Source organism: Aulostomus chinensis, chromosome 16, assembly GCF_037954235.1.
Source record: "Aulostomus chinensis isolate RoL2024-O1b breed Wild chromosome 16, RoL_Achi_v1.0, whole genome shotgun sequence".
NCBI lineage: Eukaryota > Metazoa > Chordata > Actinopteri > Syngnathiformes > Aulostomidae > Aulostomus > Aulostomus chinensis.
In genome coordinates, this window is record NC_141335.1 from 20009443 (window position 1) to 20283882 (window position 274440).

General features: G+C 41.0%; 13 protein-coding genes across 20 annotated transcripts in view; 5 read left to right on the forward strand and 8 right to left on the reverse strand.

Annotated features, from left to right (window-relative positions):
• Positions 1-1890, reverse strand: part of ttc7a (tetratricopeptide repeat domain 7A) — a 52714-nt gene extending 50824 nt beyond the window's left edge. The window contains exon 1 of the mRNA XM_086180687.1: positions 1797-1890. Within this exon, the coding sequence (XP_086036813.1) occupies positions 1797-1874 (78 nt within the window). The 5' untranslated portion in view covers positions 1875-1890. The remainder of the gene's footprint in view (positions 1-1796) is intronic.
• Positions 1891-2908: 1018 nt separating this feature from the next.
• On the forward strand, positions 2909-6495 carry mcfd2 (multiple coagulation factor deficiency 2, ER cargo receptor complex subunit). Its single transcript, XM_086180243.1, has 4 exons — positions 2909-3015; positions 3547-3721; positions 3799-3958; positions 5282-6495. Exons 2-4 carry the CDS (start codon positions 3552-3554, stop codon positions 5408-5410), a joined length of 459 nt encoding a protein of 152 aa, XP_086036369.1. The 5' UTR covers positions 2909-3015; positions 3547-3551; the 3' UTR covers positions 5411-6495.
• Positions 6460-10040, reverse strand: prop1 (PROP paired-like homeobox 1). Its single transcript, XM_086180242.1, has 3 exons — positions 9499-10040; positions 9175-9404; positions 6460-7111 (listed from the first exon to the last, which is right to left on the reverse strand). The coding sequence occupies exons 2-3, from the start codon at positions 9358-9360 to the stop codon at positions 6743-6745; spliced, it is 555 nt and encodes a 184-aa protein (XP_086036368.1). The 5' UTR covers positions 9361-9404; positions 9499-10040; the 3' UTR covers positions 6460-6742.
• A 27009-nt stretch (positions 10041-37049) lies between these two features.
• socs5b (suppressor of cytokine signaling 5b) lies at positions 37050-53745 on the reverse strand. The gene is made up of 2 exons (XM_086180407.1): positions 53333-53745; positions 37050-43459 (listed from the first exon to the last, which is right to left on the reverse strand). The coding sequence occupies exon 2, from the start codon at positions 43438-43440 to the stop codon at positions 41752-41754; it is 1689 nt and encodes a 562-aa protein (XP_086036533.1). The 5' UTR covers positions 43441-43459; positions 53333-53745; the 3' UTR covers positions 37050-41751.
• An 11017-nt stretch (positions 53746-64762) lies between these two features.
• Positions 64763-66598, reverse strand: LOC147247759 (uncharacterized). The gene is made up of 2 exons (XM_086180497.1): positions 66358-66598; positions 64763-65883 (listed from the first exon to the last, which is right to left on the reverse strand). Exons 1-2 carry the CDS (start codon positions 66575-66577, stop codon positions 65411-65413), a joined length of 693 nt encoding a protein of 230 aa, XP_086036623.1. The 5' UTR covers positions 66578-66598; the 3' UTR covers positions 64763-65410.
• A 2165-nt stretch (positions 66599-68763) lies between these two features.
• LOC147247760 (rho-related GTP-binding protein RhoQ) lies at positions 68764-86249 on the reverse strand. The gene is made up of 5 exons (XM_086181381.1): positions 85685-86249; positions 85302-85360; positions 75532-75696; positions 74078-74173; positions 68764-72249 (listed from the first exon to the last, which is right to left on the reverse strand). The coding sequence occupies exons 1-5, from the start codon at positions 85824-85826 to the stop codon at positions 72088-72090; spliced, it is 624 nt and encodes a 207-aa protein (XP_086037507.1). The 5' UTR covers positions 85827-86249; the 3' UTR covers positions 68764-72087.
• Positions 86250-97813: 11564 nt separating this feature from the next.
• Positions 97814-99962, reverse strand: mxtx1 (mix-type homeobox gene 1). Its single transcript, XM_086181368.1, has 3 exons — positions 99942-99962; positions 99106-99288; positions 97814-98554 (listed from the first exon to the last, which is right to left on the reverse strand). The coding sequence occupies exons 1-3, from the start codon at positions 99960-99962 to the stop codon at positions 97814-97816; spliced, it is 945 nt and encodes a 314-aa protein (XP_086037494.1).
• Positions 99963-103241: 3279 nt separating this feature from the next.
• Positions 103242-107856, forward strand: tmem254 (transmembrane protein 254). The gene is made up of 4 exons (XM_086180505.1): positions 103242-103393; positions 105677-105780; positions 106321-106380; positions 107239-107856. Exons 1-4 carry the CDS (start codon positions 103307-103309, stop codon positions 107357-107359), a joined length of 372 nt encoding a protein of 123 aa, XP_086036631.1. The 5' UTR covers positions 103242-103306; the 3' UTR covers positions 107360-107856.
• Positions 107857-109196: 1340 nt separating this feature from the next.
• Positions 109197-120814, reverse strand: LOC147247763 (uncharacterized). The gene is made up of 11 exons (XM_086180941.1): positions 120543-120814; positions 116552-116879; positions 116283-116399; positions 115584-115825; positions 112848-113013; positions 112053-112152; positions 111845-111920; positions 111526-111651; positions 111137-111304; positions 110928-110985; positions 109197-109787 (listed from the first exon to the last, which is right to left on the reverse strand). The coding sequence occupies exons 1-11, from the start codon at positions 120656-120658 to the stop codon at positions 109689-109691; spliced, it is 1596 nt and encodes a 531-aa protein (XP_086037067.1). The 5' UTR covers positions 120659-120814; the 3' UTR covers positions 109197-109688.
• A 4865-nt stretch (positions 120815-125679) lies between these two features.
• Positions 125680-133255, forward strand: LOC147247764 (placenta-specific protein 9-like). 2 transcript variants are annotated; one of them, XM_086180051.1, is made up of 4 exons: positions 125680-125817; positions 125915-126017; positions 132555-132646; positions 133042-133255. In XM_086180051.1, the coding sequence occupies exons 2-4, from the start codon at positions 125954-125956 to the stop codon at positions 133171-133173; spliced, it is 288 nt and encodes a 95-aa protein (XP_086036177.1). In that variant the 5' UTR covers positions 125680-125817; positions 125915-125953; the 3' UTR covers positions 133174-133255. The 2 variants fall into 2 exon arrangements, with proteins under 2 accessions (XP_086036177.1, XP_086036176.1); XM_086180050.1 differs by having other exon boundaries at positions 125695-126017.
• A 938-nt stretch (positions 133256-134193) lies between these two features.
• stk32c (serine/threonine kinase 32C) lies at positions 134194-222435 on the reverse strand. The gene is made up of 12 exons (XM_086180048.1): positions 222024-222435; positions 187501-187556; positions 163676-163827; positions 155238-155411; positions 148673-148710; positions 147251-147340; positions 146759-146862; positions 146539-146655; positions 143570-143695; positions 142854-142982; positions 139886-139953; positions 134194-138602 (listed from the first exon to the last, which is right to left on the reverse strand). Exons 1-12 carry the CDS (start codon positions 222103-222105, stop codon positions 138407-138409), a joined length of 1332 nt encoding a protein of 443 aa, XP_086036174.1. The 5' UTR covers positions 222106-222435; the 3' UTR covers positions 134194-138406.
• Positions 222436-223112: 677 nt separating this feature from the next.
• LOC147247766 (leucine-rich repeat-containing protein 27-like) lies at positions 223113-229684 on the forward strand. Of its 3 annotated transcripts, none has more exons than XM_086180542.1 (11): positions 223113-223223; positions 224298-224494; positions 224604-224734; positions 225105-225163; positions 225491-225643; positions 226843-227041; positions 227646-227786; positions 227900-228002; positions 228503-228594; positions 229213-229333; positions 229434-229684. In XM_086180542.1, exons 2-11 carry the CDS (start codon positions 224300-224302, stop codon positions 229542-229544), a joined length of 1305 nt encoding a protein of 434 aa, XP_086036668.1. In that variant the 5' UTR covers positions 223113-223223; positions 224298-224299; the 3' UTR covers positions 229545-229684. The 3 variants fall into 3 exon arrangements, with proteins under 3 accessions (XP_086036668.1, XP_086036665.1, XP_086036666.1); XM_086180539.1 differs by lacking the exon at positions 223113-223223 and adding an exon at positions 223442-223587; XM_086180540.1 differs by lacking the exon at positions 223113-223223 and adding an exon at positions 223555-223605.
• A 524-nt stretch (positions 229685-230208) lies between these two features.
• Positions 230209-243185, forward strand: pwwp2b (PWWP domain containing 2B). 5 transcript variants are annotated; one of them, XR_015109535.1, is made up of 5 exons: positions 230209-230703; positions 232946-234670; positions 239029-239589; positions 241640-241710; positions 242942-243185. XR_015109535.1 is itself a non-coding variant. In XM_086180945.1 (3 exons), the coding sequence occupies exons 1-3, from the start codon at positions 230564-230566 to the stop codon at positions 239033-239035; spliced, it is 1872 nt and encodes a 623-aa protein (XP_086037071.1). In that variant the 5' UTR covers positions 230209-230563; the 3' UTR covers positions 239036-241609. The 5 variants fall into 5 exon arrangements, 2 of the variants coding, with proteins under 2 accessions (XP_086037071.1, XP_086037072.1); XR_015109536.1 differs by having other exon boundaries at positions 232946-234674; positions 239029-239101; positions 242942-243183; XR_015109537.1 differs by lacking the exon at positions 239029-239589 and having other exon boundaries at positions 232946-234674; positions 242942-243182.
• The last annotated feature ends 31255 nt before the right edge of the window (positions 243186-274440 follow it).

Below are 274440 nucleotides of genomic sequence, written 5' to 3' on the forward strand. Positions count from 1 at the left end.
ATCTCAAAATTGACCAATGCATAAAAAAAAGACTTTTTTTTTAATCTCATTTTACATAAATTCAAATAACTAATATTTAAGCAGTGCACAGCTATAAAGACCAATGAAAAGTAACACTTTTGACCCTTTCATCTTTACCCCAGTGAGCAGCCATGATAGCCTTGAATGATGAATGAAACTGTGGCTGCTGAGGGATCAGCCAAGAAATTATATGCATAAATAATCTTTAACAAATAAACTCTGAAAACAGAAACCCACTCATTTTGCATATATTTTTGCTACGACTCTAGTAAATGTGGTTGGATTGGGCTGGTTTCTGGGTACAGACTCAATCATGGGATGTGAGTGTAAAATACTTGGATGTGTACTAGATGAGCAGAGCTATGGTGTACAACGCCTCACAGTGTATTTGTTCACTGCAGAATGTAAGGCATAGTGAGAGTACATTTGATATTTAAGTATCTAAAATGTTAAGGCCAGAAATTATTATTAAGAATTATCAATCCAGCCTCAGTGGGCTACAAAATAAACCATGAATGAGAATATGATGATGACGTAGCTGTTCAGATGACCAGACGCACCATGTACACAGAGCAGAAAAGGGGGCCCCCTAGAACGGCTGAGTTCATGAGTCAAGAACAACAGAAGCAGAGACCCATCTTAAATTCTACGACTGGCCAGGAAACTAAAGTGAGCCAAAGGGGAGCACCATGCTGCTAGCATGAAATTGGATTAGATGGAGCTTTGTCAGGCTGGAAGCCAGGGGCCCATAGAGTGCCTAGGAACGCCCCTGGACAGCTATATACTTCAATAGGAGCAGATTACTGGTAAATGAGTTATTGATATGCAGTACAGTATTGCATTTGTAGTACGTTTGAGGGTCAACGCATTAATGAACAGAGCTGAAGTCCATTTTACGAGTGAAAAACTCTTCGAACACAAAAGCCATCATCAACCACACAATAGCACATGTCAAAGTAACTACAGGTCAATTCTTACATTAGAATTAGAATGATAAAACTACAGTTTTCTGTCTTTTTGAAGCTGATCATGGTGTTTGTCCTTTTCAGTGTGGTAAATAACGTCTTTTCATTAAAACACGTCCTCATTTATGTTAAAAGACACTTATGGAACTGACGGCAGGATTTTCAAAGCAATGAGCTCAGTGAATGAGTAACTTCTGTTATGTAACTGCAGAGTTTTACTTGATACAGGCTATACTATGGATGAAGATCATTTTCATTTAGTTAACCTACGCTTCAACAAGCTTCACCAGTTTTGCCTGAAATGGGGAGTTGATCTGTAGCTGTTAAAAGGAAGGTGTCTCCCTCTGAACGGCCTAGCTGTTAATCTCCTCTGCTAACGCTTTAACTGGATCAGGTACAGAGGGGCTTAAGGAAAAGTACTGCAAAGACAACTGCATCTCCTGCAGTGCCTATGACAGCCAAGGGTTGTATATGAGGTTTGTTCTTTTAAGAGAGATGTCATTAATGACGTCAATTTTAAAAAGTCAATTCATTGCTGCTGGGCCCCAGCAGTGCTTGGGTCAGCGTTCTGGCAACTGCATTGTTTCAGGAGTTAAAGGTACAAAGTCACAGACTGAGCAGAAACAGCGTACCGATCAGCACGCTTAACTAGGTTAAAATGTTAGTTTGAAGAAAATCTCTACAGAAATCAACCAACAATTCTGGAAGGGGGCCACAGCACAGGACACATGCACAGGACACACGGGGCCACTGACTACTTGGGGTCTTTCTACATGCCTACATCAGCCACATTAGGACGCAAAATGAAACCTCGATTCTCCTGAGAAAAGATTTAGCAGCGTCATTTTCTTTCTGGAAACTTGGCATTTGCTTATCACAGAACGACATCTCTCCAGTGTAGATACCCTCCACCGCACACACACGCACACACACGCATACACACTCGGCGCTCTCTTGTACTCTGTAACGCCCCCCGGTGACGCAATCAAGAGTCACAGGAAACTTTTTTTTTTCTGTGTCAAGACGGTTCACATCGTCGCATACGTTGTCGGGGGAAAAAAAGTACAATACGCTGTCAATTAATATGAGTGTTTTGTAACGTAGAATACAGAGTGGACGACGACGATTTGAGTCTCATTTGTTTTTCGTACTTCCCCTGAGTCAAAAACCAACAAATTACTTTTATACATATATATATTTCTGTGTACTCTGCGCAGCTCTTGAAGTACAAAGCACACTTAGGTGAAAGTAGGAAAATCCAGACTGAATTCCAGCCCGGTGAAGTAAATAAAGATAAAAAAAATTAAGAATACTTTATTACTGGGGAGTAATTCGATATCATATTTAGTTTACTTAAGTATCAAAAGTAACAGTTTTTCTCTCGTTGTCTGTTGCAGTGCTTGTAAGCAGTAAATCCTCAAGCTACTTACCTCAAAGTCAAGATAAAATAGTGTGTATTGCAGTTCTGCTGGTCTGGAAATGTCAGCTTGAAGTTGGCTTCTTGTTTGAGTGTACATCCTGAGGTTTTGCTATGTTTTCTGTAAAAATATTTCCATTAAACGTAATTAACAGATTGGTTCTGATAAGTGCTGTGTGATATTGTAAGTGATGCTTAGAAACGTAGCGGAGTAAAAGCACAAGGTCCCCTAAAATATCATAGCTATTTTCCACCACAGCTCTGAAGTCACGTAAAACAGGGATATTCAGCTAGCCTGGCTAAATAGCGGACAGTCTATTGGATCAAATGAAAAAATAACGATAAAAAATACGCATCCAAAAACAACCTATAATATAATCTAAGTAAGGGGAGAGCAAATCCCACCAGGGAAGACTTAGAAGACTCCCAGATGCAGGGAGTGGACCAGGGTGAATCATCTCACTTCGCTTGTATCATCTTTGGTTATATGAACCAATGGCAATGAGCTGTCGTGTCCAAGTGCAGCTACGGCGAGCGCTTCGGTCTGGAAAACCTGTGACTGGCCGTTACTGCACGACAACTAATTAGCAACTTTCCTACCCGCGGAGACAGGTAAACACTCGCCTGTTTTCCAGGTTGTCATCGAAATAAAAGTGTGGGAAAAATATATTTCAGTTATTGTTGTACTAGTTTGTGTATTAGACGGACGCTGTCATTCATTGCTGTGTTGAAATGAAGCTGTGTGCTAGCAAATATGTCAACAAGCTGCTTTTAGCTGTCGTTTGTGAAGGTTTCCATTCAGCTCTTGTCTTTTTGTCACTAGACGTTACATGACATATGGTAAACAGCAAGCTTTAAGTTTATCTGTTAGTTTTCATGGCAATGAATTGTCGCTGTTCTCTCAAATCGCTTGTGTGAGTCAGGTCAAGTCAATTTTATTTGTAGAGCGCCAAATCACGACTCATTAAATGTATGTAATTGTGATTCATACTATTCATGGCATTTTTTTTTCCTTTGTAAGGAAAGTTGTGGTTTTACGTTTTTGACAGAAAATGTGTCTGAACCAGCTGTTGCACTCATCAGAGAACAACCACCAGGAAGAGCTGTCATGGATTATAATCTAAAACTCTGTCCACCCTCCAGATAAGATGGGAAGCAGCGTGTGTGGTGTGCACCTGGGGAGTCTCCTGGCCCTCCTGTCCTGCTCTCTACTGTGTATTCATGCTCATGGAGAGCCACATCAGCAGCCTGCCATAGGGAGTGCAGCCGCTGTATCAGGTCACGGTCGCCTTGACAGAAACATGGTGCAGGACAAAGAGTGAGTGATTCCTCGTTCGCTCTATTTGAGCATACTTGTGAACTTTGAGCAGCAATGTTGACTTGTTTATCTTGCAGCCACATTATGGAGCATTTGGAAGGTGTGATAGAGAAACCGGAGAAGGAAATGACCCCCCAGGAGCTCCAGCTGCACTACTTCAAGATGCACGATTATGATGGCAACAACCTGCTGGATGGACTGGAGCTGGCCACAGCAATCACACATGTACACAAAGAGGTAGGAATATGTGTGTGTGTGTGTGTGTGTGTGTGTGTGTGTGTGTGTGTGTGTGTGTGTGTAACCTTTGTTGTTGCGTGTCTAAATTTTGAAAAGGATGCCACACCTGTAAACATTTGCAGAAGGATTAAGCATGGAGTAAATGGTTCTGTCATCGCATTAGAACAGTACATGATTACTTCATGAACCTCTTGTTCAAGTCAGGATTGTTTCAGGTTACAGAATCAATATGCATTCCAAACTAGGCATCAGCACGTCATCAATACTGGCAGATTTATTCATAAATATACGGGCATCGGTCTGATCACAGATATTGATAATCGGCTAATCAAATTTTTTCTGCGTTTTTGCTCATTGTTTTGGTTTATGATGATGCAACAGTGAGCTTTTTCCAAATGACTTGAGAAATGTTACTTATACCTGAAATTTAAGTGATATCTGTGTTTTTCAGTATGGACAAATTAATGGCATCATATAAACTTTAATATAGCATCAGGAAATATCCGCTGTTGGCCAAATTAGTTGTAAAATAAGGTGTATCACATACTAGCAAAAGATCCAGTATCATGCATCCTTATTCCAAACTTTGAGTTTTTATTTTCTAAAATGATTTTGTTTTCAACATCTCCCTAATGGTTCACATTTATGCCTCCTGAGTGGCAACAGCTGCAGGAAAAGCGTTTTCAAGTTGTTTTCTTGTGAAAACAATATTCAATATGGAGGGGATTTTCCAATGTCGGAAGACCGAGTGTTGTTTGTGTTGCTCTCTCCTGGTTTTTCAGCAAAATGTAGATTTGTTGCAGCACTACTGTGACCAGGCGACATGTGCAGAATATATTCCTGTTGTTTGTTTGTACCCTCCGCTCTGCAGAAGAACAACTTCAACTTCTTAAGTGTGTCGCCACAAAGTTGCTCTGCCAGCTCGCAGCCTGGGATACATAATACAGTGCTTTCAGACGTTGGAGCAGTTGTTTGAAGAAAAAAAAAATCTGTGTTTATAGGATTCCGGTAACTAGCTCTGCATAAACAGTCCCTCAAGGTCACATATTTTAACCAAAAATGTCCATCTACGTATCAAGTCACAAGTGTCGGCTCTAACGTAGCACGTTTGATGTGACGAGAGAGAGGAAAGAACAAGTTTCCAGTCTTGAACTTCTGCAGCTAAAGATCCAGATATTTACTAGCTGGACAGATTTTTTTTTGATTGCTGTAGTCTTTTGGCGCAGGTTTCCCTTGGTATACAACATATCTGAAAATAAAGTTTCTACTGCTGATAGAAAATACATGCTAATTTAACCACAAATTTTATTTCTGTGTTTTTAGGAGAAAGGTGAGAGCCACCCAATGAAAGAGGAGGATCTCATAGCTCTCATTGATGTCGTTCTGAAAGATGATGACCTGAACAATGACGGTTACATAGACTACGCTGAGTTTGCCAAATCTCTGGAATAATATGGCGCTGATGCCGTTTCTTCGTGTCCACACCTCCACCGACAGGAACCTGCAGCGTGTACTTAACAACGCGGTGTCAAACTGACCGCCATCTTTTGCTTCAGTCAGGCTTGTCTGTAGAAGCACGTCGGCTCAAGCCGGCAGCAGAAAACCTGCCTGGAACTAAGAGTGTAAATGAGTCCATTTTAGTGATGTGTGTGATGACTGCACTGACATTTCTGCTGCTCCTGCAGGTTCCTTGTAATCATGCCTTTCTAAGGGGACAGCACCCAAATCTAACACACATTTCACCCCTCTGTAGCATCTAGCCACGCAGGAATACTTCAATCAGCCAAGCTCCGCTCCAGCCCAATACAATGGAGGTGGAACCCTGTATGGATAGATACCACCAGGGGTTTAATGGGTGAATGTTTTTTTGGTCATGTCACCCATCACATGGACTCACTGAGAAGTAAGCTGTTGCTGAGTGACACTAAAAACATAAAAGACCAAATGATTCTTTCTGCTATGATTTGATTTCACAAGACAAACAGGTTGTTCTCATGACTCAACATTGAAAAGTGGCCTTGACTCGCTCCGACGGACAAAAATTTAGTGCAACAAACAGTGCTTAAACCCATGCACCAAGTCTATGTCACACCCTGTTTCTTCACCAGGGTGGTCTTCACAAGGTGGTCAAACCTGCACCCACTGATTGACCTCACCTTCGCTGTAACTGAACAGCCTCTTGACATAAACAAAGTGAATGTAAAGCAGCACCACACTGCTGCTGCTGCTTCTGCCTCGTTGGCACTGGATAAGCTAGACTGGAAGCACACTGGTTGATTGCTGTTCGCTTCATCTGAACTTCAACCACACAACAACTGTTAGCTGCCTTCAAAGCGGAGATGGAGAAGACATGTCAGGTGACTGTGATTTCTTCTAATGTATAATTTCTTACGGATGAACTCTGTATTTTTGCCATTCAGTGTTGATTCTTCATTCAGTTGAGGTTGTTGAATGTAAATGTTTAAAACATTGAGTCGCATAACAGATCCAACTGTGTTGTCTCTGGAATGTGAAGTATTAAAATCTGTATACGCACACTTTGTCGCATTTCTTGATGGACGTCTTTTTTTTTTAAATCTTTAATGAATGGCAGTATTTATAGTGTAATACACTAACAGAAAAAACAAAGCATTTTCTTTGAGTGATTTGGGTCAGTGATTATGTGAATATTTTAAACTAAATATTGCCAAGGCTGAGTGAAAATTAACAGCTCAATTTGAAGTATAATATTCTTTAGACATGCATTTTATTTTGAAACCCCAAATCTTATGCCATGGTTACTGCTTAGCTCCAGTGAGAGGTGGGGTCCAGGGGCTGCATGGAGGCCAGTGAGAACATGGGTGTGCTCAGGTTGCCCCTCAGCTGGCTGTACCACTCTTCATGCTGGGGCTGGGAGGCCGCCTGTGGCGGGATGCTGGAGCAGGGGTACTGGCTAACCGTGCCCGAGTGGCGGGGATACACTCCAGTGGGCAGCATTGGAGAGAGGTGGGGGATGTGTGTAAGAGGCTGGGGGTAGTATTGCCGGGCCATGGATGGTGTGACATGCATGCTACCCAGCAGCGCCCTGTGACCCGGCATCACACCCACGGGGAGCACCTTCTGTGAGGCCAGCTCCCGCTTCCGCTGCTTGGCTCTTCTGTTCTGGAACCACACCTGCTGAGACAAAGACAGGTGAGACACCCAAACACAGCAACCACATTTAGGAGGAAGAGCTGTTAAAAACACCTTACACACAAATATGTCCATGTACTGTCATATGTATCCACTGGCTCTATCAATCTCTGTTACATTGAGATCACAATTTTAATTATTAATATACAATAATATATAATAAAAGGCAGCTTTCTTGATACAACAAGAAAATATAACCCTTATTATGATAAAACTACTTTACTTTTACCAACTTTAAGCAATAATTAACTTGTGGTCTTGAATCAATGACATTAACACAGATGTTCTCAGCTAATTTATTTATATGTTATCCCAGTCAATAGATTCTTTGTCATTTTTAGACTTGAACTGAATGTTTAAGTCCATCCATCCATTTTCTACCACTTATCCTGTTAAGGGTCATGGGGGGCTGGAGCCTATCCCAGCAGCCTTAGGGTGAGAGGCGGGGTTCACCCTGGACAGGTCGCCAGTCCATCAAAGGGCCAACACATATGGAGAGACAACCATTCACACTCACATTCATACCTACGGTCAATTTAGAGTATCAATCAGCCTCGTCCCCTCTTGATGTCTTTGGACTGTGGGAGGAAGCTGGAGTACCAGGAGAGAACCCACACAGGAACAGGGAGAACATGGAGACTCCACACAGAAAGACACTGTGCTGGAGCCGGGACTCGAACCAGGAACCTTCTTGCTGTGAGGCGACAGTGCTGACCACTGCACCTCCGTGCCGCCTAATGTTTAAGTCATTTTACACATTAACTATCATTTGATCAATTTAATAATCTTTCAACCATCTTAAGTTAAACAAGCCCTTATAATTTTGATTACATCAATTAAATAATAAAAAAAAAAGTTTAATCTGAATAAAACAGAATCACAAAATGCATCTTGGGTACAGTGCAGATGATACGAATGTGGACTCAACATCTGGAAAACACAGACACAACCTCACCTGAGTAACCTCTAAGCTGGACAGAGACTTTTCTAGTGACTTGATTGTTTAATCTTTACTTATTGAATATGATAATAATAACACTAATACTAATACTACTACTACTACTACTAATAATAATAATAGGGCTGCACGGTGGTGCAGTGGTCAGCACTGTGGCCTCACAGCAAGAAGGTTCCGCGTTCGAGTCCCGGCTCGGGTGCGGGATCTTTCTGTGTGGAGTGTGAGTGTGAATGGTTGTTCATCTCTGTATGTTGGCCCTGCAATGGACTGGCGACCTGTCCAGGGTGAACCCCGCCTCTCGCCCGTAGATGCTGGGATGGGCTCCAGCCCCCCACGACCCCTACTAGTAAGGAATAAGCGGAAGATGACGATGGATGGATGGATAATAATAATCCTCTCAACATTTATATTTTGGTGAAATTTTTCAGTAATTTTTGTTGTGAAAAGATATTCACCTCTCTCAGTATAACTTGATTTCCTTTACATTTTTATCTCCATCACCAGGCCGAATTTTTACTTGAGTTTAAAATTCACGCTAAACCTATGAGATCTGCATGTTGCTTTTAGCGCTGATTAGCAAATGCTAGCGTTCTTACACGGTGAATTAAGCAAAACATGGAAAACAGAACATCTGCTAAAGATGGTGAGTGTTGGCTTTAGCTCAAGTCAGAAGATTTATGTGGCTGGAAACATTATTTCACAAAAAAATAGGCCCTTCTCACTGACATCATTTGACATATTATTGCAGGGAAACCAGAAATGTAATTAATTACATTTATAACAAGCTTGTTTTTGTTGTTGTTTTTTTTAGACAGCACAGGCCCTGGTGTTGTGTATTACAAATGGAACAGGAAGCATAATTTTTTTTTTTTAATCAATTACCGGTACATCATTACACTTGCGTCCCTGAGAAAGGGGCCTGAACTATGAAACCATTAAATAAACTATTGAAAACTGATATTCTGATGATCATTTAAATAATTTACTATATTACATTATCACCATGTCTGCAGGAAGGGAAGCAGGCAGCAGCTGTGTGTCAGACTGGAGCCCAGCTATCCATAAACAGCATGAACAAGTGTTCTACCTGTATGCGAGCCTCGTTGAGCTTGGTGATGCGGGCCAGTTCCTCTCTGTAGTAGATGTCAGGGTACTGGTTCTGCCCAAAGGCCACCTCAAGTTGTTCCAGCTGCTTGTGGCTGAAGGTGGTGCGGTGGCGTCTCCTGGCTGGAGATTGATAGGCTTTACGCTGTCGGCCAAGACCAACAGCCATGGAGGTCTCACACAATGGCCCCTTCCTCACTGAATCTCCAACATCTGTTTTCAGGAGGAAGAAAGAGTTTGAGGCTTTGGGTGAATGCTGAAAAAAAAACTTGACTGTTTTGGGAGACAATCCTTCAGCTCTTGTTACCGGACTTCCTTGTGTTTCCCAGGTTGGCATCCCAGAGAAATGGTCCTAAGCTTGTAAAGGGGCATTTCACCAAAGATTGTTTCAATAAAAGAGGGATTACACCGACTTTATGGTTCCCACTGCCATCAGGCAACCTGAGAGCCAAAAAGCTTTAGCTGCCAAACACAAGCTCGTGAGAAACAGATACCAGAACCTGAGGGATTTGACTCAGATTATAACCACGTTTGCTAACAAAGTGACGAATCGCACAAATTGGTGGACTGAGCTGACCTTGTCCTGACACACTGTGAGGCTGGGGAGGAGACAGAGGAGGCTGATTTGATAAACCGTTTTGAAACTTAGAAATGGAACAACTGATCGGTCTGATAATGGCCTATTTTCAACACGATCAACAAATGTTAATGCTCACAGGACAAGTAATAAAAAAAAAAAAAAAACCTCCTGTACTGACATTGCTGATTTATTCATGCAAACTATAATTAGGCCCCTTTACTGTGAGGCCCAGTGCTTATTTTGAGTTAGACTATTTAAGTGTTACAGAACAGAATCATAAACACATTTACTGTTGCATAATAGGACACAAAACTGATGGAATCAATGCTGATGTTAAAACTCTATTCTGATTAATACATATTGCATTGGAAAGCCTCTGAAAATATGACATAAAACATGATTGTAGTGGAAAAATAGTGCAATTTTGACAAAAGATTTGTAGTTTTAAAAGTGAATGAGAACTGATTTATCAAATTTGTCAAGGCCTTGTTCTCACTTTTAATCCAGCTCCAAAATTCATTGTCAACTGTTAAAAAGAGCATAATAAACTTTGAATAAATGCTTATAAATATGTGTGAATGCTAATACAGCAGAAACATTTAATGATGACTTATTATATGATTTTGTTCTGAGTTTTATAATATAACTATAAATGTGTTTATGATACTTTTTTGACAGCTTTATCATATTAAAGTGCTTATTGAGGTCTTAATACCAGTTACATAATGCTTATTACAAGGACCTTTTTTTTTAACCTTTCTTATTTTGCTTTATATTACTTTTCTTAAATATTTATAACATTTGTTGATGTAAGATTATCTTCATGAGCCCAGAGGAATTTTCAACATGATATCCGCATTTAACATTTATGTAGTGGCCTCCCTGCTGATTTTTGGCCGTTGAAGAACCCATAATAGGCTACTTGGCATCTCATCAATGAATAAAAAATCAACAGATGAATTTAGTGGACTTAGGTCATCGAATTCTCCAGTACAAATAATCTTATACATTGAACAACAACATTCCTTCAGCAGAACAACTGTGCTGAAGGACCATAAAATTAATATTACTGGGACGAAACCTGTGAAACACACATTTGTTGATGTTGGGGTGAACCTAACATCTGTTTGTTGCTACATTTGATCATGATTTTTTTTTCAATATCTTAATTAATATCATAAAATCAACTCTTGGCGTGGGCTCACCTGCACTGGAGCTGACGGTAGCCATGTCGGAGTACACCTCGGTGCAGTCCTGGTGGCTCCTCACTGCATCCCCTGCTACCTTCACCCCAGCCATGACTGCAGCTCTGGCTGTTGTCTGGTCTCTCACACACACACACTGACCAGCATTTGTCCCACCAATCTGCCTTACCTTTACCTATGTTTGGTGGTGTGTGTGTGTGTGTGTGTGTGTGTGTGTGTGTGTGTGTGTGTGTGTGTGTGTGTGTGTGTGTGTGCGTGTGCGCGTGTGCGCGTGTGCGTGGTGCATGTGTGTGTGTAGGGCGAGGGAGGGGTGGGGTGGGGTGGTTGGTTCTCTGGCAAACTTTGATATATCTCCAGGTCAAATCTTTGGAAATTGACATTAAACTGACTCCCACCGTCATGATCCAGAATCATCACGATATTCAGTTGAAGGTTTTTTTTTTAGATGAAATAGCTCTGCTGAAAAAGGTGACTCAAATGTTGACTCAAGAGTTACAGGAAAGTGATGGCGTAATGTTCTGCCAATCTTGAAATAATTATAAGAAAAATTGGTTTGGTTTGTGTCCTACATTTCTCCTTACACATAAAACATCATGGTTTCTCCTCAATTCAGATCAGTGGCATTGTCCTGGACTATGCTTTGAGATTACGCCGGTTTGAGATAAAACTTTGATGCTTGAATGCTTCAAAGACGCTGTCTTTTGCAGTTAAACAGCGAAATTAAACTCATTTTTCTGAGGGTAGTGGGTCCCTTTCTCACTTTGGGAACCCCTGATGAAAAGACCAGGATTCAAAAATCTACTTTTCTCTCACATTTTCAAATGGGAGACGATCCACACAGTTTACGTTGTTGTTTTCAAATCCCCATGGACAAATGTCCTCATTCAAAGCCTGATGCACAAAATCAATCTTTCAAAATGAATCGCATTTGCGGGCTAGACTTATATAATCAGGAGTAACTAATAATTGTATTTATTTCGTACTTTAAGATGCAAAGTACAACAGATAACATCATGACTCACAACAATATAACAAACAATAGCAGCACAAACAAAATATAAAATGTTTGTTTAAACAATATAAATATTAAATGTGTTCACTATAGAGATAAAACCAGCCATACATTAGTTACTCAAAAATGCTTTCTTCTAAAAGAGAGTTTTATGAAAATATTGTCTATCGCAAATTCATGCTTTTATGTCGGCAGTGCTAACATGCTGTGTTGTGTACTCAGAGGTCACCTTCTAATTTGAACTTCGCTAATGAGGACTGACTCTTATTAACAGGAGCACATCATGAGCACACTGCTCTCTGTTTGAGCTTTTACCATCAGAAGTACAGTTAATGTCATTTATATTGTATAAAGTCAATACCATTTACAAGCTGTGGAGGTCCCATCCTGCTCATTGGCAGTAACGGGGGTTTCAGGTCAAGCCAGGATCAAACCAGTAGACTTGACTCGATGGCCACTCTACCTCCAGTATGTTTGTGAAAGTGTGTGTTTTCACTACTGGATCACATTTCTTCTTGGGATTTGATGAAGTTATTCTAAATTCAAATGAGTGTCTTGTCAGGCTCCTCAGCTCCACCAACGTCCTCTGAACTGTGTGTTAGTGTCACTAAGGTTGTGACTTTCATGAGCTGCGGCCTGACTGACTTGTGTATATTCTGTTATTTGTAACTTGTTTCATTCCTGCAGGGGATGAGTAAAAGTTTCTCAGTTGAATCTTGTGAAGTCTTCTACATATTACAGCTTGCTTTTATTTAGTCAGCTGACTGATTTTTTTTAAGAGCTGAATTGTATTGACGATTGTACTGTAGGATCTCGCTCTGGCTGAGCTGCAACTCTGGTGAGATGCATTGACTGATGAGGCCACCAGGTGGCACTGATACAACAGAGACAGACTGGGAGCTATGGGACAGGAACTTACACACACAAAAGAAAGAATACTCATCTGTTTGTATTTTATTACAGTGAAGTGAAGACAGTCCAAAAATGTTAACCTTTCTCAGGTCACCTCCTAAATTTGGTTCATGCACCCTGACGGATGGGTGAACTAAGGTGAACCTGTGTGTGACCTGCCTGGACCCCATCTGCTGCCAGCAGCTCCCCAGAGGATGATCTCAGACCGGGGCCAGAGGAAAGGAATGGCTCCCTTGTACTGACCAGGCCTGATACTAAGAAGAGAGCCACTGGTGTCCTACTCAGCAGTGAGTCATGGCAGGACAGCAGGCCAGCAGCCACAGGAGTTTTTATCACGGTTTTGAGCAGACAGCAATTCATCATGGACTATATTTGTTGAACAATGCTATTTGTTTTAATGTGTACTTGGAAAATGGTGCATGTGTTGAACACGAGTAGCAAGTAAATTTATTATAGCGTGTATATCTGATAGTAGTGAAATCATATGATTCCCTCTCCTTCCTGTCTAACATATCTGTCATAAACCATTTGACCCCAGCAATAAATGTGTCAGTACATCTGAAGTTCAAGACTGGTGCTGACCAGGCGAATGTGTAGAGGACAAAATGTTGAGAATTAACGATCTGGTGGAGAAGCAGGACTGTCTTTTATATGTGAGTTTGACACATGAGTCAAGAAAGTACCTTTGAGTTTGAAGCAACGTAGTGTAGATTCCTTGAGAAAGTCCCTTGCCTCTCTCTCCAGAACAGCAGCGTCTAATTTGATTTCTTATGACACGTCGGGAGCGAGGGCCAAGTCCTGAGTGTCTTAGAGGAGCTTCCCTGCATTGTGTGTGTGTGTGTTTGTGTGTTTGTGTGTGTGTGTGTGTGTGTGCGCGCGCACGCGTGTGTTTTCACGGCAGCCAAGTCCTCTACAGAGCCCATATCCGCTCAATGAGTCAATCTGAGCGGAAGGGTTGGTGGGGGTGGGGGTAGGGGGTCAGAGTTTGTTCTGGTTTGAGAAAAACTTTGAATGAGTTCAGTGAATAGAATGCATACATCTCTAAATCATCACCATATTTTGTAACTTCCTGTCTCTAACAGGATGTTACCATATGTCCCATTTGCAGAGTCAGGACACAGAGACTTTTCTATTCATTGTCAAAGAGTGATTCCCTTTTATGTCTTAAGGCAACACTCAGCAACCTTTCAGTGGTGGAATAAACCTGGCAAAGGAACCTACCTGCCTACACTTGAACTTCTGTACTTTTTGAAGTAATATGACATGGAACCCTAACCCATTTATGATGCTTGAATCAAAGTTCCTGAGTGGTTCATTGTAAATTGATTAATGTGTAGGTCGATGTGTACTGTAGCTAAAACAAGGACAAATAGACCTGAGCACTGGCACAGAGTCAAATTGCCACATATATCTCCAGGAATATTTCCTCCAGCTTTATATTGTTCTCTCACTGACAGTGACAGATATGACAGCGAGACTAAATTCATGCCAGCAGCTCAGTGGGTGAGGATCTATTTAGGCACGGCTTTCAGCTAAATGCTAACATTAGCAAGCTAAAATGCTTATAGACACAATTCCAACATACTGCTCCTTGTATATTTACCATGTTCCACTTCTTAGTGCCAACTGGGGGTGTGCGATACTGAAAAATATGGATGGATCTGAGACAAAGTAAATATAGGACCAGGGTCCTTGTACAGAGTAATTGGAAGGTTGCTGGTTCAATCCCAGTTTCCTAACTGTTAGTGTTCTTAAACATGACAATGAACCTCTCATTGCTCCTGATAATTACATCATCAGTGTTAGTGTTGATGGGTGAACAAAGTAACTTTTGGGCTAGTCCAAACTAGCAAATGTAGCATGCTACACAAAGTAGGATTATAAATTTTTAGGATTATTAACCACTTACAGCTTGTTGGAAATATTTTGATCTGATGTTGGCGCAGGATGAAAAGAGTAGGTATCACTGATATGATGGTATATCATCCTGAGGGAGGATACACAACAGCCTGTACCAAATTTCATGGAAAGTTAATTACCTTACCTAAGTAGGCACCTTATTTGTTAGTGATTTTACACAAGGTACATTTCATCACCGTCTCCAGTACAAGCTGCTTATCTATCAGATATTGGCCCTTCACTGGTTATCAGAAAAAATACACTGATGAATTAGCGGCAGTATGAAAACTACACAGATCAGCAAATCATAGGCAGAATATACGATTAACTTGTTATATTTTTATTAGTTTACATACACATGACTAAAATCAGGTGATGAAATTACCTCTTCTAAGACAACTTTCAGGTGCTACTCAGATGTATGTGTCAACAAAGTTATAGAATAGATTTAATACATTTGTACGAGTACTTTTACTGTTAATATTCCAAGTGTTTTTTGTTGACAGTGCATATGTCCTTTTACGGACTACATAAATAGTTACTTATTTATGGACATAAGGATTTTCTACTCTCTCTTTGTATCATTTTCAGTATCAGTCTGAAAAAATAAAAGGATTGGTTGGGTTCCATAAGTATACTTAGAGGGCCTTACTTTGGAACATCTGAGAACTGTTATGACAATGCAGATGAACCGAGGACTGTAAAGGAACTTATAGGCTGTCTCAAAGGCAACACAGTCATGTTATATTGTAGAGCACTGACAGCACACACAAAACTTCACCCTTGTTCTCCTCCCCTTTGGTTTATCTTTCCACCTTTTTATTATCTGACTGCAACAAGGACCTGGGAGCATCTATCATCAGTGATCGGTGTGTTGCTGTTGTGCATAGTGTGTAAGTAGTAAACACCACAGGCAATAAATACACGTCTGGAGGGCGCAGCAAACAGCACCCACAGTTTCGACAGTACATGCACAAACATCAGTTGCTGGCTCAACTCTCTGACCAGGTACTTGTGATCAAATAACGGAAGTCATACAACACTAGGTTCCCTGTTTCAATCATCATCACTATATGCCAAACCTTAACCCTAAGACTGATTTCACACCAAATTAGGTTGTGCAGCGTGTGGGACTATGAGCCTGTTCGTGATATGTATGTTGTGAACACGAACTCCCTCAAACCAAATATCCCAACTTGGTTTGAGATTTAACTTGCCAATTTACATCTTTGTACCCCTTCAGGGTAGGGTTGTTTAGCACGAGAAAGGTTGTCACAGTGGTGATCAATCTTTCCTCCAAGTTCTATGTTTCTTGGGAGATGGCAGAACGCTACAATGATATATATGGTAAACCATAATAAGGTGCTTATTCCCGTGGGTGTTTTCCAATCTGATCTCCGGTTTACGTGTTTGGCTGCCACAGCGTGACATCAGGTTGCGGTTCTCCAAAAGTTGACTCTGGTTCAAGTTTTCTGAGACAAGCAACTGCGGCACCAACCCCTGCACAGCCAAGAGGCACACTTTCTTTCAAAATGAATGAGAGAACTGGTGTCTTTGTTGCAATGCCTGATTTGGTGTGAAATCAGCCTAACCTTAGCCTCTCACGCTGATCCAAAATTAGCGGCACATGCTGTCCCCAAATGGTGGAATCTGGTTTGTGAGGCCAAAAGTTTCTCTCTCTCTCTCCATCGCTCACTTGCACACCGCGCACACACACACACACACGCACACACACACACACATATCCTTGTTAGGACATTCCACTGACTTCCATTCATATGGACAGCCTTGCCAAAGACCTAATCCTCATCCTAACCCTAACCTTAACCTGACCTAAAGACACACCTTAACTCTAAAGTTAACCAGAACTCAGAAATTAGGTTGTGATGGGTTAGGACCAGTCTTTTGCCTCTATGAGAACTATGGAGCCAGATAAGGTTAGTGTTTATTGCAAGAAGTCTCCAATAGGTAACAAAATACAGGTAAACACACACACACACACACGGACACACACGTGTGTACCAATGGAATCCCTTTGTGGTGTTCTAGAGTGACCTCTAGTGGTGGGGAAGGGCTTTAACTTCTCCTTATCCTTTAATCGAGTCCTCACCCCAAGCTTAAAGATTTACACCAAAGGGACTTGATTTGTATCCCCAACAGAGAGAGGCGAGTCCTCCCAAAGTGATTGTGTAAACAGATTTATGACCCCACAACATGAGTAATGCAAGCACACACACACACACACACACACATGCCTCAGATACACACTTAGTTTGGTTGCGGCCGAATCCAGTATAGACACATTGAGGAAATTCTTCCCTCCCAATTTCCCGGGACTGAACTGGGAGTGACCTGGTTGGCAGACACACAGCCCCGATGGAAGGAATGTAACTCAACGCTCCCCCCACCAGCCCCCTCCGACCCCTCCTCCCATCCATCCAGCAGTCTGCTGGCCCAGCTGTGTGAGGACAGAGAGGAAGAGAGAGCGAGAAGGATGTCTTTGATCTCCGACGAGTAGCTTATGAAACTGATCATTGTACTTGCAACGGCAACCACTGAAACAGCAACAAAAGCATTAGCAATAAAAATAAAATCTATCACAGCAGAAATAGCTGCAAAAACTGAAAAGAGAAGAAAAATGACAAGAATGGGAGAGATATATAAGCAACCACATATTCATCCATAACTCCTGATAAAACTCAAGCGGAGCAGACAACCACGTTAACGTTAGCATCAGGCTAAAAATAAAGTTCACATCTCATCACTCACACAGTCTTCCAGGAGTTAGTCAAAGGTATATATTGAGAGTTAGGATTGACTTTATGTAACTGTATAATAAATTAGATAATTTAGTTACAGAAGTTTTACCCACACACAATTCTTCCTGTCAAAGCATACGTTAGTTCTTGTCCCTAGATGCACTGGCATTATATCTTATCTTCAAAATAAACGTGCTAAACTCTATTTCACATGAAACATTTTAAACATCATTCATTTCTTTGAGAGAAAAATGTATTTTTTGCACTTTCTGAATTGTATTCATATTTAACTGTGCCTTTTAAAGATGATTCCTAAACTGGGTACGTGTTTCCCATCTGCATTCTGTGAGGAACTACTCCCTCTTGTCCTCTGATTGGCTTTGACTCTGATCTCTGTCACTAAACATGCCTAAAGGCATCAAGTTGTACCCAATGACAGACAGAGTGGGGCTGCAAGGGGGTCTTCTGTGGATGCACGGCCAGTAGGCGTATGACCGGTTCCTCCTGGGTTGGAAAAAAAAAAACAACAACCCAAAAACCCTTCAGTGACCAGTATTTTGCTGAACTTGTTCAAATATGGATAAATGGTAGAAATAACCACACTCCATGCCCACGGGAGTAAATGTGGGTAACTGCATCAGCTGAAGACCGAGCCTTGACTGTCAAAACCATCTGTACCGAGTCTCATGTCTTCCATTACTGTGTCTGACAGAACTGGCATTAATGTAAGTGGAGCTACCCTGACCACTGGTCGTTCTAGTGCCATGAGGTTGAGGGGAGACAAAGCAGGAGGTTGAATGTGTCTGGGGGTACAGGACTTGAAAAAGTTGGGAACCATAGGTCTGGGGTTTGGAAATATGTTAAACAGCTCACCAGGTGACTGTCAGCCCAACAACTGTTCACTGCAGATATATTCACATCTTTTTGATACTGGTCATTCTCAGTCCGGTTGTGTGACTGCTTACCCTGGGAAAGTTTACCTACCCTTGAACACTTCTTCATTGAGGCCACAGTCAGTCCACCAGTTGTCGACATTTCTGTAGCGTGAGGTTTGAGCAAGATGAGTTTGCTAACCCCAATTAACCCTCCAGTATTTCTGGCTTCCAGTGTGTTTTGGAGTTGTTATCCGTGTCTCCTAGCCTATTGTCTTCCAGGTAATGGATTACAGACTCACACCATGTGAGACCAGACAGGTTTGGAATCCAACTCAAGCTACCGCACATTGAAATCTGTGCCCAGTGGAAGCGGTGGAACTTGTACAAGCATTTCATACCAGCAACACGAGACAGCTTCATGATGTATGCTGTGCAAGTACCACTAGGCAGGCAAAAAAATGGCAAATTGGATGAAACTATTCAGCCACCAACAAGGCTTTTAAGCTTGGCAGCAGGTACAAGCCAAACTTTAGCCTTTTCTACCTTCCATGTGATATTCAAGTAACGCAAAGATTTGTTTTCTCATCAGCCTCCCCAGCTGCATGCTTGCTTTCAGCCATCTTTGAATTTTTTTACAGCTAAAACGGTCATTTCGTTCCATTTTCGTCAGACTGATTTACAGTTTATTATACTTGGACAATACGCGTGGTTATTGAAGTGCAATGTGGCTGTTAATCACGATACTTTCTAAAGCTGAATCATTCTGGTTATGGTTTTTTTCTGTTACCGCTGGGCCAGACTTTAGGGTCAAGAGAGAACCATTGCGCCCCTTATGACTCAGCAGATGGTGAGGTATGCAGCACTGCCCTAACCGTGCCCATGTGCCTGCTGCAGTACTCTGTGTTCTCTGAAGAACATCATATTACCCTGCGCCATGGGACTCTCATCTTTCCAAGCTACTGATATAAAAGCCAAGACTGACGATTTTCAACAGGACAGGTTGTCCTGGGCGCTGCAAGTTATAAAGGGCAGCTTTGATTCTGTAACCACAAATACTGTAAAAAGTGCTTTTATGACTGTAGCTTTAAATGTAATTCTACAAAATTAAAAAAAAAAATGCGCTGGTTCTGTCGCACCTCCATGAAAATGTCAGTTTCATCGCTGAGTGATTGAGATAATGGTGGCGTGTGGCAGCCTGCCCTATGAGAGGTTTTCGAGGTTCAGCTGTTTGGCAGGGAGGGTCTTGTGGATTTGCAGAGCTGTTGTCTGGATGCCTCCTGCTCCAGACTCCGTCGCTGGTGTCCTCTTTCATCCCCGGCAGCCTTTTATTGGCTCCATGGGTCTCCTGTGATCCTCAAAGGCACTCCCCTAACTCAAGAATGATACTCTGCTCCCAACCCTGCCACACCAACTCTGCCCTTATCGGCTCCCACAGAAAATTGCCTGGAGGAGTGAGAAGGTGGCACCATATAATTATCCCCTTTCTATATCTCTCTCTTCACGTCAGTTTCCTTGCGACACCTCTGGTGATACCACTCTGACTCAGCTTCACACTTAAAACAGGATCTTGGTTCTTACCAGGGGTGTCAGCTCCTTAAGCTGACACCCCTGGTAAGTAAAGACTTACCAGCACAAAACCTGCTTATATCAAATTATCTTTTGAGAGATGAATGCAATGACTTAGTGCCTAGGTGCTTGCACATATCCCCAGAGAAAAGTGTCTTAATATTCAAACCCCGAAGCATTTTTATGGATTAAACAAACAAGATATAACAAGTTAATAAGCGAGCGTCAGAGGTGTTGACAGGCAGATTTTGTTACCTTTGCCCAGTGCCAAGCTAGCAGTTTCCACCTGTTACAAGTCATGATGCTAAGCTAAGCTAACTAACTTCTTGCGGTAACATTCATTCAGAGTGCAGACAAGACAGCGGTGTCAATTTTCTCATCTAAATCAAGGCAAGAAAATCCATACATTTATTTCTTAAAATGTTGCAAATATAAATATCATTGAATTAATACAAAGGTGTGCTGCATGAAGTCTGTACGAGAGGCCTACAATACACCATGCAAAGAGCACCACTGTTTAGCACCTGTTGTTGGCACTAGGATTGTGATATACAATATGGACATAAGTGTGGGGGGTATTGTGCTCAAATGCTCTTGATCTTATTCATTTACATCAGAATTGGGCCTCAAAATATACATGTATTAAAATAATCTTTGCCTTCAAGTCACAATTCCCTAATCGACATGCTGCCAAAATCCTTTTTGCTTGAGTGATCTAGTTATGTGCATTTTTATCCAATGAAAGTTAAGCACTTTCTCTGGCGTGACAACTTGTTTTCAGGCAGCAGGTGTCAGCGTCTTAGTATCCATGGTGACAGTGGCAGACTTGCTGCTTGCTACCCATCTGTATAACACTGTTGTATGTTACATCATGGTTATTGGTGGTAACCATCCTCTGACCCCCAGCACACCATACGAACCTCACTGAGCAAATGCCTTTACATCACCATCCAATCATTCCTGTAAGCCCGCACATACATAAAGTACTTCTATTCATATAGATACTCATGAGTTAACACACATGTGGACTATATTTTGCCACTAATACTCATTTATGTTCTCCCATTTTAGGTTAGCACTTCCATGAACACTGCATGACCTCTAGACTGGTATAGGATTTCTTTTGCAGTTACATTGCATATTGTAGTCTGGTGTGTGGGTTATTCTTAGCACTGCTATAAGTGAAAGCACTAGGAGTAAAGCTGGAAGGGTTTTAAAGGCTGCGGATCATACTTCAGCAAATCAACAAATCGATAATCTGACTCACTGAGACAGCACTATTCTCTTGCTGTCTTACTTAGTTTCCGTTTGCTTTTGACAAAGACATAGAGGGTTTCCAGCTTTTGACAGAAGTAATTCCAGGGAAAAGGCTTATGTCTTTGTGTCACTAATACTAGAAGCTTCACTCTCATGCTACATCACTCACATAAAAATGAAAGAAAACATAACATGATATATGGTTGTGGAGGAGAAGCGTGCAGTGTGAAGGGAGTAGGCCATTCCCATGTTGATTCAAAACCATCCAAAATAAAAAAAAACACAATAAAACACCCATAGTGCCATTTTTTTTTATCCTGTATCAGAGCTGACAGCAAACCTCACCACAGATTTTTACTGCAAATTTTATCCTGCCAGAGGGGAACCATATCAAATTGAATCAGCTGGCCCACCTACAGCATTTTGGACTCTATAATTTGACCACCCATCATGCGGTTCACAAATTCAAAGCAGCTTTGTATGGAGTCGCTTTTGTGCATTTGTTGTGGAACCAAACAGAATAGGTTTGCTATCAGAAACAGATTTGATAACAAAACAACAATCTAAATTTCGAAGTAAAGACAACATTGTTGCTTAGTGCTGAGTAGTGCTGTATCCTTCACGAACGATTCATTCAGAAAGAACACCCTTTGGAAACCATGGTGAAATCTAGCCAAGCTATTGGTGGTGCACAGGGGTATACATTTGAATGTGTTGGGGCACAGGAGTTATAAAAGTTCATTAACATTGTATTTTGCTTAGTTTTTGTCACACAGCGAATTAAAATCCACATTGAACTAACAAAAATCCCTCTCTCTCTCTCTCTCTCTCTCTCTCTCTCTCTCTCTATATATATATATATATGACCTTTTGCATTAAAGCAGCAGCATTAATGAGCCCAGCTTTCCTTCGTCTGTGGAGGTTTCTTGTGGTGCCAGCAGCAGCCACACCCAAACAGCTGGAATGAGGACAGAAGCACACAGCTGGGAGGAGAAGAGGCAAGTGTCAACACAGTTTAACACTGCAACATCACCAACAGCAAGTGAGAGGGGTGGGATGTTTAGAAAACATCCAGTACACAGGTACAGAAGCACTATGAATGCCCTGTGCCACTGAGTGTGCGCTTTTAACATCAGATTTGAGGGCACATTACCAGTGATTCAGAATGGTTATGGCATAAAAAGTCCCAGTGTATGTACGAGTGTGTGTATGAACTGGAACAATGCAGCCATTTATGGGGTAAATACCACAGCCTTTAAACAAGGGACCTTAACATATTACCCATGTGACCCGCTTGAGCTCAGAACTCAGTGTCGTGAAACAACCCCGGCTCTGCTCTCTGGTGATACACCCCTACCGTCACAAACGCTATGACTTTTCCCAACACATTTCTAAAATATGAGTGTAATCAAGGTCTCACAGTTCAGGCATTATCCGATGAAACCTTGAGTCATAAAATTTCATCAGGTCTACTTGTCATACTAGCATAAACAGGGCTTAAGTATGTGTGAAGAGTGGGAGCAGCCCTGACCTCTGACCTACAGAGTACAAGCTGGACTGCCTTTGCCCCATTGAGGCTGTGATGTCACCCCTAGTACAGAACAGGCAGTGCTGGAAAAGAAGGCCTGAAAAAAGACCCGAGAAACACAGTCCAGAAGAATAATTATATGAGAGAGGGAGTGAATCAGGAAATAGCTTTTGGTTTGGGAAACTCAAGAGTTTGAGGGAGCGCTGCCATGTGCTAAATGAAAACAGGATTTTAAAAAAAGAGAGAAAGAGGAGTGCAAGAGAAGGAAAATAAAGCAAGGATTTTTCTTGAAGATGAGTGGCAGGGGTAGCCAGTGGTAAGAGAGGAGAATATCCCTCAACCTCCTCGCCCCTGTTGCTCTCTCTCTAACTTTTCTCTCGAAGACTCCCCCCTTTTGCGTCTCCTCCCTCTTTTCTTTGCGTTCTTTGTGTGTGCAGTTGGCTAGCAAGCTCTGGGCTCTTTCCTCTTTCCTCACACATTTTAATGGGTATCTTCCCAATCATGTTTTTATTGCAGGAAATTTCAGCACACCACATTGCGTGAGCTGAAGGAGTGTTCCATTCTTAGCTCGGCACTGCTGAGTGCCAGGGTGTGTTGAGCTTGCCAGTGTGTATGTATATATGTGTGTGTGTGTGTGTGTGTGTGTGTGTGTGTGTGTGTGTGTGTGTGTGTGAGAGGTTAGAAAAGGGGGAAGTGAACTTCAGTGGCGTTGGTGTCAGTTTGATGCCAGCATTACAGCCCTCGGTGGTGCCTTCTGGAAACAATGGTGAAGTCAGGGTAGGAGCTACTGAGAAAAGACCCCCAAGAATGCACTTCATCATTTCTGAGTCAGTGGCACAACTTCATAGACATTCTACACAGAAACACCCTCACCCCGCCCCTATCTACCACCATCAGCAACACCCAACCTTTAACTTCATTTGTGAAAGCTTCAACTCCTCACCTCCCCATCCCTTTATTTTTCCCTCCTGGCAGCCACCTGTTTTTTTTCTCTGAAATTAAGACTGTGGTTTTGGGCTTGCGGTTTAATTGAAATAATATTTGCTGTACTCCGCTGCCTCCCCGGCTCTATTCTCTCTTAACAACGGGCATTATTTTTAGCCTCTGTGCTGAGTTCTGTCATTTCCTGTTGTAGGGTTCAGTGTGCTTTGACCACAAGCAGACTCAAACACTCCGTGCTTCGCTTCCACCATCACACCATTCCCCACACACCCAAGCAGAGCACGTTCTTGGTGAACTATCCGTGTCTTGACACTGCAGAGATAAACCAAAAGACACTCTGGCTGTGATTCACCACTCAGTTTGATTTAGGACTGCTGAGCTTAGAAAGCTGGTTAAATAATTTCACATGTTTCGAATGGAAACAGAACAGTTAGGATCTGTTAACTCAAAGAATTTCACAGAGCTCAGTCTTCAAATCCTTCTACTCTCAAAACAAATCACACATAACCCCTGTACCTGCGTGCAGAACCTTCAGAATTGGCTTCATGGATGTAAAAGGGATTTATCTTAACACTGGTACCAAGACATATCTTGAGTACACCGTGCCCACATACCACCAGGACCTCACATGCAGTACAAAGACACCGTACAGGACAAAGTTTGGACAGTAGACTATACAGCTCACTCTACAAATATACATTTAACAGGTAGCTGAATGTCTGTGTGCATTCAAGCAGTGTGGCGAACAACATAGCCGCAGAAGGGTGGCGAACCCACGCACTGATTCACCACACAATACCATGAAATAGTGACTGCTGGAATATTCAATGCACTTGTCAGTCCCCAACAGTTTCAGTAACTTATGGATTGCCACAGAATTCTAGAAAACCTTTAGTCACGGGTTGGTTAAAGGTCATTGATCCAGTGAACAGCAAATTTAAGCACGTAAACACTCTACACTAAGGTGGAGAAGAGTGAATATTCCCTCCCTCTGAGTTGTCATGTCAGAGTTGTCATTAGTAGCTTTTAAAGTAGCAACATAGGTTTTAGCAAGTCGACATGCTTAAGCTATATATGCCTGTACTTATAGGATACATGTGTAAATAGCAATCAATGTTAATCTAATACACAAGACTGGAATATCAATCATGTTCAAGCATAACGATCCTGCCAGTGGACACAATATGACACGTGAGCTGAGAAGTCTGAGGAGAAATGAAAAAATTAGTTGGGAGTGATGAAAATCAGGGGGTAACGTAATGTTGGTAAGAAAAAAAAAGTGTGGTGAGTAAGCAGCGTAATTATACAGTGCAAAACGCAAAACAAGAGATGGAGTTATATTAGCTTAGCTACCAGCAAAAGAAGCACTTGACTTTGGGTTAGATTCTTTCAGAATAAAACTCTCGAAGCTTTGACAAAACCGAAAAAAAAATAAAAACCACTGTCGCTTTATTTTTAAGTAATGCTAAAGGGTCCAGGATTACGTCTAACCAGAGATGAATTTTTTAAAAAAAGAAGAAGAAAGAATTAACTGCTATTACTGTCGATATGAGAACATACCAAACATTTTGCTCAAAACAACACCATCCCTATAAAGACAAAAGTTAGCTGCTAAACTGGCTATAGACATCAGTAGACAATCTTATTTTTGTTCTTTTGGCCCTTTGTTATGAGTGGATCGTAACTGCTCAGATCTGGAAACCCAGTGAGACTGCTACACTGAAGCAAGAAACACAATGGGTCAGATAATTGGACATTTTTAAACAAAAGAACAGAAATCTCAAGGTAACTTCAAACATTTATTTTGGGAAATAAAGCTGAAATTGAACAGGCTTGAAAATTGTGGGCGCAAAATAAATTAAGTGGAGTCACCCAAGATCTGACCACACAGTTGACATTTGAACTGTGAATGGATGCTGTTGCTTAATTGCATCCATTGTACATTTAAATTCCTGGCACCATCACTGTATTCCAATTGAGAACATTGTTATGATTATAGATGAAAGACTTGAGTAGTGTGTAACTTAAACAGATTGTTATATAAATCCACATTTTCTATGGTAAAACCTGAGGAGAGAAAGAAGAGATTAAACTTGGACAGAGCAAAAGCATTGAATCTAATTGTGACGATTGAAAAGTTATGACCCAAAGTCACAGGTTCAGACCTGCGGAGCCCCTTGAGCAAGTTACGCAACAAGTACAAGAAGAGTTGCTCAATGACCTGTGGTTGATTTGGGCAGCTCCCATGCAGGATGTGAAGCTGTGCCTGGCTTAGGAAAGAGCAGGGAGCTCCAAGAATCTTTGCTAGTCAAAGATTACAAGAAACAGAGCTAAGATTACTTTGTTCAAAATTCCCCTTAAGCAGAACTACTGCAAAGTTTATACAAAAGTATGTGGTCTACAGAGCATCCTAGGACTGTAGGTTTCTTGAAAACACACACATCCGTAGTGGGTCAGACGAAATCATTCAACACAACAGAAGCTCATACATATATCATGTTTATGTCCCTGGAACGGCGCTGCATGTGTAATGGTTACCATACAATGTCAACAACATGTAAACTGTGTAGGGTGATGTACGGTTGGATGTGCCAGAGAAAATATGTCTACAAATTAACCAAAACAGTCCTTCCGCAACCTGGGTGGGTTGTGGTCATATGGCTGGTGCCCGGTGATGTGACAACAGCTGTGTGAGTCACTGGGAATCAGAGAGGGTGACAACTGAGTAGCGGTCCGTCCGTCCGTCCCCCCCCCCCCCCCCCCCCCCCGCGCTTCCACAGAGGAGACCCTGGGGCCTGGATGAAAAGCCTCTGGGCTCCTTTGTGGTAACCTTTAGCTGATTCACTCTTCTGGGAAAGAAAACCACAAAACAGCCCCATTTCTCAATGTCTTCTCTTGATCCCCTCTAGCTCTCATTTTCTTTGCCTTTTTCACCAGTGCAGCAGAGACAGATTTACTGGTGCCATTTATTGTTCAGAGTGAATATCATTTTACATTCATAAGTGTGGTTACCATTATTAACAAATTATTTTAGCACTACCAGGAAGTACAATGCTTTCAGTGAAGCAGAGTCAGTTGGTTAAAAGCTGTTGTGCATCTTTTGTAATATAAAGAATTATATTTCATATTTGGCGCTCTACAAATTGACATATAAAAGAATCTCCCTAATATTTCACACAGATGGTGTTAGTGTACTGTATCTGCTGATACTCCTGTGGCACCAGGCATACTGCTCATGCTCTGGCGACAGAGGCAGCTACTTAGCGTTAGCCCTCTGCTAGCTCGAATGTTGATGAATAATTTAATCTTTTCTTGACCTCCCAAAATATTATCATGCTTAATGGATCAAATTCCAATGATAAAACAAATAATTCTGTGGGCTTATGTGACGCTCAGAAGCATCACAATTTTAAAGACGAAACAGTGATTGTGGAGTAAGCTATGGCAAGGAAGACGACTTACCTCTTTGCTAACTTGACAGGCAAATTATTGAATTGCACAACTGTTATTGTGTTGATCTCATCACCATTCAGATGCAGAAGATTCTGTTACGTATACTTTTTGCAGCCTCTTCACCACCAAACAGTGGTGCTGACAAAACCTGAAGCTAGTGAGAGAACATTTTTAGGAGCCGACAAGAGAAATGTTGCCCTTAGGAGTTGGTGAGGGAAGGATGAACTCGCACTCAGCAGCTGACCAGACACAACTCAAAATAAATGAAAATGGCAACTGCTAGACATTATCCCATCAATTTGTCACTTCCCAATTATAAATTGTAATGATATTGTTGTGTTTACGGATTAATAGAAGCTGCAGGATTAAATGACTTTGGTCTGTTTTGAGTTACTGAGCATACAGTTGAATAAAGAAGGTGCGGATTATACTGGATGTCCTCAGAGAGATGATAGATAATAGATAATAGAGCCTCCAGTGAACTACATTATCAGTGTTAGGTCTTTCAGTGCCCATTTTTCACCTCTCACTGTTTAGTGAAGTTTAACATATAACCCCACCTGCAACAGGGTCCGGCTTAAGTAGGCTTGTTATCCTTGTTTGAATTAAGGTGCTGTTTCGAGATTAGCTCATGATTAGCCCTGCAATCTACTCCAGCAATCCCTCCTTGTTCAAATATGGCCACCTCTAGTTACAGAAAACAAAAAATTCCAACAACCAAAAGTCAAAGTCAAGGATTTTAGAATGGGTGATATTACGCTGGTAATGTAAAATGTATTTTTCATTGAGCAACAACACTGTGAATGGGTTCCAGGAAAGACCAGAGACTATTTCTCCACCCAGACTAGATTTATTTGATTCTCAACTATCTGTTTTTACTCCACTTTGGGCAACTTTGAAAAAGTTGCAAATCATGCCATCTAGTTCTGATTGAGGATCAGCTGACACTTTGAGGCATGCTGAGGCCTTGAGTTAGGTTTCTAACTCTACATACTATATATGTTCTAATTGTGACTACACTTTAAAAGCAAGAATTGTTATGGGACAGATTTATACTTAAAACTCCAAGTGTGCTATACCATTATGTGTGGTCACTTAACTTAATGCCTTAATTTAACTGTAATGCGGTGTGGTACAACAAGGTCAAGTTAACCCCAAAGTAGGCAGGGCATTTTTTTTTAAAGAACCAAATACTCAGTGGACTGGAATGGTGGATTCATAATTCAATTAATTAGAGAGTGACCAGCATTCCCTATACCACTGACCCGGGTTATATCCCACCATAAGAAAATACGGCTCCACCATACATCCCATAGCTCTACCACAAGACCTACTTGAACCTTGCTCGCCTGTCCAGCAGCCTCCATAATGGTGCACCAGCCACCACAGAGGCTACAGCTCCGGCTCCAAGACCCATAGCTCCTCCACCACACGGCCTCTGCCTGCGCTGGGAATGAGGGATTAAATATAATGCTCGCATGTCAAGTCTGCAAAGCAAGTGAGGGAGCGAGGAGGAAGGAATTTGTCAGACCTCCATAAACACATGCATGGATTTAGATCGCGGTGCCAGCGCTCGGAGCAAGGAGAACTTTCCGGAGGCTCACTGAGCGATGGGGAGGCTGAGGGTGAGAGTAAGCAGGGCTGCTGAACGAACCAAGGGTTTACGCGGAGGCCAGCCAAGCAGCAATGATACACTGCACTGGAGGAGAAGGACACGGGGGAATGTGAGAGAAGAAAAGTTGCAGAAAGGAGAGCAGAGAGGCAATGACAAGAGGATTGATCGGACATATTAAACCCTTGTAATCGGAACTGGATATGTTCAGAATCAAAATATTTGCTGGGATGAGTGTTCATAGAATGAAGGAGGGTGGTGGTGGTGGTGGTGGTGGGGGTGGGGTGGGGTGATGCAGGAATTAACAGGATATGCCCATTGAAATTTTCCACTGCTTCTGCCAAAGGATGAAAAAAAGGTTCGGTCCAGATGTCATTCACTGACCTGGACAGAAGGATGGAGAGAGTGACGTAAAAAAGAGGTGTCGAAGAACATTAGAGTGATCTGGTGGTAGGGGTGGGTGGTGGGGATGCATAAATGGGGGCTTGGCTTTAATCAGGTTATGTGAAGGAGAAGCTAGTCTTTGTTTAGCCAGCAGATGTTGAACAGGACACTGGAGGAGCTCTGAGGGTTTGAAGGGGTGAAGCCACTACTTACTATGACATGTCCAGAAGCACTTGGGATGGAGCTACATTAGTCCAGCTACCTACTGTTATAGATAAATTAATCTGACCAGTAACAAAGCAGTTGATGGATCCTGTCTCTCTTTGTAAGACCCTGTCGGACTCCATTCTTCTGCTCCAGATGATTGTATGATTGGCCCTGTTGCTTTTGGCCCGGTCCGTGGAAGAGGAGCAGTCTCCAGACCTGGCCCTCCCGAGCTCTCTCAGCCACTGGGAGGTGAGCTCAGGACTGGCTGTAAAATAATGTTGGGCGGATATATATGAAATATGGTTGTAAGCCTTGTGTGAGTGCATGCCAATGTGTGCACCCATGTTAAGGTTAACTGGAGGTCAACGCTCACTTCACCGCCACAGATTTGGTGGCGCTCCAGTGCTGGAAAAGCAGGACCAAGGCTTCTTAGTAGCTGTCTCTCTGGGCTCTTCCTCCCTGCCATCTTCTCTTTGCCAATGCGCTGTAGTTCGCGTGCAGATAATGCACGGCGAGCCATGGTGGTGTGTATCTGTGTTGAGCTCAGGGCTTACAACTGTGTGTGGGGAGAGTTGTGGGCTCAAGAAGTAAAAGAAATGAAAAGCCAAATTTGTTCACAAGTTAAACAGGAGTCAGAAGAGCCCAAGAGAGTGTAGCAGGAGGCCGATTCTCTCCACACACTGCAGCTGGTCTCGGACGGTGGGGCTGTAAAGTAACATTTAAATAGGGTGTTAGAGAAAGGTTAATCGCAGTTTTGCCCCATGCATGGATTTGACTTGAAAATATATGTTCAAACTACAAGAAATACTTTAAAATTTTGGACAGGTAAATTTAGCTTTAAGACAGGAAACAGGGAAACAGCTACCCTGGTTCAGTCTGAGTCCACCTTCCGACCATTCTGATTTGTTTCCACATACAAATGTCTGGTAAAATATATAACAATAACATCACATATCATAAAATATAAGGTGTATATCCCTGCAAAGCTGTACAATTGGCTGCTGATTAGCCTGGGGCGAGAGCCTCATTTGTCTGTTTCTCGACACATAAATGTGTATAATAGCTACACGGGAATTTCACATATCACAATTTGCATTATTTGAGCAAAATCTTGGCTTGTTATATTGTTTTTGATAATCCATCGCCCATCTGACATCCACTATAAAAGTTTCAACAGACCAAAAATAATCAAAGGAAGGAACTTTGCAAACACACCAGAGATCACACAGATTTCCACTGGAAATTAATTGACTTCCAAGTATATAATACAGAATGAAACACTCCACACATCTGTACGTGAAAACGGGGCATAACGCTCTCCCATTCTCAACTGCATTTGCTTGTTTATCCTTACAAAACCAACATGAAATAGCCCTGCCTCACACAGAACCCACTATTACCATTATTGAGAAATACACATTCTTGCTTCCTATTTTGAATGAGAAGATGGAAACCATTCTCCTATCTGTCCCTTCAGTGTGAAGCTGGAGCCAGCAGATGCTTGGCGTCGCATAATGAGGGAAAGCAGCTCGCTTAGCTCAATGTGAGGCTAACAAACTTGGCCTTGCACCAGCACGGACACTGAGCCGAAGACTCGCACATGGACAGTGGACACACACACTTCTTTGCACACTACAATTGGGCCTGAGTAGGCATGTTCCACACATGCGACCTCATGACACCAAGAAGAAGAGCTCCATTGTTTGTTGTACTTGGCTGAACGACAAGAAAAAAAAAATTCTAAAAAGAAAATGCTGCAATGGAAAATATGCGGCCGCTTAATGAGAATAGAACAAAGAACGGGGAATACTCTACTCACACTGCATCTCTTTGCCCACTTTTCACATGCCTTGTTGATGCAGCAAGCAAGATTCGAGCTTTACCTCTCATTAACGTCATGAATCCACTAATTACAACAAATTGCTGTACACATTTAAACAATTAGCAAAAACTATTCATCATAATTTTTGCGCTTTATAGATGTCATTACTGTCAAAGCATGCGTGTTTATGCTAGGTGAAACTTCATCTGATTGTAGCTTCATATATTCAGGAAAAATAGGAAAATCATCGATCTCCTTAGAGCAGTGTTTCATCCAAAAAGTGTGTTTTGTCTTTAAAGTAGTCACGATGACGTACTGAATTACGTCATCGTGACTACAGAGTGTAGAAAGAGACAGTCATGTATATTTAGCTCGAAGCTAACAGTGACTGATGGCTACCAACTGCTAAACTTTCTAAATACAAACATTTACGGTACTCATTCTACATTCCACGGCTTCTTTTTCCACCCGGATGTTCAGTCATCCATTAGCACTTTGAACCGAACCAAAAAAAAACATTAGCATTTATTGTTCAGCACAAGATCATTTAACTGAATGCATGGCATGAGAGAAAATTCCTGCTAAATGCATAACTTTAAATTAATTTATGTTACATTTATTCACACAGATCAAAACTAGTGGAATGGTCATGAAGCTAAAGTCTTATTTTCATTAAGGTACGATCCCCTTGGGCAAAAAGTAAACGAGGGAGCAGCTTGACATGATATGTAAGAATCATATTTGATATATTAAACAAAGTAGATCTAATTCAGTGGAAATTTCAGTGTGCATAAGCTTGAGTGTTGGTCATATGAGCACAGATAAGATTACTCATTGCCCTCCGCCGCGTATTTCCCTGCTACTGTGCGGAGATGTGGAGCAGTTTCATCTCTAAGATTCTTGAAAATCGTACCTCTCATATTTTGAAAAAAGTACATTTTATATAGTATGCCTAACAGGCTATATAAACTAAATTGGATTTCTATGCCAACAGATGGTAAAGCTCTGCTAAAATGTGCATGACTTGGACTGAATGAATGAATGAATGAGGAAATGAAACGGCATTTTTGTGGCTCTGTAAGAGGGAGGAGACAGAGAGTAACTCAAGGCTCGTTGAAGAAAACCTGCTCCCAACCAGGTTAGCTCCACAGCGTCAGCTACCTCCCTTAATGAAACGACAAACTCAGAATTTCCTTCATTTCAGTTTTAACGCACTCAGGGTTTTCACTTAACCTCCCTTCTTAAAACAGGCCCTGGAGTGTTACATTCAGTTTGCTTTTAGCTGAACGTACAGTTTTTGAAGATTACTGAGCACGCGGCTGGAAAAAGAAGACGTGAATCACGCAGATGTTTTTGGGCAGGTTTACTGTTGTTACCTGTCTGTCGACTTCAGCTTCAAATTAAAGCTAAATATATGTGGCTGGCTCTTTCCGCATTCTGGATTCACAATGATATGATGCAGGAGGAAAAAAGTTGTTGACTCAAGACACCTTTTGGTGAGACACCTCTTTGGGTGAAGTATTGCTTTAACTAACCCTACATTGGAAAGTAAATACGTTTATACCAGCAGTATTGTTTAAACACTTTACCACACCAATTTAATGGTAATTGTCCATAATGATTACATTAAATATGAGAACACTAATGTGGAACCGGGCTTCCTAAGTGAGATGAATGTTTCCAGAAAGGACGAGCAATTAACACAGAGGGTTCTTGGCTAGGGTCAGCAGATATTAAAAAAGCTTATTATGACGGCAGTGTGATAGTTCTAACCGGTGAAATACCTTTAATGGTACTGCCAACAGTATTGCAGCTCAGTGTACCAACCAGAGAGCGAGGGAACGGCGTGTCCAGCACATCAGTATGATAAGGAGGCGTCCGTCCGTGCTGAGATGAAATCTGCCTTGGTTTGGCCTGCTGACGAGCTGACACCAGCTTCATCATCTGCACTCTCATCCTCCTCCCTCTGACCCACATCCAGCTTCAGATTCCACAAGTTATTGCTGGGGAGTTATTGCTCAGTTTCTATTATGGTTGTGCCAGAGGGTTTGAGTCTTTGAGTCCACAGTAAGTCTCCTAGCCTCACCCTCTTCCCTCCAGGGTGAGGGTCAATTATTCATAAGCCTTGGGTAGCTGACTTGAAACTGATAACCCACGTGCTATTTATACTTTATTTCAAACAAATACTTAACTGTGAAGATGCAGGCTGCTTGGTTGTCTGTCTGCATGACTGCTGCTAGGCATAGTGGGGGCAGGGTTAGACCGTGGGTATGGGGAGAGGGGGTTGCGGCATCGTCCTTCTAGTGGGGAGAAAGGCTTTTTCATTCGCTTCAGTTTAAAGAGTGGATGTTTTCAAATCATTTCAGCTCTTTAAACACTCAGCAGCCTTGTTGGACTCCAAGCACGACCTGCAATCACGGTGACAATCCACCAACTTCTTTGGCAAGAGTTCATGGATATCTGGATATAATCACATGTACAGTTAAAACTATTAAAAAAAACCATCAAATTAAAATCGTTTGTATTTGGTTATATTTGCTTTTAGAAAGTCACATTTTGTTCTCTGAAAACCACCACAAGGGACTGAAGTTTCAAACATCACAAGATCTTTGTTGAACAGTGTATTTTCTTGATAATTCATAACAGCTAAAGCTGCAATTTGCGAACATTTAAAGGCTTAGATGTGTCACTTTATATTCAGAATCCAATGTTTTCTTCTAAAAATGGAAAAAAACAAAGCGTAAGAGATTGGATTGGAATGTACACAGAGCATGTCGCTACCATTCCTTTTGTTCTGAGTTGCTTGAGTTGAAAAGTCGAACTTTTATGAGACAAATTGATATTTTGTACGATATGTAGTATTATGCGACGGTGAAGAATGTCAGTCATCCAGGTCACAGTATCTCTTCAGTGCTGTGTTGAGGGCAACTGGGTTGTTTCAGTTTTCTTCAAGATGTTTCAACTCTCATTCAAGAGGCTTCTTTGGTTTAAGTCACTGGTGGGGAGGTGCAGGCTTTAAGGCTGTGTGGGTGTGGCCCTCTACACGAGTGTGAGTTCTGAGCTAAAGAGTCGTTGAGGTCCACTGAGAGTTGTTGGCTCAACCAGTATTCAATACAACCAACGACTCTATAACCCAGAGCTCACATGCGGCGGCGACCCTTTTAGAGGGTCACACCCACACAGAGGCTTAAAATCCTGAAACTCCCCACCTGGGACTTAAAACCGAAGAAGCCTCTTGAATGAGAGGTGAAACATCTTCAAGAATACTGAAACAGTCCAGCGGCCTTCGGCACAGCACTGGAGAGAAACCAGCTGTGTTACATGCTTCAAGTTTAAACTTGAAATCTGCTTCTACTTTGATTTTACTTGAGGTCACTAATTGATCTATGATATTGATCTGATTTTGCATGCTCATCAACAGCCGCTGGGCAGTGTGGGTATGACGTAGCAAGATTATGACAACAGTTCTATTTAAGGTAAAAACAAGATGATGGCATTAAAAAAGTTGAATGTCATTTTCAAGAGCATATTTGTATTTTTCAGAATAGCTTATATCTTATCATGTCATGTATTAAATACATCTTTATCAACCCTTAGCTGTGTTTGCATTTACTTGGGTATCCATTTATAGAAAACATAGGAGTTTGCATTATTATGTCCTTGTGTATAATAAATGTTAGTATTTTAGTTTCTGATTACTGCATTGTTACTACACCTTTCTGGTACGTACCTGTGAAGTTTACAACACAAATTATGGCTATAAAAGCTTCAGGCACTTCAGTTTATACCGGGTTTAGCACTTCGTCAACCCTGCCTCATGGATATAGCTTGAGAAGGAACACCCCAAACTTTAATAGCAAATACTCCTATTGTTCATATTCCCCAGAGACAGGCAAATGGATGGATGCCCTTCTCTCCTCAGTGCTGCGTCAGGGAGCAGAAACCCACATGGACCTGCTGACTGCCACTTTGCATAGCACAATGAATGCTATTGAACAGGCAGGTTAGTGTACCCCCCAGCTCACTTACGTTTCAAAACCTGTAGCTCCTCCTCTGTGTATTCGGGATCAAATAAATCAGGATCTGGCTCTTGGTTTGTCCGGAAGTAATCCTCCTCATCCCCTCTTACAAAGTCAGCCATGATTAGTAGTAGGAGTCACTCCTCTGGGCGTCAGTGTTTTTTGTTGGCCTAACTTTTGAGGTGCTGGGTCGTATCCCTGCACCCTCTGATGGAAAATAGGTCCAGCTTTCTAAAATTACAATATTTTACAATTTGAAGTTATTCCATACTTAATGTTACACCCAATCTTGTTTCTATTAATGTGGGCAAAGACTTTGAGATTTGTTAAATTTTTAGCAGAGCAATAATTCACAGCCCATCCACTACCATTCATTACACTAAGCTAACTAGCACTCAGTTTCTGTGGGTCTCAGCTACATAATGCACACAGAGCAGAGAAGGGTATCTGTCTCCAGGTGTGGAGCAGAGGATACTTTCTCCAATCTAAATGACCAAGTACATTTATTTATTTATTTATTGTCAGGGAAACACATTATACCGCCATGGTTTATATCAGTTACATCACTTGACTGAAGTCATCGAAGTAGTTTGCAGCGGTCAGAAAGCGTGATGACGTATACTTTACACGCTGCTGTATCCCTGTTTCTTTCCAAGTACTGCAGCTAGTGTAATCTAGATTCTAAATAAAAACCCAAAACAAAACAGAGTTCATCCATGTTTTTCAGATCAGGATACCATGTTTACGCGCACAAACACCAAAAGCAGAATACTTTAAAGGCACGCTGCTATACAGGACACACGTCCATGTGAATTCACTGTCTCAAGACCTGAAATGCCCAGATGCTGCTGTGACATCTGATCATGTTGCACCCACTATTATAATAATAATAAAACAAACATACTCCACATTATATCATGGGCCAGTGTGGATTACACTCAACAGTTTTATTTGGAATATTAAGACAATGAAGCATAAGCCAAGCACCAAGAGTGACAGCTACAAGTGTCGCATCATACGGCTCTTAAAAATGAACAGGTTATACTGGAAAACAACAGGTTTTTTTTCTCTCTCTCTCTTGAATGGTGAAGCAGATACATAGAACAGATAGTGAAATGTGAACATGGTTATGCCATTTACACGCTCCAAATCCTACCTGGCAGTGGAAGAAAAGCAAAGAAAACATGAGGAAAAGCAGAAGAAAATGGAACAGTAATATTCGTCTGACGGCAGCGTGGTAAGCCTATGGCAGTGGCTGCGGCCCCGGATTTAAAGGGCTCTTGTGATTGGTCAGAACGAATAAGGCAGTCTGGGGACACAGCGGTACTGCAGAGTGACAACCATTAGTTCCCATCATTGTCAAGTCCTGTTGCCTCGGCACCTACATCCACACAGCAACCAATGTGCACATACAGCATTAAAGTGACAGAGGATTGCAACCATTGTTACACTACACTCCATTGCATATTAGGGAGAAGTCATAATGAAAAATAATGATTCTTTCATACATCTTTTTTTTCTGTTCGCATATAGCACTTAACCCAGCTTTCTAAAATATATGGGAAACATGAAAAAAAAAGTTTAAAATATCTTAAAAAAAAAAAAAAAGAAAAAAAGAAATCACCAGTCGTACCGAGGCGGGTGGGTGGGGGTTAGGAGTCCTACATCCAGGGGTGTTACTGTGTAATAGGACAGCTAGCAAATCATCCAGACCCAGTGGTTTCTTGCCACAAACGAGGCTCTCATAGTGCAGCTAAATAGTGTCATACGCATGACAATATAAGGTCAAAATAGTTCAATTCATGGCATTTTTTTTAATCTTTAAACAACAGAGAATATACACATAAACACCTGTCTTTGCTTTTCCCCTATTTGGAGGAGTTGCACAGAAAGGTGGTGCTGGCTAAAAATGTGGTCCAAGTTTACATGTCCCTGGTTTAGGGTGTGTGTGTGTGTGTGTGTGTGTGTGTGTCTGTGTGAGAATACCTGGGGTAGTGCAGGTGTCTGAAGATGTGTGCAAATGTATGTTACAGACAGTTAATGCACCACAGAAGAATATGTCTTTTCATCTGGCTCCATAACACATGACTCCATCATTCATCAAACATACAATGGGTCTTGTTTGTCTCTTACATCTATGGGTTATATGGCGTGTGCTACGGTTAATGTCAGACATTTCCCATGGGGAAAACTGGGTTGAGAGGGTCCTGTGGGACTCTCCTTGCAATGGGCCTGCCTGAGAATAAGGGAGTGGAACAGGGGCAGAGGCATTGTTCATAGGAGTCACCGTCATCATCACCCCTCACAGTCAACTCTGCACCCCCTTCCACTGGAACCCTCTATGTGGCTCTGTCCATACACAAATACACCTCCCACCCGACACATGCATCCAGTCTGCAGCATGGTGGGGAATCAAGCTCAAACTACACAGCTTACAACAACAATGCCTGAATTTTAAGTGAAATATCTGGAGACCACTTGCTTTTTATCCCCGCCTTACCACTCACATAAGTCTGCCCGTCTTGAGCTAATACACACAGTGCAGTCCAAGAGTATTGTGACAGGGAGACATTTTCAACTTTGTTTTGGATCTGTTGTTTTATAGCTCAGATATGCAGCTTTGACTGTGTTCAAAACATGCATGTTTACTTGTACATGCAAACCTGGTATTTCAAGTCAAAGCAGAAAAAACTCAATTGCTTCTTTGCTGAAGTGAAGGAAAAGGGTCCAAACACCAGTTTTAGGGGGAAACTGTGTGTAGGTACAGAAATAAACATACACTAAAATGTACATTTTTTTTTAAAGCTTGCCAAATATAAATCTTAAGGCCCTAAACTTAGAACTTGTTACTGCACCTTATCGTTACTTCAAGTTCCAACACAGAAATGCATCACTGTCCTAATACAAACTGACTGCACTGTGGAACACAAATACACAATTAAAGTGCTGTTTACTTAAGGGAACAAAAACCCCTTGTAGTCTGTGGGGCATGCTGTTGTCACAACTTAAAGCCAGGGAAGTCAGTGGGCCACATCCATCCATCTGTCCTCCTTGCTCTGCAACTTCAGCTTACAATCCCCCAACCAGACAGAGTTGGATAGAGCAGCAAGCCCTAGTTCCCTCTGCTTCTACACAGTGATGTTAGGGAGGTGGCCAGTTCTGATCTCACTCATTCACACAGCACCTCAGAATGGCCCTGTTAGCACCCAGTAGGTTAATATCCTAACATGGTAATATTAGCCTTTGATTAACGCCTCTAGGTGGAATGGGGCACCATGTGGAGCTATACGCTATTGCTACGTGGAATCGCAGACGGCAGCGGCAGAGACCGTGTGTCGTGTGTGTGGATTTTCCGACACATCTTTCAGAGTGGATGCTAAAAAAACAAAAAAACAAACTCCAGACAAGTAAAAGTGCACATGCACGTTGCTCGCCCCCCAAACAGTCTGTCCTGCTCCTCTCAACACACGGGCACTCAACATGCAGTTTTCAAGCTTTCTGAGAACAAAGTGCAGGTCAATGGATAATGTTTGGACTTCTACAAGAGGAAATGTTGGGTTCAATTCACACTGCAGTGGAGAAAGTAAATATTTGTAAGATTTGGCATTTTCACCGTCACACCTACAATCACAATAGATCTTGTGCCATCTGCATAAAAATGTGTCTTGTTGCCTGCCTGATAAATATGTGAAAACACAATCATGGTTTGGTGAGTGTACAGTGCCAAAGGGTTACAAGGGGAACATTTAAGCTGGAAGGGGTCAGGTTTCCCCCCTATTTAACAAGGAAGAGCAGCCCAAGTCTTGCATACTGTAGAATGGAGCAAACTCTTGACAGCTGAAATTTAGTTTAGCTTTACTTCAACACCACAGCGCACATTAGTAAGCTTTAGCCTACTAGTTAATACACATGGTTGATAGTTGGCTTTGGTCACAGACTCAGACTCATGGGCTAAAAACTAAAGCACTGAAAGCTGTTCATGATGTCCCCTAAATAACCTTGAACATGTGTGTGTGGGCAGGTAGATGAAGGAAGACATACACATTGTAAAATATGAACTAGTATAAGCTTAGAGATTAACCTTCCTGCTGAAATACTTCTACCTTTTCTGTAGAAGTTTCATGCACATTTTTTTCGAGTTAGTTATTTCTGTGCCTTGAGAGAACCACTTTCTTTGTCTCTACTCATCTCACTGTCCTGTTGTCATGTGAAAAATCTCAATTTAGTTTTGTAAAAAAAATTCATGAGCATTCCTACAGATTAAGAGTTTGTTGAAACACTGATGAACTCATTCTGCTAAAAGTTGGAGTACTCACTGGATTACTAAAAAAGCCCAAAGTACAGAGTTGACCGTTCTGCCCTTTTATCAAGGTTAGTTTATCCAATTGCAGACTAACTCCAAAAGAGTTCAGGGTGGGACAAACATGGATGGTATCAATAGATTTATGCTACAGTAGGGCTAGCAGTTGACCCACTAAAGACCTAGTATTTCAAAACTACCACACATGCCATAATGTGGCTAAGAGACTAATAAATGCATTTTTGAGCAAGGAGGGTCTTACAAATGAACTAGGAGTGCACTCTGTAGACCACATACTGGACCTCCACTGAGGCCAATGTTTTAAAAAAAAATCCAGGTTTTCACTATGTCAAAGGGATCTGGCCCAAGACTTAAAGGGCTCTCCCCTGGCTTATGTTACAACCCTCCACCAAGTTCTGGTAGTTTTTGTGTAATCCAGTAACAAAGATGGGGCTGAACATAACATGTTTGGCGGAGGTTAGTATCGATCATTTAGACAATCGTCATAGCTTAACTGACATAGCACCAGTGAACCTGTATCCATTACAAAAATTGTATGCGCACCATAAATAAGTGAGCTTTGAGCTCATGCTTCTCTTCATTATTATCATCTGATGGCATCAGAATGGACTTTGTTGAAGCTCTTGCTCCACGTTTGGATTAAAAAGCGATTGATTCTGGAACAACATAAATGGTTCAGTAAAAAGGCACATAGGTTAAACTTTTTTAACGATGAGAGGGAAGTATGTATCCCGGTCGAACCATGAGTATTACGTGTTTATGGAGGACAGGGGGATTCAACAATAGAGATGCTTCTCTTTCTATGACATCATGAAAATATGAAGCAGTGAATTTATGGCAAAAGAAGCCTTATTTAGGGTTTAAAAAGGATTTGTTGGTCAATTCTGGTCTTATTTAATTTCTATTTGTTATTTTATGAAATGCAAGTATTAAAATCCAGCAAGGCCTGCATACAGCAGCACCCCCATGTATCGCATAAGCCTAAGGTCCTCACGATTGCATGCCTCATTCCTTAATAAGCCGCACTAGACATACCAGTTGACCCACACACAGATATGTTTAAAGGGATGCTGGAAATCAGGAATTTCATTGATTGTCTTCTCCTACCTCTCATCACAATGCCTACAAAATGAAGAAGAAAAAAAAAAGACCATTTATGTCTGTAACCAAAGGACAAAGTTTGCTGCATCCACATTACAAGAGTCTGGTGAAGAAAGCAGATGTCACCAAAAGTGCTAAGTTAAAAGATGGTGTATAACTTAACACTATTAAGCTTTGCAAATATTTAATAAAGGGGCCATTTCATACATAATTGAACTGTATGACCATAGCATGACTGATGTGACAACTGTCACAAATATTTCCCTCAATCCATCTCTGCAGTTCCAAAAGCAATTGTGCACAGTGTGAAGTTGACAAGTTTAGCTTGCTCACCATGGTACCCAAGAGGCTAAGTTACCATCACGATTTAAGGAGAACTACTGTTTTTTTTATGACTAATCTATACTCCTTAGAATGCACTTCATTTCCCTGATGAACTGTCCTGAACTCTATGGACCCTCTCTTGTGTAGGGATGCCCATGTGTAAAAAAATGGCAAAGAATGTGCCTTATGTAGCTGTATACATGGGACAAGCTCTGACGGCAATATATTAAAAAAGCATCTTGAGATATTCTGCTCATCCACACATCCACACACCTTAAAACCCTTCTGGGAAGGTGCTTCACTGGGTACTTTGACAAATTAGGAAGAAAAACAACGGAGAGTGCACAAAGTGAACTGTACAATGTAGCTATGTGGACCTAAATACCTATTTGAGCAATTTGGGATGAACAGGGATGCATGCATGCAGGTCTACAGGCAGGGTGATGTTGTGGGATCAGGCAGACATTTAGCGCAAAGCAGGAGGGAAATGACACAAAGCACTGATATTTGTGCCATCACTCCCTGTCAAAAAGGAAAACCTGTTTAACACAATATCGTGTGCTTGCCAGACAGCATTATACTGAATATAATCATATGTATTTTCTGTGATGTAAGTAATAACTAAAACAAAGATTAGAATGAATCTTGTATAGCTTGTTACATTTAAATTTCATCCCCCACCAGAAAGACAGCCATGTCAGTATAGCCTCTAAATGGCTAACGAGGAATTTCTCAAGTTCTGTAATCCTGCAGTATGTCTACAGGCAATGGAGAAACCTGCCCTATTTGACCTTGAGTGGCGGTTCCCTCTCCAACCAGCGAACTCGTACTTTCTGTTTATAGTGATACTCCTTGAGGAAGTCCTGCAAGGCAGGGGGCAGCGGCAGAGAGCCTATACCATCGTAAGTTGTCCAGCGGCAGATGGCAGCTCGTGCCAGGTGCTGCAGGCCAAAGGGAAAGGTCCGATGAAGAGGCGCTGTAAGCAGCGGTTCAAAAAACATACAGGCGCTGGGGTCCTTGTAGTGCTCCAGCAGTCCTGTGACGGTGGAAGAGTGGAAAACACAAGGGTCGTGTGCGTCAAAGCTGAAATTGTGGTTCCACTGCTCAATGCGAGCGTGCAGTGAGCGATTGTAACGGCGGAAGCTAACGGAGAAGAGGTAGTCCTCCTGGGCTGAGTCACGCAGCAAGAAGGTGCCCTCTGGCCGTCCATCCAGCAGGGATTCAGCCTCATAGCGGTCCATTACACCCCAGTAGCAGGGCAAAGCTGTGATCTGCAATAGGTCTGGCACCAGGCAATGGATGTAGTCTATCTGGGTGTGAACTTTCCAGGGCCCGGGTTGCTGTCGGCTCAATTGACCTTCACCAGAAGCATGCCTTTGTTTGGGCCTCCTTGCCTGTAGACATAGGGTGGTGGAATCCTCCTCTGAGTCACAGTCCTGAGCTGACGCTGCAGCCCCAAATGCCTGCGCACAAGCCCCTGAAGATCCAGAAACCACAGAGCTGCCAGCCGCAGAGGCCCTACCTTCCCCAGAGGCCTCCCCCATGCCAGGAGCCATCTTTGGTCCCAGTTTGTAGACAGACGAACCTGGTACTGAGGCTTCAAGGGTGTGTATCTGTGCATTAGGTGGTGGGTCCACACCTTCCTCAATGCTAAGTCTGCGGCGTTCGCGTAGACGTTCCTCCTCATCCTCGGGAGAGGGGTGGGCTGGGTCAAAACCATCCAGCAGGGCAGTGGAGGAATGCGGGCTGACTGGTGCTGTGTGTTGCTTGATCAAGTGCCACTTGTGGGCAAGATCTGAGCCTGGTGGGAAGGGACAGGTCTCCAGCATAAGCTCAGTAAGGTGAATCTTGCGTTTGGAGATGACAGGGTTCTTAGAGGAGCGTGAGCGTCTGCGAGCAGGCAGGGGTAAGCAGAGCCCGACTGTATCACTTAGCCGCTGGCGCAAAGACCGAGCATTCAAACTGCGTCCTCCAGATACAGAATCATTTATCTCCTGGATAGAACAGACCCCATAACGCCTGTCCCTACGGCTCCCACTCCCCCGTAGTCGCCCAGACCGCCTATCTGCTTCCAGTGAACTCTGGGTTTTGGTGGAACATGAGTGTTTTTTCTTGCCCCCCCATGGAGCATGACGGGAATATGAGTCTCTCCGGGCAAGGGGAACACCTCCTGATCCCCCTCGCACGTCCTCAGTGTCCTTGTCAATGGTGATCTCAACTATTTGAGGGGTGTCTGACACACAGTTGTGACTGCGACGGCCTGCTGTTACCATTGGCACTGGGAGAAGGCTTCTTGATGGGCTGGAAACTCCTGATGCCTGAGCCTCACCTGAGCTGCTCCCTTGGCCCAGATCCACCACACAGTGGATGGCATCTGCCTCAGTCCTGCTTTCACTGGGTCCTGAATTGTTGTGAAAGAGAGTTTGGCATTTGCTCTTCAGGTTGCTCCACATGTTGCTCACTTTCTTCATTGATAAGAGCCCCTAGGACCTGAAATTAAAATACAAAACTTTTTAAGTAAGAGGTGGGGAAATGTCACAGACACTTAACAATGAGGCACAAGCTACATAAAGAAAGTCCTGCATTCAAATTCCTCAGACTACCTTGCATGTAGTAATTACACATGGTGTGAGTATAATGGGGCCAAAATGTCTGAGAGGTGGGTGAGCTTGAGTAGTTGGAACAGCAGAGTTAAGAGTTGCCAGGCAGACGTGCAGGGACACAAGGCCACAGCTATAAATGAACCCGGGATCTGCTCACAGCTGATCTGTTGGTATGTACTGTATTACAGAGCCAGTCTGGACCTGACCTAAAGCTTTCCCTTTAACAGCAGCAGCCAGGTCACATGCACACTCTTATCGCCAGTTGATTTATCACTTTACTAAAATTTAACAGGCATTTGAAAATAGTAACAGACAACTGCATTTGAAATAAAGCTGTGCAATTGAAATTTAATAGAAATCGCAATAAAATACAGCAACTTGCAACTCACAAGAAGGTACAATATTTGTTAAATGCTACTTTTAGGTTCCAGTATCATTTTTAATTAAATAATGTGGTGCAGCAGATACATACATCACATTCTGATGACAAAAAATCCAAAAAAATCTTCGGTGCAAAAAAATCAATTCAAAAATCACAGCATTATAATTTAAATGGGTTTTTCAATGGAAAAAACTGAATATTGATGCCAATTTTAATATTTCCCAAATCACCCCAAAATTGCAATACCAGTCAAAATACTCAAAATTAGGACTTCCATCAAAAATCTTCAGCTCTAGTTTGAAGGATGGAAGTAGACTGAGTCACACAAGTAAAGAAATAAGCTGGTCAAACACAACGTTTAGAATGATCCCATAATGTACAACTTCTGTTTCAAACATCGGATCAGGACATAGTGCATTTTATTTTGGTACACAATTTGCGATTGATGAAAAATCCACATTACTGCAGCATAGAAATGAAATAAAATTATTTGCCAATATGCAAAATATCCTAAATGCAATGGTGACAACATGATGTCAGCAAGTCACAAACAAGTAGTTTTTAAATTTATCTAATTTGATATAAACAAAAAAAAAAAACCTAAGACTTTGCATTATTCAAATAAGCTATTCACAGAGCTACAAACACGAAACAAATGATGTTAGTTCCTCTGGCTACCCATCTCTCACATCTCTTTTGTGATAAGCTAACTCGACCTATTTCTGGGCTAAAAGAAGACCTGCATACAGAGGGAAGTTTGCCCATCATACTGATGAAGACATTTAAGATTTGCATGGTCAGCTGTGGTAGGTTCTGTCACAGGATGCCAGATTGGTCATTGGCACATGACAGATCAGACTGATTTGCTGTGGGCAGTTCCAAGGCTATCACAAACTCATGACATTTCTGCCAGTCATCCCAGTTATTGACTTGCTTTGCACTCACAAAGACTGTCCCTCACTTGACAGCCATTGCATGTTTGTGACACACGACTTAACAGTCCATCCAAAATTAAGAATTTCCTTCACCTCCCATTCATTCAACTAAGTTACATCATTAAATGTGACATGCCTAAATCCTTGTGGTTAATCTACCATTGTTTGCTACAGTTCTTCCATTCTAAAGGGCAGTGTCTGTCTAATCACAACAGCAATTGATTTTACCTCCCATTCTTTTTTCTACTGACTTCAGACAGACCTTCAGTAATGAACCAGAGATCTCACAATATGTTTTATACCACATGTATTTTCTATTTATCTAAACACAGCTGACAAAGCAGCCATGTTTTTCGGCATTGCACTCACTATTCAATGTTTCCCTCTCCTTCACATCCGTATAGTGCAGGTAAATGTACAATAACGACTAAGCTTGCTTTGGATTTATGGATACCCCAATCAAGTTTGTTTTGGCCAAATCATGAGTTTTGGAAATTGAGTATATGTTAGAATTAGGGATGCAGTCACCTGACATTGATACCAGTCCGATGCTAGCTCAAATACCTTGACTGGATACGTGTAACATATCTGGGACAAAGGGGTGAATCTATGAAATTAAATTCTATGGTATTGGTCTAAGGCGGCACAGTGGTGCAGTGGTTAGCGCTGTCGCCTCACAGCAAGAAGGTTCCGGGTTCGAGCGCGGAATCTTTCCGTGTGGAGTTTGCATGTTGCCTGCGTACCTCTCCAGGTACTCTGGCTTCTTCTCACCATCCAAAGACATGCAACTGGGGACTAGGCTAATTGGATACTCTGACTTAATTAATAATTGACCGTAGGTATGACTGAGTGTGAATGGTTGTCTGTCTATATGTGTTGGCCCTGCGATTGACTGGAGACCTGTCCGGGGTGAACCCTGCCTCTCACCCGTAGCCGCTGGGATAGGCTCCAGCCCCCCCACGACCCTTAACAGGAGTAAGTGGAAGAAAATGGATGGATGGATGGTATTGGTCTATGTTACGTGGATCACGCATGCATCCTGCAGTGGGCTGGTAGTCTGAAGGAGAGTTAATAGCATGGAGAAAGCACGCACCCAGCTGAAGCATGTCTTTCATACAGCTTATATTTTGTTTGTTTCTTTTATATTTTAGATTCTGTTTGCTCTTTTGCTTTGTTGCATTACACATAAAAGATCCCTGACTCGTGAACTGAGTGAGACAAAAAATAATTTAATTAGATCAGTACTCTGTATGGGCTGATCACTATGACTTAATATTAGGATTGAAAAAAATGGTGCATCCAGTAATGAGAAAGTGATCTGGTATTTCCAAATAGTTAAATATCATGATCAAATACAGATAACACACACCAAAACAATGGCTGCATCACATCAAAATTGACAAATTATTTTCTTAATTTGCCACAGGTGGTCCTAATTAAACAAAAAGTTGATGAGAGCAGATTATTCATACAAAAAAGATAACACTGAGATTAAAAAAAAAAGCATGAGATTTAAGGGCCATTATCCACCAGAGTTGGACACGTGTTGGTTGAGTAAAAGTTTCACAAGAAATTTTTGGAGCATTGAAACACCGGCTGCAGAGAAACTGATTTGTCATTATATTACTCACTGAATTAATATTACCTTATAATAGCCAGTCATTTTAACCAGCGAACCTAAAGGTGCGTCCACGCCCCCCCCCCCAAAAAAAGACTGCAACCTGTATGTTCTTTATCTTTGCAAATAATAATGTAAATAAGCATCCACATGTGATGCCAAGCTTAGTGTCTGAACATAGATCCACTATTCAGTGGACCCAACTAATAGTTTTTATTCACACATTTAATTTCATGAGTAAAATATATCACTTTAACACTTTCTAAGGGTAAGCAGCACAGGTTTCACAAGACTACAGTAGCAAACTAAGATCGTAAAATATAGTACAGAATGATTATTTTACCTCCTCTTTTCTGTCAATGCTGAATTTAAGACTATACCTGAAGCTGCACTAAAACTGAATGGGTTTAAGGGCTTCAGCGTCTTTGTTCAAGTCTTCATGACAGGTTTGAGACAGCAAAACCACTGATATTGCTGGATTAGACATGGTTTCAATGACATTTTGATGACATTTTTTTCTGAAGTGAAATACCAAAATACAATTTTGCTCCAGTAACATAATATCTTAACACAAGATTGCTATTCATGAATCATCATATCCTTATGAAATATGTGGCTTAATGTAATTGATATTACGGGTGTGTGATAGATAACAGCAGATTAGAATGTGCCCACTACCCCTCATTCCAAAGCTATCTTTGGGATTGTGCTTCAGTGCACATTTTATGTTGCAGTTCTATGCTAATATATGACACATGCCAAATGTTCATTACCACAATTTACTCATTTTCCCTTTTGTTGATAGACTCCTCGCTGACATGGGATTGAAGCAACAAGGATAAAAAAAATACTTATTTCAAGATGTTTATTGTAGAATTGTGGCTAGTGAGAGGTTGAGTGACCCTGTGTGTAAAATCAGGCATAATTTTACAGCAATACGACACAGCATCTGCTGTTAATCTTTTAGCAACATTTATTAGCGTCATAGTTGTACTATAACAATTTTCTGCATTGTGAATCTGACTCTAATGCAAATTATTTCCCCAAACATTTTTGGAACCCGACCCACTCTCAGCATCTCCATCTGAAATGGGGCTGATGTAGGACAATGACATCACCACCATGCACAAACCTGTTTGTGTACAGTTTAAGACATTTGCCAGTGAAAAAACACTTAAATTCCTCAAGACTCAAACCAAGCTCCCATGTTTGATGACTAAGACAGTGACAACTTCTGCTCTGGCTCACTCACATAAGTTGGGTTGACTATGACGTTCTGTGGTGAAAATCCTTAATGATTATATTTTACGACTAATCAAAATTGTACCACAATATGTTGGTTTGTAATAATGTCCCCAAGAAAAATGAAAACAAATGCTACTTTGGTATTAGTGGTCTGTTACTAGTCTCTCCTTTGAAAAAGGTGCATTTCTTCTTCTCATAAATACACCTCTGTACCTCTATACATATCTGCGTCTTAGACCTGATAAATATAAAACCATTGAGCTGACTAACATCAAACTTGGCATGCGTACAACTGGCCACCCCAAGGAATTGCAGTGCCTAGTTTGAGAGTCTCAGGTCTGAGATGAGAGACAAGAACCTGGATAACCGTGATGCTGTCTGTATAAATATTAGGGCTGCAACTAACGACTATTTGAGTTGTCGACTAGTCACCGACTATTGAAACGATTAGTCGACTCATCGGATAATTATTTTTTTCTTAAATTTAGCATGAAGTTGATTTAATTATTTGGCAAATGATAATAAACAAGAAAGATGGGTACAATGAAAAATACATTTTTTATTGACATTCATTAATTTAAAATGCGTCTAGCACAACACTCAAGCTCTCTTTTATAGCGAAAATACACTTATAATGTACAATGTATGTAATAAAAACCGTATTGGCTTGAATGTTACTTGAATCTCACCGAGGCGAGTCAGACTCCGTTTTGTTCAACTGCCCGACGGGCTTCTTTAAATGTTCGTGCATCACTGCCATGATACGCACGGTCTGCTTTGCAACCTCTGCAAGTAGTCTTTTTATCCGCCGTATCCAGGCTAAAATACCACCAAACTTTAGAAGTTTTGGTACGCGTACCTGATGTTGACGCCGCGTTCCTGTATGTTACCGCTTAGAGACAGAGATGCTATTGTGCATGATAACTCTCGGCAGAGAATATCATCAAGTGAGATGCCTCACTCTGTTGGAAAAAACGCGTGGCGACAATAGTCGACAATGGCATTCATTGTCGACTATTTCTATTATCGATTTTTGTCGACAACGTCGACTAATCGTTGCAGCCCTAATAAATATAAATCTAGTGACCAACATAGACAAGAGCTTAATGATGACAGACTGACTGAGCTCAAAGTCACATAATCATAAATATAAAAATTAGGGCTGGGCAATTAATCGAATTCTAATCGTCATCGCGATATCAAAATGTGCGATTAACACATCGCAAAACTCATGTGTCCACGATGAGAAGTTCATTTTCACATACTGCGAAATAAACCAATCACATGCGACGTTGTTAAGTTAGCTGCGTGTTCGGCCCATGACATTAATTGGTGGTGTGGTGTCAGCTACATACGGCGTGTGGTGATAGCCGACACTAGCAATCTAGTGGAGCCGAGGGCAGGTGTGTTACGTGGATGATGGCTGAAGACGAAGATGAAGAGAAAACTAGAGAGTGCAAGGAAAATGAGGTGGACCTAGTGGTGAAAAAAAAAAAAAGCTCGTCACTCATTTGGAGCTATTTTGGGTTCAAACGAGACGACGTCGCCCAGGTACTGTGTAAAACATGTGAGGCGGTCGTGGCAACTACGAGGGGAAACACGACCAATTTTCATCAACACCTGAAACACCACCACAAAGAACTGCACAAACAATTCAAAGACAGCCAAGGCGCAAAACAGCCGACAACACCAAGTCCACACGACATCAAAGGATTGAGCAACCATCCATTTCTGTGAGTTTAGCGAACGCGACTCACCAGCCACTCATTTGCCTTCCGAGAGTCCCTTTAGCGCATCAGGGAATGTGGTTACATGTCAGCGCTCCTGCTTGAAACCTAGCAAAGTGAACATGTTGGTGTTCCTGTGCAAGAACTTGAAACAAGAGACGTGTTAAAGGAGTTTTGGGATGAATAAATCTCCTTTCTCTTGATTTAGTGGTTCTACATTACTCTTTAAGTTTTCTCCATCATAGAACTGTAATTGCCACCTGTTTAGCAAGATGATGGCATTGGCAGGTCTTGATCTTTATAATGGGAGAAATGTTTAATTTGCCAGTTGCCATGTTTAAATTATTTTATTGATGTTTTCTCCCAGATATCTTTTAGTTAGTCTTGGAAATTGTTTGAATTTTGTTGTTTGTATGTTTTGTTGTTGTTTTGTTTTGTATGTTAAAAATAAAAGCATATGTTGGATACAATTAACTGTTCAGTTTCTTCATTCAATGGTCATAGGCTATTAAATGTTTGTGGTCTATGTAAGCTGTAAATATTAGTACAGAAAGATATGCTTTAATGTACTGTAACTAATATGTACCCTTTGATATTTCATGAGAAAAAAAACCAAATATATATATATATATATATATATACATTTATATATATACATTTATCGCAGGTCATATCGTCATCGCAATATTGAACTGTGTAATCGCACATCACATGTTTTCCTGATGTCGCCCAGCCCTAATAAAAATATTTCGGGCCCCAAGTGGCTGACAAGCAACCACAGTTTTCTTCAAAAGAGCCACATGCCCATATGAGCACAAAATATTTGTCAAATTTTTTATACAGCAAAACATGCTTGCATTTGTCTCACAAAATTTTATGTTGGAGCACAATTTTACCGGCCACAACCAGTGATTGCACTGCCAGTATGAAAACAGTGATTTACAAAATAATTCAGCATGCTCATAATCAACTGTCTTTCCTCAGACATGAAGTGGTGTTGTGGGGCCAAAGTCATATCACATACATCTTTGACAGGCTTGATTTTCCAACTAGGCTGCTGTTTCTTGTCTTTCAGCTTGGTAACCATGTCAAAAACACACTCCATAAAAGTTCTAGTTAAAAATACAAAAAGCTAAAAGGGCTGCAGGAACTCCAAAAGTTAATTAACTAAAACACATGCATAACACTAAGCCCAGAATCACAACTTCAAAACCAACCCCTTTCCACACAGATAAGTATTGAAGGCCCCCAAATAGGATTATCTTTAATTTTAGCCATTTGCATGTTGACATGTTTAGATGGTTTCACAATCACATCCATAACAAATGGAGGAGACAAAATGCTATGTTATACAAATTATACAAACATGAATTAATGTATTCAGGTGCAGTGTTTCTCATAATGCACAACACACTTAGGAAAGGTTTGATCCACACTGACCAGTATGCAATCAAGGTTGGGGTCCTGTCACAATTTTCAATTGTTCCCACCCGATTAAAGCAAAAGGATGGGACTAATGTACCAAATTTCCCACCAGACGTTGCATGTGAGTCAGCAACTACTCCCAAATGGATCATTTTGAGAATTAGAAAGTAAAAATAAATACAAATGTGAAATAGACCAGAAACTGCAAACTGTTAATGTGTTACAGTGTAGATCAGCTTGTTTTCTTTGTGTCTCATTTGCATGTTACCGCAACAGAAACTTTCAGTCCATTAAATCAAAACAAAAGTGGTGACACAAACAGGCCAGGTAAGCTTCAGTCCAACATACAATTTTTGTACTGATTCTTATTCAGAGATAACCATAAGTTGCCATACCTTGGGGGTACTCAAGTATGCAGTCTGTACATTTTGAGACCCATATCGCAAAACAGTACCTGCTCAGATGGCATCAATGCCCCAGGAATATGGAAATAGAATCTCAGTAGTTTGGCCAACTTCAAGAACCAGCAATAATATTATATATATACATACATACATACACACACATATACACATATATATATATATATACATATATATATATATATATATATATATATATATATATATATATATACACATATACATATATACATATATATACATATATATATATATATACACATATACACATATATATATATACATATATATATACATATATATATATACACACACATACATACATATATATACATATATATACATACATATATACATACATATACATATACACATACATATATATATACATATACATACACATATATACACACATATATATATATATATACATACACATATATACACATATATATATACATACACATATATATATATACACACATACATATATATACATACATATATATATATACATATATACATACATACATACATACATACATATATATACATATATATTATATATACATATATATATACATATGTTACGTGTTTGTTTTTTTAAACATGGATATCCCTTGTTCCACTCTATGTATCAAGCAAGGTGCATAATGCAAAAGCATCTTGGACAGCGAATCCCAACACACATGAACCCTGCTCAGCTAACTGAAGATTTTTTTTTAATTCAAACTATGACCTTTCTTTATTATTTGCTATGACTGTCACCGCTGACAATGATCCTACCAACAGTACAGTCCAGTTTATGAACATTTAAACCTGCCCTGAAACAGAACTAGGCTAATTCTGCTCTCCAGCAGGCCAACACACCCATTCTCCTGGGATCATACTAATCTAAGAGAGGGCTGGAAAGAAGACATGATTAAGGGCGAGCGCCTTCTCTGCTCAGACTAGATCAGAGTTTATGAGATATTTGCAGCATCTTGCATTATCAAAGATATGTAGAATGGCAGAGAGCTACAGTATAAGGTGTCTCTAAATGACTAATATAGGCCACTTATGCATTCTGTTATTACAATCACAACAATTGACTCAACTTCAATAGCTCAAGAGCTCTGATTTCAGAACAGAATATTGATTTTACCTGCACAACATTGACTTTGACTTTTTATCTAAAAGCCAACATGTCAAATAAATGCAAAATAAGCATAACCAACCAGTTCACTACCCACAACCCAAGATGTGTTTTTAGACTTGATATAAAAGATTATTTCAGCAACTAGGATTTTGTCCTAAAATACCTAATCGGTAAGAGTCAGACAGAAGAATACAAACAAATCCAACTTTCATCCAACTACATTAATAGGAAAAAATAGTTTAGATCAAATTCTAAGACATTTAACATTAATTTGGTAACAAACAAACAAACTCTGAAGAGTACGTGCTAATTTTACCAACCATGTATATATTGTCATTAAATGTAATAACACTAGTGCATAACCAGCTATCGAGATATGACGTTCTTATTGCTGGTCTGTAATGGTTGGAAGGCCTTTAGGTTTCTGGAGGCCCCTCTTTTCACTGCTCACAGCCAAGTTAGCTGGTTTGCTAGCAACGTTAAACATACTCATAATATATTGCTCAACGTACCGTTAGCTAGGCTCGTAATTGTCAAGCTGTCTTGATAAGTCTGCCCTATAATAGTCTGACATACATTACTATATTTACAGCCAGTTGGAGAAAGGATGCAGTGCTGTCTAGTTAAGTTGCCGTTCAGCTAAAGACCTGTCAAAAAATGCTAACTGTTAGCATTCCCTAGAAAGGGACTTTCTAGCGTTTTAGCTAGCTTCAGCTAGCCAGACAGCTAGTTGGGTTAGCTTGCTAGCTTGTGAAAATCGACACAAAAAATATACAAATAAACCAAACAGAGTTATCTGGCTTAAGCAGCGTAGATTTATGTGACATGACTGACAGGTAGTGGTTTGTTTCTCGAATTCATATCTTACCCGAGTGCCTTTTGAAAGCCCTATTCAACAGCTCTCTTTGTCTGCAAAAAATGGCTATTCAGAGAAGTCAGGCATATATCCCCCTTGCGGACCACGGTGTCTGATGAAGGTACTGAACGTCCACAGATACGTGATGGTGTCATCCCGAATGTTTAAAAAATATTAGTAAAATAGTACTTTAAATATTTAAAAGGCTAAATCAAATGGGCGCCGCGAACTCCCGTTCTTCATCATGGTAGGGGTCTTCTTCGCCATGTTCGCTGCTGCTTCTAGCGGCCAATATGACGGCGGTCTCGGTAGACTGAGAGCTAGGGAGAGGAGGACTGCGTTCAGCGTGAGGGAACGCGACTGACAGCGGCTCGGTCCAATGGAGGAAAGGGAAAGGATGGCCACTTCCGACGGAGCACGCGGATAGGGAATGCCCCGGAGGGGTCTCCGCATGATGGGCGTCCCGTGTCACCAATGAACGAATAGAGGAGGACGGGGCACTTCGTTGGCAACGACTTGGAAACGTGGAGAGGTGCAGTGATGCTGGTGGTGTCCAAACTCATTGACGTCATCCAGGTAAGGAGATGAGGTGAGGTTCTATCTTATTGAGGGAGTGCTGTGCCAGAGGGTTATAGTGTTGTTGCTGAAATTCCTCTGGTATATGACAGTAAAATAAACTATTTGTCTGTCTCACAGGCTTGATCAGGAACATGTTCAGAATCAAGTTTATTTAAATGAAAAAAAAACCCTCTTCATTCAAATTATTAATTGATATAAGGGATGTGATTTATTGCCATATCCTGGTCCTGTCTTGAATAGGATTCATGTGTCAAAGTCTTGTCTGACAACCTAGTTGTCAGTTTTATGCCTCCATATTGTACACTCCCATTTATCAATACTATCTGTGTACATGTAAGGTAACTTAATGTACCATTTCATCCTAACATCCAAGCCCTACCTTGAACAGCTCCACTTTTTCCTTCCATCTTTGCAGTAACCTGTGAAGTTAAGATGAACACCACGAGAAAATGATAACTAGACACATGAGTTACCAGTTTAAGCATTAACCTAACTATAGTTAATTCAAAGTTACTGTAAAGAATTAGCATTTTTTGATACTGTTCTCCTTTTCAGTCTTGTCCACCATTTCCTAATGGTGCTAGTGGGGTCTCCCTTTGTGCAAGTGATATCCATGTTCATAGAATGGTTGTCTGGCAGTTTGGTTATACAAGAATGATAATTTCTTCTAACACTGTGAATCAAATACAATATCAGTCAAAGTAATCACAATTGGATCTTTTTTCTCAGAATCATGCTGCTTTAAAATTATCAATCTATCACAAAGTGATGAATTAATACATTTATATTTGTATTTATATATGTATTCACACACACACACACACACACACACACACACACACACACACACACACACACACACACACACATATATATGATGGAATGGCAAAAAAAATGTACAGAGTGAAAAGAAGCGAAAAATTGACAAAAAAACACTGTCTCAGTCGTAGAATTAAATGGAATTACACAGACCAGACCAGTGAATATGTGTCACAATTTTACCAAAGAAAATCTTGTAACAATTGAACAATTGAATGCTCAGGGGAGCATTCGTTGTCACTTGATATAAGAAATAATGGGAAGTGGAAGTGATTGATGGCAAGGCAAGGCAATTTTATTTGTAGAGCTGGTTTTCACAAACAGTTTGTCTCAAAGGGCTTCACATGGCATCATAACAACATCCTCTGCCCTTAAACCCTCACATCGACTGAGGAAAAACTCCATAGAAAACCCTTTTAACAGGGAAAAATCTGAGAAACCTCAGGGTGAGCAACAGAGGAGGGATCCCTCACCCAGGACGGACAGACGTGCAGTAGATGTTGTTACAGACAAGAAAACAGTTTACAATACAAAAACAAAACAAAAAAAAATGAAATTGATGAAATGTAGTAGTTAGCGCAAGCTGAGGCTGAGTTCAAGGGGATTTAGTCTGAGCAAATTTGCTTTTATCTCTGAGATGGTGATCACTTTTGTGCTTATGAAAGGAAATGAAAAAGCGTTATATTAGAAGAGCCTACTCTGCCAGCAGTGATTCACACCGTTTTACTCAACATGGACCTTTCCAGGCCATCTGCAAGCAATCCGCAATAAGGATTTGTTGTTCCATAGTGATTCAGCAAGATCTGTCTTATGACAATAGTATACACTCAAACTAGCTCAACTAAGAGACACCCATCCACATGCGACTTAAAAAAAAAAAAGTATATATATATATATATATATATATATATATATATATATATATATGTATATATGTCTGGAGTACTTGCACATGGAATTGTCAGATGATTGTGTTTATTGTAATGTAATGTAAACCAAGTGCCAGTCACAGGTAAAGTGTACTTTGATTTACGAAATAAATAAAATGAATAATTTGGTTTGACTTGGTTCTTGGCAGACACAGTCTGTGTGAATTCATGGATGGATGCAGACATCTGTTAGGATGTTTACTTATTCACATTTTATTTCTTTTTGAAGTGTTTTAAGACTCAATTCAAGTAAACTTAAGCATTGTTATCGAAAAAGCAGGTTTTCCCATTCATTTAAATGGGGGTAGTGGGGTGGAAAGGTCAGGGAAAAAGTTAAAGAGCTTCACCAAGACACCCCCCCCCCCCCCCCCCCTAGGTATTACATAAAGAATGAACTTATGTACTGACTGGAAAAAAATCTAGTGGACTGGCAGGCTGCCTTTGCAGTGACCTCATGACCTTGAGGGATGCAACATTAGGGGCAAAGGTGGAAGTAGAAGCTGATATTATCAGTTTCAAAAACAAGCAATTAGGAAATAAGAGAAAGAGGAAACCTGAGCACCTATCCAGCATTGGGAAGGAGGCAGGAGGAGTGCTTTTTTAAAATAAGCACGAGGATGATTAGAAGAGATATGAGCAGTACACTAACAACTAGGGAAAAGTTGTCAACACCTCTGCAACACATGAGACATATCCCTGTGCAGAGCAGCTAAGGTATGGTGAAGACTGATAAGATGCAGCAGAGCGTCTCAGAGATGAGATGTAACGAAGTGGAAGTAATAAAGGCCCAGCTGCTTGTGATGCTCTTACAGGGAGTGATGAAAGATAAAGCAGAAATCCTGCAACAGTTCAAAAAGCAACTACATTTCAAAATATCATCACAGGTAGCATTGGCATAAGTCTGAAGTAAAAAAGTTTATTGTCAAAAAAACAACAAATCAAGGAAACTTGGGAAGAACATCTCAAAGACTGATCTGTGAAGCCTCAATATGAAAGGACCTGTGCTGAAAATGAACGCGTGCAGTCAAAGTTCTGTCTGCAGCATTTGTCCATCTATAATGTCCTGATAAATACACACAAACAAAAACTACACGCCAGATGTATCAGGATGAATTATGCACCCGAACAGGAACTTCAGAAGGATTTTATAATTGACGAAGTTTGTATTGTGTTGTATTGTGGTTTAGCTCTCAGCATTGCCCTCTGCAGGCAAAATGGTTGCAATGCATCTCATGTTCTGTTCAGGGTGTTTGCCAGATATTTCTGAGCACTGGAATCCTAAAATGACAAATGTGAAATGTTTTTTTTCTTCCCAGAAACAAGTGTGTAAAAATGGTGAAACAGCAACTTGCTGGACTACAATTGGATGAGGATCTCACTGGATCCAACATCTGCTCTGGTGACAGGCCTTTAAGGCTGAAGGACATGGCTAGTTTATTTGTAAGTAACATTTTAATCTTTTACAAAAATGCCCTCTAACTTTGAAATCATAATCAAGCACAGGCAAGCAAGCCCACAAAAGCCAATATATTTTTACATTAGATTCTGGATCATTGCAGGAACTCATGTCTGATACTTACCCTCATCAAGGTAATTTCCTTAAATGAGAACGACTTCTGTGATTTTTGGAGACTGATGAAATCACTCAAAGTAGAAAGGTAATATTAGGTCTCGAATAAACTACACTACAGATGCAAGACACCATAACTAAGCTTTGTGCTTCCTTTCTCAACAAACTCTGCGGCATCATTTAGCCTGTGAAGAGTAAAATTCCCCCAAACTAATGTATACCTAGAAAATGTTTGCACAAGATTGGCAAACATTAGCCACACAGTCTAACAGTGTTTCATTATAATATTCAAAAAAACTTTTAGAGATGAAAATACTTCAAATATAATTCCTAAGTTTAAATGTTTACTAAGACAGAGTAGCATTCTTAGTTTGTTTTCAAATGTGGTGATTTGGTCAATAATCTGTTGCTTCAACCAACATTTTCAGAATATTTTCAGAGAATGGCCTCCTACTTTTGGGACATTTTTTCTGGGGAAAATATTAAAAGGTCTTCCTTTGAAGATAAAAAGACCATTTTACATAATATTATTCCAAGTACATTTTCAGAAGAACAGAATTCCCGTGGGTATTTCAGTTGTATCTATCACATGGCATGTATACATGCTCATGATGTCTATTGATGACTGTCGGTTGAGGCCCACCTCTCACTGTTTTAAAGTTCTGGTCTTTATTAGTAGAATTGCATGAAATGCAATGAAAAAAAATCTTATTTTCTGGGGGAGGACCCTCATGTGAACTTTGTATCACCACCACTTTCCAAATCAATTGAATTCAATCCCTGGTCTGTTTTCAATGTTGTGTATATTTGATGGCTCCAAGAGTCATTGAATCAGTGACAAGGGCAGTGTCGCCATCTTGTGGCAGCAGAATGGAAACGTTCGTATATGGTGCTTCAAGTCAGCTAATATTGCACTAAAATACCCTGATGATTTTGTGTCTGTACATATTTGTGTGTGTGTGTGTGTGTGTGTGTGTGTGTGTGTGTGTGTGTGTGTGTGTGTGTGTGTGTGTGTGTGTGTGTGTGTGAATTATAATTGAAGGAACAAGTTAAGGAGTAAATGAAATGTTGGGCATTCACAGTTGATTCCGCACCACTCCCTACTCCCCAGTGAAACATTAAGATATCCTATTCCAAGGAACGTAAAATGTATTAAAAAGCCATGGTCCAATATGGCTGCCACAGGAAGTTAGCAATGATGGGCATCTAGCTGTTTTGGCCCTAAGTGACCTTTGGCTTTGATTCCGGCTTCAGAATGGCTTGTATTTACGGATTTGATATGGAATAGTTGATACTGTATCTAATCTTTTTGCAGCCAATTCATATTGAAGTCAGAAAAGATTTCAGGAATGACATGGGTATGTTTAAATCACTAAATTAGTCATTAAAGGGGAGGAGCAAGGAAAGAGCCTTTGTGACCCACTGGATTTAGTACAGCCATTTGGAAGCCTCAAGTAGGTTCGGACAGCCATGTTAGCAGTTTGTCACACTGCCTTGTGCTTGCTAATTCAAAAATGGCCAGCTAGGTGGCTGAGCGTGCTTCACTGGACCTACCTTGATGCCGCCCATGTTCCTCCGGTCTGCCCATTTTTGAGTCTTACATATAGCATTTAAATTACGGTTTAACATTTAGATTTTGATCTAAATGCCGGATCTAGATATGATTTTAGGTCAAACATTTAGCGTTTACATTTAGTATTTAGAGTTAAGATTTAATTCCATTTCACACATGAACAAAATTATAATAATTTTAAGTCTTAAATGTATGGAAAATGAGCTAAATATGAAGAAAATGAATGACATATTTAAAAGGTATTAGTTTGAAAATTATTATAATGTGTTTACAATTGGCATTCTACATGCATCACTTCATGCCACTATTGTCCTTCAACACTTGTATCTATTGGTCCTGCTCTCCCACTGTCCCCCTAAAGCTGGTTTTCACTATTTCTGTCTTGACTGGTCAGTTCTGTTAGCTTAATATTTCCCTGGACCTAAAAAGTTGTTCGGACCAATGTTTGGCACCATGCCAAAAATATGGTGAGGAAACCATGATGTCAAGAGCTGCAGCTATGGACAAGTGTGACAGCTATGACTCCTGCTGCACCACGGCAGTCATTCACTCAAGCTGTAACATGACCTTCTGACCTCATCATGAAACATCAGCTTCAGCCCAAGCAAGGCAGCCTTGACTATTTTTCCAAAGTGCGACAAAGTGTAGCCAAGGCACTGCCCCTGCCCATCCTTGGACCTGGATAAAAGAGATGTGCAACCCAGTCAGTCAGCTGGACTGTTTTACTTTCACGAAAAGCAACTTGTTGGTGAAGATTCTCAGTCATCCAAGTCATGGTATCTCTTAAGTGGTGTGTCATAGTCAACTAGACTGTTTGAGTCTCCTTGAATACAACACAGCAGGTAAGAGATACCATGACTTGGAAGGCTGAGAATCTTTGCCAACATACCCAGAGTACTGTTACCTGGGGGACTGTACAGACCGCCAGCTCAAAGCTTTCCAGCCCAGCTCTGCACAGATGCCGTGTCCGCTGTTCGACCCTGTCCAGCAGTGGTGGGCACAAGGGGCATCAAACTGGGCAATGATAGTTGGAACCGAGGACTACAGGCTCCATTTTGCATCCAGGCCCAGGGGAAAAGCTTATGCTAATTTGAAAATCAAAGTAATTGTTCCTACAGTACTGTCAGAGGTGAGTAAAAGTGGCTTCTGTTTGTGGTATTTTCTGATCATTAAGGGACTAGGTCCGCGACTAAAAGTGAAAAGGAGCTGCTGTAGTGTGTACCCATATTGAGATATCCAACAGATGTTTCAGAAAATAGGAGTACATTTTTTTAAGCCTTAGTTTCGCCTACCATTTGATGCGGTCTTGCATGACTGATAGGGGTGTCACTTGACACATATTACAGGACAAACCAAAACGCTATTCTTTCAGTGTTTTAAGCTTTAGTTGCACAAAGTTTCTGATTGTGATCTTCAGTTTATCTCATTACAGAAAAATCTTTTAGACCCTATGTGGGTTACTATTGTATATTCCAATCGATTTGTGCCCATAAGTAACTCTATATTATGCTGTGCATTGCTATGTTTGGGAATGGTCTGATTCTCCATGTTTGAGCAGCTCATTTACAAGTGTTTCCAGGAGATGTGCTTGTCTTGAATTGGCTTTGAAACTTAAGCACACACGATGAGTATCCAAAAATATTCTCAAACGTGGATGAATGGTCCTTTTGGGAAATCTCTTGTGGTGTCTTATTTCTCAGAGGCCTTGCCCTTTCCCTATCTGCCCACAGAACCCTATGGGGTCTTTCTCTTTGTATAGGTATGCCAGCTGGTTCTACCCAGGGTTTAGAGGGTTTCCACGGTCTCGTTGTTCTAACATCACGTCCTGTAGACGCTGGTCTTTTCTTTTGTGGTGCCTGTGCTTCACAATGTGGAGGCAAGGTCGTTACTGGTGCCACTTCCTCTTTCAATTGAAGCTCCTTGATGAGTTCAGGCGGGCCCACTTCTCCTTGGTTAACAGACTGCGAATCTTGTGCTGCTGAAGTCTCTGGTTGTGCCATGTTATTTCCCAAAAATTTCTTCTCTGTAGAGGAGCATTTACAAAATTGCATGGTATATTAATTTTCCTTGTGTGTTAAGCATGTAACTATAAAAAAAAATCTAGTTTTTAACAAGCAATCTCTGCATGTCTATCTGACAGTTTTTAATTGATGCATTTTTTATGGAAAGAGAATGGGAGGAATATTCTAACATTCAGTCAGTCTTTCCAACTATCAAACTATCAATGCAAGAAATGTCAGTCTGTATATCTGACTGTGACTTGATTATCTCAATAACTGTTCATTTGATCGATGTTAAATTTTGTGTGTGCATTACTGGTGAAAATTGGTGTAAAGTTTGAATCCTGTGATCCGAGAAGGTCCGATATGACAATGAGAATTAGATTGTCATTATCAGACATGGATCAGGGATATCAGACTATCCTTTATTCTGAACAAAACTTACCCCACAATTCTTGGTAGTTGTAGCAGACAGCTTTAAAATCTTGTTCATCTTGAGTTCCCATGAAGTCTTTCAACTCTGTGATATACTCAAATATAAAGGAGAAGGGGTTTGGAGGTTGTGAAAATATTGCCGCTTTGCAAATGCACTCTAAAAAGGGCCTCATTACAGCTAGAGTGGAATGATGGAAATCCATGTTTACCATCTCATTATTGGAAACCATTGTTATGTTTTTCACTGAGTCCCGAGTAATAATTAATGGGCTCGGCTTGACTAGACCAGCTTTTATAATGCTAGCGAAGATGACTTTAAATGGTAGTTGTATGAGGTCATGGGCTGTATGAGCCAAAAATCTCTCATCTCAGTCATCTCAGTCAATATGTCAAAATCATGACTATCATTAAAGTTTGTAATCTTGCAGTCAGTCTGACTCGGAACTATGGTACCTGAGAGTAAAGTCAGAATTCTGACTTGAATTTGAAAATTGAAAAAGCTATTAAACTACTCCTCCTGGAACCCTCACCTTATCGTGGAGGAGTTTGAGTGCCCTACTGACCCGAGGAGCTATGCTGTCAGGGGCATTTTGCCCCTCGTAGGGGGCAAGGCAGACTGGTCCTAGGCGAAGGGCCAGACAAAGAACGGTTCAAAAAGACCCTTCATGGGAGCAATACTTAGGAGTTTGTATACCCAGCCTGGAGGCGCACGCCCTGGAGACAGGCCCAGGGGTTGGGGCACATTGGCGAATGCCTGGTGGTCGGGCCTTAGCCCATGGGGTCTGGCCAGGCCCAGCCCAAAATGACTACATGGACTTGTCCCCCTATGGACCCGCCACCCGCAGGAGGAACCCGCAGGGGCCTTGTCTGTCTGATACCCAGACCTGGCTGGGTGAAAATATTGTTCTTTGCCTGGCCCTTTGCCTAGGACCAGTCTGCCTTGCCCCCTACGAGGGGCAAAATGCCCCTGACAGCATAGCTCCTTGGGTCAGTAGGGCACTCAAACTCCTCCACGATAAGGTGAGGGTTCCAGGAGGAGTAGTTTAATAGCTTTTTCAATTTTCAAATTCAAGTCAGAATTCTGACTTTACTCTCAGGTACCATAGTTAGTCCAAGTCAAACTGACTGAAATGGAATGCCATCTCTCTGGCGGGGAAGGAGCCAGAGCTGGTGGAAGAGGTTGAGTGTTATTGGCTAGATATAGTGGGCCTCACCTCGGCACATAGCTCCGAGTCCAGAACCCAAGTCCTTTAGAGGGGTCTCTACTTCGCTAGAGTTGCTCCAGGTGAGAGCCAGAGGGTGGACTTCTTGATAGCTACCAGACTCTCTGCCAGTATGTTGGGGTTTACCCTGGTGGACGAAAAGGTTGCTTCCCTGTGCCTTCAGGTTGGGGGATGGGTCTGACTATTGTCTGCGCTTATGTGCCAAAGAACAGTCCAGAATACCCACCCTTTTTGGAGTCCCTGGGAAGGGTGTTGGATGGTGCCCCAACTGGTGACTCCATTGTTCTACTGGGGGACTTCAATGCTCACGTGGGCAATGACAGTGTGATCTGGAGGGGTGTGATTGGGGTGTTCGAACATGTGTAGAAATTTTTCTGTAAAGTAGAACCTCACATGGGACTACTGTTCTACAACAGCTGATGGATTTCTGATTACTAACACCTGCAGCAACAATATCTGCATTACATCCAAGATCTTGATGTTGATAGTCAAGTCAGAGCGTGGTATTCTGATTGGAATGTCCCTGGCAATCCCATAAAATTGAGTAATAGGGTATAGACCAGGGGTCGGCAACCCACGGCTCTGGAGCCGCATGCGACTCTTTCATCCTTATGTTGCAGCTCTGCGTGGCTTGGGAAAATAAATTATATGTGTCCGATTGAAGTGTATTTTATTTGCCTCAAAAACGTGTATCATGTCTTCTTATTGCGTCAAAGTTTTTAACTTCTTTCTTCAGACCTTGTGCAATTTCGGTGATCAGCATTCGCCTTCTTCAGAGATGTTTGACAGCACTCGACGTGTCAGCAGGCAGCCAGCATGCGCGGAAAGCCCAGCGACACCAAAACTGCGCAAGATCTGAACAAAGTATTTTCTTTGTGTTTGTTCATTTGTTTAATTGTAGTTGTAAACTGTAAGATTATTGTGATCTCGAAATATTAAAATAAAATTATATATACCATAATTTCTGGACTATAAGCCGCTACTTTTGAACGCTGCGGCTTATACAACGGTGCAGCTGGCGGCTGGTTATATTTTAAACAGATGTTACTGCACCTTTAGGCCTACTGCTGTGTTACAGGCACTTTTAAAAAACACTTAATTAGTAGAGCTGCAACGATTAGTCGACGTTGTCGACAAAAATCGATAATAGCAATAGTCGACAATAAATTCCATTGTCGACGATTGTCGCCAGACGCGTTTTTCCAGCAGAGTGAGGCGTCCCACTTGATTATAATCTCTGCTGAGAGTCGCGCATGCGCAGTATCGTCTCTGTCTCTGAGCGTTAACATACAGAAATGGCGGCGTCAACATCAGGTACGCGCACCAAAACTTCTAAGGTTTGGGAGCATTTTAGCCTGGATACGGCGAATAAAAAGACTACTTGGAAAGGTTGCAAAGCAGACCTTGCATATCATGGCAGTACCTCGGTGATGCACGAAGATTTGAAGAGAAAGCAGGTCGGGCAGTTGAACGAAACGGAGTCTGACTCGCCTCGCTGAGATTCAAGTAACATTCAAGCCAGTATGGTTATTATGACACACATTGTACATTTTATAAGCGTATTTTCGCTATAAAAATGTCTACTTGATTTTGATTTAGTATTTATTTGCCTGTCCTTAAAAAAATGGACAGAGGTTTATTTATTTATGGATTTATGTCTCTCCTGACCGAGCACTGGGCCTAATTGGTTTTAGACAGGACATTTTTATTAAATTTTTGTATGAATCCACAGTATGTTCAATAAAAGATGTATTTTTCATTGTACCCATCTTTCTTGTTTATTATCATTTGCCACATAATTAAATCAACGAGTAGTCGACTAATCGTTTCAATAGTCGGTGACTAGTAGTCGTTAGTTGCAGCCCTAGTAATTAGGCACAGCCTCGTCGAGCGCTGTAAGCTTTGTTTATGGTACTGCACTGAGAGCGCACCGTTTATTTCTACACAGTAAACACATTTCGAATGCTGTGAAAGTTTGTGTCTGAAACGCGATGTGTCGTGTGATACAGTACAGTTTACACAGCAGGGTTCATGTTCCCTACCATTATTAGAAGTTATGCATAAATGCAACTTGTTGTTTGTAGGAAATGTTAACAAATCGGAAGCTTCCCCAAACAGCCATCTCTTTCCTGACAATCCCCTCTGTGCACGAACCCTTATGGTAATTAAACATTAAAACACCTGCGGCTTACAGTCCAGTGCAGCTTGTATATGTACACATTTGTTTTTTACCTAAATTTCGCTGGTGCGGCTTATAGTCCAGAAATGACTTTGCGGCGGCTCCCAGTGTTGTCTTTTCCGTTGAAACCGGGTCGAAATGGCTCTTTGAGTGTTAAAGGTTGCCGACCCCTGGTATAGACAAACAAGAACCTCACTTAAAGTAACTTACTGAAGCGCAGGTGCACAGGACTTGAGTGGTGAGCACCCTACTGAATCCCTGTGTGATATGAATATTCATCACCTGTTATGATTTTTGAATTAGAATATAAATGTTCTGTGTCATTTAGGTAATTTAGTCAGAAATATCCAGCAATTTGTAGCCAGTGTTCTTATATAAATACATTTGTTGCAAATGAGATCTTGACAAAGACATGACAGCCTGATTATATTCATTTAACCATTCAAAGGTTCTCATCTTCCCCCATTTTCTAATTTTCATATGTCAGAAATGGAGTCAGCATCCTCAAACCCCCACACACAACCACTCCAATATTGTACAAATTGGTCAAGCAGTTGCTCAGATAATGCACAAATGTGCTATTTTATGCTAATTTGCCCATTATATGCAAGTTAGCATCCAGCAGGTTCTTAATGCTGGAGACCCATATTTTTTTTCAATTTCTAACAAAACCTTTGGGACTATGCCATGGATTGCTAAACTCTGGAGCATGTGGTCAGAACAGCTCTGATTCATCATGCTTACACAGCTAATATAAAAGTTTTTCCAGGTGATGCATGTGAATCAGCTGTTGTAATTCATCACAAACGCTGAGTATCCAAAAATGTTCTGGAACGTTGACAAATGGTTCTCCTTGGATATCTCGAACGCTAGGTTCTTTCTCAGAGGCTTCAGTTTTTCCCTGTCTGACCACAGAACCCTTGGGGGTCCTTCCTTTGGCAGGGGTATACCAGGGGGATCTATCCAGGGCTGATTTGGCTTCCATGGTTTTGGCTTGATGTCTGGTTGTTTCCTCTTCTTCGGTCTATGCACACCAGCTGCTGTAGGTCCTGCTTTCTTATTTTGCGGTGCTTTAGCTTTGGACTGTGGAGGCAGGGTGCAAGTCATTACTGGTGCCGCTTCCTCACTCAGTTGCAGCTCTTTTGAGGGTTCAGGGGGCACCACTTCTCCTTGGTCAACAGACACCTCAACCTGAAGTGAATCTTGTGATGCTGAAGCCCCTGGTAGTGCCACTTCACTTCCTGCAAACTTCTTCTCTATAGAGGACCATTGACAAAGAGCATGCTATTAGTATTTTCCTTATATAATGCATGGAACCACTAAAATCTAACAAGTAAATAATGCATACTCTGCATGTCTATCAGTTGCTAATTAAAGCATTTATTATGGAAAGTCAGGAAGTCAGGGAAGAATATTTGAATATTCATCTCATACCATTTCTAACTATCAAACTATAAATGTAACTGTGACTGTGACTGGATTATGTCAATAACTGTGCATTTGATTGGTGTCAAAGTTGGCGTGTGAATCACTTGTGCCCACAAGAAGAGCAGTGTCAAGTTTAAATTTTGTTGTCTGATTTGAAAGTGCAAACATTATTATCATTATTATTATATTATTATTTTTATTATTATTACATCCATCCATCCATTTTCTACTGCTTATCCTGCTTCAGTTTTTGACACAGTTACATTTAATGGTTATATTCTTTATTCTATTATAACATTTACCCCAAAAGTCTTGGAAGACACGGCAAACAGCTTGTTGATCAAATGCCTCTTTAGATTCCATTAAGTCGTTCAGCTCTGTCACGTACTGAAGTATTAAGGAAAAGGGGCTTTGAGGTTGTAACATCACAGCTGCATTGCAAATACGGTCCGTTATGGACCTCAGTACAGCGAGAGTCTCTTTTTGGGAAGCCATCTTTATGTCTTTCTCTGAGTCCTGCATGATAATAACTGAGCTGTACTTGAGCGTCCACCTTTTATAGGGCAGGTGAAGATGACCTAACACAGCAGTTGTCTGGGGTCCCGGGTTGTATGATCCAAAATCTTTCTGTCATCTCAGTAAACATGACAATATCCCAACTGTCAGTCTCAGCCAACTTGTCAGCTTCACACCTTTAGATCAGTGGACTCACCACTGTTCAAGGAGGAAGGTTGTGCAAATTTGCATTTTTTTATTTGGACAAGTTTGCCTTTACACTGTCACTTTGTGACAGGTGTACCGACACTTTGAACAAAGGTCAGAGGGTGCGGGGACTCCACAAGCTAATCTTTAATAACGATGTAGTGCTGTTTGAATTCGTGTCCTCCATTTGGCTTCAAATCACAGGGGAATATTTCATTCAGCATGCGTTAACTTTTCTGATGTATTTACATGTAGATTATGCGATGAATTTACTCACCTTTCACTCCCAAAAAACCTACGTCTGTATCCACACGTTCCAATTTCCACTGTCCATAACCTGTGGTGTCATAAAAAACTGTCTAACTAAAATATAGTGTTTAATTGCCTTTTTAAAATTTTCGTTTGAGTTAAGAGTACAAGTTAGAAAACAAACCCCCCTCCTCTACTTTCTGGTCTTATAGCGTTGTCACCTGTGTGTGTGAGAGCTAGTTAAATTAGTGGTGTTTAGTTTGCTTCCTATCTTTTCACACTTTAAATGAACTGAACCATAACCCACTTGGAACCATGGTTTGCTCATTTGGCCTGCTTTTGCAGCATGTACGAGTGCAATTGCCGCATTCTAACCTGTCAAACAAATCCACACAAAGGGGGAAAATGAACTTTAGCAGCGTGATTCAACCGAACTAGATGGCAGGGCAAGGCGTGTGTGAAAGCCCTGTCAGTCATTCAGACATTTTGACAGTACCTGTGAAATAAAGAAAGAATTCGGACAGTGAAGAGAATTAAAGCACAGAGTAGAGCTACTAAACTAATCCCTAGTTTGAATACAATGTCATAGTGCCCAAATATTCATGAGACATAAAGAAAAGACAGTTGAAGTCTACAAACTTGTATAAAAAAATTGAAATTTCACAGCTGAACCTGTTTTTTTTTTTAGCTTTTGGAACACTAAACATGAGTTACGAGGGAACTTCTTCAAATTGTTTCCATTTACACAAGATATGGTCCCATCCACTTGTCAGTCGATCCATCCATCCATTTTCTACCACTTATCCTGTTAAGGGTCGTGGGGGGGGGGGGGGGGGGTTGCTGGAGCCTATCCCAGCTGCCTTCTGGCACAAGGCGGGGTTCACCCTGGACAGGTCGCCAGTCCATCACAGGGCCAACACATATAGACAGACAACCATTCACACTCACAGTCACACCTAGCAATTTAGAGTATTCAATTAACCTCCCCTCTTGATGTCTGTGGACTGTGGAAGAAGCCGGAGTACCCGGAGACAGCACAGGGAGAACATGCAAACTCCACAAAGAAAGACCCTGTGCTTGTGCTGGGGTTGGAACCTTCTTGCTGTGAGGCGACAGTGCAAACCACTGCACCACTGAGCCGCCCTACTTGTCAATCAAATGATCTCAATTTTGTTTAAACTGTATGCAAATCAAGCAAGCTAAATTCTTTCCTTCTTTCCCTTCAATGGCTCTAAAGCTCGTAAAATCCTGTGCATAACCACATCAAATGCTGCTTTATCATTACATTTTAAGGTGTGACATCTAACATTGTATTTGTGACTTAAACTACCTTGTCTGCCAGAAACTCACAGAAGAAAGAGACATAACCTGAGTAGTGAATATTAGACGCCAGCGAAGCTATGATGTGCCTTTGGCCAAAAACCTTACCCATCTCATCAGAGACAGAAAAATTAACCATATTTTTTCCTCCAGAAGCACTGCGACAATAATCTTTTCTGGGACATGTATTGCTTTTTTAGCACCTTCCATTTACTCCAGAGGACCTCACAAGGTCTGTCGTAACCCTTGCTGGTCATTTCCTTAACAAGTTCTTGATAAATAATGGCATTCAGTTATTTTTAGTGTATAAAATGGCTGTTAAATTTGCTCGTAAATTAAAGAGAGAAGTATCTTGCTTTCTTGTGAGTCCACATACACCTACCTTTGTTGACACCCATTGTATCTGCAAAGAGAGCAGAATTATGTGCCGGAAATGATTTAATACATAATCACAATTCAAAATTTATTTAACAAATAATGTTTCCAAGCCAAGATTTGAAGAAAATCAGATCCTGACAGAAATGTTTCATTAAATTATGAGCGTATGACTTTGATGTTTGGTGATGTCACACAACCCATGGCCCTGCCCCTAAAACTACAGGCACTTAACATTGACATGAAATGCTGTGTCACAAACCTCAAAATTTAGGGGAGCAAACATTCCATACAAAGCTTACGCACTGTAAATGTCATCAAGGATGGATAATTCAATTGACCTGCTTCAACCCAGTGTCACGTCAACAATTTTGAATCCCTAGGAACATGTCAGCCCTTTTTTTTTTTCCAGGAACAAACTGAAAAGATTAATCTCCAATGTGTTTTCTAATGCTCATCAGAAGTGAATCCCTCCAAAACAGCTTATTAACACAGTAAACACATTTATTGAGAAGAGAGGAGCATCAAATGGAAGGATGCATTGTGGCTGCGGCACTTTAGGTCCTGGATCCTGAGGGTGGACCTTCACACAACATAAGCAAGCGAAACTGTCAGAGAGAGAAGGCTGTTCACCCTGCAGTCCTCTCTGCTGCTCCACAACACAGCACAGTTTACATCGCAGGCTGGGGCAGAGAGGAGGAGCACCATGTACATTAAAGCTTCAATCAATCATCATATCTGACTCTGAACTGAACATTAAGTTCTTTAGCAAGAGTTGGCACTTCTGATTAGAAAATGAAAACAAACAAACAAAAAATATTGCAAGAATAAGCCAATAACAAATGGTGGTGAATGTTTTGGATGTTTAGCTTGACAGGGAAACTTAATTTACAAGAACAGGGGGCTTGTAGCACTGTCTACATCCTAGTAAACCACACATATGATCCCAATTTCTATTTCAACTTTGGTAGAATGTGACTTTATTACAAGTATCGACACATTCTTATGGGATGGCATAACGTTAAGTTTTACTCTATGGATGGTGATCAGTTTAATGTTCTCATGTATTGTAGGAATCCATTCACAGCTCATGTGTCAACACCAGTAATTCAAATGTCGACTCGAATTCTTTTGCAACTGATTTGTCTTTCCCGTGATCTTAGACACCAGTTTTAACTTTTACTTTTAAAGTGGCAATTTGCTAAATCAGCTGCACAACACTTATATTTATTAACTTTAACTCAGTCACTGTAGCATCGGTATTTGTAACATAATGAACAGTTTATGAAGTAAAGTGATGTATTAAATTTGTGTTGTTTCTCATAAACATTGCTAGATGATGGTTGTGTGTTAAGCATGTGTTATATCCTCAATTTCATTCAAATCATTAGCAAATTGAAGAATGGCCCATTTTCATTTTCAAACAGCAGGAAGATGCAGTAACGGCTGATCGTGTGGCAAAATGCCATTTTAAATGAAATATTTTGGTGTTGCCTACACATCATCTCCACAAAAATTCCACCATCATCACTGCAATGCAACTTTCAATGAAAATGAGAATAATGATGTAAAAAAATTAAAATTCTTTCTGATGTTGCAAATCATACTTCAATCGCAATTTCAGTCCATATAATCACATTTAGATATTTTCAAAATTGTGCAGCCCTAGTGTAACATTAGGTGATTAAAATATCATCGCCAGGATATATCTAACGCCACTGTCTTTCACATCACGGTGTTCACGTCCACGTTGCATCTCTAAAACTTCGTAAATTCAGTGATGAAGTTTGGCGTCACTCTAATATTGGAACTGAACATTAACCTGATTTTAATTTTCAGTTAAGACTGAACATCCGTCTTGCATATTTCAGCCGTTAAAGAAACCTCTAGCATTATCATCCCTATGGAACCCTTTATAGCCTAGCTAATGTTAGCCGTGTCTGTTCGCTTCAGTACAGCTCAGTCAAACAGCTGCTTGGTCTAAATATTGAATTAATCAACTTAAGTATTTGAGTGCATCCTATTCAGTTATGTGTAAACCTTGTACAGTTTGTTACAACTAGGCAAATTTGGATCAGTAACCTTTCTTTATTTTCTGAAAAGCTGACATTTGGGAAATGGAAGGTTCTTGATAATGGATTGTGATGGTGAATAACAGGGGACTGTGCTCATACGTGTGCTTGCTGGAACTTTGTGCATCTTCTGTGCTTCACTCAGCTTTTATTGGAAGAGGGACGGTACTCAAAAGCAGGGGAATGTGCTTTGTTGCGCGGGGAAACAATGTTGTGTGGTCTGTGCTTAGTGTGTTGTGCATACATTGAGTCACATTAACCACCTGATTTTGATGACAGTGTGTACATCGGTTTTCTTTGGATTAATCATTCTGAAAAGGAGAACCCTCTTATTCCCTCTTCTAAAACCTTATTATAGGATAACACATTGCGGGATTTAAAAAAACAAAACAATAAAGGAAGTAATATTTGCACAACATAGATGATCTCTATTCAAGAGATTAATAATCATAATCTCTACATAATATATATTTTTAAAAATGGATAATAATAATGATAATAATAACAATAATCCTCTTCAGTTTCTGATGAAGCCTCTATTTTCGACATGCCACACTATAAAATGATGGGATTTTGTAAAGCAAAAACAAGACCATACAAACCTTAAAAATATACAGTTCTAGGTCCAAAATATGTTGTTTGAACAATACTCCGCTTGTTAATTATGTGTTTTCATCTATACAAACCATGTTTGTTTAAATTGCAGGCTGTCAAATATAATTAGAGACAGACAAGGTGGGTCAACAAAATCTTTAAATCCATACTGGGCCCTTAAGACCAGAAATGTCCCCTAGGGGCCGTCACAGTGTCATTTAAGCCAGCCAATGACCAGTAACCACCTTCTTTCTTTTTTATCAGTTGCTTTCTCATGATAGAATCAATTTGGGGAATCTTCTTATGTTGATAAATTCACAAATGAATAATAAAGCTTTCAAAACTACAGCACACAAAGTTCTCACAAGGTAGCATTTCTCCTAAAGCTGAAATGTCCTCTTTGTGTTTTCCATATGACAGCTTGCAAGAACACAGGTAAAATGATTAAAAATTGTTAGAAAAGAAGGTACTTTTGAGGCAAAAAAAAAAAAAAAAAGTAAGTCCATCAGAAGAGGAGACTGACTTGGGTTTTGTGCTCCTTTGGTAGTAAACTGCATCCTGGACAGCAGGGGGAGAGTTGTGGCCTTTCAAGACTGAAGCTTCAAAGTAGCTTGTCTTTAGTCCTTTTCAGTCCTCTCTTTTGCCTCTGCACTTGTCTTTTGTATTCTGTCCAGGTCCCGTTTATGGTTTGGTGCTGAATGATATCTGGCTTTATATATATCATGTGATCAGGCAGCAGTTGATGCAACGGGGTCCCAGTCTTCTCTTCAGGGCTCCCTTCTTTCTCTTGGGAGCCAAGATAGCAATGATGGCCTCATCAAAAACTGTCTTCAGGCCCTTCTGGGTCAGTGCTGAACATTCCACATAGCAACATGCACCGATCTGGGTCGATGAAAAGACAAAACAGATTATTTGTTAAAATCCAGTTATTTTTTGTTTATTATTATTATTATTGCAAAAAAACAAACAGTATCGGACAACAGAGGACCAATGTGACTTTGACACCAACTACAAGAAAAGAATGTGAAGGGGAAAAAAAGAAAGATGCTGTGTTTCCATAAAATACAGAGAATCAGAGCATCGCTGTCAACCCAGGCGGAGGAGGGCGAGTGATTTGGTTCAAGTTTATGCACCAGCTGGTTGTTGCTATTGTAGAGCCACGTGTATAGCTGGACCTACTTTCCTGAGCATCTCAGTTGTAACTTCAGCCAACAAAACAAACATTTGTTGATGACTGGACGAGCGACTGCTGCGACTAATCATGGATCCTTTCAGACGATACTGAGAACCGGTAATTATCTGCTTCTTGTGGTTGATGACCGATTATCCATTTCACACTTTTTCTTGACTTTGATGCTTACAGGGCATTTGTCTCAAAATGACAAGCCCAACACGATGAAATAAAAAAGTACATCACTCAATATAAAAATTACATTTCTGTCTTGTTTTTATTTTTAGTATTTGAAACTGCCAAGTGTGTTAAACACCACTATCTTGTCATTAATTGCTCTCGTCTTCAGGCTGTCTCTTGCAAACTTTCCAAAGTTTTCAAATGCCTGTTTAACAGGCACTACTCTACTTTCCTTTTGTTGTTGTGTGTTGCTAGCTTACTGCTTCGTATTCCTGATACGTTGGGATGATGGGTTTTTAGGTGACTTATGAGATTCTATGTGTTAAAACCCACAGATGTTTCCTCTCTTCACATTTCTATAAATTGCATATGCGCTGTTTTCCTCTAAAACTTTGACAAATGTCCACACTGGCAAAGACATATTTTCTTTTCTCTCCCTTCACTGTTTGGTTCTACAGGTCCAGCAGTTTTACGCCCCAAATGTATTAACAGCGAGCTGCACCATCGAGAGCCACTGTGAATCACAATGATTTTGACCTTTTAAGACTTAATAAAGTAATCAGCTAAAATTCCATTATCCGTGGTAGAAAAATGACATAATTAGAGGCAGTTAATACTAATTTATCAGCCCATTATATTGTGTGCATCCATACTAATCACAGCAGACTCTGTAAGAGAGGATGAAGAGGATTACTTCTGGACAAACCAAGACCCTGACCCTGACATATTTGATCTGGAATACACTGAGGAGGAAGAGCAGGCTTTAGAGGGGGAGAGAGCCAGATGGGATGGGAGGCTGACATCTAAACTTTGCTTCGGGAATATATTTGATAAAATAACAACATCTAGTAATTTTCAACAGTCTTTTCACAGCAAATGCTAAGCACGACCCTAATTTGGTTAATGCTGGCAAGACTGTTTTAGATGAATGTGTATTTAATGACTTTTGAGACGGCCTTCTCTTCCGCCCCGCTGCTAGCGTTAATTGCAGCTAAGCTAACAATCAGCCGTCTGGTGGGGGTCTAGATCTCCCTAGAGATGGGATCTTTCTGCTTTTCTGGCTCTAGAATTGATGTACAAGAAGCATATTTCCCCCCAAAAGGCAGCATTTCCTTTCAGGGAGACTGAACAGCAATGTCTGAAGATTTGATGCGTGTTCTCAGTTTCAGTCTGACAGGAGTGAATAACGGTAGTCTAATTCCGAGCATTTCATTGAAGAAATTGCATTCCTACAGACACATTCCTAGGTCACATCAGCACATATAACTGGATCCGACAGCTCCCCAACAGTGAAAGGAAAAGCTTCTACTTTGTTGAACCAGCTTGGTCTGACTTCTTCAGCCCAGCAAACATACAGACCTCCTTCGCCAGTTTCTGTCCCTGCTCAGTGGCAATTGGCTTCTCCTTCATGTCATTCAGTTTGGCAATGGTCTTAGGGTCATCGCGAAGGTCAATCTGAAAGGGACAACAGACATCATATCTTGATTGCATACATTTTATTTATGCCTGAAATTCATTCTGGACTTCAGAAAGCAAAAGAAAAGCTGTGCATTTCCAAACACGACTGCAAGTTGCGTTGTCTCATTTTTAAAACAAATACATGTTGGCTCACACTTCCTGCTCTTGTGCAAATCCATTTCACAGCCAACCACAAGGTTCCTCACTCTTCTCTTATTCATTGCAACGTTCAAAAAGACACAACACATTCACACCCACTCTGTACAACTGTGACAAATGCCTCCACCTGCACACACTTGGCAAGAGTAATCATCATTAACCCTTTTCATGATTGGTGTGTCTGGAGGCCAGGCTCGCTGTTATCAGCACACGAAAGAAGAGCAGGGAGTTATGATGTTAAAAGAGTTGGTAAACATCCGTTGACACACGATAAATCAGACACGCACTCCATCCTCATCACCCCTGGGTCTTGTTTGCTCTGGCACTTGGTTGCCAGGGAACACGGACCAAAGAAAAATCACCCACAAGTCAGGGCTTGGTTTTCAGGAGGACATATGGCATGAACATTAACGATTATTGAGATTCTAAACTTCATTGATACTTTTCCTCCTCCCCTTCAGTCTTTCCTTGAATATCAAACTGTTAAGCTCTTTTCAAATTAGTACCATTTAAAGTTTTTAAAACATAAAATATTTGTTAAGCCTTTTGAGTAAATATGGCAGAGATATTACACTTCACCTTTATGGAAAGATTTTGGATTTCGGGTCCACAAAGGAGATTAGCAAAAAAGAGACCAGGCAACACAGAAGTGTGCCAGTGTTCTGCTGCTTATGGCACTGATTCATTCTCTGCTCCCTCTTCTTATTTAGGGTTTACTAGCAATTGGCAAACCACTTTATAGATGCATTACTACCACCAAGTGGATTGGAGATGCTACACCCTCAATCATGTCTTTCTGTCACGTTTAATTCCACTGTTACAATTTGTGGTCAAATTGACTTAACAATACAAAAACCACCAAGAATGTGCGTGGACATGTATATAACCCCCCCCCCCCACACACACACACACAAACACAATCTCCCCAAAAGACGAAGCGAATCATTCATTCCTCTGTGAACCTGGATACATCAGCTGCACGCTTATTCCTGATTTTAACAAATGCTTAAAGTCATAAAAAAAACAATACCTCATAAGTTGCTTATTCTTTATCCAGATTACACAAAATAGTTTACATCCTCTCACCTCAGTGGGATGGATGCCAACAGGCACTCTGTCACATGCAGTGGATCTGTCATATTTTGCTCAATATTCTGAGATGTACGGCACAGACATGTATCGTATCAAGGACTCACTTGGGTGCCAATGAGTAGGTAGGGGACACTGGGTGCATACTCCTGCAACTCAGGCACCCATTCTTCACGTACATTCTGGAAACTGGCAGGGTTAACCACCGAGAAGCAGATGAGGAAGACATCGGTCATCGGGTAAGACAACGGCCTCAGGCGGTCGTAATCCTCCTGGAAAAGGACAGCGGGACAGTTAACATTTGGGGGTCAGGGTTAGCGAGAGGAACCAATCAGCGTACATGATTTATTTATCCATCATGCATAATTCAAATGACTTTTTGTCATCACTGGAGCCCCGGAGTTAAGACAGAGAAGGCTGTACTTATTCTACGCTTATCAAGTCTCTTCCATATCAAAAACTGAGCTTGTCCTGATTTACATGGATGGCATGCAAGGTTATGACAGGAATGATACTCCTTAAACACTGTGAATTTGAGTTATGAGGAGGAAAGAATTTAAAAGCCTTCGCATGGGACTTGCTTCGTCTCTGGCCCTCCCTCACTGACAGAAACAATTAAGGGTTGTTCTTTATTTGCTGTCCTTCAGTGAGAGCTAAACACAAGGCTTTGCCACGAGACGTTGAATGCCAGACGCACTGCCATCTCGGAGATTTGTGTGGCGTAAATTCACACACGCAAGACCATCCTTTGTGCACCACATCAAGCGCGCCTTTGTCTTCACCCAAGATAAACCCTTTTGACAGAGTGTCTGACTCGCACACATATGAATATTCATGACCCATCGTGCTTTTTTTTTCTGTGGCTGGCTTGCAGACATGGAATCAATGGATCTCCAGACACTAGATATGACTCAACCAGACCAAGTCAGGTCCCTCACTCTCTTGTCAGGGAAATGTATTGTCGACATCCCTGAAATCAAAGCAAATTGGATACAAGGTCCCAGTGTGCCAGAAATCGTTGCAACAGTACAAGCGAGCTCTGGCATTACTTTCTTCTCATTCGGATGCAATCGGCCCTTCTCCCTCGCAGTCCAATTCCATCAAACTGTAACAACCCAAGAGACTGGTTCCTCTCACAAACATAGATTAAAGGGAAATGGTTATGCAGATGAGGCAAATGCCAGAAGATTCTCTAAACAGCAGCATATCAGCCAGGCAAAGGTGTTGTGTCTCCACTGCCTGAGTCATGAATTTAAAATATACCAATGTTACATTAGATTGAAGTAGATGATGTTGATACAGCACACAAATCTTAATGCCTGTACTCCTATTGTAGATAAATGCCTGGAGCGCCTCCACTTAAAACAAATGAGCTATTCCTCTTCTTATTTTATGAACTTATACTGAAATGAGTTCAGGTTTTCACAGGTTCCACAGCCCCGCCACAAAGAGCACTGTGAGTGGCTTCAAGAGGGTTGGGACTGTTGGACGGTTTATGACAGTTTGACAAGATGTGAACTTCATAACTTGATCAGACTTTCATGAATGTAAGACACCCATCTGCTGTTTAAAGGAAGACGAGAGACAATAAGAATTCTGTTTTCCGAGGGGAAAGACTATTGATACTGTTTAAAGGGTTACTTCAACCATAGAGTATTTCACCTGTAAAGTACTCAAAATAGGTGTCTTGAGCTCACAGAGAGGTATGTCCCTCCTGCATCATTTCATTGTGACTCCATAAAGCAAAAAGCGCCAGCAACGTGTATTTATGACTGATGTGCCACTGTGCTACACTGCAAACACACACACACACGCACACACACACCCACAAACGCATTCTCCGCCACACCTCTCCCACCTCAAGGTGACCCACATGCGTGAGCTTCACCCAAAGGCAGGCTCCACTGTACTCCACTGTAGTAATTGCACTACGAACTGAAGTGTGATATGTCCCAGGGACCAAAAGACAGGATTATCTCAAACTACTCATTTGAGCTTGCCCAAAATTTAAAATGGAATTTATAGATTTTACAATAAAAGCAATGTGCCCTGGGAAATGGGCAGTTGAGCTAAATCACACAGGAAAGGTCACTTATTTTAAAAATGAGGCCTTTAGGGAAGCGTTCAGTTAGCGGGCTCCATTTTGTATCCTGGTCTTGTGGGAGATACGGATTTAAAAGTGATCACAATATCTGGTTTTGGTGATGGTATTAATATTACTGTTGGTATGACAATAGCACCTTCAAATATTATCCTCTTGGCATGAAGTTACACAACCATTCAGTTGTTATAGCAGTGAAAATCATCATCAAAACACTAAACAATACCAATTAAGTTAGTTTAAAAAAACTAATAAGAGAAAATGCAAACACCAGTACTGACAGGAATAACAAAATAGCTGCAAGATAACAAAAGGAAACATTGTAATGTAAATGTTTTAAGTGAAATTAATGTTTAAAATCTCAAATGTATTTCTAGTGGTAGGATGTTGATGGGGAAGAACTGGGACAATACAGATTGGACAATATCATGAAACCTCGATTGACAAAATTTGTTAACAACATCATTGATTTGAAATATTAAGTATTCAGAAAAAGCCCTTGGCTTCTAACTAAATATATGTATCTGGATCTTTTTGCATTCTGAAGTCACAAAGCGGTGATGCGGGTTGGGGTGGACATCTTCATGAGCTTGATGCCTGTTAGTGACTTCTTGACAGGGAAATACACTCTCTGCATGGAGTATCACTGTAAGATCTACCATAAGAGAACAAGTAGAGTGTGTGTTATGTGCCTTTGTGCGTTCATGACCTTAGCTTGCACAAGTGAATGCTCCGATTCCCTAGAGAGCCACAGACATAATAAAGGAACACAGAGAAAGCCACCCAGCAGTTGACTGTAAACAGGCCCAGCACTTCTCTGATAGTCTTCTCTGCCTTTCACACTGTTTCCTCAGCACACCCCTGACACTTAACCAAACAGAGTATGCCTGCTGGCCTTGGCCAGTGTATACAGTGAAGCAGAGACATGGTGTAAACTCCTACGTAGCTCCAATAAAATCTCTTATCGGCCCAGATATGTTTACACTCACGCTGCTGTGAAGGTGCTCTCTTTGGGTAGAACGTCCCACCAGAAGTATGTCACGATTTTATTAGAAAGGTCAACAGCAACATCCCTGCAACATTGCATAACAGAATTTCCAAGGTTGTCAAGGATGTACAGTAAATATTATGATGGGTGGAAAGAGAAAAAAGGAATAGCACCGACTTTGTGCGTGGATGATAAAATGTTCATAAAGAACACTCCCATCACTGCTGAGTTCATGTGGCTTCTGTGTGACACTGTGCTGTTGACTCAGTGACATATGAGCACAACGATATCAGTGGCTCATCCTTCCTCCAATGCCGTCTTGTCCCCATCTTCTACCGGTGTAATGTTTTTGGTTTCTTTATCTCTGTCCACAGGATGAGCCTAATGCTGGAAGGGCGCAACGTGGACCAAAGAGGAACACGTTCAAATTTGAAGCAGATCTTTTTAGGGTAGCAAAAGAAAAAAAAAAGAAAAATGGATTTCTTTGGTTTCTTTTTTTTTTTTTAACTCTTGGTTTAACTAAGGTCTTTAGTCTCAGCAAAGTGTCGCAAGATTATTAACATTATATATTTCTCTTGGCGGAGGTGCGTCCATGCCGACTGCTCTCTAGTTTGGTGTAGAACCATTTACCAAAATGTTCTCTCTAAGTGGTATCCAGATTATCCAAAATCATTTAAAAAAAAAATGCAAAAATTCTGCACTGAAACACTGATTTGATTAAAAATTGAAATTTTTTTGACAAACTAGCTGTGATGTATTACAGTCGTGCGCCTCCACGTTGTGTGCCTGCTAATGACCCCTGACCACCAACATTTTTCAGGTCATCATTGTGTCTATGTGGATGTTTGTACTATATTAAAAAAAAATCTCCTCCGTGAAGGGTTGCTGGGGGGCTTGGAGCCTGTTCTCTTCAATGCGTTCCTGTTATATTGTCTTCATGTGAGCTGACAGTGACCTTTGACCTCTTAACATCTTTCACACAGCTTGTTAAAGGCCAGGAGACTTCTAAATGTTTGTGTTTTCCATGGATCCAAAGCCAGATTGTAGTCATTGTACCGTAAAGCTCAACTTTCCAACAAATGTTTCAAACCACATCAATATGCCACTACTCTGGACTGGCTGGCATGTTGTTTCATTACCACAAACACTCGCACACTGTAGCTGCATTCAAGTCATCCTCATGTACACAATCCTGCTTGCATAACGACTCACAAGGGAACCAAATGTGCATTCATCCAAAAATAGTCTGCAGCAAATGACCTATTTACTTCTGTTTGAGTAATGTTTGGTAAAAACTACAGTACCCATCTGTTCTGGTTCATACCTGAAACCTTTGTTTTAAAGCTGCCAGTAACAGCTACCGTAACTGGCTGACAATACTATAATTGGCTGCTTTGTGGGAAATGTAGGATGAAGGCCAGAGATGCCCAATGTGGACCCAGGGGGCAAAATTACACACCTCATAATAACTTAATGATCTATTTAATCATTATAGAAATTACTGTTTATGCTGTATTCTTTTATTGTGAGGTACAAATGCTCATAAAATATGATCCCTGACAATTTATTTATGTTTTCTTAATGTGATCAGGCAGAAGAATGGCTCTTTGCACAGAATGTCCCTTTGGAGTAAGAAATAACTAAATAAGAAAAAAAACAGAGGCAGAGACAATGGTACACAGATTAAAAGGCATTTTAGCATCCCCATATACTTTTGCTTTTTGCCCAGTGCTCACCATCAGTTTAAGCTCTGATTCTCCAAGGAAAAAAGTGTAGGCACCCTCCAACGTTTTGGAGCTTCAACCACACCGCAGACCAAAAGTCCACTTGTATCTTCACCACTGCACAACACATCTGTCTGTGTAAATATACAGCGCAAAGCACAAACCAGAGACGAACAACCAGCTACCAACAGAATGGCTTGTCTTCCTGTGAGAGGTTTTTCTGAATATGCTGACAGATTGTTACATCTGAACTGGATGTGTGCTGGTGTAAAAGTAAGGGATGTGCTTTGTCAGATTGTTTTTAGAAGCTATACTAATATCCCTCCAACTCTCGTTTGCACCATGTATGGTTTATTTAAGCTACCTACTCATTCCTCTCCTCCACACACACACACACACACACACACACACACACACACACACACACACACACACACACACACACACACACACACACACACACACACACACACACACACAGAATACCCTGGTGTCTCCTGTCATTTGTTTCCCCAAACTCTCCCATCATCTCTGCACACACACTGCTGCAGTATGGGACCCACTAACAGGATTGATAAACTCTGACCTTTTGAATTATCGCGTTTTGAGTAAAAGAGTTCCACATATATGTCTATAGCTATTAATCTAAGCAACTCATCAGTAAATATTTCCAACATATCAACTAGCATAAACCTGCATCGATCATATTCCTAGTACACGCACATCCAAAAGTTCCTCAAAACAGACATTCCATAACGCTATGAAGCCAACTAGTTGTCATTATGTCTTAACCGACGCTTTATTTAATTTTCAACATCAACTTCAACTAACAATATAATAAAATCACAATACTTTTAATACAATAACAATCCCATCACTATATAGCAATTCTTAATCAATATGGTTCGTCTCTAAAGATTTCTTTGTAACAGAAGAAGAGAAGAAAAATACCCCCACCCCTACACCCCAATGATCTGAGGCACGTCCACACTGAGTGGCAGCGGCTGAGTGGCGACAGACACCCAGCTGTGTAAAAGCACTACCCCACCCCCGCCACCCTCCTGGGATGTCTGAGGGTCACTGTGCCACATTAGGACAGTAAAGAAAAGAAGAAAAAAAACACTTCACTGTACAAAAATCCAAAGATAATTGGGATAATGGGTGAAGTGAAGTGAAGTGGTAAAAGTGATTACAGGATGTGCAGCTGAGTGTGAGGATGTGATGGGGTGAGCAAATGAGGAACAGTCTCACAACAAAGAGTCGTTTAATAGGGCAGGACACGGACCATGCAGGTTTGCAACTCCCAAGTTCCTCCCTCAAGCGTTTCCATGGGTACCACAGCACTTAGCATCCACTTCCTGTTTCCTCCTCCTAGCAGTGATGCTAGATTTTCTTGAGTGCAGCAGCAGCAAGAGAATGAATGAATAAGTAAAGACTTTACCCTCTGTTCCCTCGTCACATTCAGCAAAACAGACTTCGCAGACCTTCCATATGGAATAATTCAATAGGCAGCGCCTGGGGGAGCGACGTGGCAGAGTGCAGACAATGGCGGGCAGCGAAGCGGCATCAAGAACAGACAAAGCACAGTGGCTCTCAGTGCCGTGGTGAGCTGTGATTATGTGGCCTTGACATGTAACACCGACGTGACAGCTTAGAGTCTCTTCCCAAGACGGCGCACCAGCAGCGAGTATCTGTAAAGCTACTGATACCCTTGTGAAACAGCAAAGCATTATGGGTGCCGCAGACACGCCAAGAATATAAATATTACAGGGAGCTTGAAGCCAATCAAACGTGTAGCGAAGGCCAGAGGTGGAGATGATGAAGAGAGCGCTGCGAATGACAGAGAATAAGAAAATGAAAGGGAAAGGAAAATGGAGCTGAAAGGGATGGAATTTATCTTCTGTCTAAGCAGTTTCACCCTCCCACTTTTCTCCATCTTCCTAACCACATTTGCCCCCCCCCATCTGTCTCTTTCTCTTCTTCTTTCTGTCGTCTTCTTACTCCCCCCCTCCTATACTTGGGGCACCAGGTCTTTGATCAGATGCTGAAGCTATAAACATTACCAGCTGGCCTCGTGCTCCACGTAAAGAGGTCACCCGAGTCAGGGTTGGGTGGGGGGTTGGGGGGCGTATTTTGAAGTGCAGTAACTCTACTCTCAGCAGCCGACATCTGGGAGAACTTCTCCATTTCAGAGACACTCTGAATCAGCTAAAAGAAAACCCTCCTTTGACACACTCACAATCATACACGCTAGAATAGACAATAAGGTTATGTTCCTCTTTCTACTACCGAGTAGTAACACTTCTGCCATCTGTCTTCCCCGGGAAAAAAAATACAACAGAAGCTACAGGTAGCTTTTTTTGGGTGGGAAGGAGAGAGGGAGGGCAGCTGCGATTTGCTATTCATGGACTCCTGCATTTAGCATTCATGAATGAACAGAACAGAGGAAATGCGGATTATTCTCCTGCTGACCTTTCCCAGCTTCTTTTTTGTCTTTCCACCAGACAGATTCAATTTCAGATGGTGACTCATTCTGACTTCACACAGTTAAATCCAGCACTCCGTAAAGTGTTAACTGTCCAACATTTGACGTGTACAGTTTTAGGTTCCTTGAGCGACAGAGGGTTAAATGTCATCAGACAGAGAATGCGTACACAACGGCTGACGAGACTTGCAGAACAGATGACGTGAATCCAAAGTTACAGGCAAATTCTAGAGATCATATATAATGTATCACTTGTAAGAGGATAATTTAGCTAGCGGTAGTCTGTCTGGTCTCATAGTCCCACTTTGTTCCTCGAGAGGTGACAGGTTGACAGTGTGGCATGAAGGATCCGTGACTCCACTCAGATCTCTCCTGAGCGCTCCCAACACAGTTGAGACAACCCTGACTGTATCAGAGGTCTGCAACAAGACGAGAGTTTATGAACTTTGGTTTATGTCTACAGAACCGAATCGCATTCTCACCAGTGAGCTTTAGCTAGTGATGGGAATCGAAAACTGGTTCTTGTTGAGAACCGGTTTGCCAATTTTGCAAACAATTCCCTTATCAATTCCAGTGGACGCGAATGACGTCACCACGCACGTTCACCAGTGCAGCCAGCAGGAAACATGGTGCCCAAGAGACGCAAACGCTCAAAAGTTTGGTTTCATTTCAAGAGAAAGGATGACAACAGGGCAACTTGCAATACTCGCAAAGTGGATATTTCATCAGAGGGAGGAAATACTACCAATAGACAGAAACATTTGCACACACAACATGCGATAACTTTGAATGAATGTTGCGTTTTTGATCTGCTCTCATCCTTAGCTGTAACCACCGTGTTATCGACATGCGCATTGTTTAAAAGAAATCACACGCCTTCCAGAGCAGTCTGTAGTCTACACACAGAAAGACTTCGAGGGGTTGTCTAGTAACTGGAGGTTGCTAGTTTGATTCTCACCTCCCCTCATACCCTTGACACTGAACTGAGTACCGCGAAGGTTGAAAGCAGGGGATAATCAATATGGATACTTGATACCGATAACAATTTTAGAGCAGAAAAAACCCCCACTGAGATATGTGCAACTAATATGGGGAATTTTGGAGCTGAAATGGATGGACTGAAAATAAATCCCTCCTATGTTCATTGTGCACCCATTTTGTACCGATACGAATATGTAACAGTACTCCGACGGCTAATTACATGTACAAATAACTTACTTTAGTAAAAAAAAAAAAGTGATAGGCCGATAACGCCCCACATGTTTCCGACAGATTTATTGGTTGGTCCATGGCAGCATGGCGCTGTATATAAAGACCGTTTACCTCCCATTCAGGGCTGTGGTGGAGAAAAAAAGATGGTTAATAAAAATTGAACAAAGGAATAAAAAAAAAGATGCATTCATTTTATTGGATGACGCAATGAAACTGGGTGGGCTGCACACCTCATAAATGGCATATTTCTGATACACTTTTACAATATGGAGGTGAGGAAAATTGGTGAAACACGAGTCATGATCTGTTCCTGTCGTCAAGAGCAGCTGACTGAACGAATCAGCTCATTTCGCATGCAGTGATGTCATTGTTTCCATCAGGAACTAAAGCTTGTGACTGGGTGTTGGAATTGAAATCAGCTGGGAACATGTGAGACTCAACCTCAGCCCATGCTAAAGAAATCAGCATTTCTTTGTTTTGTAACTTTCAGGTGATGTGCTGCCCCCTATTGACTTGGAGTGTGAAATACCAAGCATGGAAAAACTTCCCTTCATAGCACTACTAATGGGCAGAACCTCCACAGGATACCTTTTATTTTCTTGCTTGTTAAATAAAAATATTTATGAACTGCTTACTTCTTCAGATGTTTTAGAACGTGGAAGAAAACAGTACATACAACATATTCAGATCACTTTGTTCAAATCCTAAAGATGTGACCAGATGAAAACCATCAAATATTTGCATTTAAATGCCTTAAAGCAGTAGAATTTGGGGATTTATTTCTACGAAAATCATGTAATTATTTAGTTTATTAACAACCTTTTTTTTAGATATCAATTAATTTCCTGGAAGTTCCGGAGGCAGGGGATGCAGGGGATTTCTGATACCTCACTGTTGCCTTCAGTAAGTTTGTCTGTAGTATTTTTGTGTTTGTGCTCATATGCTTTTGTGTGTGTGTGTGTGTGTGTGTGTGTGTATACACTGTCCCCTGTGCTGAGTGGAAACATTATTGGCTATGTGTAAGCCAGAGTTTTAACTCTTACCCACTGAATGGCACATTGTAAAGAAAAGCCCCAGCATTAGGCAGCCCTATTAACAAATCTGTGACATCACTACTGGACATAGGGGGTCTGTTCTCAACATAATAGAACTATTGAACCCCCCTTACCACCAGTACTGTCCATGGCACACCAGACTCTGGCAGTAAAGCCATGTGCGAAAACCCTCACCTGTTGCAGCTTAGTAGTTGCCTGTGGGCGTGTTCGACAGATAGTTAGTGGTCCCCATACCAAGATAGAACTAGAGAGTGAGAGTGTGTGTGTCCTTGACACGCTTGGCGCAATGCCAGAGTAGAAAATAAACTGTACCTGACCAGCTGTGTCATAGAGTCCCAGCAAGTACTGCTTTCCTCCGACGTTGACGCTCACTGCAAGGAAATGACAAAGAACAGTTGAGAGGAGGAAGGCCAGAGGGTGTAGGTGGGGAGGGGTTGGAAGGGGGGGGGGGGGCCTCAGGGTCGCCAACCTCTCCCTGCAATGAAGAAGGCAAACAAGTGGTTTTGATTATAGCAACAGATGTGAGCCAATGCAGTTAGAGGAAGAGTGGTCGAGGAGAACAGGGACTTCAGCTCAGGCATTATTCTGTGCATGATCTCTTCTAGAATTAGATTTTATTGTGGAACACAAACACAGCACAGCAGCAGTTATTATTAGACGCTCAAGACGGAACATGAGAGGACTTGAGCTCCTACCTGCGTAATGATCAAAGACTGTGGGGACATACTCCTCGGGAAAGGCGTCATTGGCATAGCTCATCAGAAGACACGTTTTGCCCACCGCACCGTCTCCCACCACGACGCATTTTAACATGATAGTACCGGTTCCGTTAGCCATGTTCCGGACCTTACCATCATCACCATCAGTCCCCCGACCCCCTGTACCCCCGACCTCTTGCTGCTGCTGCCGCTGCTGCTGCTGCTGGGCGGTGGTGGTGGTGGTGATACCCGCACGGTGGCGGGCATCACCAGCGTCGGTGCCGGGATTGGTGCTGCATCTTTCTCGCCTCCTCCCCACCACTGGTTACCATACTCCCAAATTTGGACGCGAAAAAGAGTTTCCCGTACAGATTCCAGGGGGCAACAAAGCTGTGGAGGTTCTTAACACGGTTCCCCTCAGCTAAGAAGCAACCCTATTTCCTCCGACAGCCTCTGCCGTCGCTGTTCGTACTGCCAAGCGGCCAGTCGCGCCCGCTCTCCGGTGAGCCCCCACGCCTGTCCTCTCACTCCCTGGCGCACTCTGCTGCTGCCTATACCGCTGGTGGTGGTGGTGGTGATGCTGAACAAGGTGGGTGCGATTGCTGGAGAGGCGGAGCTACCATTTGAAACCTAGGGGCTCTGGAGAAAGTTCACTCTGCCTGCTGGGAGTGTGTGTGAACCTTTGAAATCCCATCAGTATTAGGATGATGGATATTTGAGCCTTCTATGAAAGCAGCTTGGATCAAAAAGAGTGTAAGATCGTAAAATTACCATTAAGCTTCATTACCACACACACATTGAGGATATTTATAGGCCTCTACCACAAAACCAATAGACTAGAGGTGCCAAACACTTTTACCCTAGTGGGCCAAAACTCAAAGTAAATGGGTTTTTTGTCCTGCTAAAATGAATGTTGCTTTTGTGTGTGTGTCTGCTCCCTGAGTCCCAAAAATGGTCGCCAACACATGACTAAACAAGACAACAAAAGTCATCAAAAATGTTCATTGTAATCAGGCTCCACGCAGACGTCGAGGTCACACGTCAACAGTTCCTCCATAGCACCTTAACATTGTACTGCTAACAGTTGAATTCATTTTTCCCCAACAGTCTCTCTCTCTACACTCTAGTTTGGCAAGTGAGGGCTGGTAGATTGTAGTTTCATGGATCTCACTATTTTGAGACAGAAATAATTATTAAGATTCTCAATAATCATAATAATTTATGTCCTGCATTCTAGTAAGAAGTTTCAACTGGCATTTCAAATACCTCAGATATTGATTTACGAGATTTGGGAATTTATTATAGAGAACTGATTTAAATGAGGGGGACGGCATGGCTCAGAGGTAGCGTGGCCGTCTAGCAACCAAAGGATCGCTGGTTTGATCCTCACTTCCCTTAGTGCCCATGCCGAAGTATCCCTGAGCAAGATACTGAGTCCCTAATTGCTCGTGATGGCCCTGTGACAGACTCTCACATGATGTCAGCTGGGATAGGTTCCAGGCGCCCCCGCGACCCTTAACAGATAAACGGTATAGAAAATGGATGGATGGATGGATGATTTAGATGGCTATATCTGTTCTCACTAATCCCAACATCACAGTTAGACAGTATATATATATTTTGATATACTGTCTACTCCTAATTCATACACATTTACTAAAAAACAAAATATATGAGAATCTGGTTCTTTCTTTGAATCTGTAAAGACAAAGAAAAACTGCTCGGTGCATGACATCAGCACAGGATAGTTGTTGGCGTCTCGAAGAGGAAATACAGTCATATTTTTGAGTCTGAATCACATGTGAACGCATGTTAATGTCATCTCACAGTTTCTGACCCTGAGGGTAGGGTTAATCATTCTTGCATGTCAGACATTTCACTGAAACGCTAAACATGATGATCAGCTGACTCACGGGAAACAGGAAACTGGTCTTCTTCAAATGACAATCTTTAAAAGCTATAAAAAAAAGCAGCGAAATGAGTCAGGTATCAGTTAAAATCCTAAACTATTGATGTAATGAAATTTCAATAAAGACAACATGTGTGATTTGCGTTAACATTTTTAAATGATTTATTGACTGATGCTTGTTTTTGCATCTCTTTTTCAGCTGTTCCAGTTAGAAACCGGTCTCTCTCCGCTTGCTGCTCTGGACTGATAACTTGCTCGATGGTCCCTAGACAGCTATGAGCTCTCCAATCAGCTGCTGAGGGAGGAGCTGAGGATTCTCCTGCTATCACCACATTTGACAGCTGCTGCAGCAGCTCACATGACCAAACAACAATTACCTCATACATGTAGTACTCTCCTGAAGGTGTTGCATTGGAGATAGTGCTGGCTGGGCTGGGCAGGCAGGCATCAAGGAAGTGAACGGACTCAGCATCCTGGGATGTGACGGGATGATGGATAGAGCCCTGACAGCAATAACAGGGACATTACTCCCGTGTTCCCAATAACCTACTAGCAGTGCTCATAACTGAAATAACAATTTATGAGCATCTATGTCATTGTGGAAACAGAACTTAACTGGTTGCTCTGAGACATAAAGAGCTAAGAGAAATGTTAAACTGGTACTACTGGCGACGTTTACCACACAAACATACAGACATTTATCTTAAATCACATGGAAAAATTATACATTTCTCATCATTTCATAGGGACATCTGATATTTGTCATCTGATATGATCATCTTACCGTAAAAAGTACATTTAGAACCATTTCACACTAAAATTATTTGATATGTGCAGGTATTTAAAAGGCAGGTACACACTGACTCCTTCCACTCCCTGACAGCAATGAATGGCAGAACCCTGGCCCACATCTGCCCATAGTTGGCCTAGAAAAATGGAGAAGGGGAGTGTGGCAGCTAAAATCCTCTACAGGTCCACAGGCCCACATCTGACGCAGGTCAAGTCCTACTCATTATATGTGGGCCACACAGCACTTGCGATAACCCACGTCAAGCCTGGCTAATCACGAGCGGGCCACATTTGGCCTAAACTGGGCCATTAGAGCCAAAATTGTCCCAGATCCAGTCAAGAATGTGCCTTTTATGTGAGCTGCCATAAAACCTTTTTTTCCTATTTGTTTTCTCTTCACGTTCCGTGTCCAAATGCACTGTACCAGCTGCCTCTGCAGACTTGTAAAATGGATCCATCAGGCCCCTTTGATTGGTACCTGAAATTTCATTCTGTACACTCTCACACTTACAGCCAGAACACAGTAGCTACCAACTAGTTAGCATGCACTGTTAGCAATAACCATGCTGTGCTGTGGGGCCCATAAAGTAGGGGTAGCCCCGTTGTGTCTGGTTTATCAACACCTTGATGGACAGATGACACGTGCATTTATAGTGTTTGTATGCAGCAAACGCACATCCTAATGTCCCACTAGAATGCAGCTGGCTTTAACATCAGAAACATGTTTGATTTGGCATTAGTTTAAAAAGAAAATTTGCTTTCTGTTAAACTCCAACAACTAAACACAATCAAATATAAATGCCCAAATATGTTAAATTCTCACTATAGATGTTAATATCATGCCATGTAGAGACTGTTGGGTTTTGGTTTAAGATTAAATCTCATTGCTAGCCGTCAACAATGCACTAAGTCAAATGGAAGTCGGCATTAAACGTAGTGACATGGTGCTACATCGTGTCACAACCTATATTTACAGACATATCCAATGACACTGATGGCCAGCTGGAGCCTCCTGGAAAAAGGAGGAAACTGAATGTTCACCCAAGTCATCTGACCTTGCAAGGACAAACGCATCGATGATAATGAGTGTTAACGCATTATTTGTCACAAATTAAAGGAAGAAAAATGAACAAATTAGTGTAAAAGGGAGGAATGTAAGTGGTTTATACATAACGGAGGACAAACAAAGCTTTGGACTTTACAGTCACGCTACTCAACCCACTTGAATTGAAAACCTTGAGGAGAGTTTGGGGCATCTCGTTACCACAGAGCGCTACAACCATCACCATCAAAATGAGGGGAAGTTTTTAGGAAGAAAAAATGTTCATTCATCCAGTGGAGCTCCAGAGATTTGTAGAATCTATGTCAAGACATACTGAAGCTGCTGTGGAGGCCCTTGGTGGCCCAACACCTTAATAAGACTACCTGTAACTAATCATTCTTAAGGGATAATACCGGTATATAAGCAGTAAAGCAGGAAATTTACATTCTTCAGAGTCACATAATCTCATAGGTCTGTGAAATTATTCAATCTTTCTATCCCTACCTTGAACTTTAAATCTTTCCCTCTGAATGTTTTCTGTCACAGTTAGAGTTGCGACAAGCTATTTTCTTTTCCTTGTAAAGATGAAGATGTTATTCCTTGTTGTGAGTTGTCTCGTGTGTGATTTCTATTCCATGTCTCCGTGTTCAGTATTCTCTGCCACCTGCTGTTCTCTCTGTTGCCTGCTTGCCACCTGCCTGCCTCCCCCTGTTCACCAGCACACTGTTTTACTTTCACTTTCCAGCCAGTAGCCCAACGTTAAATGATCAAGAATGTAGCCTTACAATAAACTGCTTTAAATCCTGCTGAGGAAGTGTCTGCATTTAGGTCCAGAAAGTTTTTGTCTTATGCTACCATGACAACAATACAATTACATTATCGTAAGTTAAAAACCACATTCTTTTCAGTGACACTTGTTTAAGGCCACATATTGGGTGCAGTTTTATTAGATTGCTGGAGGGTAGTTTGAGGCTGGCAGGTACCAGAAGATTTTTCTGCGCGGGAGTTCATTAGTGAGCTGCTGACCTTATTTCCCGTGAGGATGACATTTAATATCAACTGTCTATTTCTGTATAGAGCCAAGTTTAAAGGTGAGGGCTTCTGTAAAACAGATCCCAGCATATTCGTCAGTAAACAAGAGGTGTGAACATGTGATACATCTGTTGGATAATCTCTGTGGAGACAAAGTTATTTAAATGAAATGAACCGCATTTATGACTTGTAATGAATATTTGACAGAAAGTAAACATATTCAGTATAGTATAATATTACATCAGTCTATTTACAGAGGATTGAGTCTGGCCAGCATGCGGTTTGCTATTCTGTTTTTGGAAAGGCAAACAAATGTAAGAGTACTTGACCTCCCGCCCCCCACGAGCTCCCCACCCTTTGCTGCCCCACCCCATCTCCTATCCTGTTTCAAGTACTATCTTCTACAGGAACACGTCACACACACACACACACACACACACACACACACACACACACACACACACCTCCTTCCCCACCACTGGTCAACATCCATCATAGTCTGGACGTGCAAACTGAGAGAGAAACTGTAAGAGAGTGATGCAGTGCAATCACAAAGTACTCAGATGAGCTCCTAAATTAGAGTGTGTGGCCAGAGTGGACTCCCTGGGAAGGTCTGGCTAAATGACAGGTCATATTTATAGTGAGGGCTGGCTTCTTCCCCTGAAACTGCCAGCAGCTGAGGACCATCACTCATATGCCTGTCGTCCACTAGTTTGTTCGACACGTGTGTGTGTGTGTGTGCGCGCGTATGTTTGTGTGCACACGTGTCTGTGCGCGTGTGAACGCGTGTATGTAAGGCTCTCAGGCTGGTAGACAGCAGACAGACTTTATGTAGACATTGCCTGCAGGAGAATGTGGGTCATGTCGAACTTGTTATTTACGCTATAACGTCACAAGAAACCTCCGACCATGCACATGCTCTGCTCAGCTGATCATGTCTGGACAGCATGCACAACCCAACAATGGGTGCAGGAGCTGGACCTTTGTGTTATCAAAAAGCCATGAAACACGTGATAAAACCCATGATGTTTCATGTTGCATGATTGTTGGGTTTTCTGTAACTGGCAGAGGGTTTTTTCAGGAAATGTTTTAGTTATGCAATTGCTGATGACTGTAAAAAAGGCCAAGATGAGAAGACACATGCAAAATCATTTACAGCAACAAAGAGATATGAGCATATCAAGTCTTTAAAGCATACATAACAGGAGGAGGTCCCATCTATACCAACATCTAATAGGCTAATGGCCAAGAATGTCTTCAGGGTTCACACTCCAAGCTGACTGCAAGCTCTCAAATGATCAAATTAAACGAGGCTTTGTTGTCTGGTGAAAGCAAGAGAAAATCAAACTGAAAACGAAGAGACATTAAAAGTGGCAATCATGATAACGAATGCCACGGAAGAAAAATATGACAATAAGCTATGCTGAGCTTGACTGGAGTCTCAAAACTCACTGGATACTGGACCACAGTTGGCTACGAATAATCGTGAAATACAAATCATCCTCACACTTGAACCTGATAAACTCAGATTTAGTTTTACACTGAAAATATGGGTTTACTTTTTCAATGTACCAAACTCAGCACACACTCAAACATTCAAGTGCGGTAACAAGACGTATAGCTGTGGCAGTTGCAGCCTTGTGGTTATACAACATCCCTAAACATTTTAAACTTCTTATTCTTTCATTCACTTCTGACCTTAATCCTGATTCATACTGCCCCTGTTTAAAAAGATGATTCATTAAGTTACTGGATTCACAGGTACTGTATGTATACTTGATTCTGTATGCTCTGAAACAAAAAAGAAAAAACTTTGGATCAACCTAAAATTTGAGAAAAGAAAAGAAATTAATCACGTAAAATCATTGTCACTGGATCAATTATTAATTCAGTCTAGCAAGAAAGTGTCCGGCTTGTATTTTCTAATTTAAAAAATAAACATAAATTGCCAAAAAAAAACCACCATTGGACCAAACCAAAATGGTTAGGTGTTGCATGCATAAAAAAATACTCATCTAATATTCAAGAATTCGATGTGAAATACAAATTGAATTAACTGGCAGTACTCCTAAAACCCTGGAGAGGATCTGTGAAGGGAGTTTTCCTCTCTCCTGATGCAGTTTTTTTTCTTGTGAGATTACAGTAAAGCTCTTAATACATTTGCCAGAGGCTGACATCCTCTGCTGAACTTCCCCAGCTGCTGAATATAAAGCCCCAAACCACACATGCGTGCACGCGCACGCACACACACACACACGCACGCACGCACGCACACACACACACACACACACACACACACACACACTCACACACACACACATTAAATGTCTCTGAAAGAGGAAGTGGTCCTTTCTGCTCTCTCTTTCCAAACCTTCTGTTGAACCTCCAACGGTGCTGGGTGTTACTCCCACTCCTCAGCCCTCCGGCCCAGCTGCAGACCCACCAGGCGTCTCTAGTATTTGTCTCCGAAAAGTCTTCTAATCTGACCTTAACCGTTTGATTATCAGTTTTATCAACCAGAAGCTGTGAGAGCGCCATGTTTGTGACAACAGGACAGACTCATGAATGTCTGCTTTGTGATGTTGACATTTCTGGAGAACTGACATTGGCCACCAATAGAAGAGCCACAAACTAAAGCAGATGAGTAAAACAGTAGTGTAAGTGAAAAAATTCATCATAGGAGAACTTAAATGAGATCAAATCCATAAAATATCAATTTTAAATCACACATCTCAGATCATCGTTGTGAACTTGAACACGCCTCCACCTGCAGATTCTGCCTGAGAGCTGAACACACAGGTCTACCTAGAACCTTTTCTCTGCAGCCAGAACCTTCACCTGGACCACCTGCAGGTTCCAGCAGACAACTGACAGCCTAAATCCCCATCTTACCTCCACAGTCACTACCCCCACCTCCAGATTCTACACCAAACTTTTACATTCAGCTTCAGCAAACCTGCTCTGCAACAGCTCCTTTAATCAGCCCCATCTAGTATCACTTGCTCTGTATATTTGAGCGCTTTTATCAGGTCTATGTGGACCCACATCTAATCCTGTGGCCTGTACTGTGGGCGAGCATTTAACTCAACTCAACTCAACTCAAACTTTATTTTTAGAGCGCATCTAAAACAACCGGGGTAGACCAAAGTGCTGTACAGAATAAAAACGGCACAAAAAAATAAAATGACTCATACAAAGCAGCAATTACAATAAATATAGTAATACTAAAATACATTAACACAATGCTATAAAATAGAGTAAAATAAAACAGAATAAAATTAATTAATTACAATTTTGCCATAAGTCCACTTAAACTTGATTAAAAGCCAGGGAGAAGAGGTGTGTCTTCAGGGAGGATTTAAAACCTCAATCAATCCCGCAGAGCGGATGTGCCAGGGTAGGCTGTTCCAGAGCCTAGGGGCCACTGCCACAAAGGCTCTGTCACCTTTGGTTTTTAGCCTCATTCTTGGGGAGACCAGTAGTAGCTGGTTAGAGGATCTCAATGTTCTGGCAGGGGTGTGGATATGGAGGAGCTCAGTCAAGTACTGGGGTGCTAGGCCACTGACAGCTTTAAAAGCAAACAATAAAAATTTTAAATCAATTCTAAAAGCAACCGGGAGTCAGTGGAACGAAGCTAGAACAGGGGATATGTGGTCACGCTTGCGTTTGCCAGTGAGGAGACAGGCAGCTGCATTCTGTACCAGTTGCAGGCGGTGCAAGAGTGAGTGGTCCAGGCCAAAATACAGTGAGTTGCAGTGATCCAGTCATGTGTCAATAAAAGCATGGATTACAGTCTCAAAATCTTTATGTGGCAGGTATCCTTTTACTTTCGATAAGATCCTCAAATGGAAAAAGCTGTTTTTTTCCATTCCATTTCCATTTAAAGCAGGTAATGTGCTGAACAACAGTTACTTTAACCGTGATATATAACAGCAAAAAGAGATCAGACCAGAGGAAAGAAGTTGTGGAAAAGAGTGAGTAAAAACACATGGGAGGAAATGTGATTTTAAGAGACAGACAGTTGTTGCTGTCTGCATTGACGTGTCACAGTTACAGTTGTTGCTTGCCAGATCATGGCGTACAACTGGACATACTTACTCCGATTTAACATTCTGCTAAAAATCAAACTTAAGAGAATGACATTTGGTAGCCAAGTAATCCATAGCTACGACGGAGCCCTGCTTCAGCTGATGCATTCATGATCATTCCTTCTCCTTCTATGTCTGTTGTCACAAGAAGACTTCAAAGCTGCTGTTTAAACAAATTCAGTGATAAATGTAGCTGTAACACTCTGGACCAGCTTTTTTAAGGAGACTGCGCTGCTTAACTAGTTTACAAAAATGAAGTATGAAAAGGAAACAAGGACTCAACATGGAGGTGCTGTTTGCCTGTTCTGGGTCATCGTAGATGTAACACGGTCCTTCGGAGGAAGACTATTTACACTCTATTTTCACCTAATAAAATCTGAATGTTATATTCCATTTGTACAGACTTTTTCTTTTAATGAAGAATAACTTTGGGTTTCATTAAAATTTTGTCCTTCTATTCGTATGCTCTATTTGATGGGGGCTCAAGGCAAAGACATTAGAGTCCCAAGTGTCCTCATTGAAAGTGTTCTGTCCTCAAATGTCATTAATTTTACTATTGCTCTTACCTGCAGGTGTCTAGCGCCGGCATGGGGTCTATAATGGCTCCCAGTTTGTCATCACTCTTATAGTGTGTGTGCCTTTTTGAAGAGGAGGAGTTACTATCTTTCCATACACCCAGACTAAATTTTCTTTAGATTTTAAAAAAAAAACAACTGAGTTTAATGACACTTAGAAACAGAGATTTTACAGTCATTCCTGCTGATAGAGGATAGATGAGAAATCTCTTGATCACCCGATTCAGAGCAGGAATTGTAATCCATCTTGCAGGAAGATGAGCAATACTTGTGTTAATGTCACACAAAGTCTGAATCACACCAGATCAAATACACCTGACACCAGAGTCACTTGGCTCCATTATAAAGAAAACATTTGTACTCTGGAGTTTTATGTGAGAACCGAACCACACCCCCAACCCACTAAACGTAAGCTGAAGGAGTGAGTTAGTTCTCTTAATAGATCGATAAATAGGCGCAGTATGATGATGTGTGCGTTCATTGCTTAGGATCGCCGCTATTTTGCTTCAGTGTATCTTTACAATTATTTCTTGTGTCATGGTTCATGTTTTCTGTACATGGATCAATTTAAAAATTCATCCTGTCATCAGGCTATAATGATCTGCTAATGAGATGACTCTTACTGTTGTTTTATCAACATTTCACTTCATTAATTATCTAAATGTTGACACATTTTCACGTTCCAAAGGGTTTTGGAAAAACACTGAGTACTAATGTGTTGATCATTAGTCTAATATCCAAACACAGCTATGGAACATGTCAGCTATTGGCAGATCTAGTCTAAACACCTGCTATCAGTGTACAAATCTCTAATCTATCAAAGCTTCGCTGGTTTACAGCCAGGGTTCTTTACTCTCAGCTGTCCTCTTGTTTACTGAACATCATGTGTTGGTGAACACCTGCCCGTCATACAGCAGACAGTCTGCCTCATTTCCTTTGCTGAACTATCTTTAGAGACAACAGCAGGCTTTAGGAGGCACATTTCCTCCAGTGTCTCGGCTTATTGTATGTTGTTTTTTTTTGTTTTTTTTCTGGGGACAGGAACCTACGCCAGACACTAACAAAAGCATAACACCCTTCCTCTCTCTCATCTTGAGGATGAAGACAGGAGGGCTGCTACAGTATAAACAACATAAGCACATTTCACTGTTGCTGGGAACAGTGTGAAGCCTCATGCCTAACATCCTGTGTACTTTGGCATTTTTCCATTGTGTGTTCATTAATGAATTACGTGTTGTAGATCCTCAGATCAGAAGAAAACATGACTGATATGTGCACGGCTGTTGACAGATGCTAAAACTTTCATCTTGACCTCAGGTTCAATCAGGGAACACAATAAGACCGTCTGTACAAACTGCCTTCCCAAAGACTGTGGATTATCCCAAGCAACCAGGCCCTATTTTTTGGAAAGGAAGTCCGCTGTTGAGATTTACAAATGTATTTTTGGTCTTAGGTTCATTTCTTCAGGGAAGGAAGACATCTCCACAGCCAGTATCAGCAATTCACACCGAAACAATCTCGGATAAATCTCACAACAGGCAAGAGAAAATATATGTTTGTTTTGTTCGTTTGTTTGTTTTTTATCATTGAGGTGAACTCTTTCATGACCTTGATAGCTGTTTAGCTGAGGCATTATGTTTTAATGTTGTCCCTCTATCTGACTCATTCTTGTTTATGTAATACTTCAGGAAGACCTTGAGGGAATTTCACCTCTTGCAGGTATTGGAATACAATGCAGAATTTCCAGTTTTTGTCTCAATTTTTAGCAAACACAAAATAATTTCAACTTTCTACAGTTATCTAATGCACATATAATTGTATTTTCATACTTCAAGTGCTGCCGTTTTATGTCAGTTAAGCAGTCAAGCTGAATTGCTATCCTAGCTTAACTGAAAACACTATTTAATAGAAGTGTTAGCGATCTCTTCTGCTAGCCAGTTGAAGCTAGCTGTCTTTACAGAGCTACACCAGCTACATGATATTTTGTTCATTTCAGGGCTCTATTATCATCAAATCCAACATCTGAACATTATCAAATGTTCCCATTTTCAGATATGGAAATATCTGAATATTCTTTCATTAAAACCATGTTGCCTAATTTGACTGGACATAATTTTTATTTTTGGTGAGACAATGCTCTCACACACACTGACTGGCGCTTATATGAAAAAAAGTTATTCATATCCTTATTTTTAATTGAGGACTTTTCAATAAGGAAAAGGAATTCTTCAAATTATGTATTCCCCTTAAAGACAGAGAAGGAGGTTCAGGTCAGAAGGAAATAGTCTCCCCACAGTTTCCTCTCCACCTCAACTCATAAGCGCCCTCTACTGGTTGTGGTGGATGCCCTACTTATGCTTGACAAAAATATCAGCAGAGATAAATGTGTTATTCATTTTCCTCTGTGGATAAAAAAATCTGATTTAAAAGACATGTGCAAATATAGTTAATGCTGATTTATTTGTATAAAAGTGCAGAAAATCATATATACAGGTTATAAATAGCAAATGAATAAATACATTGAATTAACAAATAACTGTGGTTAGTATGGAATGGATCATAATGGATCTCACATTTTCAGAGTCTTCAGAGTGTCCGTTATATGTACACATCTAACAAGCAATATATAAATGCAGAATATCAAAATAATACATGTGATTTCTAATTGTCTTTTGTAGCACAGAGTCATCTTCAGTGAGATGGTTTCTCCTCAGCTGCATTGGTTTCCAGTCCCTCTCCTCCTAGCCAGTCCTCATCCAGCTCCCCCAGAATCTCCTGCAGGGACAGTTCAGGCAAGGGGACTTGCTGGACCATTGAGGCCAGCCCAGTATCCCTGTAGCCTTCCAGAGCAACCCCTCTCCATGAATCCTCCAGCTGTGAGTACTGACCTTCTAGTGGAGGGCTGTTTTCCAGACTGGCGTCCCAGTATCCAGAATCTGGAGTATCTGGGGTGGAGGAGTGGGAGGTGGAGCAGGGCATGTAGCTCTGCTGTGCTGCCGATCCGGGGTACATGAAGGCTGCTGCCTGGTTGCTGTAGTTTCTTACCTCCAGGGGAGAGTGGAACCACAGTGGCGTGACAGGGGATGTTTGGTTGCCTGGTTGGGACCAGTAGCCCCTCAAGGGTGGGCTGGAGGTGCTGCCTAATGGTCTGCCCTGCTGGAGCCCATACATGGAGTCATAGTGTCCATGCTCCTCATTGGTGGAGTAGGCTGGAGGACACTGTCCAAAGAAGCAGGTTTCCTCCATTTCCTCCTTCACCTGGGCTGGGTAGGCTGGTGGGGGACCCTGAGGCAGCAGAGAAACTGAACCAGCCTGAGGGCGTCTTGCCACAATGTGGTTTGGACCATCCTGGACTGGACTATCAGCCTGCCACAATGCTTTCTTGGCACCTTTGCACTTCAGCGTGCGTGCTCTTCTGTTCTGGAACCACACCTTGGCAGGAAAGAGAGAAAAGATGAGCTTACATATAAACGTGGACAGTTAAACTACACATTCTGCTCTACTGAACATTTTGTAAGCAAACAGACTCCAGTGGAGCGCGGGGGAGCAGATCTAGCAGCTGTCAGCTGTCAGAGTCTGTTGTACAGTTTGTCACCTCAAACAAAATCCTGATAAAAACAGCTTGTGTCATCTTCAAAGATAAAGGAATAAAGTGATAGCATGATAGTAGTATCAGCAATTCTATGTAAGATGCATTTGAAAACAGAGCCCTTTTCATGATAAGAACCCACATTACAAAACACAAACAACATCTGTGTTTGCTTTTATGAGCAAAAGCATGCATGTCTGTGTGTATCTAATCTTGAAAGAGCATTTAGATCCAATCCCCTAAATAAAGTTCACTTCTAAATGTATGTTGACTGACTCCAAACAATTTATTTTATTACCATACCAGTTCCCAAAAGAGGTTTCTTGCTGTACATTACGTGGATGCTGTTCCTGGTGAGTATGATAAAGGAGCTGGGGGGGAGTTGACTGAATACCTGGATACGTGACTCTGGAAGGCCTGTGGTCTGGGACAGACTCTCTCTGAGGCTGATGCCAGGGTATGGATCAGTCTCAAAGGTGGCGCGCAGGAGCTCCACGTGTTCTTTGGAGAAGCTGGTCCTCTTCCTGCGGCTGGCGCTGCGAGAGGAGCCACTGGAGGCCACAGGTCTGGAATCATCTGAGGGAGGAGAGAACGGCAGATTCTAGATGAGACGGGATCCACAACACAGTTTCTCCATCTGCTCAGTATTTTTTCTTTAATTCCACATACAGCTGTGGCAACAAAATAGAACTCACTACTTTAATGATGCACCGTGTTATACAGTGATACAGTCTTGGCATTTTTTTGTGCGCATGGCTCTGATGCTGCATTTTCAGCTCTTTTGGGGTCATCAATAACTCCCTTTGCATGTTCAAACAGCCTGAATTTAAAGGGGTTTTATGAGCTCAGAGACAACAACACTTAAAATGTGGACAAGACCTCAGAGGATTATAAGAATGGCGTAATTTTCTACACTGATGATATGCTGCTTTACGCACAAAAACGCAATTATTAGAAGTTTTTTTTTCTACCGTTCATCACCACGAAAATCTGAGCTGCTTCTTAAGTTCGCAAATTATTTGAGAAACTATCATTTAAGAAGAATTAAACCTTTTTATGTTGTTAGTGATGTGCCTGATGTTACCTGTCTGAGTCATCACTGTGTAGTAAAACTAATAACTGGTAGAAGCAGGTCAACATACCCAACTGCTTGGTTATTAGCTGCAAATCGTGAGCTAAGAAAATCAAAATCTCTTTACCCGTGTTCAAGACAGCGGAACAGATCTTTCCGTTGCTGGAGTCCTTCCACATTGCAGCACTTAAGCAAATGGATGTTTGCTGGCTTTCTGGTGCGGTAGTGTGTTCCCTCACAAGGAGTTTCTGAGTGTGTCCCTTAGTTGAATCAGGATACCTTTTATATTGATCACCTGGGACCTCAGAAGGCCATGATAGAGGCCTGTCAGGGTGGGGGTTTATTCTTCAAGGATGGGTGGTCAACAGAGTGTCTGGAGGGTCTTTTCCACCCCCTGTTATCACCTAATCCCTATCAAAGTGGTGGCAAGGTCAATGGCAAATGTGGCACACTGCAGAATGATGTGGGTAGAGACAAAAGAAAGTCTTCTCAGGATTATTAGCCTCATCGATACCACTTAACTAAGATGACAAGTAATCACCTGACGCTGTAGGACTTAATATACATAACAAATAAAGCACGGAAATTTAGGGTTTTTAAACTTTCAGTGTCATGTGATTCGTGTTTTTGCTACTCTTATAATTTTACTATTTTGAAATGTAAAACTTTTTTTAAATGAACAAGCTCACTTTAGCAGCATAATCTGCTTTTCTCCGTATTGCAAATTTAATGTGGCAAGCTCTGTTACTTTTTGTATTTTTTTATCAGTGAGTACATGCAACACGAGGTAAACCTGATAGCCATTGAATACAAAGTACAACTACAACTGGTAATACATATAGTTTGTCCAATCACAATAAAGTGAAGAGACTTAAAGTTCATTGTAAATGTGAACAGATCTTGAAATGAAGCACATCTCCTGCACCAATAATTGTGTCTTTTTGTGTCTGCAAGACAATCTCTTACTTGGAATTTAGATGATGTTATGGTCAACAGTGTTATAGGAAGTACACTTCATCTGTGTGGGCTTTAATAATTAATATTTATTTATTGGCATTATTTTCAGACATTTATCGTGTGAAATGGTGACTCAAATGTGACAATGTCTGTACAAAATTCCTGTAGAAGTATGAAATATCAAAAATGTATAGAAAGCTATAAACAAACTCATTAATCGAGATATCAGTGTGTAAAGGTGATTTTTGTGGAGAGGGTGGACTCCTCAGTCCACTCTGTCACCTCTCTGTTAGTCAGAAGATGCACTTCTGTCCTCTTGAAGACCAAAATTATAATTTTGAAGTAACAAATGTTCTGTGGAATATTAAGCAGCTCATGCTGAGGGAACATTCTTCAAAATGTACCTTTAAGAAATTGTGAGTAATCTTAGCACAAAATACACCTCACTGAAATATAGCGATAATACAAAGTTCTATCTTGATATTTCAGGTCAGTCGCTCCTTCCTGATTAATGTTGAGCACACAAACCCTAGAGGATTTGCAAACTGTTGCATTAATCAACCATCGATAGCCTTAAAGCAATATTTAACTCACGGTGCTGAGCTGAAGCCTATCAGCGGCTCCCGCTTTCTTTTCATATGCAGAGCAGTTCACTGCCATCACAAGAGGAGCTACAAAGGGGGCTCTTTATTTAATGATTAATTGGATGGCTACCTGGTCCCACACAGCACCTTCATTACACTGAATGAGTGGCAAGCTTGTCAAGTGGTTTAACATGTCCAGGCTTTGACTAAGCTGTATGCAGATGGGGTGACCTTTAACCTCAGTGTGTCAAATCGCTTCCCCCACGCATTGCAGCTAGAACATTTCCATGTGATTACTTCAGTCAAATAGAATTTGAACTACTAAATACATGAATTTTTCGATTACAGAATACCAATGAGATATAATGTCAAATGCAGCATGCAGCAAATGGAAATGGAAGTGCTAACATGGTCACACAGTGTCAAAGGGCAAAGTGCATTGCAGTATATTTGAAAACAATGCAGCTTGAAGTTTGCCAGCGTTATCTGCAGCAACAAAACAAACGAAGACCATCTTTTTATCTTTATCTGGACAAGCAGCAGAATCAAAGTCTCCATGTGTGGAGACGGCTCCTGAAAGTCCCACCAACTCTCCCTACACTTTATCCAAATCCTATCAGACACCAAGCACACTATTTTTTTCCAACTCTTGAAACTTTTGATCCCACTAATGTGAATTGATTGTTCCTTTTGAATGTTGGCTCTTCATATTGCAGCAGGTATTTCAGTATCTAAAATTAGAATAATACAAACATACAGTGGCAAAGAGTCTTATCCATGAACTGTTTCTGGAGTGCTCAAGAAGTTTTTTATTTAATGATCAAACGATCAAATATAATGTAACACTGGTTTAACCCAGTCCTTTTAACACGTGCAGAGTCTCTCCTTTGTTCAATATGGTCTGGACAATACAGAGAAAAACAAAATGCATCTGATCATATTATCTCTGCTCCTAATGGCAAGGAATAATCATCTAAATGAGAACCAGGGTTTTGCCGCATGAACAATTTATACACGTCAGTTTGGAAGTCATCCTATAGTTTAGTAAAAACCTCACATGGATAGAGCTGAATTTTCATGTTTGATGTTTAATCATGGAACAATGCAACAATAGATTATGTAAAATACAAGAGGAGATGGAGATTTATTTTACGATTTTAATCTTGCTTGGGTCTCTGCAGCAAAAGTGTAAGCGTAAGAAAATAAATGATCGTCCATGTACGATTAGAGTAAAAGTCACAGAGTGCATCCTCATGATGAGCATGCAGCCTATCTCTTAATTGTTTTTTGCTAATTGAGCTGCGTATCCCTTAAAAAAAAATCTAATTATCCCTTGATATACTTCATAGCTGGAAAAGCTAAGTTTGACCTGAAGGCAGAGAATGGATGAAGTGAATTCATCATATGAGCTATTGATGATTTAACTACATAATCATAAAGAATAGTATTTGTTGTTCTGAAAATTGTTTTTGTCTTTCATAAATAAATAAATATGTATATACACAATATATGTATGTATATATATATATACATATATGTATATATATGTATGTTTCCCACTTTGTTTGCAAAGTAAACAGAAATTTTACATGTAAAAATCATGTTACAGAAAAAAAAAACACAAACAACTTTCAGCAATCAGTTTGATTTTCACGTCTTTGTCATTTCCTTATCGTACCCATCACCCTGTAGTTCTCTAAAAGCGCCAGACGAGGGTAGCATTGTAGTTAAATACGCCTTAATACCGTCTTCTTTGAGGCCATAAAACTTCTATATTGCAATAAAACACCACAGTAATTCCTTGTGTTATGAATCAATTTTTGATTTGAACATGACAGAGTTTTACTACAGTTTTCAAGTCGCGTATCACTCTCTGTGGGGAAAGTACTACCACCCACTCTGCCGCTCCGTCTGTATATATGTCGCTGCTGTTATTACACGGACATATTTGACAGCTGGACCAGCGAAGAGCAGTTGCAGCAATGGCTAAAAGTGATGGAGGCGATTACTTTAAAAGAACGAGCAACTTTTGGATCGCCGCCGTCACGTTCGGTGTGAGCCTTTATTCCGTAAGTTCTTTAAATGAGATGTAAATTACGCATGAAAGAATAATGAAAGGTGTTTGTTATTCCTTCCTGCACTACAAGTGCCACGGTGGTGTGTTGCGTTTAAAACCATTCAGCTCGTGTCGTACTCTTTGGAAAAGTGTCTTTTGCTGCATTGCCTTGAACTTCAGGGATATTTAGTGTGTATGTACTTCTCTCAGTCGCTAAGAAACGTTGAGTATTTTGTGAAAATGTTGGAAGGCTTAAAGGCCACGGTCAATGTTGTGTTGGTCGTTAACCTTTATCTTATCTGGATTCATTCAACACTCAAAAGATATAGGCCAACAAATGAAGGCGCAAAGTCCGTTGGGCAAGTGAACGTCTCTGCCCACTTGTATCAGCTGCAGTTTTGTAGTGACCTTTCCCTACTATTAAACTAGCGTTGCGTAATACTCAATTCACGGTAAATTCCACTAAGGTTAATGCACAAATCTCGCATTAAAACATTCAAAACTTTCCTAAAATGAATTGTGGGATTCAAAAATATCTGATAAGGTTTGCCGAATATGGTTACCTTCCTGACAAGAAGCAAGATATCGTTTGCACGTATAAATATCAATTAGCAAGAAGCTCAACTCCATTTATAAGTCAGTTGACATCATGCTTTTACAACAGTAAATTACATGTGAAATTAACTGACGTTGGCGTACACGCAGTAAGGTCAGCTTTTCTCACCAGTGATGGCCACGTACATAGAAATTGTTATGTAACTGCTACGTGGACCTCTACGGGCTCTAGCTGTCAACTGGGCCAATATAGGCTCTTTCATAATGAGTAGAACAATATGTAAACCATTAGGTGATTGTTATACATTCACACTAGTCACGAACTGCAGTTGTGGGCAAAGGGGCCTTTGCAACAATAGCCCTTTGTGTCCTCATGTAGCAGCCATAGTCCACAAGGACACATACCTGACATGTCACACAGGTGGACAGAGAGGGACAATAATACAGTGCAGTTTTGTTTCAGTCGTATTTACTCTGAATTATATTTGTTTGGAGGCTGCAGTCATTTTAGTAGGCTAAGAGTGGCATGGAGAAAAGGTGAGGAGAATTGATCCAGATTAACTTTTTACAGCCTGTTTTTATCCATCCATTCGTCTGAAGGCTGTTCTTTGTTTCAGTAATCAAAGTGTTTGCATAAAAGTGAATCTGACATTCTTAAATCCACCACTAGCATGTAACATCCACCACTAGCATGTAACTTCTAGCAAGGCAGGTTGCACACATCCTGCATGCAGAAGAACTGGTCAGGTGAACTAGTCAGGTGAACTGTCTGAACCTGTTCCTAGCTATCTGTCCGAACGGAGTAAAAGGTGACGGTCGGATTCTGTCAGTTACATCGATAAGATGTGAATACATGAAGTGTGAAATGTCTCCTCACTCTGTTTCACATGGTCTAAAAGCTAACCAGCCGCCTCCAACCCACAGAAAACCCCAACCATGCGGATTGGATTCTCCACAAGAACAGAATCACATATTTTGCACTGCAAAACAACAGCAGCCTTAGCCTAGAAGCCTTTCATGGTGCAACTGCAGTGAAAGGAACAACTTGATATAATATTCTGTCAGAACTGTGTTACTGTGCTGACAACACTGAGCAGAACACTGACGACTAAAACATCCACTTATTAATTTGTCAGCTGAATCTCTGTGTCAGATCTTTACGTGATTATCAACACAAAGAGCCCTTTGATATACGTTTTAGTGCTGCATGATTAATTGACCTCTATTCTTAATGAGCATATATTTGTGTATAATATATTCATACATATTTAAATATTTGTCAAAGATGTATAAAGACAGTACATTGGACTGCTAAACGATAAATCATTTTTATTGTCCAAAAGCATGAAATGGCTGTTCATTTGCCAGCAATATATACAAACTTAAATTGGAAAAAAATACACAAAGAGTTGAGCAACTCTGGTTTACTAAATGTCGCAGCACTAACAAATGTCTTCAATAAAAAGATGTATTTTACAACGTCTGCAATCTTTGCGGAGTTATGTTCAAAGTACTACTTCAGTTTTTGGTATTGCTCGTGTTAATGTTTTGTCAGATAAAGTAACTTCACCAGAAGAGATCGTGATTATGATTAATCTTGGTATGTTTTATGTGGCAGCGCTGAGTTTAGCAACCCTAGCTTATGTCTCAAGAGTGTGGAAAAAAAAGGGTTGACACTATATTTTCTAAAATCTCTGGTTTGTGCTGGTTAATGTTGATCTCTTCTGTCTGTATATTGCAGTGTATGGTCTTTACACCAGAAATCATCCCGTGCCAGTACCTTGGTCTATTTGGCAGCTTCCTCAGGTACCTCGTGGATAACCATTCTGGCATTATGTACAAAGGGTAAGTACAGGTCATGTGACTACAACACTAGAAATACACAAGTATTGTTACCACTCCTCCAACCTGAGTATCTAGCGTGTTTTTTTAGATCTACGATGAAGTTCTCGCCTCCTCTGCTAAACGGGGTTGTCCATAATCGATACCCTCCTCTCAGAGGAGAAATGCACTGTTTGATCAACATCGACCATCATGTTTTTCTCCATTAACAAGTCGTTGGCACCGCTAACACCTGCAGAAACATGTGCTTCTTAGTTGTTTGAAAGTCACATGACTGGTGCGCACTAAGACAGCAATCACAGGATGTAGGTTTAGCTGCCGGTTAAGTCATGTGACATACAAGTCAGTCCTTGTAGGACTGATGGTCATTCAGGCCTGTGAAGTGCTTGATCATGTGACTTCAGGGTCACTCATAGTCGCTGATGCCTGTATCAGGATGACCCTGCAGACATGAATTTACAACTAAATAATGTGATTATTATTATTATTATTATTATTATTATTATTATTATTATTATTATTGATGTTTACGTGCTATTCCAGGTGGTGGTTGGCGCTGGGTATCCACGTCATTGAATCTTTGGTTTCACTGAACGTGTGCAGGTAAGAATGATATGAATTTTATTGTCCACTAGATGACGCTACGGTCATATTTCAGTCAGTCTAGCTTGGGACTGGGAGGGAACACAGGTGGCCAATGTGAATACATTAATTAATTAAGTATAAGTACAGTTCCTTTTGGTAGAAAAAGACGAAACCTACTGACTCAAGTTAAAAAAGAGGTAATGGCTCATAAATGTACTTAAAAGTAATGATCTTTTTTATAACTTTATTGATTTCCAGAAACACACAAATACTATAAAATAAAGTATTAGTATGCAGTACGTCTTTGAGACAGGAAAAAACGTTCTGAATCTGCTGTCTGCAGTGTTCGCCAAAACACTTTCATCCTTGCCATCACTCAGTTAACAATCATGTTGATTGCTCTGCCTCCTCCTCTGACACGCAACTCACATCACATTCTTCATCACTCTAGAAGCTATTCCCCCATGTTCAAGTGTGTATAACTCATCTCTGTCCTGCTCTTCTTCAAGCTACTTAATGTTTGACAGACGTCCGCTCCTTCTTTCTCCAGAAAGTCCCATTGCTCATGTGCATTACTGCCACCTACTGTGTGTTGGCGAGTGAACGTGTTATCATGATCTCATCTATCCTGCATCAAAACTAAGTTCACAAGCTGGGGTTTTTTTTAATGTAGGAGGAAGAAAGTAGAGATATTGGAATTAAATTTGGGGAGTAAAAGTAAAAATTTGTAAAAAAAAAAAAAATGACTTAAAAAATTACCTTCTATATCTGGGAGGGAATATGAACACTTACCTTTCAGAAGTGGATTTGCAAGGCCTCTATTCACTCAGATGTCGTTATTCATATATTTATGCATTTGTTGTGATGTTCCTGCAGCAACAAAGGCATCAACAGCACCAGCACTCGCCTCCTGTGGTTCTTCCAGACCTTCCTGTTTGGTTTCGCCTCTCTCGGCCTGCTCCTCAAGTACGACCCGGAGCGGCCCAAACAACACTGAGACCGGCGGGAGAAGCAGGCAGAACGCCGCACAAGCAGAACCGCGTGTTCTGGTCTTGTTCTTGCTTCACGACCGCCCACCCCCCACCTCTTTGATATGAGAACCTGCTGAGGGGCACAGTGAAGGAAGACGCTGAGCCTCTTCTTTTATAGTGTTGCTTTTACCTTAAAAATGTATTGAAGTGCTCAACTTTGATGGATACTCTTGAAGTATCCCTAATTTCCTGTGTTCAATCTGTAGATTTTCTAAACACTAAGCTGAATGAATGCAGTTGTCTTGTAATTTTTTTTAAAGGTTTCACTGATAATTACATGAACAGACATCAGTCAAACTATTCGAGGAATATTTAATAAAACGGTTTTGTACTCAGATGATGTTTACATTCAGTGGTATGTTCACACACACATCTGCCTTCCCTCTGCTCAGGTGATTTGAGTTCAACTTTTGACAGACTGGTCAAGTTCTTTAATGCAAACAGAAAATAAAGTGACTTACCAACATCATACAATGAGTTCTGCTTCATTGTATTTATTCCTGTAAAAACACTGTGAAATATTGAAATCTGATTTTTTTTTTCGATTGATTCACTCAGAGACTGTCGAGACAAGGCAGTCTTGCCAGCTGCTTGGCGTTAATGATCACTTTCTTTTTTTGTTGCACTTTATAAGCACTAAACTGTTCCAAATTACAATCGAAGAAATCAAACTCTCTGAATTTGAAACCTGAATGTTTCGGGCCTTTTTTAAATCGTTTTTTGCGGTTAAAACTGCTGAATGATCATCATCCGGATGCTGACAGCCTTCTTTGCAAGCGCATGTTTACCGGTGCACCACAGAACTGTTTCCTGTATCTATGTTGTCACAGTTCTGAGCAATCTTTTGCGGTCCACCAACTCTAAAACCCATCGATGCTGTTAAATGTTTTACTGTGGTCACCAGCCGTTCGTGACCTCTGTTTAGGAGGTCATCATTTCAGTGCTGCTTGTCTGCTGGATTACGTAAAAACTATGAAACTGATAATCACCAGACTTGTTGGAGGGGTGTAACATCTGCCGCTGCGTGAGCTTGAAGTCTCATAGATAGATGGATGGATGAATAAATCCCTCAGCTGGATATGCAGTATCCAGTACACTATAAATGAATGTAATTGTGGACCAGGGCGCAGGGTGAGGTGAAGCTCTGAAGTCTGTTCAGTATTGTGAAGATGATGGAGGACATTGTCCATCATTTTCTGCAGTTTTGAACAAACTCTGTCCCCAGCTACCTCCTCCAGGGTGACCTATTCCATCTGGTGGAAGTATGCATTCTCCCTCGAGTTGCAATTAGTAACTTTTTCCCCTCTGATGTTGGGTGCGACATAGATAACATAGAGTGTGTCTTTCCACTAAAATGAGCTGCTGAGTGTGTGGACTGGACCAAAAAAATAAAGTTATTCAAAGAAACAAAGTCGCTCTGTGGAGCTGAGTGGAAGACAGACTTTATGTGATAATTTCCCAGTGGTACCACAATCCAAGAAACCTTAATGTTTCAGGGTTTATAAATCACAATTTGGTTGTTGGACACAGCGTGAATGACGCTGTAGCACAGGGTCACAGTGTCCTCCTCTCATGAACGTAAGAGCATTAGCCAGTCTTAAACAGCCCAGTCCACACCAGAGCTGTCCACAGACATTAATCATCTAGGAAACGACTGACTTTCCCACCCTGTTTCACTTTTACTCTCAGGAAAATACAGCAGCTATGACAGTGAAGTCTAGACTCTCACTAGCAATGTAATCAAGTTTTTATACTCAAGCGGAGGAAAATATTCCAAAATCCAGGTTTAACATAACAAAAGGATCAGGAGAGGTCGTGAAGTTTGACCAGTTTTATTTGGAGAACATTTCTGCTTGGAATAATTCTACCACCTTGAAGAGTATAAATACAGAAATATATACAATATTTTAAAAACATTTGAAAAATAGACATCTCTTTTATCCTGGTCTATTTGGGAGAAAAGAGGCCTGCGTCTACAGTGCATGATTCATACCATGAGATTACTACATAAACTAGATTAAACCTCCCGGAGAGCTCTGATCAAGTCAATATAATTACAGCGTGCCGTGATGAAGCAACGATAGCAGCATATGATGTAGCAGTAATATGAATAATATTTCCTCTATAATCTCAAGGCTTTTCTGTACATGTGCTGAACAGCCGTCGTCTTAATGCGTTCACGTCTCAAAGTGGTGTGTTACAGGATGTGTTTGCAAGTCATTTCACAGCTTATGAAAATGTCTTTTCATCTTCTTTCCTATTATTAATATAGATTGTGTTATGGTGTTGCTGGGATCACCGGTCAAGCCAGCATAGAGAAGGATAGCGCTCAGTCAGCATCTTACGCAGTTGAGTACTTTGTGTCTTATCCCTGGTTTCCACCACACACTCCACCTGTCAACACACACAGTTACAATTAGCCATCTGATGTCACACACACACACACACACACACACACACACACACACACACACACACACACACAAATACAGCGTGAGGACAGTGAGAGTTCATTAGGCACCGTTCACCTTTTGACACTGCTGCTGAATAAACAGCCAGTGTGTCACTGGAGACCAGCTGAAGGCATAATGAGACAGTTTTGTATCTGTCCGATGAAATTTAATCATTTCATTATTTATTTTGGTTCAAAGTAGAATAATGAATATCAACTGCAAAGGGGAAAATATATTTGCCCTGTTTGTTTGGAGACAAATTTTAATCCATAAGCATGCTAAATGACACTTTTGTTTTTAATCCGGCTTTGTAACTAATAGGGATTTTATTCATGGTGAATACATTTTTTGTTAATCTTGATAATCAGTTTGATCCATCGGCAATCATTTAGTTTTATTAGTTAGTTTATCAGGAATACACCTATTATACATTAAGTATTATGGTTGTGCAATAAACTCTAGAAACATATCACAGCTTTTTAGGAAACTGTGTGAGTATTCCTACAACTAGTAAGGACATCATGTGGTAATATTGGTGATAAAATCCTATTGTAACTGGTGTAACGAGCAAAATATCCCAGACCATGTTTTTGAATCAACTACTTTTGAGTCAGTCTGACAGTTTGTTATTGCATCATACTGTATTGCAATATATCGTGATATTCCTGATATCATGATCAATCTGTGCTTTCTTAGTCTCTGATGAAGCCTCTGGTCTGCAGTCATAACTCACCAACAGCCGCAGCCCTCTTTTAGAAGGTAAGTTGTTAATCGGTTGATTTTCACAACCTGCAACACACTAATAGACTGCGCTCTGCAGCAGTGTAAAATGAATTAACGGAGCCTTTTGGAAACTGAAGCTACAATGTTGCTGAGGAACAATTCTTTCCAGATATACAAGCAGCAAATAACAGTATGAAAAGTCTATTTATTTTTGTTCTATTTCTATTTTGGTCCGTCTAAGTCCTGCCAACTCTCCTCTAACTCCAATCCAATGTTCCATGGCGATGAAGTAAAGTTGACCTGGCAGATAGGAGCGGGGGAGTAATACGAAGGAGGAGCGGAGCGATTAGTCACCCACCTTTGCATTGAAGAGGTCTGACTTGTCGCTGTGTCTCCGATGGCAGACATCCAGCAACCTGGAGAGGAAGAGCCAGAGAGAGAGAGAGAGAGAGAGAGAGAGAGAGAGAGAGAGAGAGAGAGAGAGAGAGAGAGAGAGAGCGCAAGATGAAATGAAACAAATGGAAGAGTAACAGCAGCGGATAAAAACATCTGTGGCTGTTGACCCACCTAACGTCCTCTCTGGACAGGACGTCCAGCAGCTTGGCCATGTCTCCTGGCCATTCTCCCAGCTGCACTGAGAACTTGCTGACCCGCTCATCCAGCACCAGGGCTCGGTCCATGCACTGCCTCACCAGCTCCAGCTCCATGTTGGCGCTGCTCACTACTACAGCCACTCTACAGCACACACACACACACACACACACACACACACACACACACACACACACACACACACACACACACACAGTGGTTTCACCTGCATGTCTCCTGTCACAAAATGACTTAAGATTTTAGAAAACTTTTAATCAATGACCTTTGACCCCTCTGGAGAGGGGAGAGCATTTCCCTATGATGTTCATAGATCCACACACATAATATTAACATGTCAGACCCACTTTTTGCCCCTGAGTTCCGGCAGTTGTCCAGCAAGGATGGCGGCCAGTCCCATGGCTCCCTCTGTGTCCACGGTTGAGCGCTCAAACTCTTGAAACCTCAGCATCGCCACCAAAGAGTCCTCCTCACTGTGAACAAGCACAATCGGCATTTGTCATTTGTTGATTACATCCTCTGAAGCAAAGAAACTGAAATTCAAAAGCCAAATTGTAAAGATCTCTCATAATAGTAACCCCTCATTAGAATTCTTACACAGGCTAATTTTTCCTCACACGGCTTTTTTAATTTTAGATTGAATCTTTGAGGCATCAGACTCAGTACCTGACGGAGATGACTTTATCTACGAGTTTCTTTGCCAGCTGGAAGGTGTTAACGCCAAGCGAGCGCTCCATGAGATCTGAGAACAGACAGGAGATCAATATATAATGTTCTCTTACTGCAGACATGAGAAAATAAGAACAAAAAAAATTCAAGAAAATAATGTTTATTCAAGCATTGACTTTCAGGCGAGACGTATCTGTGAGTTTACCTCCGTAGAGCTTCTTATTGGGATTGCTGTAAATATCTTTGACTGGACCATCTGTTTTCAGAGATTGTAGCAGCAGAGGGAAATCTTCCGGTTCAATTCCCTGTTAAAGAAAGTCAACACAGTTGGAATGAATATTATCTGCATCATAGCACTTTATTACAAGTCAGCCGTAAGACATGGAAATATTGCCATCCTTCACTTCTTTTCAAAACAAATTAACGTCTTTCCTGGTCCTTATCTTCTGTAGAAGATGAGAAGAAGTTTGTGTTCTTATAGTTAATATGCAAATAGATGTATATCTTTAACTATATATGATATATGAGGACAACAATCTTTGGAAAAGCTGTCCACTACTAGACAAAACCTAGCAGGAAACACTGCCCAGCAACATCATACCAATCTACGTTTGTCTTTATGATGGCGAGTAGAGGGCAAGCCTGGTGCTCCCGTGTAAACAAAGCTGCAGCTGTGAGGTTCAGCAGTGGGCAAATGATGGAATGAGGGAAAACATGGACAACATTTCAAATACATGTAACATGTTAAGGAAATCCAGACAGGATAGAAAAAAAAACCCCACTTGGATCAACACCAGGGAGATCAAGGAGGCAAGTAGCACACTTATCTCTGCAATAAGAATCAAAGGTTTATGGGAAATTTGACCGCATTTTGTATAATTCTAGAACTACCTCCGGTGAACAATTGAGGTTACTGATGATATAATTAATCACATTTTTAGTCTGTCTACTCTTCCAGCTCTATAAATGACTCAAATCTGGTTGCTGAGCACAGACTTACTATGACTAGAATCCGTGAGTTGAGGTGCTTGATGGCTGCAGCTGTACCGGTCAGCAGACCATATTGTCCAGCTGCAGGCACCACCACTGCATCCAGTTTGGGCACTTGCTCATAGATTTCCATGCCCACAGTTCCCAGTCCTGCCAGATACACTGCACTTTCATCTCTGCACACCAAGAAAGACACATAAATGGAGAACAGATGAACAGATAGCCCCTCAGAGTGTCATGTCATGACACCCACATCAGTCCCTGAAGTACACTGCCTTCCAGAACAGAACAGAACACAAAACAAGTCTTCAAATGATGCGCTTTTATGCTGCTTTCTGTGATTGAAGCAGCAATTGCCCTCAGGTTTCGTGATATTTGCTGCTATAATTACAACAATAACCACAGGGTTAGCAGACGGTTGAAGCTGAACACATGACACACAAGGATTGTCACAAGAAATGTACAGTGGTCTGCCACAGTAAAGTCTGATTGTCTGACCTTTCCATGTTATCCCAGTGTCACATGGGAGAAGGTTTACCCTGTTTTTTACGCTCCATGCTGACAGAAAACCAGGAATCAGGTGACAAGGCATATATATAAAGTTTCTTGGCAGTTTGGCAGTTTTTGGTTTGCAAAAGTGCAAAAGGATTGAATTACAGTACCTAGGAATTTGCGTGGCTTTGAACTACAAACATGAACCTATTTTATTTTAAGATTTAGAAAAAAGTCTGTTCTCACTTTTTTGTCACGCTTGATGACTTGATCAGGTGTAGGGACAGCAACATCGGCTAGTTTCAGGAATATGTCATTATCTGGGTTAAAACAGAACCTTGCCAATGCTAATCTCTTATTCTCTTATTATGAAGTCAAAATTTCCTTTTCCTCAAGAGCCTTAGGGCCAAAATCCCTTGCACTTTCTTGTTAAATTTGGCTGTCATCTTGATTTCCTCATTTGCTCTGGTGATAACCGATTGAAAGAGTGAGCACAATAGAAGGAGCTAGATTTTTATCACTTTTTTATGGGCAGAAAGGGCAGATGCCACATTTAGAATTTCTCAGACCATGAAAACACAGCGGCCAGATTGCATTTCAGTGCGTGTTACAAATACCTAGAAGACCACTTTAGTTCAAGGGTGTTTGTAAAATACACAGGGCCATTCAGCACGCTACTGAATGGTGCTTAGATTGGGAGTGTGAATCATGGTCTTAGCGCTTATACAAGAACAATAAACAGAGATTCCCTTGTTTAATATCAATATGACCTGGTCTTTGTGTGCATAAATTCTGAATGCCTCTTAAATGGCATGTTTCTCTGCAATCGCAACATCAGAGTCTTTTGGTATCAATTTTATCAATTCTCTACTCAGTGTTCCATCCAGTGCTGTCATGTGGCCAAACATTACAGGACAGAAACTTAAGATGCTCATTTTATTAGGAAGATTGAAAATAGTCAGTCCCTGCTTCATTTTAACAGTCAAACCACCAACATCAACACCAGATGGAATAATTTCTAACCAATTATGTAAGATCAATCTAAACAATTTCCATCCATCCATTGTCATCTTCCGCTTATTCCTTACTAGTAAGGGTCGCGGGGGGTCTGGAGCCTATCCCAGCATCTACGGGCGAGAGGCGGGGTTCACCCTGGACAGGTCGCCAGTCCATCGCAGGGCCAACATACAGAGACGAACAACCATTCACACTCACATTCATACCTACGGTCAATTTAGAGTATCAATCAGCCTCGTCCCCAATTGATGTCTTTGGACGGTGGGAGGAAGCCAGAGTACCCGGAGAGAACCCATGCAGGCACGGGGAGAACATGGAGACTCCACACAGAAAGATCCCGCGCCCGAGCCGGGACTCAAACCCAGAACCTTCTTGCTGTGAGGCCACAGTGCTGACCACTGCACCACCGTGCAGCCCCTAAACGATTTCTTTTATCTGAAATTCTTAGGAAAGCTTTCAAACCAACTTATGTTTTTATGAATCAAAATAATACCATCACTGTCGTCATGGCATTGCGAATACCAGTTCATCCGTTGCCAAAAAAGTTGTGGCATGACTCAAGGGTTCTGACTTTGGCCCACTATGCACTCAGCAAAGTATTTCACCACTGTTGCAGTGATTACACGCAGTTTACTGTACGTCCCTCCTCACACCAGTGACCCCAGTCAGCTTCAAACTGTTTTGCCTGTTTTAGTGATGTTGAAATTAAATGGGCTGTCCCAAATCTTTTAAAATTACATGGTGATCAGACAAAGCTCATCGTGATTGGCCCACAACTTCTGCCTGTGTGTTTCACAATACGCTGGTAATCTGAAAGAAAAAAATGTTTGTTTTGTTATGCTGGTGGTTATTTTTTATGCTAACCTTTGTTTTGAAATGTAAATATTGTTACAGTCATGCTTTCCAACAGTTTTGGGGTTGGAATTCATCAAATCACTCTTCCAACACTGGTTCTGCCAGCAGCAAAAAGTTATTGAGACACTTGGTCAGTGGATCAGTATTGAATAATGCATGGCGGAATAATAAGCACTCGCAGCCACGGTGAGATGTTAGCTTTGGATGGAGAGTATAGCATTTTCTGCAAGCACTCCAATATGTAAGCTGTGGAAAAACATCAACGCAGTGTGATAAACAACCGCCACAGAAAAACATCCTACAGAGCCCCATTAATGCACTCATCAGACATTTTTCTGAACTCAGCTCTGTCTAATGTCAAAGATAAATAGCAGTGACTGACTCTTCCAGGTAGAGGTATCCATTCTCTTTGGCCAGGTGGCGAGCGTGGTTCTGGGAGTCATGGCCGGTGCTGCCATAGGAGATGACCATGGCGCCGTAGTCTCTATAGATCCGGAGACGAGGAGAGGAGCAACAAGATGGCATGATGACAAACACCGGGATCTTCTGCTCCACTGCATGGTGGGCTACAGCCATGGAGAAGTTACAGTCTGTGGCCACGATTACACCCTTCCTCTGCTGCTCCTGGAAGGTCAAGAAGACAGAGCAACACTTAATTAACACAATAAGAATGAACTGAACTGACTTTTGTCTTTAGAAGAGCAAACCCGGACAATAAACAATTATCAACTAAATAGGGGATTTTTTTACAGTTAGGCCCCATAAAGGTTTCTCTTTCTTGTGCTAGTTTTGTAGAAGTAGTAATTCCCTCATGTTCTATTTGATGAGATTGTCCGACCCAACTGACAGAACATTTAAAGGAATTTACCTAACGGTCACCCTATATGATGACAATGAATCTGACTTAAATACCCATGGATTATAATACCAAGAGTGTGTCTGCACGAACACATGGATGAGTAGATCACACTGACCAAGCAGCTTCTCTCGTCACCTCACAGACGGGAAGGAATTATCCTCTCATCTGTGTGTGTGTGTGTGTGTGTGTGTGTGTGTGTGTGTGTGTGCGTGTGTGTGTGACCTGTGTGAGGGAGGTGAGCAGATACAGCACTCCTCTCTCCTTCACCGAGCCTGTGTAATGCAGGTGCTCCTTCTTCAGGTAAATCTCCATACCGTATTGTTTGGACAGTCGGGAGTACTGCAAAGCACCACAGAGATGCCTTTAAAGAGCGGCTTCAGTTTCTGGATGTCACATCTATTAATACAGCAAATGTTCAAACTATGCAGAGTGAAAACAAAGACTAAGAGAATAAGAGCAAGGAACACATGGCTCGTATTATGTTGGAGTACCGTGCAGGGCGTCTTCTGTATCCCTGACTGGATCCTGAAGGCTGCGGCGCTGATGTCCTCAAAGCGCAGGTACTGAATAGGCGGTCTAGGGACGACCCTGAATTCACTGACTCGTCTGGTCTTGGGTGGGTCCATGAGCATGATCTCAGGCCCCCCCACCACTCTGGTGTCATGGACCTTCACATCCCCATTGAGAAATTCCTCCTCACCAAAGTCCTTCAGCCTCTCTGGTTCAATGAGGGTGGGCCTGCGTCCCACAGTGCCATTACTGATGGGACATCCTTTATAAGGGCTGCATTGTTGTCCGCGGCCCAGATGCAACTCCTCTCTACAGGCAAGAGGGAGAAGTGGAACACAACGATGAGTCATTGGACGTTGGTGCTTGTTAATTTCCTCGGTCAAGAGGTAATCACATGGCTGACCAAGAATATGTTTACTTCTTGCATTATTAAGCGATCCAAAAACAATAATACAGACTTTCACTGAACTTGTTTGAGGGGCGTAACATCTCGGGGCAGAACATTTTTTTATCATAGTAAAAAATAATTTGCCTCAAGGGCTCTTCGTGTGCCCCATAGATTGACTAGGTTGTGTCTTCAAAAGACTAAAATTCAATGTCAATTTAAAGACCAAAACACCAAAAGTTAATTTGATGTAGAATATTGACCACAGCTGATTATGAGATTTAAAACTCAAGGTCCTCTGAGTATTACATCCATACAAATTTGAAATCTTAATGCTTTTTGATGTCAATATTTTGTCAGTTGAGCATTGGAGTTTGAGATCAGACTAATTTAGAAATAACTAGTTATTTGTGACACTGATTGGGCAGGGAAGTGCATTTAATTAATAATGTTTGGAAGATAATGTACACAATCTATGAAGTGGTGAGACATTCACATCTATTCATTTAAAGTTCATGGGTTATTTTGGTCTTCATCAAGGGTAAATAATTTAGATATGATAGTGATAAACGTATTTCGCCACACTGCTGAATTTTAAGAGGGAAATATCATAAAACACCATTAACATGAAACCCTAAATATCCACCCATCCATTTTCTACTGCTTATCCTGTTAAGGGTCGTGTGGGGTCTGGACAGGTCGCCAGTCAATCACAGGGCCAACACATAGAGACAGACAACCATTCACACTCACAGTCACACCTACGGTCAATTTAGAGTATCAATCAGCCTCGTCCCCTCTTGCATGTCTTTGGACTGTGGGAGGAAGCTGGAGTACCAGAGAGAACCCACGCAGGAACAGGGAGAACATGCAGACTCAACACAGAAAGATCCCGTGCTCGAGTTGGGGCTTGAACCCACAACCTTCTTGCTGTGAGGCGACAGAGTGAACCACTGCACCACCGTGCCGCCCACTACATATCAAAATACTGTATAATCAGATATGAAGTGTATGCGGCTTGTAGTTATAAATTAACATAAATTAAAAACACACACAAATGTCATTCTTCAATAAAACACAAAGTCTGACATAACTGACAAAACGTATATCAAAAACAACAAAATCACATACATAAAATCTATCTCACACAACTGCATATAATTCAAGTTCCTTCATTCATTTGATACTTTTAAAAAAGGAAATCAAAACACCACGAGATGTGACATGAAGCAGTGCGGTGAGAACCGGATGTCAATTTACATCTGAAGTTTTTCATTAGATATGAATGGATACAAAGTATAAGTCAGAATGATTCCATGTGACCTTTAGTAGATAATATCAATAAGAACGGAAATTATTTGGTGTAAGAAACCGTGCGGGTGTGTGTGTGTGTGTGTGTGTGTGTGTGTGTGTGTGTGTACACATGTGTGACATTAGAGGTGCAAACGCCACTCACACACCTACTGAAATCATATTGTCACCATTAATTCATCATATTTAAAATACACATGGAGTCTGTCGTTTGGAAAGAAACTTTCTAAGGAGAGAAAATGCAGTCTTTGAATTGATCAAAATGAAATGGTACTGACCTCCCGAACACCCCCAGCCACACACACACAAACACACACAAACACACACACATCCTGCTCAGCCTTAGATGAATTGACTCACCTTTCATGTCAACCAGCATCCACCCACTGTGACAGATTACATCTATAAGTCCACTTATGATTCATTGGTCATTTAGCTACTCTTTTTAGAAGCCACACAAACGATTAAAGATGCAATTTAGGGCCAAAGGGAGGACAGTTTGATTTATAGCAGCTTGTGAAATGAGTATAATCAAACAGTGCTGATCACCGAAACTGTACTTTTCTAATTCTGTAACATTTTAAATGACATTGTACAAAACCTAGATCTCATTAGTGGACACTTCTGTAACCACATTGATAATCAGGAGGCCCTTTACGCAGTATAAACATAATAACAGGATTATACCGGTTGGAGATTACCCCTGTCACTTAGCCACTGAAGAAGATCACAACTGGTTAGCAGTTATACACCTGATACTTTGGGAACTTTGTGCTGTGGCGTTTCAAAGTAGTTTCATCCATAGTGCAGGCAAAAAGCGGTCAGTGGAGAGTTAAATAAGTTTATAACACAAGATTAGAATGAAAATAAGAATCCAGCGATGGAAGTGCTAGTGAAATAAAATTTAATCTCTTCTTACATCAAGTGGCCACCAGGAGGCGCAACTCTCCCAAACAAACTGTCAGTCTTTCCTCTATTGCTGCAAGCTCTATTTATGTCACAATCATCTGCTATAAACAATACGTTGACCTTTAACCCCGTCCTTTGGGTCCATTACTACCCTCTGATCCTCTCCTCGGCGGCTTGTGGTCCATTACTCAAGCACAAAGTGTGCTCTTATCCAAGGCCGCACCTGTGATGACGGCCCTGTGGTTCAAACGCTGATTTCACAAATAATAACCAAAGTGAGAAAAATAGCAACATGTCAACTTCTATCAAGGCCTAAAAAAAGTTGATGAAGAGCTGAGATGTCAGTTAAAATAAGAAGTTTTAATTTAAATCGGGATAAAGCAAAAGATGAAGGAGACTTTTCAGCCCTTCAACATTTCATCATTCTAACATCTCAGCTGCTTGATGCCTTTTGCCAGAAGGAATAATGCACATGTGGCAAAAATGTCTCTCTTCATCAACACAGGCACATTTCTGCACACCTAGACATTTCAGACTTGACTCATACATTCTCCGCATTTGTACCACGGGTTTGTGGTATTGAGTAAAAGACCTCTTGAAGGTTGATTTCCTGCAACAATGTAACCAATCACTTATATGTGACTGAAATTACTCTTGGGGGGCGGCATGGCCCCAGAGGTAGAGTGGCCATCTAGCAACCGAAGGGTCGTTGGTTTAAACCTCACCTCCCCTAGTGACTGTATTGAAGTATCCTTGAGCAAGATAATGAGCCCCTAATTGCTCCTAATGACGACCCGTCCAGGTTGAACCCTGCCTCTCACATGATATCAGCTGAGATAGGCTCCAGCTAACCTTGATGATAAACAGTACAGAAAATGGTTGGATGAAATTACTCTTATGAGTCAAAGTCCATGAATCATGATCCATGTATAGGCTACAATAAATCAGGTGTTGTAATGCCTATTTGATCCCAGATATGACCGTATACACACACACTTGAAAATAGAAATAGGAGACAAGTGCTGTATTTACAGGTTTTAAAATGTTCCCTCAGCTACAGTTAAGAACACGATTGGTCTAAATGCACCTTTTGACAATGAGAAGTGAGCTGAAAGGAACATAATTGTATTTCAAATGGGTACAAACACCAGCAGGAAACATTTGCATGCTTCCCCTTACATTTACAAGGGGATGGTTTACCAGAGAAAGAGCCCACAAGGAGAACTCATATCAAAATTACAGAGGGTCTTGCCTTAGTTTTGAGATAGAGGTTCCTTTGGTCTTGAGGAGGAGCTAACTCAGTCAACTACTGGACTTATCTGGGTAGAGGAGGGGTCTAAGGGGTCTGGGTGGCTACATGCTCCCACCTCTGCCAGAAGGGATCATTCTCCTCGCTGTCTTTTAGTGCAGGCCTTGGTGAATACAATCGCTCAAGTCGCTCACTCAAGTAGCTGGAGTAGAATAACTGTGCAGCAAAGTTCATCCTGGATGAAGCGCTGTCCTCCTTAAGTCCAGTGAGTCTTGTGTTTGAATCCCTCTCCTCTGGCTGCTGTGGTGTGTCCAGTGCAGAAGAGGACACTGACTGCTGCTAGTTGAACGGTGTAACGTCCCCTGCCTCAGTTCCCTCCCTCTTTCCCTGCCCAGCGGCTATTTAAGTAGGGATTACTCAGGGACGTATGCATGGTGGCTCGGCAGCATCTCTCCAGTGGCCAGGCCGCTCCTGGGGCTCTATTCCTGGGCCCAGACCAGGATTACGTCCCCTTTCTGTGACGTAGCACTAATCAGACGGTCTAAGGAGATAGATGCAGACTTAGGGTTTATCTAGGGAGCAGTGATCTGGGGACTCAAACACACACACACACACACACACACACACACACACACACACACACACACACACAAACACACGAGACGACAGTGAATGGAGGATCAGAAATAAGGGGTGAGCTGAAAGAAGAGAGAACTCTTAACCTTCACTAGTTGGGTCCCCTCCAGATAACAAGTATACACTCCGACTAAAATCTGTACAAGAATGTGTATAATCTGAGATAATCCCTTTATCAGACACACCTCCCACAGCATTTGCAGGTAAACCTGAGAGAAGTGAAAGTTAGGCATGTGTAAGGGAGTTTAGTGCTTCAGCCATGTCAGTCACATGCACGGATGAAAATTAATGCTCAAATTGGAATTAGAGTGAAATTATTACCAGTGTATTGGTGTGATTCTGTCCAGATATATTTCGTGGTTGTTTGGATTAGACTGACATGAAATTAAAACAAAAAGAGCAGCAATATGCACGTTTGTTTTGTTCTCTCTCTCTCTCTATCTCACACACACACACACACACACACACACACACACACACACACACACACACACACACACACACACACACACACACACACACACACACTCACACTGGCATCACTGACACTTCATTTCCCAGCATCCATTCTATCATATTTGCAAGCACCCCCTAAATTGTCCACTCGAGTAAAAAGGGGTTTTAAATGATCTACTGCTATGTGGCCCACCAAATGTGAGCAGCACTTAAGGGCTACTCAACCCATTTTACACCTCCGTTAAAGTCTGTTTGAAGGGCTCGAGGAAGGCTGCTGCATATGTGAAAGAAATTGTTTTTGTGGCTCCAGAGGGAGCTGTGTGAAATCTGAACGACTGCCTTAAATGGCTGGTTGGAATCAAAGTTCAGAAGTTTGAAAATGACAAAAATGTGGTGGTGAGAAAGAAGTGAGGTTAACAAAACGCCGTAGCTGCTGAGTCCATTTGTCAAAATAAAAGCTTGGCGTATGCACATCTGGAAAGCACAGATACTGATAATGTCAATGTTATTCATTCAAAAATGTGTCAGATTTCTTTTTTTTAAACAAGAGCTAAAAGCACTATGCGATCCATCAATCATGAGTACACTGAGCGCCGGGTTAGTGTGACAAATGCAGACACGGTTGTTCGAGTCCCACGGTGCCATGTGTTCTGAACCGTACATTGCTCCACTGACACTTACCAACCGCAGTCTCAGTGCAGTTACTGTCATGAAATCTTATGTATTGATATGTGTACATGAACATAAATTTCCATTCTTGACAGTTGGCACAACTGTTTAAGTAATGCATTTCAATTGGAAGCATATTTCTAGCACGCACACATCCCTGGTTCAGCAACGTCAGGCGATAAGCGGGAAGAATGACTGCCGTTGCGTCGTGAGTTTATGCCCCTGATCCCATTACCTACAGTGTTTGAATATGTGTGAGAACGTGTTGAAAAAAACTATAAATGCTATCCATTTCCCATTTCATTGTCGTTCAGTGCTGAATCGATGGAGCAGCCTCCTCATTTAAGGACAAAATTCGTAACATGTCAGCTAACCAGATCAGGTCAACTAGTAAACCGTTCAGGTTGTCAGAGGAGCATTTGTTTTCCCTGGTTACTGTAGATTACACTGGAGGACTGTGCAATGAAATCAATACAGTAACATTTGGGGATTTTTTTCAAGATAGTGTAGCGGTACTCAAGCTCCTACCGTATGTTACTGCAGCTGCATTTAGTGTATTCGATAACAGTGTAGAATGGTGCAAACTCGAATGCCATAGTTTTGACTGAATGTCAATCGAGTAATTAAAATAATGTGATGTATATTAGACCACCCAAGTGGTACACCTTGTTGTGCATTTTTTTAGCAGTAGTAGATTACCACAGTAGATATTGTGATAAAATAGTATCATGAGCTCCTTTCCATTACTCAGCCCTATCAAACTGATGATTGTCTTCACAGAACATCAAGAATCCAGCCTGAATAAAAGTTAAGAAAGAAAGGCCTTCACAAAAATAAAAAAAGCTCTTGCTCCAACATCGATGGAAACAAAGAGGCGACTACATTCATAATAGTGAATGAAAAGAAAATCTGAATGTATCACTCAGTCAGGAGCCAGAACAGTTCTCTCAACGTGTAGAAAAGCATTTTAGGGTGCTGAGGCTTTTAAGAGATCCATGTAAAACACTGTTGGAGTTGGACGTGACAAGCGGTTTTAAGAGGTAGACCATCAACTACTGAGGCAAAGAATGTGTCCCGTGTAGCTGAATAATACCACATTTGATGAATAGCTTTAGATTTATCGTGGCAGTTTGAATACATACTGAACCCTCCTGCAATATCCTCCTCAGGAGCTGACAGTTTCTGAAAGTGCAGCATATATAACAGGATTAGGACACAGTCAAAGGAAAGCAAAGGTCAACTAATGGCTTGTTTTAAAAGCACAGGGTGGAGCTTTGTTCCCTTTGATGGAGTGAAAGACTTCACACACACACCTCACCTAAATTAGATTGAGCTCTTTAAAGAGTGACAGGAAGTCAGAGTATGCCAGGGGGCAGACGGGCACCCAGAGCTGAGCTCAGTTCTTGGCAACAACAAGGCTGAGGGTGTTCAAGTGAAGATCGCCTGGAGAAATGACTGATGTGAGGTCACAGTGTGTATTGTGTTTTGTTTCAGTCGATACATTTTCCTGACTTTGGTTTCCGTATCATATACAGCAGATTAGCGAGGGCACAAAGGAGGATGTGAACACACCCTCACACAACCTTTAATACGACACACACCTAATCCTCTTCATAATCTTACTCCTGAAGCCTCTTGGCCTCTCGATGATTGTTCAGGTATCATCACACTTGGCAGCCATTACACCGCACAAAACAAATAGACAAACAGACAGAAGGAGGACGTATGAACAGAAATAGACAGAGAGAAGGTGACCCCTACCTCCAGGTGCTGCTCACACCGCAGATCAGCGTGACGCCGACCGACCGACTGGGTGCCATGATCCTCCAGCTCTGTGCTTCTGGGAAGGGTCACAGTCTGGTTCTGCTACATTTTACAGACCTTTGAAAACAAGGCATTCAAATAGCACATCAGTGTAATCTTTTAGTACCACTATTTTTGGATGCGTGCGTATGTTTTAAATTGTGAGGTGAAAAGTGTGCTGTATATGTTTTGTTTTCATTAATGAACCAGTTGTTGTTTTTTTCAGATTTGGAAGTATCATTTGACTGAGACTCTTTTGGGGTTGACTATGCTGATGCATTTAAATAAAATTTGTACCACAAAGTAAAACAATCTTTATTCAGACTTTGGTCCAACTGTGTTGCATAATTAAATCCACTATAAACTGGTATTTTTCTTGTTTTTCCTCACCTCTTTTACTGGTCACATTGACTGATCTCCAGCTTCACTTTTCCTCCACTTTGGTTTTCTGCTTCTTAACCTGTAGATCTGCTTAAGAGGCTAGACAAGTAAGCAGAACATGAGGCTGAAGACGGTCTGGCTTAATGAAGATAACCATCTTTTACTACGTAACCATCTTGGCTGGTTGTGTGTGTGTGTGTGTGTGTGTGTGTGTGTGTGTGTGTGTGTGTGTGTGTGTGTGTCACAGAGAGCCAGAGCAAGAGAAGTCAAACAGAAGGGAATAACAGGAACCAATCAATGCAGTTATAAAGGGCATTCTTTACTGCTGAATTGATTTTCATTTCTCAGAATGCCACTGAATGGAAGAACAGGCAGATTTCCCCAGAAAGAACCTAGTAGCCTCCGGCATTAAAAAAATAATAATTTATCATTGCTTCTTATTTTTAAAAACAAAATATTATAATTATCTTAAAACACAGTTTAAATAACTAATACTTCACTGGAACATAGCAACTTCCCTCCTCTGTGCTGTATTAGACAGCTGAGACCCATGCACCCTGGGTTATAAGAGAAAACATTAATTGTTGTAGAGATGCCAAAATACTAGCCTTTCCTGATTGAAAGTCCTGTGTGCTAAGCTAACAGCATCTAAATTAATTTACTTCTATCAATTTCAGTCAAAGCACTTCCAAACTGAAACTCAAGATTCCTCAGTCTTGTAGTTTAGTTATTATTGAAGCTAAGCTAGCTAGCACTAGTTTACATCCATGAGCGAGCTAGTAGCTAGCTAGCTAGTAGCTAGCTAGCCCCCCTCAACTGTTCAGATGACACATTGACTGCTTTGGCCCATTGTTGGATAGCTTTTAAGGGAATTTGCTAGCTAGCTAGCTTGAAGCTAAGCTAACTAGCTATAAGAGAGAAAACAAAACGAGAAAGCCAGCTGCTCATCGATGTGGAAAGTATTGATATTGTGGAAAATTAGTATTGAAACTGTTTAAAATATTCAGGGCAGATATGTATAAATAAAATTAATATTTTTGACATCACTATATTGTAGTAATTTCTTATTGTTGACCTAAAGAGTGGATTTTAGGGTATATAATGTTATGAATATGCAGTCTCTTTATGTAAAAGTTAAAAGGGTGATAATGCTTCTTGTTCTTTACTTGATTGTTAAAACATGTTTAAAGACATTGTTTCATAGTATGCATTCATTCATTGACACACCAGTAACAACACCAAACCCTGCACCCAAAAGTGAAGTAAGTAAAACCAGAGTTCCCTCCAGCTGCTGGCAGATCTGAGTCCCCTCCCCAGTACATCCCTCCCACCTTCTCTCAGATACTGAGCTTTTTGTTCTGCATTTAATGTTTTCATTAGGAAACTGGGCGCAACTGAGTCGAGGAAAAGATTAGTGAGCAGGACAGCGGACGCAGGGAAAAGAGTTGGTGAGGAAGAGTTGTGGAGGAGACAAAATCTTTCAGTTTTCAGTCTGGTTAGAAGAGATTTGGGAGGTTTCTTTCTCTCTCACACACTTTGAAACAGACATTGAGGGCAGCTGCTTGTTGTGATTCTCTCCTCATCATGACCCGCCCCTCCACCTCCTCAGTGGGACTCTTCGTCCTCCTGATTGGCTACGCTGTGGCAGGTAAGGGTAGTAGCTGGGCTTGGTCCGGAGGATGTTAGGTAGAAGGGTCATGGGATCGGATAGATGGGCCAGAAGACCAGTGGCTTAGGCCCTTTAGGGTTTTGCTTCATGGATCTTTGTAGATCTATTAGAGGGATGTTTCTGTCAAATTCTGGGAAAGATTTATGTCTATGGTAAATTTCATGTATGTTTCACAGATGTTCGTGCATGTATGTGTGTAGGTAACGGCTGGATGAGCTGACATCATGTGTGTTAATACTCTATATATTTGTGTGTGTGTGTGTGTGTGTGTGTGTGTGTGTGTGTGTGTGTGTGTGTGTGTGTGTGTGTGTGTGTGTGTGTTTTGGCTTCACCAGCACATATGTTACTAATTTCACAGCAGCTCTGGTTACACTTAATCTAATATGCTGCAGTTTCAAACTAAAACTCTTGTCTTCATCCGTTATGTTCATCCACCGGGTCCCAAGCAGATTTCCCGGCTTTGTTTACCAGTTTGACTAAAGTCGTCTACGCAAATACGAGGGCCAATTCTGTGGAGCCACATTCATGAGTGACGGCCTCCAGAGTGTATTACAGTGACTTCATGGTGTAAGAATGGCTACGAGCTCATAAGCGAAAAACGAACACCCTCTTGCGTGATCGAGCCCTCCGTTGGTGTAATGGAGGCCAGAGAAGGAGAGAGGAGATAAGGATGCATTAGACCTCTGCTGGGATGGACTATGAGGAATCACCTCTCTGTTACCCTGAATGAAGTGAAACAAAACGAGGGGACTGACGAGTGGAGGCTCCTGTCCTTATTGTTGAAGGACCTGGCGCGACCATGATTTTAAATTCTTTAAGAATATTGACAGTACAAACTAGACAAACTCTCAGAAAAGCATCTTTTCTCTTTTAATTCCTCTGGTCTTCTCTACATGCCTCTGCAATTATTTCTCTCTCTGGAGGTTAAAAACAATTGCACTTGAGGTTGCTGTGCTGTTCAAGAACATTTTAATGTTTTGGAACCATAAATCCCTGCTTGTGACAAGCTGGTTTAAGTGAATGTGATGAATGATGAATGTGCCGTCAGTCCTTCGCGGTAAGGAAAAAGTTTTGGTTTATGTGGATGTACAAAAATGACATCAATGATATATTTTGTCAAGAGGCCTCAACGGGTCCCATCTTCTTTTTTCCTTGCAGGCTATCCACGAATAGAAATCCATAGAAGTACACTGAACTCTGTTCATTTTTCAGTTTGTCCATTGATTTGTCAGCACTGGAAGCAGTTGGCTGTCACTTCAAGAGCCAGTGTAGCTGAAACGTAAGTTGCAGGGGCTTGTATTAGCACTCTGGGGGCCCCTAAGAAAAAGGTGACTTTCCTGCATGTGCCATTACAGTTTCCTGTACATAGACTGTAACTCTAACAAACACCTGACTTTCCAGCATCAACTCCCAGTGCTGCTGGTGGTTACAGTGAATATCATATGCGCCCATTACAGGATGTAATCTATGTAATAAAGTGTAATGATAAAGGAGAGGCGGCAGGTCTTCTGTCTGCTGCTGCTTTTCTCTCCTCTCTGTTACTCAGACAGGTCACAGACAGATCAGAGCTAAGAGATCTAAGACAAGTGGTCACCTCTACTTATATACGCACATACAGTACGGACACACACACACACACACGTGTATTTGCACACACTGATAGGATCACTAATGCTTCAATAGCAATCAGTAAGATCATGATGGTAGTCAAAGGAACATGTCCCTAAAATGTTGTTTGCTACATTTTAGAACCTTCTAGGCTTCAGAAAACAAAACCCCCCCACCCATTTAGGATAAGTCCTGGTTTGAAGGGGTTGTAATTTTTATTAAAATTGAACTGTTTGCATCTCAAACGTCCCCCAGGCTGCTGATGTGTTTCTAGTGTTCAGGGGCTCTCTGTTATTGCTGCTGTGGACTGAAACTTGGGGTTCCAGGTAATTGTGTGGTTTGCTACCCCTAAAGAAACGCCTCCGGTCAAATCAAATCAAATGAAATGAGCTTTACTCGTCACATAAACATCACACATTGTGCAACGTGCAGTGAAATGTATTGTGTGTGCCTCCTTCGGATGCTTACACACCACAAAACAACAAAGGACAACAGTACAAAAAAAACCACCTAATACTGTAAGTAAATACACAATAAACTAAGAAATATATAAATATAAATATGATTATAAATTTAAAGTGAATTGTATGAGCAATATGCAGTTGTAAGAGGAAAAAAAGTCAGCGTTTGGTGAAGAATCGGACAGCCTGAGGAAAGAAGCTTGTTAGCTTTCAGGCAGTGGTGAAAACAATTTATTGCTGGGGTGAGTGGACCTGGTCCTGCAGCATTTGATATAAATGTCCTGGAGATTGGGCAGGGTCCCTCTGATGATGCCCTCGCCCTGGGCAACTACCCCCCGATGGCCTGTAAATCCAGGTCGGAGCTGCCACAAAGTGCAGGCACGTTTAAAAGGTTACATGGTCACATGACATGTATATGAGTACAAATGGAGGAATTGTTGAGTGGTATTATAAGAGAGTGGTAGTGAAGATGATGATCAAATCATTGTTTGCTTTACTGACATGTTTTTCTTGTGTGTGTTTGTGTGTGTGTGTGTGTGTGTGTGTATATTTCTCAACCTTCCTGGAACTGACTAAAGGAAAAGAAAACTTAACGGAGAACAAACAGCTTCTCTCTTCAGGAACACGGATTGTTGAGTGTGTCAGCCAGTCAGCTGTTCTGCATTGCCCACATTCATCGCATCTGTAGAATTTTATTTCAAAACAAAGTTGCATTTGGTAGATTCAGTGCGCAGGACATTTATCGCAAACATCAGCGCATTGCTCTCTACTGTGAGTTTCCCCCCATTAAACCGCATGTATACACACACACACACACACACACACAGACCGATCACACAAAAACACAGCTGTGGTTTTTTGCTTTTTGCTGATCGGAAAACCAGCAGCGCATTTTGTTACAGCTGCATTTTGTGAAAAGCAACAACGTAAACACACTCAAAACAACCTTGCATCCGATTCTTCCTGCAGATCCTTCATGTCCTCATTCATCTGTCTCTGTCAGACTAAAGAAGGGGGATCTTCAAAGGTTTTGTGTACCAGACCAAACCCGTGGAGGTCACACCGGGCCAGACAGGAGACTGGTTTACTGTATTGCCTTTGGCTTCCTGTCTCCACTCAGAGTAATGGAGCTTGTGAAGTTTCCAGGAGTCTGATTTGGAGGCATGATTCTTTGTGGTACAGAAAGGAAGAAATGTAAAATGCTTCTTTTAGACTAAATGACTTATTGTTTGCTGCATGAAAACAATCACCTTACAAAAAGAGGGAAGAAGAAGACTTTAATTGTTACACGTGAACTGGCGTCTTGAGCTCATCACTTCTTTCTGACTCAAGAATGCAGAATGAGCCAGACATGTATATTTAGCTTGAAGCTAATGGTGGCTAAAAACAGCAAAACTGTCCCGTCTTCTTTGACCAGCTGCATGTTCAGGCATCCACAAAAACGCGAACTAACGAGTGGATCGGCTCCAGGTCGACACTTGTTTGTGGTATTGCGCCAAGTACACGTTTGAAGTAGCAGTCACATTTGAGCGTCATTTGGGCCTCGTCCAGGCCACGTTTGGCACTTCTGGCTCTGAGCTGGGCCACATTTGGGCCAAACATGAGTTGTTATCTGGGTTTTTGCTGAAGTATCACTTGCTGTGCCTCGCTAAAAGGAGTTGAAATTTTGCTGTTATGTCACTGTGAACTGATCGACAGGAATCTTTCCTATTTATGGCGCTTTCCTGTGTCAGCCGAGAAAAAAAATTGAGGTAAAATCTGTGCATGAGTTCATAAAGTGGGTGGCATACAGACGGCTCACTAAACTGTACATATTTTACAATCAGTGGCAGCATTAATTGTAATCTGTGCCTCCATGCATGTCCACATTTAATACCACAAAGGACTGCAGAAGGAGTCAAATTTACTTCAAAATAAAAGTACAGTAATGCGTTATTGTATTTCCCGGTTTTCTTTATAATTGGCAGATTACAAATCAGTGGCCATGGATGGCAAAACTGGGAATTTAGACTACAGTATGGAGGGCCTGAATTGACCAATGTATTAGGAAAATTGATGTGTATGAATGATAAATTCAAGGTGTACAGTTTAGAGTTTTAGAGTACATATTTGTACATTCTCTTCTGACAACATGAGGCTCTGTATATAGAATATATAAAAGTATTAAGTGGTAGGGAAAGCTGAAAGAAGAAATCATGTGTTGTTGTTTTTTTATCATGTTGATCAGATGAGATATGAAAAAAGACGACTATTATTAATCTGAAAATGTAGTGGATTATCTAAATCTCTGGCATCAAGTGGACACTAAATCCTCAATAATGACCATATTTGCATATTGAGATGAGCTCCAGCAATCAAACATGATGAGAACACTGATGCTGTGGTAACTAACACAAGACTCCTCCAACTCTCCAGGCAGGTCAGGAGGACTACACTCCCTCTTCAGGTGTTCCATCCATCAGAGCTCAGACGGGGTGAAGCGCTTGCAGCTTTCGCTGGCCATCTATCAGGGATTGCTGCAGCTCTCTGCTTGAGATGTTGCGCCCTGTAGGGGTCAACACCTGTAACCAGACATCAAAATGTGCTAAATTATGTGTCTCAGTATCGAAATCAAGGGCAGCAAAGAAAGTGTGTCTGACATGTCAACTTCCTACTGAAGACAACCGCAATCAAATGTCATCCTGCTATTTTCACCTCCTGCTGTCACGAGTCAAAGGCGCCGATGACGGCCAACTGGAACACTGATGACACCAGCGCTTGTAGAAACTTGCTGGAAGCGGCCAGCCCTTCATCCAAGCTAGAAACTCAACTCAACAATCTTGATCTTGGCTGGAGATAAATGCCTTCCTGTTGTCCCGGGACGATAGAAAATTGTTAATGAGGAAAACATCAATGACATTCTCTAAAATGTGACCAATAGCTCAGACTTTGGTTTTTCACTTGTGCAAAATACTGATACGAGTCAATATCAGGAGCACCTAAACCATTTTAGTTACACAGGCTATTTGATCATAAACAAAAAAGAGGGAGAAGAACTAATTCTCATCTAGGATTGTTTAGTTTTCTGCTGTAAACAGCTCATTATTTCTACTCTCCTAGAGACCAGCTCAATGGCTACCAGATAGTAAAAAGAAGTACCTTTGCAAAAAGTGGAGAATTTCCTAACTACTTCATATTTTCCCAAGAGAACCCGTTTGTTCGCTATATGAGAGTGACACAGCTTAAATCAGTTGGGCGTTAGTCGTCCTCGGACACAGCAAATGTGCCCTCTTAATGGCTCCACCACTGTCAGTGAATGAATGTCAAGTTCATTCATAGATTAAATATAAACGCCATCAATGGGAGTTTGGCTTTCAGCCACTAAGAAGGTGCTGGAAGAGGGAATGAAGGCCTCCCCTCCAACAGCTCAGCTTCAAAGAGAAACAGATAATTGGAAACATACCAGAGAGGAGACTGAAATAAAGCACGTGGCCGCCTTCCTCCCGCTGAAATGAACACACGCCAGGGCTGTCGTGGTCTTCCTCGGCCTGCGGGGAACACAGACCTACTGCTTTTATCTGTAATTGAAAGACTTTTTGGTGGTGCGTTTCCAGGCCAAACTCCCTTTTGATACATATATCTATATCTTGTTGGTGTCATCTCTCTCTGAAGGGTGCAATGGAGATACACGTCGGTTAAGATAGAGCCAGATTAGCTGTTTCAAGCAATTTGCCGAGCTAATTTAACTAGCTACTGTCCGTAGCCTCCAAAATAAAACTGCTGTTGGTCTTTGTTCATCTCATTCTCTTAGAGAAGGCTACATGCCATCAAGACACTGACACAACATTTCATCAAGATTATTTCAACATTAGCAGAACATTTTGAGAACATTCCTGGAACTCCTTTGACTCACCACTTCAGGTGAAAACAGTTAAAGCCGTTTGATCTTTTGACTCCCCCTTTTAGATTTGAAAACAATCAAAATAAAACTGAAAGAAGTTGTAATTATAAATCCACCAGCGAGAGACTGTGAATGTAAACCTCATTTTTTAACTGGTGTTTCAAACTAGTATCTGTTTTTTTTTTGTTGTAGGTCAAATTTTTTTCTTCGCGTCACATTAATATCCTCTCAGGTTGCGGGCACATTTTGTCGATTTAAACTTTTAGAAGCATTTCTTGTAATTATGAACCTCACTGAAACTTATTTTCTTGTGTATGTTTGCCAGTGTTGTGGGAACGTACTAGTTGGGAATTCCATTGTTTTCAGGAGATTTGTATTTTTTTGCTTTTTCCTGAAAAGTTTTTTGATTATAGCTTTTTTCACTGTCATAAAATAATTTTCCTTCTCATCTTTGTTTCTACTGTTTAATACGTGAAAGTCTTTAATCACCTAACTGACATTTGCTTTATCAGTCTTGACACTTTACATACAGTACATCCACTCAGACACACACCTTTCTGTTTGCAGTACCTGAGTTTGAGCGGAGGCCTCGGGCGGTGCCTTCAAGTGCCTGTGAGGAACACACGAAACTACACAGCCGCCTGGATGTGGTGGAGAAGGTGCCTTTTTTTTTTTTTTTCAAACCAGCCTCACACTCGACCCACAGTGGTTTAAAAACATCAGAATTCAGAGTTTTGTTCCCGCTGGTGTTGTCAACTTGATTATTAAGCATCAGCTTTCTCTCCATCTGAAGCTGCCAAAAAATCCTCAGCATTTCCTTTCAAGGATAAGATGTCGACAAAGCCACATCCAGTCTCGCTTACTGCTACTAAATTCTTTCCTAAAATGCTGATAAGCTCTTCCAGCTTCAACATTTCATCTTACCCCACTAGCTGCTACTACTAGTTTTGGCCAACTGTATTATTCATGTGGGATAATTCTATTATTCATACGACAACTTATTAATGCATTATTAAAAAGTTAACCACACAAATATATTCTCTGTCTCCTGCAGAAAGTGGAAGACACTGTTGACAAGTTGGAGGATGAGCTGGCTGCTCTTCTGGATGCCATCGAAGCCCCAAAATGGCGCCCAATGTTGGAAAATACAGGGAAGCCGGTAGACATTCTTGAACAGCCGGAGTAGAGAGCGGTCCTGAAGCTTACGTCCAACCACAGAGAGGAGTAGAGAATCGATAAACTCTCATTAAATCCACTTGCTTACAGCACTTACATGCATATTTTGTTCATACAAAATGATGTTCTTATCTTCAACTAAAAGCAAAATCTCTATCCAAAAAGTCTATTTTGCCTTTGAAGTACTCAAATAGATTACGTGAGCTCACAAAGATGAATTGTTCCCAGCTTTCCAGAAAGCAGATAGAGCCAGCAATGTCTAATTAACTTGAAGCTAACAACAGCAAAACTGTGTAAAAACTGTCCTTTTACAAACCCACATGCTCATCATCAGGTATAATCCACATCTTCTCTAACCAGTCGTATGCTCAGGAATCTTAAAACACTTTCACTTCACTAAAAGCAAACACAAAAGAAGCCAGGAGCTCCTGTTTTGGAGGTACTGTTAAGTGTGGATGAGTTGATTCAATCGAATGTGCTAGTTGGTTACATGCTTAGCCTGCTTGTTAATGGTACCACTGAAGTGGAAGTGGAAGTCTTTTCGTCAGTTTTAAGCCTGAATCCAAGAGCTTGTGAATTACTGAGCATACCAGTGGATAAAGAAGACCTGGATTGTGATGGATGGTCCACTTTAAGGGTTGTAAACAGACAGTTTTTATCTGTTTCATTCAGTCACCATTATCTTCAAACTTAATGTACCTTGCTAGCTTTTTCTGCATTCTGGAGTCAAAAAGAAGTAAAGCAGGAAGCAAAAAAATGTCTTCATGCATTCAAGACACCTATTTATAAATACTTGAGAGGCAAAATACACTTTTTGGCTGAATTATTGCTTTAAATGTTGCATTATTTACTCATCTCGTCTCCTGGATTCCTCCCCCTGCAGACATCAGTCAGCTCTCATCCTGCCTTTCATTGCCCTCTACTGTCTACGCACAAACTAAATTTCACAGCTAAACATACACACACACACACACACACACACACACACACACACACACATACACACACACACAGAGACAACATTTCTGGAAGGAGTTTTATTTCTTTATCAAAGCAAATTAAGCAGCATGTTTTTAAACACACAAGCAGTTTTAGTTGGTCAGTACAAGGCTTTTCACTGATTCCTCATAAAAATCCTGCAAGGCAAGAACTTTATGTAAAATAGGCTTACACGGGGAAGACATTTCTTCTCCTTGACTTCTTTATTCATTTTTTTTCAACAGGGCACTGAGTTTCAGACTGTATCCACAGAGTCAAGACATCTATAGTATGGTTCACCTGGAGGGCGTTCATAGGAGACATGCTGCTGCTGCTGCTGCTGGTCAAACACTAGAACAGCACAAAGCCTTTTGAAACAGCATCCAAAACATTAACACAGAAAGGAACATGTTGGGAAGGTTCGCAAGCACTGTCCAATTAAGAATTATTATCACTGATATCAAGGAACAAATGCCAAAGTGCAGATTAGTATTGTAACCTAGAGGAAAGCTACACTTAAAATTAACCGTCACAATCTGTTATTATCCACTTACAAATGATGAACATAGAACTACACATCCACTTCAGGCTTATAGTTATTCAGCTGGTGTGTAGACTGATTTAATGAGTCTTAAAAATAACCGAGCTCCCCCCCAAATGGAAACACTTAATATTTTAATCATGTAGCAAATACTGAGTTTTGCATGAAGTGAAAACCTGTCCCAGTTCCAAATTCTTTTGCTGCACAGACAATAATGCAACACTTAACCCACTATAGAGCATCACACACATAGCTGCTGACCTCATTCCACTCATCCCACAAGGCTATGAGCCTGTACACTTCAACAAAGCATTAAGACAACCTACAGGATGCCATAAGGTACTGCATATCATCTAAAAATATCATGCCGTCCATATAACACTGGGATTATATAGTACAGTTTAACATTCACAAAACTCACTGTCCAGAAACAGTCACAGAGGCCAATTATACTCTGATTTGGACCGAAACCAATAATCAGGTGAGCGTTGAGGTATGATAGTACCAAAAGCTTGTGCATGCACAAATCAGCCATTAAGGCTCAAGCTCCAGGCCTTGGCGAAAACAGGCTTATACTGTAAAGGTACATGCAGAAAAAAAAACAAAAAAACACAGGGACTGAGACCTTTAAAATTGATTTTGGCAATTGGGAAAATGCCACTTTACATCTCTTTAAAGAACCTTCTTAATCTACCTTTATATATATATTATATATATATATATATATATATATATATATATATATATATATATATATATAAAATGTATATATGTTTAATTAAGTAGTCCAGCAGTTTGGGAAATTCACTTGTTAATTTTCAGAGAATAAAATGAGACTCTGCCCTAAGTACAAACATGGAGCTGTGAGGCGATTAGCCTAGCTTAGCAAAGGGATTTGAAAAACTCTCAGGGGGGTGCTACAACCATCAAGACAAGGGTCTCAGGGAATGATGTGTAGGCAGCCAAACCAGCGCTAGACCTAGCAAGCTAATTTAAAAGCAACCATCACCTGTGATGGGCAAGTGACTTGAAAACTGCAACAAATCACTAATTTCATATCACTTATTCAAAAAAACTAGTTGTTGTACTTAAACAACTTACTTTATGTTCATTACAAAGTTTAGCTTTGAAATACAGTACTATAAAAACTGAGACTGTATTGAACAAATGTTAAAGGTTCTTTCAGTTCTAAAGTAAGGCCTCTATTAACCATCAAAACCTGGTTTTATTGAATACACTGTTGGGGAGTTAGATGTTTTTGCCCCATAAAAGACACTTCAGCAGTCCACACCTTATACATTTCAATATGTACATAGCTGCTCTCCTAGGCTTTTTGGTCGGTGTTGCTAATTTTTTGTGGCAGCCATATTGGATTACAGATTTTAACACATACTTGAATATTTGTCACATGTGCTAATAGATTTTACATGCTATGACTGACAAGCAAAGAGGGGTTGAATAATGTTGTAGAGATCTGCATGCTACATTTGGTAAACAGCCCTGACAGCTAACAGCAACTGGCTATGTGTGTTTTTTGCTAAGGATAGCAAACCAGCTAAGAACACGCTAGGGCTACATGTAAATAAGACAACTTTGGAGTTACTTGGTAGAAGCTAACTCATTCTCCACATCAACTAACACATACTGACAAGCATGAGCAAGCTACCTAATTCCTAACTTATTGAACAACTGAATGTTGATGTGGAAAACCATGTGACTGAACTTCTAAATTGTATTGCCTGACAGATTTTTTATCTTACACAGTACATAATCATTGGCTGCAGTTTCCATTTCGAAATACAGAGATGCTCAAGTTCAGTAGGAAGTTATTTAAAAAGTTTTTTCCTTAAACCTTCAAATTCAAGAACCTTTGTGTAAGATTTGTAACAAAATTCCATTAATACTTTGTTTGTTAGCTGGGTCAGAAACATTTATTTTCTTCAAGAATGTAGTTATGACAACATGTTCTGGTTTTGTTTTACTACCTCAGTTTGTGATGTGACCCTTACTGTGCAGGTTGTATCCCTCCACAGATTCAGCTAGCTTGGCTCTTTAGACAACATAAAAAATCCAGACACGCCTCTAACAATTAAAATAACCAAATTGTAATTATCTTATTAAATTTGGACAGCGCTATCTGCTTTCTCAATGCTAAGCTATGCTAAGCTAACCGCCTCCTGGCTCCAGCGCCGCATTTGATGCATGGAGTAAAGAGAAGTGTCAATCTTCTCATCCGAGTCTTGTGCAGCAAATAAGCATATTTCCCAAATAGTCTATTATTTTAATTTCCCCCCTTACCTGAAATATGTTACATAATCCTGAAATGATTGTATAAATGATCACTTGCAGAAGGAACATCGAATTTATGTTACACAGGGAAAAGAAAAACATACACTCACACACTCAAAGTTCCTTAGAAATGGTTATGCAAATGGTAAAAAAGCTTTGGCATATTTTTGCCTACAAGTTGTGCCTGCACACTTGGAAAGAAGAGCAGAATGAAGCAGTGTGAAGGACTGACTTCATGCAGCTCTTCCTTTAGTTTAATATGTTGAGTTCGCAGTCCCACATAAAACTGTGGAGAGTTTCATTTCCTACACTGTATGCTATTTACACGGTCTTCACTTTATTAGGCCTTAAGGTTTTAAGGTGGACATTTGCTACATGATCCCAGGTGTTCAGACTGAGATTAATGGTGTCACCTTAAATGTACCACTATCACTATGGCAATAAAAGACTAGCTCATCTAAACAATTTGAAGTACTGACAGACCACAGCTACACATTTAAGAACCGCCCCAGACAAGCTCTACAGGGAGGTGATCTTTATACTAACCAAGCACTTAGAGAGGAAGAGAATGTCTTGTGAGTCAAACAGAGGTCTAATAGATTCTTAAAGGATTTATGGGTGTTTGGTATTTACTCCCCAGAGCTGTTTATGCTCCTGAAGTTCATAAATGGCGCTAGAGAAAAAAAAGAAAAAAGAACCATCTCAGATGCTGTCGTGATCTCTGCACTGGTGTCACATGAATTTTTGACCTAAAGTAGTTTGTTTCAAAAATCATAGTTAGTTGAAAAGGAAAACAAGCATTGGTCTAAAACACATCCATGGCAACAAAGTGATTAACAAATACTACGATTAGCATCAACAGGTTCCACTTTAAACAGGCTGGTCCACTGAAAGCAGCCATGAACAATGTGTTGCAACAGGAAGAACTGCGAATTAGGACACACACGACATGAAGGAGGCTGAGGGGAAGTGAAGACACAGGCAAAAACGGAAACCGCCACCGTCTGCTGAATAATTCAGTCGTCTGATTTTGAAGAGGATGGCTGAGAAAAGGATGCATCTCCACCAAAAACACCAACCCCCCAAAACTACGGGCTATTGCTCGGGATGTCATCATGCTGGAGAACAACACTTCCTAGTCAGTGATACCTTATTTGTCATGCTTTACTGTAACATTGCATAGAAGTTAGAGCTTACTCTAGGGTGGCTGAAGAGGAGGAGGATAAGGAGGGGGGGCTCTCTGGTAATCTGCTTCATTCATGCCTTACCGGAGGGGTGCTACAAAAAAAAAACCAAATAAATAGAGATTATGGTGGGAGCCATTTTGGGTCCTGCCGTGCGTTTTTTCCTCCTGCTCCTGGCTACAACAGAGGAGGGAGATGAGAACGTATCTGTTGGTATGGCACAAACACAGCGGCCAGAGAGCGACGTGGCGCTAGCAGCTGCCGGGGGAGGAGCAGACTGAGCCGCACATGCTCCGTTTGGAGGAGGACTCGGGCTCTGGCTCAGGGTCGGGTTCGGGCTCTGCCGCGTCATCGTCTGTCGCTCCAGCCTCTGCATCTCCATCCCCATCTCCACTGGCATCATCCCCGACGGCCTCTGACTGACCCTCCTCCTGACGCTTTTTCAACCTTCAACAAACACGTTTACAATGATATAACATAATTATATTATGTTACACATACAAATATTATCACTCAATTTAAACACATATGTAAACCTAGTGTAACGTCTTCTTTTCATTTATTGTCCCGACTCTATGAGCCCATTTGCTCTTCATAAATTAAGTAAAACACACTTGATTAAATATAATCAAAATGCACACATAAAGGGAGAAGCTGAATATAATGAGAGGCCTTGCTCAGTACTTCCCTCTGCTGTGCATAATTCTACATATTTTGTCTTCTATTATAAATAGAACTAGATTTCTCTTCATTAGGGCAAGAGGCTATTATAGGACACTTGCTTTATAGAAGGATTTCAGCAATGCTGCCGTGGCACGACCCTGGTCAATAATAAATGAGGCAATAATTTAGAGCGGAAATGAACCAATATTCCAGCGTTTTAATCTGTAGATATATAGACCTGGTAGTAATTTCATGGTGTGCTGTGCAGATATTAAAATTTAAATGCAATAAAAGCATTGTCCAAACTGTCATTTATATTTTCAAGGCATTTCTTTTAAAATGCTTGTAGGGATGTCTCCATATCAGACATCTGGTAGTCAATAACGACACTACATTTCTGCAGACTATGAAACAATTAAAATAATAAATCAGTTTAATGAACCACATAAAAGTTGGGTCCTTTTTTAAATGAGCCAGGTTCAAATTTGTTGCCTCACTTTAAGCAGTTGGCAGGCAAAGCCAAGTTTTTATGAATTATTCCCTAAAAAAATAGCCGAAACACGACACATGCAGTCACTAAATTGAATGACTTACACTTAGTGATCCATAGTTGTTCTATTTAATGTATTTTCTTGTTGTGTATTTGGAGGTAAGAATATTTGGACAAGACAGGAGAGGAGTGAGCCACATCTTAACACGTGTTATATTCTATTTTTTTCTCTAAAGTGGACCATAATTTACAAAACAATGCTGCATTTAAGGCCTGACAGATTGAGACTGAAGTAAATGAGACTATTAACGCATTAGGGAGGTAGTTACTTGAGTAATTAATCAAAATAAATCAAATTCAAAGAGGGTCATTTTCTCCTTGATACTGTATATAGTCTTTTTTCAATCTTGCAGTTTGCGAATTGAATTGTCGAGTACAAGAAACTCCCCAGTAGAAGCAGTAGCCCGAGTTTTGTTTTTCATTTGCAGCATGTTAAAGCAACCTTTCGTGATAACATCCTGCTCCCCATGGTAACGGCTGAGATCTGGGAATAAGTGTTGCTGTCACGTTGTCTTACTTCTCACGGTTGAAGATCATGAACTCTTGCTGCACCACTTCAAGGCACTCCTGTAGATAGTCATTCTCCTGCGGGCAGTCAACAGACACATCATCCTACTCATCATCACCTTTGCCATCATCTTTCACATCATTACCATTACAACAACCGAAACAAGCTGACTGTCTATTTGAATCAGTCAGCTGTATGGCCACGAATGTGAAGTTCCCTTTTTACATTTTTTTTCCCCCTGGTTGCTCTTTTTTAAACAAATCATGAATTGTTTGTGAGCACAACTCAAATTGGATGTTTGGCCCGAGACTAAAATAGAAGCTCATATTTCCGAAAGCACTTGGGGCCATGACAACAGCACTGAAGGCTTCATAATTTAATAATCTTGGTAATAATGCAGCATGAGCACACACAGGCCACACACACACACACACACACACACACACACACACACACACACACACACACACACACACACACACCCTCCCACAGAGCCTCCAAGTCTAATAACCCTGTAATCATTGGTGGTATGCTCTCCTTGCACAGGCTAAACAGCACAGATAACACATGACGCACGAACGCACGCTCGCGCGCGCACACACACACGCACACGGCTGATGTTAATGGTGCTGACGTCATGACGACTGACGGGTATATGCTGTTTCTCATCCATACAGAAAGGATCTATCGCTCGTTTGTGGTGAATAAATCCTCAATCAAACATACAGGAAACAATGAAGGACACAGATTTAATTTTGGTTGAATTATTTCCTAAACTTTTCAAAGAAACATATCTGTGGTGACCTATGGAGTTGGTCCGTATCAGAAATGTCACATAACGTATAATTTATTAGCAATGAAATGGGTTTGGCTAGTGTTTCAGAGCAGTGAAGAGGAATTGATTTCCTGCATGTGATATTAGGGCTAAGTGAACTAACTCCGAAGAAGCAGGTCGTATTGTGCGTTAACTGGTAACTCCTGTTTTATTGCAGCAAAGAAGAATTGATTGATATCAGGTACATGCAACATGTATAACTAACCACTCCGTAGTAAATTGTGGGCAATTTGTCAACATTTTTGTTCCACTTGTAATTGATCAACACGCTGTGTTGAACGATGCACAACTTATCAGGATCAGTAAAAAATAGTATTGGAATACAGTGACTTGTCTATTAACTTAAAATAATCTGGAAGTAATGTTTACTTTCCAAACGGTTAAACAGGTTCAACAGATGCTGCTTGAGAATGAACATCGCTAACGTCTCCACTCCTGCAACTGATAAGGTAGCTTTAGGATTATCAGATATTTTTCTCCAGCAGTTACTGCATAATGTTACATAGTCCGACGATAAAGGGGAATTTGGGGGAAATTTTACTGCAGCTTGATCTGTCATTAGTTAGAAGTGAATCAGTACTTTTCTCAGCTCATAGATGTTGACAGTCAGCGTAATGCGACTTAGGGAAAGACAGCTAGCCTTTGACCTGACCTCGTTTGAACTTTGGCTAAGCTAAGCTAAATGGGATGTCATCTAACTCAAGGTAAAAGACAGAGGGAAACTATCATTCCCAAAATATCAACATTACCTCAATTTAGAAATCCTTGATTGACTCCTTGATCATTTAATCATTGCTGTACAATCCCTACTGTGATCTTACTTTCTACTGGCAAGAATTAGTCTATTTTTTTTTTCAACAAAAGCAAAATATATCATAACTGTAAACACAAGATTGTTTTTTGGGAGTCTAAAATCCTCCAAAATGTCAACACAGTTAATCAGGATACTTGCCTGTCTGCTACTACAGTGTAATGCTTGTCCTGAAAGTCTCTCTCAGAAGCTCAGTGTTATTCATTGTGTCATGAAGGCAGAGAGCAGGGAGGATTTGCTGCTAAAAGATATCATTCTTAACCGCCACCTATCTGAAAATGTGCAGTTTAATAACAACTGACAGACAAGAGACCAGTTATCCCACACTGATTCTGCATCTTCATCTATACTGTGTAAAGGTTCAGGTAATTCCCTGTGTCAAGACTGAGAGCAGAACACCTCCAGCCAGTCTGATCCAGGGCGTCCTCTCTTATTTTTACCATTTATATACTGAAATGAGGATAAAATAATGATTCACAGCTCGACATGCAATCACAACATGAAAGGCAAACACTCTAAAAATAACCCTTTCCATCATCTGAGGGAATGCATGTCTTAACAGATGTAGTGACACCTTGAATTCCATCTTCATCCTCTCAGCAGTTAAATCCTACTCCTCAGCAGAACCTCATGTTGTCAATGCTGTTATGTTTTGCATCACTGCAGTATTCTATCCCTCATATACAGCAGACAATGAAGATTGATTGGATAGTTAAAATGATAAACTATTGTTTAGAGTAGATAAATATCTACGTACATATACATATCTATACACAAATATATGTTTATATATCATATAATCACATATATATATATACACACAAACATACATACATTGACACACACATACATATATATATATATGTGTGTGTGTGTGTATGTATGTATATATGTACTGTATCTGTATGTAGTTCAGCATCCGTCTAAAAGGTACGAGCCTTTATGTGTTTCCACAGGCAACAATGAAAATTCATATAAATAAATAAAATGCCAGTTGAGGCTTAAAAGCACAACTTTGAAAATGACCCCTATCTGGAGCTGTGGAGCAACAGAGGAGATGAAGTTATTAAACCTCAGTAGCCAGCTTGTTATCTTGGCTTCAGGCTAGTAATTGGAGGCTACTTTAGCTACTACTGCTGCTATACTGTAATACACCAGAATCTTGAAACTTGGAGGTTAGAGATCAAACATCTTTAAGGGTTTACTTGTTGTGATTATAAAACACACTTCAAAATGTTTACTTTCAATTCATCAAATAATCAATCAAAATAACAAACTGGTTCAGAAACAGCTTTCGCAGCCTTTGAATACATCAGGAGGCTGTTACTCACAGACTGTGAATCCTTGCTGTTGTCTCGAGACCGGTTCTTGGCCAGTCTCTTCTTCTTCTTGTGAAGGGGACGTGATTCCAGGATCATCTCCTCAAGCTCAAAGGTAGGGTCGCAGTGGAGGCGACCTTTCTGCAGCACCGAGATAATTAGAAACAAAAACACACACTCACACACACACACACACACACACACACACACACACACACACACACACAAACACGCGTGCGCACGCACGCACAGACACACGCGCGCGTGATCATAGATCAGTGACCAGAGTGATAAAGCTGGACTGAGTGGACATTATAACACATATGCATGCCCTCACAATATACAGTTAAATGTATATGTACGCACACATGCGCAAGTGCGCCCGCACACACACACACACATGGAAGCTGTATTCAGTCTCCTTTGCATTATTTAGTTGGTACACACACTCATTAGGAGCAGCAACCTCAGTAGCCTGTCTGTGCTTTGTCTTTATTATATATGTATATATGTGTGTGTGTGTGTGTGTGTGTGTGTGTGTGTGTGTGTGTGTGTGTATATATATATATATATATATATATATATATATATATATATACACATACACAGTATATATACCGTATATATACCGTATATACACACATACATACATAGATGAGTGTATACTGTATACATATGTGCGTGTGTGTGTGTGTGTGTGTGTTGAGATGTGGTCACTTCAGACTAACATTAGGAACGAATCCAGCATCCATCTTCTTTTCGTACACGGCGTCCCAGTTGATGTCAGCGAGGTAGGGAGACGCCTGCATGTCAGACAGGCTGGAGAAACGATGCTCCGGGTTCACTGTCAAGAGCTTGTGAGAGGACACACACACACACACACACACGCGTGCGTATGTGTGTGCGCGCGCACGCACGCACACACGCGCACACGCACGCACACACGCGCACACACACACACACACACACACACACACACACACACACACACACACACACACACACAGAGTCACCTTCCAAGTAGCATTATCACCTTCACAACTTCTCTCCTCTCTCACAGCTAGCCTCATCCCTCCAGGAGGTAAAATAAACTGGAGAAAACTGTGAGTGAAGAATAAAAATCAATTGGACGGATTCGTTCCTCCTTTTATTTATTGTGTAGCCTGAAAGAGCAGTTCAGCCCAAAAAGGCCAGTGTGTGTGTGAGTGTGTGTGTATGTGTGTGTGTCTGGGTTAGCTGAAGTGAACATAACAAGGAGCCAAAAATATTCAGTTAAATTTGGAATCCTTCCTGGTCTGCCTCAAACAACCCTAGCGTGAAGACTGCTATATTTGATAGTCAATATTTCCAGTTGAGGCCACGCTTCAAACTAGACTCATTTCTATTTCTATTATCTTTTTCAGTTATTGCTTTGCTTTAACCTGCATGTTTTATACTTAAGCTACGAAACTTCACAAGGCACGCAAAGATGGAAACATCAGTATCCAATTCTATACATCACACAGTGGATCTCGTTCAGATCATCCCACCATCTAACCTCTTTAAATCACACAATGCTGTGAGCCGGTCGCTGATTCTCATTAAAACAGATTTTCCAGTCGTTATTTCCCCAACATTTTATGAATTGGGAAACAATGTGCACAAAAATCCCTGAACGATGCAGAACTTTGATTTCCAGATTTTGAATAAAATATGGTGCTGACAGTATATCTGAACAACATATCATGTAATTTGCAGGTATTTCATTTTAATGAAAATTTTAAAAATTGCTATATCTAAAAATTGCTATTTCCACATTGAATGACTTTTTTTTCAAGGTTTTTTTCATGACCATGTGAACCCCTTGAAGAGTCTTCGGGTTTTGTACTGTTGCCCCGGGGAATTTTAATGACCACTATTTACATTATCCTTACAAATGGGGGGTCATTGCACTTAACTGATGACAATGATTAGTTTCAGACCTGTTTATCTCACCTCGAATGAGCGACAGTATAATGCTGAAAGTATACAATATGAAACCACAATGTGCACTGTAACAGCGTTAACACATTACCAATTACCAGCGGGTCTTTTCTACACACAAACACACATACATTTCATATGTGCACCAGTGGAGGTGAAGTGATCAGTATGTGGAGAAGCTGCTCACCAGAGGAAAGCTGCTGAAATGAGGAGAAAAGCTTGCGAACACATGTTGCAGTGATTCAGTGATATCTGCACTTCGTAACAGGCCTTGACACATGCTAATACGCCGTGTGTCTGTGTGAGTCAGTCTTCTATGGTTTGTATGTGATGATGGGATTTTTTTCTTTGAAAGGTAAGAAATCTTTTTGTCTTTTTGCTTCATTGAACTCTCAGTCAAGTGGAAACTGGCCTATTTCTTCACACATAATTATTTTCCTTGATCTCCCCCAGAAGGTGAATGAAGAGTACTGTAGGTGAATGGGTTGTTTCTGAATTTGCAAAAATAGTGCATAATTGGGTTGCCAGCAAATATCAAAAGGAAGACGATGGACCCTTCTGATACACAAGCCAACAGGGGGCACTGTTAATCAAATCAGTCATTCATCAGGTTTGAATGGAGGTAGTTTCACCCATGAAGACAGATTTTCTTCTTCCAGAGACGGAAAAAAAAGAAGCTAATACAGTTGTGTTTCTCATGGAATACCATCTGTTCCTTTCTACACCTCAGGCTAAACATTGGAAATGATAATAGGATGTGGCTTTTGTTGTCATGTTAACTCTCCTTCTGTGCTTCCTTTCTTCCTTCGGTCACAGACTGATTTTGTTTCCTCCTGCAGGGCTGGTTAGGTCTGTCTCGGTGGAGGCCTGACATGGTAATCGATCAGCAGCAGAGCGGAAGGGACCAACGCTCCGTCCAGAACACTCAGACACAGACCTCATGCACGCACTCATGCTTACACTATCAAAAAATATCCCACTTAACAAGCCATAGTTCTTCATACTCTCTCTCTCCAAAGCTGCAGTCTTCAAATGAATAAAGAAATACAGCCAGAAGGGATGAGATCAACCAGTTCCTGAATAAGAGGAAGAAATATTATCATAACCAGTCTTGAATCAAGAGCAGATTTATTCCAGTTTGATGTGAAGGGAGTTAACTCATCAAACTGACAGATTTTAACTTGTAAGCACATTCTGAGCCCCAGTATGAGGTTAAATGACTTGTTATACAATACACACACTAATGCACGCACGGCCGCAAACACACACACACACACACACACACACACACGCACGCACACACTTCCCTCAGATTTCCATCTGCCGTTTTTCTTCTCCTTTGCCCCAGGGTCTCGGCTCACCCTCCCTCCCTCCCTGCAGCTCCAGTCCCCCTACCTTCGTCCCCCTCCCTGTGGCTTCACTACCTTTTTGCCGCAATATGTACCCTGATACCACCTCTATATCACTGCCCTCCTTCCCTTCTGCTCCTCTTTCCAGGGAAGACCATCTGTGTCAGGTTCATGTCACTTTGATTTGACTTCATCAAAAACATACAGTATTTGGGGTTTACCAAGTAACATTAGGGTGAGATGACATGCTTATTTCCTAAGGACACAATAGCTACTGTAAATAAAGATGGAGGCGTGAGTCCTGTAGAAGAAACTGAATTACTTCTGAAGTAAATCCACTCCATAACTCGGTGAACTGACAGTAAACCTTGTCTTTTCTCACTCACCTTCCTCAAGAGAGAAACCAGGTCCTTGGGCCAGGCCGGACTGTACTGGACACTGACTGTACTGAAGAGCTGGATCAGAGACTCAACGGAGTTACTGGCATGGATGTCATAGGGCCTCTGGTACAAGGACAAGATGAAATGCAGAGAAGATGAAGACTGGATGAATGTGGGTAAGTTCAGGTCTGAATCCTAATAAGCTGAAGTCCACATCAGGTCTTACCCATCCCCGCAGGACTTCGAAGGCTGTCACTCCGAGTGACCACCAGTCTACTTCAAAGGCATAGCCAGTCCCTCCACTTATAAAGGACTGGAAGATCTCTGGGGCTGAAAACACAATCAGGGAATCGTGATTGGCTGTAAAAAAAATAATTCTTTGTAACATCTTGTGGTGTTGAAGTTGCCCAAGGGTGCATCTTCTATTGTATAAGCTGACAATAAACTCTGATTTATGACATTTTACTGAGTTTGGTATCTATCTGACAATTCAACAGTTTGTTAAAATTAAATATATTGTCTCTTCTCAAGATAAATTTGTGCATTTTGGGGTACAAACTGAAGCCAAAAACACAAAAACAATTTCATTTTTATTGACAAGTAGTATAAACTGACTTAAATCTTGTTCTTAAGAAAAATTTAACAAAAATATTTGTCCAAAATAGCCAGACCTTCCATGATAGAACCAATAACTCTTGTCAAGCATCTGCAAACATACCCATGTACGGCTTGGTTCCAGCTAAGGCCGTGGCTCGCTCTCCATCTTTTATAATTGTGGCTATGTTGAAGTCTGTCAAGTGAGCGTGACCTGAGGAGAGGTTATCACAACATTCATACAGATTTTTGTATTAAAAAAAAAAAAGGAGAAGGAAAACTGATATTTCAGTGAATTGGATTGATGTGTCCTTGTGGTTTTGTGTGTTGCAAATAAACACACACACATCCACACGCTCACTCCTCTGGCCTTGTTACAGGTGTGACTCATTTGAAGCCTGCAGGGTCATTTTAGTGTGTCCTACTTGTCATGATGAAAATACTGCTGTCTGACCAGCGTCTGTAGCTAACGGCTTTTCACACCTCTCCTCATTAAACATACACTTACAGGCACATATAGTACAGGCTCAGATTTGTTCTAAGTAAAATTCCAAACCAACTAGTTTCACCCCGTCCTGTCTTGTGATACCACTTTATACCTCAAGAGGAAATAGTGAGTCACTGAAGCTCAAAGAAGCCCACCTGTAATTCATATTCAGCTATACAACAAAATTACGATACATATTAAGTCTGGCTCTCATCTTCTTACCGGTTATTAGATGTCCTGTCTGTGGAGCAGTTAGATCCATGATAGCATTAGGAATGTGGCAGTTCAGCCACGAAACTGTCAGAATCTGAATGAAACAGGCCTCACCCAAGATATTATACTCAGTCTTAGCTCATCCATAAAGAAAGATATCAATTTTGGGGCAGTGTACCCTTTAGCTTAGCTCGCAGCCCTTCTCGTTTTTCCTGTCTCTCCTTCTGCTGTTGCCACAACTGTCTGTCTTTTTCTGTGATACTAGCAAAAACTGATCTTGCTGACCTGGTGATCTTTGCTTGGCTCTGTTTGTGAAGTGATTGCATGTCATGCCACTGAGCTCATTGCAGTTATAGGCAACGTATGCCTCAATGTGGAAGTCCAAGCAAAATTGAAAAGTAGTCATGAAGAAATTCTCACAGAGCTCCAACCTGCTGCGTTCAGGAACCCATTCAGCTGTTTATATCCATGAACTCATCCTTTCAATGACTATCCGAAGCTTGTGACCATAGTGAGAGGTGCTCTGTAAACCAACCATGTGATGGAGCACTATGGTTGCCTTAGCAACAAAACGTACTCTTTGGCTTTGCAGTCAGTCAGCATGTTTAGTACCACGTGACCAGCGTTAAGTGACTACCCTGTACCTCCTCTACGGTGAATTAAGAGCTTCATCTTCACACTAACTTTCTAGTAATGTGCTTTGGTTTAAGTGTGGAGTACAAACGGGTAGCTTGTTAATTATTCTAAATACAACATCTTTAAACATAAGTTAAACATTTTACTCTGGATCTGAAGAGGACATCAACCAATCCTGAGATGGTTTTAGAAAGCGTTTGGCATCCTTACCTTGCTCATCCAACAGGATATTATCTGGCTTGACATCTCTAAAGGACACACACACACACACACACACACACACACACAAAGAACTGTCACATAAACAACTTCTTATGAATGTAATGTCATTTTATACACTCAAGACACCTGTATATGTGTGTGTGTGTGTGTGTGCGCACGCGTGCGTGTGTGTGTGTGGTCACCAGGTGCCATTAACAGAACCCTTTTTAAAAAGATAAACTACTTTACTCTTGTTCCACACAGTTAAATCAAATCAGTGTTTGTTGTCAGGCAGGAAAGAGATTAAATGTATACATGTGTGAATGTGAAAATCTGTAGGAGGTGTTTATAGGCTGATGGAAGTGTGAATTACATGTTGGTGCAACATGTTAGGCATGTGTATGTGTGTGTGTGTGTGTGTGTGCATCAGCAAAAGGGAGAAAACTCTATCCCTTGCATTTCAAGTGTTCGAGAACCGGCATCCCCAGGAGGCTTTTGCAGGTTTGTCTGCACATGCTTATTCCACCCATGCAGCCGGCACACACTCACACCACTGCACGCACACACACAAACACTTCCACATTTCTCAGCACTTCCAAGCCCTCCACAGGTAATTAACACAGTGCGCAGAGCTTATTTAATTATGCCGTACATCACGCTGGTGTTGAGAATACACTCGGCCCGCAGAGAGCTTCTACGCTCTCCATGTGTTCGCTGTGGCTACATTCAGCAGATTTCTAATATCACCTGCCAAAACTCTTGGAGGGCAGTAGCAGTGGTGTTGGCGTGAGGGGGTTGGACTGAAGCAGCAGTGTGAGGCTGGAGGGGAATTCATCAACGTTCACACAGGAGGAATCCTGATACGAGCGCCAGCTGCCACAATGTGTCAATTGCTTTGATGTAGAAAATTCACTCAACACTTAATTCATTTTGCAGTAAGGAGAGAAACACTGACAGGATATGAAGTGGAAAAAATCCGGTGAGAAGAGAAACAGAAGAGAAGAGAAGAGAGGAGGTAGAGAAGAGAGGAGAAGAGAAGAGCAGAGAAGAGAAGACCCTCTACTTTTAATTCCCTTCCTCTCATTGGACTAATTTTACCTCCTTGGGCATGGTGGCAGCAGCTGACTGTTGCTAGGAGACTAGAGACCCCTCTTCCTTCAGTTGGTGCAACAAAATAATTGTATGGTATTCTCCTGTCAAAAACTTACAGGGTGGAACAAAAGTGTAGAGCTGGGGACGGCCATGGATACCCAGGGATTGGATTACGGCTTTGAGAGCAGACACAATTGTGTCAAAGACAGCAGCTGATGCCGACAGGAGGGTGGCAAAACATTTTAAAAAGCACAGATAAAACCGCTCTTTCTATTGGCAGGTTTGACATGAGTAGTGCAGCAAATTGATCATCGAAAAAAAAGACACACGTCTCTCTCTTTCTCACACACACACACACACACACACACACACACACACACACACACACACCTAGAATATTACCTGATACTGTCTGTGGAAGGTATGAGTATTATGATGTGATGTATGTCACCTGCAGATGCTCACAAACATACGGCTGACTGTAACTACACTGGCGTATATTAATAGAATGACATGCACACATGATACCCACATGTGTATGATAAACATGCACCTTAGCTTGAATTTAGCTTTTAAGTAAAGGAATGTATCTGAATTTCTGAATGGATATTTCAACAGCGCTGAGCCATTGTTTAGTATGGTGAGCTAGTCTTAACTAAGCTAAGCTAAACAGCTGCTGGCTAAAAGACAGAGATGAGATGTACATTTTTTAATGTAACTCTCACCAAAACAGCCGATGAGCATATTTGCTTCTCAGATTGTTATTGATATTATTATCAAATTGAGCCCTTGCTAACATGTAGCATCGGGCCTGAATGGCACAGATGTCAATGCTGCGTTCTGACTGGCACAACTGTCATTTTCTCACCAGATGACAGTTATTGTTAAATTCATATTACATCTGAAATACCCCTTGGTTTAACTAAAATGAATTAGTTCCTTGCACAGGACTGCACACGAAGAATATTGATCTGCATGAATTGCACGCTCCCTAAAGCCACTTGGTCCTAGCACCTTTGACCTCTTAAAGAGGTCTGTGTCTAAAATGGCATTTCAGATGGGTCTAACTGCTGTTTTGAGATGCATTTCTGAACAAAACAGGATAGAAAGGCCGGAGGACTTTGACTGGAACACTGAAAAGGAATGTTGAGGCCCAGACGGTGCACTGATGGGATGGCAGGAGCCGTCAGGGAGACAAAGCTCATCTTGTGCTCCATGTAGCAGCTAAAGCAGTCCTTCATAAAACCCCTTGCTATCATGTAATCGGGAGCTGTCAGGGATCCCACTTTCCCAAAAATGAATAAATTTGAGTCAGCAGGTCTGTACCCACAATATTTTGGAGAAAGAAAAGCGAGTCTAAGGTGGCGAACAGCCAAAGACACACAGATGTACCATTTTTACTAGCTAACTAATGTATCGTAGCTTGTAGACATAAATTCCACTAAAAGGGTAAAATTGATTGATGATCATGTCATGAAACTATCGGTTGCATATCGCTGGTACCTGCCTACATAAGCAAACATCATAACTGGTTGGTTTTAGTCATAAAAATATATATATTTTTTTGTCATTCTTGGTGCATATTTTGTTTAGTAGGGAGACTCTTTCTCTCCATTCCCTGTTTGTTGTTGTTGAGTGGAGCACTGTTACGAAGAGAATTTCCCTTGGGAATGAACAAAGTATTCTGATTCTGAAACAATCTGACCTGGACTAAACCAGTTAAACAGAAATTTTTAATTTCAGATTAATATTAGGATTTAAATCACTGTGTATTTTATTGTATTTCACTTACTGTTTTATTATGTGAGTCATTTTAGGTTGAGCATTGCATGCAAGCTCCTTCATTAGTGTTAATTTATCTTGACTGCATGCAGGTAAAAAAAAAAAGGAACACAGGCTTCAGTGTGCACGATAGAGCTCTCTCTCTCTCTCTCTCTCTCTCTCTCTCTCTCTCTCACACACACACACACACACAGTATTCTGTTGTTTGATGGAAGAAATGAAATGTAGCCTAAATGAGTTTTTGAACAAGGTTCAAACTGTGTTTCAGCCATCTGTGGCACTAAATCTGCGGCCTGCAGGGATCCAACTCTTACACTTGCTTGGACTGCACACACACTTAACGCTGCACTCAGCATATTTGGACAAAAGCTGTGGACAGCAAGTCCACCAAGCTCGAGGATGATGGATGGTAACAATTACAGTAGCACACATGAGAGCTCTCTTCAGATATGGAAAGTAACACATATAAAAAGGGATGTCCATACACCTATATGGTAATTCAATGAGAAACTCAGAACATGGAAAAGCCTACAGGCGGTTTTGTGTTTTACACTTCAAATCATATAATTGTGTGTCTACTTTGACCACCCATACGAGAGATTTTTTTTTCATCATGTTTGGCACTTGCATGACCAGCTAGTGCATCCCATTGTACCAACTTGCCAACAATTTTCGCCAGCAGTTTTTCATGATAAAGCCAAAGTGTGAGTGTTACATTTAATTTGTTTTTACGTCAGTCAAAGCATTTTGTGGATGACTGAGAATTTGGCAGGATAAAGAAGACGTGGATTATGCCACACAATGATCTTGAGAGTTCCAGGCAGTTTTGTTGTTGTTAGCTGTAAGTCACCATTAGCTAAAACTATGCTAAATACATGTGGCTGGCTCTTACTTCGTTCTGGAATAACAAAGAAGTCATGCAGGAGGGGGAAGGAAAAAAAAATCTTCAAAAAAAATCCACTTTTTGCTTCACTTTTCAATAGAGGTTGGCAAACTACAGAAGTTATACAACAGAAAGTCAGCGCAAAAGTCCACAGAGAAACATCCCGCAGTAAAACAAACAAACAAAAACATGGCTAACCTTTTTGAACATCTTTTCACAGCAGCTGCAGGGCACAGTGATGTAGTGTCAGGTGACAGGATGTGATCCTAACCGGCGGTGATGGTGCAAGCAGGTGATATTAGTCACTAGGACATGGTAAAGGTGCGTGTAAAAATATAAATCTAAACTGAGACACTTGAGTCATGTTTACAACCCGGAGAGCTGTTTCTAAAGTAAGTAAGAAAGGCACAGTGACTTTGTTAAATAATGAGTGCTTCAATTGATCATTACATCATTTCCCCCGGAGGAGAGACGAGGGTGTGAGAGACACTTGACTTGTACTGAAATTCAGTTCGATGCTAGAGTTCCAGTCTGAAGAGTAAATCATTTAAAATCAGCATTGATATTGTTGGAGGCGCAACTTTATTCAGGCCCATGAACGCTTGAATAAAGCCTTCTACAATACTACAATGATTTGATTCCACCAACTGTGGCGGGGTTTTGTTTCATCCTTTGTACAATCGATACCCCACTGGGAGCGTTGTTGGAACAAGATTTTGATTTGGTCATTTTTCCTTGATGTTTGTGACTCTATCTACCATTGGTAAGTAGGTTACATACTTAAATGGTTTCCTGTTCAAGCTGTCTGATTATTATACAATGTACAAACTGCTGTGAGTGGGTACTCGTGTGACATCCTATTGATGTGAACCGTTTCAGGACACAATCACAACAGCTGGTGCAATTGACACCTCTGTGGATGCATGTGGGAAGTATTGTTAGTAAGTAATACTAAAATCAACACATTCATTGAAACATTTGGGAGTTTGATGAGTGTGTAGCTTTCAACTCTCAAGTGTGTTAGCAAGCACAGCCTCCTCTACCTGCAATGTATGAATGTGAGCAAGGAATTTGATTTTGAGCGATTTGATTGGTTGGACTAGACAAATGGTTCCACATTACAAATGTCATTGTTTTCATGTAAAAGTTGAATGTATAAAATTTGCCTCGTATGGTACTGGAGATGGTGGACCTAAAAGTTCCACCACAACTTCTATAAAATAGATAAATAAGCAACTATGTGAAAACAGAAGCTAAATATTGCAGCTGCTCTAGATAATATTCTGATAATTCCATCCGTCATCTGTACCATTTAGCCTTTACACGGTCACCAGGAGCAGTAATTCTATCCCAGCTGACATTTAGTGAGAGGTGGGGTTCATCCTGGACAGGTCACCAGTCAATCACAGGGCTGACATACAGAGAGGGACAACATTCACTCCTCCAACAAATGCCTGCATGTTTTCTTTTTGTCTTACACAAATAACATCTTTATGTAACACAAAGTCAGTTATAACGAACAAAGAATTTAGATTATCAGCTGATGTAACAGTTTCCCTGAGCTAGGTTTTATTAAACAACCAGCCACTTAACTGCTGTATTGCTGTTGGGGGCTTGGAAGGTTCGAGTTAACTGAATTTAAGATGAAATTGTACCATCTTTAATCATTCTGACACTTATGTAGTCATCCTACAGTGGTTGCTTTTATTTTGATGCAAAGATAATTGATTAACTTTTGTGTTTTTGGAGATATACTTTATTTAATGTGGGCATGACTGCAAATGGGAGGGTTGAAAACAGAGCTGGGACAGAGGTGAATATTTTAGTTTCTAAATCAATGTCAATGTAGAAGTTAGAGCTAAATAGCCAGTTTTCTAAATGTATGTAGGTACCACAGTAAAAAAAAAAAAAAACTATCACAGACAACAATATAACTCCACAAAACAATACAGGACAATACCACCACATTAATCTAAAGTGCAATGCACAAAAACAATAAAATACATTTCTTAATAGTGTTGTTTACAGCTGTAGCACACTAACCTTACACGCCAGACAGTTTGTTATACAGAACCTCATACAGAAGTCCTCCACAGAAAATGTCGGGTGATTGGATGAACCGCGCAACTTCTACCAGTCACCCCCAACGTCATTTGATGGTGGAAAGTTCTCAGGGGTGCCCTCTCTCTCCAGCTCTCACATAACTGATGCGATAGCAGCATCAATGCAAGCATCTTCAGAAGTTGCCATTCTCGTATTGAATGAACTTGTCTTGCTCACACTGAGACCACACCCCTACCTCCTCGAAGGACACCAATTAGGCTGCTCTACCTTTGGTGAGGACACAAGTATATCAGCTGAAGCCTGGCAAGATTGATTTTCATGCGATCTTGAGAATTCAGCAACATCACAAGGTTAGTGGCATGGAGGAGGTTTCAGCGAAATTATTTTAATAGACTAACTGAACATGAACTGACCTGCACCAAACAGCAGACAGAAAATGATAGTAAAGGAGACGGAGGGCCAGATCAATCCTAATGTTTGCTGACATATCACCTCATTTTATGCCTTCAAGTGTCCATAAAACTGTGCTACTTATTATTTTCCACGGATTGTGGAAATACAGGGACTTCAGCTCATATTCATTTAAAGCAAATGAAGTCTTTCCATCCTCATGTTTCATGCATTAGAGCTTTTAAAAATGATTTATGTCATTTCTACATTTCCTGAGGCTAAATGAGGACAGGAAAAAAACAGCATTTATTACTGAAGCCTTTAATTTGTAATTCAGAAATTTAAAAAAAGATGACTTTGTACCTATGGATGATGTGCTGGCTCTGCAGGTAGTCCAGCGCCAGTGTCATCTCACAGAGGTAGAGTTTGACAGCGTCCTCGCTGAACTGGACACTCTGCTGCAAGTGGTAACGAAGGTCTCCTCCCAGCAGGAGGTCCACCACCATGAACATGTCCTCCTCATCTTGGAATGAGTACCTGGGAGCGGTTTCCAGAGTGCAAAAGGACACAGCGCTCAGTCACCGTCCAGTGTGAAACATAAACACATGCTGCACACACACACAGGCGACGACGGAGCGTACAGACAAAACACACGTGCAGTGCAGGGACAGAACACGCAGTGCACACAAGTCATCAAGTTAAAAAGCTGAACATGCACATTCACATTGTATAAAACTGCACAAGGAGGCAAAAGGTCATATTAATGCAGAGCTACAGGAAACATGCATTTATGCCCACCTCGTACGTCAACAAATATCCTTGAATATGCAACCCTAATACATAATGCATATCTATGAGTATGAATGTACCTTAGTAGACCTGCACTTTTTACAATAAAACATTTAACATCCTTCATTATCCTCATAACGAGACTCTTATTAGGGAATGCGAATAGAGGAAGTGGTTGTCAAATTAAGGTTTGAATACGACCCATCTTTGCTTGATGGGACTTAATTGGAGGCTGCTTGTGGATCGCAAAACATCTTTGTCAATCAGGCTTACTAATCATGCACATCAAATTAAAACACAGCCTCTCAGTGATATGGGTGGGGATTTGCAACACTCCACAGTTTCTGCCCCCGACATTGAACAAAACATAAAGCCCCATGGGTGAGCAAACTATTTGTGTACAACAGAATCTAATTTCTCATCTAAGAAAGAAAAAAGGCGGTATAATATCTTAATAGGCCCCCCATGTCAATTTGCAGCGAAGGATGGAAAATAAACCAAGCCTTGGTGAATTCTATAATCAAAATTGGCTTAATGTGTCTGTTTCTGGGGCAATTCTTTATTTTCTATTAAAGCTGTGTGGTGGTAGGAGTTCTTTTATAGCTGCAGGTTCCCTAAATTTTCAGGGTTTGCTGGGCGGACATTCTGATTGGTCCTATTCAGGTGCAATTTCCTGCCGCCGTAAGTGGCAGATGTGGGCCATGTTTGCTGTAGAGTGAAAAATCATTTCATCTCATCCACAAATGGGTGCTTCAGCTACAGAGAAAAAGACAATTTGAAGCACTGTTAGGTATTTCTCTTCTCCTAAAGTTTAATTGATGAAATGGCCACAACTATCATGTGATGGAAAAAAAATGAGAGGAAAGCTCTCTTTTTTCACTCACTCATCACACAAACTGATGAACCTTACTGTTTAAGTGCAGGTGAAAAAAAATGAAAGGGATTTTTACACCATTAAAAACGGTTTGTTTGAGAATCCTACATTTGGAGGGCGCCCAGGTCTAGCGGTCTACTGTGGTGCCTTCCAACATGAGGGGTTCAGTTCCCTGTGTTGCCTCTGGCTTGGTTGGGCCTCCGAACAGACACAATTGCGTGATCCTCCCACGCGCTACACCACTCTAATGAAACTGCTCGCCATCAAGTGATAAGATGCGGCCAATGTCTCGTGATGGAAGAAGCACAAGATAGTCCACAGCGTTCCTGAGATTAGCAGAAAGGACAAGGAACCAACCACGACAGCTTTGTAGTTGTAGAATGTATAATTGGGAAGAAAAACAGGGACAAAGGCAAAAAAAAAAAAAAAAAAAGATTCCTGCGTTTCCTCTTTCTTGTCAGTCACCCTACCACTGATGCTTAGAAGAGGTGACAGTCGAGAGCCAACTTAGATCAACCTGACCCTTCAAAGATCAGCCTCACTATAGAAAGCAGATGGCTGGCCCCAGGACGGTGTTTGCCGTTGGCAGGGACTCCTCACTGTCACCTTTTTATCACCTCATTGTCACAGTCTGATTCCCAATAACCAATTGACAGATGAGCTTCTTCTGCAACAGCACTCACTATCTGAGTGCCCCCCCCCCCCCCAACGCCCACAAAACAAGACAAAAAAAGTGTTCCCAAACCACAGCTGAAATGTCATTTCCTTCCCTGCTTTTGCTGACAGGAGGATGTCAGATGTGAGACGACAACTGAAGCTCATGAAAGCTCTCACGCTGACAAGTCTTGTCACCTTAAGATTCAAGCCATGGAGGGGACAGGGAAGAAGCATTTTAGCCCATTTTTTTGGGGAGCATTTCTCTCTAAATAAAAGTCCAAACATTTGACTATGTAAAAATCTGTTAAAGAAAAAAGAAAAGCCCATTTATCCATTCCCTGCTTATTCTGGTTCTTGCCAGCTATATTAGCCCAGATGCCGTCATGTAAATATTGAATTAAATAAACTAGATGAGGTCAAAACCTTCTATCTGGGTGGACCTTGTTGGGTCATTGAGTCCATAATGTGAGTTCCTGGATAAAAATGTTCATCTGCAACTTTTTGTAGTGGTCCCAGTTATATTTCCTTTCAAAAAATAGCAGGAATCATCACGGTGCAACACACAGCCACATTTGTTTAAATGTATTATTACATTTAATTACATTGCAACCATAAGAACCACACCATCTGTTGTGAAAACCAAGGACATATTGGCAGCGTTGGCCTGCTGCAGATTAAAAAAATGCGGTGAAATCTGGCTTCGCTGTTGCATTTGACTTCGGCAGTCAGACCGGAGAGATGTGAAGTACGTTTCTACCTGGATCTGCAGTCACCGCTTACCACAGATACAGTACTGTGTCTTTGCCCTGCTTAACTTTAGGCGGTGAGACTATCCGTACCTCACGAGCTCAAGGGTTAAGCTCTGCAGCAACACTTGGAACCCTTATTACCACAATGAGAAATCCGAAAATAAGCAAAGCAATCTTAACTGCTACCCAACAGTAAAGAAGTTCCTGACTGATTCAGGCAGTGGTTGCCAATGCTAGCAAAAAAGAGCAGTGGAAAAACAGCAATTTTTGAGGAAACAAGTGGAAATATTAATGTTGGAAGAATAAACACACCTGTAAGTTATTGCTGAGAAAAATTCAATAACAGCAAAAACAAGAACAGATGGAGATGCTAGAGGAGTTTCTTGGTGGAAAAAATGTTTTTTGCTGTTCCTCCAACTGGATTTGTCATGAGATCTTGTCACGTTTTGTTATGCTGATTGGCTGAAGAAAGCTGTCTATCAAGGCACATCGTCATCTCAGAAAGAAGGTTATCCAGACATAGCTGTAAGACTCAACTCTTGAACTCCAGATAGAGTTTCACTGAGCTTGCTAAACTTCCCTCCTCTCGTCGTTAGATGGAGAGTAACTGCAACTGGGCTTCAAGGGCCCGCTAGATTGTGTGTGAGCGCCCTTTTGGACACTGCTCATGCAGTCGTTGGTTTGCTTTCCCCTTTCCAGTAATGTCTGAATATATGTCACTCTAGGATCATTTTCATTCTAGAGATGGAGCAATATACCTTCATTAAATGAACAAGTTTTTGAATGTACGTGTCACTTAATATATCATGTCTTATCACTAATAATAGCATTTTATGAGTTCTCTTTTGTTTTTCATATTGAAAAATGAGCACATTTTATTGGCTGGTATTTTATAAGGAGGAAAAAAGACTTTGCCGGTATGAATGAATGCCAGTCTGCCGGGGGTCTGGGGAGAGTTGTTCCTGTCCAAAATCAGGAGGAGGCCACTTGGAAAAGGCCAGGACAGGACTAGGCTGCAACTAAGAGATGAAGGTTAGCAGGGTGGAGAGAGTATAAGGAACAGGCTGAAATAATCGGGACACAGTGACAAATGAGCACAGGGAGGGAGGGAGTAAAGAGGAAAATGGAGGGACAAAGGAAGATGAGAACAGTGTGGAAGCCAAAGAAAAACAAAGCTTGTGATTCTGTTGGCTGTAGTCAGTCTGCAAAGTTTCAGTGTCCTACATAAAGTTGATGATGGAGATAAGTTGGTTACCTCCATCACAAGACTCTCACTCCTCTGAGGATTCCTCCAACTATGGTATGACTGAGCACTGTCTCTCCGCACCACAATCTTCACCTGGCCATCCAATGACACATCGTCTGTCTCCACTGTCCTGCTTTCACAAGATGCATTTTGAATGTCATGTCCTTAAAAAAAAAAGAAGTGAAGTTCTGTTCAAATGTAGTGCGGGAGATAGTTTCGGGGCTGCTAGGCTAGGGCAATAATCAGTGAAAGCCATATTAGAAAAACAGACTCCTGTGCTGTTGGGAATTATCCCACATTTTGCCTTTTAGGAGGATGATTTAAGGCTAAGCCCCCTCACAGAGCCTGTTAGAACTGCTGACTGGGGGTGTAAAGGCTAATTTGTTCCACAGTCTCCAAAGGCCTTGTTCCATCCAGGCCTGAAATCAATATTCCTTATGGAGGCTGAATAAGACAGAGCACATTCATCCTTGCCACTCCTCCCGCTCGCTATGACTCTGATGAAAGAGTGAACAGTAGGAGGAAAAACGCCATCCAAAGCTCCTCCAAATGGCTTGCTCCTTTTGAAAATTTAAATCCTCGAAGATGATGTGTTGAAAGGTGTAACTCTTTATCTGCAACCTATAGCTACCCTCGCCGCTCTGTCAGTTTATTTTCAACAGGGCAAAGGCGGCGTCCATTTGGTCATGACTCACAGCAGCAGCTTGGGGAGAACAGGTGATGCTGTATGAGAGTGATCTGTTGTGACGTAATGCTTAGGGCAAAACCTTGCTTGATAATGAGCAACTACACCATGGAGCAGGGGATCAAACTCATCACTATGATACCTTTTTTTTCTCTGCCCCTGGGTGGGTGTGGTGTGACCCCTGCATTTTGGAGCTTTAAACATATGTGAGGGAAAGAAAAAGTCAGTGTCTTCACATGTGTCGCAAATCCTTACAAGGATTTGCGTGGATCTGGTGTGTGCAGCAGATGATAGTCCATTTTTCCTCCTCAAGGTAATCCATCCACTGTTACCTCGACTCCTACACATCATATCTGTGCAGCAATTACTGTGTGCTGCAAACTTGACATCAGCCCTGCTTAAGGCCGCCTTTACCCGGCTGATGGGATTCGGTGTGGGCTTTCACAAGGTTTCCTCCTAATGAATTTCTTCTGAAGCTACGGACAGAGCAGTTCAAAAGCAAAGCAGAATCCAGGATGTCTCAATGAAAGCAACACCCGTCACAGAAAAGTGTGTCTGCATGTGTAGGTAAGAGATGGAGGAAACCTTACAAATCCTCTTAGTCTGCACATCTCTTTCTCAAAACAAATCAATGCCAATTACTTTCTGAGCACTGTCTAGCACACCCCTCCTCTCCTGCTCAAGCGTTCCGTGACTGTAGGAGCCATGTCTTCCTCTGACACTTATTTGGTGTGTTTTCCGACATTCTTTCTGACTCTGGCTGACTGTTTCTGGCTCCCTCCTGGCATCCTATCAATAAAAACAATGAAGCTTTATCAAAGCTGGCATTTCCCGTGAGTTGCATCATTTTTTGTGTTTGCTTCTGAGAATAGACAGCTCCCCAATTCTCCAATGGATCCATCGCACGTTCATTAATAATTTACTAAAGTGCCCAAATGCCACGCGCCAGAAATTTAAACAGTCTGTTTGACAAAGCTATGGATACTAGCTACTGTTTCATCTGACAGATACTGGTTAAATAGCGTATGCACACGGCAGACCAATTAAGTTCCTAGTTAAATAGTGAGGGAGATGAGGGTGAGTCCTCATTCCTAACTCATTAACTGATTAGCTGAGATAACAGCAGCTACTGTAAATGGAGCAAGGAATGCAGGTACTGCAGTGATGCTGTCATACATGGAAGCTCAAATCTGTATAAACTGTGGCATAAAACACGGACACAGCTGGCCAGGCTCAGGGTACGCTAACAGCTCAGACACATTGCACAGTTGGTTATATGATGTCCCCCTCTTGTCTCTGGCAATGCCAACAGCCCGCTGAGGATGTGATTTAGCCTCCTGCACCCTTACTATGATGCTTTGTTTATCAAGCAGATTTGACAGCTCCCCTATGTTTTTAAAAGAGGGCCAGCTAGCTCTGAGAGACACTGTTGTGTGGAGAAGATGTCAACAGTCCCCTAAACTTGTTAGTTAATATCATAGAGGATGCTACTAAGATACAGGTACATATCTAGCCAAACAGATCCACAGATATCAACTGGACCCTCTCCACTTCAGTTTAAAAAAAAAGGCCAAGTTTTTAGGAATCATACTTACTGCCCATCCTTCTGGAGAGCCAGACAATTATTGGGGTCTTAGACCCGCAAAGACCGACTGATTGCTTGTTCACTAAACACAATGACTGGTAGTGGATGGGCAGGTTAGTAAGTATTCTGTCGAACATTTAAACTAACAATTTCTAATTGCCAGATATCAAATCAATCAGAATCAGACACATAACCAGAACCGATTTCCTGGTGTAGTGATCTAACACAACAACTTGGCAAAATTAACAACAACAACAACAACAGAAAATAAGTGTTTGGTGATGACAAGATGTGCGACTGATACTAGCAACCATGGCTGACTTCGTAAGATAGGATGAGGAGGATTACTTCTGGACTAAGACCATGAATTTGATCTATTTGAACCAAAATACACAGCTGACAAGCTTCTGGTTTTGGAAGTGGAACAGGCAAGACACAAGACAGCGGAATGCTAACATGCCCAAGGACTCATGTTCATTGTGCTAAACTAACTGGCAGTAAGCAGGTCTGTGTAAGTCTCAGTCCCCTACTGCAGCACAGAGGAGAGAAGGGTATCAATCCTCTTGTCTGAGGAGGATGGAAAACATGTGCATTTCATAAACTTAGCTTGTTCCTCTAAACATGTATTATTTCTGCTACCACCTACATTCACACAGATAGAAGTGCAACAGCAAACCCTTACCTACCTGTTACCAAACACTCAGTGAAGTACATTTTGAACTTGGGAATCTGAGAGAACTTGTATTGCTGCTTAATATACAGTATGTAAAGTTGTGGAAGTGGACTGGGTATCAGGAGAGTTGGATCAGTGTATACTTGATCATTATGGCATCGAGCTATACTCAAACCATTCACATGATCAAAGTTTATTATAATAAGTCCATGACACTTTGAATAAAGAGTTGTCACTTCACCAATAAATGATGATCTGTACATTGTTCAGATTAGTAGTGACTGATGTTTTAAAGTCATTTTTCAACACTTCAAGCACCAGAAACCAAATCTCACTCTGATGCATTTTATCAGAATAGAAGGGAGATAGCTCACATTTTGAGGAAAACAAACCAAATGGTTTCTGCTTATGTCATTCCCCTATACGTTTGTAAAGGTTGCATCGTGACTTTTCAAAGCTTGCCATCTCTGCTGTGCTGAAAACGAAAGAAAATGGAGATTGTCAAAACTTTTGTAGAAGGAAAGCTGGCTGACATTAAATTTTCTACTGTATGCCATCTTTGAAATTGACAGGTCATGTTGCGTCTTTGTGCAGGCCAACTGAAAAGCGGTGAAAGAAACTTTTCATTCCCACATGGATGAAATGATACAGTTTTGCTTTTTTTCCCCTCACTAATGGGTATTTAAAATAGTTCTGGAGGGTGCAAAAGAGAGCAGAGCAGCACATGGAAAACTAGAACACAGAAGGCTTTGGCAGCCATAAACTCCTGCAGGGAATTATACTATATAAAAAAAAAAAAAAAGAAATACACAGGCGTGCTACTGTACACTCATTAAAATGCCCTCAGTTTGATCTAGCGAAATAGCGCCTCCAGTTTCCAGCAGGCAAAAATATCCAATAGATTAAAACTTGAATCATTCACAACTCTGTAAAAGAATGAGCCCATCGCACGACTTTCTCTTGTCGTGATCAATCCATCACAGTGTTCGTGAATAACAAAATATTCTTGCGGCAATTACTTGAAGATGATAAGCACGTGCAACATCATTCCACCAATTACAGCAGAGTTAAGTGCTTTGTGTAATACGCCATGAATGCCGTGCCAGGTCCCCAATTACATTTAGAAATGTGTCCCGCTAGGAGATGAGCGTTGAATAATGAAAGCAGCCTCCATTCACCCACATATAAGACTCCAGGGAGGAGTGAGGTCATTTCAAACCACAGTAATTATCAAATGTGTGCTTCATAGGCTCAGAGTCAGAATTAATATCCCAAAATATCTCTCTTGTGTAAATTATTGTGTAAGGTAATACTTGTAGGTTTATGGACAAAAACTTTTTGTCCCTAAAGTGCTAAATGTAGACAACGTGAAAGCATGCAACAGCGGGAACAGAATATTCACAAAGCACAGCTATTTTAGGCATCATTCAACATGCATTCTCCATTGAGATTTTTTTTTGATGGGGGGGGGGGGGTGAACACAATGTACAAACAGACAAGCAGCACATACCACATTGAGAGTGTAAAAACATAGGATAGTCACCAGAGATTTACTAAAAATACATGTTCAATTTCCTGTAGGATCTCAAGCTCTCTAAAGACGTTTCGGACCTCATCTCTCTCTATGCACTGCTGTTTGTTCATGTACTTCATGGCGTACATCTTCTCGGTGTCCCTCTTTTGCACGATGCATACCTGCAGAGAGTAAAGATAGAACGAGGACAAGAGAGGAGAGGAGGGAGAGGGGGACAGGGAGAGAAAGACAGGTAGGGGAAGATAAGAGAAGGGGGGAAAAAAAGAATAAATCTGAGGTAAATGTGCAGGGACTTTTAAAAACAAACTGAAATGAATACATATAATCATAGAATTATACTGGCGGTGTAAAATATTACATCACTGCTAAGGTGTCTGAGCCAAGTTTTAGCTCAGTCAATGTGGCCTCGGCTGCTGTGCAAATAAAATGTTTTTTCAAAACAGCCCGCGGCATCCTCCAGCTGTTGATTAATGCTATGACTGGGATGAGTTCTGTATACCGATGCAGAGACTGTAAACACGCTGAGGAGGAACTTTCAAGAACTTGCATACAGAAATGTCTTTCTTCCTTTATTTATGACAAGATTTTTTTCAAGAGGTGGATGTGAAAGGTCAGGAGCAGGACAGCATTTCACAGACATCAGCGTAACATTTTGTTCAACCCTAAATGTGAACGTGCTGTAAACGCTGTCCTAATATCCAGTGACATTACAAGACAGGCATATTTTGAAAAGCTACTCACATGCTACATGTAAGCTTGTTCATTTCTTGGGAGGAAGGTTGGTCGAAACCTATTCATACTAGACCGCTGATAGTTTAGCTAACGTGAGGCTTTCGCAGTCCGAGTCAGTCGAATTAAACTGGTATCTTCATCCTGGAAGCTTTGACCATTAAAAGCAAAAGCAGGTCTGCAATTCTCACAATAATTTTCTCTCTCCATCCCAGACTAGTGGTACACATCAGCTTTCAATAACAAGAGGGTAAAATAAAACTGAGCAGTAAAACAGGCTTAATGTATGTAGCTCCTTCTCTACATTAGCAACATTCAGCTTGAGTAGGGATTCATTCTCTACAAGAAATAGACTAAAAGAAATAATGGTTTCTTTGTGAGAGACATAGCCCTCCAGCTTTGTTGTTGCTGGTGACTTACAAATAAAATGAAATACCTTGAAATTTTGACTTTTCTCAACTGTTCAACTGTACAGTGTAACAATGGCACACCCATCAGTAGGGCTACCAGAGATAATTTTCCAGGGCACGCTTGAAAGGTGCAGTTATTCTATTTGCACTTGAAAACAATAGACTGATCATCTTTCCGCATCAGTTTATGAAGCACCGGGTATGACTGTAGACCTCACGGTGCATTCAGTATAACTGAAACGCATGAGAGACTTTGCGGTACATTCTCTTGCACCTTGCAATCACCTTGTAATTGGCTAATAAAATTAAAATTATACATCATTATTCATCAGGAGGGCTGCTACTTTATAAGCGACCAAATATTTTCAACAATTAGTCCAGGAATTATTTAGATGAAGTTTTATTTAGTAACTTGTTAGCTATTTTTAAACATAAAAATTATTCATTTTGTTCATCTGACATCCAAAATCCTAAAGACTCTTTTCTGCCATAAATGGCACAAAAAAAAAAGAAAAAAAAAAAAAGAAAAAAAAGGGAAATCCCACACATATAGAATATATTTAAGAGCCTGGAACCAGCATGTTGCGGACATTGTTGGTCGGGTAAAGGGCAAGATTCTCAGTGGGTCTCAGATATACGTGACAACGTGCTTCCAACCAATCAATGCAACTTGCAGAAATATGTTTCAGACTCCAGGCTGAGACAGCTTATAGAGATACTCAAGAGATGTGACCTTCTTTACTTAGGAAACCTTATTAAGAGTGCAGATATTTGTGCAGACAGACTATCGAATGTGTCTACTGTATTTCATTAGTGAGATAGATGTACCCCCATGTAGAAGCACCTTGTAAATGTATTACAGAAAGGTGGTATAACATTATCATGCTGTCAAAACATCTAAATGTTGCAGCTCCAACCATTAGGGTTAAAAAGGAAAATCTAATGAAATCATAATCTGAAAAGTCAAATCAAACGATGGATTCGTCGAAGTGTGGCACCCACATCAGACAGCAAATCAACATATACACTGGAATGTATGTGTGCTTTACATTGAGATCGACTAGAAAACAACATCCTTTAATGTGGTGTTGCGGCAGTCTCCAAAGGGTGCTAAGATCTCATTTGCATGAGTGCTACTGAGCAGGGATGTCACCAATCCTTAACACTGTCAGTTAAATGCTTAAGTGGGCCAGAGGGGAAGAAGAAAAAAAATACAGTAGCTTTAGATGCACAACAACTAACAGGATACACAAGTCTGTTGTTAAGCCTTTATCCTTTTTAAACAGGATTCCTTTAATATCATGTAAATAGGAATCCTGGTGTCTTGAATCAGGGACAGGGATTACAGGAAATCTGGAAAACTCAGCAGATTTTTTGTTGATGTTTTTTTTGTTTAAGAGTGCATGTGCATGACAAAGCCTGGAGATAGAATGGTGTCACAACATTACTCATCCTTGTAATACACTTGTCAGCCTTGGCTTTTTTCCTTAACTTGATTTCTCTCAGTTGCCTGTTTTCCTGTGCACCTGCGAACTATGACCAAATAATCCACGAATCCGAGAATACCGCAAATGTATGAGTGTAGCACTTGACTGTCCAAAGAAGTAAAAGCTGCACAGTCTCTAAATTTCTGTTGTAGACGGAACAAATTTTCTATCAAGACACACATTACAAGTGCGCTGCAAAAACACCCATATCTGCACATCTTTGACACAGTAAACAGGAGGGGAAATGCAGGTTTACCACCAAACTAAAGGGTCTATAAATTGATGGATAAACCCTATTGATATATCATTTGTGTTCATGGTTTTCCCTTAAGCACAGAGCTCAAATGAGGGCCAGGTCTGGTCATAGTCCGTCCTGTGAAACCCTCTAGATTGTCTCAGAGGGCCATCCGCCAACTATCAGGTTTATAAAAATAAAATGAATAGATGAAAGGTTTCTTGATCTTATCTACACAAAACGACTAGAGTGATTGAGACAGTCTGATATGACAAAGTAACCCTAGCCGCAGACGATCCCCAGGCTCCTATGGTAGCGTTCTACTTTTGGATCTGCGCACCTCACTCCCTCGCTCACCTGCTCCGTGACTCCTTCTCATCCCACTGAACAAAAAATTCTTTTACCCTGCAGGACACATCACACAATCTACCATCAGAGCTTCAGTTGCACTTTTCCCACTTAAAAACTAGATCGATAGTTCTTTTGCAAGATTTCATGGTGCATTCAAATGCAGAATCTGAAATGTAGCTCGCTCGGTACAGAAAAGTGCCAGAGACTTTGGGGCACGTTCAATTGCACTTCAGTACTTGAATAACTATTCTCAAAATGCCAGGAAGGTTGTTTTTTTAAAAAATTATGTTCTTCTCACTGTCCTCATACCACACCACACCGTGCAACAAATCTACCTCAGATTCTCATCTTACAAACACAACACAATCATGTAGAAAACAGATGTTCAAATTCACATTATTATAAATACAATAAACAACCCAACGGCTTACAAGCTGCTTTGACAACTGTTTTTATTGACAACAGAAATCAAAAATGACGGATACCGTCACTTTATGTTTTAGCTGGTCAAAAAAAAAAATGTTTTTTTTCATGTATTAGATTAAAAACATTCATTTTTGAATCATAATGTCACTGATCATCCCTGCTGAATCATCAAACCTCTCAATCCTCAAATTATGATATGAAGATGACATTCAAAAGGGCAGAGGTTCCCCTTCCACTTTTATATTGATTATCATGTAACATTTAATGAAAATAAAGCTGGACAGCTGATATTATCAATATGATTGAAATGATTCTTCACTGACTGTGTTTTAATTAACCATAGATATGGAGAACACTGTTCTTATACAGCAGATGTATATCATGGGGGGGGGGGGGGGCCTTAAAAACTCAACTGTTACATTTTTCATTTGAAAATTCTTTGAATTATCAGCACAGAACATTGTTTATTTGAAGTTACCATCTCAAAACCCTCATAGGATTTAAAGGCTCCTTATCAGCTCAACCTTAGCCCATAGCTCCTTTTTAGACTTGCTTTTTTAGCCCTCAGCATGATAACACACAGCTCCAGGCACCATCTCCCTGGTTGAGCTCCACACAGACCCACTTTCTCTTTGCTCTCAGCAAGGCCAGCCTGTTCCATCTGCACTGAGCTACAAGTGCAGTCTAAATAAACTCCTTCAAATCCTGTAAACAGGAACTGAGGTCCATTCTCATCTTTGTTTTTAACAAATAAGACCTCTTTCCCACATGACGGATTGAAACAGTTTTATTATAAAACACAGTTACATTCTTGATGGTCAAAATTACTGTTTAGACTTTTAGTCGTATTTGATTACCATTAAAAAATTGCATCGCAAATTAATATTGTCCAGCATCAATCAACAAGAGAATGTCTCCCAGGTGCAGCAATGCAGGGGCAGACTGTACCTTGACAGACAGCCAAACTTTCAATTATCCTTATCTGGGTAAACTGTTGTGTGCACTCGCTGCAAAGCACTCTGTGACCACGACATTTATCTATTATCACTGGAACAGAGCTCAATGATCTCAGAGATGTGCTGAGTTAAATAAAAGTAACACAAAAAAAAACAAAAAACAAAAAAACTACTGCTCACAACTTAACCATAAAGCAAATCTAAAAACAAATATGGAGAAATGTTCATAATAATATCAAATATTGTGTGTTCTTAGTTATTAGAATGTTTCAGTAGACATAGTTTTTGCTCATTTTTACTTCTGCCAAGTGGGTCATGTGATCGCCGGTGTTGTTTTGTCTGTCCAGCAGGATAACTCCAAAAATTGTGGACTGATTTGATTAAATTTGGCAGTATGAAGGATTTGGAACAAAGAACTATTGATTGGATTTTCGAACTGCTCCACAACTGAATCTGGATCTGATGATGTCATATGCCCTAGGAGGAGGCGTGCGTTCTCTGAGCAGATAATGGGCCCACTATTGTGACAATGATTGCTGTTGTCCCTTCTATTCTTCCTGTAATCAATACGGTGAGAAAACCTGCCGGGCTCAAGTCATCGTGTTGGCTGTCAGCATTCAGTTTTTTTGAAGATCATGTCGGGAAGGAAATCGACAACTGTGTTCGCTGTGGATGGACGTTATTGACCTATAGCTGGTTTGTTTTGTCAAAGAAGATTTCTAAACAGGATCTGATTGAATCAGAGGGCCTCCAGCTTGTTTGGCTTGGTCAAAGGTTTAACTTGGTATTGTGAGAATTTCATTTGAACCACAGTGCAGCTTTCCTGATTGCTCTGTGTTGTTAATCATATTCTCTGTTGCTGTTTTTCTGAGAACAAAATACGGCATCACATCACATCGCAGCTATTTTTAGTACTTCTTTATTGATCGTGGGCAGCTGTGCAAAATGTAAAACCAATCAAACATCACACTGTCAGTCATCTCACAGTCGCTCAGTCTTATCTGGAATCCTCAGGAGCCGGTCAGAGGAGGGAAATTATGATATTTCAAAAGGGCTTATTCATATATTCATAGAGCTTATTAGCAATTCAATGCATTAGACCAGTTTAGTATGGAGCAGGAAAAGTAACAATTTGGAGGTGAGAGGTGTGGACCTATTTGCATACGAATGGAGACATTTTCACCTAGACTGAAATCAGCTGAGAGATGGAAGACTTGGGCGATGCCTGTGACGTGCTGCTTCAGGACCGAGGCACCAACGGCGAGCTGCTTGCTGGGGTTTCATTGTTAAAATCTAATTTAGGGAACACCTGCTATTCAAGATTTCTGGAATAATCTGCCAAAGATAAAGGTATTTTTCTGTTTATCAAGAGGCCGAGTAAAAGCTGGGGCACTGGCTGGCTGGCTGGCTGCTGAGCGCCATGTGCTACATCTGGGGAGGGAGGCAGGCTAATAAATTGATATATTGAGCCGGGTTTGAATTTCCTGACCTCGGGCCAGAATGAGTTGTCTGAAAAAAGAACTCATTACAATGGCCAGTTTGCAGTTTTCTACAATTCATTGTTATCAACAAATCCAAAAAAAAACACAATGATGTCCACTGAAAATTCCAAATAAGACTGACAAAAAATAGATATCGCTTCATTTTCTAAATGATAAATTGTGCATGAAGTGCCAGAAATAGTCATTTTGAACAAGCAATAACAACAGCCCTATTTAATGCTGATCCAGGGGTGAAAATGTATGGCAGCAGGCGTGTTGGTGGTGTCTAATCAGAATGAGCTGCATTGCTCATGTTTATTGTGATAGAGAAAGATGTCAGCCACACTGCTGAGGTGGGTGGTAGGGGGATCCGTTCCATTTGTATGCGTTCTTTTAAGGAAGGATCCATCCGTATGGGTTTTTCAAGTGCAAATATGATTGAGGTGCCAGCAGACATCATTCTTTTTTTTTTTGTTTTTGTTTTTGTGTATGCAGGTATTGACCAATGTCGATAATTTCAAAGTGCCAAGAAATAATTGTCATTTCAGCGGCCACTTTCCCTTCTACTGACTTGGTTTACCTGTGGAATGCAGTCATGTATGGGACTGGTAGGAGCCTTGTCACATTAGGGTTAACAATATAATCACCAGCGTTTGCTGTATAACTGTAGATACAGCACAAACCAACGACAAAGGATTTTGTTTTCCCCTCCTATTATTGCGCTTGCAATCACTGACTAATTTTCACTCCTACCACCTAAAAAAGGGGTGCAGCTACATCCAAGAATAATTAAATGTCAAGGATCCCATTCATGAAGTGGCCGTCTAGCAACCAAAGGGTCACTGGTTCGATCCTCTCTTTCCCCCGTGACCATGTCAAAGTATCCTTGAGCAAGATTCCAAGCCCCTAATTGCTCCGGATGGCCCTGAAGCAGACTGGTGACGCAACTAGGGTGAACCCCGCCTCTCGCCCAATGTCGGCTGGGATAAGCTCCAGCCCCCCCCCATGACCCTTAACAGGACAAGTGGTAGAAAATGGATGGATGGATGGATGGTATAGAAAATGGATGGATGGATGGATCCCATCCAGTACTAGCTTTCATTTTTCTGATGACAAAGTTAAGAAGCGAAAAAAGTATCTTATTCCCTTTCGTCTGCTTCTGGCTCCTGAATTCCTCAATTTCAGTTTCACATGGCAGAAACGTGTGCATTCTGCAACATGTGGAAATCATGTCATCTTTTATAATGTCTGAAATAGTGCATATTTTCAAAATACAGTGATACCTGCAATGTGTGACAAAATACTTTGACTACAAAATTAAATTGGACAAATACATCTGTAATGAACTTTACTTTTTAAAGTAGCCTACTTCAGCCATTACTCTTTGCTTTGTTTTACACTTTTTCTTTTACTTCTTCTTCTCTCTTCCTCAATCATCTCAGTTTCTTCACTCTTTCAGACCTTCACTACTTTTTCCAACAATCCTCCTCCTCTCTCCTCTTAACTTTTGCATTCCCGCCCCCACTCATCATCTCTCCTCCTCTAGCCTTACTTCCTCTCCAGCTCCACATTTTCTCCAGTCTTTTGTGCTACACTCCCTCGATAACATGCTGTGATTGCTTGTTTCACAGGCCCACTGAGCCTGCGCCCTCCAACGTGGTTTGTGCTGTGCTCGCTGCTGGATTCAGTGCCATATTCGGAGGAGTCGCAGCTTGCAGCGGTCAAAAGTTCAGCTTGGTTGAATCGATTGGCACGCTGCGATTGCGTCCATTGACTTGCCGTTCCAGTTGGAGGCTTTGGGGCGATGTGAAACAAAAGCTTAAGTTATTTAAATAAGACATACGGGAGTACGAGCGTAAGAAGCCAGTCATGTCTCTCTTCACTGTTGCAGGTGACAATGAATTCAGCAACACAGCTGTCAGGCTGAACTGGTTCCATTCAACAGGGAACTTGAATGGTGTTGTGCTTAATGAGCAAATAAAAGTGAAGCGAAAAAAGGGAACATTTACGTGGGCCGTGTCCAGGATTTATACTTGGCTCTATATGCCAGATTTGTATCCAGCAGTGGGAGGGATGACAGCGAGGGCCCAGGGTGAGACACTGTCACAATTTTGGCTGTAATCTCTGACCACCAGCTGCACATAGCACCTGTTTATCGCTCCCAAAGATCAGAGCGGTCAGACAGGCGAGCTAACACACACACACACACGCACGCACACACACACACACACACACACACACACACACACGAAGTAAACAGAAAAGCAAGACACATCATTTTCCTTTTGGACAGTGTTTGAGGTACTGCGTCATTTGATGTGAAGGAATTCTAGGTAAGCAGGATGCACGTGAGGGAACGCCACAGATGAAAGCATCTGTCCCTCTCATCCTCAAAGACAGGTGCCCGAGAAACCCCTCCTTTGCATCACAACAGCTCCTGTGCTCAGTTTTAATAGTTTTGAGCTGTGAAGCATGAAACTAACTTTGTTTTTCTGCAGCACAATCATTATTTAATCAGTGCTAAGAAAGGAGAACGGCGCTAATAACAAGAGGCTCAGCAGGCAGTTTCCTGGAGTTAATCTCCATAGGGTCAGCCAGTGTGCCTGGCAGGCAGACAAACACACTACTGCATTTGAAAACACATTAAATATCCACAATTCTAAATAAAACCATGACAGTTATTCACCCATATGCTCTAAAAACATTTGAGGAGCCCTAATGAGGCAGGTCCAGAATAACAATAGCGGGTCCTCCATGAATTGAGATGGGCATAGCTAAACTGGGCTACAGAAGCTACAGTAATCCATTTAAAAAACAACTGTATAATCCAGTATTTGATATTCATTGGACCAACAGAGACAAGCAGAAACCAGGCCATTCGCTCGTAGCCATACAGATATATTAAAGAGTATTTAACCTTTTAAATTCTGATGATGATAACTGATCATAAATGACGTGCCCAAAGTGAAAACAGTGTATCCCTGCAACAATGAAGTGTATCTGAATAATCTTGCTATCAAACTGAAGGGAACACTTGTGAGATCAGTGTTCATCAAGCGTATTAAAAGGTCAACATGAGAACCAACTCCAATCCGCCACACCATCAACATGTGGCATTCTAACAGTTTTGTGTTTTGGGTCGGTAATTAAGTAATTTGTTGTGTTAGAAGAATGGCTTATAATCTTCCTTTTTTCTTTTCATGTATGACCCAGCTACTTTTCAAAGTAAACAAAATTTCTGAAAATTTAGTCGTGCACTGTGTCAAATGTTCATACATTAAGAGAATAACCGCTAATATAGTTGAGCAGCCCAGACAAAGGTGTTTGTGTGTCAGAGTAAACAATAGAATACATAATAAATGAAAGATTTAATATCTGCTTCACAACTTTTTCAGTACCACACAGAATGACTGACAGAGAAGTGCTCAAAAGTGTGGCTTAACTTTACTAGAAAAAAAAAAAACAACGAGCAGGAAGCTAATCAGCTGTCCCTCAGGTTGCACATCAAATTTAAGGCAATACGGCGTTGGTCCATGTCAAAATACACCAAGGCCCTCCACGACGGCCACGTTGGGACAATAGTCACAAACAATAATCAATATGTCTTGCAGTCTCTGCCGTTGAGGCTTAGTGTGTCATCATCAGCCAGCACTAATGGCACATTGCACAGCTAACCTCAGCACACTGTTGTCACTGTAATCAAGAATGATGAGGCGCATCAAAGAGAATGTACCAGCTTCTTAACTGTTGAGCTGCACACAGCAGTAAAGTGCCAGCATCAAAACAGCAGTCAAATGGTCAGACAGGTAATTATTTTATGAAAGCTTTATGTAGATTTGGGGCGCAAATTAGGGTTGGGTGATCCACTTTTCAGATCAATGCTCTTTAAAGGAAATCCAGTCGAACGAGGGGCGGGAGGAGTTACATCACTTACAGGCAGCAAGCATAGTGGACGGAGAGGGTGAGTTAGTAGCAAAGATAAATGGTAAATTTCCTATTTAGGATTATGTTGGGTTTTACCCAGATGCCAAAGATGAGCGTGATAGATGTGTACCAGTGAAACATACGGAGTACTAACTTATTTGCACACCTGTGGACTCACCAACCTTCCATGCCTGATAAACTGTGTCAAGCTAGTATCGCTTAATCCCCTCGCAAGTCCTCATGAATGGCAGCTTTTACAAAAGGTGTCTTATACAGTAAAAGCATGGCAGCATGAGATGGGTCAAGTGCACAATGGCTAACACAAGTTATTTGGCAAAATAAGTCACAAATTTAAAACGGATATCAGTGTTGGAAAAGGTACACAGTAGGCAGTAGGTTAACTGGGTCATAATTTATTTTTTTTTAATTACATCATCAATTCTTCTAACTGTGCTTAGCACAGGGGAGAAATGTCACTCATGTCTGCAAATCAGTTTTTTTTTTTTTAAAACATTAACAATCTGATTGGCAATTGGAACGAGCCCAGTGCCAATAGTCTGATAACAAAAGTAAGTACTGTAATATTAAAAAGTTCAAGAAGAGGAGCTCCCGAAGTACTGCTAATATTGATTGAGGGATGCTGACTAGCTGCGTATTGTGACAGGGGAGTTATGAAGGAAGAGGTGTGACGATAAATGGGAGCAATAAGGTTGACAAGGCTGGAGGCAAGAGCCTCCAACTCTCTTCAAAGTACGGAGCTCATGAATATCCTTTAATATGAGTTTCATCCATCAAACCAAGTGCTGACTGCACTCCCACTCAATATATGCTTTCCATAGTTAGGCTGGACAGTGAGCCCACAGGTGAGACTGCGGTGTCTCAATCAAGGACACAGTGATGACAAGCACCCTTGGAGGATCATGGTGACGTTTTTTTTAAGGCATTTTATGACAGAGGTTGGTGACATATCAAGGGCTCAGTTTGGTGGGTCAACATATATTTGCTAATGCAGGGTTTTGCTTTGTTTTTTTGTTGTTGTTTTTTTTACAACCGTTCAGATTATTCAGTTGGTAGTCTGAGCCAAAGTTTTTCTTTTGTGCCACAAACAACCGAGTTTTAAAAATAATCATTTTCGTTTAGTAGTTTAATTAGCATACAGCATGCTTATCACTGTGTTACAGCCGGAGGAGACCGGGCTTGCGTGTGTGTATATGTCACACTTCTCTGCAGATGCCACTAACTCCAGGGCTAACTGGGTAACTCCCTCACTATAAGCAGCTGGCAACTTCGCTTGTTTTAACTTATTGAAAAAAACAACAACAACTATTTACTTACCAAAAACAAACCTTAACTTTATACATACATGTCCATGTAGGGCCACTTATGATCCACCATAGTTTCATTTCAGAACGGCAGAAAGCTTTGTTGCACTCGAGCCTCAGAAATAGCGAACATCATATATATGCCAAAAGCTGTGAACAGTCTGTCAATCCTGTAGCCTTGGTGTGTGTTTTATAACGCCACATATTCACAAGCAGACCTGTTGCTGCACGTACACTGCATGTAGCATGCTGCTATCATTCCATGCATTTCTAATGTGCCGTATTGCCAGACCTACAGTACCCTCTGTTGCACGGAGCATTGTCATGCTTTCAGAATTTAGACACAGACATGTGAATAGTATCAGTTTTCATGACCTCCCTTGCTTATAATGTCCATGAAAAATACTGGCAACATAAAAAGCAGGAGACCGTCAAGTATCCACCTTAAAAGTCCCTTTGATAGAAACTACTCAAAACACAAGACTAGCACCCATTGATGGAGGTGTACCAATTGAGGCAAAAAGTGTGATACTTATATTTGGTATATCAGTCTGGTGTTAGCAGCACTATCAATTTGAACTTGGCCCAAAGTTAGTACTTACATATGATGTATTGCACCGGTATAATGGGGTGGTCAAACTGGGTGCGGTGTTTTAGACCTTGGCCTACATTAGACTGATGTCTAATACAGGCCAATGTCTAAAAATACTTTATCTTCAAGCTGAGAAGTCAGAGTGATGTGACTTCAGCATCAGAAGCAACCAAACTTCAGAGGACATTTTAAATACTTTTTGCAGTCTCGGTAAAGAGACCATGACAGCTTAAACTGGTTGAGTGATCGTCAGCCTTAAAATGATCTGCATCCCTGAGCAGGAGCTTGGACAGATGTATTTAGAACTGAAACATTATTGATCACAATAAGATAATGCCAAACAAGTGTCACAATGTCTTGGGACGGACTCTCTTACAACACGTCCAAGTTCATAGAAGATCAAGTAAAATTAGAGCAGGGTGACCTGTTACACTTTCTCTGTCCCCGTTTGCCTGGACTGTGGGAAGGTGAATATCAAGAAATGGAAATAAATGCCCCAAATCCCCTTTTGCTGCTAAATTTTTTATATGTTAAAAACAAGTGACCTAGGTCCTCACCCCAAACCTCTTCTTCCAGCTTCTATCCAGGCCTCTCTTCAGTTTATCTTAACTCTGTACTCTCTTTGAACACATGCACTTACTATTAACTGCTTATTATCACTCACTTTCCTTCCCAAATATGAGCCCTTTCATGTCAAGCAAGGAGTCACTTTTGAGTCTCTAAATTGGTTGCGTGTTGTTTACCTTTAAATCCTTTCTCTTCCTCCCTCTTTGTCTTTCTGCACTGCTATAGTTAGTCTTATCAATTGTTGTCAGAAGGTCTAAAGCTCTTGGGACACCAAGGCTTGCAGACAGGAGAAAGGGGCCGGTTGTTAAATTTAGTGGACTCAGTTGAGAAGCTGCAGATTTTCTTTTTTCTAGGTCAGGTAAGTGCCAAGTCGGCCAGAAGCCACTGCCTGAGACACATGGAGGAAACACGAACAGATAGAAGACCGCTGCCGGAGGGGAGGGAGGGAAAAGAGAAGGAGAGAGCAGCTTTTGCCCCTCCTTGTAAATTCACGGAAATATACTGTACACTAAGTGCTGCTGACATCCATCATTCTCTGTGATGAAGTTTGACCTTGTGTTTGTTGTTGGTTCAACACTCATCGCTGGCGAGCAGTGATTGGAAAAGTGATGTTTAAGCGCAGGTTAGCCCGAAAACATGCAAGGACTCCCTTGCTCACACACACACACACACACACACACACACACACACACACACACACACACACACACACACACACACACACACACACACACACACACACACACACACACACACACACACACTCCTGCTGCATTTGGGCAAAAGTGCTTTGAGAGAGGCAAGTGAGGCAAACACACTTTCAGGGTCTGATGAACATGTCATCCAGGGAGAAGAAGGAATAATTTGTTCTTTCATTTGGCTCATTCCACTGGATGTCTTCTGCTCCACAGCGGCTGCTGTCAGCCTGCAGGAAATGAAAGTGTTTACTGAGCTTGGCCGTCCATTTGTACAGCTCCAGGATGCACTACTACAGCAGCCATGACCATTAATAAACACAGTCATGAATCAGACCCCTCTAAGATCAAGTCAGGCTAGGAATACACAATCCATCCAAATCTCAGGCAATATCCAGACCACAGGAGCTGCTATTTTTTAATGAAGGTAAACTGCATCTCAACATATAATGGGAAATGAAGCTCTGAGCTGGTATGTATCATATTCTCCAGATGCACAACATGCTTGACAAATACAAACTTCAGGAAAAAATTTTCATTAAAATTTTTTTCTCAATGAAATGAACTGCAAAAAATTACCATCCACACTAAATTTTACAGCACAGTCAAACTATATATAAAGATAAGTGGAATTTTCTCACATATCATCCAGACCATGTGAAACTTGGAGTTGTTGTCTTTGCAGGTTAAAAAAACAAAAAACTTAATTTCCAGACACACTGGAAAATTTTCACATTTTTACGAGATTACAAAAAGACTGGGAGTACGACCCGAATGAATGAAGAGGTGAGGCATTAGCGATCGCACATTACATGACTTGTTATTCCAACTGAAGCCAACTGAAGGTAAGGCATGTCTTATGAAAACACTCAAGAGAACAAGCGTCTCCTGAGTAAACATGGAGGTGAGAGTGTTAGCAGTTGCTCTTATATTCTTTTATTTGAATAGGAACAACCAGAATCAGAAATACTTTATTGATCGCCAGGATCCCCTGACAACAAACAACTACACACCATTGTGAATCCTGTATGAAAATTTTCCAGTGTATTTCCAGCTTCAAATAGATGTTAACAAGTACCAGAAACTCACATCCACTCTGTGTACAAACAGCCTGGGAGCCTGAAAATCACTGATAATTATACAGAGATTTGTTTTCACAGAGGGAAAAGCCAACAGTGTCTGAGCAAAGGCTCCCTGGGCCAACGTAAAATGAAATTTATCAACATGCCAATCCAATTTCTTCTGCTTGTACCTGATTACTCAACTGATCGATTAGCCAATGAGCCAAAAAAGTCATCAATAAACATTTTCTGCTGCAGCATATTGTGGCTCTGTATGTGTAATGTGGTGCATAATTGTCATGTTTGGTTTTTGGACTGTTGGTCAGACATTAAAACATTCAAAGATGACATTCTGGGTGTTAGAAAACTCAGATTGTGACATTCTGACATTTTATAAGCCAAGAAGCAAAGCTGGAAGATGACTGGCTGTTAAACCATCAGGAATTATTCTAAATATCTCCATGAATGTGATCATTGAATAACCCAAAGATTTGAGTTCACTGTGACGTGAATCCTCAAATCTAGGAGGCTGAAGCCTGGGTATTTTTTTTTCTTGAATGACTAAAACAATTACGCAACTATCAGAATAGTTGTCCATTAGTTTTCTGTTGATGGATTCATCATCTCAGCTCCTTTCAGCTCAAGACAATGTGCAAAACACAGCTCAGCTGACTACATGTAACTGATAAAACACTGAATTTTACAACAATCTTCACAAAGAAGCTGTTAACACATAATTAACTCTCTCTTTTACCCAATGTGAATTACTGGTTGTTCTACCTGTATTAAATGCTGCCATAAATATTGTACCTCTGGAGGTAAAAGTGACATCTAATGGATGTGTTGCATGTCAGAAAGAAAGGAAAACTGACATAAAAATTCCAAACTGCCTCCTGGGAGAAGACACCAAATGGTATGAAAATGTCTCTCAAGGCACACACGTATACACAAGCTCACTTCGAGTCTGCGCTTACCTCCAATTTATATGAAACACGGAAGCACTTTGAAGATCCTCTTGTATGAAGGTGGGTAATATATGGATAGCCTAATGAGGATTATATGGATGACAGGATCAGAAGACTAAAGATGCACATAAAGTGCCTGGAGGCTTCTCTGGAGTACCTTCTTCTCTTCGGGTTACTGAAGGTGTATCCATGTGTTTCATTTAAAGTAAAAAAAAACATCTTATACCTTCTCATCCATGTGACAGAATACAGAGGTGTATAGCTTGCTCTGTACCATCCTGATGAATATACATGCTGTGATGTCTTTGAAACTATGGCATAATATGAATGTGATTGACAGCTTGCTAGTTCCATTGGTCCGTCTTGGTGACAACAGGGATCTGACGTAATATTTTCCTTTCGGTCAGACAGTTTGCAGCCTTTTCAGTTTTCAGTTTAGAAGGTTTCATTACCTGGCAATGCCTCTCAGTTAACCACTCATACCCCTGGCGGATCAACTGAAGAGATCTTTGCTAAGCCCCGCCCCCTGTGTTAGTGATGCTACGCATGTTGAGATCTCCGTTCTCGCACAGCCCATATGCAATACAAAAGAATTATTAAGCATTACTTCTCATGCAACACTTATTTCTGACTCCAGATCGGAGAAAAGACCAGCAAAATATATGTAGCTTGACGCTAATGGCGACTGATGGCATACAACAGCAAAATTACTAAAAAACATTCACTTACAAACTCCCAGGAGCATTGTCCAGTGTAATCCATAGTTTTATCCTGCCATATGATCAGTAATACACACATTTTGATTTGAGCTAAAAGCAAACAATCAGCACATGTAAGCAAATGATTTGGGGCAATTTTGCTAAGGTTTTCTTTTTGTAGCTGCAGTCAGGCACCATTAGCTTCACGCTTAATATTCTTGTTCTCCTGGAGACACAAAAAAGCAATCCAGGAGGGGAAACATCCTTGTGGTTGCTATCTTAAAAAACTGCACCTCGGGAGGGCTGAATGCAGGAATTTTAGGGCTGGTGTTTTGGGTAGATTTTGTCAGCTGAAATGACAGCATTTGGCTGGCAGACTTTCCAGTGGCAGCCAAGTAGTTAACCAAGCTAAAATTAGCTCCATCAGTTGGCTGAGAATGCTGTTGAAGGATGATTTTTTAATGTACTAAAATTAGGATACTGAAACAGTGGTATCAAGTATGCAGCTGATGGCTATCTACACTGGTGAAGCTGCAGATACAGGTTTCAGTATCCTCATGAGACAATGTACACATCACACAGTGACTGATATGAAAAACAAAACAAAAGACAAAGAACTTATTTCAATTTCAACTAAATACATACAATAGGCACTGTTAATTATGTAAAACGCAATGTGAAACGCCATCTCTGTTTTTCTAACAGGTCCCTTTCTTATCACACGGGACACGAAGGGAATATGATTCTGATAAGATTATACTCAACTGCTTTTTAGTGAATGTTTGGGGGCTGACAGAGTCTTTGCTATTTCTAGTTCCCATTTAGCTACTTGTTCTCTCTTTGACATGCTGAACTCAATTATTTCTGCCACTGCCTTTAGTTGGAACAGTCCTAAAGGAAAGTTTACAGTGGACAGCAGTTTGTTCAGTGTTAGACTATGCAAAATCAACTGCATACACAGTGTTTTTTTCCTGAGTGGGTGAGGTGGAGATGGGGGGGGGGCAGCACTATACTTGTCCATCTTTCTAGTCAAAACCATCAAAGGTTGAGGGCTTCCGATAAAGCCAATGAATATCTTAACTAAGCCATTTTGTCTTTATACCTCTGCCAAGGAGATTAGCTTTTCAGTGGTGTTAGTCCATTTGTCTTTCAGCAGGATAAGACAACATCTATGATATTCATTTCATCAAAGTTGGTGGAGGGGTATAGTATGGGGTATGGAAGAACCCATTAAATTCGAGTATGAATTAGTCATAGCGCCACCTGTTGGCAACAGGAAACACCATGATGTTTTTGGATTTATTTCTTCACACATTGATACACCCAATGAACAGGCAAGCCAGTCAATAGGACTCCACGTGGTCAGATCTTTTCCTCACTTTTGGCCAACCGTTAAAGGACGTAAGCCTGATGTAACAAAGAATATCTAAATGACATCAGAATTTCACTTTGTGGTCTTCACTGGGTGTAAAACAACATGATATACTGTATAGTAAGTGTGGGATTTCAAACACCACCTAGTAGACAAAAGAAGTGATATTTGCATCACATTGCAACATGTGTGCTCCTTTATGCTGAATCCTTATATTTTAATGTTCCATGTCACTTTCACTCTACAGGACAGCACAGCCTCCAATGCAGGGACCTGCTCATCATCGCTTGCAGCTTATATTAGGGCCCGAGCACCAAGGCTCACCTTAGCAGACTTATGTACTCTCTGAGGACTTTGTTGTTGTTTATGGTATTGGGTTGAGAGACGCTATAAAAAACTGGCTCAGGATGTGGTCAGGTCACTCCAACACCAACAGCTTCAGGTCCCAACATTCTAATATGGAGAAATTCTCATGTAATATTCTGATCTGCTCAATATTTTCTAATATTGTTATCAATATAACATTCTTATATAACAAAAATAATAATAATAAACTGGACCCCTTACTCATGGATCATTGTCATATTAACAGTGTAAGATATGGGTATTAAAACCTTCAAATACAGAAAGTAAGCTATGAACGAAACATCTTAAAGATTCTGGTCGACTGTCGGAATGCCTCGGGCAGCTGCATTGATGATGAAAGGACATGGAATTTGTGGGTTGATGGGATTCTTATCTGAACTTTTACAGTTAAATGAGAGTCATTTTATCATAATCCTGTATCAGATTTGAATCAGAAAATGTCACCTTATCCGGAGAAAAATACAGGCTACCGTCACAGTTATACAATTCATTCTCCATGGAGCTGCACAGATATCAAAAATGTGGAGGTGGAACGAAGATCTTTCTCCAACTCTTTCTGGCAAACACAGACATTAATGACACAGTCCATGTGAATACTGAAATTCTGTGATATTCTCTGGGGAGAAATAGTTGGAATTATAAAGAACATGAGCTATAATTTAACCCCATTATTAGTGGAACTTCTCCATGACACATGATTGTATGTTGATGCCAGAATATGCCAGCCACACTTTAGGATACTTGGTGAAATACTGGTGAGAATTTTTACAGATCATGATGGCTTTCTGGCTCACATCATTGCTGCCATTTTCAACCATGTATATTAAATTTTGTTGGCAGGATATATCAACGCCTCCAAACGGCCTATTTTTTCTTTTAAACTGATTCTAAATTTGCTCAGCCATTTTCTTAATCAAAAAACCCAATGATTTACATTATAGATTTTAAAAAGGAAAACATAAACCTGAAACAGTTAGGATTTTGTAGCTCTCTGGGTGTTCATACAGCTATTTGAGTCCTGAGGCTATTTTATCCATATGGCTTCTACTTCTATTTGTGGCAGTGGAGCTTTGTTGTGTAAAGCCTATAGAGGTGTAGAGTAATGGAAGAACATACATTTCTGGGCCAATAACTTATAGAGAGCTATGCTGCAGCCAGGCTGAACTGCAAAGCTGCATTCCTCTGAGCTGTTTGCACCCGCAGCTGGGAGGGTTAAAAAGGCAGGAGAGGTTCTTTTGAGGACTGTCAGTGTGCTGCCTAGGAATCCTGCAGTACTAAATGAGAGAGAAAATGCTCACAAAGGCCTCATCATCTCTTGACCTTTCCATAGATGATTCCCAGATATGATGAGGGCATCACAGCCTCTCTCGCTGTCCTTTCCATATCACCTTCTCTCTTCCTGAAAATAGGTAAGAGCCGCTTATTTCCAGCTCCTGTCTCTGATCGTCTGTCGTTCTATTTCTATCTCAGTGGGTCCTAATGAGGGTTTTTTCCCATTGTGTGTGTGCGCATGCGCGGTAGCGCATGGTTGAAGGGATGGGAGTGAAGAATCCACCAGCTGAGCTCAAGTCCATCTGACCTTCCTCGCCTCCCTCAATCCACCTCCCTCTGTGCTCACCTATCTCTGGTAAGATGTTTACCTGTCCATCTGACAGTCAGTATTAAGGAGTTGTTGCTGAAATGCTGTCAGTGCAGATGACTGTCATGTGTCCCTTGAGTGTCAAATTCCCCCCAGCCCTCCCAGTACAGGCCTTAATGAGACCACCGGTAGAAATTGCTGTTTCCTATCAGAGCTGAGAAAGTGGAGTGACAAAGGGGGGCAAATGTGTGATGAGCATAGGGAAAAGCTGGAGGAAGGGAAAACGGGTGAGAGTGAGAGCAATGAGGGAGCAGGCAATTATCCATACTCTGCACTGTATATGGCTATCCAGCCCTGTAGCTGGCATGTTATAAATGAGCTATATCCTCCACCGCTGTGGAAATAATCCCACGCACCAACTATCACTCTTCACCCCTCCTGGTAGAAGACCGATGTTCCAAAACACTTCGTGTTGAATTAAAGTAAGATTGCACTAAAGAGTGGGAATTCAAACAATACCCGTCCATAGTTGGGGATATATGTGCATCACAACTAAATGCAAGTTGAGGAAATGTGCTTGTTGAGACCTTGCAGACCATGGACCGATATGTAGGAGTACACTTTGGCAAAAATGTTAACAGTGTGATATTATAAGTCATGACATGGTTTTATGATTATGTGGAGCTCTTGAGTTCTTTGGAACCTTCACAAAAGCCATTTTAACCTGTGTATGTTTTTTTCAGTGAAAGAGTTAACATGCAGTTTGGCAACCAAACAAAATTATGGCACAACAAATGTGCTTGGAGATAAAAGCAAGTCGCAATGAAATCAAAGGAAACACGATGATATAAACCAAGAGTGAATAAAGAAGACGTAAAGAAAAGTAAGTCTGTGTAATGAATTATTTGTACGTTCCTTTTCTTGTTCTTTGATGAACAAAAGTGTTTAAAATTATGAAATACAGAAATAATGTTGATCAACAGAGGCCAGGCCACTCTGTGTGGCATTTCTGAGTGGCCATGTGCAATTTTATATGGATTCAGCCACCCTGTATGTAGATAAGTGGACTTGGAAAGGTGGAAGGACAGAAGGATGGAAGGAAGGACAGACCGACAGACAGACGGACAGGCAGAGAGTATTTCATTTTATATTAAGATTACGTCATGCCTTCTCTTGCACTATATTGCTTTGCAAACAGGTTTCGTAATTGTTTTAGCCATAAAACACACGAACTGAATTGAGAGGGGTGGGGGTGGGGGCTTATCAATTAAAATGAAGGAATGGGTGGATGATTTGCCCTGAGATTGAGATTCTTGGCAATAGTGAGTGAGACATGAGTAAGAACGAGTGCAGACAACCAAATTTCTACCACGATTTGCCTGTTCCAGACACACTTGTGATGTACAACGAAAATCTGTGCTCGGGTCTGTCACGACTGAGCTTGTTCTTAGGGGGGCTCAGAGATATGGGTCTGACATCAGGAACAGTAGAACAGTAACGAACACACAAGCAAGCAGTGATCTGTAATAAACAAGCATCATCCGTCTGCTCCGCTGTCATGTTTCAAAATCATAGAAAAAGAACAAAAAATTGTCAGAACCAAACAATCAAGAGCTCTGCCCTTCTGCACCCGACCTGAAGGACTTTAACTTATCAATTCTATCCGTCTATAAAGACATTAATGAGGCTTTCTCCATGGGGAGGAGAACACATAGAGGAATAATGGACTGATGATCCTTTTTATATTTTTCACAACTGTAACATCCATCAGCACCAAAGCTTTTTCTTTTATTTCATGTAATATTTGTGGACTCGGCATGAATATTTGGGTAATGACTCACTGGTACTTACGTGTTCCAGCTCTGGCTGACAGTGGAACCATTACACCCAGGTGGACACACTCATTTACACCCTTTTTCCAGCACAATGCAATGACACCCTTTACCTGCAACACTGTAAACATACTTATCACCGGCCCAGCTGTTGAAACATCACACTGAAAATGGTCTTATTCAGTCTATGGGCAGCAGATCATGGCATGGTTATGCTGTGCTGCTAGCCACCATGGAAACCCGCTGACATTCTCTCACAGTGGCTTTGAAACAAACAGGAGAACAGAAAACCATCTGCTCACTCTCAAACACACTTAGAACAGAGAATACACACACCTGCAAGCAAATGTGAAGCAATGGAACAACAGTCCACGTGTGTTTACAAATGGTATCATGTGTTTTGGACAAAAATTGGCACTGGGTTGGCTCATCTGGACCTTTACCATCGTTGCCTGAATATTATCAATCAGGGACTTTTTCTGAGGTTTAATAATTGTTAAAATGTCTGCCCATTCATTGGGCACTTTTTAGATTGTAATGTTTTAATCAATTAATTCATATATGTATTAATTGTAGGTTTACAATTTGCTGTTCTCATTGAGAATGAGATTACGTCTGTGAAAAAAAAATCTTTTCACTGCACCAGCAACTTTATTTTTCATTGAAATTTTTGATTTCCTGTGAACATTCAGTCTTTAAATAGCGAATGTGTAGAGACATGCTTAATGTTCTTATGGCCACGGGTGACATCAGTGGGTAAAACAATATACCATGGTAAAATTTGAGTTCAAAGCTATCAAGAATTGGATACTTCCCAAAACTAAAATACACTCTAATTCTGGTGAAAAGATGCTAAAACAGAGAGGAGGGGAAAGAGTAAATCCACTCATGTTTGATAACTGTCAGAGAGAGAGATTTTCCTAAGAAGCCCTCACAGCAGCAAACAACACCATCACAACCTTGTGCAAGAAGGAGCTTTGCAACATACATTTACACTTTCTTACATGCCTATTGCTCCCCCCCCCCCCCCCACACACACACACCAACCCAGGCATTCATGTGTTCTGTGGGAAGCTGAATTCTTGTGCTGTTTAGTGTTCAGAAACAGCAGGAACACAGAGGGAGGCCACAGTGGACCACAACACAGACGAGATGACCTCAAACAAGGGCAAACTCTTTCTGCATTTGTCTGAGGGTGCATCTTGTCTTTTGTGTGCCTGCACATGTCACTGTTAAATCTGTGCATAAAACTGTGCTTTATATATTGCATAATTTAGCAGCCACCTCTCTGAAAACATCTATGTCTATCTCCCTTCATTTGGATGAGAGGGGCAGCTTCTATTGATTGATGATTTTACTAAACTGATGTCCAAAGATGAGGGAAGAACAGAGTAGAGGATCTTCGCATCTAAAATTTATTATCACACCCATGTGTAGAGGATTGAAACCTGGTTACTGTTTCAGGCAAATATTTGAAAATGTTTTTTGGGGGCTCGGTTTGGTCTTGGTCTTGGCAAATGAGTTTAGGTTCAAAGTGATTTCAGACAAATATTCATTCCTTCACAGCTTGGATTATTGTAAATAGTTAAGTTACAGTGGTTCTGGCTGACTTTGTGTCTTCGGGCCCGGTTTCAGTATTAATCAACTGAATGCCAGCCGGTTTCAGATCGGTCTCAGTCACTAATCTGTTTGATTTTGGATGGGAAATGCGACCTGAGTCAAAATTGAAAGGGGATCTCCTTAGCAACAGTGTCAGCTTTTCTTAACTTGTTCCGTATCTTCATGGTTGACATGTAGCATATATTGTCAGTAAACTGGAATCAGTGTAAATCATTTTTGAGTCTCTGAGGGTGGGTCTGTGTATTTCCCAGCTTACTGCAGATTCCCTTCAGTATCATGCGGGACGTGATGGTGGCTTGGTGGAACAAAGCAACATGTAAAATTAACATATATTCTCATGGAAATGTATTCAGAATGGGGCAATGACTTTCCAGTCTAACAGTGGAAAGTGTTTTTGAAAAAAAGATTCTGTTTTGACAGGAGCAAAGCAGGTAGGAATTTGCAAAGAGGCGTGCACAGACATCAGTATAATGAACAAATATTAGCCCTGATATTTGGGATTCCAAATGAAGATCTCCTGAGCCCAATTGTATCTCTCCATACACACACACACAAACACACACACACACACACACACATACACACATACACACACACACACACTCTGTATTCCTTACTGAAGTCTCACACAGGCATTCAAAAGGAACACAAAGGAATTCCTCAAATAAAAAATGGCCCACAAGTTAATCCAAAATGTCTGTTTTATCAACACTGGCCACCAAAGATGATATTGGCACCTGAGACAGGGTTGAAAAGGACTGCTGCAATTTGGAACACGCACGCACACACCTACACATACAGTACACGCACACACACACACACACACACACACACACACACACACACACACACACACACACAGTTCCCCTCTCCTCCCTCCTCTCTTTGGCCAGCCACAGTATTGTGCTGGTCTGTAATTAAAATGGAAATGTAGGGTCAAAACTCCCAAAAGGTTGGCTGGCATTAGATGCAAAGTAAATTGGTTCTCCTCTAAGTGACTTTTATTTATTACTACTACAAAAATAGAAGCATGATCTACTGTTAAAGCATTTTAATATGATAAGAATTGAAATGCAATCTGGCTTTCTCTGAATATTTCGCATCTTTAGTAGCAGATAACGACCATGCAGGGTACTGAAGGAGGAAAAAAAAGGAAGTTCCATTACCTTTCCAAAGCTGCCCTTCCCAATGGCTCGCAATATCTGGAAGTGGTCAAAGTTCACTGAGAAGTGAAAGAAGAAGAATCAGTTACCAAGAATTCAGCTGCATTTCACAAAGTAGTGTTAGAACTGTTGAAAATTTTGCTAAGGTAAAAAGAGACAAAACAATACCACAGGCTAAATTCCTGATTTAAACATCAATTTGGTGTGGAACCTTATACTAAAGTGGTATATTTAGCCTTGCAAGTGTTCACAAATACTGTAGATGTCTTAAGCTCACAAGGACTTTTTCTGCATCATTTCTGTGTGACTCCAGCATACAGAAAAAGCCAGCTAAGTACATTTAGCTTGAAGCTGATGGAAACTGATGCCAGACAAAGACAAAAAAACATTTGTTTACGGCACTCCAATGCATTGTCTGGTATAATCCGTGTCTTCTTTATCCAGCTGTATTCTCAGTAATCCATGAACCCTTTGATCTGTGCTGAAAACAAACTAACTATTACCCTTCTGATTGGCATTCTTTCACGGTTGTGCCGGGTGTGATTAGCTGGTGCATTCAGTTGAACCAACTCCCTTTTGGTTGTCTACGGTCTTTCGCTGAAGCACCGATCTCAAAGTACAACAGTTTGTTATACGGCAGGATAAAGAAGACCTGGATGATATAGTATAATGCCCTTGAGAGTTTGTAAACAGATGTTTTGCTGTTGTTAGCTGTCAGTTGCTATTAGTTTCAAGCTAAACATACATGGCTGGCTCGCTCCTTCTGTAGTAATGCAGGAGGGGAAGAAACATCTTTGTGAGGTCAAGACATCTATTTTTGAGCACTTGAAAGGAAAAATACATTCTTTGGGCGAAGTATTGCTTTAATTTCTTGCTTTTTTTAAGGCCTTTTTCTCGGTTTGGTCTTTGCTAATTGAAACGCTGTTTTGTGGCGATATCTGAGGATATCTGTTTTTAGGCCACTGCCCTGCTATATCACCCTCAAAGCAGCTGAAAGTCACTACTTTAACTCCCTGATTTATTAAGGACCCAAGAAACTGGAGCACGCATCCAAAACAATAAATATATCACTGTCCTAAGAGTTTATGACTGCCCCGGACTGCACGGTAGATTGGATTTCTGGCAGCTTTTAGAGGAATAAAACAACATTCGCAGAACAAAAAGGACACTTTCTATTAAACTGAACTGCAGCTTATCTCAACACTTTGGATGAGAAAACTAGTGTGTGTTCGAGAGTGAAAACTGAAAAGCAGTGACTCTGAACCGGAGCATGACAGCATGAAACACATATGTTACTGCACCATCTGTACAATCCAGCTTCAGTAATGTTCCATGTTTACACAGGGAATATTACAAAGGCTCTTATTTTTCACAAAGCTGAATATCTTCTAATTATTCCTACTTGGATTATTCATGATTGTCGAGGCTCTGCGGAATTAATGACATTTATATAATATTAAAGTAATATTTTCTATATTCTTTCTTATCCTAACATCAGAACTTATTATAAAAATGACATCCTCTTGTATAATAATTCCATTTTTAGAGGTGTCAAAGAAAACAACTTAGGTTGGTGTAAAAATTCAAATCAGTTTGATCACATATTGTCTTCATTGAGCTAGTTCCAAATTTGGAAATTATCAAACAGGTATAATTATCAAATTTACTTATGACCACTGCACATGAACAAGAAGCTATAAGGAATAATGGAAGCAAAGACAAAGAAGGGCTAAAAAGACAGAAAAAAAAGAACTCAGTGACCACACAGCAATCATTCATTGTATTTTATTTTATGTCCGTATGTGTTATGGCACTGTTAGATGTATTGGCTCATTGCCCTGTGGTGCTAAGTGATTGAGTGGTCCTGCATGTGTAAGTGTGTGTGTATATGTGTGTGTGTGTGTTTGTGTGTGTCTGTGTGTGTGTGTGCATGCGTGTGTGGTCATTTGGTCGTGATTGGATGGGAGGTGGGGTGAGAAACCGATTTTAAGCCTTGTAATGAAGAACAGGCTCTTTTAACAAAAGCAATTTTTGAACAAAAAGAAAAGAAAGAAACACAGAAACATAAGCAATGAAATTAATTATGGTCCTATTCTATTTCGTGTGTCACAGTGAGCAGACACAACAGCAGGTTCCTGGTTTTGATATATGTTATTAATCACACCTGTGTTCCCCCTGACACGTCAATAGGGATTCACTGAAAAGGGACTAATACTTTAAAGTGAGAAAAAAAAGAATAAAATCTCAACAATGCTTTTCATGTCTTAACCTGAGCACTATTTATGATGGTTTGGCATCCAAATGCCAAGAAAATACCAATAAGAAGCATCTACCAACACTACATAAAATCACTTGCACTGTCTGATTCTTCTTCTACACTCTGCCACTGTATGAATTGTGGTCCTGCTTCCTGACTGAATCACTGTCTGATGTGTGGATCTTAGCATTCAAATATCGAGAACTGGTTTTTACATTTGACGTCTTCCACATTTTTATTCCATCCATCCATCCATTTTCTTCCGCTCATTCTTGTTAAGGGTCGTGGGGGGGCTGGAGCCTATCCCAGCGGCTTTCAGGCGAGAGGTGGGTTCACCCTGGACAGGTCACCAGTCCATCACAGGGCCAACACATAGAGACACACAACCATTCACACTCACAGTCACACCTACGGTCAATTTAGGGTATCAATCAGCCTTGTCCCCTCTTGACGTCTTTAGACAGTGGGAGGAAGCTGGAGTACCAGGCGAGAACCCACACAGGCACAGGGAGAACATGGAGACTCCACACAGAAAGATCCCATGCCTGAGCCGGGCCTCGAACTTCGAACCTTCTTGCTGTTAGGCGACCACCGTGCAACCTCCCACATTTTTATTGGAAATATCAAAAATGAATAATTTTTTTTTCCTGCACAAATATTCAGTGTGATCTCAGATACTGAATAGAGGAAGAGGTTAAGCCAAACTCGAACCAGCAGGTGATTTAAACAGGCAAAACTGGACAGATGTACTCCAGAGACATGACTTAACAGAAGTCAACTGCTACTATTATCAAACCATGACCCAAAAACCAAGTTTTGAGCTTCAAACAGCCCTGTAAAGGCATGAGGACCTACAAAAATGTCCTCACTTTCCAACAATGTCCTCAATTTGTTAGAACACACGCACGCACGCACTCACACACACACACACACACACACACACGATCCCAAACCATATTTTGTTTATCTTGATTGCTTTTGGATTGTACTCTTCATTGTTAATGTGATGATTTTGTACTATTATTAACATCACTGTTTCACTTTGAGCCTCTTTGTTCTTTTTCAGGGGGGTTTTTGAGTGTAGTTTAAGTTTTATCCTTTTTTTAATCCTTTTTTTCCCGTTTCTTTTCTTGTATGTTTACAAGAAATTAAAAAAAAAGATACAATTCAGAAAACCTGACTAAGACAGAGAAAATCAATGGAACTAAAATGGAGCTGAACTAATCACACAACAAGAGAGAGGAGGCAGAACATGAGAGCAGGTAGCAAGCCGATTGGCTGGGGAATTGAGCGGAATGGGGCAGGGCGGATGAGAACAGATTATCTGATGAGACAACAGTGAAGACAACAAACAGGCGGGAAAGCAGGAAATGTTACCTACTTGTGAAGAACAGAAACATGGCTGGCGACAGCGAGAATTACATTAAATCTCCCAAGCCACTCTGTCCATGGCAGTGCTGCAGGTGTTATGACGGTACAACGAGCGTCCATCAATATGCTTTGTTGTTGTTTCTGCTGCTATTGGCATATAAAAAGGAAAACCTTCTTCTGAAAAACACATTTGATGACACGCTCTCCTTTCTTAATAGTGTAGTTAAATCATGCCAGTTAAAAGTTAATGGTTGCTTAACAAGTAGTGGTTAGAAGAACATCACTTATATTAAACAGAAACAAACAGACCTCTTATGAGGTCTGGATAAGAAAACATGTGCTACCTTAGTTTTGATTGATTGCGGCAGAGGAACTGAAGATTTGGACAAAGCCCCAAAACCCAGCAGGAGTGAGGACATCAAAGCAGAAATGGCTATTGACATCTTTGGATCCCCTCGCAAAATACATCACCCAGCACTCTCACAAAACCACTGTGGGTGTCGCTACTCACGGTTGCCTCAGAAAAACTTTGAGAAGTCACATTTAATCACACAAGTTTATATACGATCCCATGTCCCTGGGTTCACCTCATGTGGTTTTTTTGTGTTCCTATGATTAAAATATCATAAATCCGTTAAATCTGTTAATATGTCTGCCATGTCTCATGTTTTAAAAATGAGGTAGGATTGGAAATTCCTCTAGTGTGCCCTGGTACTACTAAATTGAGACATCTCTATGCAGTGCGTTTGTGCAGATGTTAGCACTACAGGCATGACACCAACTCACTCACACGTCAGTAAGCTTTTGATGCTCACGTTCTGATCTTTTCAGCCCCCTGTCTGTGCAGGCATGATCATGTCAGGCTCCTCAAGACAGACACTGCCAGCCAACCAAAGACCCCCAGCCCTGTAAAAGCCCACATGCTGCTCAGTCTCATACACGTCTAATCCTCTCGTATAACAGGGCTCTGATTATACCCCCGTGCCGACCCACAGATGCTGGTCCATGAACATAGCTTTCCATGAGGTCTTTAAAGGGATAAAGGGAAAGGTGAGGCATATTGTATGCACAGCATGCTGTGTTCAGAGATTCACTTAGGCTAGATTTTAGAGACAACTCAGAGAAATTTCACCAAAGTCTGTAGCTCCCTTCATGTCTATGGTCTGCTTCATAAACTTTTTTTGCTGAATGAATTTCTGTTGTGCAACATCTCTGTTTTGGTTCACTCTTGTAGCTCTCCATAATCCAGCACAATTGCTATTTTTGAGGAAAAGATGTGATACATTGTGCAGCTAACTGGTGTAAAGCACTGCGCAATAAATCAAAATATTATGAAAATCACATTACGGCAAATTTCAATATCCATATCACAGAGAGATTTGGTTTTTGTTGTTGTTGTTTTTTTAAGATAAAATGTGTCAGGAAATTCTTGATCCTTTTATGAATAAAGCATTGAAGTGCTGTCGATACCCTGGCCTACAAATAATATTCTCCAGATAAGAGTATAAGGGACTGCTGGGTACATGTACATTGGTTTTGATGTTTTTTTCATGTATATTGTCCCTTTTCAAATAACTTTTAAAAAGATATAAGCCAACAAGCCATTATTGTCCAGACCCCAGAAAAATTCACATCATTATGTTGACGTATAGATAAACATTATTGATTGGTTAACTGTTAACTAATGTTTCTGGTAATAAATTACGAACGATGTTCAACTTTATGGGTGAAAGCAAAGGTGGATGCAAAAAACTGGGAGTTGTTGGAGTTAAGTGGTAAAAGAAATGCATGATAACCACTTTTCAATAAGGTTCAAACAGAGCATTAATGAATGGTTAATCATGCTTAAGAGTAGCAATTATGTGAATTTCTCTGTTGTGGGACTAATAAAGGAATATCTTATCTTATCTCCTCATTATTCAGCAATCAGTAACAAGCGTATGTGGATGCTTGATGATGTTGATGTGTAAAAATAACTGAAATGATATAAATCTAAATCAAGACTGTGATTGACAGCAAAATTAACCATCCGCCTCAACTGTTCTTTTTACCCGCCGATGCATGTCCCCTACACTACAGCGCTTCCTCCAACTATGACTCACTGGGTAATGGGAAGCAAAAGAAAAGTCGGCCCCCTTCCTTAACGGGCCTGCTGAAAGGAGCTGCTCTTCACATTCAGGAGGAGGAGATTTAGGCAATGTTCTATGCTCAGGGTATAATTAGCTTGGACACAAATGCAGGAAACGTCCTGTAACCATCGCCTCAGCATCAGAGAGACTCCTCTCTCTCTCTCCCATGTGCCAGGCTGGGAGGAAGATTCATGTGGGAGGTAGTATGGGTCTCTCATGTCATCCAAGCTTTACACTGACTTGAAACACAGGTTTTTTTTCTCTCTCTCTACCTGTGGTCTTTGGTAACAAAACCATTCAACAGCATTTCAGTCAGTGCTTTTCTAGTGCTGCTAATGAGTCCTTAGATCCCACAGACACTCTTCTTGCCCTGCTTCATGTCTTTGATTTCTACACATTTGCTGCAGTTGGTGTTGAGCCACATGATCACTGGACAGAGGCCATACTTTGTTAAAGGAAAATACCAACTTTTTTTGGAAATGTGCTTGTTTTCCATCCTCTGCAGATCCAGAGTGTATTAGGGACCCACAGAAACCAGCTGACTGCAAGTTAGCTTAGCATAATGAATGGTTTTAGTTGGATAGATTAGCATGCTGTGCGTTTTACCCACTCAGCTTCCAAAGCCTGTAGTTCCTTATCCATGTATACTGTTTCAAATAAATCAGATTCAGATCTTAGTCTGTTGAGAAGTAACCCCTCTGTTCCTCTCTTACAAAGTCGGCCATGAATAGCAGTAGCAAAAACAAAGTAAGTGAACCTATGTGTCTGACTCTGAAATTATTATTACATTACCAGTAACTATTAAAGCAGGCAAAGAACATCTCTGAGTAAAGTAAGGTGACTTTGACAGAGCTTGGCTATACAGCAATTCACTACTACTCATTGTGCTGAGCTAACTAGCTGTCAACTGGTGTCTGTGGGTCTCAGCTCCCTAAAGCACACTCCAAGAACTCTATCTTCTTGTCTTTCTCTGAGGGGTACAGCCAATAAGGATATTTCCCAAAAAGTTGGCATGTTCCTGTAAACCTGTCTACAAACAGGGTGACCCTCTATGAAACAACCAGGATTCTTTCAACTGCTCCTCTGATAACGTTGATGGGGAATAAAGCTGCCCAAAAAAAAGGTGTTTGCAGTCCTCAACTGCAGTGTGAATTGAGTGAATTGTGAGTCTGTCATGAAAACTATGGGACCCAAAAGAGGAAAATGACAACATCTTCCACTATTGGGTCTGGAAGCTGCTGACACACCAGTGTGATACGCTGAGTAAGCTCCACAGGGGTCCTCAGTGGGTCAGTAGCTCCTGTGGATGGGCTGTTACTGGTATAACAGCTGTGTTAAGTGGCATGCTAAGTTTAAAAACCTCTGTCATGCAAGCACTACATTACCTGAAGGAGTCAGAATCACTCAACCTGACATTAAGTGGTCAATACACTGCCAGCTCCTGTACACAGTACACAGTCTGTGTAATGCGTGATTGAGTCCATTTGTGAATACAGCAGGTCACTGTCCACAGAATGCAAGGTCAGTTAATGTGTATGTGTTGTGTTGTGTTATGGTTGGTCGTGTAGCTACAGCAAAGCAAGAAGAATACACATATCCAAAGAAGAATCACTGGGGGAATTTGCCTTACGTTGCCAAGCACAGACAACAGACCAGAGAGACAAAAACGTACACAACTTCTATCCTGAAACTCAACTCAGTTGTGTATGATGCAATTACAAACAGTTTTGTAAAAAAAGGGGAAATTGCTTTGTTTTTTCATCTTTCATATCAGAGACAAAAAATAGAGTTGTAAAACCCATTTTGAATTCCAGTTTAAAATTCTTAATTGACATACTCATGGTTGTTACCAGTGAACTTGATTTTGTTACAATCCTTTGGGTTAACACCGCAGACAATTAGCTGAATTATTTCTTAAGGTAGGACAAAAAATTGATACTGGAATACACTGTAATATGTTCTGTCTCCCTCTACAGCTGTATTACTATATTTTGCACTGACAATTTCTGAGCTTAACTACCAATCAGTTGATACAAAAAATAATAATTACTTGACAATTATTTTGATACAGATAAGTCTTTTCGGTCAGTTTTCAGCAAAAATTGCTGGTTTCAGACTCATAAATATAAGGAATTGCCACTTGCTTGCCAGACTCTTTGGGTTTCGGACTGCTGGATCAACAAAAGATATACTTTGGAAATGTCACTTGGGGTCCTGGCAAATTTTTCTCGACGACTTATAATAATAAATTATGAAAGTAATTGTTGGTTGCAAATCTCAACGATTCTACAAGGAGAGTTTCTTGTCCACGATGCTGCTTTAACTGTCCTGTAATATGAACTGTGGGCAAAATAAATGGGACTTTTCCCTCTGATGGCCAAATTAGGAGCACCTCATTATGAGGAAACTATCGACTGAGGGTGATCAGAGGCATGGGACAGCTCTGCTGCTTAATATTCTGCTTAATATTCTGAAGCAGGCCTGTAACTATCAATTATTTTCATTCATTTTTGATTGGTATTGATTGTAGTTACTGTCAACAACATTCTTGATAATAATGAAAAATGCCCATCAGGATTTACCAGAGCTTCTCCAGTTTGACATCTCGTTTCTTTTGTCTGATCAACTGTCCAAAACTTAAAGATATTGAGTTGACAATGCATGGAAAATGAACTACTCAAGATTTAGCTGAAGGCAGCAAATATATGGCATTTAGCCCAATAAATTACATAATTTGTTTTTGGATTATCCAAATTATTGATTCATGCGCGTGTCAATTAGTAATCCACTCTACAGTACTTGAGACTGTGAGAGATGTTGCACTACAAATAAAGATGGATGTATTCTGAAGGAAGGAGATCAAAAGCTCAGTGTTATGACTGTAGATGACAGAATCATCGGTGTTGCAGTCGATGAGAGAAGGAAAGGCTAGACAGGATGAATCATTCAAGACCATAAAATCTACATATCCAATGCAATTACTAACCTTGATAATTATACCCTGGGAAATACAGAATTGAGAGTTTCGGGGAGCTGGAGAAAAAGACCTTCTAAGATTTGCCATTTAACTGGACAACTTTTTCAGTGCTCTAGACTCATTTTTACCACTAGCAGCACTGGTACTTCCTACTTTCTCAGTTGGTTGCAGAAGCATATGGTTGCACCCTTTTTTGGGTTACAGCAAATTATTAATCAGTGCATACCTCCATATTAATTGGTATTAATGTGTTAACCATGTGTGCCCTGCACAATGTATGATTCACATTATGTAAGGGCGGTGCAGCCGCTGGAGCTCATCCCCACCATTATAATCAATGCTCCAATTCCCACCAGAACCCCCGCAGTGCATCTCAGGCATGTCCCAGAAGCAACATGGCGTTCCCCTTTGTGGGGAATACATGGCGAGTCTATTTTTGACAAACGGCATGTCAATCTCTACATTTTGAGCCGAACAGGAAACCCCCACACAAACATGATGACTATGGATAATTTTCAAAGTAAAACACTGTGCAAACTCCGAGTTCAAAAACGGACAGAAAAGGACAGAATATGACCACATACTACATATGCTCATCATACAAATGCATAAACCAAGAAACAATGACCAAATCAGCTCGTTAACAAAGTCTGGCTGGCAAAATATGCTGCAGGAACACTGTTGGTAGAATTTACAGCTTTGTGGCGGATGGACAAGATAGGCATCGCAGCCAGAAAGTGATGCAGATGTGCCAAGACAGAAAAGAGTGCAAGAGGGAAGAGAAAAAAGCTGCGTGACAGAAGGAAAAAAAGGACTGCTTCCATCTGAAATGTTGCTATTCCTGTGTTACCAGAATAGTAATGACCATGCACTTATATGAATGTGACAAGGTAAAAATCTGACTCGCACACTCCCAAAAAGCATTTCAGAGCCCATCCTTACTATGATTTTAAAGAACAATCAGAAGTTAACGGTATTAATCCTTCATACGTGAAGAGAAAATACATCATGAATAGTCATTGCTGATACACTGTGAAGCAAAATTTGCAGTTATAAAAGCTCAGAACTTATCAAGACGCAGAACATGTCGTCACCTACAAGAAATGACAAAGAAGGTGTGAAAATCAATACAAATTCAGTGCATGGTGCAAAGTTTCTATACTCATGTTTGCATTAATTATGGATCCTGAGATAATGTAATTTTCATGAGACGTTCTTTATTAATTACCATCACAGATGCAGCTCCCAGCACAAAGAGGGTTGTGTGCAGGAGCGAGAAGTGGCAATTTACCAAGAGTGAAGAAGCTGATGAAAGCTCAGTTAAACTTGAGTACAAGTACCTGCAGTTTAGATATTTACCATGAGATGATATTAATGCTACGTCTTTTTCTTAGGAGGTTAGTTGGAGGTGTGAGGAAACTAATAAACATACAAAGAAACATTCCATAATGTCAATCAGTTCAAATATGTCACTTTATTTAAAGATGTGAATTCAGTCTTTTGCCAAACAGTATAAAGTGGAAATATGGAAGAAAGTGGTTTGGATACGTAATTTCCTTGGGTTGTGTAAAAATCCAAGATTTCTGAAATCCTGAGCATGATAATTGAAAAAGTGTCCTCCTCAGGCTGTAATTTTGAGTGGGATGAAATGCATCTTAGTCCAATTTAGCCTCAAACCAACATGTTTTTATGTTATCTAGTAGAGAGAATAACAATAATTCAGTTAGATTTAATGGAAAAAGCAATGAGAGAGAAGATGATTAAGTACTCATGCATTGCTCAGTAAATCAAAACACCCACCACCAACATCTCCTTCTCCACTTTGCGGCCTCCAAATTCACCCCAAAGACACTATAACTAGGTGAGCGAATACGCCACACGATCAATAAACTGGACCGATGATACTGTTCCACTGTCCCCTGAATCTGATTTATAATGCTGAGCTTGAATGATACGGAGGACTGCGAGGAAGGCAAAGCAGCATCCTAATGGGGGGGCAACCTAATGCCTTTGATGTCTGTAGAGTTTGAGCACATTGATCCATGTGCTACCACTTAATACCATGGAGCCATGATTCACCACACACATTCCATACCTGTTTGAAAGGGTTGTGCTGGGATGGTTAAAAGTGAAACAGCTGAGTGGTTGTGCAAGTGTTCTGCCATATTTTCAATAACAAATAAAAAATTGACATACCACATGTTCTGTACTTCTATAAAATGGGCCTTTCATCATTGACTGTAAAATGTTTTCAGTCCAACCTTGAGTTCCATTGAAAATTTGTACCAAATCTAAAGAAATTCTTGACACGCTGAGATATTACGCAAATGGATATCTGTATATTGAAATATTGGTTGAGTGTGTAAAATTAATACATACAGTACTAAAAAGCCCTTAAACATGTTCAGTAGTTTGACATGACACACATAATGAATTCTGAAATGTTAATGCAGAGCAGTGACCGGCGAGCCATGAGTGGATGCACCCTGTGTGGACGAGCCCATTGGACTGGGATCAAAAAACCTTCTAGCATCGATCCCTTCCTGTTCTGCCTTTGGAGAATACGCCTCGGCTTCTAATCCAATCTGATGCTCCAGCCTCTGCACTATGTTAGCTGCCTGTACCCAGGCCATTTCTCAGATTCTGCTGTCAGGTTTCCATTTGCATACACAGTTCATATAACCACTATGCAGCATGCTTGGCAGCTTTATAGCAGCAGCAGGCACAGATGGATATGATGAGCGCTCCGTCATTTGCTCAAGTTGATATGGCGGCTGGCTAGTATTTCTACGCAGAGTCTGAACGAATGTGACACTACACAATGCAACTAGGATCATAGTGAAGTGGAACTAAAAAAAGATGTTTGCTTTACCGCAGCTACTTCCCCATGCGATTACTGAATTTTTTATTGCAGTAGTAAGCCATATTTCCTGTTCTGTAGTAGTCAAGCTGCTACTGGGAGGAATAAGAGTCTTCAATCGAATGCATTGGCAGCTGGATGCAGGAGGACCCGCTGTAGCATTTCAGCTTGCTATAAATCCAAGACAATTTGTGATCGACAGTCTCCATTTTTCATGTGAGCTTATGCCTGGTGCTTCAGCCATCGTGATCCTAACCCTCCACTGATCTTCTTTGATCTTTATTGATGGGACTCTCATTACAACATAGTGGGAAAGGCTCACATGTTCTTTTGATCAGCATAGAGGAAGCTGCACGTGTCTTCAATGACCATAAAAAGAATATAGCAGCATGTATTATTTGAAATTTGGAGCATGCTTCATTTAAAGATGCTGCTTGCTCTCTGAAGTGATTCTTGTACAAATATTAGACTGACAAATGAGGGCTAAGTGACCAAAGTAAATACCCTAATACAACTTATTCTGTGAGTTAATTAAAGCATGCCATTTGTATGTGTACCATTTACTCCACAAAAACAGATTCCCACTGACAGAACAGGAAAGTACCTCCGAAGCATGCTGATCAATCTGTTTACTTAAATCACTATCATCACTGAACAGCCATCATTATCATTTTCTCCTTGTACACTAGAGCACTAATACAGCCCCTCAACTGAGCATCTCATTAACATTCATCAGCAGCACACAGCTCATTGTCTTTACAGGCGGAACAATTTCAGCTATGAATCTCCTCTGATAATTGGACAAGCATAGGGAGATGTGTACTAAGGGTGTGCCAGTGCAAGACTATACTTAATTCCAGTGGTGAGTCGACAGCCCCTACAGGCAGAATGCTGTTTGGTTTTACTGTCTTTGCATGTGCATTAATTACCCCGAGAGTGTTGTTTTGATCTTCATCTCCTGGACAGCTTTTATAATGACACAAAAGAATCACACTGCTGGAAAATTAAAGCAGCCATTAAGGCTTGATGTGGCTTTTTTCCCCTCAGGCTGTGTTTACGGGCCTCACTAATGTGATGAGCCTCTACTTAGAAAAACAGAGTAGGGAATGTGATTCATGAGCCACCTTGTAAAACAAGTGTTTACCTGACCTCATCTCTGACTACACCCAGCATCACTGATGGATGTGGTAGGTGTTCATTGTTGACCAACAGACATGTCCACTTACGTCTTTGGCTCTCATTTATATGCCACTACAGAATCTAGTCCCCTTACTCATGTGGAAGAGGCCATTACTAGCTAGTAATCTGGTTCGGCCATTGTTGTTGCCATTTCATGCTCTGCGGTCTTCAGCTTACCTTTGCCAAGGGACCTGTGAAGAATTAAAATAAATATAAAAGCTATACCAAGTAGTGTAGTTGCAAAATTCTGGAAGGAGTCAATATAGGAATTAACAGGACTAAATTGAATTTTTGGCTTATTCTGTGACATGAACACTCATCGATTAACATACTAAATTGAACAGAAGGCAAGCATGCTAAATAAACAGAAAGCTACCATGGGAAATATAGCACATTAACAGCAACAGAGGCTAATATTCCTAATCAAACAGAAAAGTACTACGGTAAATTGTACAGAAAACTAGCATGCTATATCAGACCGAAAGCTAGCACATTAAAAAAAACACATTGTGTTCTCATATTTGCAGCTTCATGTCAATATCATTGATCAAATGTATTTAGCCCAGCAAAATCATCTGAAATTACCTGACTGAATGTAACACCTGAGGTTAAATACAGTAATGTCCTCTCTGTACAAGATGCTTATTATCTGTGCACATGATTATACAATAAATTCACAGTTTATTCCTGTTAATTCCCAGTAATTCCTGCCAATTCTCATTAATTTCCATGTACCCCCTTTGATTCCCATATATTCTTGTTAAGTCCCTTATTTCTAATCAATTCCCATGGAAACCCTTTTGCAAAAAGAAAAAAAAGGGTAAAAATTATTCCCCTAATATCTGAGATCAACTGCCAGTGGAGGATTTTTCAGAAATTAATTGGAAACCCTCCACTTCTTTGCAACCCCTGCAGATAGCCATTAAGCTTATAGCTTGAAGAATCAAAAAAGGAGGGAATACCAGGCCTGGCTTGCTCCAAAGGAAATAAAATACACCAAGCAGAACCTTTAAAAGCTCACTCTTTTGCAGTTTATGTATTCCAAAATGTCTTGTTGCCTTGAAGTTGCTGAAAAACAACTCGACAACTCATTGCAGAGGGGCGGCATAGGTCGGAGGTAGAGTGGCCCTCTAGCAACCAAAAAGGGTCCCTGGTTCGATCCTCAGGGTGTACCCTGCCTCCTCTCACTCAATGTCAGCTGGGACAGGCTCCAGCCCCCCGGGACCCTTAAGGGCAAAGCAGTATAGACAATGGATGGATGGATGGAAGTCATTGCAGAAGTCCAATGACTAATACCCAAACTTATTCATTTTAAACCTTGGACTTGGTACTGATACCACCAATTAGATGGCATGAAATGCTGGTGGGCTGGCTGTTTCCACTGATACTTTCAGATGATGCCAATCTATTGTCCGATGGGAGAGTAACATTCAATGTTTGGCAGCCACTGACGGTTTGATAGAAGAAAGCCAAGTGTAAGAGGGACAACTATGTCTTTAAATGTGCATAGTGGGTATTTATTTGAAGAATCATGTCAAGTCCATTTTGCTCTAATGATCTAAGAGTAAATTATATGTACCAGCATGTGTGAGTATGCCCACTATGAGAATAAAACACTTAGTGGTATAAATTCCAATGTTGAATGAGACATGAAAAAGCTGTAGAAATGTCAAGTGTATCCTCACAAATATGCCATGCCTCTGAGAATGAAAGAGTAGATGTGAAATTGGACCTCAGAGAAATCACTACAGGAGCCTGTATTGTACATACGAAGACTGTCAAGACCAAGAGGGAGAAAGATGAGAACACTTCAGAGGATAATTCTGCACTGCAGCAAGGGGAACTCTCACATGCACAGCACTGTCACAAAGAAACATCATCTGGACCGTGTGAAAACTTCTGAGGTTACCATGGCAATGTGTTCCATTGTGTGCTTTTTGTGTTTTTTACTGTGTAGGGTATGCTACAAAGCTGCCACATCATGTGCTAGTTCTTCCATTTGGCATAATTAATTCACTGTGATTCACAACTCCTGGACCAGTATCAGCATCTTGTGGTTTAATTATATTTTGGCTCATTAATAAGTCATGGTCATCATGGTAAAATGTATAAATACATTGTCTACTATGTAAGTCAATGTAAGCAAAGAATAGGTTCCTCCTGCAGCACAGTGTTAAATTACTTCTTTAAAAAAAAAAAAAAAAAGCAATGGATTTATTGGGCAGCCTCATTTGACTCTTCAAAGGTCATTATACCAAACCAGCTCACTAAAACCAGGTCAGCCCCTGCATAATCATTAAAACTGGAGGGAGCTATATCACTCTTCCCACTGCTATGCTGGTCTTCTAAAGCAGATCATTCATTCATTCACTAGTGAGTCAACAGAAGAGAAATGAGAAACTGTTGGGATAATCAATGTCATAGGCCACTTTTTGTTACACACGTGTCGGTATAATCTTTAATGCAGGACTGCAGGTATCGGTTAGTTTTGTAATCAAATATTGTACTGATTATTTGATTGAAAAATCTAAATGAAGAATTATCATTGCTATATTGGCTTCCATTTTGACTGCTTTATTAACTAATATCTAAGACAAATCTATATACAGACAACACCATTTAATGCATTTCAGTACCGAAACAACACAACTGTGATAGGGTTTCACTGAAAGAGGCAATAACTGTTACAGGCCCAATATATCTTACTCTCAATTCCATAAAATTAGCTGATGCGCTTGTATCTGCTTTTTTGAAGGTTTGTTGCACCAGCTCACCCTCCTCACTGTATCTAATAAACTGAATTCCGTTTTCTAATTACACCACCTGAGATTTGGGGAACCGTTACACACATACGTTAGTCTTAAATCTTAAAAGTTAGCACAACTTTAGAGACAGGGCAGAAGTTGCCCTTGATTAGCAAGTTAGCTCTGCAAACCCAACTTGGGTATATATATATATCTTAAAGCAACTCTATATTAATTTTGAGTCAAAATTTTAATTTTGAATTTAAAAATGTAACGTGCACTTTTTCTGTTATGAATGATATCAACATCATTCATGCACAAGTTGAATGTCCACTGTTTTACAGACATCATAAATTCTTACACATTGTAAACATCACACAGATGTATTAACTTGAGCATCTAGACCACTGCTAAATGGGTTCAAACTCCCCTGAAACCCCTGCTTCCAACATAAACAAACTGTTCCAAACAACAACCGCCCCCAAATGCTTCCATCCTTCTTGTGCAACACCTGGAACTGGTTTGACAAACGAGTGGGCTGTGACCCTCTATGGAGGAGAAATGGACCATGCTGCAGGGTTCAAGCACTGTATAGTATTGCCCTGTTCACAGAGGTATATTTTAGGGATGTATTTGGAGTGTTGTAGGAGGGAAGACAGTCACATAGGATGAGGCAAAGAAGGCACAAAGAGTCTTTCAGAGAAAGAAAAACCTGATGTATGGACTTCTATACTGTCTGACGTTTTATAAAAGCACTTCATGTGTAAAATTTAAGGTGCAAAACAGTCTTATCTTTATTTTTAGCAACTCAGAGGTGAAAAGTATGTTGGGGGATGAATAATGCATCTTAACTTCCAACACCAGTTGTTCTCACATTAGAGATGCAACAGTATGAAAATTTCATCATACAATTAGAGTGCCTAAGATTGTAGTGTGGTATTATTAAAATGAGCTGTAATTTTTCTAGAAGTACTGATACATAAAATGAAATAATTTCATTTTGTTTTCAATTGAAAATGACATATAAAAATTGGCAGCACAGTTCAAGAAGATGATTCAGAAGTACTGCCCCCTTTCGCAAAGCATTTATTTTGATGTATTCTGCAGATATGGTGACCATCTTTAATCAAGGAGGGGAACTGACCTGACCTAACCTATTCCCCGCCCTTCAGTTAGAAATGTTGCTGTCTTTGCCTCAGACAAACAATTTGATCGATGCAAGTAACAGCTGTGATTGGAGTATCAGGAAGATAGAGCGGGGTTTAGGATTGGTCACTTGGTACTTTTTTCACATCAGTCAGTGTAGTCACGTCATAAAAAGTCAAATTATTGTGTCTGTCAGACTAAAATTGGACTTGTAAAAAGGCCCAACTGATATATTGGCCTGCTTGCAAACTGGCCATTATCAGCCAATCACAGGCCTATCACCGGCATGGTGGGTTGACATACATGTTTCCAATATGCTTAATATCTTTTTCTTTTTTTTTTTACAGCACATGAAATACAGCAAACAATGCCTATGGTGATTTAAAAAGGATGTAACATAATGTTTCCAGCAGAAAGTGCAAAAAGCCTTGTTTATTTTATCATTTAATTTTGGTCTTTATTTAAACGGTTATGTATAACAATATTGAATATTTCTTAATAAAACAAGTTATTTGTTTAAGAAATTTGCCTTTTGAGTACTTTGTTATCGGTACAAGATCAGTGCATAATGAACCTAGAAAGGGTCTATCTTCAGACCAGCACAAAAATGTTCTATATCGAACGCACATATCTGTATTTTTTCTGCTGTAATATCAGGCTCAAAAATCCAATGTTATTTAAAAACTTCAGCATGACTGAAATCCTACTTTTCTAAGGCAGATTTATATACCTAGATAGCACAGTTGGGACGTGGATTACTCTGACATTTATGTGGACGCACTGTGGTGTTTAACCCAGAGGTTACAGCAAACTTTCAAGAGTGGTACTGTCATGGCAGTGAAAACAACACACTTCTGGACAGAAGAGGAGTAAAGCTTTGTCTCAGCCTAAAGTATTGTCAGTTTTCTTGAAAAGGCTTTGAATTTAAGTCTGCCGTCTGACAGGGATACCGCTCGATAACTTGTTTGACACCAAAGACGAAGCGAAAGAAAGACTGAAATGATTCGTGAATAAATTGATTATGTCCTTGTAATAGTCTAATTAAATGGCATAATAGCAACCATACATGTAAACCCACTGAGTGCTCTCATTTATGCGAAAAAGTTGTGTTAGGATGAAATGTTGAATAAAATAGTAAATGCTGGAGTCCCCTAACACCAGTGAGCCCAGCTTCACTTGACATCTGAGCATGGCCCCATTTCCCACTGTCAGTCACATGACCCTCCTCAGCACCTACTCCCTGCATGCTAACTGCAGGGACAATCGATTTACTTGTGACCCATATCTACATTAACTGACCCATTTCTAGCATTGCAGTTTTACGGCTTAACTGTTAACTTTGTTCACTGCAGGTTTTAGAAACCTGCTGCTGCATTCTCAAATCATAAAAATCTCAGGTCAGACAGGAAGTCACTTACTTGGCAAAGGTTTGCCTGCATCTCTGCCCCTGGGAGACTGTTTCTTACTTTGGTGTATTCTTAACAGTTAATGAAATTCATGATTTGGGGGAGATTAATAGTGAAACCAGTCACAGTTTCATCCCTACTTCACATGAACTAATTTTCAGGAAATGTTGACTATGCAAACATATACTGTATGAACGTTTTAACATGAAAATGAGTTGTGCCTGAAGCTGCTGAAGATCATGGGAATGAGTGGAACTGAGCAATAATTTACTGCACTGACCAGCTCGAGCACGGTATGCATGGTATATATGACAAGGCATTTAAGAGTGTCACAAAGGCAAGATGAAATGGACGCCAAGGCCTACTTCTGCCCCCTCAGCAGCTCCAATTTGAAGCAGAGGCAGGACACATTGTGTTCTGGCCCAGATACACCTGACTTCTGTTAGTCCTCACAGATATTGAGGACAAGCGCCAGAGAGCTTTATTCAGTTCACCAGTCAGGTGTGCACTCAAACGATGCATCAACTTAAACCTCATTTCAAAACCCTTACATCATTATGCAACACCTTTGTCTAACCTCGCTGCTGTGTCTCCTTGTAATCAGCTGACACATGTGACCTGATCAGTGCACGGCTTCAACTGAATATGAATACCTGTGTGCCACCTGTGAATTGACGTGTTTCCAAAAATGCAAGTTACCTGGTTTCTGTTCTGTCTATCGTCTTATTGCTTAAAAACAAATAGAAAAACATGGACAGATTTTAGATGGAATACCAGCAAAAACTAATTTGATTTCTACAAAAGCACATGTGCCTGACAAACTTCAGACTGGGAAAATTTGCTTTGGGCAACAGGATCAAAGACAAGATTATTACTTATTGGTGTGTCCAAAATAATTCAATTTAAAGTCAACAAAATATGTTTGGAGGTGAAAGCAATTGGATTACTAACCCACAGCATGTAAGCATGGGTCTTACAGTAACCCTGTTATTGCATTCTGTGTGTACAATTGCCTTCCAATTTCCTGTCTTAACCTGATTTTACTCACTAATCTGGTTTCTTGTGTGCATGTAAGCATTATGTCTGGTAACACAGGTGAGCTGAAAGCTCTACAGAACAGTGGTGGGTGGTTGATGTGGTATTCTGACTGACTGTCCTTTCCTGTGAAGAACAAAGTCACCTCATTTGTCCTACTTTTCTCAGGTGCCTCCTGGAAAAAAAATTCAATCTCAGGAGGAACGCAATGTCATCATTTCATTACCATTGTAAATGTTTGTATTCTTTTGCAGTTAAGAGTCAGAAATACTTCAATCTAACATCTTATAAAAGCAAATAAAATTATTTCTTTTCCAAAGTTATGCCTTCTAGTACTAATATGAATTTTGAGGTCCAGCTAACTAGCTGCCAGTTCAGCGCTATTATGGATATGTGTGGAATCAGAAGGGTTATAGGTTTTCTTCTGCAAAGCACTAAAGTGTTTGAAGATAAGAATTATACTAGATGAGATTCTTGAGAGTTTGAAAACACATTTTTTCACACTTTTGCTGTTTTATTGCTGTAGCTGTATCAAATTGATTTAAAATTTACATAAAATTAATAACATATTTAAGAACTCTCATACCGTATTTTAATCTCTTTTTTTCTCTTTTCATTTTTATGAATCCCTTTACTGAAAGTCAGTCGTTTAGACAAAATCTAACCATCACTTATCAAGAACGTGTAGTAAATGAAACTACAGAAAGCAGACAACGTAGGCTGCAGGACTTTGAAAGAAAAGAAGATACCACACACAGGCTCCAGGCACTCGACTGTCTCACAGTGGGCGGGGGAGTCAGACAGTGAGTGTTAACTGTGTCGGCGGCGCTCACTGCTGCACCAAAGTTTTTGCATTGTGTAAAAAGTGGCCTAATTTCTTCCCTGAGAAATAAGAGTCTATTATTATAAAGCTCACAGCATGAGGTTCTGGGATATCTGCTCCTGTGGAAGCCTCAAATCTGTAGAATATCAACCTTATTTAAAGAAAAACAGGTTAATAGCAATCTCTCAGTGTTTCAATAATGTCTCTGATTGGTGGAACGTGTTGTTACTGTGAAACGCTTTACTGAACTTGCCAATGTGGGCCAATTAGAGTTTTAAGAGTTCCCGTGAATTTGAGAGAAATTTCGAAAAGGAAACTTCCCTTTTTTTACAAAAAAATAATGGGTCAGTAATATAATTTGCATTGTCCTATGAATTGAGTTGTTCTTCAACTCTTAAGATAATTATGTAAGATACTCCTGTTCATTCACCTTTTTCTCTGTTTTCCTGTTATTTCTTTGCCCCGCATGAAATATTTTGTGGACACAATTAATCAGCTCGCTGTAAGAGTCTTTATATAATGAGTCTGCTGAATTTTCAAAGGTGAAACTTAATGGGAAATTTACTTCCAGAAGCAGTTGCTCAATATCCATGCTTTCCTGAATTAGTTAAATGTTATAGCAGCCTTACCCTGAACCTTAGTCATAGGGTCAAGTCACGGCTTCATTAGCTAGTCTATACTTGATATAAATACTGATCAAATTGTTGTTGCTGATACAGCTCTTACTGCAGTGTAGGAAGAATTAAGTCAACGTGCGATGTAAATCAGTTATCATTTTCATGTGAGACCAAAGAGGTTGACAATTAACCTTGCATTTTTTAATGAATTAGGAAAAAGAGCATACCAATGAGGTGTCTCTGCACAGAAACGTTCAAAGAGGCCATTATTCTTAGAAATGGAAACATTGTTGACAATGGAACAATGCAGGAATGCTGAGATTGTGTGAAAATGATCTGCTTTTAATTGGTTTCCATGGGCAATAATGTCTGTACTGGCAGTTAAATGAAATGTTAGAGCCTGGGGTTTGTCTCACTGCTCTGCACAGAGGCCTTCCCACAGAAACACACAACACACCCACACACAAATGCATATGCACAGTGTGTAATGAATGGGATTACAAACTACAGAGAGTTTACATCTATCACTTTGTGGAGCAACTTGTGTTGACTTTGTGATTTGTGATCCCAGTCTTTATCCTCTCCAATCCTCCTTATTTGCTCTGAGGTTACAGAGGATGGGCACATGAAAATGTACTTACACTTTCATCAAGGTTTCCCGCGGGAATTGGGTAGGCACGGCTTTCCTTTCCTCTGTCATGAATCTAGTTCAGTAATCGAAGCAGAGGGAATGAACTGAATGCGTGCTGAAAGGAGCGATATATTTCTCCGTGGAAGAACTATGTGACCAGACCACCAAATATTGATGTAAATGAACTTCAGCTGAGAGGAAGCCTACAGACAACAGTTACCTTTTGTGCTAAGAGATGCTCCTCTTAACAATTCAAGTCTGTCATTTCCCAGAGGCAAAGTCTAACTCATCAGCAGTGAATCTCAGAGTTTAGAGAGGTCAGGAAAGTTCAACAGCAGTGACAGAGACTACGAAAGACAGTGGGTGTGAGAGAATCCAAACAAACACTATTCTGCATGAGACAAACCACTTCAATTGCTTTCCCTGTGTAAAAACAAGGCTCACCCACTCTGAAACACAAGAATGGGGTGGTTATACAGTAATACCTTACTCAGGGGTATTCAGAAATAGCAGCGGAGTCCCTTTTGAACTGTCATAAACCAATTCTGCTGCAAAAGGGCCCATTTGAATGGCATATTATCATTTTTAGGATTCCATAGATTGTAAAGCCTGGAAGTCAGTTAGAACTGATACATTTCCAGTACCCCCAGCAAATAGTCAATGGGATTTAATTTTTCAAAGCCTCAAATAAGGTCTATGGTTCACACTGGCCTAAAATGTTTCAGTGTTTAGTTCAACATTATAAAATAAAAGTCCCACACGTGAAAAGGTAACGTGTTTTTAAAGAAGTGGCTCCTGATAATAAATGATGTCTACACACCAAAAACAGAAGAAACACAAAGCTAGTTTCACAACTGTAGTTCATTCCTAGCATAACATCATATGCTTTTTATATCTAGCGATTGCATTTACGCCTCAAAAATCAAACAAGTGGTGCTCAACATCATTTTACTTCACAACTTAACAAAACATGGTGCTTCAATTGCACCTCATAAAACACAGAAAGCTATTGTAAAAGGTCAGAAAGGGTGTTTAAAAAACACCAAAGTTTATGTTTTTCTTTGAAACTATGTTGAAAAAAAATACATTTATCTTCACTTTTTCCTCTTTCATTACAAAACTGTAATTATCACGTGGAAATGCAACATATATTTTCTAATCTTAAATATTCAACAAATAAATCTAATTGTTGTCACTATTTCTCACTTTCTTGCGCTGCTCTAGACTCAGTAAAAAACACAGTTGGTTTGCTTGGAATCTGTTTCGTTAAATGTTTTAATTCACCGTTTTAATTACTTATGTACGATACAAGAAACAAAAAGTCTGTGTACATGTTTGTACAATGTTAGTTTGACCAAATAATTTGATTAGGCAAGAGGGACTCCAGGAAAGCTGATATACTGTAGAGTACACAGCACTGGGATAAATAACTAAAGAATTCACAGGATTGGATCATCTGCACCTTCGCAATTGTAAGATAAATGCAATCAGTCAGTGGATTTTTGTAAGGCTTCATGGGGGAGTTGCTTCACTTTCTTGTATGATACAAGTGTTGATTATGTCTGTTGTGGCGAATGTGTCTTGAAATGGTTAGCATCAATCAAATCACAAGAATTGTAGCTTCCCATATATCAGCTAGAGAAGAGTTTAATCAGCTGGTGGTAATACTTTTAACCATGGTTAAATTTGAGGAATAGAAGGTTTAAAAGGTGTTTAAAAAGGGTTACTGCCAGTGACCTTTCTTTCCTCAATTGCCAACTCTGCATCAAGCTGAGGGCATCTCTTTGAAGACTCTTTTGCTCTGCCACTAGAGCTGCGACAACTGTCACCACCTGCACGTCACCTGAGGCTAACAAGGTTACGCAAGACTGGAGAGACAACAAGTGCACAAGAGGCAGTGTGAACTGCTTTTATGGGCTGCTGTAGCCCATGTGGAGCAAAATGAAGAAGCTTATCACAGAAAAAAAAATGTATACAGGTTTACAATATGACCATGAGAAACAAACATACATTTAAGGCTATGTATTAGATCTGTCAGTTTGTGTTTTAATTAGAAATTTCATTTGAACACAATAAAACACTGAGATTGGCTTTAAAGGGGTACACCGACTTCTCGAGGAAATGTTCTCATTTCCGATGTTCCCCAGAGACAGAAGATAAGATGCTTCTCTCCTCTGTACTGCATTAGGGAACTGAAACCCACAGAGACCAGCTGACCGCTAAATAGCTTAGCACAATGAATAGTAGTAGCTTGGCAGATTAGTATACCTTGATCAAAAGCAATCAAATACTCTTTTCTTTAAAACAAAGTATAACATTTGTGATGAAATGATTTAAATTCCAACATATTTTAAATTTATAATCAAACACCCAGCCAGAACTACACTCCAGGTGCGATTTCATTCTGCACCTGAGCTCCCTGCTGCAGTTTAGAAGAGGGAAGGGTATCTTGTCTTGGTGCTGGAGAGGCTGGACAGTAAGCAACAATTTCCAAAGAACTTGGGAAGTTCTTACAAGGGCGCACTAAAAACACTTCATTTATCATTTGATGAACCACATTTAATATGTGTATACCTCCCTTAAAGCTTTGATTTACTGTATTGGTGGGGCAGAAATAAGAAGTCTAGTTGCAGCCATGGTAGAAACTCAATTAAAAAAAAAATCAAAGCTTGGGCTTTTGCATTTTTTAATTCTTCCCACTTCATTTTTATGTTGGGAAACTGTTATCAATGTAAAATAATGTTATTTTGTGAAAAAAAAATGCTTTTATAACATGTGGAAAGATTAATGGTAAAAGTTAAGTGTGGGCAATATGGCAAAACTCTTCTATCGCAGTTTATATTTTTAAATTTTATATCATGGCAACAGTATGTTGGGCGGCACGGTGGTGCAGTGGTTAGCGCTGTCGCCTCACAGCAAGAAGATTCTGGGCTCGAGTACGGGATCTTTCTGTGTGGAGTCTGCATGATCTCCCTGTGCCTGTGTGGGTTCTCTCTGGTACTCCGGCTTCCTCCCACAGTCCAGAGACATCAAGAGGGGACGAGGCTGATTGATACTCTAAATTGACCATAGGTATGAATGTGAGTGTGAATGGTTGTGTGTCTATATGTGTTGGTCCTATGATGGACTGGTGACCCGTCCAGGGTGAACCCCGTCTCTCGCCCAAAAGCTGCTGGGATAGGCTCCAGCCCCCCATGACCCTTAACAGGATAAGTGGCAAAAAGTTTGGTGGATGGTGACAGTGTATCACAAAATTTTAATTGTTCTGTAAAGTAAGTTTAGAAGGGTTTAAAAAAAAACTATTTCATGGAAATTCCATACCAACAAAACCAGCATCAGAACAGTGAGTTGTTCTCGCTCATCTTGGGTTGGTGGGGTGCCGTTTCCTGCACTCTCCTCCTACATGTCTGCCCAAATTACTTCACCTTACAAGCTGAATTTGTGAGCTCATGCGAGATAATGAGTTCACACGAGAATACAGCTCCCACAGTACAGCTGGTTAATATATTAACAACTGTCTATATCTATATATTGTATATGTATATATTTAGATATATATATATGGATATAAAAAATATATACATACACACACATATATGTATATATGTATGTCTATACATATACTGTCTGAAAAGCTACATGACCGATCAAAACAGAATATTTAGTCGCAGCCTCAGTAGTTTTCAAACTGCATGAGGAAAATTTCTCATCTTAATGCGCTGAAGCACCTAAAAGTTTCTTCCAACAGCCTTTAAGTCATTGCCCGTAAATGCCTTATCACACTTTGATGACAAATAAGTTTGCTTGACAGAAACTAAATCACAATCTTGATTTAAGACAAAGACGAGGCATGATGTAATTGTATCATCTATCATGTTCACTGACCTGTTGATTCTGTGAACACGTCATGACAACAGTCAGCCAAGTCAGACTTGTAGACTCTCCTGGTCATCCTACTTTTCAAACAGATGGGGTTTGTGGAGCAAGTGTGTTTGCATATGCGTGTGTGCATGTGTGCATGTGTGCGTGTGTGTGTGTGTGTGTGCGTGTGCGTGTGCGTGTAGGCTTGCCCTTGTAGTTCATGAAATATTGCGGTGTATCATTATGCATCCCATTCATCAACAAGTGGTGGACAATGGAGACACACACACACACACACACTCCTGCTGTAACACATTGATAACATAGCAAAATACGGCTCTTATTAACCCACTGTCTCTTTCACACCAACCAAACCAAACAGCCGAGATTTAATCCAACCAAGGCAGTGGTTACAGTCCAGATCAAAGCACTTTTTTGGATGATTCAAATTTTTGGACCATTCACAGGAAGTTCTGGCATACAGCATACCAGGAAGCAAGAGAAGAGGAAAAAGGAAGAAAAAATGAGCCATGGTTGTACATGGGGAGAAGAGTAGTTTGTTTTTAACTGAAATATGATCCAACGATCTTGTACAAAATCAACTGAAAGACTCACACCAATGCCAACACTTTCAAGATATTTCTGGAGAGGATGAGAAAGAGGGGATACAGAACAGCAATGCCACCTGATGACAAAGAAACTGCATCAGCTACAAATGTGGGCCGTGCCATTAGAAAAAGACATTCAATGAAGATGATAAATGCCCTTTTCATGACAATCCGGACAGCATTTTGCTGCCCGAGAAGCTCACCCATTAAGATAGTGCAGTCGTCCCTGGCTATGTGTTAAAATCCATCTGCAGCCCTGTGCCACTAAAACACTTCTGATGATGACAGCATGTAAGTACCTACAGTAAAGTCCTTCTGAGAGCTTGCATTACTGCAATGTGAAACCAAAACAAAGAGGAACCAATGTAACAAACATGAATTTTGGTTTGGTCCTTGATGCAGACTTTCTGGTGTGGAAAGGCCTTAGTTCTGATACCAGTAAAATGGGTCCTAGCACCATTTTCACAGAAGTGCAATTCTACTTCTGAGTCACATAATTTCCACTGTACAATTTACCTCAATGCTGTCATCTGATGCACTCAATTCACTTGAAGAAGCACGAAATCCATTCAGGTTCTCCCTCCTCAACAGCCACTTCCAGCTCAAGTCATCATCTGAACTACTGTATGACCAAAATTTATTTCAATGAACTTCAACATTTATGCTTTAAATTGACATTTCAGACTATTTCTGTACTTCAGATTAACTGCCATATGAACTTCCAAAATAATCACAACATAACTGCAATATAACAAATACATATATTTCTCTATATATTTCTCCGCTACTCAAGAACAACTCAACAATCCTCACCCCGGACACACTCTCTGATCTAATGATACTGCAATGTGACAATGGCAGTTTTCTCCACCTATTGTGCGACTGCTTCAACCAATTACGGCAGCCTTCTGCTGTGGTAAGAGGCCAGTAGCTGCAGGCATCCATGGAGTTGAGTTAAATAAAAGGATGGAGAGAAATTGAGAGTCTGCAACTGAGATGAAAGAGAGTGAGTGTCTCAGTATTCAGTGCAAGTAATCAGCCATCTCTCTCTGCATCTATCTTTATCCTCAACCAAATCTGCTTTCATTGCCTCATACACTTGCTCTTGATGGGAAGAGCAGTCACGCACACAGTCAGGCAGCCAGGCACCCACACACACAAAGAATAGACAGTGTCCCCAGAAGTGGAGACTTGCCTTTGCTTTTAACAAGATGACGAAACACATACAACATATTGACATCATTGTCAGCATCCTCAGCATAAAATACACCAAGATATTTTTTGAACACTAAATCGTTAAGTGTATTTATTTGCAGCGGTTTGTAACAGTATAAACATTGACCATCACACTGCTTTTCTCTTTATTTTTACCACGTAACTTACAGTCGGTAACGTATTTAATCGTAAAGCAATTGAAGATACGATCTGTAGCCAATTTGAACAACTTGTGCTTCATATTTCACACTTAAATTGATAGGAGGCAATATACAATCATAAAGTTTGAGATACCAAGGCTAGCTTTTAAAGAATGAACTAAGGGGTAAACTCTTAGTATATTAGGTGATTTACATTCTAACACTTCATGTAGTCCCAAAATTTTGTTCGTGACCAAAGGAATGAAATCCTGGTGACTGAAATTAGTTTCTCCAATGAATGGAGAAGTCCCTACATTTTCAGTAAGTACATTTACATGACGTCAGAAAAGGTCTATCAATGTTGTCATCCAAATAGAACTGGACTTCTAAAACACATTAAAAAAAACTTAGTCCAGCTGAAATCGCATTTAGTGGAATTTCCCTAAGACGAAGTAACACACCTCAATAATGAAAATGGGAGCCAAATTACTCCACTCAGTCGCCTAAGAGACCTACACAAGATGCACTGCAATGTTTAACCCAGAAAACCAACCGAAAAGTCAAGTGAGGTGTCATCATGGGAAGTAACTACCGTGAAAACAACATATTTCTGGACATAGAAACAAATTTTACATTGTCTCAGTTTTAGGAGTGTTCTATTTTTATTTAGTGGTCTTTGAATTCAAGTCCACCTTTCCAAAGGCACGCCGCTGGTTAACCTAATTTTGTTAAGTGATCAAAATGGCAAATCGTAAGAAGAGGATCGAACCATCATCTAGTAGACTGCAACTCTACCTCTGAGCCATGCCACCCCCAAGTCAGCCGATCTGAATATCTACCAGTATGAAGTCACACACCGGGCAGGGCTAATGTATCTACCCGATTTATGCCCAGATGCCGCTGGGTAAAGAGCTCCAGAGAGATCATTAACACCGTGAGTATAGACACTACATCGTCCTTTTCACTAAAATTACACACTATCACCGTGCGATAAGCTCTGGGGGGAGAACGAAGTAGAGCGGCAGCTGCTTCTTGCTGCAATGACTCACTGGATGCGTTCACATGAACAGCAATATTCTGATATTAAGCCAAATAAGACTATAGTCTGAACAGATCCTGCCATGTAAACACCATTTTCAAACCAAACTAATGTCCTGGTTGGGGTAAGTGATCATCTTCAGATATATGGACTATTCTCCTTTTGGTCACAATATCGATATGCATTGTAGATGTGCATCACACTATGAAGTCCTACCAGTTGTTGCATTATTTTTGCAACATGTAAGGCAGTCAAACTGCTTTACAACGCGTGGTGCAGCTTCCAGCCAGTGGGAGGGCATTTCCAGTCATAGTCGGATTTTGCTGTGTAGCATGTAAATAGGAATATGATTTGAATACCCTAAAAGCAACATGTGAACACAGCTTTATCCAAGTATTGTCTTATTTTGAATATGATCAACAGTGGAATTACTCTTGTCCATGTAAATGTAGCCCCTGACATGTCTTGAAGAGCACAGTGGATTACATGTTGACATGTACTCCTTATCAATCATTAATCGGCATGTTGTTCCTAAAAGGATGAAAATTTGCAAAGCTCCACCAGATGTTTTCAGAGCTCAAAGTGATTCAAGTGCTCAGTAACAAAACAGCACATTTGATTGGCTGAAAAAATGTTAGGTTTTGCTTCAAACTAGTCTTATTCAGGAAACATATGGTCCTGAAGGACGTTTTCATCCAATTAATTAGGTAAAGGGTGGTAAACCAAATCAAAAAGTTGTGTAAAGTTTATTTTTTAACTTTTTTCTCTGATGCTTGATTTTGGATAAAATACACAATAGCTCCACCTCCTCAGGCATCCACACTCATTCAGACTATAAAACCAGGGAGGGGATATCGTCATCGTCGTCCTCCGCTTTATCCAGTGGGTCCGGGTCACGGGGGGCAGCAGCCTCAGCAAGGAAGCCCAGACTGTCCTCTCCCCAGCCACTTCGTCCAGCTCTTCCGGGGGAATCCCGAGGCCTTCCCAGGACAGCCTCGGGGCCTCCTCCCAGTTGGGCATGCCTGGAACACCTCCCGAGGGAGGCGTCCAGGAGGCATCCTCACCAGATGCCCGAACCACCTCAACTGACGCCTCTCGACATGGAAGAGCAGCAGCTCTACTCTGAGCCCCTCCTGAATGATTGAGCTTCTCACCCCATCTCTAAGGGAGAGCCCAGCCACCCTGTGGAGGAAACTCATTTCAGCCACTTGTATTTGCGATCTCGTTCTTTCGGTCATTACCCAAAGCTCATGACCATAGGTGAGGGTTGGACCGTAGATTGACCGGTAAATTGAGAGCCTCGCCTTCTGGCTTAGCTCCCTCTTCACCACAACGGACTGGTTTAGCACCCGCATCACTGCAGACACCGCCCCAATCCGCCTGTCAATCTCCCGCTCCATCCTACCCTCACACCTGAACAAGACCCCGAGATACTTAAACTCCTCCACCTGAGGTAGGACCTCCCCCCTGACCTGGAGTGGGCAAACCACCCTTTTCCGGCTGAGGACCATGGCCTCATCCCAGCCGCTTCACATTCGGCTGCAAACTGTCCCAGCAAGAGGTCGTGGCCCAATGGCGCTAAGAGGACTACGTCATCTGCAAACAGGTCCATAAAGGTTATGAACAGAACCGGTGACAAAGGGCAGCCTTGGTGGAGTCTAACCCTCACTGGGAACAAGTCCGACTTACTGCCGGCAACGCGGACCAGTCTTTCCGGTAGAATGACCAAATGGCCCTTTTTAAAGGGCCATCCACCCCATACTACCGGAGTACCCCCCACAGGGTGCTCCTGGGAACACGGTCGTAAGCCTTCTCCAGATCCACGAAACACACGTGGACTGGTTGAGCAAACTCCCATGCCCCCTCCAGCACCCTAGCGAGGGTAAAGAGCTGATCCACGGTTCCACGGCCGGGACGAAAACCACACTGCTCCTCCTCAATCTGAGGTTCGACTATCACCCTGACCCTCCTCTCCAGTACCCTGGCGTAGACCTTACCAGTGAGGCTGAGGAGTGTGATCCCCCGATAGTTGGAACACACCCTCTGGTCCCCTTTCTTAAAGACGGGGACCACCACCCGCTCTGCCACTCCAAAGGCACCACCCCCGATGTCCACCCAATGTTGCAGAGACGTGTCAACCAGGACAGCCCCACAACATCCAGAGCCTTGAGATACCCAGGGCTGATCTCATCCACCCCCGGAGCTCTGCCACCGCAGAGTTGCTTAACTTCCTCGGCAACTTCTGCCCTGGAGATTGGACGACCCCCCCCCCCAAGCACTCCCCAAACTTTGTCTCCTCCATGGAGTACGTGTTGGTGGGATTGAGGAGTTCCTCAAAGTACTCCTTCCACTGCCCAATTATCTCCCCAGTTGACGTCAGCAGCCTCCCGTCCCCACTGTAAACAGTGTGGGCAAGTTGCCGCCTTCCCCCCCCGAAGCAACGGACGGTTTGCCAGAAACTTTTCGGAGCCGACCGATAGTCGTTCTCCATGGCCTCATCGAACTCCTCCCACGCCCGAGTTGTTGCCTTGGCGACTGCCATGGCTGCACACTGCTTGGCCTGCTGGTACCGATCAGCTGCCTCTGGAGACCCACAGGCCAGCCAGGCCCTGTAAGCCTCCTTCTTCAGCCTGACGGCTCCCCTCACCTCTGGTGTCCACCAGTGGGTTTGAGGATTACCACCACGACCGGCCCCAGCAGCCTTATGGCCACAGCTCACAGCAGCTGCCTCGACAATGGGAGAGCGGAACACGGCCCATTCGGACTCAATGTCCCCCACCGCCCCCGGGATGTGGTCAAAGCTCTGCTGGAGGTGGGAGTTGAAGATCCTTCTGACTGGTTCTTCCGCCAGGCGTTCCCAACAAACCCTCACTACTAGTTTGGGCCTGCAAGGTCTGCGCAGCGTCTTCCCCTGCCACCTGATCCAACTCACCACCAGATGGTGATCAGTTGACAGCTCAGCTCCTCTCCTCACCCGAGTGTCCAGAACATGCGGTCGCAGGTCATGTGATACGACTATAAAATCTATCATAGACCTGCGACCTAGGATGTCCTGGTGCCACATGCACCGGTGGGCATCCTTATGTTCTAACTTGGTGTTTGTTATGGACAAACTGCGGCTTGCACAGAAGTCCAATAACTGAACAGCACTCGGGTTCAGGTCGGGCCTGCCCTTCCTCCCAATCACGCCCTTCCAGGTCATGCTGTCATTGCCCACATGAGCGTTGAAGTCTCCCAGTAGGACAATGGAGTCCCCAGCCGGGGCACCATCCAGTACCCTTCCCAAGCACTCCAAAAAGGGTGGATACTCTGAACTGGTGTTCGGCACATAAGCGCAGACCACCATCAGGACCCATTCCTGGAGGCGCAGGGAAGCAACCCTTTCGTCCACAGGGGTAAACCCCAACGTACAGGCAGGGAGTCTAGGGGCAACCAAAAAGCCCGCCCCGCCCTCCGCCTCTCACCTAGAGCAACTCCAGCAAAAGAGAGAGTCCAGGGGGATATCTTCACAGCAAAGCTGTTATGTGAATTCAGTCACAGAGAATAACAGGAGATCTTTCTCAATGATAAAAGATGTGTTCAAGTGTCTGATAGACTGAAGCAGCTCAAACACCATTTAACTATCACTGACTCCTCATTTCCTTCCCTCAATGCTGTTGTCAAAGACTCTCAGTACCATAAACTATGCAGGAACATGCAGAGAACGCACCTCAATCAATTCCACAGCCTTCCTCTGCTAATCAAACTATCTGCCAAAAAAGCCGTTTTGGCAGCTACGCTTGGACATCAACCTGACTGCTTGATTATGTTTGCAGCTTTTGGAGCCAAACACTGCTCTAATATTACTGCCTAATGTAGGCCGTGTGCTGTTTTCCAAGAAGCCAAGAGATACTGTTTCTAAGAGACCTGACAGGCAGGCAGCAAGAGAGAGTAGAAGTCAGCATCCACAACCTCTGCGCCATTGTTTGCTCTGACTGTTATCGGTGTTCGGCAGCTCTTTGAAGAAGCAAAGGAGAGAAAGAGAAGCAGCTGCTTTACAAGATGGTAAACTGTGCAGCATCAGCGCTTCACCAGTGTTCAAGGTGAGCGCACTGACATTAGCTGCAACCTGTTTTCCACACGTGTCCAACGCCCAATTTACTCCTTATCCACTCTAGCATGCAGCATAGCTACTATTTAATGGAATAATAGAGTGTCGCAGGGATGATACATTTTGAGGCCAAACTGGAAGTCAGCATCACCATGAGCTCCCTCGATCGATAGACAGTGAGGGCTTTTTTTTCATAGAATTTTGGATTATTGCAAAGAAAAATAAATTATCGCTTGTGGCTATGACAAGCCTTTAAAAAATTTAAATGCAAAGAAATTTTGGTAAATCTATGAATAAATGAATAGATCAAACTTGAATCTTGGTTTTTATTTCCCATTTATTCACAACACCTTTTACCAATTACGACCATTACAATCAAATATTTGCCAGTTATAAAATCTGATTGGTTGACGAACAAAAAAGGTATGATGTCATCAACCTGACATTTTAGTTCCACTTTTAAATAATGGTAAAGTTGTGAATGATTGCATCCATTTTTTCGACATTTTTTTTCTATAATTAATGTAAATTAATTCCTTATTTTGTCACCTGTTTTTTTCTACACAGAATCAAACTTTAAAGGGTCCATATTATGAAAAACTCTATTTCTGAATTCAGTTTGTATATTTGGGTCTGGGATGTGCCCACTGGAAAATTTAAAAATGAAGTGAGAAAACTGTCATTTTGATACTGGCTGACTTGGCCTGCCATGTTGTGATTCAACAAGTCCTTCAGATTTGATGCCTCTTAGCGCATCACAAGGGGCTTCACTATAATCGTAACCACTACTGAATCGCTCACGCTCCACCCAATAAAGTGTTTTCATATCAGGCTTGCACTGGCGGAGAACTCCAACTATGGTGAGGGATGGGACGTTTCCTTCAAATGTTAAACAGCTGGCTAAAAAAACAAGCTGTTTCTGACAGAGTGACAAAAGTAGCTGTAAAAGCTGTAAGTCTGAGCTTTTGACCATGGATATGAGCTAATGCTGGTAAAGACATGAACAAAATGGAAAAATATTCAAGTGGGAAAAGGTCCCAATATGGCCTCTTTCAAATATCTTTAGCAAAGTGCAGACAAGAGGCCATATTTCAGGCATTTCACAAACACACACAAAAAAGTTTTAAAAAATCTGATCACACTGAGATGAGAGAACCAAATGTTCAACAATGCTAAGTTATTTCCATGTTTGAGAAAACACACATTAGAGAGCAACTGTGTATGCGATGATGATGATGATGATGATGATGCTATGCAAATGCACTGCCTCTTGACTGAGTGATTGGACTTCGGAATTGAAGCACCTTTACCAGTTATTAGTAGGTCAAAAATAAGTAGCCCCTGCCTCATCTCAACAGTAAGAGGTACTTGAAACTGCCTCCTGTCTGATTATTGGGCTCTCACTCTTCATATCCACCACAGACAGCACGGGGGAAATCCAAATCATCCATCCATGGCGAATTTGTCTTCAGACATACCACCTTACAGTCACTCCTTTTCTCAATAACAATGAATCTAACAGCAATCTAAACACTTTTTATGAGGGGAAAAAAAAGAAGAAGATATAACTGGGTTATCCTTGTATGTAGGAGTGTGTACTAAACACACACAGTGGCCATATGACCACATCCCTGCAGTGAAGTGACCTTGTTTACTGAAGTTTTGAGTGTAAGTTGGCCAGCACTATAGCAATACTGGATTTCTCTCGTTTATCACAGAAATTCAGAGATTCAGTGCTGGGCTTTACTCCGGAGAGGCTTATTTTCAATACACTGACAAGCCGTCATGAATTAACATTACTTTAATGCATGACACTAATCTTGTCTTAATTATGCAATTAGCTCCCCGTCTTCAAATAGTTCCCATTTCACAGAGTTCGTTGAAGCATGAGCGTGTTTTCTCACAGTGGGAGGACCGTTGGTGAGCGCTGATGCTGCTGCCCTTTCTGCCGCGCAATAACGATATTCCTTTTGTCACTATTTAAGCTCGTTTGAAGTGGAAACTTGCCCTGATGTGTGATGAATATATAAAGATACTTTACTTATTCTGTTACATCATCCATTTAAAAAAAATAAAAAAACCTCAAAACATACTAAAGACAAAAATAAATCATTCTGCTAAATATAGGCAACATTTACAGGCTGAACGGCATAGGTCTTCATCTGATATCAAAGAGCAGAAACTTTCACAAGTCGCTTTGCTAACTTATCAGCCATTATAATACAAACTAGAGCTAATTCAAAATATTGTCGGCGAGTTAGTACCGTTGAGTAAAACAATGACACATTAAACAAAAAAAAATAAATAAAAAATTAGACGGACACTGAGAAATTCTGAGCACCAACTCCTCAAACTGTAATTTGAGGGGAAAACACGCTTTACTTTTTTCGTCACTTACCATCTTCCTTCTCATCGAAAACGGGTCTCTTTGAAGAACTATTGGCTCCCATTCTCTTCTTCCACTTTCCCCAGTGAAACATTGATGCTCAGATAGCATTCCTCGCCTCTTGAAGAGAAACTACAGCCCAGCGTAGGAGACCCTCCTCAATAAACAGCAATAATAATCATACATTTCACCCAAATCGTTTTCTCCGTTATAAGACGTGGTGAAATGTAAGCGAAGCGATTTAAAGTCTGTCTTAACAAGGGAGAGTAAGTGTAGAAGGACTGTACAATATTTTAAAACAAAGACAGTTCGGTTGGTTACAGCTGCAGGTTCAAATAATCACTCGACACTGTTAGTTGTCTTCCGGAGCCTGCCAGCGAAACCGGGAGACTTCTGTTTGTCGAAGCTGAGTAAGCTGCGTCAAGTGCAACGTGGTTAGTGTTGGCAAAACCGGAAGTCGGGAAATTAAGCCTTCAATACGTAGAAGAATTTCCGCTAGGTAAAAGTGTGTGATATAAGTCCATTAGAGAATTAAAATACATCCAGTACAGTCTCATCAGAATAATGTGGCTCTGACTCAGGTAACAAATTAAATGTGACACTTGGTACCCGATTTAGTTTGGGAAAATTGCTATGTTTTATTATTTTTAATGTTTTTTTTTAAAGAAATATATATATATATATATATATATATATATATATATATATATATATATATATATATCATTGGTATATAGCATTAACCGTGATACATAAAAAAGAATGTAAACACACAGGCATACACACAAACACACGCGCACACACATACTGTATACTGTATACTGTATATATATATATATATATATATATATATATATATATATATATATATACACATATATACGTGTGTGTGTGGGAAGGGGTTCCTATGTAATGTTAAGTGACAGCCTTTGATTTTTTTAGATTAACCAATTATTGTTGGGTTTTTTTATGTTTTGTAATTGTTGTTTTTGATTTATTTATATAACTTCTTCTGTGTCAGGCTACTCATAATGTATTTGCTCATACGACCTTTATGTTGAAAGTTACAACCGGAAGTTACAATAGAGCGTCCTTGCTACCTTGACAATTGTGGAAGTAATGTGACAGTTGCTGGCCAGTGACTGGAGTCGACGTAGCTCTGTATCACACACTGTCATGCATATCAACTCAAATGGAAAATCCTCTATAAAGGTGAAGTCAGGATAAATTAATGTAGACTTGAAGGTTCCTATCTCTCATTAACCAAAAACAGCTGGTTGTACCCTGCAGTCCAGAGCAACCTCTATGAATTATTATTCAATCTCATTAGAAAATGGATTGGAGGTACCGGCTGGGTTATTGAGGGGGAAAAGGATTTAATACTTGCTTCATTTGTTTCTGTTGATGCTTTATTAAACCATTTCACATAGATGGGGATATAATTACAGCTCGGCGCTTTGGTTTGTAACCTACTCGCTATAGTTATAAATGGAGTACTTCGTTGATGGATGCGATTCGCCTTGTTTGTACATGGACACTTACCGTAGTTTTTTGTTGCTATGGTTACAACAAACTGGTGAGGCGTAGCTACAAAGTCAGTATTTTCTGCACTTCTTTCTATTGTTCTGTGCCCGTTTGGGGAAGGTATACCTAATAACTTCCACAGTTAAATAGTATATCTAATACAGGTGACTTAATTATTTATTTTTAAGAGCAGAAATGTCTGCTAATGCTTGCTCTTTTGCGGTAGCAGCAGACAGCTAACTCGTTTTGCTTGTAGGCTATTCTCATGAAGAATAATTCTGCTCTTAAAAGTTAATAGTCTTTTATGTCATATTGTTCTATTATTATTTTTTGCCACAGCACCCACCCAGAACTTACTCAGCCTCTGGGAGATAATATTGTAGGACCACACATTAATCGCATTGTGTCATCCTGAGATGATATAAGGTTCTGTCATAATTCACGGATTATCACATCCACCCAGATGATGTCTCAGTCTGACTGAGAGGACAGAGTGACAGGCCGAGATGAGAGTCAGGATTATGCTTATAACTTTGATGTTCTGTGATATTAACTGGGTGGCTGCTGGAGATCAAAGTCTGGAGCAACTGCTTAGACATCTAAACAGAGAAGAACAAATCAGTCATAATGGTTTACAGCATATTTGCACTTGTTCAGATGCAAGTTACGATGCCATTGCGAACCTGTAAGCTCAAGTCAAAGAAAATATTCCTGAGTTGTTTAAACGAAAATACAGTGTCTCCTGAACAATATCTTCCCCAGAGATGGAGAAGGTTCCCAATTCACAGCTGAGCTTTGTCTTTGGAAACACTGCCGTCATACCAAAGACCCCCCACAATCTGCCTGAGGACGCTGACCCAGAGGAGTTTACCGACCATTACTCATCAGAGACATTGTGCCTGAGCAGAACAAACCTGAAACATGTTGCAAAAAGTGTTTTGGGAAACAGCACTGTAAAGGTCAGCCGGGACTTCACTGTACATTTCTCAACCTCTGAGCCATTACCTCTATAGTATTAGCCCAACACATATGTCCATGTGATTCATTTATTTTATACCTGGTCTTTAGTATTTATATCTTGAAGGTAATCAGCTATGCAGTCTCCCAGACTCAATGTTCACCAGCCTGCCCTGCTTGCTGTGGCTGGACCTCAGATATAACCACATTACATCACTTCCTGCTGAAATTGGCATACATAGGTAAGCTATTTCACCACTGTGATTGTTGGCCAATTCAAGCCCATCAGTATATTTCTTTCTTACATTTCAGGGCCATTTTTAGCAATACATTTCAAACCCCTCTTCTAAAATTCTACTGAAATCCTACCCCTCTCTTGACATGTCCAAAAAAGTATAAATATGAACATTAATCGAGCAATTTCATTGCTTTTAACATGTAAACAAAAATGGACTTTTACATTAATAAAGGACAGATTATTAAAAGTAAAAAAAATCTCATGACTGCGGGAGTGTTATCATGCAAAAATTCCACTTGTTAGTTTGGGGACTCAGTATGTGTCTTGATCCACATAAGCAGTTTTTCTAAAAAGCTACAATTTTGTTCACTTAGATCTCTGCAAACACTACTACTGGAAGGGAATCCCATCTCAGAGCTTCCACCAGAGCTTGGTGAGTTGATTCTTTTCTCTGCTAACAAAACTAAGATCCATTTTATTATTATTATGGCTTTGTTATTATTATTTATTTATTTATTTATTTATTCCTCTCAATAAGTCTCTATGGCAGCATTTAGAACTGGAGTTCATTCAGTAATTTCCTGGCAATTATTAATAGAAAGTATATACTGTTTCAACAGTTTATAAATACATTAAAGTAATTATAAATATACTGATTGCCATTAACAGCATGTTCGCTTTTGTGAATGATGCACTCGTTGTAAGTGTAATCCTTTACTGTCGTTCAAAATGATTCCTTGTTTTTTATACTTTTTCTTAGGACAAGTTATCAGCCTCAAAGGCCTAAACCTGAGGAACTGCCCCATCACTTTTCCTCCTCCTGAAATTGTGTGTGAGGGGCTCCAGTGCATCCTCCAGTACCTGAGGAGTGCAAAGTCTCAGCGACCAGTTATCGAGAGGAAGATTTCTCCAGGTGAATCAAGGGCACCTCAACTTTCAGCAATGCAGCGACAAGGTGTTCAATATGCATCCTTGCCATCTGCTCTTTTTGTCAAAGATAGAGTGCCTGGCCACAAAAATAGCTCCTTGCCCTACTACCACTTCACTGGTGTGTCTTCCGTTCCCTTGGAGACAGTGTGTGCCACTCAGCTGACTCCGCCTGTTCCAGCTCTGTAGTATTTTTAGCCAGATGAAAATGATCGATACTGTGTGGACTCTAAACAGTGGCCCTGTGTCACTAAGCATGTCTGTAGGTAATCACTGTGATAAGCCCAAGACAGCCCTCCACAGGAGAGTCTGCAGCTGCACAAGCAGAGTCAAACCCCTCCATCAAACCGTTTATCTCCCAGCCTACAAGGTTATTACCAAAGACGAGCTTTCAGTCTCCAGGGGGAAATCATTTCCATTTGAGCAGCTCAGAGTATAAAAATTAATATACACTTCATTTGCATAGTGCATTATCATCACCCCTTTTCTACTGCGATAACATGGAATATTTAAGCCCTGTTTAATCTAATTATCTTGCATTTTTTGTATCAGTTACTTTGAGCCATTTATATTTAATCCAGACAGGATCAGTTGGTCACATATTCCTCTCTTTGATCTAAAAAGGCGAGGGGAATGATGATCGATTTTGTGAATTTACCCATAAAATTCAGGGGAATCTTTTTACTTTGTATTCTTGATACTTGACTAGATCAGGGGTTTCCCATCTGAGATGGTAGACAAAGCATGGAATAAGGTGGCCTTCTTACTCTTCCTCACATTGCTTATAGTTTAGTTTCAGGATGTTATGTTGTTTTACATAACTTCAGAGTCACGAAATACATGAAAACCATTGGTACTGAGTCATTTACTGATTTATGATGCTTGGAAAGCAGGAACAACCATCAAATCCACTGAAGCTACTTTATTTCATGTCATGCCAAATCACAAACATGAAGGTTGTCCTACATTTTGCCTTTTTGAGAAATAACTTTTAGCTTAATTCACTGAACCTCCCCTGAAACTGTTTGGAAACCCCCCTAAGGAGGCTCTTTTCACACAATGAAAACCTCTGGACTAGCTCATGTGGTTCCACCAGCCACTGTAGCTGTATGCAGCAGTTGTTTCTGTCATTATTTAGCTGCCCTTAAAACACCACTATATGTGCTCTGGCTGTTTCATTGATAGTGTTGCCTGAGGTGGAGAAACTCCAGCTCTCCAAGTTGGTTGGGTCCAGTCTGGAGCAGGAGGACTCTGTGGATGAGGATGAGCTACAGCGGTTCAGGGAACTAAAAGAAAAGATGATTCTCTTGGACAAAGCTGAGCTGGGGTTTATAGGACAGGGTAACAAGAACCCAAAGTCAAGCCTTCGCAGTGTTACTAAACAGTGAGTAATATAAATCACTTTGGTGAAGGGAATGTTTGGAAAGCACGATAAATAGGCTTCTCCTAGTTAAAGCACCTGTGGGCCAATCACGGTTCTGAGTTGCACACCCAAAATATACTGGCTTCTTAATCACGGGTCCCCTGCTTGTATGTGCCAGTATCTATTGAGCATAAATCATTTTATTTGATTGTACTGTATGGAAGAGGCCATTTGTTATAGATAGTGGTGGTTTTCTCCTCCTAGTCCAGTTTTCACCATTGTTAAGAATCTACTATTCCTGTCAGTACCCCTGACCAAGGCAACTGGATCTGGTCCCTGGATGCTGCACGCGATTACCCATGCTCCAAACACAATCGGTTAAATGTAGAGCATGAATTGTGTTGTAATTTTTACGATGACAATAAAAATGTTCTTTCTTACAATGTGATGAGGGGTAAACTATCCGGCGTGCTGCCTCGGAAAAAGGATAGCCAAACTCTTTTTATTGATGTTCACCGCAGAGGAGCCCAAGTGGTATAAATCTCCCAGCTCATCTCTACTGGGACATAGAGCTCACTTGGGAGAGCAATAAAAATAAAACATTTTGTTTCGATTTATTTGTCAGAAAAAAGATGACTACCTGGGACAGCATAATTCCTGAGCTACCCTTGTTTGACACGAAGCAGAAGAGGAAACCAGAAGAACAGAAGGAGGCTGCAATGAAGGAACTGGAAGAGAAACAAGCCACTCTTGCTCAGAGAAGGAAGTATGTTCATGGATGTCCATGGGAACATTTTAAGCATTTAGAAAAAAAAGCCCAAGCACCTTTTTATTTGACACAATTCTATTACACTGCATTTTTATGTGACCCTCCCAAAGAAGCCAAGAGGCTCTTCATGAGTGGCGTTCACAAGCCCAGAGCATGAAGGAGAGGAAGATGTGGTTGCAGAGGAAACCTGGAAGACAAACAAAGAAACAAGAGGTATGGTTGAGATACGACGCAAGCTGACAACCCACTCACCACAAGGGGGCAGTAGAACACTACCTCTGTGACACTGGTTACACGCCCATGACAATAAACATGGAATATCACAGGATAAAAAATGATCGATCTAAGATGCTAGTGAATTCTCAGGTAGTAGCCCAGTCACCATCAGTCCCTGTCATTGTTAATGATGATGTTAGTGTAGTGCTAACAGATGCCAGTGCTTGACGATGCGGTGGTTAATAATAAACTGTATGCTTTAGTCCATGCATGTGGACACATTGTAACAATGCACATGTATGACTTTGAGTAATGCAACTGTCAGCTGCATTTCCATGGATGCAGCTAGATAGACAGTTTACACTGTGTGTGTGTGTGTGTGGGGGTGTTAATACAATGACACATCAACACACCATCTGATGTACATAATTTGTTTAGTCTGTCTGAAACAAAATACCACTTAAAAGTGAGAGAACAGCATTTCTGTGTCTGAACAGGATGGAGAAAAAGAATCGGGGGCTTTTGCGGAGGAAAGAAGCGACCAAAGCCAAACATCCGGCATGCCAATCACAATGTCTGATGACGCCAGGTATTGTAAATAGGACAAAATATTCCCCAGCAAACATTCATGGACATCCTTGTTTTGATACCAAAAGCATTGAACATTGCAGTGATCTGGTGTTTTGCCTCATAGAGTTAATGTCTTAAAGAAGTCAGATCCTTTATCTCAAATTCCTCTTTGTTAAAGTTGCAGATTTATTGAGAAAACCAATTTGGCATGAAATTGTCACAGATTAAAAACTTAACAGTAATGTTATGGAAATTTGGTGATTACAAGTTGCACACTGACACAGTACAAAAGGACCCATTAGGCCGAAGGACAACAGGTCTTTAGTTTTAGCTATGAGGAATATAAAGGTGTAGGTGAAGGGTTGGAGACACCTAGTGGTCATACAAATACTGAGCACCCTCAATAAAATAGTTTTCTTTGTTCTGTTGGAGCTACAGAGTTCATTTAAAAAAAACTCATTACATATATTTTGGTCTGATTCATCATGACAAAAATATGAACTGAAGACAAAGAAGCCACAAGCTTGCATGATAAATTGTTGCAGCACATCAATAAACACTGTGACAACACTAGCCATACCTAAGCCCCTCAACTAATGTCAAATCTTTTTGTTTGAAACCTTGATCTGGACTTTAGATCAGCCCATGAACTGGAGCGGCAGATTCATGCCCATATTGAGAAGATGCAGCAGAGATGCAGGAATCCCTGGGGCACAGCCACCGAGCAGATTGCAGCAGCAGATCGAGACGTGGAAGAGGTCTGGCCTATTTCATTATTCACACAGCCTGTCCATGTTGACATCCTGTCTATGATGTAGATTGTTTTTTTGTTGTGCTTCTTCCTTTTCTGAATGGCAGATGAGGAAGTTACAGACACGGCTTCTAGAGAGAAGACAGGGAAGACAAGTTGAAAATTGTTTCACCATCTTTACCGGAGACACCTGGCAAAGTTTCCTTGACAAGAGATAATAATCAAACATTCTGCTGTTATGCAATGTACTGAATTTATTCCCACACTTCACCCCTTCTTTCTAATTGTAATGTGAATGACTATTGTAATGCCTATACCTTGAAGACCTAAAAAAAAATAATAATTAAAAAAATTATGTCTGTCACTGTCTGGACGAGTGTTTTTTGTTTGTTTGTTCGTTTGTTTTAAGGTTCAGTCTTTCTTTTTAAACTTGTGCAAATAAATGAACATATTTCTAATTGTATTAACATTCATTACAAATATTAGTACTACATGGCACTGTTCCTACTTAACTGTGTGAGGGAACACTACTAAATGGTTTACACCGACACTGTATACACCCTCTGTCTTTTACAGTGAACGAAATTCAGTCACTGCAAATTATTCAAAGCTTACAACATTGATAATAATATAAAGCTGAACGTGCCTCCCACTTCCATGTAAGGTTTTACCTACATTTGAAAGGATAAAAAAAATACTTTAGACAGTGGTGGAAATTCACAGGAATGAGTATTTAAGTAGGGAAATTTGTATTTAATTTATTTGCAAATTAGTGGAAATTACATTAAATTAAATGTGACTTAAATAACTACTATTTCTCTGATGCATGTAAAATTCAGCACTATATGTCTTGCAACATGTTGTAGAATGTTTCCATATTTCGCTGTATTCTAGCGTGGAGGTTGTGTTCTTTTACTACACGCCGCCATTAGGCTCTTGCCGGGGTAATTCCTGAGATAAAAGTCGGGAATAATGAATGGCATCAAACCAGACCAAGTGAGACAGGGAAAGGGTAGGCCTTGTCTTGGGAGATTTTTGCTTCTCTAGCACAGGGAGCGTGATGTCAGCGGTGGCAGTACTGTTGTAATTGACTTGGTAGGGGTGATGGCGTCATTTTATGCCCTGCTGTAGCCTCCTGCTTCAATAGCGAAGGGGAGACGGATCTTTGGCCGACGCGACCGTGGCTCCCTTGGCCGGGATCAAGCACCGCCGAGCCGGATACTCCACCACGGGAAACATGGAGGCTGCGGCCGAGGAGCTGCTGGCCGGCTCTCGGGTACCTGTCACAATCGATCAAATAGTTAACGATACACTGGTGGTGACGCTGACCTATCGAGAAAGGAGTTACACGGGGATATTACTTGACTGCAACAAAAAGTGAGTGTTACTTCACACTTTTGTACGTTAATGTCTAAAATGAATTTGCTTGACACAGCTAGCGGCTAATCTCCCGTGGAGGCTAACCACTCAACGTTAGCTAGATAGCTAATTTAGCTAACTGGGCCTCTATACAAAAGACATGTAGGTTATTGTAGCTGACAGGGGAGCTATGTTGCTAGCTTTCTAGCTAATGGCTTCGATTTAACGTTAGCTTATAATAATGGAGTTAAATGTGTCATTTTACCCTCGACAAATTATTTAAGTGAAAATAGCTGCTCCATTTGATGAGAATTATAATGACTTTTCTGGAGCAATAGTTAATGTCACTGGGTTCATGTATAGCTTATTGTTAGCTTAATCAAACACAGCAGTTGTAACGTTTTCAGTGAAATGGTGGGCCTTGACTTTGGGGCATTCTGTTATGGTTATGTGATTTTTATCCACATAGATTGTGTTTCCATGAGTTCTGGTTCTGGGTAGTGATGCTTCACTGAATAAAACTGTATCACAGTAGCCTCACTGACAAGTAGCCCTTCTTATTATGGCTGTTTTTAATCTTAAAAAACAATGGAAAATGGCCATGAAATGATTCAAGTGTTGTATGACAGTCTCAACTGAAATGCTTTTATTTAGTTCAGGTTGACAGTCTCAACTGAAATGCTTTTATTTAGTTCAGGTTCTCATCCTTGTTTTGTAGTGAAACAATTGAGTTTCTAATTGATTTAAAAAAAAAAAGGCCATCTTTGACAGTGAACAAGCAAGCTTAGTCCTGCCGAAATGTAAAGGCCATATCAGTGAAACTGGCATGCAACTGTGTCATGTCTTCTCTGCCCATCTAGGAGTGTGTCACATGTGTGAACCTTATGTTGTTGGTATTGTGCACCTCAAAAACCCTCGGCTTTAGTCTATTTATAGCTGAGCAGAATCAGAATCAGACCAGCTTTGCCCCCTTAGTATGCGTAGATGGTTTTTCATGTGAGAGTTCAAGTTGTCCTGAAAATAAACCACTCAAATGGGAAAGGGCAGGTCTTTGAATAGCTTAAATAGGTCTGTACTTAAGGCCTTGTCTCTGACAGATTTTGTCTTCTTCTTCCTTTTCAGTTCATGGAAATGCATTTCCTGTTATTGTTTCACCCATATTTACTTTCAACGAAGTTCAGGCTTATCTCTGCATGTATCTGCACTATCCACTTCATGAAATGGCAACAGGGCATTGAATCATGACTTATCTTATGCTTCGTCCTTGTACTGTGCTTAAATAGCGCTGCCTGTTCCCTTTCTCAGGCAGCACAGTTTGAGCAGTGTCAGTCACTGCGAAGGCGAATATACAGGTTCTTTAGGGGCACATTTACGAAGGTGAGAGGCTTCACCTAGAGACTGTCATTCTGAGGAGCCTGCCACTTCTCCTGGGGAGGGAGATGGGTTCCCTGAATGTGCACTAATTAATAATCTCACCACACACAAGCCCCAATTAGACACAAATGCAAACACAAATTGAAATCTCGTGGCTCTTTCCCTATGTTTGTGAATCCCAAGTGATACATGGGATTGTTTTTGTTCAGTCAGATGTTGGGTGCGGGGGGGGGGGGTGTCCTGGGCATCCTGTAGGCTCTTTGTCTGCTGTCTAGGGACTAAAGCGGCACAGCCGTATCACTATTGCCTGCCAGCCACCTTAAGACTTCTCGGTCGGGCCTTCTTTGGGGAGGACTGTATGAAAAGATCACAGAAAATCACTCAAAGGGAGCTAGTGATGTTACTTGCTCCCTTTTTTTGTGTGGCCCAAGGCAGCAGGAGAAGTTACTGCCTGCCTGCTTGCACAACAGCCCCCAACCCCCACATGTAAAGAATTTTCAGCGTACAGGTGACAGAGTCAGTTTGTCCAGTCAAAGTAAAACAAATGGTATAATAGGTTTCCCTACTTAGATTCTGTTGTCTGCCCCTTATGGAAAAGGCTTTCACCAGTTCTGTGTGCCTTTTTTATCTCTTTTGGCCTGATTTCAAAAGCAATGAATTAGATTTGTGCTGTCCCACTTGCTTTAAGTCATCTGATATGGTGAAGTACACGTAAGACAGTACAGTTCAGGTCTTCTTGAGGAAATTGCCTAACAAAAACATTAAAGCAATGCTTGTTTCTGTTACAACAATGTTTTTAAATCTTTTCATGATCATCCATCGAGAGCTAAAGTTAAGTGAGATACGCTCTTAATTAATGAACTGTTTCTCCTTTCTCTTCTGTCAGGACTGGGCTGTTCTGTCTGCCAGATTTCACAACAAAACCCGGGGACTTTCCGGTATCTAAATCAAATTGTGAAATCCCTGAAGTTCCAAGTGAGGAGCCGGTTTCCAAATCTTCTAGCCAGGCTTCACACAGACCAAAGGACGAAAACACTCTCCCTGAAAGCAGTATACTTACTGCACCTCTTCCTTGTCCCCTACCTACAACAGTACCAGCTGGGCCGACTCCTTTTCCTCCTTATTTTGAAGGAGCCCCTTTTCCCCAGCCCTTATGGGTGCGCCACAGCTATAGCCAATGGGTACCACAGCCCCCTCCACGACCAATCAAAAGAAAGAAGAGGCGGACACGAGAGCCTGGACGCATGACCATCAGTACTATACGTCTGCGGCCACGGCAGGTACTGTGTGAAAAGTGCAAAAACACACTGAATAGTGATGAAGATAGCAAAGATGGCATGAGCAACACCAAGACCTCTAGGAAAGAGAATACACTACAGAGCGATGATGACGGAGAGGACAAGGATACGCCCACTAAGCTGTTGAGAAAAGATGATGTAGTTTCATCCAAGGACACTAAGAGACGGGAAAACGGCACCAGCTTTGACAGCAAGCGCCTCAGGAAGGACAAAAGGGGGGAAGTTGAAGGGGAGAAGTTCCCTGGAGGTGATGTTATCCCCCACAGTCCTGTCATAAAGATCTCCTACAGCACTCCACAGGGCAAGGGGGAGGTCATGAAGATCCCCTCACGAGTTCACGGTTCCGTGAAACCGTTCTGCCCCAAACAGCTGGTGCAGAATGGTTTGGGAGAGAATGGTAAGACGCCCTCTGATTCTGCCAAGGAGCAACGGCACATTCTAGATGCCACAAGGTCAGGCCTCACCGTGTCCATTCCCAAACTCAAACTGACCAGACCTTTCACAACCGTGAGTCAGGATTTGCCTTCTCCAAAGATCCGTTTGAGACACCCTCAAAGGGACCGTGATGAGGGTGTTGTAGAGTATGAGGCAGAACTTGTAGGAGGTACCAGGAGACGAAGTCCTAGGGCACCTGGCCCCTGTCTCCCCCACTCTGAAGACTCAGGAGAGGGCAAGAACTCTCTAGAGTTGTGGTCAGGCAGTTCAGGAGAGGAAGGGGAGCGTGGCCACAATGACCTTACCCTTCTCATCAACTTTCGTAAGCGTAAAGCTGATTCTTCTAGTTTGTCAGTGTGCAGCAGCGACAGCTTAGATGAGTCCAAGTCCTTCAGCTCTGATGGCACCTCACCAGAGCTGTGCGATCTAGCACCGGGAGAAGACCTCTCTGTAACATCATCTTCTGTGTCTTCACGAGAGGATTGCAAGACAGTTCCACCACTCACGGTGCGGCTGCACACACGCAGCATGACAAAATGTGTAACAGAAGAGGGTCACGCAGTGGCGGTGGGTGACATTGTGTGGGGGAAGATCCACGGCTTTCCCTGGTGGCCTGCACGTGTCCTCAGCATCAGCGGCACCCGCAAAGAGGAGACTGCCACTTGCGAGGCCCAGTGGCCCCAGGCAAAGGTGGCATGGTTTGGTTCACCTACCACCTCCCAGCTCTCGGTTGCCAAACTTTCACCCTTCAGAGAGCTCTTCAGGTCTCGTTTCAACCGTAAAAAGAAAGGGATGTACCGGAGAGCCATCCTGGAGGCAGCCAAGGCCGTGGGCCACATGAGTCCTGAGATTACATCACTGCTGTCCCACAGCGACACGTAGGTTAGTTCTTGAGTTAAATTACATCATACATTTTAACTGGTATAATTAGATAAATGTGTCCCTGTGCTTGTTTCATGATAAATTTCTTAGTAATGTTGGTGTTTTTGGATTTATTAATTCCACATCTCACCACTTGCACACTGCAAAAATCAAAAGTTGTGGCAGGCAAATCCGTCTAATTTGAAAAACAATCTCATTAAAGACAGAATTCCTCCTCACCTGAACAACATTATATTATTTTTAACACCAGGGTCTTTATCTTACTGAGAATGCTACTTGTAAAGTGATTCTGTCAAGTATAACGAGAGTTTTTGTCTCCACTGGAAATGAGACAAATATATGTCACAAGACTTAAGTTTTTCCAGTGCAGCAACAAATCACACATAGATATAAAACATTTTGTTCCATCACCTGAAAGACAAACTGTACTAACATATTACACAATATGAGTGCATTGCTAGGGAGAAAAAAGAGGCAGCTGTCAGCTGTCTAAGTATTTGCTGATGCTACTGCATATCCCAAATCAGGGGTTCCCATCCCCCCCGGCTTTTAAAATGAAGCATCATATCAAGTTGTGGGCCATGAACTGTGAGGACTGTTAAGAGAGAGTTTCTGAATAAATGTGACTGTCACAATATGGTTTTCATGGGAGGAAGCCTTCTCCTTCATTTGATTTGTTTAGAATAACAAAATTGATGAGTATTTTGAATACAGGGAAGTATGAGTTGACATGAAAATGGACTAAACTGTAACAGTTCAAATTTTTCCATGCCAGCTCAAGAGGCCACAGCTGTACTTTTTCAGGAGCATGTGAGTGTCCAAGTTGAAATGCATTGACAAAAATTTGGGTCAGCTCTATTGTTGAATGGATATTTTTGAATAAGTGAAGTGGGTTTGTGTGAGGTAGTCACCCATAGGAGGTTACCTTCAGTTGATGTGGGTCAGTACAGCTTTGGTGCAGAGAGCAGCAGCACTGCTCATGCTCAGCAGGATGTGTTTGTGCTGTATTTGTAAGCATTTTTTCCACTTTAATTTTCCTGGAAGGACAGCTTATTCTTCAGGCTGTATGGTACCGTAGCACTTGATTGTAGTACGTCTAAGAATCGGGTCAAATAGCTGATCAGACAAAGAAATCTTCATCTGAAAGCACAAGTAAAGCAACAAAAAAAAAGTGTGTGTGTAAAGCATAATTGTGAATGAGTGTTGATATTTGCTTTTAGTTCGAAGTTTACTTGGTAGGTAAAATGTGTTGTTTTTTTGTCAGCTGTAGAGTGCTGACCATCACAGCCCGCTGCAGGGGAAGTCATGTTGACCTTCAATAAATCTGAATACCCCTCTAAGAAATAAAAGATAAAAACTTTACATCAGTATCGTTTGATAAATATACCATTGCTGCAGTTGCATAGATAAAGAATGACTAATATAACATTTACGAGAAATAGGGTTCTATTAAAATAATACTTGATTTGGGTTAATTATTGTTTATGTTCGTAATTATTCATCTTTTTCAAATCAACTTACATTCAAATTCAGTCTGGATTTGTATTATTTTTTTGTAACAGTGACAATTGGTTTCTTCAGCTAGCCATTTGAGAAAATGAGCCACTAGATATAGCCACCCATAGGCGATACTAACGCTCATTGAAATTAAGCCATTTAGTTTTACCCTGTAGTATTCTAATGCATTGTACTTTATTTTCCAGGCCTGTATAAGTGTTAGAAGTAGGAATGGTCTGAAAATGGTACTGCGCAGTGATTCCCTTTTGCAAGACAGTCTCTTGACTCACAAAATTTGACATTGAAACCGACATCAGCCTCACCTGTAATAGGAGCTTTATTTTCGGGTCGTGTGACAGCGAGGCGGAGTTTGTGTTTACGTGTGCAGAGCTCTGCTTTCACTGTCTCCCTCTGTAGCTTTCATGATCGCAAAAATGTCCAGCTTCTTTCCGTTCTGTACATACATTTTTACAAAGGAGATGTACGAAGTGACATAATGCTATTCAATCCCCTTCAAAGCTAACAGTCAGGGTGAGCCCTCAGATGCCACCGAACTGGTCTGCAAAGGTTGTTTTTATACCTAACTTAAACTTGGCAAAGCAGGCTGCTGACAGATACGCCAACCTGTTCAAACACTTCACGCATGACAGTTCCAACGTGATACATAACATAATACCATCATGCCTTGATGGACATTTGCATTTACGACACGCACTAATGACAATGCTGTTCAGATCACACAGAGATGGCAAAGTGTCCATTTCATGTTTTTTTTTTTTGGAGGGGTTTTGCTGTGGATTGTGTCGACCAACACATCCATTCACTCCAAACGCTGACATTTTAATTTAAATGAAGGAATTACTGTCATGTTGTGAATGGGCTGTCTGGTTTGTAATTTCTTTTACGTCGATTGCAGAGAGGGAGCGAGACAGAAACCCTTTTATACAAGGCAGGAATATCACGCCGTTGTTACACCCTGCTGTCTGTATGAAAGCACACAGACGGAATGGGAAGACCGACCATGGTGCCTCTGAAACCGCCAGTGGAAGTAGTAACTGCTGTGAATCAACATGTATAAGGCAACGTCAGAACAGCTGAATCAAAACCACTGTCGCTGTGGAGTTTACACGCTGCCTGTTGTGGAACACCACATAGCTTTATAAATTCAAGTGCAGTGTTGAAATCACGCTGATCTTTGGTTTTGTGTGAAACATCATAATGGCAGAATCAGTTTCATGTCTCTTGCAGAGTCTGTAAAAGGGGCTAAAGAGAGTTCAGCTCATGGGTGAGTTACATTGACTTTTAAGGACAGAGTGAGCAACACCTTTCTTGTAATCATCACTTAGCAATTAGAAGCAGAAAAGAGTTCCTCAACATGTTCCTGACTAACGTCGCCACTCGAGCGGTTTGGTGCAAAAATGGAATTGTCAGCTGCAGTTTGTGGATCAGTGCATATTTCTGCTTGTGAGGCGGTTCTTCAAAATGGCCAAGGATGCATTTTTGTCCGTAGGACTATAAGGATGTGGCCCAGACCACCTCTGATTGAGGTTTCAGTGATCAGATCTCGATGGCCCTTGTTTAGTTATCGAGCACAGAAAGCAGCGCGCATCTGAGCGTAGGAACCATGGTGGACATTTAGCATCGGAACAGTCAGCCTGACACTGCACTCAAGCATCAACTGTGTGTCGACTGGCACTGTTGAACCTGCGCTCCTGCTCTGTTGCAGAGTTTATTATATATTAGTTATGTTATATTACTGTAAAGTGATGTATAAGTACTCAGCGAGGGGATGAGGCCACCCTCCTGCAATGGGAGATGCCTATTTTTTAATGAATGGGTTGCTTCATGGTCATAGATGACTATCAGAAGGCTTTCAGAACAATCCTCTGACTGCTAGATCTACCGTGCTGAACCGCCCGGTCAAGCTGAGTTGAAAATGTACGTATATGGTCTCAGACTTTCCGCCACATTTGATCGTAGCCTCTGCTAACGTCCATATTGATAAATGCAAAGATTTGCGTTTTCTGTCTTGCATTTGTTTGATTAATGAGGGCTGATGTTTTGTTTTGTTTTTCTGACTCTGCCTTGACTTGTCCTTGTGGTGGGATTACTCAGGGCTCTTGTTAAAGCCAGGTCTAAACCTCAAGTGTTCACAAGCATGCTGACTAACGCCACCTCTTCTGAAGGGTCATTTTGTTTTCATCAGCACTAGCAAAGGTAATCATGGCACGTACATTTGACTTATTTTTAGTAGTGAAGCAGCTTTAGCAGGGAGCTCAACACAGCCCAACAAACAAACACAGCTCAAAAGAAGGTGCCGGGTGTTCTGACTGTCAACAGTAATGGCTTGTTCAAACAGCTATTTTCAGAAAAATTGAAGCCCAACAAACAAACCAACGACTCTGCTTTAACATAATGAAAGCAGTTCATACTGCATAAAACAAGGTTTGAAGCCTATTGTTACACTGTAGCAGCTTTGTAGCTCCGGGCTTGTTCCCTTGGTTTCTCAGCACTTCGGCCCTGTGCAGTCAAGCAGCATGTCCTCAACACACACTCGAAGGTTAAATATTGTCTTTGAGTGATAGGAGGGACAGACAGGCTGCCTCCAACAACTGTTTACTCTGGTATGAGCCCGGTAGCCAAGAAGAGGTTGGTGGTAGTTAAGAATGTACACAGTAGGAGGTTAAGAAGAGCCTGTATTTGGAGCGCATAGAGACGTGTTTTTCTGCCATTAGCTACAGAGGCTTGAAATGAGCTAATCAAGCTCTAGCATATGTAGAGAAGCAGCACATGACTGCTGTGTTTGCTCATTGTCTTTACTCTTTTTGCTCTGTTTCCTCTCTCTTTTCTTCTGTAGAGGCTGAGGACTGAAGGGAGGTCTCCGAGGTTTCTCTGAATTCTCAGACTCTGTCATCAAGACCCAGGAGGGAGTACGTGCGGTTGCCACGGCTACTATTTATATGCCGTTTTTTTTTTTTTTTTCCTTTTTCTTTTTTTTTTCCCTTTTTTCTTTTTCCCGAGGCAGGGGGAAAATGGCCGCCAAGGTGGAGCGTTGTTAAGACTGGACAAGGGAGCAAAAACAAGGCCAGGCATCTTGTGGTCTATTATGAACTGAACAATTCCTTCTTTTCTTTCTTTCTTTTTTTTTCCTAGATTTTATTATATTTCAATAGAGCCGAATAAGGACACTACAAGAACCGGAATGTATTTATTATCCGTTATGGTTTAAAGTCAACCTTTCTACTACAATCTTGCAAAACCCTTCCAGTCTGCTGCTGTCATTATCACATCGGCGGCGAGGTTCGACTCCGCCCAGCCCCAGCCCCAGCCCCAGCCCCAGCCCCAGCCCCAGCCCCAGCCCCAGCCCCAGCCTTTCCTGCAAGGACCTGCAGTTTAAAAAGTCTTATCCTGAATTCTTGTACGTCTGAAAATGTGAACGGCTCCATCCAGAGACAGTAATGACTGTTAACTCTTCTATCGATCACAGTGTTCCATCCTCGTAGTTTTCTGCGACATTAGTTGGATTCGTGGATGTATTTATACTGAACTCTCCAGAATCGAGTTGTGTGTCTCGCCTCCATTTCATTTCATTTTTTTTTTAACTTCAAGTGGTGTCATGTCAGCAAACTTCCCCCCAACTCTTATGTTTCCTGAGAACCGTTTTTACATCACTTAAATTATTTAAAGCGTCGCATTAAGAAAAAGCACTTTATCTGTACCTCGGTGGCCTGCTGTAAGCTCACTGTCTGAAACACTATTGCGAGATACAGCCCCGATAGGCGGCAGGGGAGTTCAGAAATCTTTGTGGTTGACTATCCATAGCCTTGGAGATACAAAAGAAACTTTTTATTTTACTCTATTGTGCAAGTTTTGGGACACCAGACACCTGTTAGGGATGGTTGTGTACACTGTATTCTCGCATTTGACTTGGGTGTGTTTCTCTCTCTGTTCATCTACCATACGCGCACACACACACACATACGCACGCACACATACACACACACATTACAAAAACCACGTGACATTTCCACTGGAGAAACATGGGTGAAGAAATGCGTCAACGCCCCCTATGCATTATCAGTTAAAGCTTTAGGAGAGACTTTGGGAGAAAGAAAATAAACATGCTGTAAGAATACTGTGAATTCAACTGCTGAGTGTGCTAAAGAAAAGCTCACTACTAGTCAGAGCCCGCAGTTACCGAGTCATCTGGCAGAACAAACTGCTACACTGACCTTTAGTGACCTTTGTATTAAAAGCAGCACTGTTGGAATAGGGGGATGGTGAAGGCAGAGACTGCTGCTGTCAAACGCAGAGCTGGCAGTATCAAAAAAAGAAAAGGAAAAAAAAAAAAGGTTCCGAAGATTGCACACTCAGCCAGCCAGCCAGCCCGTCTCCTTTCCGCTTGATCGGATTTGTTCTGATCAAGTTGGAAAACTGGCGCAGTGAGAGAGGTGTTTATTAAAGGAGCGGGTGACACACTTCTCCCATTGTGATCACCTGAACTTTGACAGGTGTCAGGCCCGGCTAGTTTTCCAGGCAGCCTTACACATGGAAGAGTACGTATACCTGTCAGGGGAAATGGTCATCAGGATTTTCCCGTATATGAGCAACATGGCTATCTACTGTTGCCCACATTAGTCAATGTTATTGGCTACTTTTTTTGTTTTCTTTTTTACATGTACTGTACATAAAATAAAATATACAAGCAATACTTGTGCTATGGTGGGTCATTTAGCATGATCAGATGTGTTGCTGTCCCTGATGTGTGTGTCAGTGGTTCTATTAATGTTAGGAAAGAGTTGTTAAAGGAAGATCAAAAAATATAAATTTGTTTTTTGGCCATGAGATATTACTTGTTCACTCCATTTTAGATATTTTTTTTGTTTTTGAACAAGTTGTATCTCGTGACATTAAGATAACTAAATTGTAGAAGTTAAAAAATGTACACAAATATATGATGTACTTATGAAAAAGTTATAAATGATCCAAAAAAAATTACCGGTTTTAAAATGCAGCGCAATGTTGCTGCATTCTACAAAGACTTTATTCGCTGTACAGTCAAAGTGCCAGTGTTAGCATGTATATAAACTGTTGGTGTGTTATGGACAGTAAGTCTAGACCAGCTGACCCCTCCCTGCTGCCATTAACGGTCATACGTCATCCAAGACACTGGATACTCAGTATATGCAGCAAGTAGCTTCCTAGACACAGATATACCACTATATACATGCAACAGTACAACAGAATAAAACCTCAAGTACACAACCAGCTGTAAACCTGTACATATACATAAATCTCTACTGATCACTACTAAATCAGCTGTTGGGAAGTAATACAGGGCAAGGAGAGAAAAGGCTGTCTGTTAGTGAAAATAAAGCTGTGAAACTCATCTAAATCTAGCGCGTACGAGTAAACAGAATTTTGCAGGCGGATGTTTATTTGGTGGATAAAGCATGTTTTTTTTCCAGGACCCTGCCCACATCAGTGCTGCTGCTGCTGTCAGCTTCACTGCATGAAAGAGGCGCTGACCCCAATGAAGGTAAAATCCCTGCTGTGGTTGACTACTTCACACAAGCCCTTCTTGTTTTAAGAAACAAAAACTATCCCTTTAAAGTACTTGTAAACACTGCCTTTTCAGATTAGAACACATTTTTTACAAAAGTATTTTTGTCCTAAAATGGAAAGCTGTTGCTTTAACCTTTGAAAGCTCTCAGAAGTAAGCAGACTCAACCCTTTGGCCCACATCACTATGTTACTGCAACACTTGCCCTCTTATTTCAGTCACGTTTTCTGTCGTCCAGTTCCTGCTCTTACTCAGGGTAACACTCCTAAGACTGTGGTGGCGCTAACTTTGCCCCTCTCTGTTCTCACCTAACGTAAGAACCATTTACAATTCATAAACCCTCATAAAAAAAAAATGTTATCAGGGACGCCGGTTATGACTGCACACATCTGTGAGAGGAGGCACAGCTACAGGAAGTTGTACACGGATTTCATTCTACATGTAAGTTAATGTGAAGCCATGAATAGTAGCTTAGTGGTGTGTGAAGGTCCCACTAACTGAAAAATACATTTTCCCAGTGTAATCCTGTGTCTCTGTGTTCATAGTTCATTTTATGTTTAATTCGGTTCAAACAAAGGTTAAAAAAAAATCTGGGGTTTTTTTTTACGCCCCAAAATTTGACTTTTATCATCTTGTAAAAAGAAATTTACAAAATCCAATGTTTGATGACTCATCCCACACAAAGGGGAGTGTTTGCGCTACAGCTACAGTGTATAAGGTTGCAGTTGAAAGATAGTGTTTGTATATACCTGCATCAAAAAATTTAGTTTTAAAATTATATTTTCCTCTCAGTGGTGCCGCTTAAACAAGTTTGTTTTGAACTTGAACATTTACTTTAAATGCAGCTTTGAATTTTCAAGTTCTTATATCAGAAATCCCTCCATTTAAAAAAAAAAAATTTAACCAATACCACTTTAAGACACCAAGACCTCAGAGGACACCAAAGAAATATTAATGCCCTGATTTAGTAGTAAGGCATTGGCATTTAAAAATTAGCATTTTTGGAAAAAAAAAAATTCCACCACATCCATTACGTGCTGAGAAAACTGGAAAATATACCTTGAAAATTGTTTAAAATGAAGTACATGAATACAACTTTATAAAAAGGTGCAGTAATGTAGTCTTGACCGAGAGCCTGGTAGGAAATCAACGTGGCTATGTTTCACATGATCACATTTGGTGTGTTTGTTATGATTTTCTCTTGAAGGCTTCGGTGAAAAGCTGCTGGTCTGCCTTCCTTCCTCCGTGTCAAAGTGCCTCATTGTTGTGGAAGAAATCCATCTAAAACTGGAAAAAGGAAGATATTTCTCAATTTAGCCACATAAAAGGCGAGGAAGGGCCTCACACAATGAGAGAGGTGATACTTTAGCTCGCTGTGGAAGAAGCGCTTCATATCACAGTTGAAAGTCTGGTCAGTGTCACTCCCCTAATTTATGGCTGTGAATAAAGCCCTCTGTTTGTGCCTCTGCATTTATTACATTTGTCGAGTCCTTGTTGGTTTGACTCCTTTGCGCTGATTCTGTTCCTTTCGCCCTCCAAGGCTGTTTGGGTCAGAACACACTGATCGTGCAGACAAGTGTGCTGAACTTGGCTGCAGTGTCACACACTGAATATGTTTCTTTTTAGAAAAAAAAAAAGAAGAAGAAGCTTGCTGGAAGACCTACAAGCAGGCGAGCACTAAAAGCGAAGGAGACATCTTTCAAACTTTTGTGATGAAATGAACTCGACTTGCAGAAAGAAAAAAAGGTTGCTCCTGTTTATTCCCCCAAGAGCTCTTTGGCACACTTTCCATTGTTATCTGACACGCTGAGATGCTATTTGCTTTTATTCATTAATTTGCATCAAAACACTCAAAGCAGTAGCAGTAACAGACTAGCTCTTCCCTATATCCACTCCTTTTGTGCTGTAAATTAATTGACTGCTGGCTGTAGCTGTATATAATCAAACGTAGTAGCCATTTTCTTATGTAACAATAGAATATGTGCCTATTTCCAAAAGTGTTGCGCCACTGCTTTCAGACTAATTAGGATCTGTGGTATAGGAACTGATGTACTGATGCTACATTGTTGCAGTGGTCAATTTGCACACAGGTGGAAAGTGATAGTGGTCTCTCTATTCTGCCTGCTTGGAATAGATTGTTGTTCAAAAATCTTTGGTTCCCGATTCAGTGTGTACCAACCAGTTTGTCAACCAAGCAAGAGAGAACACCTGCCAGCCTGTTGATATGACAACACATACAGTACATGTATATCCACACAAATGCTTACACAACAAACACGCTCAGTAATCCCTGTATTTCCTGGTTTTGACATGGAACGGCAGCATTAATCCATATGTGCAGCTTTTTTTTTTTTTAAACCCCAGCCTCTTTGAACATCCCCCCTCCCCATTTCCTCCCATTGAAAGATGTGAACACATGCCCACACATGGCGGCCTTCAATTCCTTCTCTCCTTCCCCTCCATCCACCACGTTCCTATTCACTGCATGAAGAGAAGTGCGCTACTCCTTCATGGATCAGTGTAGCGTAAATCTGGGACAAAAAGGGGAGGCACATGGCGGTGGGATGCTGTGTGCAATTACTGCTAATGATATGCCTCCATGCAAGCTGTGGCCATAATTAACTTTGGAGGAAGCCCGGCCTTTCTGAGCTCTGTGTGAGAGGATGCTCGCAGGAACAGAGAGAGCTGAGAGGAGTGCACTAACCTGCCTTGACATTGTTCAGACGACATGTCTGCTGTCCCAGATTAGCCACGTTGGGTGGTCCAATGTCAGGGGTAACATGATGCGGATGTTAATGGAATCATCCTCCGGAACTTTCCAAAACTTACTCAAGAGGGTGTGGTGAAGGCGCTTGGTTGAATCTGAGGTCAGCAGGCTGAATATTGACAAGTATGGAAGTCCACTTCTCTGATTGTAACCAATTGAACACATAACATTTGACTTGAATAAAGAATTAATTAATCATTAATTCTTTCACAACACTTAAAAAGTCCAAAATTAGAATAATCAATAAGGTTTGAGCCAGGTTGGCCTTTTGCATCACAGCCTGCATTAAAGTTACAGTGCATCATGTTTCCACTTCACACTTCAAAAAGACTATTCAAATAAAAGGCAATAGAAAGCCTTTAATATCATTATAACTGCAATGTAAAACGAGATTTTAAAATGCTTGTTCACAAGGATTTTAATCTCTTTGCATTTGTGTATGTGGCGACATTCCCCCGCTGCCAGGAGGAAGCATACTGAGCATGCTCTGTCGGCAGAGCTGGCTACTTCCTGTTAGACCTCTGCTAACTTGAATAAAGGTAAATAATGTAATCACGCAGCTCTTGCAGACCTTCCAAATAATGACCAAATTGATCAAGTTTTGGGAATAAAATGAATCCTTTTTTTTTTAGGGATTGAATGGCACGCAACACAATTTATCACCAGACTTAACAGCCGTGTGATGGACTAGAAAATCTACCATCAAGCTTCCTTTGCTCAGGGGAAGGCATTCATTGATGTCACTTCCCCCATCATGATAGACTATCTGAGTGGCAAGACATCCTGCAGCATGGCTGCCGTTGGTAGAGGAAATACTGCACCAAGCGCCTATCTGCTTCATTCAAAGGCAGTTGGGCTCAGCAGTGATCCTCAAACCTTACCTAAGAACTGACATGTTTCCAGGAATCCGGTTTCCTGTCATACACGTGTACCTGATTCTGAAGCGGTGATAATACACAAAGCAAAGCCTGAGTGTGGTGCTCATCCATGCACAATGGGCTGCTCACTGTGCAGCTGCTCTGAGTATCGTACTCAACCACTGAAAGAGTTAGGCAGTTATAGTTTTAAGGAATTGGCATTAAAATCATTTGATATAATATCGAACTCAGCTGGGCAGCACGGTGGTGCAGTGGTCAGCACTGTGGCCTCACAGCAAGAAGGTCCTGGGTTTGAGTCCCGGCTCCGGCACGGGATCTTTCTGTGTGGAGTCTGCATGTTCTCCCTGTTCCTGTGTGGGTTCTCTCTGGTACTCCGGCTTCCTCCCACAGTCCAAAGACATGCAAATGGGGATGAGGCTAATTGATACTCTAAATTGACCGTAGGTATGAATGTGAGTGTGAATGGTTGTTTGTCTCTATGTTTTGGCCCTGCGATGGACTGGCGACCTGTCCAGGGTGAACCCCGCCCTTCGCCCGTAGCTGCTGGGATAGGCTCCAGCCCCCCCGCGACCCTTAACGGGAATAAGCGGAAGAAAATGGATGGATGGATGGATGGATCTAACCCAGTTACCAGCAATCTTGCCATTGTACATTGAAATTTACCATCTCAGTGTTTGAAAATTATTTTGCATTCCCCGCAAAATGTATGTTCACTTAAATGTAAGATAATTTTATCCCCCAAAAATTTTTTTGGGGATAAAATTATTGCTCACAGCTCTCACTATACGTTCTGTTTTTTGTTTTTCATAGGGTTAGGGTTTGAATTTCAATAGTTTTTTTGACTTTGGCCAAACTGCTTTAATATTATGACTTAAAACGCTTTTTTCATTCAACACAAAATTCAAACACCTAAATAGTAAATGCAATTTAATTTTATGATGTGGGAAGAATTTTGTGGAAACATAAAAGTGAGGAACTGAATCATATTAGGTGAAACTACATTTTGGTAAAACTGTGTTATAGTTACATGTTATGAGAGTGTTTTTAGTCTGTGAAAACTTGAGAGAGCTGACATCCAATTAAATGCTTTTGAATCAGTATCCAAAAAACTATACAGTATCTACTACCTTGCATTAACCTCTCTGATAAGGTCGACTAAAGATTAAAATTAAATTTTCACTTGTCTAAGGCTTTGTAATTTAATCCTCATCCGTCTTTTTTTTGTTTTTCTGACTGAAATGGGCTTCCGTAGCTGAGAGACCTGCAAAAATTTCACACATTAGACAGTCAGGGAGTGGGTTGGAGTTGCTGGGTGAACGGCCTGGTAGTATTGGCAGGTCTCCAGAGTCAAACACGGGGAGAGCTGTCTCCTCCTTTGTCCTTGATGCCTCGGAGTCATTCCTCATTCTTGTCATCTGTATTGACAAGCTCAGTTTGCTGGCTAAGCTTTTTAAATTGGGTCACTATATTGATCCAGGTTAATCATTTGAGGTTTGATCACCTCAGCCTCAGTCTCTTTGCGTTTTTAATGGAATAATGATTCTTAACACTTTTCTGTCATTTGTTTTTGTTTGTTTGAAGGTGAAACTATTGGAACATGTCAAATATCTGTCAGCGGTTGTGGTTCTGGTTGAAAGGATTTTCATTAACAACAGCTGCATTATGCATGTTATGAATTTATTTCAGCTAATGGCTATCTAATAACCAGCCTCTCTGAGGGTGTCTCAAGCAATTCCAGGAAGAGACTAGATACATTGCTCAAGGATTTGGGTGCGGTGCCACTTGGATATTTACATGACAGGCCATGTCAAGCGGTCAAACCATGTGACCTATGTAGTCACAGTTTGGGCCTGTCAGGAAGCTGCCTTCAGCGGACTTTAAACCTTTGAACAGTGTGTCACTCTTCCCCTCCGCAGAGGGAGTCCTCAAGTATTACCATAAGTAGACAGATTGAGTAAACATGAGGAGTTCTTTGTCAAGGCTGTCTTCATTTCAGGTTGCCCCAGTTTGTGGCCGGTCATGGCCGTGAGTATGCATGAGTCCCTCCCTGAATCTTCCAGGATGTGGCCGCGGCTCCGTCGGCCAGCGAACAGCAGCCCCAGGCCTCCCTGAGCAGCTGTCAGCAGGCTCCAGAGACCCAAAGAAAGCCGCCCTGCCCCCAACCTTACCAGCCTGCCTGCTCTCACTGCAGAAACTAAAAGGGGGATGGGCATACGAATGGAAAGATAGAACAAAATCGGGAGCAGTTTCTCTGCATCTCTTCATGAAATTAGTGTTAAGGGTATGTAAGTGTGTGAACCGCATCCAATAAGTAGACTTATTTGTTTTTTGATTCCCAAAAGGATTTAACAATAGAAGGTCTTTGTCTCCCCATCTGGTCTTTTCTTTCTTCTCTTTCTCAACCTCCTGTTTACCACCTCCTCCATTGTGCTCTCACTGTACCAGTGTTCTGTACTGAAGACACAGCCAGAAGAAACATCCTCAAGCGCTTTAAACCGCCTGTGTATCAGCGTCATTGTAGGAAGAGAGTCAGAAGCATCTGGAAGAAAATAAAATGACAGTATAGTGTTGACTGGGCTGACTAATGATTGCATAACAGCCAGTTTGGGCAGCTGTAGCAGGACTGCATATGTATTTTACTAATGAAATGCAGCATATAAAGTGTCGTAATTAAAAGGTCATGCTGGATTTATGGTGTCTTAAGTGCTAGATTATCAGGCACGAGCGACATTTGTCCTTGAAGGAAAACATTCAGCAGCACTGCTTTAAATGACTTTTAATGCCCTTTCATATAACTTTTCTAGTGGCTTAATTTCCTCAACAGCCTTTTGGTGTTTATAGCCTTTTTAGAATATCCAGGTGTCTTTAATTTGACTTCACACTGAAAAGTTCAATTCACGGCTAGCAACAGCAAAACGGTCCAAAGGTGTTCGTTGCGGTATAATCCCCATCTTTTTTATCCAGCCGTATGCTCAGTAATCCACTTTGACCTTTACTAATAACAAACTGTAACCTCTTGATTTTGCCACCAGTCAATGATGTACTGCAACTAAGTGGGAAAGAAATGTAATGTTGCAGGTTTGGTTGTCTTGATTTCTATTTAATATAGTGGAAATAAAGAAGACAGTTTTCATGAGAGCCTAAATTCTCAGAGTTGTGAGAGCTTTGTGTCACACAGAGGGATGCCATGAAGACCTGTCAATGTTCCATACACTGTTACAGGACTCATTGTGACAATGGGGTGGGGTCAGTGTTACTCATTCTGAAGATAATGTTAGATAATATCCAGCTATAAAGCTCTTAATAAGACACAAATATCTTACTGTGGTGAAGAATCATTGAAAATTGGTTCACGGATGATCATTATTTTTGGCTCCACCCTGAGAAGAGAACATTTCTGGTTTTGAGGGAAACTGATAAATAACTAGGAATTTTGCCGCACATTCACTTTCTCTTGAGTTGCAGTTACATTCAGGATCACATCTTTATACTGGTTAATGGTAGAACTGATGGATTTGTGTCAGCATGTGATCAGGGTCATGTAACATGAGATATACACTCACACAAAACACATGCTGCCGCTCTTTGAGATCCAGCCACCAGGGAAATGTGTCAAAACAATCTAACAATTGAGTCTCTTTTAATTTTTGTTTTTTTGTAATTTGTTTTGAGGTAAGCAAATAAGCAGGTTTTCATTTTGACCCTTTTTTTGGAAAGAGATATTTTCCAAATAAAAGCATTTTGCATGTCAGCTACTCACATATAGGTACCACGAGCCCCAAAAGTATGTAGAAAAAACACGTTAAGCTTAAAGCTAACGATCACTAGCTACTGCAAACAACAGCAAAATTGGACATTGACATCTGTTTCCAAATTCTTCAATCCATCATTGGTATAATCCACATTTACAGCTTGGTAACCCACTTTGATTTGAGCCAAAAGCAACTAACCTTAACAACACTGTTGGTTCAGTGGAATTCTGCGGAAGGGCGCGAGTGAATTGGTTGAACTGAATGCACTTGGCACTGCTGTAAACAAGGGCATTTGTGCTGTTGTTTAATGGCCACAGGGTGCCTTTAGCTTCAAGCTAAGTATATGTAGCTTGCTCTTCCTGCATTCTGGAGTCACGTAGAAGCAGTGAACTGAGAAAAAAGAACATCTTTTTGAGTTTGTGCCTTTCAAGGTCACTTGAAAGGAAAAATGCTCTGTTTGCTCTGTTTAACCCTTTAATTCGTGTTCTGGGTTGTATGGGCTGTGACTCCAGAGAGACAGTACACTTGGATTTACTGCCAAAACCGTCAAAAGTGACGGTGAAAAAAAAAGTGGCTGACTTTCTCTTCAGCATGAGCAGCATTTTTTTTGTTTATAATGCTAATTCACAAAATGATAACCTGTTACCCAAGACAGTGATTATGCTGGACATTATATGGACATGTTGGCAAAATTGTTTGCATGTTAGCATGTCGATAGCAGCGTTTAGCTCAAAGCACCAATGTGCCTATCACCACAGAGCCGCTAGCACGGCTGTGTGTAGTTACATAATCTACTAACATTACCTTCTCTTTTTTTTTAAGGAAACAATATTATGCGGCCCTATCAATAGCATACAAGCTTCTAAAAACATTGACATTGCTTTTTGTTTTTAAAGATATCATTCATTTTTGTCCGATTCATGGGAGGTTTTTTGTGAGCCAACAGGAACTCAGTTGGCAACCTGTGTAGATAAACCCCTGAGTCTCATTTGTAAATATGTTTGAACCCAGGTCTGACTAACTGGATGACATTTAATTTCCCCCCTGCATCTCTTTTGAAGTGTGTGTGCCAATCAAATGGTTCTCCAGAGAGCAATATCAGCATTGTAGCAGGCTGACACATATTAACCAGGAATGTGTGGGAAGGTGTTGTTTACATTAGCTTTTGGCACATGCTCTGATCAGGGTGTGTTCATATCTTAATATGCAACCTACCGCACCATCTGTCATCTTCAGCCTCTCATCTTTCTGCTACACTCAGTCCCTTCATACATGCATGCACACATGCACACACGCCCGACTTGTGTTGATATTTACTGCATCATTATCTTCATGTTTCTCTTTTTGATTACCTCTACCCTCCAGTAAGCCAATACCCTCTGGATGCTTCCTTATATATCATTTTGAAGCTAAGATCTAAAGCATCAGTCAGAAAGGAAAAGGACATTCTGTGATTACCAGTTCATGCAGTGAGTACAACACACACACACACATATACACGCACACACACACACATACTCACACACACACACTTGCACTCACACACAGATCCTATTTTCCTGTGAACTGTACAATCTAGTTGAATAATCTAAATCGGATCAGTTTGTTAGTCTTTAAATTGATGATTTGATGCTTCAGATCCCAGATGATGTCTTAAAAAATGGAATTAAGTTGTGTGTGTGTGTGTGTGTTTGTGTGTTTGTGAACTGGTGTGGGTGTGGGTGGGTTGGAATGTGTTCTTATGATCCCTCACAGTGGAGAAAATGTGTGAAAAGTACATATGTAAATTTTTGCACAGTTGCATCGCCTCCCATATCCCTTGTGTGTTCGTCCATGCATGGTGTTTGCATGTATAAGCGTGCTTGCAGAGCTCGGCCCTGCAGCTATGCTGATCCAATCTGTGAACCCTACCTCCTCACAGCATGATCCAGCACCACCTCTATTGTCTCACTAATCCAGGACTATTAACATTGCAGCACCACAAGAGGCGCCTGCTGGAGCTCCCTAAACTCTCTCTCTCTATACTGAACAGACTGCAATCTAATTAACTCAAAGAAAGAGGGGAGGGGGAATGGGGGGTTCGTGTGTGTAAGTTAACAGGATCTAGTGCGTTTGCGCCTTTTGAAAGTGGGGTGGGGCTGCTCGGTGCCAAAATAAAAATGGCTCACCATATTATGTTAATCATGTACATGCATCATCAAGTGTAACCACAAATTATATTTAATTAAGAAATTCCTAATGATTTGATCATCACCTTTAGGTCTGCAGGACATGGAAACATGTTTATTAGTGCCACAAAATAAAAGAAGGGATAAAGACAGAACTTGTTGGTGAGAAACAACTAGAATGATTCCTAAAACATTCCACCAGCACCGCAACCCCGTCATGTTCTTGCATGCTGACTTAGAAAAATACCGCACCTCCTTTTACATGCTGATTTTGTTCATTTACGCTGAACCACACAAATCCGCAATAATGCTACCCTTATGTGTGAGAAGAAGTGATCCAATCACAGGAGGATAAGTAATCAGCTCATACCCGCCTCCACATGTGATTGGATTTCAATTTCTCTGCTCTTTTTGCAAATAAACATGCACATGAATTCTCTCCAATAGTCTTTTTGCGAAAAACAAACAAACAAATGTGTTATTCAGTGGGATGCGAAAATGCCTGGATGTTAAGATGAGAAGAAATTAAAGCAATAGAGACTCGGACCATTCCTTGTTAATTTCCATGCAAACCAAAATGCCCCAAATTTGTAATTCATCTCTTAGGGCTATTTGAAATGTTCAGACATGTAATAATATTAAAATTGGCTGTTGATTTAATCTTCAAGAGTTTTCTTTAATTATTTCCAGATATCCAGCAGATATATGAATTCCTGGGGTGTTTGTCTTGGTGATCGGCTACAGGTGTGTCTCTTTCTACATAACTGATGTTTTCATTCTGTGCTATGAGAGTGGAAAGAGGCAGCAGCTGAAACATTGCCACTGAAACATAATAAATTCCGAGTGCACCATTTCTCCTCCTATACCGTTGATCATCGCACTGAATCTCTGCATTTGCTCCTCCATCTGTACTGTTGGCCGCCTACACGTGACATCTGTTGATGAGGTCGTCATTCAGTGAGGCCAAGGCCACCTTCGAATATATAATCAGATTTCTGTGTTTTTTAGGTGCATTCACACCGGAACTGAGGTGCCGTATCTAAACACGGGCAACTGGGTTAATTTAGGAACACAGTTGCAGTCTCTCACTCTGTCTCTCACGGGTTCACTTAAAGTTAAACATCACTGCGATCAACTTTTGCAACTGGTCAGACACACAAATGAGCATCCAAATTTACCAGAACTTGAATAATTGCAGAAGCTCTGCATTAACTTACCCTACCGCCACAGCTAAGTACTCAGATTCGAGCTGTTCTAGTAATTAAATTTCCAAAACTCTTCCAAAATCTCCTCAAACAAAATTAATTTCTTATAAGTCTACTGAAATATGAATCGTTATTAATCCATTTGTTTTAGGCTGCAGGTCACGCCTAAATGAATTCACTGGCTAGCTGCTAGTTATTGTTGATTTCACACAGCATTTCAAAGTGCACACTTGATGTTAGTGCCTTAACTAATACTTGCAGAAAGCACTTACAGGCTGATGCATTGATGTATCAGGTCTATGTGGAAATGCACATCAGGGTACACGGGGAAGGTAGCTCTGGATACAGACGCCACAGTTCAACACTGACGCATAAATTGGCCTAAAGACCTAAGTGCTGAGGTGCTCAGTCTTGTATTGGGGTCAGTTTGAGGTCACAACACATTTCCACATAACTGCTAAAGAATTTGTTTGAGACTGGACAGACCCAGTTTCCTCCAAAGGGTCTAGGTGCAGTTGTTTTGGTCTCTACCCAAGTACAATGTCTGTGTTTAGATGTGTCCCGTCAAATCATTCCACAGTGAAAAATGAGCTGAACACATGTTTGAAAACACCCCAGGGGATTTTACTCTCAGATCTGACTGTTGCAACTCCTGATCTGATAATATGATGTGGTAAGAGAGCAAAAGAATTCGCCTCCAGAGCAGCTAAAGCTAGGCATTCTGGAATAAAAGAAAACAGATCTGTGCTCAGGTCGTGGTTAAGCAGAGGAGTTTACTTGCTTACTGTAAACCAGAGCAGCTGAGCTAGCACAGCTCCCACTGCCTGATGCATGGGAACTGTTGATTCTTCAGTATTTCAGTGTGTGTGCGTGTTTGTGTACACGCACTTTTGTGTGTTTGCTTCCATGGGATCTCACAACCATGCAAAATAAATGTGTGTGTCATGAGAAGATAAAGCAGGAGAGCCTGCTTCATGCACTCTCTGTCCCCCCTCATATTTGACATTCTTTGGCCTTGTATGGCAGATCAGCATCAGATGGTGCTCCAGAGGGGAATAATAACAGCAGCTCGCTAAGGCCTCCACACGCCACCGCCCTCTCCACAGTGGGTAAAAGAAGCTGCTCATGTCGTCCTGCAACTCCCAGTTCCTATTCAGTCCCACAGCTGGAAAAACACATCTGCATCAGACCTGGTTACACCCTTTGAAATGCACTCTCGTTAAGGTAACAGCTGAAAAAACGAGATGTGCTCTGAAGAAATGTTATATTCCTGCCCTGGTTCTCTCCTCTCTTCCTCTCTGTCTGATTCTCTCCATCCGTATGCCTACAGTAGATGTCTTGATGAGTCAGTGTTTCAGGCTTTGATTGCGGGCTGTGTTCCCAGAGGGAGGAAATACCAATGTGTGCATTCATACCCATGGCTGTGCAGTCATTATCTTTGTCTCTCCATGTGAGACGCACAGGTCTTTTTACAAAGTGTTCAGTATCACAGCCTCATCAAGGACTCTCTCACTTGTGTGAAACATCAACATGAATTCAGGCACAGGAAAGCCAAATGCATTTTTGTGATAACAGTGACATTTTATCTCTGGTGCGTTTGGGGCTTCATTCCCTTCTGGTTTGTTCAGAGAACTTGTTTCAGTCACTTTGAATAAAGGTCAGGAAAGACGTATTTGAAAAAAGTGAACTTTTTGTGAGTACTGCATACTTGTGGTTATGAAATCCCCTTTACAGTTTCAGATTTAGGTCTTGTACAAAAAAAAAATCAGTGGTGTGCTCAACACTTTTCGGAAGGCCTATTATTACCTCCAAACATACAGGAAAGCTTGGATTCGATGTGAAAACAGTCATGTTCTGATTACAATTACAGGACTAGTTCCTCTTCTTCACCCAATTGAAACTGTTTTTTTTACTGGTATGAAATCTTTATACAATTTGTGTTCAGCAATGCTAGCTGCAGGGAAGGTTTTAGCCTAAATACTATCATGAATATCCCTGTTACAATGGTGGTGTACTGCTGCTAAGGAGTATACATTTTTTTTATGTTGGTCTTACTGTGTGTAACTAATTTGGCAATGTATTTTGTAATGCTGCTGAGCAATAATAACAGGTTGGAAACTTGTTGGTTCATTGCTGTCATCGAATGATCTTATTTCAAAAGATTCAAAAGACTCAATAGCTCTGTTTAAGTTGCTGATACAGCGTCTCTGAGATGATGTACTTTTGAAAGCTAACGTGGAAGTTAGCGTCACCATGGGTTCACTTGACTGAAAGCCAATGATTAGAGGTACAAAGCTAACGGTAGGGTAAAAACAAACTGCACCATCTAATCATGGGTTAGTTCAACATCACTATAAATAGCTTCCTCACTAGAAATGTTTCGTTGATTGTGAGAATACTTGTACACTCAGAATATTACATATTTAGTACAGAAGTAAGCAATTTGGGACACAACTAACATGACTTGCAATGTTGTGTGTCGAGTTTTTAAGCATGCAATTGATTCCGAGAATGTTCTTCTTAAAAGGTTGAAAAATATTCTAAAAATGTCGGTTGATGCAGGACATTATTTAACAAACACCCAACAATGGCCACGTAAAACAGAATGGGAGTTAAAACATGTGGTCTTGGTGAAAACTTAACCTTATACCACAAAGCAAAAATCCTAGCAAAAAATTAGCATAATATGAACGTGTGGCTAAATGTTATCTATTGATGGAACATTCCCTGCTGGCTGCGTTTGCGCTGCTTCTTTCTTTTTCATGTTCTTGTACACGTTGTCTCACTTAGCCACTTGTTGGCCCCTGGCCCTTGGACATCCTGAGAGATGTATTCAGGAGGATGTCTATCCACCCCACAGATTGAAAAGGAATTGTCACAGATGTGAAAAGTAATTCTGTGACTCTGGGCTCAGTTCCTCAGCCTCACAGACAGTCTGTTGCAGTAAACTGAAACTTAAGTTTGAGAACTGAATTTGAATTGTGAGAACAGAATATGTAACGAGTGTGTCAAGCAAACATAATAGGGTCTTCGCCCAGGAGGACCTCCGGGCTCAGGCCCTAAATATTAAGGGAACTGAATGTTCGCGTAGGATAAGGTAAAATCTCAGTGCAAATTAATTCGATTTCATAACATGAAATTCAGTTTCAAGTTTATTGCAAAGCATTTTATTTCAAATGATATGACTCAAATCCAGTTTTTTAATGCCATGATTGAAACTGAAAAGCAAATCATTCAAAATCCATTTGTTGGGGCACATTTTTCTAGCCAATATTCTAATTCTAACGTGTTTCTGTTTGCCCTCTCATTCCTTACTTGTGCCTCTCCTTTGACACTTGAGATACAGTATGTGGCAGATTATAGCTCAACAGATATTGAGGTGTTTTTTTAAATGTAGATTATGGACAGAAAACCTTACTACTTACTGCTTACTTTATAGAAAAACCATTAGCCTGGCCCCTAAGGTAAAGCAGTGACATCCACCAGAGCAGGAACACATTTGTCCCCGACATTTCCCCGTGGCGATGCTTATATCCAACTGTCACCTCATTCTGTGACAGGCTTTCCACACAGCTCATTGACAGCTTCCAGCTCAGATATGTGACTCTCTCTCATACACACACACACACACACACACACACACACACACACACACACACACACACACACACACACACACACACACACAGGAGATGTCATTATGGAAGAAATCAATGGCTTTCTCTGACAGACAAAAGCGCTGGATCTTTGGTGCAGCATTATATAAAACCCTTTCAGTAGTTATACACCAGATTAAGCATCACGTATTTGAATTAATCAAGAGTGAGTGCATCCGTGATTCACCCTTAATCAGAGCAGCAATTAATTACCCCTAATTACATGTGGCATAATCTGTGTTTAATTCAGAATCAGAGCTAAAATAATTATAATTTCATCTATGTTCCCCATCACAGGTGAGGTGAAATTGAATATATTAACGGAATGCCCTCTGGTGCACTGCTGCTGCTCTCGTGATACGCACAAAGAATGTGTGATGAATGCGCATTTTGTCACACACAGCCATATGCACTGGGATCTTATGCTCATAATGGTAAAGTGATTCAGAGTCTAAACACAATGGTGTAACCTTTAGACGGAATCAGAGCCAGGCTACCTCGATACCGGCTCGGTGAGTCACGCCAAGTGGAATTTCACTGGATAAAGACCTCGTGATAGAAGGTAAAAAAGAAAAAAGAAAGAAAGCCAATAAAACCTCGAAAAAATGTCTTTTCTACTGTGATGGTTTTGAAAATCTAACTCACAAGACCGTCAAGTAACTGTACTCATGATGAACACCATAATTTTTCCTTATTTAGACTCTTAAGTACGGGTGAATTCCACTGATGGGGCAGTAGTTGTGAGTAGAGACGAAGACAGTGTAGTAAAACTTTCAAGTTCAGTAACAGTACGTAGCACATAAAATGATAAGTATTTTAGTATTTGTCTGCGAAGTGCGGGGTGGTTGCTGCTGGCATGTTTACTTCATGGTGGTGTATTGCGTCAAGGAATCTGACTGGAATGCTGAACCATAAATTTGCTCTTCCTTTTGCATCAGCAGCTCTGCAAGAAGTAAAACCTTACTTTGTTGTTTTTGTACACTATATTTTAAGGGGAATCACGGCGGGGGGGGGGGGTGGTATATGTTTTAATAAGTTGAATTTTGAGTTATTACAACTAAAACTGGATTTTAAAAACATGTAACCCTGTTAGACCGATTCAAATTGTACATTTTGAGGTTGGGCAAACCTTACACATTTTGGGTTGGTCGAGTCACCGTCATGGTAGTCCCTCTGGATGGATCGGGAGACAAACTCGATGTGGTCTTCGTTTAAGGAGTTTTTCTGTAATCGTTTTTGCGTTTAAGGTGAACCAAAAGAAAGACTATCGCAATCATCTGTAAAGGGACATACTCCCACCCACCATACTGGAATTGGACAAGTTAGGAGGACTGGAATGGCAACAACAATAGTCCTATTAAAATGGTGTGGTTACAAGAGCGCATGTAAAGTGACTCAATGTCCAGATCTGTTTTATGTGCTTTTTTCACAAATGGAAGTGCACAAAACTATTAATGGAAAGTCAGACTGAGGAATCAATGAACCCACAAAGCCATGGCCTCCAAAGTGGTGCTGTTTGGCTCAGGATGAGAATGTCTCTGGGTAGAAGCAGAGGCAAGCAGTGCAGCTTTGTTAATTTGTTAATGTATTATCTATTTTGGCTAGCTCTGATCCCCCACCACCCCCACCCCGTAAAAGAGGGATGATTCTGGGAAGACACCAACAATATATCAACTGACAGTGAAATTTTAAAGGTGTCGCATGTAGTGACAAACCCACAGAGAATTATCACCAGACTCTGCAGCTCCTTGTGGCTTTACTGAGTTGGTGAGGAATGAGTCAGAGGCTGAGCTGCTAATTCAACGAGGACGTTGATCCAATGACGGTCATGACACAGACTTTCCTGTACTTACCACTGTCCTGTTGATTCATGGCCTGGTTTCCACTGAGTCCCCGCCAATCCCTGGAGACAGCATACTCTCCTCAACGGATGTTAAAATATGTATGACAAGCGAGCGAAAGATGAATAAATCCAACAAGAATGTTGGATTAAATTTTACCCTCAACAAATATTAAAATATAAAGTTCACATTAAGCGGTAGTCAGAAATCCGAACTAAAAGGGGAAGGTGTCATGCTAAAATTCATTTAATATTTAACTCGATCTTTACACAGCCTCCATGTGACAGAGCAAGACATGTCAAGCAAACCCCAGAGGACCCTGAAATGTTTCAGCTGCTTATGCTAGGGGTTTGTATTTGTCAGTGCTGGGATCATTTTAATCTCCCTTGCTTGCTGAAAAGCCAAAAGACCAAAGATAAAGAAGTACTAATTTCAAAAGAATTTTTTATGACTTTTGACTTGTGAATTATTATTTAGAATGTTTGAGTTGGCTTATCCAATGGTCTAAATGTTGAAGAAAAGAAAAAGAAGGAGAAGAGGAATTTCCAAACTGTAATTAAATCATAGTTTTTAATCCAAGTAACAGTACGTAACCACCACGTTACGTCGCTGCTGACAGGCTGCAGTGTATTTCCTTGTCATCTAGACTGTAAAAGAGAAGGTTTTCTCTGTCCTCGAAGTTTCAGGGAGATGATGTCAGGTGCAGTATTTGCGTAAACAAACTAGGTGTGAAGGGAGGAGAGATGGAGGGAGGAGAGATGGAGGGAGGAGAGAAATATGTTACCTATTTCCACCGTTGACTCGCTCTCAACTAAATTACAAGTAACTGGTAATGATACAACTAATTTAACTCATTTCTTTTGAAATGAAGGAATCGGTACAGTAATTTGATTACTTTTAAGGAGTAATCAGTAATTCAGTTACATTTCTAGAGTAACTTGTCAAACACTGATCATCACGACTGAGAAATTATCCTGAAGTTCCTCTTGAGTTTTTCGCTTTTAACCTTGACAGAAGCAAAAAAAATTGATGACGGAACTTTGGCTTTCACTGTGACGGATACGTACAACCTTTTGAAGGAAATGTACAAGAAGACACATTTACTGATTTAGTCTATTCTGTCCAAGTTTGTTCTGCGTTTTTACAGTACACCTGAGAGATGAATGCAGTGCATGAGATGTGGCAGAAAGTAATCATACATTAATGATTCAAGACTCCCACACAGCAACTTCAGCCTTAGTTCAAGGCAAACAGTCTCATAAATCCTAAAGCAGAAGACTAGTTTCAAGCTCTGAATGTAATTTCATACACCGACAATAAAAGATGAGTTATAAAGATGTTTTTAATCGACTTAACAAGCTTTTTCACATCTCACCTGCAGCTGTGGAGAGAATGTTGAAATGAAAAAAATATATGAATATGTGCAATTTTGTGCGCAAGAGCCACCCACAACAGATATTGTTGCTTTACATTCTGTATTTCTCCATAATAAAATACCAATTTGCTGCAAGAAAGGCATTTTGAATCACATCCAGCATAGATGCCCCATGTTCAAAAAAAAAAAAAAAATTAGTCATAAACCAACCGGTTTATTCATCGTGTTGGGGACTGATGACGATGACAGGATGTTTTTTGATAGAAGCCCAACCCAACATAACGAGGTTATGAAACATACCAGAACCATTTGTATGCAGGAGAACAGATTGTCTTGTGTCTTGTATATGACTCATCCTGTAATAAAGAGCCACATCTGCTTGCACTGAAATGACCTGCTTGGCTCCACAGCTCTTAACGCTCTCAGTCCACCTTACGCCGCTCCTCTCTACATGTAGTACACTTACTTTGAAGTACGGCTAGAGTTTTTGGTAGCTTTACTATTGAATCTCCGACATACAAGAGAACGAGTGCCGCTGTGTTTTGTGAGTTCTTTTACTGAGACATTCTAATTGTAACCCATCACCTGACAAATAGCAGGCTGTGGATTTAAATTGTGAGCATTTAACCCTTTGGGGCCACTTCTCTCAATGTACTGGAGCCTCGGATCTCTTACTAATTAAAATTGCATAAATTACATTCAGTAAGAGGCACAAGCTAAGCTGGTTGAATAGGTTTTGGTGTAATAGTTGTAGTGCCCAAAGATAAAGTAAATTGGAGTTTGAAGTTATAATATTTGATTAATTGCCCAACACAAAAAGTAAGGCCCTCCTTAAATCTGTTCAAGACTCAAAGGAGTGCTTTTCTCATCAGTGGTAATGGGAAATATCTACAGGACTAAAGTGGGGATTTTCCTTCGTAGGTGGTTTAAGTCGAGGGATGCAGAGGCCGGAAATGTGGTATTTTCCAAGAGGTGATTTGAGTAAGTCAGAAAAAATGTGGAAATCTGAGTTGGTCAGTTCACCACTTTAGTCCTGAAGAAATTATTACAACAGCTATTGGATGAGTGGCCAAGAAGTCTTGAGTAGATGTGTTCTCACTGGCCAGGTTAGAGGACAAACCATACTGGCGAGCTTAAGTCTCTAGGGATGGACACAGTGAGCAAAAATACTCTGGTAGGGTTTGGCATTTATGGCGGCACGGTGGTGCAGTGGTCAGCACTGTCGCCTCACAGCAAGAAGGTTTCGGGTTCGAGTCCCAGCAAGGGCACGGGATCTTTCTGTGTGGAGTCTCCATGTTCTCCCTGTTCCTGTGTGGGTTCTCTCTGGTACTCCAGCTTCCTCCCACAGTCCAGAGACATCAAGAGGGGACGAGGCTGATTGATACTCTAAATTGACCATAGGTGTGGCTGTGAGTGTGAATGGTTGTCTGTCTCTATGTGTTGGCCCTGTGATGGACTGGTGACCTGTCCAGGGTGAACCCCCACCTCTCGCCCGTAGCCGCTGGGATAGGCTCCAGCCCCCCCCCCCCCCCCCCTCCCCTAATAGGAATAAGCGGTTGGATGGGTTTGGCATTTAAATGATGTTAGTACTAAAGGCCAAAATGTACCGCTGGCAAATGGTGCATCTATTTACCAAGCACAACCCCCACACTGGCTTCCTGGAGGCTACCTGTTCCCTCAGCACTGATGTGTCATTGGGGTGAGTATTGTGTCGGCCAGTCACCAGCCACCTCAACAACTCGCGTTGCTGGCCTCACTTTTGTGTTCCAACGAGTCCGTGCTTCTCCATTCGTGTTAGCATCTTGCAAGGCTAAGTCTAATAGCAGCAAGGCCAATGTGTCTGCTAATAGTCTGGGGGAGCTCAGTTAGCAAGTGGCTAAGCAAGAAGAGTTAAGAAGTTGGGTTTCTCTTTATATCAGCCGTCCCACTTCATTCCTGCGTCTCAAATTGCTAATCAGACTATAGATAATGACCAAATTAAAGAGGAAGTCCAGGCCTGGATATTTACTGGCTACACCGGAAACCCTGAAACTTTGATGGAGCCTCCAGAGGCTCTTCAAGGCTGATGGGTTGCAAGATTTGTTCTTCACACGCTACTTCAGATTTTGGATCCTTTTTGTCCTTGTGTAGGAGCCACTCACCATTATCAGTCTAATATGCAGGCAGCAAAATCTCCTGAGCAGTCAGATGAAGAAGATTTTCAGTGTTGTTTTTACAAATGAAATAGAGCCTTTAAAATCTAAAAGTGTGTTCAAGCAGAATACATCAATTTCAAGGTTTTTTTGGTGGTCTTCTGTTGATGTATTGGCTTCTGAGACCAGTGGACTTTCTATCCTCCACTTCTAAAATGTCATCTATCACTCCCGTCAAATGAGTGCTATTTGTCTCATGTTTATTGAATTTCTTTTGAAAAGGTTTCTTCTGTAGACGGTGCTGTTTTTTCTTAACCATCTGCACATTTTAGTTTACGTAGATTCTACTTGAATTCCAGACACAAAAATGCTTTTATTTGAAAACATTGCTCAGAGACACCGATGTTTTGTTATTTGACTTGAGTTGAACGACTGCGCTAATGCCTTCTCTGTATGCACAGATCACTCCCTTCATTGACAAGTCCTAGGTTGGAGGAGGCAGCAGGTTCTGCTGAGAGGTAATGATGTGGAAAGCTGTGGTGGAGGAAGGGGTGAGGGCAAGAGAGAGAGAGAGAGAGAGAGAGTGGGGGGGACTGTGACAGCTGTCACACAGTAACAAACGCCTCCCTCTGTGAATGGACACTCGGGGACGAGGGGTGGGTTGGGGGTAACCTCCCTCACCACACAGCTGCCACAGAACTGTCACTCACAATGTTATCATGCCCCTCATCTGGACTGGATAATGGGCTTCTGGACACTGGGCATTAGCTCCTACATACCACCCACAACTCTCCTGGAACACTTCTAAAAGCTGTTTTAGTTCCATTGAACTAACATCCTCTGAACTGCCCTGGGAATCATATGTGTTGATTAACAAGTGAATGATTTCCAATGATCAGATATGCATGCATCTGTCTTAACTCTAAGATCCAGATGAAATCAGACCTGCTAAATTACCATCTCATTAAAGACGTTGCAGTAGCGAGACAAGCACAGCGATATACATCCAATGCTGCCATCTAGTGGCACATTTTAGCAGTTGGGAAGTTAGTAAGGTGGAGCTGAACCGAGCGCAAGGAGCATTTTATTTCATAACACCCTGATACAGAGGCAGGTGAAAAATTCAAGGAAAATCTTAAGTAAAGAGGTACAGCAAGGGGATGCTTTGGAGGCATTTAACCCTCAGAGTCACTGCAGATCAGCTGCTCGTCCTGGTGAGATGTGTCTATCCTGAAGGGAGCGGTCTCTCCTAGGACAACAAAGCCCTCAGCAGCAGGGGTCATTGAGGGGTTGAGAAGTATGGAAATGGTGAGCCCATAAGAGTAACACCCTCCCAACTTTCTCTCTTCCAACATTATGAAAATATGAAGTGAGAGAATATCTTTTGGGGGAATAGCGTTCATCTATTTGGTAGACTTGTAGAATCTATGTCGAGGCGCATTGAAGCTGCTCTGGATTCAGTTCAAACCTTTATTTATGCTCGTGAGACACTGCAGGTTCCCTCATTCACAGGTAACGATGAGCTCTCAGGCAAAAAGTGAAATGTGATAGACTTTGCATATGAAGGAAGAATTTCAATTTTTTTGGGCTCACGGTGGCTCAATACCCGACTAAGACAGATTCAACAGCAGTCGGGGGGGGGGGGGGCATCACTCTACAATAAGTTCTTGAAGCAAATCAGATCAATTACATCTATGATGTTTGAAGTGTCAATGTATATCAAAAGACAAACATCCTCATGCAACTACAAGTATCAGTCATGTGTCAAATATTAGTCATGGTTCAGAACACTGATTAATGTGAGAACCATGGCCTTTGTAAAAAAAAAAACAACAACTCCTTTTTAAAAAATTCCAATGTATGAATTTACACTTTACAAACGAAACTTGATTCTCACCACACCTATGAGCAGTGACTGTGGACCCTCGCCCTCTGGTGGGCTATGAAGGTACTGCAGGTGGGTCAGGTAAGGTCATTAATAATAAATACAGGGGTTTTTTGTTCCTTTTTAATTGTACAGCGATAGTTAATTTTAAATAACTGACATTCTAACTTTTTTGCTCTATAAATTGTTATGTTTGTGGATGGATGATTACTTTATACCTTGCTTCCTCTGTAATTTCTATATATTAAAGAAAATTGCAAATCTTAAGCATCCTGCAGTTTGAGAATGGCTGCTCTGTGTCTCTCCTCTTTTAAACAATAAGAACACCTTTTAGTTGATCCATTTGATCATTTTACCTTCCCATCCTGCATTTTTTTCAGTAATATGTTTAAATATTAAAAAAAAATATTGTAACATTTTTTCATTGCATATGATTTGGTCGTGATTCGCATTTACTTATTATTATTCTCATGCACACTGAGGTTGGGCTTGCTGTATGAAATGGGCTATATAAATAAACCACACATTACTCAACCAGAATCGGACAAATTACATTTTAAAAGTATTCCACATTGCTTCCCCTTCAAAGACTCCAAGTGCCTCAAAATCAAGAACTACTACTTGTAGAGAGGTTATCTAGATAGCAAATAATAACATTAAGTGTCTGTGCAGTTTCAGAGGGTAGGATTTCTTCAACTGGGCTCTAAAACAGTGACATAAGAAAGACGTAAACAACTCCTAGAAAAGCAAAGTCGCTAAGTAAACATGGCAACACGAGAGCGGTCTAACATCACGGACATGAAGATGTAACAGGCCTTACAGCTGTCACATCTTTTTTTTGCAAGACACATTTATTCATTTATTATACAAGATGCTTCATTTAAAGGTAGATTAATTCAGTAGTCTTGATCTTTACTGCCCTCTTCTGGAATAAAGTATTGAGTTTACAGTATCCCCTGTACTGTGTTGTTGCCTGCAAACCAATATGTTTCCAGTGTATTTAAAAAGGGCGATTCAATCATTTTCTTTTTCCCTGTTGACATGTGTGATGAAAGGCATCTTGCGTTTATCAATCAGTGTTTGTGTGTGCGTGTGTGTGTGTGTGTACCTTCTTCTCAACACAAATACTCATTTCTGGTAAATCGTTCACACTCCGTTACTCAGAAACACTCAAACACACGTAAACAGGTCAGACAAGAAGGCTCAGTTATGATGCTGAAAGCAAACATCTGTTGGTCACAAGGTGGAACAATTTCATCATTTTCAGTCTGGCCGGGGCCACCAGTTGATGTCAATTAAGCGCCGCTCTGCTGGGACATTTACATAAGGCTCTGGAGAGCAGCACAGAGCGCGGTTTGTTTCCCTTTCTGGCAGCGGCCGTTTCCTAGATACATTCAGGCCTGTTTTCAGCACCTTCAGGAGCTATGTGTTTGACAAGCAGCAAAAAAGGGCCTAATCCTCTCAGTTTATATTTAGTACAGCCCGCTCATTACCAGGGGCCTGACTCACGGGGCTGCTCGCTTGACATATTGCCAGTTATGGTTTAAATGAATGGAGGAATGAGTGGGAGAGGTGGTCTTGGCCTTGAGCTTGCAGCACTCCTGTGTTTTGGATGGGCTGCTGTTGCTAATATGGTTGTTGTTTGTTGGTAAATGGCCTCAGGCGCCTGTGACGCACAAGTATTTCTGAGTATGCACTTTTTTTTTGGTGGGAAGGGGGCTGCTTTTATTCAGAACAGCTTTTGTTGGGTTGTCTCCAGGTATTCCGGGACCATAGAAAGTGGAGGTTTGTCTTGTAGTTCATTTATCATCTATGAAGGTTGAATAATAATTTTTAGACCTCACACCCTCCATGAAATTTATGCTTATGAAAGGCTTACTTTTAAAGAGCCCTGAATCCAATATGGCCACCATCAACTTCAAACCAGAGATGCTCTGAAAGGTCAGTTTTTCTAAAGTCATTGACCTTTCATGCCTCTCGTGCAGTTCGCAGAGGTCAAAAAGGTCAGCGTTTGTAGTTTTCAGGAACAAACCTTCATCAGCTAAATGATAAGGGCATTTTTTTGCACGTGAAAAAACAAATACATCAATTAATGAATCAGTCAATAACAATATCCACTTGCAGTGCACGGTATTCAACAAAGTATTGCTGGAGGTATCTAAAAGAGTTAGAAACTTCAGAATGAGAAGGACAAGGAAAGCAACTCTTCATCTGAATCTATTGGTTCTCCACTCCTCCTCCTCCTCCTCCTCCTCCTCCTCCTCCTCCTTCATCTGAAGATTTAAATGCAACAAGAGAGGAACCTTCACTTTGCACAGTCTCTGAATTGCTGGAGAGTTGAGTTAAATTTTGAATGGTGAAAGGTTTTATTTGATGTGATGTCTAACATAAATCAGGACTCACTTTGACACTGGCTTCCAAGCAGCTAAAATTTAGATTTATTACAGAAATTGTGACAAAAACACTTCATGAATGAAACGCGAGATGTGTGTTGTGATTCACGAGTGTGGATTTTCGTTTTTAAATCATATTTTTACAAAATGAAAATCAAAGAGAAGAGAACATCTGGTGAGGCAACTCTGGTAGCTTTGGACCCCTGTGGTGGCGTTAGTGTGGTTAATATCACACACATGTACTTCCTGGTTTATCACCCCTCCTCATCATCCCACTTCCACTTCCTCAGAGGTGTGACGTGACCTGACACGAGGGGCTGCTCTCTGTCCATCACTCCCACCACTGTGACCCTGACTACAGGAGCTCTGTGGGGTTGGACTGCTTGAGGCCTTCTCACCGTTACCTGAACTGGAAGACCTTAATGTAGGAAAGTATACAATTCACTGAGTCAAAAAACTTCCCTCTGAAATAATACATCTGTGTGTTACTGTGGGGTGGCTTTGTGTAATGAATGGACGCTGCAGTATTTGTCAAGGTATTTTTGCAGGATCCACCAGCAGCATCTTTCTCAACAGGTATGAGGAATGTCAAAGAACGTCTGTGTGGCATCAGAATAAAACAAAATAGTTAGAAACTCAGAAATGGTTTGTGATCATGTTTCAACCTACCAGAATATCACTCAGGATCTTTATTGTATCAGAAACTTTTAGGTTTGACTAAAGACCTTTTTGCTTATTTGGTCTGAATGCAGGCTGACAGATTGAAGGAAAATGTGTACTTATTTATGCATAGTTGGATAATTACCTTCACTTTCCACTGCATAGGGACCCCTCCCTCAACCTGTGCATGAAAGAGGTTCTCTGTGTAAACGCCAGTGTAGAGCAGCTCATCTGGTGGCTGCCGACTGTAGGATTAATACGTTTCCCTACACATGTGCTCAGTGTTTCACCAAGTTTTTCCTTTCATCACATCTAACCTAAATTTGTTGAAATAAGTGAAGCATCTCTCTCTCCTCTTGTAACAATCATTCCTTTTTGCTTGGTTGGAAGTGCGTTACAGTTCAATACTTACCATTCCATCCTCATTGTTTCCAGGGATCAGCGCACTGCCTGTGAACAATTCCGCCTCAATACAACCCAGAGAGTAAAGGGGGAACCTAGCAGGATCTGTGGATGTCTGAGGAGAGGAGGAGAAACACCACAACGTTACTGCTGTTCTCTCGACTGACAAAAAAAACCAAAAAAAAAATCGAGGTTCCAGCTTGTCTTTTATTTATGTGTACCACAACGTTTGAAGTTCTGCATCTGAAACCTGAAAGGCCAGACGCGGTCCACCATCATTATGTCTGGCTTAAGATCTGTGTAGACATTCCTTTGACTCTGGAGAAAATGTAGAGACATAGCAAACCGGAAAAAAAAATTAAAGTACTAATACACCTCTTGGGTGAAGCTTTATTTAAAAGGCTGATAAGTGCTTCCTGCATGTATTAGCTGAAGGGCTAACATCCAGGGTGAAACAGTATCATATTTGTGTGATTACATTTCGGAAAATTTCAAGTACATCAGAACATTTCAGGCAATTTGGTTTGCATGGACCACATCGAGGAATAACTCCAGTCTGAATTGATTCTTCATTTTTTTAAATTTCTCTCAGGCTCAGCGCTGCTGCAGCTCATTGGTAAAAGACAACACGTTTGGTCTTTGCAAACAGAATATTTCACAGAGTTCATGTACATATTAAAAAGCGGCGAAGTGAGATCCAATCCCATGCGGGCAGTTCGGTTCAGTTGTGAGCTGATTATTTATCTGTCCACGCGTGACTGGATCACTTGCTCTTACACATTACAGCTGCATTATGGTGGCTTTATCTGGTTCAGTGTGAATGAACAAAATCAATGATTTGAAATAACATGGAGACGTGATGCTGGAATGTTTTTGGAATGAACGATACACGTTTCCATTTATGTACATGTTGTTGTACTTTTTTTTTTTTTTAACTAACTATAACCCTTCTGGTTTAGTGCTTGTTTGTCTGTTCTCAGCTAAACCCAAACCATGATGTCAGTGTTTATATTTTAGATGTTTAAAGTTTAGAGCGATTCGATTTCTAACACACAGTTAAATAGCGATAGTTTGAGTTTGAAGCAGGGGCAGTCTCTTTACCGCTCCGTCTCCCCTGAACTAAAATGATTTAGGCCATCAGTAGCCTCTTTTAGAAAATAACTGACCTTTGTCCCACAAGAATAATATGCTCCAAATTAATTGGTAAGGGAGGATAAATGAGTACAGAGGATATTATAAAGCCCACAGTGGGAGCTTCAAAATAGGCCTCCTCACAGTGGGACTCTCTTTGGCAGAGAGAGAGAGGGAGAGGTGGAGAAATATGCCAGAGATTTAAGGGTACGGTCCAAGCAGAAAAGGCTAACTTTGTGAGCTGACCTAACTGAGATAAATTAACCAAAGCAGCTTGGGAAAATAGACTTTTCATGTCTCTAAATACCACTTTGTGCGCAAGGGGACGTTATTCTTTCCTCATATGACACTGCATTTACCTATACTGGTTCAATGGTAGAATCAAATAGCTTAAAAATAGGTGGATTCAGGTCATTATTCATTTTACAGTCTGAAAGGGACAAATCTACTAAAAATATCGTCCCATTTCTGCCAACTAATCTTGTAGATTTTTGATTAAAGCCTTGAGAAACAAACCAACTGTGGCAAGTGCCAAAAAAAAAGGATAAATATAAAGAAATGTGATGCCAATTCTAAAGCTTTAGTATTTTCTTTTGAAATATGAACAGCTCTTTATTATTTATTTCTGAACACAATTACATGTATAATGAGAGACAGACGGAGAATGTGCAGCAAGAACGCAGCAAGACAACAACCCGTTTCACTGTTTACAAGATGCAGTATTTCTTTTGATTGGTTCATGAAAAGGTTTAAACTGCCCTTCTGAAACTGGTTAGGGCTTGTTTATTCTGATTAAGTTGTTTATATGGAGCTTTTTTGAATTTTGTTTGGGCTTTTAAACTGGCAATAATCAGAATATCAGGGTGGCGTTGAACTCAGGAGGTAGAGTGGCTGTGTGGGAATAAAAAGATCCCTGATTCAAGTCTCAGCTCCCCAGACGTTGTGCTGCCTGATCAGCGCAGAGAAGGAATTTCTCCAGGATCACTGCAAATCATCATTTATTCTGTCACCACCATGGATTTGAAGGTGTTTTAAATGATGCCGTTGTTTTGACTTGTTTTTTATCGTTAGCTCGTACTTATTTTGGAACAAATGACTTTGTTGACTTCAATTCACAAAGTCAAGTCTCTGATAACTTGTCCTAGGTGATGCAGGATAAACCTGCTAAATCCTACTTCCTTCAATATGTTTTATTAGCTTTAACATTTCTGCTGAAGGACACTCCTCAATCTCTTAATCCTCCTCCTCCTCCTCCTGTTCCTTCTTCTACTTCTTCAAAATGCCTGCATGGAAGCGCATACCTGCTCCTGACTCCTCAACGCACATTAGTTTTAATTTGATTTTAGTGTTATCATCACTTTTCATCTAAGCTTCTTCCAGAGAGAACTGTTAAGGGATTTTATACTTTCAAAAATAAGCAGAAAGAGAAGTGCAAGTCAGACTACTTTATACTGTTTGCATCCCGCATAAAGATGTCAACAGTAGATTTAGAGGCATAAATTAGACAGACCTACTTTGTCAGTCAGTCTTTTACAGCTCGAGCTCAGATAATCCAAACGCTCCTTTGTTATATAATCAATCAATACGTTGTTATTTGACAGCAGTGTTGCTGCACACACACACACACACACACACACACACACACACACACACACACACACACACACACACACACACACACACATACACTGCACTAAAAAAACGAAAAAAAGTTTTTCTCAGGGTAAATTCCCATGCTAACAAAAAGCCCCTCCCCTGGGACACATACATCACATTTACATGATGGCGTCCTCAGTGAGAGCAGCTGCAGAAAAAACTTCACGTTGAACATTTTACACAACCAAGTCTCCATGGGAGACTTGAGAAAGCCAGAATATTTCCAGGTTTTCCTATTTTTAGATAAGTAGATTTCAGCAACAGAGAAATGGGGGTCAAAGTGCACATACTTGCTTGCAGACTGGAATTCCAACATAATTTTTTCCATTACCCAAAGTGCAGGAGGAGGAGCTCCAGGCCAGTATGTAGAACTCCTTTATCAGCTGCACACACACAAATTTCATTACCCCCTCCTTACATTTCCCTCTGGGATATCCTGCCCAGAGCTAACGGTGTAGTATTTACTGACCCTCATGGAACACATTACCTGTGTTGTTATCTGTGTGCACACAGACGTCCACACATATTTGTCCTGGTATTTTTAGGACCATTTCCACCCCCTCTACCCTCCAGCTGTTTAATTAGCGAAAACAGATGGGAAAGACGCTAACCCTAACTAGCTGGTCAAGATGGTTGTTGCTGCAAATTTGCCTGATGTGATGATTTTATCAAAAATGTAACATTTGGAGCTCTCCTGGTCAGATAAGAGACTTTATATGGCTCATTGCTGCACATGTGCTGCAAAGGAACAGCCAGCCAAAGCAATCTTAAGCAAATTAATTTAATAGCAAGGCTCCAGAAAGTTACTGATAGTCTGGCAGGTTAACCCTAGTAAACAAGATTAGGTCAAACCCAGTGTGTGACTGGACTATGAGAAATTACTCATATTAAGTTTCCAGTAATACTTGTTGTCATGTCTAGACATCTGTGAATCAGATCAAATGTATTTCACTGAGTTTGGGATGTCAGAAAAGTGTCTATCTCTGTCGAAGAATGCATCTATCCTTTTTTTATTAGCATAAACTTTGTGAATGGGGGCGGCATGGCTCAGAGGTAGAGTGGCCGTCTAGCAATCAAAGGGTTGCTGGTTTAATCCTCACTTCCCCCAGTGACCATGTCAAAGTATCCTTGAGCAAGATACTGAGACCCTAATTGCTCCTGATGGTCCTGCGACGGACTGGCAACCGGTCCAGGGTGAACCTTTTGCCTAATTTCAGCTGGGATAGGCTCCAGCCCCCAGACCATCAAAGATCTAAGCTGAAATAATAATAGATGCATTTCGCCTACTTTGTAGCAAACAAAATTATACACATTATAATCCATTCAGTCTTATAACATTTGGAATATTTATTTGACCCATAGGACTAACAGTGGTCTAACTGGAAGAAGTTGTACCAGCTGTGGCCTTCTCATCTGTTTCAGTTTGGTCTGTAAAATGTAACTTAATTGTTCTGAGGGCTAATCAGAAGTAGCAGTTCCGCAGATAAAGCATGTGCAGTACGCCTGCTCTGTAGTAAATGAAGAAATACACAGAGCTTTGGCAGCACGGTGGTGCAGTGGTTAGCACTGTCGCCTCACAGCAAGAAGGTTCCTGGTTCGAGCACGGGATCTTTCTGTGTGGAGTCTGCATGTTCTCCCTGTGCCTGCGTGGGTTCTCTCTGGTACTCCGGCTTCTTTCCACCGTCCAAAGACATCAAGAGAGGACGAGGCTGATTGATACTCTAAATTGACTGTAGGTGTGACTGTGAGAGTGAATGGTTGTTTGTCTCTATGTTTTGGCCCTGCGATGGACTGGCAACCTGTCCAGGGTGAACCCTGCCTCTCGCCAGCCCCCCTGCAACACTTAACAGGAATAAGCAGATGACAATGGATGGATGGATGGACACAGAGATTTACCCGGCAACAATGAGTTTAATGAGTGATGGACTGACTTGGCAAAGACTTGAATATATGGGATTTCCATGTGTATGAAAATGATACTTTAAAGACTGTTAATAATCAGAAGGGTTATTTGCACTTTCTGAAGTACTACTGTCAGAACCAGTTTTGATTGGCTTCAAAAATGAGATTTTTATAGGTGAACTATCTACTATTTAAAAAAAAAACATGTTTTAAAACCCATGGACAAAAGTACAACTAATAAAAATAGTAGATGAATCAAGGGAGCATTGTAATTTTAAGACCAGTTTCTTCGAGGAAATTCTCATCAAACATAGACACAGATTTTAATAAATTCTGGCTTCTTCTGTTGCTGTCTTATTTGTGTTTCATCTTCTGGATGGACAGCAGCCACCACTGGAAAACTCCAACACTCCACCATCACACACACAAACGTCATTGCATGATTACTCAGAGACAGAGAAGCTCCAGGGATTACTTTACTCCATATAAAAATGATTAGATTACTCCTCGTATAGCTAAACACGTCTTTCCCACACTTCTGAGCTCTTACAAAACTGCACAATAAAAGTTTTTTCTCAAAGCACAACAAATTTAGTTTCTCGGGAAACAGGCATAAGCAGTATGAGTATATCCAGCCTTACTAGTTCTTAAGGTAAGGATCTCTGAAGTATTCATCTCAGTATGTCCTCCTCATACAGCTTAGACACTGCTGGCTTCTACTCCCTCTTCTCCTAGTGTGTGTGTGTGTGTGTGTGTGTGCGTGCGCGTACGTGTGTGTGCTTGCTAGAGCAGAGACAGGTGTAGTGAAGCACAAAGCTGAACCACCTGCACCAAATTCAATCATCATGCTGTCCTCAAGTACTGGTTGCTTCATCCAGTCTACTAGATCATAGTACCTGTTACCCTCAAGCATTCATTCTCTATGTATCTATTTTTTGCCCCACTAATGAATGTTTATGTTGAGGGACAGTTAAACAATAAATCTTGAATCAGAATTTCTCTCCAGAAATCAGCAGTCCAGTAATCTTTGGTAATCCCTGAATTTTAGATGTCATGAAAAGTGACTTATTTAATATTTCTATGAAATCCCCTTGATATCAATGATGCGCGCAGCTTTAAATAAAACAGAATTTCTACATGTGATAAGGGCATTAGGGGGAATCACAACCATAAACAATTCAAACGTTTCAGATAAAAATGTAAACGATCACATGCATCAGACTGTATAACCGACCCGTAATTAGATCCCTGTTGGAATGCAAAGAATGGTTATTCTCTTGTTCAAGCAAATTCATCGTTGAGTCCTAAACATGCTCAAAAAGTCATGAAGCCTTGCACACACATCAAGTCTGGTACTGTGACCTAAATCCAACAGGAAGTCTACAATTTTTTTTATCTTGATACATAATTTTTGATTGTTTTTGTCCACCCCCCCCCCCCCAACAGGAAACAAGTCAAGCAAGCGGAAACCATTTACTGCTTTAGAATCGATAAATTCCAGTAAGCTGATACAAAGCAGCAAAAGATCAGAAGCCAATTCAAGATTTTTCTGTTCTCACCTCACAGAGTTTCTTTGTCTCGCCTCATGGAGTTCCTCCAGCGTCACCATGTTTTAACACGTCAGAATCAGAACTGCAGCTAAATACTGAAAGAATGCTTCTTTGTTGTTCCACCAAATCTTTTTTTTTTAATTATTTGAATTACAAAGGTCTATTGTACTATCTTGTTTATTTAGTAAACTATTTGCTAACACTTTTTGCTATTTTCACAAGTCAATCACTGTGGTATACCTAGGAAAAGGTGAGACTGATCAGAATCATTTCCACCTCTACGCATTTGTTTCCTGATGAAATTCAGTGAGGACAAATCAGCAGCTGCGATATCGAGCAGATCAAAGTTTCACATCAGGAAGTGGAGCCCCTCCAGCTGAGGCTTCACACAAAGATGAGGTCTCACACACCCAGACAAAGCAAGGGGTGACGCACTCTTAATTCAGACCTCGAGGGCTGAGAAGGAATCTCAAAAAATGACAGTAGTGATAAAAAGAGAGCGATGGAGGAGCTTTAAAGTCCAAGATTCAAGCTTCACATATGGAGGTCAGCAAGACATTAAATGGCTGAGGTTTTCCCACAGTCCAGGTTGTGACAAGAAACTTAAGGTTTACAGGCTGCGGGATCTATTGGAGATCAACATGAAATGTGTAACTGCTGCACAGGAAACTGAAACCATTTCACTGGCCCCTTAAATCCTTGAGGACATTGCAGCACCTGCAGAGAAGGTGAAGTAAAGGTCCCTCAGGAAAAGAGCCTGCATCTGTCATTGGTTGAACAAACCTTGATCCCTGATAACGTCTCACTGACTGAGCCTGAGGGTGGACTGTCCCATCACCTTAAGTGTTAGTTCAGGCAGACGACACAAGCTTGCATCCGTCTGAGGGGGTTCCAAAATTAGAGCTCAGGAACTGACCGCTGCAAAGGCCTTCTTATTTATGTCATTGTTATTGTTCTCAACATGTCTGGTTTGTTTGAGGGCTTAGACATGCTCAAAAACACGTGAAAGGCATCAGACCTGGTAAAAACCTACATATTCTATGTGTCTCATGCATGGGTGTGGAAAATAACCTCGACTGCGCCCCCTAGATATGGTCAAACAATCATGACAGGATGCTTATTTCCTACATGCACAAAATTCAGTTGGCACGTCAATTCCTACAAAAAGTCCAGTGCTGTCATGATCCAACAGGGAGTTTGACATTTGGCTTTTAGTTTCTCTTTTCTGTACCTAACAAAGAGTCCATAGGGACATCAATAGATTCTCTTCAAATTCGGCTGGAGTGCACAAGGGCTCTTAGCGCACCCCAAATTTCCACCCAAATGTTCAGATATTTTCTAAGCCTTACATGT

Bases quoted from the DNA above. Each gene is read 5' to 3' on its own strand.
- LOC147247764 (XM_086180051.1), top strand. From the start codon at position 125,954: ATGACCCGCCCCTCCACCTCCTCAGTGGGACTCTTCGTCCTCCTGATT. The intron at 126,018-132,554 runs GTAAGGGTAGTA...TTCTGTTTGCAG, and splicing joins GATTGGCTACGCTGTGGCAG to TACCTGAGTTTGAGCGGAGG. The intron at 132,647-133,041 runs GTGCCTTTTTTT...TGTCTCCTGCAG, and splicing joins GCCTGGATGTGGTGGAGAAG to AAAGTGGAAGACACTGTTGA.
- stk32c (XM_086180048.1), bottom strand. From the start codon at position 222,105: ATGTTTCACTGGGGAAAGTGGAAGAAGAGAATGGGAGCCAATAGTTCT. The intron at 163,828-187,500 runs GTAATGGAACTT...TACTCTCTGCAG, and splicing joins GGAAGGGCAGCTTTGGAAAG to GTATGCATCGTGCAAAAGAG. The intron at 146,656-146,758 runs GTAAGACCTGAT...TCCTTGTACCAG, and splicing joins TCGAAGTCCTGCGGGGATGG to AGGCCCTATGACATCCATGC.
- LOC147247766 (XM_086180539.1), top strand. From the start codon at position 223,500: ATGGAGTACTTCGTTGATGGATGCGATTCGCCTTGTTTGTACATGGAC. The intron at 224,735-225,104 runs GTAAGCTATTTC...TTGTTCACTTAG, and splicing joins GCTGAAATTGGCATACATAG to ATCTCTGCAAACACTACTAC. The intron at 228,595-229,212 runs GTATTGTAAATA...TCTGGACTTTAG, and splicing joins ACAATGTCTGATGACGCCAG to ATCAGCCCATGAACTGGAGC.
- LOC147247759 (XM_086180497.1), bottom strand. From the start codon at position 66,577: ATGCAGGACTCAGAGAAAGACATAAAGATGGCTTCCCAAAAAGAGACT. The intron at 65,884-66,357 runs GTAAATGTTATA...GGTCCTCTATAG, and splicing joins TGTCTTCCAAGACTTTTGGG to AGAAGAAGTTTGCAGGAAGT.
- socs5b (XM_086180407.1), bottom strand. From the start codon at position 43,440: ATGAAGAAAGTGAGCAACATGTGGAGCAACCTGAAGAGCAAATGCCAA.
- LOC147247760 (XM_086181381.1), bottom strand. From the start codon at position 85,826: ATGGCTAACGGAACCGGTACTATCATGTTAAAATGCGTCGTGGTGGGA. The intron at 85,361-85,684 runs GTAGGAGCTCAA...ATTTCCTTGCAG, and splicing joins AGTCTTTGATCATTACGCAG to TGAGCGTCAACGTCGGAGGA. The intron at 75,697-85,301 runs GTACAGTTTATT...GTCCTTTTCCAG, and splicing joins TCTATGACACAGCTGGTCAG to GAGGATTACGACCGCCTGAG.
- prop1 (XM_086180242.1), bottom strand. From the start codon at position 9,360: ATGGCTGTTGGTCTTGGCCGACAGCGTAAAGCCTATCAATCTCCAGCC. The intron at 7,112-9,174 runs GTAGAACACTTG...TTGTCTCAGCAG, and splicing joins TCAACGAGGCTCGCATACAG to GTGTGGTTCCAGAACAGAAG.
- LOC147247763 (XM_086180941.1), bottom strand. From the start codon at position 120,658: ATGAACTTTGCTGCACAGTTATTCTACTCCAGCTACTTGAGTGAGCGA. The intron at 116,880-120,542 runs GTGGGAGCATGT...TCTTGCCTGTAG, and splicing joins AATGATCCCTTCTGGCAGAG to AGAGGAGTTGCATCTGGGCC. The intron at 111,652-111,844 runs GTACTGAGTCTG...GCTTGTTCACAG, and splicing joins GATAAAGTCATCTCCGTCAG to TGAGGAGGACTCTTTGGTGG.
- tmem254 (XM_086180505.1), top strand. From the start codon at position 103,307: ATGGCTAAAAGTGATGGAGGCGATTACTTTAAAAGAACGAGCAACTTT. The intron at 105,781-106,320 runs GTAAGTACAGGT...GTGCTATTCCAG, and splicing joins TCTGGCATTATGTACAAAGG to GTGGTGGTTGGCGCTGGGTA. The intron at 106,381-107,238 runs GTAAGAATGATA...ATGTTCCTGCAG, and splicing joins GTTTCACTGAACGTGTGCAG to CAACAAAGGCATCAACAGCA.
- mxtx1 (XM_086181368.1), bottom strand. From the start codon at position 99,962: ATGTGGAAGGACTCCAGCAAC. The intron at 99,289-99,941 runs GGAAAGATCTGT...TCTCCTCCCTCA, and splicing joins TGTGGAAGGACTCCAGCAAC to GATGATTCCAGACCTGTGGC. The intron at 98,555-99,105 runs GTATTCAGTCAA...TTTCCTGCCAAG, and splicing joins TTCCAGAGTCACGTATCCAG to GTGTGGTTCCAGAACAGAAG.
- pwwp2b (XM_086180945.1), top strand. From the start codon at position 230,564: ATGGAGGCTGCGGCCGAGGAGCTGCTGGCCGGCTCTCGGGTACCTGTC. The intron at 230,704-232,945 runs GTGAGTGTTACT...CTCTTCTGTCAG, and splicing joins TTACTTGACTGCAACAAAAA to GACTGGGCTGTTCTGTCTGC.
- mcfd2 (XM_086180243.1), top strand. From the start codon at position 3,552: ATGGGAAGCAGCGTGTGTGGTGTGCACCTGGGGAGTCTCCTGGCCCTC. The intron at 3,722-3,798 runs GTGAGTGATTCC...TTTATCTTGCAG, and splicing joins AACATGGTGCAGGACAAAGA to CCACATTATGGAGCATTTGG. The intron at 3,959-5,281 runs GTAGGAATATGT...CTGTGTTTTTAG, and splicing joins TCACACATGTACACAAAGAG to GAGAAAGGTGAGAGCCACCC.